This window comes from Podarcis bocagei (genome assembly GCF_964188305.1).
Source record: "Podarcis bocagei genome assembly, chromosome: 17".
Classification (NCBI taxonomy): domain Eukaryota; kingdom Metazoa; phylum Chordata; class Lepidosauria; order Squamata; family Lacertidae; genus Podarcis; species Podarcis bocagei.
This window is the reverse complement of record NC_138143.1, coordinates 10,228,015-10,466,668: the sequence shown is the minus strand read 5'-3', so window position 1 is coordinate 10,466,668 and position 238,654 is coordinate 10,228,015. Positions and strand designations below refer to the sequence as shown.

Here is a 238,654-nt window from a genome sequence, read left to right as displayed (position 1 = left end):
TCCATTACTTCTGTCCCTGCTAGGGTGGCTTGGGCCCCTGCTGAACCCCTTTCCCCTTTGCAGTGTTCTAAGCAATGTGCTGAACCAAAGGAAACCACTCTCTGATGCCAGCCCACCAGCGGATCATGTAGCGCTAGCCAGCTCATTCCCAAAATAATGGGAGCGCCTCCCAAGGTGGCCACATTAAACGCTATCAGTTCTGTGTGCCTTGCCACCCTCATTATCATTGGGACGGTCTGCAAGCTGACTCCTCCTCCCAACAACTCCCTGCCATCGATCGTGGTCACCTGCAGGGGGTTGCTTAAAGGGATCGTCTGTATCTGGTGTTCAGCAGCAAACTCTTTGCTCATAAAATTGCAGGAGCTGCCTGAGTCCAACAGCGCCTTTATCTTTAGGGGGTGTCCATTTTGCAGCTCTAGCGACACTTCAATCACTAGAGCAGGTTGAGGAGCTTCTGGCATGGGCACTTTCACTGCTCTTTGGCCTGGCTGCTGTGCCCCGACTGTGGCAACCAGGCGTTGGCTTTTACCTGCTCCGGTTCTCCCTGCTCTCTTCCCTCAACAGCTCCCACCATCCCTTGCCATTCCTTCCTCTGGGGGCAGACTCTGGCAAAGTGGCCTGGCTGTTGGCAGAGATAGCATTTCCGGGCGCCTTTTCCCTCCTTCTTAGCCCCCTCACTGGGCTTTGAAACTGCGCGCGCGCGCGCTGTTCCGATTTCCATCGGCTCTGCCGGCGGGAAAGTTGTCTCTGGAATCTCAGGAATGCGGAACTCCTTCCAGCGTTCCCCTTTCCCTTCCCGCCTCTCCAAAGCTCTCGCCTCCTGGCGCGCGCCTATGGTCAGCGCAGATTTAGTCAGCTGATCCATGGAATCCGCCCTAGGACCCCGGGACAGTTCGTCTTTCACGGCCGAAGCCAGGCCTTCTTCAAATAGCATTTGAATGGGTGCCGCCGATAAGTCCCACCCCAATCTGTGAACCAGCATAGTGAACTCAGTCCAGTACTCACGGACAGATCGGCTTCCCTGCTTGCAAGCCATTAGCTGTCTGCGCACCACTCCTTCCTCAATATCGCTGGAAAACATGAGATCCATTGCACGAAAGAACTTCATGGTGTCCTTTAGTACGTCATTGTGCGTTGCCATCAGGGGCCTAACCCAGTCTCTCGCCCCCCTCTCAAGATGCCCAATCACGAAAGCAACTCGTGATTCCTCGTCAGGGAATTCATCAAACTGCACATTGAGAGCATATTGCATCTCTGTTCTAAAGGCATGATAGTCCTTGGGGTCCCCCCCAAATTTCTGCACCAATCCTGGTACCTTTCTGTTGAACTGGGTGGCTCTCCCCTTCTTGTCTGCATCCTGAGCCCTTCTCTCCTCAAGCCTAGCCGTCTGCAGCGCCAATTGGATTTCCAACGCTCGGTACCTATCTTCCAAGCTTGGACCCGCTCCAACTCCTGCCTCTCCGGCTCCGGCTGGGTCGCTCATGATGCCTTCTCCTGCACAGGCAGCTTACAAAGACTGTCGGAATGCTATGATGGGATGATTAGCTGCTTGTGCGTAAAATCGTGGTCCCTCAGAGTTTGTGCAACTCCACAAACCTCTGTGTGTGACAGAGCTCCTCAAACATGTCTGCCCTAGTCACTCGTAGATTCCGACAGTGGTTGTCTGTGGAAGCGCTTCCAGCATAGAAGCTCCTTAACGGAAACGCGTCTTCTGGACTCACGACGTGGCAGCTTCCGGCGAAGCATGGGTCTCCCTATGGGAGCTTCTGACACCTCCCCGCTGTTCTCGCTGGACGTGTCCCTGATCCCTCCCTCTTCCCTGCTAGTTCCTGCATTTGCTGCTGCGTCTCTCTCCGCATTCATGAGCCCTTCCTCCAGAGACCCCTCTCTCCCCCTGCTGGTCCCTGCTTTCGCTGCTGACTCCTTCCCAGCCTCTGTGAGCCCTTCCACCTCCCTTTCCTCCGATGGCAGTTCCCTGACAGTTACCTAATGATTGGCTGGAAATTTATAGTTAATTATATTAAACCAGAGCTAGGGATTTCAGGACCAGGGATTTATTATATGCTGATTAACTCAAAACTGTAACAGGGAAACCTGGACATATGGCAGTCATAGTTGAATAGCCCATTGATATTGCTAAGGCTGAACAAAGCACTTACTGTATTGGCCCGAATATAAGCCGCCCTTTTTCCCCCAAATTCCGGCTGTGAAAAGTTAAAGTGCGGCTTAAATTTGTGACCTTACAAAAATTGGCTTTTGTGATATCGCTGGTGAAACAGACATACGTTTTATTGCTGATTTGCGAGCTTGAGGCTGTTCGTTTGCCATTTACGGCTGTGAGTGCCTTCGGAATTGTAGCAACTGAATAGCAATTTGTGATTTGCGTGATTATACAGTAACCTTTGTGGGCTTGCAAGATCAAAGGCTTAAATTAGCTCGGAGTTACAATTCTACCAACTGCAGCAATTTTCAACCCAACTTTAAGGGAGCGGCTTATATTTGGGTATTGTCTTTTTCTCTCTCTCTCTCTCCCCCCTCTGAATTTTATTCAGGCCAATACGGCAAGTCCTTCCTTGACTGCTTTGCAAATCCCAGTGTCAGGGCTGGGCAGAGGCGGAATAGTGGAGACTGCCTCCCCATCCTGACCCTTCCAGGGAAGAGGAAGACAGTATAGATTTACAGCAGTGGTTTGCAGGAGGTCACAACTCAGAGGGAGATGAGGGGAAAGTTGGGAAATAATGGGAGAGGAGGAGCAGGCAGAGCCAGAACAGCAGCTGACTGACACATTGTCATTGGAAGGATTCTAGACCCTCCATCTCCCAGAACCCGGCAAGCCTTAAAAGTAGGAGAGCAAAGAGCTCAAAGGCAGAGGGCAGGTAGCAGCACCCGTAGAAGTGATGCATGAGGACGTGGGAGAGACGGCGGGTGGAGATTCAAGAGGCTGGGTTCTATAGCCTCTCTCTGTAAAGGCTGAAATAAAAAAAGATGGTAAGAAACTCTTCCTCATCTTTATGATTTCCTAGGCAACCAGCTGGTAGCTGCTGACAGCACCCTGACACCCAGTCTAAAATCACTTGCCACCAAAGTTTAACACTACAATTTGGAAGTCAGTCCCGTGGAGTAGGAGACGAAAAATGTTCCATTGGGTTGAATGGTGCTTTTGTAAGGACTGATAGCTTTGATAATACAGTGGTACCTCTGGTTAAGAACTTAATTCGTTCTGGAGGTCCGTTCTTAACTTGAAACTGTTCTTAACCTGAGGTACCACTTTAGCTAATGGGGCCTCCCACTGCTGCTGTGCCACCGTGCGATTTCTGCTCTCATCCTGAAGTTCTTAACCCGAGGTACAACTTCCAGGTTAGAAGAGTCTGTAACCTGAAGTGTCTGCAACCTGAAGCGTTTGTAACCCAAGGTACCACTGAAAATTTGATTGATGGCTGCTATTAAGGTGCAGAAAGCGAGAGCAGCCATTCTAGGTCTGGTTCCCTAACCTAAAAGAGCACAGTTCTCGGTCAGGTTTTGCTTTCGCACCACCTCCTTTTGTGTAACTCTTCTAGTTCCTGGTTCCTCCAGCCGGGGAGGGCAGGGTACAAATAAATTAATAATAATAATAATAATAATAATAATAATAATAATAATAATAATAGTTCTCTCTGCCAGGGCAAAGTGCACAGCTTCTGCAACGCAGACAGAGTTGGCAAAATCCTGAAAGTTTGCATTTCACCATTGTTTTATTGAAGGGTGAGTCTCACGCAAAGTCACCTGTCATGGTATTGCCGGAGAACGCAGGGGAGGAGGAGGAGAGACAAGCAGAGGAAGGGGGGCAGGAATTGCCAGTGCAGGAAAGGAGGGGAAGTCAGGAGGAGGGAAGACTCTCAGATGCTGGAGCAGAGCCTCAACCCCGCACAGGAAGCTCTGGCACTGATAGCGATGCAGTGCCGGTTCCATCTGCTCAGGAAAGGAGAGGGTTAAAGCGCAGAGGGCAGAGACATCAATTGAGAATGCCTCGCCTCTTCTGCTGGAAAAGGGGCAGACGTAAGTCACTTCGGGAATCTGACTCACAGGATTCGGACACATGATTATGTGTGCTGCTTGTACATATGTAAAATAAAGGATGTATATATGTACCTCTGACTGAGCAGAAGCATTTCTTGCAGAGAGTATTCCCAAGCCATCACATCACCTATTAGTGTGGTGTAGTGGTTAAGAGCGGTGGACTCGTTATCTGGTGAACCGGGTTCGCTTCCCCGCTCCTCCACATGCTGATGCTGGGTGACTTTGGGCTGGTCACACTTCTCTGAAGTCTCTCAGCCTTACTCACCTCGCAGAGTGTTTGTTATGGGGCAAGAAGGGAAAGGAGAATGTTAGCCGCTTTGAGACTCCTTAGGGTAGTGATAAAGCGGGATATCAAATCAAAACTCCTCCTCCTCCTCCTCCTCTTCTTCTATTACAGGTCTGGAAGTCCAACACGTACTTCCAGCTACAAGCTCACTGTTAGACAGTACAGTGGTGCCCCGCAAGACGAATGCCTCGCAAGATGGAAAACCCGCTAGACGAAAGGGTTTTCCGTTTTGGAGGTGCTTCGCAAAACGAATTTCCTATGGGCTTGCTTCGCAAGACGAAAATGTCTTGCGAGTTCCTGCAGGGTTTTTTTCCCTCCCCCCCTTTTCCCAAGCCGCTAAGCCGCTTATCAGCTGATCCGCTAAGCCGCTTATCAGCTGATCCGCTAAGCCGCTTAACAGCTGATCTGCTAAGCCGCTAATCAGCTGATCCGCTAAGCCGCTAAACCGCTTATCAGCTGATCCGCTAAGCCTGCTAAGCCACTAATAGCGCTAATCCACTAAGCCGCTAATGGGCTTGCTTCGCAAGACGAAAAAAACACAAGACGAAGAGACTCGTGGAACGGATTCTTTTCGTCTTGCAAGGCACCACTGTAGCTACCACTAGGCCTCCCTGCCACCCACCCACCTCTGCTCTCGACTACAGTGTTTAATTCTGGAGGGAGAATAAGGGAGTGAGGTGTTGCATTCCTCTGCAAAATATGGCTTGTCTCACTCAGGGCTGGCCCAAGACATTTTGGCACCTGAGGCAAACCACAGAATGTTTTCCCCTCCCTGCCAGGGAAGAAGGGGGAGGGAAAATTTACATCAGGAATAAGTGGGTGTTTTTTTTTTGAGATTTACACTGGAACAAAGAGGTGAGTGAAGATCTACATCAGGAACAAGAGGGAGAATCAAATCAACCTTGCTTGGTGGTTGAACTGGGAATCAAAGGCCTTGGGGTGGGGAAAGGGGCCAGCTCCGAATTGCACCAGGTGGGTGCAGAGCCCAGGAGACCCCAGTGGGCTTCCCCTGGCATTTCCTCCCTAGTGATGGGAGGAGACTAGCAGCCCCTCCTATTCGCTGAGAGGCTGTTATGGAGGTGGCATGGCAGGTAGGGAGACTGCTGAGAAGGCAAAAGGTCCAGCCTCCAAGGAGCAAGCTGCAGCAGTAGACAATGCCTTCCTCGGAGGCCAGATCTGCTGCCCAAAGCAGTTGCCTCACAGGCCCTTGGTCTCACTCCCTTGAAAAACCAGGACCCTGGTGTTCACTGAAAGAAAACTACATGAAAATGATGTATCGGTGGTATTTGATGCCTGTCAAGTTAGCAAAAATGTATAGAACAAGCTCAAATATTTGCTGGGAATGTAAAGAAAAAGAAGGTTCCCTTTATTGTATGTGGTGGACACCTAAAGTAACAAAAATTTCTGGGAGATGATATATAATGAAATGAAAAAAAAAATTTTTTTAAATAACTTCTGCTAGAAAACTGGGAGACGATATATAATGAAATGAAAAAAAAATGTTTAAAATAACTTTTGCTAAAAAACCAGAAGTTTTTTCATTAGGAACTATAGGTACTGAGATACCAAAGGACTAGAAAAGATGGTTTATGTATGCGACAACAGCCACAAGGATGCTACTAGCCCAGAGATGAAAGGAAGAGATAACCCCGACGAGAGAAGAATGACAAACTAAGTTGATGGACTATCTTGAAATGGAGAAATTAACTGGGAAGCTCAGATATCAAGAAGACAAGAACTTTAAGAAAGAATGGGAAATGTTCATAATTTATTTAAGAGACCACTGTAAGCAGGTTAAAACATTAGCAGGATTTTAACCACACTTGTAAAGTAATGGAAAGTATGGATAATTTAGAAGGATGAAAAATTTGGATAAGTACTTATTTGCAGTTGTAAATATGATTACTAGGACCCATGGAAGGGACGGGGAGAAGTCAGGAGATTCACAGTAATCTCGATATTTGGATTCGGAATTGTTTTCTGTTACATGTTTATAATTTTAAAAAATCAAATAAAAATTATATTAAAAAAATAAAGTCACTGGTGGCAAATGTCATAAATCAAAAAGAGGGGGGGGGGGAATGAAACAAAACACCAGGACACTGGCACCCTGTGGCACCTCTTATCTCCACTGGCAAGGCTCTGCTTACCTGGCTTGCATCAGTTCTGCTTTGTACTGAATGGCCTGTAAGCCCATCTCTCTTGGCTCCAGGATTACTGAGGGGAGGCTGGGGAGGGCACAGCTACGGAACCTCACAGTGGCCAATCCATTAACGTCATTGCCCCCTCGTGGGGCACTCAATTTTCCTGGCCATTTGCGTGTGGTCTCATGGAGGAGAGGGTCTCTATTCGGAGAGATTAGCTGTGGCCCTGGGCGCCCAGTTCTAGGTCAGGACTGCTCAGAGCTTCTAGAGTTTGGGAAGCTGAAAGGCGAGGGACGTCACAGTGACTGAGGGACCCTGGCCAAAGGGATGCCCTTGAGGAATAGCAAAGGGGCGACTGGCATGAAGAAGAAGGAGTCTTTGGCCTCTGCGAGGAGGAGGGCAGAACAACATGGGATGGAGCTGGACCGATGGGTGAGTGGCGAGAAAGAGGCAGGGGGGGAGGAGGAGAGCTTGGAAGGTCACTTGGAGGCTGCCTGGAGGAAGGAGGAGAGCTTGGTGGCTCATTTGGTGGCTGCCTGGAGGAAGGAGATGGAAATGGGGGTGCCAGGAGACACGAAGCTAGCCAGAGCTGTGGGGATGGTGAGCTATGTGGGGACAGGCTAGGAGGGCCTAGGTGTGGAGAACTGCAAGACGATGAAGCTCCGGTGCCACGGTCCTTGTGTGTGCCATGGAGCGTGGTTTTGCTACCAGGCTGCATGGTCCCAATGGAGTTGGGGGCGCCTTCCTTGGGGCAGAGGAGGAAGTCGTGGGGGCCAGCGGGGTTCATAGCGTAGAAGGCATTGGCGCCGTCGGGGATCAGTAGCTCTTGAAGGATAAAGAGAGAGAGAGAACATGAGTGATGCCAACAATGTTTTCCCCTCCATCCGGGTCCTGTGACCCGGAAACTACAACTAATCCAGAATGTGGCAGCTAGACTGGTGACTGGGAGCGGCCGCCGAGACCATATAACACCGGTCTTGAAAGACCTACATTGGCTCCCAGTACGTTTCCGAGCACCATTCAAAGTGTTAGTGCTGACCTTTAAAGCCCTAAACGGCCTCGGTTCAGTATATCTGAAGGAGCCTCTCCACCCCCATCGTTCTGCCCAGACACTGAGGTCCAGCACCGAGGGCCTTCTGGCGGTTCCCTTGCTACGAGAAGCCAAGTTTCAGGGAACCAGGCAAGGGGCCTTCTCAGTAGTGGCACCCACCCTGTGGAATGCCCTCCCACCAGATGTCAAAGAGAACAACAACTACCAGACTTTTAGAAGACATCTGGAGGCAGCCTTCTTTAGGGAAGCTTTTAATGTTTGATGTATTACAGTATTTTAATATTTTTTGGAAGCCGCCCAGAGTGGCTGGGGAAGCCCAGCCAGATGGGTGGGGTATAAATAATAAATTATTATTATTATTATATTATTATTATTATCCCTCTCCTCACCTTGGCCATCTCCCAACAGCTGCAGGAGCCGGTAGTTGTGCAGCGAGTGCCCTTCCAAGTTGTGCTTCTGCAGTGCGCGCTGAACTACAGCCGTGGTCTTATCCTGGCTGGTGATCTGCGGGGGAAAGTCATCCGCTTATGAGTCACAGAAGAGGGCACAGGGGTGGCCCAGCAACGTGGCAACACAACGTAGAAGGTGTCCAGAGATGGGCAGGGGAGAATATTAACGAAAGTAGTGAAAACGCCTTCAACCACAGAGCCTAGGGCTTGCCGATCAGAAGGTCGGCGGTTCGAATCCCCATGACGGGGTGAGGTCCCGTTGCTCGGTCCCAGCTCCTGCCAACCTAGCAGTTCAAAAGCATGTCAAAGTGCAAGTAGATAAATAGGTACCACTCCAGGGGGAAGGTAAACGGCATTTTCGTGCGCTGCTCTGGTTCGCCAGAAGTACCTTAGTCATGCTGGCCACATGACCCGGTAGCTGTACGCTGGCTCCCTTGGCCAATAAAGCGAGATGAGTGCCGCAACCCCAGAGTCGTCCACGACTGGACCTAATGGTCAGGGGTCCCTTTACCTTTACCTTACCTAATGCTAGCCGAATCAAAAAAGTGTCAGACTAAACCAGGGGTGGGGGGTACGTGTGACTTTCTTGGCGTTTGTTGGGCTCCAACTTGCATGAGGTGGGATGAAGCCGTTTGTCATGGGCCAGGAGTTGGCTTCACCTGCTGAGCAGCAGCCTGAAGGAGCAGAAGGCGAAGTGGCTCCACCTGCTGCTGATAAGCCTTCTTGCTCCTGATGAGAACCATCTTGGCTCCAACTTTCTTAAGCAGGGATTCCAGCCTCAGGCAGTGGCTGGAAACAACATTTGTCGTTCCTGGACAGATCTTGCTGCTTCTTGCGACCTCGGCTTTCTTGACCCCCGGACCGTCTGACTACGTGAACTGAGATACTCCTTGTTATGTATTCTGTGTTTGCCCGAGCTTAGTCTGGACTAAGGATTCTGAGCTCCTGTGTTCTGATTCAATACATGATGTCCAATCATAGAACATTTCAGGATTTGGGCCTCTGCCATTGGCCCTTGAACTATGAGTCGTGATTCGCAGCTTTGACGTTTAGACAGCCAATCATGTTGGGAGTGGGAGTGGCCCAGGCTTTCAGGAATATATATAAGCAGTTGCTTTGCCCCTGTTTCCCAGCTATGTAGTTCAATAAAGGTTCTTGCTGTTCAATAAAGGCGTCCTGCCTCGTGGGAACCCACCTACACTTCACTCTTGACCTTAGGACGGGCCTGAACGTCTCAGTAGAGGCACTCGCCCTGTGGAACGCTCTCCCACCAGATGTCAAAGAGAAAAACAACTACAGTGGTACCTCGGGTTAAGTACTTAATTCGTTTCTTATTCCGTTCTTAACCTGAAACTGTTCTTAAGCTGAAGCACCACTTTAGCTAATGGGGCCTCCTGCTGCCGCCGTGCCGCCAGAGCACGATTTCTGTTCTCATCCTGAAGCAAAGTTCTTAACCTGAAGCACTATTTCTGGGTTAGCAGAGTCTGTAACCTGAAGCATATGTAACCTGAAGCGTATGTAACCCAAGGTACCACTGTACCATACTTTTAGAAGACATCTGAAGGCAGCCCTGTTTAGGGAAGTTTTTAATGTTTGACAGACTATTGGATTTTAATATTTTGTTGGAAGCAGCCCAGAGTGGCTGGGGAAACCCAGCCAGATGGGCGGGTATAAATATATTATTATTATTATTATTAACCTTGGACTCTGCCTCCAGGCAAGTACTCCCCCACCGAGACTCAACTGGTTGGCTGGCTTCTCTCTCCACTGAGCTCTGCCATGGCTGGCAGCACAGGACTATGACACTGTTTGCCTCAGGTGGTGGATCTGACCCTTGCCCTGCCCCCCCCCCATTGTGTTGCTACCTGCTCCTCTGGGACTTTGCCCATGCTGCTGAAACAGCGCTGTTGCCCTCACTGTGCAGGGCCTCTATGCGCTCCTCCCCTGCCCGGAAATCTTCACCCCCACACGCAGACATGATGCACACCATCCAGTCATGTCCAGATGTTCCTGGCAGCTTGCATCCCTTTGTCCACTCACCACAATGCTGCGATACAGGTTGCCGTTGCCATGCACATCATCCATGCTGACGCGGATGATGCGCGACTCTGTCCCTCGTTGCTTGGAGATGGGAGATGGCGGGGGCTGCTCCAGCGGAAGGCAGGGCCTTAGCTGAGGTACAGACAGATTCTGGTCAGGAGAAGACAACCAAAAAGGGGACCAGGAGATGAATCCGTGAGTTGTGACTCATCTTCCGCCCCACATTTCCATTACCTCTCTGGCCACCAACACCATCAAAACATCTCACTCAGAAGTTTCCGCCACTTCACTTGCTGATATGCACATCGGTGCTAAATGAAAGCTCCGTGGGTTACCAGATGTCATTGGATGACAGCTCTCATCAACCCCGACCTCTAGCTCTGGAGCTAGGGATGATGGGAGTTGTAGTTCAACAACTTTTGGTGACGCAAGGTGAAAGCATGACTGGTCTTCAGGGCAGGCCTATCCAACATCGTTTTATGCGGACACTGAGGTCCAGCACCGAGGGTCTTCTGGTGGTTCCCTCCCTGCGAGAAGTGAGGTTACAGGGAACCAGGCAGAGGGCCTTCTCAGTAGTGGCGCCCTCCCTGTGGAACACCCTCCCACCAGATGTCAAAGAGAACAACAATTACCAGACTTTTAGAAGACATCTGAAGGCAGCCCTGTTTAGGGAAGCTTTTAATGTTTGATGTATTTTAATATTATTATTTTTTGGCAGCTGCCCAGAGTGGCTGCGGAAGCCCAGCCAGATGGGCGGGGTATAAACAATAAATTATTATTATTATAACAATATCAAAATAAGCTCCAATAAACAAGAGGGGAAGACTCAAGAATAGAAAGAGACCTCAGAACACTCCAAGCAGCCTTTGGAAGGCACAGCCCACAGAATGATTCCTGCTACTCCTATCTTCAATGGACAGAAACTATTGGAACAAAAGACATTCGGTGGAAACTAAAGACGCTATACCTGTGGCTGAGGATAATTGTTTGAACCCTTCCAATGGATTTGGGTGGGTCGGGAAGGGTGAACAGGAAATTTAAAAATTGGAAGGAGATAATATAATGTATGTAAAAATCCTGAAATAAAAATAAAATAAAATAAATATTCCTGCTACTCCCCAGAGGAGGAGGAGACGAGTGGGGGTGATAGGGGACCCTACTGAGGGGAACAGAGGCAGCAGTGTGTGGAGGAAACAGGATGCCATGGGAGGTGTGCTGTCTTCTGGGTTCCCTATCTATCTATCTATCTATCTATCTATCTATCTATTAATTAAAATGGTATATTGCCCTTCATCCTAAGATCCATAGGGCGGTTCACAGCATAAAAATACAAAATGAACACACAAAACATACCAAAATCCTTCCCCTCCCCCGCTGACACATTGAAAAGGTATTTATTTACAAAATACATATATCTAGAGATCTGCTCTTCCCAGCTGTCAGAGATGAGAATCTCACTATGTCTGTTTAGAGTCTAAACACCCCAGGAAGTGAAGTACTGTACTAATCAGTGGCTCCATCAAGGGCATCTGATGCAAGCTTGAATACCTACCAAGTGCCCTGGACATCCCATCTTTTGCACGAGAGCACATAGGCCATTTTGGGTGCTGCGCTCTCACTCCCCCCCCCCCCCACAACACTTTATCCAAGCGAGAGTGAGGCATGGGTCACGTGACTTGCCTGGGAGCACATCCCAGAAGATGCACATCCTAGTTTTGGATCTCAAAAGTTGGGTGGCATGAACTTGCACCAGGATGCATCCCAACATTTTATATTGCTGAAGTGGGGGTGGGGTGGGAGAGTGGGACAGAGACTTCCCTAAATCTTGTCTTTATTGGTCAATCATACCATTTTTTTCCAGCCACAGGTGTAAAAAATGACTGGTAAATTATTACAGTCATACCTCATGTTGTGTCCGCTTCAGGTTGCGTGTTTTCGTCTTGCATCCCACGGCAACCCGGAAGTACTGGAATGGGTTACTTCCGGGTTTCACTGCTCACGCCTGCGTAGAAGCGCCAAATCGTGCGACTTGTCTGTGCAGACACGGTGCTTCGAGTTGTGGGCTTTCCACATTACAGACGGGCCTCCGGAACGGATCCCATCCGTAACACGAGGTACCACTGTACACCGTTCTTGTATTATAACGATAGCTTTTAATATCTATTCCTTTCACATGTGTTGCTTTGATAGGCTCATTTTTGGCTAGAAATGAAATCAGCCTACCACACCAATATTATTATTATTATTATTATTATTATTATTATTATTATTATTATTATTATTTATACCCCACACTGGGTGGCTTCCAACAAAATATTAAAATACAATGGGTTAAACATTAAAAGCTTCCCGAAACAGGGCTGCCTTCAGATGTCATCTAAAAGTCTGGTAGTTGTTTTTCTCTTTGACATCTGGTGGGAGGGCGTTCCACAGGGTGGGCACCACTACCGAAAAGGCCCTCTGCCTGGTTCTCTGTAACTTGGCTTTGCGCAGTGAGGGAACCACCAGAAGGCCCTCGGTGCTGGACTTCAGTGTCCAGGCTGAACGATGGGGGTGGAGACGCTCCTTCAGCGATGCCGTCTCTTTGGCAACTGCATTACGAATCCCCAAGAGAATTTGCCTTCTTCTGCTTGCCCCTTGCTCTGCTCCATATTTCACCACCATCACGGGTGCAACTGGCAGTGACGCAAGTGCAGGCCTTTTGGGTGTGGGCACCCAGGCTGTGGAGGCCCCTCCCCAAAGAGACTCTGCTGCTCCCTTTCGAGATGCTCTGTCCCAGCTGTTTTATTTTGACAGGCATTTGGTTTATGTTGATTATTTTCTCCCCTTCTGTTTTATAGCAACATACAGACTTCTGCATTTTATGTTATGCCCTGGTTAGCTGTCTCGGTCACATAATGAGATCTTCTAAGATTGTGAGTTGTTTCAGGGACCAAGAGAACGGGACAGAAACGGTTTTATAAAGAAAAATAAGCTACCTTGCTAGTGGGGAGTCCCCAAGTTGGTGAACAAGGGGTGCTAGACGTATCTTCAGAGGAAAGGCTGCTGCAGGAGCCAAGCGGTGAGATTCTGGGCTTCTCAGGGCTTGGAGAAGCAGCAGAGGCTTCTGAGCCCAGGAGAAGTCTGCAAAGGAAGAGCAGAGGCAGTGACTCAGGTGTGGGAGCATCACTGTCGGGTAGTGGTTAGTTGTGTATCAGACAAGAGCTCCAGGGTCATATTCCTACTTTGCCATGATATTCATTTGGTGACCTTGGGCCAGTCAGCATGCCCATGTTAGAATTCCTGCTCCATGGTTGCAGTCATGATATTGCTGTCTTTCACATGACGGTATATGTTTTGGCTCCACAGAGTGGGAAGTGACGGAGACAGGATGTTTGTGTTACTGTGTTCCGTGAAGTGGGACTATTGTCCTTTGTTCATTTTCTCTTTGCTGTCTGGTGCTAGAGAGAGAGGGGGCCATGTTGCAGTTCTCCATGTGTGTTTATATGTAAATAAAGTAGATTAGCCAAAATGCTGAGTTGCTGAGGTCTGTTACGCATGAACTGCGCAAACTCTGCGGATCCCTAAGTGTGCCGGTGCCGGTTGGCATCGGTTGCTGTGATGTTTGGGCTGAAGAAAGCTTATGAAGCTCCTGAACAATCGACCAGGAGGGAGGGAACATGCCAGTCGCACATGTGTCTCTGCCAGGGTCCTACTCGAGTGTAGGCTGAACTCCTGACAACCCAAGCATAGCTTGCCTTGCAAGATTGTTGTAAGGATAAATATGGAAGGAAGGAACCATTTATGCCTCCAGGCCTAGTGGGATTCACTTGCTCTGCCTCAAAAAACAACAACACAGAACGGGGTTCTCCAGGAGGCCGAAGGTCATCGGACAGAAGGGAAGTTTGTCCCAAGCATGGCAGGGGAGGAACAGGGGACACGCAAGAGAAAGGGGCAGGGAAGGAGCAGTGGGGCCGGCCCACCCATGAGGCGGACTGAAGCACCTGCCTCGGGCAGCAGAATCCCATGTGACCCTGGCAAGCGAGGCTTCGGCAGGAGGGAGCACCTTCCCATCTTGCCTTGGGTGGCGAAACAGGATGGGCTGTCCCCAAGGAGCAGCCACAGGAAGTGTGCCCCCTCACGGAACCAGAAGGCTGACTTACGAACTGAAGCGCTTGGTCAGGCTGCGATGCAGCTTCGGCGAGTTGGGACAGGAGTCGGCTGGTGGCTCAATCACACGGGAAATCCGGTAGCTGCAGAGGGAGGAGAGCAGAAGCATATCCACCCAAGCATGGCCTTCCATTCTTCTCTGTTGGTGTGTCTCTGTTCAGCTGTCGCTTCTGATACCCTGCTGCCCTGCAATTTCTCAAAAAGGACCTGCTTGGCTCTTTCCCTTGGCATCTGCCTTGTGCCCCCCTCACAGTTAAGCAGCCTGGTTTGGGGGTGGGACTGCAGAAAGGCCAGAAAAAAAGTTGACTTCCTCTCTTCCCATTCTTTTAGCTTCTCTCGGCCCTGCCACTCTCTCAGGCACACTTGCTGGGGACATGGGAGAGGGCCTTCTCGGTGGTGGCTGCCTCCAGACAACTCTCTCCCTGGAGAAGCCAGACTGGCTCCCTCCTTGTTGTCCTCCTGTCAGGTGGTGAAGACCTTTGTGTTCCAACAGGTTGTTGGGAGCTGAGTACTTTTAAGGAAAGGACTGTTGCCATGCTGTTTATAATTGTAATTATTGGCATGTGGGGTGTGTGTGTGTTTGTGTGTGTGTTTTTTTTCTTTGTTCTTAGTGGTTCTTATTTTTATCTGTAAGCTGCCTTGAGTCCCATCAGGGAAAAAGGCAGGGCATAAATATTTATTTGAATAATAAGCTGTGTAGCCCACAGTGTGAACTTTGGGCGAATGGATTTAGATGGGAGATTCTTGCTCTTGAATTTGGGCGCCTAGGGAAAGGAGGACGGGTGAACATTCCCTGTGCATTTTTAGGTATCTGAGAAGTGAAGAGTTGCTATCCCAGTGGGAAAACAGCTTTGCTATAGGAGATAGGTGACATTCCCTAGCCCACTCTGTCACCATGGCGTTTTGGAGATACCAGGAGCCAGTGTGGTGAGGTTAGAGTGTCTGACTAGGATGTGGGAGACCAGGGTTCAAATCCCCACTCGGCTATGAAACTCACCAGTCACTGCCTCTCTGCCTAACCTACCTCATAGGGTTGCTGTGAGGATTAAAGGAGATAGGGGAGAGCCATGTACATCACCTTGGGCTCCTTGAAGAAAAAGGTGAGATATAAATGCAATCAATTAATCATTTAGCTCCCCAAATAAAATCCATAGGACCAAATGGACTTAATGTTAAATACACATGTTTGTCTGTTTGTTTGTTTAGAAAATAAGGCTTCCGGTTCCTGTCTGCCTTAGTGGAGAAAGCTCCCATGACAACGGGAGATTGTTAGTGAAGAAAAAACAAGGAGGGTAATTATCCTTGCAAATTCCCCCCAGGGACAGGGAGGAAAGACCTTCATTCATGGTTCGTCTTGATACCTGGCTCTTGCTCTGGTGCGGAATGCGGGAGACAGGGAGGCACTGTGTGCAAATTATTAAAGGTATTTTTATTGAAAGATTTTACAAACTTGCTCAGAACTGGAAACTTTCTTTTCCAGTAGAAGCAGCTGCACTGCGGCACTGGTCTGGACTGGAAACACAGTGTGTGGGGATGAGGGAGTTAACCCTTCCTTCCTCATAGCATTTTCCCATTAAAAACACACCTCCTCTGCAAAAAGGTGCTATTTACAGTAAACAGCAAATAGTGGACTGGTGGGATGATTTTTAGCAGGGGGGGAAGTGGTCCAGGGAGGAAACAATTAACTCGATCACCACATACAGTGGTCATGATCCAGCAAAGGGTTGCGCAAAGTTACTTTTAATGGAATGAAGGAGAAAGTGGTCAACTCCAAGGACACTCGTAATGTGGACTTTGGGCCTTAATTTAAGACGCTCCGATTGAACTCTGAAGTGGTGCAATTGATAATGCTCCTAACTAGAGCCTTTCAACAGCAAGAGCCTAGGTTGTAATCACTGCAGGAGTAAGTAGCACTTTGCACAACTGGAGCAACTTACACTTGTGCAACGGGACTCAATCCTCCAGAGCAGATCAGCAAGAGGGAAAGAGGGAGAGTCCTATTGCACAAGAAGTAGTCATTCTGCTTGTGCATTTATTTAGTTGGCCCACTATCAACCATTCTCTTTCTTGGCAGAGAACCCAACACCTTTTCCTACCTCTGCTCCTCAGAGAGCTGCTGATGCTGGTGAAAGGCAAGACGGAATGATGGGTTTGGACAAAGATGGTACTCTTGACATGAATCCTGCAGCTGGCAGATCCAGGAGAGGATCACTGCTTCCTGGGAGGGAAAAGACATAGCAGTGAGGTGGGCGGTGGAGCCACATTTTGCATTCCTGTGGTTTGAAAGGCAGTGCTCTTCCTCCCAGTTCCACATCCTATCATTCCCCTCCATTCTCAGCTCTGGGCACTGAGCTAAGAGATGCAGAATCCCACCCACCCCCCTCCAGTTTTTCCACCTTGGATTTACCTTGCGCCTCTTCTCAAAGTTAATGAGGTTGCTCTGTGGGATTGAAAAATAAGACAGGGATTGTGAGCAACACCAGGAGACACAAACCACACTGCAGGGATGTTTGAACCACCCTACATCAGTGGTTTTCAAACAGGGGTGCCCTGGGATGCCTTGAAAGATGGTCAGGGGTGCCACTGGCAACACTGACCTCTGTCCCTCTTTCCTTCCCTCCCTCCTCTGATGCCCTCTCACGTCGCTGCCTCCCAAAGACTTGTACAGCTGTTTGTTGCAGCAGCCCTAGCTACAAGCTCCCCAAGTGAATGGTGCCTCTGGGGCTGCCCAGGAGGTGCTTCCCAGGCTCCTATGGGGCAGTGTGAAGAGATGCCTCTCTTTGGGGCAGGGGGCACAGCTCAGAGACCAGGGGAGGTAGCGGCAGCGGCAGTGGCAGCAGCTGCCCTGAGGACTCCCATGGAGAGAGGAGAGGAGGATGAAGGAACACTCTATAACGGAGGGTGTTTGGAAAATGGTGAGAGGCTGCCAGCTCTGCAGGCAAGGGGTGGCATAACTGGGCTCCTGCGCCCCACAGGGGTGCCGCAGAAAGAACGGAGTTGGTCAAGGGAGCTGTGGACTCAAAAAGGTTGAAAACCTCTGCCCCATGTGGCTGCCAGCATTTGAAAAGCCTGAGTGCTTTTTTGTTTATAGAAAAAAAGGTGCCGGTACGCACCATGAAGTTATTACAGTAAGTGTCACACTTTTAATGGGGGGGGGGAGTGCCAGTACTCCCTTACCCTTAAAGGTAAAGGGACCCCTGACCTTTAGGTCCAGTTGTGACCGACTCTGGGGTTGCGGCGCTCATCTCGCTTTATTGGCCGAGGGAGCCAGCGTACAGCTTCCAGGTCATGTGGCCAGCATGACTAAGCCGCTTCCGGCAAACCAGAGAGGCACGGAAACGCCGATTACCTTCCCACCGGAGTGGTACCTATTTATCTACTTGCAAGGGATGTTCTCGTACCACTTCTTCTTCCCCAAGATGCTCACCTCCACAGAATCTGGTAGTGCTGTGTCCAGCATGATCAGGTCAGTTAAAAAGGTGCCCAGATATGGGATGGTGGGAGCCTGCAACAAAGCACAATGGGACTCATGCACTCAGCCCTTTGATTGCCCAGTGCGCCACCCTCCCTTGGGAAATTAAAACATTTGGTGACACTTCCTTAGCAAAATATGACCATAGCTGTCAACTTACAGATTTGAAAATAAGGGACCAGCAGCCTCGAAAATAAGGCATCAGCAGCCAAAATAAGGGATTTTCCAAGCACAGGTATGTTCAACTTCTGAGCCCCTCCGAGCCAAAGGCAGAAAGCCCAGCCAACAAAGCCTCAAGTGGTGGTTCCCACAGCGCAGCAACCCGGCAAAGGGGATGCAGCAAGGAAAACCACCGTCACCTCTCCGTTGGGAAGTGCTGAGCAAAGGTGATTCCCCAGGCAACACGGCTGATTTGATCGGCACAAGGCATGCAAGCTCCACCCCCCAGTCATTCCTAGACTCCTTATTGGGTGAGCAACACAGCTAAGCAACACAGTTGGAGCCTCCCTCCTCCCTGGCCGGCAGGGAGGGAGGGAGAGGAGCTGCTTCCTTTGAAACCCGGGAAATTTAAGGGACATCATCAATAAGGGACTGCAGTGGGACACAGTGCTGGGATAAGGGACTTTACCGCCAAATAAGGGATGGTTGACAGCTATGCATATGACCAATATGCAAATGGTGTCCAGAATGAAGGGAAAGGATGCTGTGGTTTCCACTGTTTGTTGGGTTTCCCTTCCTACTAGCAAGTTCAATGCAAGGGATTTCAAAAGAGGCGAATGTGTGCAAATCTGTGTGTGTGTGTGTGTGTGTGAAAACAAAGCTGAAACAAGATCTCTGTGAAGACTTCTAAATTGGTAGATGTGTGCATTATCAGATATAATGTAAAAATCTCAAATATTTCTAATTGTGGAGGAGAGAATGTTAGGCGCAGTAGCTAAACCTTTAGCTGACAACTACTCTTGCTAAAAAAAAAATCAAAAGAGCACCACATTCTTTTTTGGGGGTCTTTTTAGGTACTAATTTTAGGGTTATCCCCACTCACTCTGAAACAAAACACAAAGATGGTACAGGATACAGAATTACGATATAGCTCCATTTGTTAGAGTGTGGTGTTGATAATGCCAAGGTTGCAGGTTTGATCTCCATCTGGGACAGCTGCATAGCAGTGAGCTGGACTATAGATGATCCTCAGGGTCCCTCCCAACTCTAGTTTTCTAAGAGAAAAGGGAATTCCAAAGGGTAGATGCTGCCACGCTGAAAGACTTGCGGGTGCATAATGAATATTATGTGCCACTCGCAGCACGGCCAGTTCTACAGGTCAAAGCAGTCAAGTGACATATGTGAGAGAAGGTGATTCTCTCAAGTAGAAAGTTTCCCTTTCTCTTTTATCACGCTTCTTCAAAGTCATATTTGATGACATGTCATGTGCAGACTTTCATAGAACTGTAAAATCAAGGAATTGTAGATTTGGAAAGGATCCTGAGCACCACCGTCCTACAGTGCAGGAATCTCAACAGGCAGTTCCCGATCCAATTCGAAACCATACCTTTGACTAATCTTAAGTAGTATTTTCACACTAGAGGGAGAGTGTGGACACTCTGGTGGAAGTAATTCTTTGGTGAGAGTCTGGTTTTCAGGATCTAAAGTGTGAGGGAGGTACATTAAACATGTATTTCTTACCTCCCCTTTATGTTTATTTTGTGGGATGTGATCCATGAGAGGCAGTCAAGTACAACATTCCTTGTAATGCTAGAGAAGACATGCGAGGGAATGTTTGGTCCAGCCAGTCGCAACTTCCTGTTCCTCCTGGCTGGAGCATCCTTCCTTTTGCATGACCTAACCTGTCCAGGTAACATAAGGACGAGTCACACAGCACACCTCCTCTTTTTTTTTTTTTACTTCCTTCTTTGTTTGACCAGCTTCTAGCTAGGACTGCTCTGCTAGCTCTCAGCTAGCAGAAGCACTGGGATTATTCCCCCATATGGGGTAGATCCACATGTACATATTTGTAACTAAGTCTGCCTTCAGGAATCCAACTGCGAACTGGTGTGAGAAAACTTCTTTTATTGACTTTGAATAAGATTGTGGCGTCTTTATTCTTTAAAGAGGGATTCAAGGGAAATTACCAGGAACATACAATTCAGTCTGAGACAGATTGAATTGTGTAATAGTGAGAGGCTCACACGAGCCTGCAACCAGCTATCTGCTGTGCATATAAAAAAGGGGGAATGTAACTCTGCTACATAAAGGAACTTGCTAGTGCAAGTTAGGAAGGATATCAATAAACAATATATCCTCTCCTGCCACCCTGAACATTCCCACATATTTCCCTCGGAGTGGATGGACAGCTGGCTGGGGAGGGGGCAGGATGCCTCTCACCACTACCCTGGTCTGATGCTTCACCTTCGGAGATGACCCAGCTGGGGGTTGTGTGCTGTTCCATCCGTCACTGGAGCCCTGTATACCTCCTTCCTGCGAGAGACAGAGAGAAAGGCTGCAGGATAAACTCAACTGATGTCCGATGTACCTTGATCCAACTGTACAGAACTGACCCTCCTAACAGGGGCTAATCTGAGAACTCAAAGGCTTTGGGGCATTTCAGCAGGTGCCTCTTGTTGCTGAAGCCCCTGAACCAAAAGAGGTTGCACCCAGGGCAATTGTAGCTCACACTGAACAGAGCATTTACACTTTCCCTGCTCCAAACATGGTGACTTAATGCCCCTGGGTAACACTTAACACAACATGGCTATACCAGTTGCACTGGCTCCCGGTGGAGTACAGGATCAGGTTTAAGGTGCTGGTTTTAACCTCTAAAGCCCTATACGGCCTAGGACCCTCGTACCTACGGGACCGCCGCTCCTGGTATGTCCCACAGAGGACCTTACGGTCTTCAAACAAAAACATCTTGGAGGTCCCAGGCCACAGAGAGGTTAGGCTGGCCTCAACCAGAGCCAGGGTTTTTTCGGCTGTGGCCCCAATCTGGTGGAACGCTCTGCCACAAGAGACTAGGGCCCTGCGGGACTTGACATCTTTCCGCAGGGCCTGCAAGACAGAGCTGTTCCACCAGGCCTTTGGCCAGGGCACAGCCTGACTCCCTCCTTTGGCAATCTTCACAGAACTTTAGCCTAATGGTTGCCATCAATTTGATTTGAATTAATTTTATAATGAAATGATTTTAGAATGTTGTATTATTTTATTGTTGTTAGCTGCCCTGAGCCCAGCTTTGGCTGGGGAGGGTGGGATATAAATAAATTTTATTATTATTATTATGGCAACTATCCTCAAGTCCAGTGGCGGAGCAAGCCGATCGGGCGCCTGGGGAGGCACGGGCACTGTGCCTGGGAGCGGGGCCAGTCACCCACGGGGGCACCGCAGGGCCTCTGAGGAGTCTGCCTGCCTCCTTCCACTCAGCCACCATACAGCTGAGGGGAAGGCAATGGGAGGACTGTTTGGGGCAGCAGGGAGTCTGCGGGCGCTCAAGCCAGTGCGTCACTCCCAGGAGAGACATGTAGCTCAGGCGTGCTGCAGGCCCAGCGGTGAGTGCCGCCCACCATTTTGTCACTCCCCTCAGCTGGGACACCCAGGATGGACCGCACCCACCTTTGCTACGCCCCTGCTCAAGTCCCCACCCCACTTCAGAGACATCACAAATACTTTTTTGGGGGGGGACGACCTTGGCCCCAAGGAGTTGGCTCCTATGCCCCGGGCTATTGAACCCTTTCCTGATCCTGACAACACTGGACAGTACATTACAGTTATACCTTGGGTTACAGACACCTCAGGTTGCATTTTTTTGGGTTATGGACCCACCGAAAACCGGAAGTACCAGAACAGGTTACTTCTGGGTTTTGGCGGTTACGCATGCACAGAAGCAACAAATCGCAACCCATGCGTGCGCAGACACGGTGTTGCGGGTTGCGAACATGCCTCCTGCACAGATCACGTTCGCAACCCGAGTGTCCACTGTACATCCTTCTGAGCACATTATCCCGCATAAAAAAACACACAACACACACAGACACACACACACACAACGTTGCTCTCCTCTTCCTCTCAAACGACGCAGTTCTGCTACCTGCAGCAAGATTTCTCGGCACTTCAAGTAATTGTTGTCTTCGGAGAAGATCTGTGAGAGCTTTCGGAAGGAGCCCCTGCTGTCCCTGGGAGAGAAGTTAGGCTCAGTTTATGCAGCTCCCTGGCACAGGGGTCAGTGCAAGAGGCCACAGCCAGTCCAAGCTGTTTTGCAGCCTGAGGCAAAGGGCAAAGACAGTGGCACACACACATCTCCAGAAGCTTGACTGGACTGGAAGCTGAATCTTTTTTTAGCAGTGGCTGCAGCAGAGCATCCTTTGTGGTGGAAAGAGGGCAACAGGCTAGCAGGTCTTTCAAATTTCAGCAGCGCCCTGTGCAAGGCTATAATGTGACACTCCCGCCTCTTGTCTCCTGTTTTGCATGTGTACTATGTCATAGTTGTGATGCCCTGCGGTGCCCCCCCCCTTAGCTTGGGGCCCGAGTGGGGGAACCGGTCACGCTGCCCTAAATCTGCCCCTACAGACTAGCACAGGTCAGGCTGTGTGGCACAAAAAGCTCTGTCCTCCGTGAGAGAAGAAAATTTGTAGGACTCCGGAAAAACAGCTGGCCTTGGGGGGGCCATTTCATTCTGCTTAATTTTCCAAGCATGGGCTTGTGTCAACTGAAACCACCAACTGAGAATGGCAGAAGCTCATCTCTCTCTGTTTGGGTTTTTATTTATATTACATTGGTACCTTGGTTTACAACCATAATCTCTTCCTGAGGTCCATTTGTAAACCAAAACAGGTTGTAACCCAAGGCGCGCTTTCGCCAATGGGACCTCCCCCCAAAAATTGTTTGTAATTCCCCCCCACCCCCAAATGGGCTGTAATCCAAAATTAAGGTTGCAAACCGGGACACGCACTTCCAAATTTGACGTGTTTGTAATCCAAAATGTGTGCAAACCAAGACGTATGCAAACCAAGGTACCACTGTAGTTTCTTTTATCCTGCTGTATTATGTAAAAGCTTTCGTAAAAATCTTGTTTGAAAAGAAAAAGACTGTCAGGAGCTCTCTGGGGTCGCAGGCAAAACTCTTCCCCAGTCCTGCTTGGGGACGATCCTTGAACCTGCCAGAGCCCTGTGGTTTCTCTCCAAAGAGAAGCAAGTGGACCCCATTAAAGGTCAAGGGACCCCTGACCATTAGGTCCAGTCATGGCCGACTCTGGGGTTGTGGCACTCATCTTGCTTTACTGGCCGAGGGAGCCGACGTACAGCTTCTGGGTCATGTGGCCAGCATGACTAAGCCGCTTCTGGCGAACCAGAGCAGCACACGGAAACGCCGTTTACCTTCCCGCCGGAGCGGTACCTATTTATCTACTTGTACTTCGTGCTTTCGAACTGCTATATTGGCAGGAGCAGGGACTGAGCAACAGGGGCTCACCCTGTTGCGGGGATTCGAACCACCAACCTTCTGATCGGCAAGTCCTAGGCTCTGTGGTTTAACCCACAGCGCCACCCGCGTCTCTTGTTTGTTTTAAAAAAGGGCTATGTAAGGTATCTAACTGCTGGAGATGCAACAGGGATAATGCTTCTCTAAAACATGTTTTTTTCATTGTCCTATATTGAAAGATTTTGGGCAGAAGGTAACTGAAACCATCAACAGAACTGTACGGAACAACCTTACATTTACAGAGCCAAATATCCTCTTGAATAATATACCCAGCACATGGAACCTTACAAAAGGACAATATGAGTGGACTCTGTGCCCTTACCACAACAAAAAGACTGATACTGATGAACTGGAAAAATAAAAATGTGGCTCCCTTCTATGACTGGATTAAAGACTTATACAAACTCGCAACATATGAACAAACTGCATATAAATGCAGACTTGCCATGGACAAATTCAATGATATCTGGAATCCATTCTTACAAATACTGTAATAGGTTAAGATCTGGTGAAGTACAATACAGTGGTACCTCGGGTTACATACGCTTCAGGTTACAGACTCCGCTAACCCAGAAATAGTACCTCGGGTTAAGAACTTTGCTTCAGGATGAGAACAGAAATTGTGCTCCGGTGGCGCGGCAGCAGCGGGAGGCCCCATTAGCTAAAGTGGTGCTTCAGGTTAAGAACAGTTTCAGGTTAAGAAAGGACCTACGGAACAAATTAAGTACTTAACCCGAGGTACCACTGTAACGACCTTGTAAAATATACAATTTTGGGGTTCTCCGCCTTTATTTCCCCTTCTGCATGGGTTTTGTTTCTCTTTTTCCTTTTCTCTCTTTTATTTATGTCTCACAATGTTTAGTGCACATATAATTATGTACTCTTTGAGCTTTCCATAAAGATGGTTAAAGAAAAAAAAGCACCACACTTTTAACCAGGGCTTTTCTTCTAGGGGAAAATGGCGCCACCGAAAACCTCACCTGTGTACAGCAGCCCAAGTCCGCTTCAGTCGGTAGATGGAGTTAGACTGCAGGGCAGAGAGGATGGCATGCAGCGAGGAGAAATTCCGGAGGGCCCGACATCGCTGGAGGGCAGGCGTACCATTTGGGGAATTGGGAGTGGGGAAATGACAAATATTTCAGTAAGAAAGGGGTAGGATTTAACGCCAGCGATTGGATTGAGTAAAGATTTAACTGCAAAGCAGGTGCTGCATTTTGTGTACGGCTGCAAGCTTTTGATTCGTTTGGTTGATAATCAAACCATTTTTGACGTGTGGACTGTGACTCTAGAGAAAACATGGCCATTGTGCAGGCTATTACCACAATACAGAAGAAAGAAGACCTTATCTTCTAACAATAGCTGGCAGTTTTTATTTAGTAAAAGAGAGTCAAGAAATCTTGCACTTCTCGGGATCTCAACCCTCAACCCCCACAGTACTGAGGTTTTGATAAGGTACACATGTATTTACATTCAATTAAACTGACAGATCAGTTAGAAGGCAGATGAAAATTAAACATTCTTCAAATCAATTCACGTTCCTCGCTTTAATGCCACTTGTTTTGGCTATATTTTGATATATCATCTTAAATTTACATTGTCAGCATGTCTGTTTCTTTTGCAATGAAAAGCTGAGGGGGTCTGTGCCGTTGGCTTGTGCAGCTATTATGTAGGCCCATTTTTGAAATATTCACAAATTGTGGAGAACCAGTGAGCTGGCTGGAGGTACAATCCCATATGTTGGTTTGTGTGCTGCCAGGAATACAGTGGTACCTTGAATCTCAAACGCCTTGGTACTCAAACAACTTGGAACCCAAACACTGCAAACCAGGAAGTAAGGGTTCCAGTTTGGGAATTTTTTTTCGGAAGCTGAACATGCTTCATTTTGAGTGCCACACTTCTATTTTGAGTGTTACGCAGAGGTCTGTCTGTTTTTGCTATTTATTTTGCGTTTTAGTTTTTGCAGCTCTTTGCTTTTCTTTTTGAGACTGTGTGGAACCCAGTTCAGCTACTGATTGATTGATTGATTGATTGATTGTGTGACTGCAGTACATTGTTTACTGCTTTCATTTTATGGATCAGTGGTCTCATTAGATTGTAAAATTCATGTTAAATTGCTGTGTTAGGGATTGTTTTTGAAAGTCTGGAACGGATTAATCCATTTTGCATTACTTTCTATGGGAAAGCGCGCCTTAGTTTTGGAACACATTGGATTTGGAACGGACTTCTGGAACGGATTAAGCTTGAGAACCAAGGTACCACTGTAGTGGCAGGGCTAAGGAAACAAAGAAAACGAAGGCCAGCTAGCTCACTGGACACAGAAACTCTTACCTGGGCAATGTCGATCCATTTCTCTAGCAGGTGTGCCCGCTGGGGAAAGCGCAGAGTCAGGTCTCCCAGTACAGATGCAATGACACAGCTGGTGACTGCATTGAACTGGGCCACAGTGGCTCGGACGCTGGGAGCCACGTGCTGATTCTCCTTCTTGTCTCGCTGTGACCACACGCAGCCCAGGCAGTGGAAGGGCCACACTGCTCGGAAGAGTTCCTGGGGAAGGAGAATGAGAGGGAGGATGAGAGAGAAGACCACCCCAATGCCACTCAGTGCAACCACTGCAGAAGTAGGGTAGGACTTTGGATCTTGGATCAGGTCTCCAAGATTCAAAATCAACTCTCTGCCATTGAACCATAAACAATATACAGGGTAAAAGGTAAAGGTAAATGACCCCTGGATGGTTAAGTCCAGCCAAAGGCAACTATGGAGTTGCGGTGCTCATCTTGCTTTCAGGCCGAGGGAGCCGGCATTTGTCCACAGACAGCTTGATTTAAATTGGATTCTTAAAATAAAATGCTTCTGGAGGAAAAATCTTTCTAAAGATAGTTTTCTATTTAAGTTACATTATAGTCCAAAGGCTATTCATCAGGAAATAAAGATTTGTTTTAAGTTTTTCATGCATGCTAAAACTCAGTCTAAGGTTTTTAATTGTTTAACCACATCAGTTAACAAACATGGATACTTATGCTATAATGTTATTGTTTTAGTTAAATAAATAGTTCAAATTGTTATTAAGGAAATGATTATATTTCTCCTTCCAATAAAATACAGAAGAAAAGTTGTCCAAATATAAACAGTTAACTTACTAAACCTCACAATAATTTCAAAAGCATCTGTCTATGTATTTCTAATAGTATAACCAAATCAGTAATTTTTGATATAACTGTAACAACTATTCTGAAAATTTATTATTCAAAAAATGAAACCTTCATCCGATTGTAAATATTAAGATTATACAGTGGTACCTCTGGTTGCGAACGAGATCCGTTCCAGAGGCCCATTCGCAACATGAAAAGAGCACAACCCGCAGCGGTGCATCTGCGCACGCACAAGTTTCGACTCGCCGCTTCTGCGCATGTGGCAAAACCTGGAAGTAAATCTTTCCGGTACTTCCGGGTTGCCGCAGAACGTAACTTGAAGCAGACGTAATGAGGTATGACTGTACCAGCAAGAATGAGTCTTTCCATTAAAAAATGATTTAAATCAACTCTTAATGTCTAGTGATTTAAATCGTGATTTAAATTGATTTGATTTAAATCAAAGCCACCCTGGCTGGAAATAAAACTTAAGAGCCCAAGAGCCACACCACTCCCCCCATTAATGCTGTTTTCTTCTTCCCAAAGCTATTTGCTATCCCTGACCCCTCTTACTCACTGCATCCATCAGGGTCAGCTGTTCAGCTACTTCATCCACCGAGAAGGACAGGAGGGCTGGTGTTTCCTCGCAGTCACCTGTCCCAGCTGCTTCTCCGATCACCTGTGGCAGCCCCATCCCTGTGGGTTCCCCTCCTGTCGGGCAGTGAGACAAGGGCCACCTGAGTGAGTGTGCGCAAGCCCAACCCTGACGAAGGAAGAAGAGGGCCACACACTTGTGTGCATGGAGGTCCTTTCACTAGTCCAAGAAATTTGCATTCCCCCAGGATCTCCTAAAACGTTATGCAGAATTCAGGGACAACTCACAGATCATGGGCTACCTTTGCATCCTCTGAGCGCTGAGCCCCACAATTGCAAGAGAGCCTTAGGTGCCCCTTGGGGCCCCTAAAGAGATCATCCCCTTGCCAGGTGACTTCTTGACTTGCTTCTACAATCAAACCCGTACCAGAAAGTGCATCACTGACAGATCTCAAAACCTGCAGCAAAATCTCATGCGGCTTACGAAACATCCCTCCCCTCCCCAAAAAGTCTATAAATACCACATGATCATGGGGAGGCATGATCCAGTACATGTAGAAAATTCTGACGACAACAACAGCAATAACTATTATTATTATTATTTTATTTATATGCCACTCATCTGACTGTGTTGCCCCAGCAACTCTGGGCAACTCTCACCAAAATATTGAAAACACAATAAAACATCTTCTGTTGTTCAGAAGATATAAAACCCAATGGAGCAAACTATCCTAAGGAAACTGACAATCTTTGGGCATGGGTAGACAAACTAAGGCCATAGCTGTCAACTTACAGATTTGAAAATAAGGGACCAGCAGCCTTGAAAATAAGGGACCTGCAGCCTCACCTGTTCCAGGCACTCCAGTCTTCCTGTCCTCCTGCAGTCTGGTCAAACTCATGCTGGGTAGCTTCGAGAACACTGTCCAACCAACTTTGTAACCAGAGGTTCAACTGAATAGAATCTGAATCACATGCACCACAAGGCCTATGCAGCCTCAACTTAACATGGCTCCCTGGCCTGGCTTTGCACTGCAAAGTTTGCAGCAGCACATGCAACAAAATGGCGTCCAGCATTCAAAACCTCCCTCAGCTTGCATTAACTAGCCACACACAAGGCATGCAAGCTCCACCCTCCAGTCATTCTTAGACTTCTTATTGGGTGAGCAACACAGCCAAGCAACACAGTTGGAGCCTCCCTCCTCCTTGGCCGGCAGGGAGGGAGGGAGAGGAGCTGCTTCCTTTGAAATTTAAGGGACATCATCATTTAAGGGACATTTAAGGGACATCCATCAATAAGGGACAGCAGCGGAACATGGTGCTGGAATAAGGGACTGTCCCTTCAAATAAGGGACACTTGACAGCTATGACTAAGGCCCGGGGGCCAGATCCAGCCCAATCGCCTTCTAAATCCGGCCCACGAACGGTCTGGGAATCAGCGTGTTTTTACATGAGTAGAATGTGTCCTTTTATTTAAAATACATCTCTGGGTTATTTGTGGGGCATAGGAATTTGTTCCTTCTCTCCCCCCCCTCCAAAATATAGTCCGGCCCCCAACAAGGTCTGAGGGACAGTGGGCCGGCCCCCTGCTGAAAAAGGTTGCTGACCCCTGCTTGGGGATGCAAAATTCCATTGGTAGCAAAAGTTGCGACAAAATTTGCAGCCTGGTGCCTTCACCCTCCCCTTGTTCTCACCAATTTTCTTCAGCATGCAGCCAGAACTGCCTTCTTCATCTAGAAAAGCAGGGAATGGTGGCAGAGCCATAGCTTCTCCAAATGAGTTAATCCAGCAAGAAAAATACTAAACTAGAGACCTCCCCTCTCCCCTTCCCTGCCTAACCCTTGTGCCTTTCTGGCAAAATAAAAGCCAACACATTGTTTTTTCTGTGATTACTCCAGGAATAACTAGCCTGCCTCCAAACTTATTGTTAACCTACGTATTGTGCAGAAGGGGGTGGTAGAATTCTGAACCTCTCTGCTTCAGGCTGCAGGAGAAAAGCATATTTTTGAATGTTCCCCAATGTAAAAATAACCTCTCTGCATGTGATACACTAGCACATCGGAGACACAATTCTCGTTTGCTATATACAGGGAGCTTTTTATGTGAGGAAGCATTCAAAAATAGGACAACGCCCTTCCTACCTGCAGTGTGAAGTATACCGTTCAAAATGATACTACTGTTGGGATATTTCCGTTCCACCTTAAAAGGGAGCAGGATGTTTGTGTCACAGCCTGCGTATTTCCTGTTCACAGGATGTTTAAGTTTGCTATTGCTTTCGTTTCTCTCTCTCTGTCGGAGACACTGACTCAGAACGGTCATGTCTTTCTTTGTTCTGATCAACGCTAAATAAAGTCTGTAGATAATGCTCACCTGGGTGCGACTTTTGCTGTGCTTCTGCTGATAAAGAGTGTGCACGAGCCCTGGAATGTGGCAAGGTATTTCCACGAAACTCGTGTCGCTAAAAGCTCATACTGCGTGACTACAGGGATCGATGGGTCGTCCAGCAGCCGGCTTGGGGCCATGATGGACATTATCTCCCTGGCAGTATCCCAACAACAACCTCATTTTGCACCATGTGGATAATGGCACTATTTTCACCACAGGAAGACGCTTGAGCTGAGTAAGTTTAAAGTTTAAAGTGAAAGGTCACCTGTCCACACACAGATTCCTCCTGGTCTATACAGACTAGCCTTTTCCCACTTGGAATAATACACTGGTTAAGATTGGGTTGGTTCCTACAACACCTTTGATTTGAGAGCTCATGGTGGACTCTGGTTGGCCAAGTCTGCTTGCATTCTACTTAATAATCTAAACTGGACTTCTGGAGTAAAAAAAAGAGAGAGCAGACAATCCCCTTAGAAAAGTCAGCTTTGTGACAGCACATTAAAAGTCTTGATGCTGTTGTTGTTGTTTAGTTGTTTAGTCGTGTCCGACTCTTCGTGACCCCATGGACCAGAGCACGCCAGGCACTCCTGTCTTCCACTGCCTCCTGCAGTTTGGTCAAACTCATGCTGGTAGCTTCGAGAACACTGTCCAACCATCTCGTCCTCTGTCGTCCCCTTCTCCTTGTGCCCTCCATCTTTCCCAACATCAGGGTCTTTTCCAGAGTCTTCTCTTCTCATGAGGTGGCCAAAGTATTGGAGCCTCAGCTTCAGGATCTGTCTTTCCAGTGAGCACTCAGGGCTGATTTCCTTAAGAATGGAGAGGTTTGATCTTCTTGCAGTCCATAGGACTCTCAAGAGTCTCCTCCAACACCATAATTCAAAAGCATCCATTCTTCGGCGATCAGCCTTCTTTATGGTCCAGCTCTCACTTCCATACATCACTACTGGGAAAACCATAGCTTTAACTATACGGACCTTTGTTGGCAAGGTGATGTCTCTGCTTTTTAAGATACTGTCTAGGTTTGCCATTGCTTTTCTCCCAAGAAGTAGGCGTCTTTTAATTTCGTGACTGCTGTCACCATCTGCAGTGATCATGGAGCCCAAGAAAGTAAAATCTCTCACTGCCTCCATTTCTTCCCCTTTTTCTATTCTTCCCCCCCATCATAGAATTTAGATTTTCAGATAACTGAAAATGGTGGTCCTGATGCTGAATTGGACCAAGTGAGCGTTGCAGGGTGGAAACATGTAGTGAGAGGCAGCCCAGGGCTGATTTTGCTTTTGGGTGGTTTTGCTTTGGGCATGCACACCCACACACCCACACACTTGACAGGCTGCCATGTGCCTTCTTCAGAGAAGACGACACCAAATAGTCATGGGCTCCAGCATATAGGATAGCTGGCTAATGCAGCTGCTAGAATGGTGACTGGGAGCAGCCACCGAGGCCATATAACACTGGTCCTGAGAGACCTGCATTGGCTCCCAGTACGTTTCCGAGCACGATTCAAAGTGTTGGTGTTGATCTTTAAAGCCCTAAACGGCCTCGGTCCTGTATACCTGAAGGAGCATCTCCACCCCCGTCGTTCAGCCTGGACACTGAGGTCCAGCTCCAAGGGCCTTCTGGCAGTTCCCTCACTGTGAAAAGTGAGGTTACAGGGGACCAGGCAGAGGGCCTTCTCGGTAGTGGTGTCCGCCCTGTGAAACACCCTCCAGTCAGATGTCAAGGAAATAAACAACTACCTGACTTTCAAAAGACATCTGAAGGCAGCACTGTTTAGGGAAGTTTTTAATGTTTAATGCAGGGGAAAGCCTTACCTTCTGCCTCAGCAGCACCTGCCCTCCTGTGCTCCTCCTCCTTGTCGTCTTTGTGGGACTGCCACAGCCCCTCTGCCAAAGCACACGCTGGGGAGTCACGAGCAGACTGGTGCAGGAAGCTCAAGGTTCTCTGCAGGTTGGGATGCTGGGGGGGCTCCCAGAAATCCCCCGGGTGATGCTGCAGCCAGAGTTCCAATACGTGCAGCACTGCCCTGCAGCCGGAAGGGAAACAGAGTCAGGCAGAACCATACACAAACACATGTACAGTGGTGCCCCGCAAGACGAATGCCTCGCAAGACGGAAAACTCGCTAGACGAAAGAGTTTTCCGTTTTGGAGGTGCTTCGCAAAACGAATCTCCTATGGGCTTGCTTCGCAAGACGAAAATGTCTTGCGAGTTCCTGCGGGTTTCCCCCCCCTTCCCCCCTTTTTCTAAGCCGCTAAGCCGCTTATCAGCTGATCCGATCAGCAGATAAGCCGCTAAAAAACGCTAAAAGCGCTAATCCGTCAATGGGCTTGCTTCGCAAGACGAAAAAACTGCTAGACGAAGAGACTCTCAGAACGGATTCTTTTCGTCTTGCGAGGCACCACTGTACAGTGGTACTTAATTCGTTCTGGAGGTCCGTTCTTAACCTGAAACTGTTCTTAACCTGAAACTGTTCTTAACCTGAGGTACCACTTTAGCTAATGGGGCCTCTAATCCCGTCGGTGTACGATTTCTGTTCTCATCCTAAGGTAAAGTTCTTTACCCGAGGTACTATTTCTGGGTTAGCGGAGTCTGTAACCTGAAGCGTATGTAACCTGAAGCGTATGCAACCTGAGGTACCACTGTACTCACAAACTGCTTAGGCTCTTATCCAGGGGTAGGCAACCTAAGGCCCGGGGGCCGGATGTGGCCCAATCGCCTTCTCAATCCTGCGTGCGGACGGTCCAGGAATTAGTGTGTTTTGACATGAGTAGAATGTGTCCTTTTATTTAAACTGCATCTCTGGGTTATTTGTGGGGCCTGCCTGGTGTTTTGACATGAGTAGAATGTGTCCTTTTATTAAAAATGCATCTCTGGGTTATTTGTGGGGCATAGGAATTCATTCATTTCCCCCCCCCAATATAGTCTGGTCCACCACATGGCCTGAGGGACAGTGGACCGGCCCACGGCTGAAAAAGGTTGCTGAGCCCTGTCTCTCCTCACCCCCCAATGCCCCTAGCCCAGCGGTTCTCAACCTGTGGTTCCCCAGATGTTGTTGGACTACAACTCCCATCATCCCAGAGCTCTGGCCTTGCTAGCTAGGAGTGATGGGAGTTGTAGTCCCAAAACATCTGGGGACCCACAGGTTGAGAAAAGCTGCCCTAACCCCTCCTGTCCCAGATAAGCTGCCTGCTGTTCAACAGCAGAACGGACTACCCTGGAAGGTGGACTTTCCTTCCTTTGGGGTTCTTAAGAAGAGGTTGGATAGCCATCTGTCCTGGATGCTTGAGTTGAGATTCCTGAACTGTAGAGGGTTGGACTAGAGGACCCCAGGGGTCCCTTCCAACTCTACGAGGTGATGATTCCATACTGCCTTCACCAGGCTTTCTTCCTGAGGGTGCCCCTCCTTAAGCGTCCTGCCAGATTAGGCTGCTCGGACTTCACCAAGCTTCACTGCCCATCTGGCATCTCATTACAGACAACTCCCTCTTTACGCAGAGGCCACATTCCAAGGCACCATGCGCTTAAGTGAAATCACATATTTTTGAAACACCATGGCAAAAGTCGCCAAACGTCCTGTTTCACCCCTGCCCCCTTCTACCCCCTTTTTGGGGGGGTCATTCCTGGGTTTGGAACGATGCCCGCGTCCTCAGCTGCACACATATTGGATGCACCTGAAACAGTCACTGCCTGTATAGTAGAACCTCGGATTTCGAGCATCTCGGAAACCGAAAGTTTCGGAACCTGAACGCCAAAAACCCAGAAGTAATTGCTTCCGTTTTCGAACGTGCCTTGGAAGTCAAACAGCTTCTAAGACGCGTTTCTCTATTTTTTCAATTGAATTCTTTGACCGCCCATTGTGCCTCAGTTGTCAAGTGTTTTGGAAGTTGAACAGTCTTCCAGAACTGATTGCATTCGACAACCTAGGCTCCACTGTATTTTCTTCCTATATCCAGTGCTTTTTTCTGGGGGCACGCAGGGGCACGCATACCCCTAAACATTTTGTGAATCTTTGTACTTTTGTCCATTTATTTGTCTTTATTTCTCCCAAATTGAACTATAAAATGATGGGTTTTTTGAGTCAAACTGAGAGTACCCCTAAACATTTTTTGAGGGGGGAAAGAACTTCCTATATCTGCCAGTTTAATACAGAAAGTATTGATCTGATGTGTAGAGATCTTTCCTATTCTACTTAATTCAAGAGGCTTCTGGAAGCTTCTCTGTGTGAAAGAAACAAGCAGAAGGTTCCTGATGTTTGGGTTATTCCTTCAGGGAAGCTGCGTATAGCTGGCTTAAACTGGTTCTCGTACCTCTTTCTGTCAAGGAGCCTGGGTTTCACTTTCTCTTTCTATCTCTTTCCTTCTGGTGCGGTGTTCTGTACATAGTATGCTTAGTGTTAAAGTTAAGACTTAATATAAGTTATTGTAAGTGTAAATCAAATCTGCTGCAACTGGATTTCTTATGGACAGTGCCAATCCTGAATGTATTGGATTTGTGACCATTATGTTCATCTGCCTTCAGTAGCAGTAAAGCTCTGCTGGATGAAATACAATTGCCTCTGGTCTATGTTTTGGGAATCCTGCAATGTGTTTAAGTTTTCACTCTGCTAACTATACGTTGGGAGTTCTGCTCTGGATCAATATTGAGTAGAATTTCAATGACAATAATACGTACTGCACCCACATGGCTATATATCCCCTTTCCAAAGAACACTTAATTGCATGAAACAAATAAATTTGCCCTGTACACACATGTCTATAAATAAATTTGCCCTGTACACACATGCGAAAAGCAAAGTGGGCATCACTCTGATACCCTGCCAGATTAGAATTGCTTTTCCCGCCCCAATTCGCCGCACTGCCAGAATCAAGAAGCAGCCCTTCTCCGGGCTCCTGAATCGGGAGCACACCTTGTCCAGCATTTTCCTCCTGCCCAAACCACCCACCTCCTACCCCTGTGCCTCACTTGTCCGGTCCCAGTGGCAGCAGCAGATCCAGCACCTGCGCAGGGTTGGCGAAGGCCCGGTAGGTGGCCAGGAAGCTGGGCACGTAGCCAAGGTCACCCTCCACGTTGGCAGACACCAGCCACTCCACCAGCCTGGGGAGTGTAGCAGCCCGCAATAGGCGCTTCTTGCACGTGCGGTACTGTACAAAGGGACACTTTGGCATGCTGGAGACATCCTGTTGGGAAAGGGACAGGCACGATGAGGTGGAAGAAACTCACATAGCTGACACCTATTGAAGAGGTGCTTATCGTTGTCTAATACACAGGGTAGAGGTGCAACCTGCCTTCAGTGGGAACTGCACAGTTTAAAAAAAAACCCTATTTGTGAAAAATCAGATTAGTTAACATGGAAAATCTGGTACTTGTGGAGTTATCTTGCCTTTGATCCAGGAGATTCCAGTGATTCCCATAACTTCTGAAAAGGTTACCACAAATCTTGGGACCCCCAAATTTGCAATAATAATAATATTATAATTTGTTATTTATAACCCACCCATCTGGCTGGATTTTCCCAGCCACTCTGGACAGCTCCCAACAGAACATTAAAAACACGCTAAAACATCAAACATTAAAAACTTCCCTAAACAGGGCTGCCTTCAGATGTCTTCTAAAAGTCAGATATTTGTTTATTTCCTTGACATCTGATGGGAGGGCGTTCCACTACCGAGAAGGCCCTCTGCCTGGTTCCCTGTGACCTCACTCCTCTCAGTGAAGGAACTCCAGAAGGCCCTCAGAGCTGGACCTTAGTGTCCAGGCTGAACGATGGCGGTGGAGACACTCCTTCAGGTACACTGGGCCGAGGCAGTTTAGGGCTTTAAAGGTCAGCACCAACACTTTGAATTGTGCTCAGAAACGTACTGGGAGTCAATGGTAGGTCTTTCAGGACTGATGTTATGTGGTCTCAGCGGCCACTCCCAGTCACCAGTCTTGCTGCCGCATTCTGGATTAATTGTAGTTTCCAGGTCACCTACAAAGGTAGCCCCACGTAGTGTGCATTGCAGTAGTCCAAGCGGGAGATAACTAGAGCATGCACCACTCTGGCGAGACAGTCCGCAGGCAGATAGGGTCTCAGCCTGCGTACCAGGTGGAGCAAGGGAAAGAGAGGAGAGCTCCTTGTCATGCTTGCACACATGAGGGAGACGTGACTTTCTGTGCATGTGTCCCCTCTGCTGTCCAATAATAAAAACCAGTTTAGCATAGAAGGAGGGATCCGGTATTCCCTATAAGGGAAGCTGCTACATACCAGCTGACACGATCTGTTGGCGATGGGCTCTGCCCTCACTCGGTGAAGGATGATGCTGTAGATGGCCCCATCTTCTGCCTCTTCACCCCACTGCTGAAGGGGTTTCTGGGGAGAGGCAGAAAAGAAACAGAAGCAGAACTAAGACACAGCTTTTTGGCTTCCTGGCACCATATGCATATGGCAGTGTAGAGCAGGGGTTCCCAATTGGTGGTCTGAAGATCCCAGAGGGTCCGTGTAACCCACCTGGGGAGGGGGGCATGGCACCATTCACATATCAAAAGCTACGATAGAGATATCAAAATTTTCAAAAGTAGGGAGTCCAGGGCTTGGCTCTTGAAAAACAGTACTTAGCTAATTGGGGATCAGTGGTGTAGAGCAAGGTCTAAACTGAACTGGAAAGAGTTGAGCTGGGAGCCAAGAAAATGTTATTGTCGGGGTAAAGGGAGGCTTCCACCCATTCAGCGGTAGATGTTGGGGGGCAGAGAGCAGTAGTGAGATGCTGGAGCTGTGTGTACCATGTGGTCGTTCTTGTACCCCCTTAACTAGCCCCAGGTGTGATGAAGGCAGCCAGAATTGAAGTACTATTCAACAGCCAGTCTAGTCACATTCCCGTGCATGGAATTGCAGGAGGTGCCATCTTGCCTCAGGCAGCAAAATATATTGAGCTGGCCCTGATCTTATTTTCTTGTATGGTGTGGCAGTCATGTTGTTTCGTCAGTATTAGCTGCCTTGAACATCCAATAGGGAAAGCTGGGGTATACGTTTTAAAAATAAATAAATAACAAATAAACTTGAGCGAAGTACGCAAGGGAATGGAGTAGAGCTATCAGAGAAGGAAGACTGGCAGGTTTGCTTTTCCATCTCCAAAACAAAGGAAAAGGTTCAGGGCACAGCTGCACAGGAGGTTTCTGGGGGTGAGAAAAGAGGCTTATGCATGGACGAGGGGCAAATCTCTGTCCTGTTTCCTATTTACAGTGGTACCTCAGGTTACATACGCTTCAGGTTACATACGCTTCAGGTTACAGACTCCGCTAACCCAGAAATAGTGCTTCAGGTTAAGAACTTTGCTTCAGGATGAGAACAGAAATCGGGCTCCAGCAGTGTGGTAGCAGCGGGAGGCCCCATTAGGCAAAGTGGTGCTTCAAGTTAAGAACAGTTTCAGGTTAAGTACGGACCTCTGGAACGAATTAAGTACTTAACCTGAGGTACCACTGTAGTGCTCAGCGAGCAAGTATGGGCATCATTGTTTATCACAGTGATTCAGGCATCATACTTGGTGGCTCAGATAGACGGCACTGTCTGTGTTTCTGCAATGTTTTCACCTTTCCATAGGCTGCTGGTGCCACGGATGGAGCTTGCGGACTCAAGGCCATTATTAATTGACCAACGTTCAACGGCCAGTCAAAGAGAAGAAGGTTTCATCTCCTTCACTTTGATTACCTGTCCTTTCCCAACTCAACCCTCAGCATCAAAGGCCAGCGTAAACCGGGGTAGGCAACCTAAGGCCCGTGGGCCACAAGAGGCCCACAGGAGTCATTTAACCGGCCCATGAGCCACCCCCAAACTGAGCTGCCTGCTCGGTGAGTTCCCACTCGCTGCACTAAACCGGCGAAGCGCGGCATGGGGACTCGCTTCCGCAGCACTGGAAATCGCGTTTGCACAGGCGCAGGGGCTGGAGATCGTAGACGCACACACTGGAAATTGCGAGCGCGGGAGCTTATCCGCACGCACAATCCAGCCCCCGAAGGATCTCCGCTGGAGTGAACCGACCCAGGCGAAGTAAACCTTGCCGACCCCTGGCCTAAAACCAACCACACACAGTGCAGCTGCAGGGAGCTGCTATTCTGGCTGGGGCCCCCCACCTCACGCCACCTATTTGCAAAACATAGACCAGCTACACAATGCAAGTCACTTTTAGTCTGGCCCTGATTTAACGCTGCTAAGAAGCTTGTGTTGTCATCACGGGTTACTGCTATTGTGAAGGGTCGCCGTTCTTGTTTTGCATACATTTTAAGCTGCAATTGAATTGTTGCACACTGTACTTTTGGCATTTCTCGATCATTTAGACCCATCCTTTCCATTTCCCCCTCTGCACCCATGTGAACGCAGTGGTACTTCAGGTTAAGAACTTAATTTATTCCGGAGGTCTGTTCTTAACCTGAAACTGTTCTTAACCTGAGGTACCACTTTAGCTAATGGGGCCTCCTCCTGCTGCTGCGCTGCCAGAGCACAATTTCTGTTTTCATCCTGAAGCAAAGTTCTTAACCTGAGGTACTATTTCTGGATTAGCGGAATCTGTAATGTGAAGTATATGTAACCTGAAGCGTATGTAACCCGAGGTACCACTGTATACACTTTCTAAGGATGACACTACAGTGGTACCTTTGGGAACAGACTTCTTGGACAGATTAAGTTTGAGAACCAAGGTACCACTGTATATAGAAATGAGCAAACCAGCAATATTTTAGGGAGCAGGCTAGCAGTAACCATTACTTACATCATAGGAGTCTACACAACACAAAACACTGTTGCTGTATGCAGGTTTTATTTTATTTGTTTTTTATCTTATATTTTGGAAATGTACATCCAGTTTTTCTTCCTTTAATTTTTTGGGGGGCCCCCAAGACAGTGGGGCCCTAAGCTACAGCTTGTTTAGCTTATACGTAAATCTGGCACTGGGCTCGCTCCTAAGATTCACTCCCTGAATTTGTACCTATGGGGCGGCCTCTTTTTCTGTCCCTGCTCTTGTGCTTTTGTTTTGCTTTGTTTAACAGCAACCTGACATAGCAGCTTTTCCCACTCTGCCTGTCAGGAGACGCTTCACCAATGGTTGCTGCTGCTTAGAAAAGCACACAGGGAAGAAGAATGCAACTGCGTCATGCTACCAATGTTGTCTGTACACAGGAGAAAAATACTCTTTGATTTGGGTGTAGGACGGACCAGACTGTTCCTTCCTTCCTCTCCGGGAGTGATGATATCTGGACTCAGAGTGGAATCGAGGAGTTCCACGCCCTGCCACCAAGCTGAACCCCCTCCTATCCAGGTAAGGTGAGATGGGGGAGACCCACTAAAACAGGTTGATCACAAAATAATAATAATAATAATAATAATAATAATAATAATAATAATAATAATTTATTTATACCCCACCCTCCCCAGCCAGAGCTGGGCTCAGGGTGGCTAACACCAATAAAATTACAATAAAACATAATTGGGGAGAACAAACAAACAAACAAACAAAAACCAGTTTATTAAAATACAGGTTAAAATACAATTTAAAATGCAGCCTCATTTTAATAGTAGCCCATAAATCAAAACCTTAATGGGAGGAAACATAAGGGTCAGACAGAGTCCAAACCAAAGGCCTGGTGGAACAGCTCTGTCTTGCAGGCCCTGCGGAAAGATGTCAAGTCCCACAGGGCCCTAGTCTCTTGTGACAGAGCATTCCACCAGGTTGGGGCCAGTACTGAAAAGGCCCTGGCCCTAGTTGAGACCAATCTAACCACCTTGCGGCTTGGGACCTCCAAAGTGTTGTTATTTGTGAACCTTACGGTCCTCTGTGGGGCATACCAGGAGAGGCGGTCCCGTAGGGATGCCCCTGGTCGATCCTTGGACCCCCTGATAAATTTCAACAACTTTGGCTCCCTAAAAAAAGCTCAGCAACTCTGCCAGTTCTGCAGTCTCCTGGGAGTTGGACGTGACTGCGCTAAAGGATGAAAGCAGCCCTGCCTGGGGACAGGAATTCCTCCCGCTTGGTCTCGGCACCCCATCCAGTTGCTCCAGCTTCGTTCCTGTGACCTTCCTTGACATTTCCTGCTCAGCAGAGCCGCCAGACCGGTCCTGCAAGAGGTGGAAATGTAACACCACAACCATCTGCATTGCTCTGTGCCAGGTACCAGTGGCTGAAGGCAAAGGCAGCACAAGTGCCCTCCGCCAGCTCTCACTAGAAGGGGCACAGATGCCAAAAAGGGGCATCTCTCTCTTTTAAAAAAATAAAAACAAAAAACACCCTTTATCTCTCCCCACCCCTAAATACTGTGGCTCTGCATTACTTGGAAACATCATTTATAACTGAGAGAGTTGAACCAGGAAAGTAATAAATATATCGAAATCAGTGAATAATAGCAACATTATTGATGCACAAAATGCATGATTGCCGACTAACTTTAAGAGCTGAACTAGGAAAATAATAAATATATCGAAATCAGTGAATAACAGCAACATTATTGATGCACAAAATGCATGATTGCCAACTAACTTTAAGCATTTTGCAAAGCCACAATATGAACTCTCTCTGTGTGTACACGCACGCGCTTTGGATCCTGTTGTCAAATGTTATAAAAATTATGAATTCAAATACCGTATCAGAAATTCATATGATAAATATTAGGATATGTAGAAATCCATCTGCAAAGTCCCAAAACGCGTTCCTCTTTTTAAACATGTGGTGATATTGTTTCCCTCTTTGTATATCTCTTTCCTATTCTGCATTATTTAAAGATACACATGTCTGGCCTATCTCCAGTGAAGAGAAGGTGTTCTGAACAGTGGAGAGGGGTCTGGATGTGGATCCTGCATTTCGTGAGAAACATCCTGAGAAGCAGGGCTGTGTGTGTGAATTAAAAGAATTTGAGAGCAAAGGATTAGAAGCTTGGCCTCTGGAGTTAGTTCTTTTGCTTTTCAGTTTATGCTCTGCACTTTCCTGTTTCTCATTGAGAGACGCTTTCAATATCCGAACCTCACCACAACCCTACATAAAAGCCATCCCTCCCTCCCATCCTAAGCCACAGCTGCACCGTGCAACACTTTCTCTGCAGTTGGCATTGGGGGGAAGGTGGCGAGAGGGTACCAGCCTTTGCTGTGGCTTCCAGAGCAGCAGTCCTAGATTTGTGCAAAGCCGCGTTGACTTCAATGGGCATAGGGTCTTGCAGCCCCTCCCGTCTCAGGTTGCAGCCCTGGAGGCTTCCCTCCGCTGCAAAGCCCCGTTCAGGATCAGCTCCAACGCGCCGCGGCACCCGAAGACCCGCGCCCTGGGCTCCCTTAAGCAACTTAGCGGCGGCTTAACTGCCTTGCGGATCGGCTGCTTCTCAGGCAGCCTTTAACCCCCGACGATTAAAGCGTGATAAGAGGGGGGAGTGTCTATCTGGAGAGCAGTGGAAGGAGGAGAATGCAGCGGGGCTTGGGTTCAAGAGCTGGGGGGAAAGAGGAAATTCTGGAGGTGAAGCGCAGGCGTGGGAAAAGGTGCCCTTTACGAAATCCCCTCTTCTTCCAGGAGCAAGCCGGTCTCTTTTGTACATCTGCGCCCCCCCTTGCACCCCCAACCCCCCTGCCTCGCCTCCCTACCATTGCAATCTCCGCTTTGCCCATCCTCGTCGGGTCTCCTCGGAAGCAGCAGCCTCGGCCGGTCCCTCCCGGGGCTTTGCATGGGGCAGGCGATGGGGGCAGGCGCCTTGCCCGGCCCTGTTGCGAGGAGGGGCTGAGAGCTCCTGCCCGGGCTGGGGACTCCTCCTCGGGAGCCGTCCGGTTCGCCAGCGAGCTCAGAGGCAGCAGGAGGCGGAGCCGCCGTGCAAATTTCCTCCGCCCCGGCCCGGATCCGGCAGCCTTACAGTGCTGGACGGTGCAGGTTGGCTCATTGCGCCTGGTGCCCGGGGAGCTCTTCCTTCGAGTCTTAAGGATGGGGGTAGAATCTCAAGGCAGCTACACAAGAGAGAGTTTTCCTAAAAGATTCCCAAAAACCTCCTCTCCTCCCCTAAGCATTTCTACTTACTTTTCATTTCTTAACACAAGGCTCCCCCCTTTTTCTAGCAAGTTTTATTAGGTCAATAGAGAGAGAGAGAAATTGCAAAGCTTAATATCAAATATATTTCAATAATAATAATAATAATAATAATAATAATAATAATAATAATAATAATAATAATAATAATAATAATGTATTTATACCCCACCCATCTGGCTGGGTTTCCCCAGCTACTCTGGGCGGCTCCCAACAGAATGGTAAAAATACGATAAAACACCAAATATGAAAAACTTCCCTAAACAGGGCTGCCTTCAGATGTCTTCTAAAAGTCAGATAGTTGTTTATTTCCTTGACATCTGATGGGAGGGTGTTCCACAGGGTGGGCGCCACTACCAAGAAGGCCCTCTGCCTGGTTTAACCGAACTAAGGCTTTGATCTAGATAACAATAAGAACATGAAGAAAGAAAAGGGGGACAGGGAGAGAAGGGAGTAGAAAAAGAGAGAAATAAAAGAGTGTAGAAAATAGGCTGAGACAGAAAAAATTCTGAAAATAGAGAACTTCCGATTATTCATTTGTCTCCTATATATTAACAATATTCACTTTGTCCAATCCAATATCACACAGGACTTTTTTTATCTAGAGAGTAATTCATAATACTTGTCAAGGTGGGAACTGTAGTTCTGCAATGCCTGGAGGCGCCATGTTGGTTACTCCTGGTCTGGGGCTTTTGAATATTAGCTGGGATTTACAGACATCATCGCAAGCATTTTTCACACTAGCCCTGCAAAGTATCACCCCAAGTAGCTGACAGGGGAAGAGGTGAGAGTAGTAGCTTGTCTAAACCTATTTAGGTTGCCGGTGGCAGAAGCAAGATTTGAACCCAGGGCTTCCTTGCTTGCAACGGTAGTTTCTCAGCTGCTTTGCTAAACTGGCTCTCATCAGGGAGTGTGCGCATTTGCCATTCTTGGGTGTTGGCGGTGGATTTAGGGCAGTGTGGGGGCTTCCGACTCCCCACCCCCACAGAGTGCTGAGCTGAGAGGGCGCAAAACTGTGAAGATCCATTTTGGGGTGCCAAATTTTGGCCTCATCAAATAATGAACGATTACCAAAGTCCACCCCTGGCATTCCCTTGTTGCCAGCTGATCCGAGTCCCTGGACAGCAGAGAATATTTATTTTTCACAATTCTGTGCTGCCCAGGAGTGTTTCCAGGGCAGCTTCTGAATAGGCACTATGATAATAAAACTGTAATATGACAAAATGCAAACGGGAATCATAAAATGAGTCAAACACCCGCTGGTGGCTTAGCAACTCACCAAGTCACTTCACTGCCGCTTCCCTCCCTGCTCTTGGCCAGTGGGAACCATTTGCTGTGTCTAAGAGCAGCTCAGTGAGAGTCAGTAAGAAGAGCCACAACGATTTACAGCGCAATCTACTCCAAAATTAGTCCCACTGAGTTCACTAGGACTTGTCCTTACAAGGCTATGTACACCTTGCTCCAGTGTGCTCCTGCCACTGGTGTCTGAAGTGCACGTTAGCCAAAATCCATAGGTATCCTGTAGTTTCTTGAGAAACTATCTTCCTTCATTCCTTCCCCCCAACTTGAAAATGCAAGATGCAGTTAAGCTGAGCTGTGTTCAGTTCAGACAGCATCTGTGCATATGAAGATGGCAGATTCCTTGAACAGGAGCTGGGGAGGGGGATGGAATTGCAAGTGTGGGAAAACAAATCAGGTAATGCGCATCAGGTGGGCACCCCTATCCCCTCTCTGGTGTGTCCAGCCACGTGCAAATGTGACTTGAAACACAGCAGAGGAAAACAACCTTGCTTTAAGCCACTAATGTGCACACAGTCCCAGTGAATATTGCAGCCTTAATGAAGGGGGTGGGATGGGGGTGGGGGAGGACATGCTACCATGGAGCAATGTGAGTCCCCCGGGTGATTGGATAAATCTGATTTGTTTTTAATGGAAGCTGCCCCAAGGGTCTTTGTGGACTGAAAGGAAGAATAGAAATCAAAATTGACAAGAGATATTTGACAGTGGAAAGGGACTGCCTTGGGGGGTTTATTTGAGGTTTTTAAGCAGAGGTTGGGTGGCCCTCTGCCATGGATGCTGTAGTTGAGATTCCTCCATCGCAGGGGGTTGGACTAGAGACTTTGGGGGTACCTTCCAACCCTACAATTCTATGATTCTGCGAGTGCATGATTCTGCCACACAGGACAGAAACAATACTGCACAAAGAAAATCTACATATCATTTACTGGAGCAGTTGCTGAACTGTTGCCCATGAGACCACACATGACTTTATCTGAGCACACCCACTACTAACTCCTTCTGCATTTTTGTTCTGGGTGTTGCAGCCCACTCCCTCCTCACACCTCTGCACTCTCAGAGCCTTTTCTCCCCCCATGGGGACATTCTTAGCCTTCACAGCAGCATCCCAGCTAATCAGGGATACATAACATGGAATCAAAACAACCAAGGAAGGCTGCTTGCTCTTCTCTATTTGTTTGCAATACAAACAAACCTGGGCCAAGCCCCGTTAGAAGGAGTGCACCATGTGGATTAGAGATATGTGAGATCCCACAATACAGTTTCTGGTCCTTTAATTCACTATTTTTTAGTGGGTGTGATTGTCTGAAATGACAGCCACACACTGTGGATCTGGCATTACTACTGATGGTCAGTCAGCAGAGAAGCTGAGGGACACCTGTCTGGCTAACATCAACTAACCAAGCTATGCTTCTTTTTAAAAAACCTGTATCCAGGAGATTTACACCAAATGAACAGCTTGGCCTCCCAACCATCTACTTCCTTAGCCTTTGCAATACCAGCCTGATCGCTGTTTACAGTCCGCCCCATCGCTGACAAAAGCACAGACAAGGAGGCAACTCAGCCTGAACAGGGTTTATTGCATCATACACAGCAAACACAGCACATAGTAACCCCGTTCCGCAACCAGAGTGTAACTGACTCTGAGCCCCCACCTCCATCCAGATATACCAGGGGGTGATTGTGGCTGGAGCAAGGGGGGAAATCAGTCAAACTAAAGGCACGGTGGGGAGTATCTCTGCTCAGGGTTGAGAGATTCTGGAAAAGAGTCTGATTTAGCTGGGAGGTGGGCAAGGTGCATCCTCTTCCTTCCTGACAAACACCAGGGCCAAGCCACCCCACCCACTGAAGACCCCATGCTTTTCACATAGGTGAGAGCTGAAAGGCAGGGAGAGCAGGAGCTATGCACTGGCTGCAGCTCACTGCAGGTTCCTGCCTGCTCTCTGCCAGCATGGGAAACAGATCCACAAAGCGGTCATGTTTCTCCTTTCCTGGGGCCTGCAGACTTGGCGGGAGTGAAGTGTGGGACTGGCTCACACGGAAAATCAGTGGCTGGGAGGCACCTTTAATAGCCAAGGACTCTGGAGCACTGCAGGATCAGGGGAAGGTATGGAGGGGGGGCTACATAGGATGCAGCTTCCCTTCCTTCTTTCTGTAGCGGGTGCGACGTTTGGTCTTCGATTCTATTATCTGCTGGGATTGACGCTTCAGGGCTGCACGGGTCACCACATCCGCATCATCCTCTCCGCTATCCTCCTCATCTGCAAAGAGACCAAAGGGTTTGTGGCAACACGAGAGCGGGGCCTTCTCTGCAGTGGCTCCCCGTCTGTGGAATGCTCTCCCCAGTGAAGTTTGCCTGGCGCCTTCATTAGACATCTTTAGGCACCAAGCAAAAACATTCCTTTTTAACCAGGTGGTTGATTTGATTGACATCCTATGACCTTTTAAAATGTGGTTGGTGGGTTTTTTTTGGGGGGAGGGTTATTGTTTTTATTTTGATTATATATTTTGTGGTTTTATATTTTGTTTTTGTTTTGTGAAGCTCCCTGAGACCTCTGGGTATAGGGCGGTGTATAAATTCAATAAATGAAATCATCATCACGCATGAGGTCACAAGGCTAAGGTTCCAAGCCCTGCACTGTGACACGGGACTAGCATCATAACCAAGTCCAGAGCCACGGAGAAAGGCTGCCCCTCAACAAAGCCCATAGCCCAAAGGCAAAGAAAGGTAAGTACTCTACACCTGTGACATCACAAAGGGAAACATAGGTGTGCCAATGCCCCATAGCCATGTGTTCAAGGCCAATGATGTCGTAGGCAGAGAAGACCTGTGCCACACAGCTGCCACCCACAGAGAACCTGTAACTTAAAACTACCAAAGAGCCCACAGTGTGCTAAGACAAGGGCTGTGTGAACTCTGTGCAATACAGGAGAGAAATTCAGTGCCCAGGTAGTCCAAATTCTGGATTTTTTAAAAAAAGAAATTCTGTAAAGTATGCAAACATGCATATTTACTCTGGTTTTGTATAATGTTCAGTGTTTTGTAAAAGTCATTATCATTTTGCTCATTTCCCCTCTCTGCTGAAAATCCAATTAAGCCATTTATCCGATTTCAGAAATTTTAGCAGGCATTGTACACGTGCATTAAAACTTACCTGCACACCCACAAGTTACAAATTCTCTTTTCAAAACAACTTTTTTTTTTTTTAAATTCAGGAAGCTGAGGTCTATGCCCACAAGCACATTCTATGCTCCCACAAAATTGTGGCATGGCTAACACGACAAACAGTCCACAGCCACAGTCCACTAAGCTGCTTGTGCATTGCTTTGCATTGCACCCACCTGCAGAAGTTAGCTCAGTATATGGAACCCAAAACTATCAGCTATAGAAGCTATAGAGCACAGAAGTAGACAGGAGGCAACAGAATTTGCCTACAGGGAAGGCTCTCGCTGTGCAATGTAGCTTCTATCCAATGGCCATGTGTTAGAAAACTTGGATACCTGCTGCTGAGACTTACCATAATACATGTCTGGCTTCTGTGCGGTGGGTAGTTTGACCCTCGTATTGTAGGCAGGCAGCCGTCTCTCAAGTTTAGAATGGAACTGCAACAACATAGGACAGAGGTTAGACTGGGACCATGGGAAATGGGGAGGGGCAACTCATTTCCTTGTGTATTAGGGCAAAGCCCAGCAGACCGCGTAGCTCAGCAATTCTGGCCTGACTTGAAATGTATTGTCTTTGTAACTTTGACTGAGTCATGTTTTGCCTTAATGTCACCTGATCGGGTCAGGGATTAAATAGAAGAATCTTAATAACTGGAATGCAGCCATAATGACTGAGAAATTTATGTTCTCGGAATTCAGAACCCACCAGAGTTTGAAAAGGGAGGGCGAAAGAGAATTGCAAAGAGTTTGAAGCCAGTCTGAATTTAGGCAGGGCAAGGATAGAGCAGAGAGTGCTTAGTTGAAACAGAAGTGTGCCTGGGAAGCACAAGTTGCTCCCTTTAGAGAACCGCTTTAGTGACTGCTTTAGGAGTCTGCTCCCCAAATGCTCAGTTGTGTATTCGTAAATAAAGCAAATAGGAAAAAAACATCACAAGTCTCAGTGCCCTCTTATCCATAGGAAGCTAAACCCCATAATTCCATGTGGATTATCACTGCCTGGTGAATTGGGGAATATGTCATTGTGTAGAATCCCAACAAAGGTGACTGAGAAGACAAATTAGTCTGGCCCTCTCAACCTTATCTGAACCCACCTCCACGTCTTCAATTCTCTGGAGAAGTTCCTTCTTGTCGCGATCCTTGAGAGAATCCATTAGGAACAGCAGCTTCTCCTCTGTCTGGGCCAGGAGGTCAAGGACATAATCACTGGCTTTCTCATTCAGTTGGGTAGAAGCAAAGCGGCCATCTTCCTAGGGAGAAGAAGAGATGTTTACTAGCCTCTGCCCAACAGAGCACAGCAGGGAAACCTATGAACTTGTTGGAACAGCTACTTGATCAGGGCCACACAGGGAGAGAACAAAGGCAAAATCCTGTTACCCTACTATAAGCATATCTTTCAGTGAGGTGAACAGAACCCTGGAGTTCTGCCTCATAGCTCCTGCTATAACCATTAGCGCCTGCTTTCTTCCTCCAAGACTCTCCTCCTCAGTGGAGAGCCTCAACCTGCCACTGATGGTGCTGCCAAGTAGTGCAGATTGTTGGGAACATCATGCAGGTCAGAGGTACGATCTTGGTTATGGTATTGATTGAGCTGTACGCTGTGTGTTGGGTGGGGAGCTGCCTGCTGTAGAGCCAGGACATGCTCAGCTGTGCACTCACCAGCTTGATGTGCTGCACTTTGGAGGCCAAATGCTCCACTCCAGTTTTGGCATTGAGCAGAACCTTGTTCACCTTGGACAGCTCTTCCCGGGTTGCATCACGCCTCTTCTCTTCTTTTTGCAGATGCGCGCGTAACTCCTTCATAAGGTTCTGGGCCCTGGGGGTGGGAGAGGGGGTGGGGTGGTTCACAGAAGAGAACCCTTGAGCCCCCCAGCTCCTAACCCTCATGTGGGTCAGGGAGCAAGGACTGGCACACTCTGCATGGCGGATCGCCAACATGTGCTCTTGCCTGTAAGCCAAGTGATACAAGTGGAGGAGCCAACTTACCCCACCTTCCGGGCCTCTCCCGAGTACTTGGTGTGCTCAAGTTCACGTTGCAATACATCCCTCTCCTCTTTTAGTCGCACCAGGGACTCTTCATTCTCATTCTTCATTTCCTCCAGGTGCTTGAAGGTTTCTTCTTGAGCCGCGAAGCAGGCCATAACATCCTGTCAAGATTTCACAGGGATGAATGGAAGTATCAGAGCTGTATGAATCTGGCCCCTGCCCGCTTGGCATGCATGCTACTCTTTCCATGCAAATAAGAGGCAGCCGTGGAACGATAGGATCCACCACAGCTCTGAGGCAAGCCTGCAGATCTTATTGGTCATGTCTGGCCCTTTTGCCTCCTACAGTACAGTCATACTTCGGGTTGAATACACTTCGAGTTGAGCACATTCGAGTTGCGCTCCGCGGCAACCCGGAAGTAACGGAGCGCGTTACTTCTGGGTTTCACTGCTTGCGCATGCGCAGACGCTCAAAATGACGTCATGCGCAGAAGTGGCGAAAAGCGACGCACATGTTCGCAGATGTGCCGTCGCTAGTTACATTTGCTTCTAGATGCGAATGGGGCTCCAGAACGGATCCCATTTGTATCTAGAGGTACCACTGTACAGTGGTACCTCCGGTTATGAACTTAATACGTTCTGGAGGTCCGTTTGTAACTGGAAGCTGTTCTTATCCTGAGGAACGCTTTTGTGAACGGGGCCCCCGCTGCGTGCACACGCTTCTGTCACGTGATTTCTGCTTGCATCCCGGGGCAAAGTTTGCTTCCGGGAGCAGCTACTTCCAGGTTAGCAGAATTCGTAACCCAAAGAGGTTCGCAACCAGAGGTATTACTGCACACATCAAAAGGAGCCTCAATAGGGAAACCACTGTGGCCAGCAAAGTCTCCTGTCTCTGCTAGAGCCAACTGCTGGTATCCAAGCTCCCAAAAAGATGAATTCTTACAGTTCAAGCAGACCAAGTTAAGAGGAGAGCAACCAGCAGCACAGGGGCATGAGACAAGACAATGCAAACCTGCCAGCACACTATCAAAGTGTGGCAATCTCAGAATGGGGTATCTCTTTGGCTTAGAAGCTAACAGAAGCACAGAGAAGTCTGGAGCACAGAGAAGTCTTGCAAAAGACAGTTGTCCTGGTTCTAGAACCAACCTGAAACTTTCCTGTCTAGTTTGGGTGCCTTGTGATCCTCGCTAGATCAAATGGATTTGCAATGGGTCCAAAAAGCAGCTTGAGAGTAAATTAAAATGGTCTGTGTCATTCATGGGACAGTCATGCTTACAGGCAATGCTGCTTACAGGACAAGACACAGCTCTGAAATTTCAGGCATGGAGGAAGTGGGTCAAAAACTTCCAACTGGAGAGGACAACAGGAGGGGCATCCAATGATTTTCATCAACATACCGGGCTTTATAGGTTCAATTAATCCAGCCCTGCCACAAGCACATCCTCTCCAATCCCTCAGTTTTACTGGAAAAGATCCAGATTTCATGTCCTTGGCCTTTTGCCCTCCGGGAACCTGCAGCACAAGTGCCTCTAAACTACGTCAGTGGGTGGCTGTCTGCAGGTCTGGCTCCTGCCAAAAAGCAACAATTGATTGTGCATAGATAGCTTGGCTGCAAGCCTGAGCCTCCTACGGGCACAGCAGCATTCCTGCTGGGTTCACAGTGCAGATGAGCTGAATGGGGATGGACATCCGGTTTTCCTAGAAATGCTTTTTTTAAAAAAAACAACCAGGGCGTCTTTGGGATATTTAAGTAGAGGCCAAAGTCATGAGAAAAATCAGCTAAGGGCAAGAAGTAAATTTATGAATGGAATTTGCCCAGAATGGCATAAGAACACAGCCTGCAACAGGAAAGGATAACTAAGTTTTGATTGGCTGGCAGCAGCTGGTACACGGAGAGCAGAGAATGTTTTGCCGTCACACATGAATAACTAGTGCCCCGAGCAACAATTGGACTTGTGGCGTCAACTGCATATCAGCAGGGAACAGTCATGGGATGTGCTGGAGATACTGCAAAACGGGGGCGAGGAAAGATGCAGATCAATTCTGAGTTTTATTATTTGGTCCTCTGCCTGAAAGAAGGGAGAGTAGCCAGGAAGCTGTTCTCCCACTCTGAGAAGGGTGGCTAAATTCACTTCTGTTTGCAGTTTGTCTGGGGGCAACAAAATTAACAGCATCCCCCCCTCCCCTTAGGAACTCCTTTTGGAAAGAAAATTAAGCAGGAATTGCACAGTGGCGTATCCTGCACTTGCTTTGTTTCTGGACAAGCTGGAGGTTGAATTTGGGCTACTTTGCAAATTATACAGTGATAAAACAGACTCCTCCCCCTCCAGCAAGCTGCCTATTTCTCCTTCTGAATCTTGGGGTGCAAACCCTGACAGTGTCGGAACACTGGCTGGGCTTCCTGAATACGTTGCCAGTGAATGTGAGGCAGGTCAGATACATTTAGAGCAACCTGATCCACACCAAAACAACTAATGTTGTTCACTAGATTAATCTCAGACTGGGGAGCTAGAAATAACAAGCGTCTTAAGTCTGGAAAGGGGCTGGGAGGGTGGGTTTAACAGTGATCTAATGTTGCCCTCTCTCAGCTAAGGAAGGAGTCTGGGAGGAGGCAGCGGGCAAAGTTCTTACATTTGCATTTGTGACGCCAGTGGCTACTCGGATCTTGTCAAAGGCCTCTGCTGCAGTGAACATGGCTTGTTTGCTTTTCAGGATAGTTGATTTCTTGACCTGGGGCTCCTTGAGTACGTCGTCACTTCCAAATGGGATACGATCCTTCTGAGACTGCTGAAACAAATGGAGTACATGTGGACAAGGTACAGTACACATAGCCCAACAAAAAAAATCTCAAAATGGCTTCTGTTATACTAAGGCCTTGCCAGTTGATTGTTGATTTGCTTTTAATTCCTCTCCTGCCTCATTTTATTGTATGCTGAACTGACTAGATTTCTTTCTATCCCCCCCATTTTGAATGATTTCCCCTTCTTCTATTTTTAGCCTTTGTTTGTTTATACTTTTCAAGTTTATACATTTCACTAATTTTATACATTTCACTAATTTCACAATCATTTTGACATTTCAAAACTTGACTTCCTTCCCCCTCTTTCTGCAGTTCCTTAAATTTGTTCTTAATATCTTCTGCATATCCAAATTAACTTAATTTGCTCATTTACTCATCTTCTTTAAATATATACTCTTATAAAACTGAAGGTTATTACAATAATCCTGCCAGTGTTTTCATCTGCTTAATAATTTTCCCTTCTTTACTGCCTCTCGCCTTTACAATTGTGTCAAGGCCCTGGACAGCTGGTGGCGACCAGAACACCTTTGATCACCATCCCTGGAGTATAGATGAGATCACCCAGCCAATGAGATGTTAAATAAAAACGGGCACGAGAACTCCCTTGGAACACAGTTCAGGTGGCAATATGTGAAAGGGCCTCTGGGTAATCAAGGCACAGATCTTCAAGATGATCTCGTCCTGCTCTTTCCCCTGGCAGGATCTTCTAAGTCACTGATCACATCCACATTAGCCCACCCTCAGATTAGTCAGGACACCCTGATTAAAGCCTTTCGTGGGAGGGAATAAACAAAGCAGCCCGACTTCATAAAGGAGGATATAATTGCTCACCTGCTACATAAACTAATTATTTCTTAACTGGGTGCAGAGATCAATCGGGTGCTCAGAAAAATCATCCACTGAGCCTCTTTGCAAGAAACTTTTTATTTATTTAACAAAATTTTACACGTAGTTGGAAGAGGAAACAGCAGAGGTGGGGAGGGATTCATGGTGCAACAGTTGGCCTCTAAAATGTTTTTAAATGCCCTTAGTGGCCTGAGCCTCAGCTGGGTAATGAAACAATCCTAATCAGTATAGTAATTTCCATATCCAGGGCTTGAATTCAGTTGACAAACCTTGTGGCCAGTGCTTAAGGACCAAAAATACACTTGACACGCCATAACACCACACCTCAGAAAGAGATTGGGCCTTGCCCAGATCCCTGGCTGACAATAGATTGGGGGCAATGTTAGATTTTTTAAATTTTGCTATAGAATCCCACTGGCAGTTCACAGACAGTGTTATGACTTCTGTAATTTCACACAGATGCAGCAAAACCACAGAATTTGCTAGTGGGGGCAGAATTATAATAATAAGACCTAACTCCTCTTTTCTCGTTATAGAAGTCAGAGAGTGGCTGCTTGCCCATTTCAGACATTTGTGATCTTTATCTAGTCCACTTCTGAGATTTAAGATCTTGCTGTTAGCACCAGGAAAAGCAGAAGCTATCTAACAGGCAAAATATCCTTTTGGCTTATAGTCAGTCTGGAGACAGGGGACAGACTTGGGGAGTGTCAGTCACTTAATGGAGAGAAGAAAACCCTACAGTACCCGCCTCTCTGTACGCTCATTCTGCGTTCTCTTTTCCTCGGTCAGCTTCTTCAGATCCTTCAGCTTCTTATCACGAACTTTTCGTTCTCGGTAGATGATTTCTTCTTGGTTCAGGAGCTGTGCCTGCATTTTGGAGGGAAGAGAAGGTAAGCTACTGTCCTGTCCTTGTAATCTCTAAATAGGATGCACTGTGAACGTCTCTGCACCTCTTAGGCCTGTTTTTGGACAGCCCAATACACCCATTAATGTGGTGAGACTCCAATCTCGGGGATGTTGTGATGTTCCCTGAGGACCACTTCCTGGTTGTCTCTCCTAACCTACTCAACACTAGATCACAATTAGAGTTGTGTGGTTAATACAGGGGCACCCGACTCTTATTTTATTTGTTTTAAATAAGAGTTCTAGGCTAATATGTTTGCTTTAAAAGCTTAAAAAGTCTCTGGAACAAACCCCAAGTTCTTTGAAAGTATGACTCTTAAGAACAGAGTAAAATATGTGAAATGAATAATATGTGTGCAAATAAAATTAATTATAACTGCAGCCCCTAGTGAGAATCTCATTACATTGGGAGGTCTTGTATTATTTAATTATTATACAAGTTCAACATGTATATACAGTCATACCTTGGTACTTGAACGCCTTGTGACTCAAACGTTTTGGTTCCCGAATGCTGCAAAACCTGGAAGTAAGTGTTTCGGTTTGCAAACTTTTTATGGAAGCCAAACATCTGATGAGGCTTCTGATTGAGTGCAGGAAGCTCCTGCAGCCAATCAGAAGCCGCGCCGTGGTTTTTGAACGGTTTTGGGAGTCGAACGGACTACTGAAACAGGTTCCGTTCAAGAACCAAGGTACGACTGTATTGCTCCTCACCACACAGTAGCCACAAACCATGACTGCTCCTTCCTCCTGTATCCAACACTGTGCTGACTCCCTACCCTGGCTGTATCACGAGCATGTTGGGCTTCCGTGTTCACGCTTTCCAGGTCCTTAAGCTCGTTGCGTAGGCGTAAGATCTCAGCTTCCATAGCATCCAGCTTGTTCTGGAAGTGCAGGCTCTGCTCCTAGAAAAGGGATGAAGCATTCCAGGGTGGTTATAGAGCAAATAGCCATGATGCCTCATTCATCTTTGCAGACCACAAATCCCTAATCATCTAACTCCCTCAGTGGCTCCTAACCCACTTAACTCACTGCATCTAGGACCTGGGAGATCAGGATTCAAATCCTCACTCAGCCACAAAGCTTACTTTGTGACCTTGGGTGAGTACAGTCTCTCTGTTTAACCTACTTACCTGCCCTGTGGGTGAACAGGAGGCAAATGTGCAGGTGGATGGATTGCATGTGAGGCTCTGGTCCAACCATACCTGCCATTTAGCCCCCAGAACATTACTCATGAAGAAACTTGGCTCTGTGTCTCACCTGCATATGCGATTTTAACTTCTGGTACATGCCGGTGATGCGTTGGGCCTCATCAGTCTTAAATCTGGCCTTTTCCAGTCGGTTCTCCAGCGTTCGTAGAGTCTGGATATAAAGAACAGCAAACTGAGCTAGCAGCCAGTAGGATGAAGTCTCTCCAAAAACCCATCTAGTTCAAAGATGTCCTTTTCCCAAGTTACAGCTGCAGGGATGCAAGCAACTTTCAGGTTCTATAGTCTAATCTTTCCATTACCACGTTCTTCAGATTGCATATGGCTGGACTGACAACCATCCCAAGTGCTTTACGAGTCAGTGGAAATTTTTACAATGACCTCATTGAGTTGTAGGGAATCTTCAAGGTGAGCAAACATGGTGATCGCTCCATGGTGACAGAACAAGGAAAAAACGGACCTGGCACGTTGCCAGCTTGGAAGGGAAAACAAAATGCTGGTATAGCTCAGCCAGCAAGTGGAGAATAGTCCCCGGCGCAAGACCTCAGGATCTGGCAGGATGGGTGGTGGGTGAGAAAAGTCACCTGTCTGGCCTGTGTGGTCTTCTCCTCTAACGACATTCATGCACAGACAGGATTGAGGGAACAAGAACGTGGTTGAATACAACCACTGTCTTCCTACTTCCTTTACTCAAACAAGTTTTATTTAAGTAATCAGAATACATTAGAAACCCCCGCTTTCTGAGGCAAGTTCCAAGAATCTCTTCTGTTTGTTTTACAAGTGGTAGATATTGCAAATTTGGGTGGTACCTTTATTCAGATTCCTGTGATCTGCTAGTTGCAACTGCTTGTTTTTCAGTTGGTTTAGCTACAGTCAGTGCTTTTTTCTGGGGACATGCAGGGGGACGCATACCCTTAAATATTTTGTGAATCTTTGTACTTTTGTCCATTTACTGTATTAATTTCCCCCGATCTGAACTATAAATTGGTGATTTTCTTGAGTCAAAATGAGAGGGGGGGGAAAGCACTGACTACAGCAGGTGCTAAGCATTAGGTTTTGTATAACTGGATGTGCAAAATGGTGCTTGAATCTCTCTTAGAAAAATAATGAGATACTGAGAAACCAGTGTCTCTCAGAAAGATATCAAACACCAATATAAGTATCTAAGATTGTTTAAACAAAGATACTCTAGCATTTGAAAAATTAGAGCACAGCGATGTTGTTCCAAGTTATGTGCTCTTACCATCTAATAAAATAATCCTTTCAATACTTCAATCTGATAACACATTCATGCATTTGCACACGGTTAATTGCATCTGATAGAGGATGTTTGCCTACATTTTCAACAATGCTTATTTTTCGAAACTATCACACAATTTTCCTCTTGTAGATAAAAACATCCAATATATGCGCACATGCAGTTAGCTGCAGGACATGCTAAGCTTTGATTTGAACCTTCATATGAACCTTCATATGAAGCTCCCATGCCAACCTAGACAACTGTTTGTACCCCAGTACTGTATGTTCTGAATTGCAAAGGGTCTACAGGCTTGTTATCCTCTTGTGTCAGATAATGCCAGGAATTTAACCTGAGAGCTTATGTGCACAAAGCAAACCACATCACTGAATTATGGGTCCTTCTCTTATGGCTCCGAGCTGTTGCCCATTCACAGCCAAAATGTACTGAGTATATTAATCACAGGGTGGAGAATACATATGGTACTTTGTTCATAGGTTTGTGAAGGTGTGTATCAATGTAGCTCCTGCCTGTACTGTATATTCAAGTGTATAAATCATTCATATCAGAGGACTAAAAGTGGAACAGCATCCCTATCATATCACTAACAGGAACAGTATAGAGGTCTGGTGGATAAATTAAGGCTTGGGAGCTCAGGCACTGTGCTTTTGTCCTCAGTATCTCAGTGAGCTACTCATCTCCCTTCTCTCTGTCTTGATGTCCTCATCTGAGAATAGGGCACATATGGCAATTTCTCAATTTCGGACAGCTCCATTTACAAGACAGAATTAAGACCTTAGATGTTCCAAGCACTGAAAACATTATGGTGCCCCCATATGTAATTCAAAATAAAACCAATAGTAAACCATAAAACAAAATTTCAAAACAAAAGAAATCAAGATATTGCACCACATGACAGGATCTGACTTCCTTGCATTATTTTGAACTAGTTCAGTAGGATGCCTCCTGGTTTAGGTGGGAATCAGTAATAGAGAACAGAAACATGAGGGAAGATGTGTGGTGGAGTGTAAGTCTAGCCAACTTCTGATTTCCCCCACGGTGACTATTTCAATTGGTTGTTTTTTGTTTTGTTTTTTACTTAAAAAAATTATTGGTTTTTTTGCTTAAAACACACACACACAAAAAATAAAAGGTAACATAAAAGGTAAAGGTACCCCTGCCCGTACGAGCCAGTCTTGACAGACTCTAGGGTTGTGCGCTCATCTCACTTAAGAGGCCGGGAGCCAGCGCTGTCCGGAGACACTTCTGGGTCACGTGGCCAGCGTGACGAAGCTGCTCTGGCGAGCCGGTACCAGCGCAGCACACGATAAAAAATAAAATAAAAGCAAAAGAAAACAATAATTCCCCCTGTGGCTTCCCTTCCCCAAAATTCAACATTCTTTATTTTTACAGTCTTTTTACCATCGCATCTTTCATATATTATCCCTGATATTCCTAATATATCAATTCTATTTCAGCTATACATACTTAATCTATGCATATTAACATGTTATCTTTAGACCAATGTTTTTTCATATAGTCTTCAAAACACTGCCATACGCTCCTTAATTTCTGATTTGCCTGGTGTCTTATGGCAAGCTGTTAACTTTGCCAGTTCTATATATTCACATAGTTTATTCAACCAGTCTTCTTTTGTGGGGGTAGTACCTCCTTTCCAGTTTTTTGCCAAGACTAGTTTGACTGCGGCTGTAGCATATAAGAATAATATTTTCTTATCCTGTGGGGTATCTTTTCCTAAAATGCTCAGAAAATATGCCTCTGGCTTTTTTTCTATGGAGATTTTGAACATCTTTTTTATCTCTTCATGAATGCATCCCCAGAATCTTTTAATTTTGTTTTGTTTTTTAATATCGAATGTCAAATTCTTCCCAAAAACATTTTCTTCTTGTTGTTGTTTTTTCGTTTTTGTTCCGCTGTTTTGCTAGTGCCCAAAGCTTGTGCTTAATCTGCCTACTGGGCAATCTACTGTGTCTATTACAGCTAAGTAGCTAGAATGGGGACAATTAAGGAAAGTAATGCAGTGGTTCTTTGCCTCCCTCTTGCGGTGTGTTCACATAAGCTGCCAGAAAGAAAAGGGGAGTCAAATTACACGTTACATTATATGTTAGCAACTGGTTGTTTTGTCTTTGATAAAGAGCAGCAGCATCAGGAGGGGTTCATCAGGATTGCAACTGCACACTTCGGAGGAAAGGGATAGAAATTCAGTCCTTTATTCCTGCTCTAGTTCTGATCCAGATCAGTCCTGCTCTCCCACAGCTGCTGCTTGCCCAGGAAGGAAAGCTGCCATTCCTAGATGACATCCAATTTAGGATAACCAGATCTAGAATGCCAGGATGTCCTGCATTATAAATGTCAGTTAACATATTATTATTATTATTATTATTATTATTATTATTATTATTATTATTATTATTATTATTTCTATTTTCAATGCCCTATTCTAACTTGATCAGACTCCACTTGGAGTACCAACTCCAGTTCTGGGAACTACAATTTAGGAAGGATATTGACAAGCTGGAACATGTGCAGAGGAGGGCGACCAAGATGATAAAAGGCCTGGAAACCAAGCCTTATGAGGAATGGTTGAAGGAGCTGGGCATATTTAGTCTGGAGGAGACTGAGAGATGATATGATAAAGGTAAAGGTAAAGGGACCCCTGACCATTAGGTCCAGTTGTGGCTGACTCTGGGGTTGCGGCGCTCATCTCGCTTTATTGGCCGAGGGAGCCGGTGTACAGCTTCCGGGTCATGTGGCCAGCATGAATAAGCTGCATCTGGCGAACCAGAGCAGCCCACGGAAACGCCATTTAATTTTTTTAGTATTATTTTAATAATTTTTTAGTGGCAACAGCACTACAGCAATGATTTGTTTTTGTTCTTATTTTTATTATGCATTATGTATTGCAGGCTTCCTTAGCCTCGGCCTTCCAGATGTTTTTGGCCTACAACTCACATGATCCCTAGCTAGCAGGACCAGTGATCAGGGATGCTGGGAATTGTAGTCTCAAAACACCTGGAGGGCCAAGGTTGAGGGAGCCTGATGTATTATGTCTTTTATATTGTAATTTTATGTTGTGAACCACTCTGAGATCTACAGATAAAGGATGGTATACAAATTTAACAACAACAACATTCTAGCCCAGTGAGAGGGAAACAATGGTGGAGCTTTTCAGCCTCCTCCTTCCAAAGGATTCAGATTTGACTCACCTTAGCTGCCTCTATATTCCGCTCTTCCATTTCTTGCATTTCAGTGATCTCTTTTGTTTTAACACCATACTGAAGCTGTAGCTCTTCCAGCCTGCGTTTCCGCATCTCCACCTGATGCTTCAGGTTGTTTAACTGATTGATTTTCTCACATAGCCGGTGATTGATGATCTGAATAGCACCCTTTGGAACAGAGGGAAGAGGAGAAGAATTAAAGAAGCCTCAACGATTGTGCGGACAGTCATCCAGGTGAGGGTGAATTAGACTGGAGACAAAGAATTGGTTTTAATAAAGCTGAAACTCGTCTGAACTGAGGAAGGCTTTAAGATAAGGGAAAATTTGTAAATATATTTGAATTGGATATGCAGCTATAAAAAAGATATGAAATAAATAACCACAGAAAGGAAGGGAGGGGATTTGAAGGGAAGGTAAGTTAGATTTGTAAAGATTTTGTTTTTCTTGTCAAAATATTTGTATAAGCTGAAAATGAAAAATAAAGTTATAAAAAACTGAATTGAGGAAAGCTTTTCATGTTGTGCAAATGTTTTTTTGTCCTATTATTTCCTCTGAGCAAACAGATACTGCAGGTTTTTGAAATAATGTGCAAACCTGAGAAACCTGTTGCCCAATGGACACATTGTTTTTCCTTTGTGTTGCAGGGTTTTCAGTTTTTGGCATTTTCGTTCTGTGCAATGATATAACGGGACAGGGATCACCTACCTCTCCAGTTTTATTTTTCACAGACCCTTGCTCAGCTGGATGTTCGTGGAATGCAGCCTTGATGACTTTTTCTTCTCCCTGAAAAAAACCCCAAATAACTGTTTTCAGTTTCTGAAAGTCTGACATAAATCCAAGATGCATACAAGATGGAAGCATATTTCTTTGAACAGAGCTTGCCTTTTACAAGTAGGAAGGTAGGGTGTGTTAAGAAAGGCATGTGCGACACCCCCTCTTCCCCACCAAAAGCCAAAGTCCTTTCTCCCATTTTTTTAAAAATTGCAGAGGAAACACTAGGAATGCTTTAAATGCAAACATGCAAGAAATAGTTAAGGCAACATTTTATTGGACCAGCTCTGAAGAAGCACGCAGATCTCCAGGTGACAAACACCTCTAGTAGATAGAATAGGAAGGGAACTGATTATCAGCAGTGTTGCATGAGTCCGAATATATTTTTTGCAAGTTCAGATAATGGTCTAATCAAAAACCACTCATGCACATACACAAGCAGAAGAACAAAGGTTGATAATGTTCCAAGTTATATGTCCAGCCCACTCTTTTTATGCAATAAAATTATAAAAACTAAGGGTGCATAAGGGCCTTTCCCATCTTGCTATTGGCGAGCACATTATTAAATCTGGTGCAACAAACTCAGTGTGAGGTCAGGTAGACCCCCATCTTTCTCCAGGCTTGGGCGATGGGAAGGGGCTGTTCCTCCAAGGCTTAGCAGAATAATAGTTACATTTGATGAGTTCTAGCATCTGTTTTGGAACAGGACGTACATTTAGTGGGATTTCAATTGGAACCGAACATTTTGTTTTTTCCTTGTGTGTCCAACCAAAGCTTAGTTGGGTGGTGGATCAGAGCTGGCAGATGAATACCATACCATGGCTTGGGAATGGGCATGCCTGACATCTCCCCAGTGGTTCCGAGGTGATAGTGAAGCAAACTTTGGTGCACACGAACGGATAGCTCAGTTGGTAGAGCATGAGACTCTAACCTCAGGGTTGTGGGTTCAAGCTCCATGTTGGGCAAAAAGATCCCTGCACAGCAGGGGGTTGGATTAGATGATCCTTGTGTTCCCTTCCAACTCTACGATTCTGTGAAAATATTCCTACTAATTATACGTTTGAAGTTTCCAACCAACACACTTGTTGCTTGCATATCTGCATTAATGTGACCAGCGATGGGGAACCTCAGACCTCTCTCAAAGGACTTGCCCCAACCCATGCCTCTTACTAGCCCAACTTCGCACCCTCCTTGAGTGTGTTTGCTTGGCTGGAGCCAGTCCCTGAACACTGATGGTGCTTTTTGCTTGTTTGGAGGCTAGAGTGCAAGTGTGTGTCAAAACTGCCTACTGTACAAAGGTATCTGTCAGGGAACTGCCATCAGAGGGAAGAGGAGAGGAAAGTCGCTCCAGTGATGCAGGGGAGGGAACTAGCAAGGAGAGAGAGAGTGCTTCCACGGGGGAAAGAAATCCAGGGGACACCAGGGAGAAAGGGGAAGCTGAGAGTAAGGCGGAGGGGAGGCTCAGAGACTCTTCCAGTGAAATCAGCAGAGAGAGCACAGGACCTCCGCTTGGCACGCCCACGCTGCGCAGAAGGCTTCCACGCAGAGAATCTAGGAGGAGACTTGGAGTCAAGCAACTTTTATGTTGGAAGAAATTTAGGTCCCGCCCACTGACGGATTCTGCCAGTGACTAAGACAGTCGCGTTTCAAGGGCTGTCAAACCAGGGAAAGTTTTAGCTATACGGCTAGCTTGGAGCAGTTTGCAGTTTACGCACAAGCAACCCCAATTCTCATTACAGTATCATTCACATTTGTTGGTCTGCCCACATTTGCCTCTGCCTCTGGAAGGAAATGTGGATTTCAGGCTGAAAAAGGTGATAACAGCTACTAACCAGTGTTATAGCCTCACTGAGAACATCTTCAGTGTTTCCTTCGTTCATTCTTAGGCTTGACAGCCGCTCCAACGTCTTATTCATCATAGTTCCTTCCTTAGCACCTTGGCAGCGTCCCAGAGTGTTAGAGCCAGATTCAGAATGGGCTGCTAACAGACTTTGAGCTATACTTTTGTGTTTCTTTGCAGTTTGCCCTAGGTCAATGACTTGTGTTCCATGGCTTGTCACTTTCATGCTTACTTTCCCTGACATATTAAACTTCCAGTAGTAGTTTACTAGCAAAACAAACACACCACTGTCATCTGTAACAGCCCTGATGCATTTGTGATGACACACAATGACAACATAGATTACTGGCTGCAACATAATAATGTAAGCTTCCTCGTGTGTTTTCAGGTCTCTGTGCTAAGAGACAACATTGCAAAGGACTTGAGCTGCTACACGTGAACTTCAGGTTAGCACATGTATATTTTCCATGCATTTTCTTTGACACACTGTACACATTTTGAACATAACACATTAATCATGTGCTTTTTCTTCTCAATATTTGTAAATACAACTTGTTTGGTCGGTAAGAGAAGTTTTTGAAAGTCTAAGGTATCCAGAAGTAGCTTTAGCTTGTTATCGGGCAGCAAAATCAGTATCGCATACAGTCACATCTGCAGACACCATCTTAAAGTGAAGAAATTGAAATAAAGTTGTTGATTTGCTTGAGTTCTAACCATTCATGTTGCTTGAATATTTTTTTAGCAACAATATTTGCCGCATGACACTTTCCAGCTTTCTTGGTAACTCGAACACTGGAGCCAAATAGCTCAAATTGCCCAAAGGTTATAGAATGCCATTGTCTGGTTTCAGCATGCACACATGAAGGTGATATAAAAACACCTAAAAATCCATGTTGACCGCTTTGGCTCCTGGACAAAATGTCCAGAATTCCTGAGAAGCATCCCTGATAGATTGTGCAGTGACTGCTAATAGATTATTATTATTAATAATAATAATAATAATAATAATAATAATAATAATAATAATTTTTTATTTATACCCTGCCCTTCCCAGCCAAGGCCGGGCTCAGAGCGGCTTAAAAGTATAGACAATATGTGCTTTTATACCTTTCCACCAAAAACACTCATGCCTAAGCAGTGCTTTTTTTCTGGGGGTACGCAGGGATACGCACACCCCTAAACATTTTGTGAATCTAAGTTTGGCATCATTGAGGGGCAGTATTTCAATATGGGTAGGAAAATGAGAGTACCCCCAAGGAAGAACTGTAGAGCTGGGGCCCTTATCTCAAAGTGAAAAGAGATCTTGGTCTGGGATGAGTGCCAGCATGAGTTGATATCATAAATTCTGCTCATTATTTCCGCTTGCTAGAAACAGGGGGAAACATAGCTATGAGGCTTACCGCTAGGAGATGTGCCAACGTTTTGTGCAACTTCTTATTCTCCTTTCTCAGTTGCAAAATTGACTCCTTGTTCTTCTTAATGTTCCATTGGGTGGTCTCATAGTAAGCTTTCCGATCACCTTCTGTAACGAGGACAAATAAAACCACTCTGCTTATTGCTCATCCAAAAAAGCAGCAGCAGCAAAGCCAAACTTGTTGAAGTAGTTGCCAATTTGGGGTAACTTTTAGTCATCTTCATATCCTCTCACAGATATGTGATTATGGCAGCTACGTTATATAGTGAATGAAATGACAGAAATTATGCTTTACTACATGACATACTTTGAGAGTTGAATTTAGTATTTCATTAGAATCAGGAGTGTAACCGAGGACAAAAAAGGCTTAACACAAGGCCTCTTTTTAATAGGAAATCCAATCTCCTTTTAGAGGTTTCAAGCATTTTGCTTTGGTCTGTAACTCTTGTCTGAAAATAATAGTGTTTTTTAATTTCTCAGTAGTTCCTTCCCATCCACAAAATAGATATTGTAGGCCAATCTTACATCTGTGGCAGTATAAATACCTTTCAGATGCCCCTCCACTTCTAGACCTCAACAAAAAGTGTAGTAGTATTGGATGTACAAGACTTGAACATATTAATTAGACTGTGGTGCTCACTAGAAATATGGATATTGGCACATATAATGGGTTATATCCAATGTTGCCGTTCTACTTGCACAACAGACATCTTGCTTGAGCAAAGAAACTTGCCTCTCCTTTGCAGCCCCCTGTGGGCCCCCAAAATCTGCTCTAGAGGACTGGGGGGACCATTTGGAACAGATTTTAGGGGTGCACGGAGAAAGGAAGTCCTGTTGTATGAGTGGAACTCAGTACATGCTGTGCTGAATACAACCCAATGAAACCAGCACTACTTAGCATCTAACTCGACTTTGTAGTAGCACAAGCATGGCTATAGTATGTTCTCACATTCTCCCTCTCTGCTGCTCCTAAGAGGCAACATCTTGGCTGTGTGTCCTGGAAGACCTGCTCTCTGCCTTGCTAGCCTTTTCCACCTGGCCTAGAAGGGCAGGACCTTGACTGGCTGACTGGCTGACTGGCCTCCAGCTACAAAAGTTGAGGCTGCTGAACAGACTAATGGGCTGCGGTATTTTTTAGGGAGGTTTAGTTGCTATTAATGATATTAATTTTTGTATCTTTATTTTTATATATTATGATTTATGTGGAAATTGTTCAATTTGGCTGTGTACTTTTTCATGTGTTATATTTATTGGTTATGACTACTTTATGTTTGTAATTATGTAACATCTTTTCATGTCGTAAGCTGCCTTGAGAATGGTTTTAACTTTGGAAAGGTGCCACACAATTTTATTTATTTTTAAGAGTGTTTCTGCAAAACCACATCAGTGGTTGAACTGTGCCAGTTTCTCGCAGTTCCCTCACTGCGAGAAGCGAAGTTACAGAGAACCAGGCAGAAGGCCTTCTCTGTAGTGGTGCCCACCCTATGGAACACCCTCTCCATCAGATGTCAAGGAAATAAACAACTATCTGACTTTTAGAAGACATCTGAAGGCGGTCCTGTTTAGGGAAGTTTTTTAATGTTTGATGTTTTATTGTATTTTTAATATTTTGTTGGAAGCCATCCAGAGTGGCTGGGGAAACCCAGCCAGATGGGCGGGGTATAAATAATAAATATTATTATTATTATTGTTATTGTTACTACTACTACTACATGCAACTGGTTAGTTAGAAATCCAAGTGGGAAAGCTCTGAAATGCAACGGCCAGGAGTCTGGTCATCTGTAGTGTATAAGAATTAGCCTGAAGCCTTCAAACAGGGAAGCTTGACAAACATTCATGTTCCCACACCCCTTTATACCACAAATGAATAGATAAAAGTGAGTGACTACTAGTAATGTTCCACTTCCCCCATGGGTAGCTTTAGGAGGGAGCCCTTCCCTTTCTGTCTTCCCATTAACAAAATAGTGGTAATGACATAATTTACAGGGTGTTGCAAAAAGGAATGAAGCAATGGAATATTGTGCCGGAGGATTCTGCTGAGTGATTGCTACATCTAAAATAATCACACCATTGGTCAATCTTGCTCACCATTATCTACTTGGACTGGAAATGGCTTTCCATGGTTTCAGGGAGCTTCTATTACCAGCCCTACCTGGAGCCCCCGTGGGTTGAACACAGGGCTTTTTTACACAAAAGGCAGATGCTATGATCCTTCCCCAATACATAACACGCCACAGTTGTTGCTTTTTTTAAAAAATTGCTGTGACGAACAGAAAAACACTTTCCGGGCCAACCTAGCACCTAACTCCTGCATGACAATTTGCAATCAGTTCAATATTATGCACACTTAAGGTAAAGGGACCCCTGACCGTGAGGTCCAGTCATGACCGACTCTGGGGTTGCGGCGCTCATCTCGCTTTATTGGCCGAGGGAGCCGGCGTACAGCATGTAGCCAGCATGACAAAGCCTCTTCTGGCGAACCAGAGCAGCCCACGGAAACGCCATTTACCTTCCCGCCAGAGCGGTACCTATTTATCTACTTGCACTTTGACGTGCTTTCAAACTGCTAGGTTGGCAGGAGCAGGGACCGAACAACGGGAGCTCACCCCGTCGTGGGGATTCGAACCGCCGACCTTCAGGTCAGCAAGTCCTAGGCTCTGTGGTTTAACCCACAGCTCCACCCACGTCCCTTTATTATGCACACTTACTGTAGTATATATATTACATATTATATATATAATATTGTGCAACCTTGTTGTTGTTTAGTCGTTTAGTCATGTCCGACTCTTCGTGACCCCCTGGACCAGAGCACGCCAGGCACTCCTGTCTTCCACTGCCTCCCGCAGTTTGGTCAAACTCATGCTGGTAGCTTATGCACACTTATAAGTAAATCAATGTTTACTCCCAAGTAAGTGTGCACAGAAAAGCAGCCTTACTCAATACGGGATGCCTCCTCTCCCACTTCCGGACGCTTTCTCCCCTCAGCAGCCAGGCACCCCTTACCTAGGAGTTGTATCTTGTTCTGCAGCTCTGTAATCTGGTCGTGGACCGGGGGCTTAATCCCCTGCAGGGCTTGTGTCACTGGCATGGCGGAGTATCTCTCCTACCACCTCAAGCAGGTTCTGCTCGTCCCTTCCCCACCTGCACACGACCGCCGGCCCCGTCCCCAAGCCTCCCTGTCTTCCCCCTGCCCCGCTTCGCCAGGCTGCTTCCCCCTCACTCGACCATCAGCTGCATCCTTTCGCCTGCATCCGTCTCCATGGCGACCAGCTCCTCCGATGCAAAGCGCCCATTGGCCGAGGGAAGCGACCCGCGAAAGGCATGGCGGGAGGAAGGTCAGGTTGTCTCGCTTTTCCTAGGCCGCAGCTGAAATCTATCCGCAGCCATCCTCGCCGTCGCCGTGCGGGGGAACGCGAGCAAAGGTATTGGTGTCGTCCCTTTGCGAGGGAAAAGGGAACCAGGTCATTAAACCCATGAGGCAGCGCCGCTGGAAGGCGGAACAAGCAAAGCGCACTTCCGCCACTCTCGCGATGGGCGCCTAAAGGAAGGGGAAGTCCTCGAGAAAGCGCCTAAGGGAAAAGGACAAGGACTTCCGCCATACACGCCCACACACGCGGTATTTGAAGCGGATGTTCCCGTCATCCCCTTCCGCTTCCTCGGACGGTTGGACTTGGGACCCGTTTTCCGCGAGGATTCCCGCGCCCCGCCGGTGAGGGAGGCTGTTTGGCTTGTGAGGGGGGTGCGGGTTCCTGGAGGGAGAGCGCCGAAGGCCGCTCTTGAGGGGCGCTGGAGGAAGAGCCGGGGAAAGGCGAGTTCCAGGGCCTCTGCGCGGGGGGGGGGGGCAGGTCGCGCTGCACCTGCCTGTGGCAACGGGGCAGATCCCCCCTTGGGCTTCGCCACGTTGCAGAACCCTGCCTGCTTTAAAATGGGGGTGCGGGGTGCCGTGCTGTTTTTGTCGTGGTTCTGTGTTTTTACAATATCGATTATCGTTTCGAATTAAATGTCGGCAGTCGCCCTTCATCCAAAGACCACAGGGCGCTTTGCAATAGGAAAACGCAAAAATACTCAGCATGGTAACAAACGGAAACAAACAAAAAAACCCCACCCCAATTTAAAAGGCCACAGATGGTTTCCAGTGAAGACACCTCCTTCTGTATTACAGTGGTACCTCGGGTTACATACGCTTCAGGTTACATACGCTTCAGGTTACAGACTCCGCTAACCCAGAAATAGTACCTCAGGTTAAGAATTTTGCTTCAGGATGAGAACAGAAATTGTGCAGTGGCAGCGGGAGGCCCCATCAGCTAAGGTGGTGCTTCAGGTTAAGAACAGTTTCAGGTTAAGAATGGACCTCCAGAACGAATTAAGTACTTAACCCGAGTTACCACTGTAAAACAAACCAATGACACGCGCCGCCCCCTGCACATAACCGCATTTGGAAGACCATAGATTGTGAGTCAGCCCAAGGCTTGGTTGAAGAGAAAAGTTTGTTCCTGGTGCCTAAATATATTTGGTGAAGGCACCAGGCAAGACACCCTGGGTGGGGAGCATTCCACAGTCCGCCACAGTCTTTGGTTGCCACCTTCCAGACTTTTCAAAGGAGGGACACGAAGAAGTGCCTCAGATGGTGATTGCAGAGTCTGGGGTGATTCACGTGGAGAGAGGCGGTCCTTGATGTATTGTGGTCCTGAGCAGGGCTATAGGAAAATGGACCAGGGCAGTTTTATATTAGGTGGAGCTTCCATTTTTTATACTAATGAAGGTTGGTTTGAGTTTAGCACTCTAAATGCTGGAATGCTAGTTTGTTCAGGCAGAGCAGACTTTCTAATTTATACCTCTCTGAGATTATCTTGGACAGAAATTGGGAAATTCGCTTGGAGTGTAGCATTTCAGGCCTTAAAATTGGCCAGTTCTTAGGTAGGTGGAAAGAGGTATGCTTTGATAAAGAATTGCACACGTTCAATAGAATTAAAAGCTTTGCTACCTGGTTCCCAAAATGGAGTTTCACCTTTTAAAAATGGATGTTGGTAACGTGCTGGTCAAAATGTTGGCCCATATATACCTTGTTCATCACAGCTGGGCTTTAAAGGCAGAAGGAGCATGGGGGACTCATACTGCCTCACTCAAACCATTAGTAGGAAGAATAGGAATAAGAAGATTCTCTGCCTCAAGTCCTTTGACAGGCACAGAGAAAGACCAAGACAGGATAGGAGGCAAGTTACCGTATTTTTCGTCCTATAGGACGCACTTTTCCCCCTCCAAAAATGAAGGGGAAATGTGTGTGCGTCCTGTGGGGCGAATGCAGGCTTTCGTTGAAGCCTGGAGAGCGAGAGGGGTTGGTGAGCACCGACCCCTCTCTCCAGGCTTCAGGAAACTGTGGAAGCCGTGGGAGCCCTCCCCTGCCTTGGCAGAGCTGCCTCTTACCCCAAAGCCCCGGCGCTCTGGGCAGTCGCGCCGTTGCTTCGGGTAGCTCCGCGCAAGCCGCGGGAGCCCTCCCCCGGCTTGGCAGAGCCACCTCTTATTCCGAAGCCCCGGCGTGCTGAGCAGTCGCACCGTCGCTTTGGGTAGCTCCGCGCAAGCCGCGGGAGGGCTCCCACGGCTTGTGCAGAGCAGCCTGTTCTGGGGGCTGGGGTCAGGGGAAGCTCGGGCTTCCCCCGACCCAGCCCCGCACCTGTGGGGAGAAATAAAAAAAAAATTCTTTATTTCCCCCCCAAAAAACTAGGTGCGCCTTATGGGCCGGTGCATCCTATGGGGCGCAAAATACGGTACTCATTTGTGCTATGATTTGGCAAACGAGAGAACAGCGCTTTCAAAGCACTGGGATAAAGTGCTGCTTTTTCTTTATTCAGATCCCAATCCAATTCTTTTCTCAAGCCCAGATATAGCAACTGATTGGACAATGATGCTCTCTGAAGACCAGAGCATGCAGTTACCATAGAGATGCCATCTGAGGCTTTCCTACCGATGGTGCTACATGCTGGCTGTAGCATAGATAATAATAGGCAGTGACGGTGTAGACTTCCACTGCAGGTAATTGTATATGTTATGGCCAGAACAGGTGGCCTATTCTAAAGAGAAGCCTTTATTTACTTTATATATTAAATTTCTATAAAAACACAAAAAGACATAACATAGTAAGAAACCCAGACAATTCCCCCATGGGGTTATTAGCCCACCCATGGCAACTACAACAAACGCTCTCATGTTTGTGGAGAGTCAGAGTTAGTAGGTGCCTGTTGATTCCCACGCAGAATCCTGTTTCATGTTTTGACAGTCCTCAGTGACCCAGGTCTTAGGGTGTGGCCCCTATGGAAAATGGGAAGCTTTTTTGGGGGGGTGCACCAAAATAAAAACAACTGGAATAGTTTTTAAACACCAGTGATGGAAAAATAACTACAATTTCTAGTAAGGTGTGCAAAATGTTTTATGCACCCATCTTGTGTGGAGTTGAAAAGAATTCACTACAGCATCACCTTTTAAGTTACTTAAAAGATGCCTTAATATCAGCCTCCTTAGTTTTGAGCCCTGAGAAAGATGATAAAAGTGTGTTTAAATTTCTTTTTGAAACTGGAATATTTTCTAAATTGTAGAGCATACTTGGGTCAAATAAAATATATGAATTCAAATTAAGTTCTTGAGATGTGAAGGGAATTGTGTTTTGGGTTGCGAGTGGAGGGGACAGAATTCTGCATCTTTGCCCCTTCACCTATTTCTGTTAGCATGGAAACTTCTGTAGCAACAGTCCTCTGTTTTTCCCTTTCCTTCAGGAGCCGCTGCTGCTTTTTGCCTTTGGATCATGCTGCTGCTTACCCTGTTGTTGTTCTTGCTTTTGGGCCTAGCATCTCCTGTGGAGGTGAAGCGCCCACGGGGCGTCTCCTTAACAAGTGAGTTCCCAGCAGATAAAATGCCAAGCGTTGTTCCACCAGCAAGCAACTCCTTCTGTTGATGTGGAGAATGGAAACAAGATGTCTGTATTATAAATTTGTGCATCCACTTTCATTTCTTAGCAAAACTCTACATTTGGTATATTCACTGTTTGTTTGTTTTTTCCTGGTTGAAAAATGGAGGAATGAGGGAGGACTACAAGGGTTAGGGCTGCCATTGCTTCCTGCTCTTAGTTCTACACTTCATTTGGTGCCAGTTGTGACATTTGCAACTATGCACACATTTACACAGTTACTTCCTGCAGAGAAGGGTTGTCTTCTTCATGACTTGCTGTTCCTTTCTGGTAAAACTGTTAAACTTGGAAGCATTTCCTAATTCTCATAATTCTTTGAGTAGCCTCAATTCTTTTGAAAGTTAGTGGCAGCAGCCCCAGCGACTTGGTTTTCAGGCTTGTAATCACATTCTCGTTTTTCAGATTGCACTGTTCTTCCCCCCTCCCCACTGGAACTGTTTTGCATAAAATGCTGAGATTTTCATGTATTTAAGCCTCCCTTGTGCTGTTTCTTCCTCATGTGGTGGAAAAGAGACTACATCTGAATGTGTAGCTTTTCTGGACTAGTTTAACTATGAGGTGAATTCATCTTATTAGCAGGTGCCCAGACTGAAGGGCAAGGTAGGTAGCACTACACTACTGGTTGCATTTTCTACGAGTTGGGTTGCCAGAATGTGTCAAATCATTGAGTGGCTTTGGGGAGAAGATGGTGTTTTAGTGTCGGCTTGTGAAAGGTCAGTCATGTTTCATGAATGGCTCCTGAGCCTCAAATGATTGCAAATCTTCCTAGCACTTAATACAGCCTCCTTTGAGTGGAACAGGGACAAGGTTGAAGAAGAAACTGCTGTTCACAGCTAAATATTATTTTAGTGGCTTTGAGTAAACAATTCCTTGAAGCTCTCTAAAAAGCAAACTCATCCTATTTTAGTGCACACCTGTCCTTCCTCTTCCGTTTCCTGTTGCAGTTTCCCTCAGTTCAAATGTCAATCTTCCCCTCTCCACCACATCACTATGGTTATCCATGGGTGATTTAGAGAGAGCAAGTGTGTTTAAGGATTTGGTATTGACTGGGGATGTTAGAAGACTATGCCATGATATTGCTATTGGTTTTTTGTTTTTGTCCCGTCACCCCAAATTTGTGTTGTTTGGCTTGTGCCTTGAATGTTGGCCTTGAATGCCTTTCTGGATTGGTGTATTTGCATTCTGCAATTTTTGTTCTCGGAACCAAGTGTCTCTTGCTGTCCTTCTCAGGCCATCACTTCTATGATGAATCGAAGCCATTTACTTGTCTAGATGGCTCAGCAACAATAGCCTTTGATAGAGTCAATGATGATTACTGTGACTGCAAAGATGGATCAGATGAGCCAGGTAAGCCCCACTCACACACCTTGCCTCCACCAATGAAACATGCTGCTTATTGCTGCTGTAATTAGATACTTGCTGATATTGTACTTCATGGGGTTACCTGTTCCCTGAATGTGCGAAAATGTACAAGGCATGAAATGCACAAAGTTTCAAAAGCAGAATATGGTTTGCCTGGATTAAAAGCAAACGTATTAGCTGAAGAGAGAGACAGCACAAATCATAGCTGGGTGGGAGGTTTTAGATTAGATATCAGGACGGATTAGATGTTTCTCACACAATAGAGGGGCAAGCACTTGCCCATGGGGGCTCTGGAATCTGCATCTGGACTTTGGGGGGGGGGGGTTCTTTTGCCTTACAGCAATACCACTTGTAGAATCACAGAATAGGAGAGTTGGAAGGGACTACAACGGTCATCTACTCCAACCCCCAGCAATGCAGGAATCATTTGCCCAGTGTGGGACTTTAGCTGTGGGACCTGTGATTGAGAGTCTCACGCTCTACCAACTGAGCTCCCAGCAATGCCTAGATGATAGGCAGGTCCTGGTCCAGCTGAGGTACAAAGTTGCTAGTGGGACATGAGACAGAGCTGGATCTGTATTGTCTTCCTGCTTGCAACTTTGGCAAGAATCTGCGTTGAAAATTGGGAGCAGGGGAGATGATATATTAAATTGGTGCAGAAAACTTGGATGTTCAGTGTTAGTCAAGAGTGAAAATGATATGTCCTAATGACACTTTGAGTAAGGCTTTTTGGACCAGATGTTATGTCTGAATATGTTACATAGGTTTGCTGCAATCTGTTTAGAATTAATGGGAGAAGCTGAAGCATGAGGAAGATTGGGTGTGAATAGTATGTTTGTGTGTGACTGAAAGTGACCTTTGGATTATCTTTCTCTTGTTGCAAGATCCTAAATCCAACTCTCCATAATGGTAAAACAAGACAAAGTGGTCATAGTGACTAACTTCATAGAATGGGCAAATCCAACATGGCCAGTTTATCCCTAAATCACAGAATGTGCGGGAGGGAAGGGTAACATTGGTTCTTGTAGATAGCTGTAAGCATCTAATTTGTTAAGGTATCCACTAATATCTTATCTCTCTGCCCAGGAACTGCTGCATGCCCTAGTGGCCGTTTCCACTGCTCCAATGCTGGCTACCGACCTCAGTACATCCCCTCCTCCCGTGTCAATGATGGAATTTGTGGTAAGCTTTGCTAGCTCATGCGGGTCGGAGACTTGGGGCTGCGGGCAGCCAAGCCCAAGTGAGTGAATGTTAATGGCTCTCCTTGTCGTTTGCCTTTCAGACTGCTGTGATGCAACAGATGAGTACAACAGCGGTATTGTGTGTGAAAACACCTGCAAGTAAGGCATGGCCTATATCCTTTCAGGAAGCTTTTCCTCTTCTTGGACTGCTGATTCAAAGGCAGCTCCAGACTGGGTTTGGGCTAGTTTGGGAAAGGAAAGAGGATAAATGTACACTTGGTCCCAGGCAGCAGCAGCTCCCAAAATAATTTTGCACAGCCTCTGTGAAACTTGGATCCTCCCCATCTTCAAAAAAATAAATCCACTTAACAGTTCTATTGTTTAATTACAGGACACTACAATAATCAATCGCAGTATTAAAAACAGAACACCCACTCAGTCTTAATCAATCGGAGACATTTTAAAAGGCAAATTTTCTTGATAGTTTGCTGTATTATCTTGCATAATAGAATGTCTCAGCTTTTGTGCGGCTACAGCAAATTGCTGTGCTGTAGGTTGTAGGTGTTTGGTTTTTTAAGTATGTTCCTGGCCTTTCTGTGCCATATTTGGGTCAAGTACAGCTCACAACAGAACATTTCAAACATGATCGCCAGAAAAATATGCAGCTGCAAAATAATGATGCCAGCTAAAACCAAACTCCAAAAAATAAAAAATAAATTTAAAAAATGCATGGAAGCACCAGAAACTTAATCTTCTTGTGCAATGCAAGTTTTCACTCTTAAAGACAGAGAGGGAGATAACAATTCTTCATTCCCCTGATAACTTCTTTTCACGTGTTTGTCATTGGTGCTGGCTAAGCACAATGCGGTCCTACATTCTGTATTGTATTATATTGATCTTGATGTTTGTAAATATCATGAAAGAAAAAAAGGGGCAGTAGCTGTATAGGTTTGCAGGGGTAGAGATTCCAAAATACTTTGATGCAGTATTGTCCAATGATTATTTTAATGCTATTTTTAGTTTATTTTGATTTATTAGTTATTTTAGGGTTTTTTCTTAACCTTTTACTCTAAGCTGCCCTGAAAATGTATTTGAAGACTATTATTATTATTATTATTATTATTATTAAACTGTAAAAAATTCACAAAATAAATGGGGCAGAGTAGTCATATTTGTTAGGCTACCCATAGCTCTTGTCCTGTTGTCACATAATTCTGCAAACTTTTATGAATATGGAGTTATTCAGAATAAGAGGACTTGCACTGTGTGTCTTAATGTGAGCACTGCCTCTGGCTGCGCAGCCCAAGGTTGGTCATCATTGACATTACCTGGGTTGTAGCTTGCTGCTGGGCTGTCATTTCCTGCCATATACGCTGTGCCTGAAAAAAGCTTGCTCCCCACCCCTTCTAGAATAGGGTCTCTCTTGCTGCACTGGTTAGTGCTGTGGGTGGAAGGTGTCTTTGGGGCTCAGCTCCAGCTGTCTCTTTCCTTGCCCTGTGCAGAGAAATGGGCCGAAAGGAGCGGGAGGCACTAAAGCAGATGGCTGAAGTGGCCAGAGAAGGCTTCGAAATCAAGCAGGCCCTGATGAAGGAAGCAAGCAAGAGGAAGGAAGAAAAACAGGTGAGGATGCTGGCCTAGGAAGTGGAAACACTGTGCTGACAATACAGGGGAAGAGTGCTCATTGCCACCAGTGCTCACGAGCCTGGGCATCGTTCCTCTCACAGGAGCATTTTGGAGTCACTTGAAGAAGCCAAGCTATGGCTCTTTTCAGGTAGGCATTAGAAGTGAGCTCTAGTGGGTGGGGAGCCAAGTTATAGAGATTCTGTACACACCTTGGGCTTGGACTGTTGAGAGGACCTCTTCTCTCTCCTCCCCACCCCCCCCAAACACTTCTAGATAAAGCTCACTGAGCTACAGGAGAGCAAGAAGTCTGTGGAGGAGCAAGTGGAGACTCTGAGGTCGCTAAAAGAAGCTGCTGAGAAACCTGAAAAAGAAGCCAAGGATATCCATCAGAAAGCCTGGGAGGGTGAGTGCACTTCTACCATACGAGGGGATTTCATGGCACTGAAAGCCTCTGTGTCAGCCAACAGCCTCGTTTTTAAAGCAGGAGAACTTGTGGTCCTCCAGATGTTGTTGAATTACAGCTTCCAGAATCCCTGATCATTGGCCATGCTGCCTTAAGATGGATAGGAGTTGGGAGTCCCATAGCAAACAGGTGGCCACAGATTCCCCAGCCCTGCCTTAATAGGAGGTTAGACAATGATGGATGGGTTTTCAGCAGCTATAAGCTATGAACCGGAGCTTCTGTATTCAGATACATAGCGTCTAATACCCTCAAGTCCTGGAATGGCTTCCTGGAAGTTTCCGTCTTGCCACTGATGGGGAGATGGGATGCTAGAGTTGCAGCTGGATGTGCCTTTGTCTGCGCTGCTCACATTCTTAGTTCCAAGCCCAGCTCTTGCAGGGGCTCGGGGTGTTTGCCACGTTAACAGTTCAGCATGGTAAAAGCAACACAATGAAATGCTTGGGTGAAATACTTAGTGCTGCATCCAGAAATGGATTGAAATTATCCTGCACCTGCTTAACGCCAGCCATTAAAAACAGACCAATATGAAGCTGTTGCAACACTTCTGGAAGACGTTTGGCAGGGCTTCAGGAAGAGGGAGCTGCACAGTTCTTGGGTAGTCATCAAGCCACTTAAATTGTTTTTCATCTTTGTACATTGTCATGTGTTGAGAATGAATTTGAAATGAAAAATAAGCAGAATAAATGTTGGGCATGACTCTCTGTTCCCTTTTTCTAAATAAAAAAATTCCTTCCAGTAGCACCTTAAAGACCAACTAAGTTAGTTCTTGGTATGAGCTTTCGTGTGCATGCACACTGCATGCACACGAAAGCTCATACCAAGAACTAACTTAGTTGGTCTTTAAGGTGCTACTGGAAGGAATTTTTTTATTTTGACTATGGCAGACCAACATGGCTACCTATCTGCAACTTCCCTTTTTCTGTTAGGGCATGGATGGGATGTGTTTTCTTGGTGGTTCTCAAAGACTGCATTTATCAGGCAAATAAGTCTGCAGGGTTTTAGATTTCAACACATGTGTGTCTACTTTATTGTTTCATTGGAATGTGTGCTTTAGGGACAGGATTTGAGGTGCACAGAAATCCTAAAGCTGTTCTCCTAGTTGTAGAGGAAAATATGACTTTAGAAGTTATGCAGGGAAGTTATTTTGGGTTTTTTGAATGAATGAATGAATGAGTGGAACTTGTTATTTGCCCACTTTGCAACAGAACAGAAAGCGGCCGAAAGAGCAGTGAGGGATCAAGCCAAAGCAGAAGAAGCCTTTCACGAGCTGGATGATGATGGAGATGGAGTGTGAGTCTGAGATGATTCCCCCTTTCAGTAGCTTGTTCACAGACTCTGTCATCTGTGGTCAAAGGCATGTGGCAGGACAGATGTTGATCCAGCTGCTGATCCCTTTGTGTCCTGGTGTCAAATTCTAGCGCTTAACTATTCCTGGATTTATTTGGAGCAGAGGAGCACTTATTGTTACCATGTTGGCTCAGAAGGCATTAATTGTCTGTAAGACGTTTCAAACTGGTGAGAGGGCACAAACCCAATCCCATTGCTCTGAGACAAGATACCCTGTTAATTAAAAGCATCCCTAAGTGATGCTTTAAGTCTTCAAGCAATAATGAGGGCTAAAAACTTGCTCTTTTCTGTAAAATGAAAGCTAGGAACCTTGGAGTACACATGCTACAGGGACTGCTATATCAGTCTTTGTGTATGCAGAGTTGTGAAGGGCATGGCTAGTAACCTAATTGCCCTCCTGTGCCTTCAGGATATCTGTTGCTGAGCTCCAGACGCACCCTGAGCTAGATGCAGATGGTGATGGGATCCTTTCAGAATCAGAAGCCCAGGTATGGTGGGGAATGTGCACTTGTAAAAGGGGGCTTTTCTTCTCATGCAAGCAAAAACAGCTGTTCATGGTTATCCTTCGTTCTTTCTGGTAGGCCTTCTGCTTTCATGCACTTCCTGTGCTTTGCGGTTCTCTTCCCTCTCCCACCAAAAGCTAGGTTAAGATGAGACCACTTGACATTTGGAGTAGGGCTGGAGTCTGGGACTAGACAGTGTTGTAGATCAAAACAAGAGTGTCCAAATACTGCCAGGCTGTGAACTCCCTCCCCCCCCCATTGGTTAGAAGTCACTTGCTGGGCTTGGGGGTGTATTGGGGTGGGGGAAGATGTCAGTAGGCATTCTACTGAAGACACTCTGCTTTAGTTTACTGTTTTCCAGCCATTCCCAATATGTCCTGTGTGTGCTCAATAGCTTACTTCCTTTGTCAGATTTTTCTTGGATCTTTTCTTAGTACAGTCATACCTCGGGTTACAGACGCTTCAGGTTGCGTTTTTTCGGGTTACGGACCCACCAAAACCCGGAAGTACTGGAACGGGTTACTTCTGGGTTTCGTTGGTCGTTCATGCGCAGAAGTGCTACATTGCGCTTTGCACATGCGCAGAAGTGCCAAATTGCAACCCGCACGTGCGCAGATGCGCCGCTGTGGGTTGTGAACGCTGTGGGTTGCGAACGTGCATCCCACACGGATCACGTTTGCAACCCAAGCATCCACTGTACTGCCCCAAGACCTTCGGGTATAGGGCAGTATATAAATTCAATAAACAATAATAAGAATACTTGAACCTTTAGTGCAGTGGTGTCTATCCAAAATCTTACTTTTAGACTTATGTTTCTCTCTTCTGGTACACTGTAAAGCACAATCTTCATTTTCTTGCCACCTTTTCAGTCCCAGTGATGAGAGGTGCACACTTTTAAGCGAAAGCTGGAAACCTTTGTAAAAAGAGTCATCCCATAAGTGCTTTAGAAGCTCCATTTTGCCTACCTGCTGACCTGAAAACTCAGGCGCTTTTCAGTGCCATGCTACAAGGGGTCTTCTGTGCCATTTGGGCGGATTGGGGGGATGACTAAGTCTGCTAGAGAAGAAGGGTGTTTCTTAGTTATGCAGCAACCAGTTATGTAGCCAATCACTAAGCTCTTGCCCCTTTCCAATATATCTGTCACTTTTCCTCAGCCCTGCCAGACCAGTTTTCACATATCTCAACCTTTTGGAATATTTATAATACTTGCAAAAGGAGAAAAGTAACCACAAATCCATGTGTATTTATCCCACTTGCTGAATTAGAGTTTTGAAGTTGTAGAATCCTGTCTTCCCATTGCTATCAGATTCGGACAGTTTACATGTAGGTTTCAAACAGTTTCAAATTTAAAGTGCATCAAGAATAACAAATCTAAGGAATGTATTTTTAAGGAAATTAGGCCATGGGAGAAAATCTTTCTATTTCAACTTCAGTATTTTTTCCCTTTTCTACTAGTGTGTGATTTATTTATTTAAGCCTAAGGTGTCCACAAGGTGGCAGTAACACTGAACCTGCTCTACTTTCAGAGTGTGTTTTTAGGCTCTTTTCGCTGGCTGCTGAAACTAGTACTTTACATCATTTCTTCATCCCAAGGGAACCCATCAAGGCTATGGAAGAAACTGTGGAAATCCTCCTAATCTGTGTTCTTGGTTCTGTAGAGTTGCATGGTTGAGAGCATCACAAATGAGTTTCTTCCGCCAAAAGTGATTGGCAGAGAGAAGGGTACCTCTTCACACAATTCATAGTTAACTTAGGGAATTCAGTGTTTCATTGGTTTAGATCAGGAGTGGGCAGATCTCCGGCTTGCAGAATCTGTTTCGTTGTCATTTTTACCAAAATCCCGTAAGCCACCAGCTGAAGCCAAATGCAAAACAAATTCCTGGGCTCAGAATTTTTGTTCTTTCATACTAAAGTTGAATGGTGCATACAGTCTTTCCATACTCACTTTTGGTTATTCTAAGCTTTCTTCATTTCCACAGCATTATTTAAGGCAGAGCGGCGGGGTGTGTCATTTTGTTGCTAGGAGTCAGAAATCCTTGCCCCATCTACAGTGGTACCTCGGGTTACAAACGCTTCAGGTTACATACGCTTCAGGTTACACACTCTGCTAACCCAGAAATAGTGCTTCAGGTTAAGAACTTTGTTTCAGGATAAGAACAGAAATCGGGCTCCAGTGGTGCGGCAGCAGCAGGAGGCCCCATTAGCTAAAGTGGTGCTTCAGGTTAAGAACAGTTTCAGGTTAAGAACGGACCTCCAGAACGAATTAAGTACTTAACCCAAGGTACCACTGTACTGCAAATCGCCCAGCAATCTACCAATACTGTAGATGCAAATGCAGCTTCTGTCCACCCCTTGTTTAAGGGGTGTTACTTGCTGAAAGAGCAGGGTCTGTCTTGTTTTTTTAATGTTTCTTATAAAAAATGATCTTGCAGAGTCTGGCTTGCTTGAAAGGAATGCTACCCTCTTGTCTTTCCAAAATCTATCACCATTGTGGGGAACAGGAGGATGACTACTTGACTGATGGCATTGCTACTTAATTTAACTATGGGTTAAACTATGGGTTAGCCCTGGGACATATGCAGCTGTGTATAAATACAGTTTTCCTGTTCTTTCAGACTTTACTGGACAATTCCTTGCAGGCAGATGTGGCCAGATTCCAGGACACTGTGTGGGCAGCGATCAAGGAGAAGTACAGACCAGAGGTCAGGGTGCCAACCTTGTCTTTCTCTACCACAGATCCAAATAGTTTGAATGACCTTTTCTGGGGAATTGATATCTGAAGCAGTTTTGTTCCATGCTTGGCTTGATGTCATTACTATACTTCAACTCTTAATTTTGTACATCACTTTTCGGACTATTCACTGTGTTCTGAAAACTTTCTGTGGTGGTTTCACATTTATTATGTATTCAATTTATATCCCACCCATCCTTCCTGAAGGAGCCTAGGTTACACAGTATAAATTATGTAGTGTTGGTATATTGTATGCTGCTTTGAATTCCTAGTTGGTTAGAAAGGCAGGATATAAATGGTAAGCATAAGTAGACTGGAGCATTTGGTAGAACTATTTGGATTGCAGAATTAGAAGTATCTTGGCAGGCATTAATCATGGCTCCATCTGCAGCTACTGGAGAAGTGGGTCTTTCATGGAAAGGCAGGCCACTGAGTGACATCCATTCTCCCTTGCTCCTCAAGAATTTCAAACACAGTTACTAACTAAGGGCAGCCATCAGTTACAAGATGGGCTAAACTCAACTTTTCCCTCTCCAGAGCTTGGTTGATGTACAGCCCCCACCAAAAGGCCCATCAGATGAAGAGCCAGATACTCAGCCCGATGCCCACGTGGACCAGTTACCTCCTGATGACGATTATGACGAGGAGGAGGATGAAGATGAAGAACCTGAGGAAGACAGCATTGATGAGGAGGTGAAGGTACTAAACTGAGTTTCAGGAGTCTACAACTGAAATATACAGGGATATTCTTCTCCCTCTCCTAACTTAAATTTTACATTCAAGAACCCACACACCATAGGAAAATATATGTGTTTTTATTTTAGCACACTTTATTCTGAATACAATATTTGCATGTATGTTTGACTAGAGAGGAGCTGGTCATGGAGCAAGGTGTTGAAGGAGTGGCGTTGAGTAAAGAATTTTGCCCCAAAGCCTATAGAGCAGTGTTCGAAACTCCCATTGTTCTAGGCGCATTTTGAGACAGGGAATTTCATTAGCGTGAGCAGTTTTGGAGCTCTGGGTGTAGTACTGCTAAGATTTCAGATTAAAACCGTTTAGCTCCTAGCTTTCATATCTCAGTTTCTAACACTACTATAGAGGGTGGGTGGAAAAGTAGCCATGCTGGTAGCAGGGACTCATCCCCTCCAGAGCTTTTTGCTGATCTTGGGATAGGGTGGAATATTAAAGCCTGACAAATTGCTATGCCTGGTGTAATGAGAAGAATGGCAAGTTGCTAGTACTACAGTTTCACACATAGAATTTTTGTTGCTGTTGCTTAACATTAGGAAGTACATGGGAATTCAATGCGGGTTCTCTGTTTGTCTCGCTCCCTCTGAGCCCCTCTTATCCTCCAAAGCAGGGATGGGGAATCTTCCTCAGCCTGAGGGCTACATTCCCTTCTGGGCACATTTCAGTCACACAAAATCATTCAGGGTGTGAAGCATGGCCAGTCCCCGCTTGTCAGTTTCTCCCAGTCTCCCCTTTCCCCTCTTGTTTATGGTCTATGCGGGCTGCTTTTTGAACTGGAAGTGACGATGGCCACCTGCTGCCTCAATGTCTCCATAGGTCCCTTCCCCCAAGCCATCGTCTGATGTCAAGGCATCAGAAGATGAACTGGAGAGGATGCCCCCTTATGATGAAGCCACACAAGCTCTAATTGAAGGTAAGCTACTCTTTAGAAAGCATCCTTTCAAATGCAAGAAACACCATGATTGTCTTTAGTACATGCAGGCCTGCCCGTGAATTTGCTGTGTAGAAAACAGAGCTATTTTCCAAAAGGGGCCAAGAGGAGGTGAGCTGCAGCTTTTAACACATGGCTGAAAATTTTGAGCTGCCTTGTTTTGAGAAAGTTCTGGGGAAAAAATCAGAGCTGTTCAATATTTCTTTTTATCATGCAAGAAAGGTATTTGATCCAGTTGACCTTGTCCAACGTGAGGTCCCATGAACACCTGATGGTGCTAACTGGTCATGTCTTGATTGCTTAGAGCTTTCTTCTCACACAGTAGTCAGTGAGGCAAGCAGGAGTTTACAGGTAGCTGCTTGCTTTAACAAGTAACTGAACATGAGAAGGAGAGGTGTGAAGTCAAGATGGGGCAAATCAAGCTCCTCTTAGAACGTGAGAGCCCTGCTGGATCAGTCTAGCATCCTGTTGCTGCAGTTGCCAACCAGATGCCCATGGGAAAACCTGAGCACAAAAGCAACTCTCCCCACTTACAATATCAAGCACCTGGTATTCAGAAGAATACTCTCGAGGACTTCCGGGTTGGCGCGATTTGGAAATGGCGGATTCCCTCCGAGCTGCGGAGGGAATCGGCTCAACCGAGGACGGGTCTTTGCCGGGCCGGCGACGCGGGGACCCTTAAAAACCGCAGGCGCGGAAGCCTGCGGACTGAAGACTCGGCGGATGCCTTAAGCGCCCCCCCCGATCCACGAAGAGCCTTTTTAAAGGCTGCGGAGAGGATACGGAGGGCGGCGTGGCACTGAGAGTCGATCGCTACCTCGGTGGAGTGAAGCCGCGAGCCATGACCAGAGAGCGCTGACTTCCTTCCTTGAAATTTGGACTGAAAAGAAAGAACCCGTGAGTAAGACGGAATTGGATTTTAAAAACATTACCCTGAATTGGAGACGACCGGGGGGTGTGCTAAAAGGAAGTCCGCACCCCCCCCCTTGCAGACGATCTAAGCAACGACAAAGTGCTAAGCTGGAGAGCCTACCCTTGGAGGGGTGAGTTAAAAAGGACACTAACTTCCAAGATTTAGTTAAAAGAAATTTTGAGCTGGAGAGTGGAGACTGGGAAGCCTTCTTTTTGCTTTAAACAACCCCCCCTCCCGGGCCCGGGAGCGTCCTGTCTCTGTGCCTGTGTAAGAGCTGCGGAATTTGACAGCTGTCAAAGCTGTCAAGCGGGCAGTTTAGAGTGGAAAAATTGCTATTTAAGATCCCTCTGGACTAAGATGAGTTACAATTGAACCAAGATTGTTGGAAACAAAGTAATAAAAATAAGTTAAAGGATTGTTGGAGAAAAGACTAATAAGTAACCAGATTCCCCCTAGGGGGAATTCTGTGAAACTACAATGGATACAATGGCTGTGGATGGAAAGTTACTAGTGGAAATCGAAAGGATGTTTCAATTGGTGGGAATTCTACAAGAGCAGAGCTTAGCTATGAATAAACAACTTATGACCTTGACTTCTGGAACAGGCAGCTCTGCTGTATGTATTGAGGACCTGAATGAGAAAGAATCCACAGCTGAATGGGAACTGATATCTGAAGAGGTGGAAGAGACTAAACAAGAAAAAGAGAAAGTAAAGCTGGGAAGTAATAACCAAAAGCCGACATCTGTGGAATACAAGCAAGGAGATTTTTGGATTACATCTACCACAAGTCTGCGAAAGATGAAGAAGAAGAAGGAGGAGGCCCCGGGAGTTTATGGAACACAGGAACTTAAAACAAAGAAATATGATTGGGGCCTCCATTCTGACTTTGACTTTGAAGATGCAGGATTTGTGGAAATTTTTCAGCAGTGGCTTTCAAATGTCCTTGTGGGAAGAGAATATGGTTTGATGGCGAAAGAACTCTTTCCAGATTTGATGACCGACATAAAGGACTACCAACAAGACCGGCGGAGAGGGACTGAAAGAGACTTGAAAGCCTCGGACGTGAGGAACCCAGGCTAAGAACTGTTATTCTGGACATGTATTGGGAAGGGACAAAAACCGGGGATGGGAGGGAGGGAAGAAGAGAATCTTAAAAACACTCAAGACCTTTAGGTTTAGTTAATATGACTTTTAATTAAGACAAAATGAGAAATCGACGGAAGAGAACTTGAGTCCAACTTAGGAAAAATCTATATTTTGTTTATAAAAAAGGTAATAAGATGGTTAAGAGGAGAAACACCAAATTGCTGACACAATCTTGGGAATTGGGATGCACGAGGGGGGGTGGGGGGAAGTCTGGGAATAGGGTTAGGAAACTAGGATTTTCGGAATTTATACATGTTCTTGTCTTGTGTCTTTTTTGTGTGTGTTTTGTCTTTATAAAAGTGGAAAAACCAATAAATTTTTTTATTTTTTTTTAAAAAAGAATACTCTCCCCAACAGTGGAAACGGCACATAGCCATCATGGCTTTTAGTCACTGATAGCCTTATTTCTCTCCATTGGAGGTGAGATGAGTGGTTTAATCCTGTCATGGAACCATCTAGTGCCTCGTGGGTGAGAAATGGGCATCATACAAACTTTCTGCATGGCACCAAAGAAGGAGAGAGGGACAGACTCAGATGTGTACATGTAGTTATGTATTTCACTAGCTGTATTCAAGAATTTCCATAGCTCACCCTTTTGGCTACTCTCCATGCTGTATATTCAGTGTGTATTGATTTTTCTAAAAAATATTTCTGCATTAGAACGTTGGAGTAGAGTCTTTTTAAATTGTTGCATTGCCTGACCATTTTTGCTCTGTTGGGAAAAGTTGAGTCACGTCTATGGAAAGGGCAAAGACACTTTAGCATCACCTTGAGTCTAAATATAGCACGAGGCAGCGGGGGAGGAGGATGTTTGTGTTTAGTGTTCCAGTAAGTTCCTTCCGGATAGATGTCATAATGGAACCACCTTTGTTTAGCTGTCATGTAGCCACACCTCCACTTTCTCCTCCTGAATTCATGTGGCTTTCCAAGCCTTTGGTACCCCAGTGAGGTGATCTAACTTCTTCAGCAGGGGTGGGGTGACCTCAGGCCCTCTAAGCCCTCTTTATCTGGCCCTTAGGATTCTCTGCAGGCTGCTCCTCCTCCCAAGGCTACTCTTCTCGGCCTAAACAGAACGTGACCTTGTACTGCTCAGAATACCTCTTGCCTGCTTGGATGGAGGGATGCAGATGTAGTAACCACAAACTCTTATGTGGCTGGACTATAGCCTACTGTACAGAGCAAAGAGTCATATGTACTGCTCCACCCACCACTGGCATGTGCCCCCCCCCCCAATAATAATCTATGAGGTTGTTCAGGCGGGCATGTGATCCTCTGGCTGAAAAAGGTTCACCAACCTGCAGTTCAGCATCATATTTTACTTCAATGTGACGCTCTCTTTTCCAAGTGACCCAGGTGTGCTTGGTCTTTTGGAAGATTGAGTTTACCCAAAGCTATGCAGTGACACCTTTTTCAATAAGCCTGGGAAGGCGGAGCTTTTTCTTTCTTTTTTACTGTTGCTGGGGCTTAAAAGAGCAGCAGACCAAGTTGACCCAGGGTGCTTGAGAGGTTCTTCCAAGTCCACCCAGTTTCCAAGCAGGATCTGTTGATGCTGTAGAACAGAGCTTGTCAAAATGTACCAGACGTAGCCAAAAGCTGTTTTATAGCTGCAATAAAATGAACTGGGCAGCCAAAGGCATGTCTGCACTTTGTGTTCTGGGAATGTGCGCCATCCGAATAGATCACCGCCATTAGCATTGCTAAGCAGGCACCATTTCTCAGATATCTAATGTCCACGAAGCAAAAGGCAATCAATAGGCTGGACTTGCTGTTTGAAGTGGCTCGCGTGGGCTAAAGGGGGAATAGCTTTGTTTGTGGTTTTCTCCTTGCAGCAGTGCAAAGCCATCAAAACGCACAATATGGACATGGGATTATAACATGTTTGTTTGTCTAACTTCTGATTTGCCTTTCCTCCTCTTTGCATTAGTTATAGGTACTGAAACGAGTTAATTCTGCTTTTCAGTAATTCCAGCTAGTTGGGGAGTGGACAGTGACATATACTTCAGACGTATGGACAGTTTTCAGTTGACAGCCACTAGGTGGTGGTGGTGGTGGTGGTGCATCCCAGATTCCCATTATTTTGTATAAATTCTTCCAGACGGGGGTGCTAAATTTGTTGTTGTTGTTTTGTTGTTGTTTTTGTTAATTCTAATTAAATTTGTATAGCGCCCTTCATTTGAAGATCACAAGGCAGTTCACAACAAAACTACAAAATGAGAACACATTTACTCCTTATCCTCCCAACCCTTGTAAGGAGCTACTGAGGGTTGAAAGTCTGGGGCAACTTTTACAGATATAGGGGCATAGGTAAAGGTAAAGGGACCCCTGACCGTTAGGTCCAGTCACGGCCAACTCTGGGGTTGCGGCGCTCATTTCACTTTATTGGCCGAGGGAGCCGGCGTACAGCTTCCGGGTCATGTGGCCAGCATGACTAAGCCACTTCTGGCGAACCAGAGCAGCGCACGGAAACGCCATTTACCTTCCCGCCGGAGCGGTACCTATTTATCTACTTAGACTTTGACGTGCTCCCTCGGCCAATAAAGTGAGATGAGCACCGCAACTCCAGAGTCAGCCACGACTGGACCTAATGGTCAGGGGTCCCTTTACCTTTAAATATAACATAACATAACATAACATAACATAACATAACATAACATAACATAACATAACATAACAACATAACATAACATAACATAACATAACATAACATAACATAACATAACATAACAACATAACATAACATAACATAACATAACATAACATAACATAACATAACATAACATAACAACTATAATATAAATATAATATAATATATAGAAAAGTCCTGGGCAGCAAGGTCACTACAAATTCTTGTGCTCCATAGCTTCATTCCTCTCTGCAGAGGGCAGAGATGAGTGGCATCTCCTGCACTGCTCTTAAGCTGTTTCCCAGAAGGATAGAAATTGGCCAGTGGTTAGCTCGTGGTCTGCAGTAAGAAGGAAATGGCCCTTTTAAATAGCTATTAATAGACTGAATTTGAGCCGCAGAGCCATCATTTCTTGTGTTCTCCCCTTCCTTTGGACAGGGCCCAGTGTTGAAGTCAGTTGCTTTTTCGCCATTTCTTGCTGCGGCTGTTGAATTTCCAGAGCATCTCCCATTTCATATATGTGAAAGGCTTCTCTGTGCTGGTTCCTTGCAAGCCAACTAAACTCCCTGGGCGAAGAGCAAATGTGCTTGCAAGGGGAAAGCAATGCAGTGCAGCTGGTGGAAATTTGGACCTCAGTGGTGCAGTTCAGATCTCCAAGTCCTGCTCTCAGTCTGGGTTCTCCTATAAAATGGAATGAATACTAGCCAACTTGGTATTAATTTGATACCAAGCAATCAATGTTAGCACTTACCTGGCCAATTTCCAGTCACCCACGATAAGAAGTATAGACAAACAGACAAATATAGAAGTAGTATTTTTTCTTTACAGTCACTCGTGTATTTGATAGAAGTAACATCAACTCATAAGTCAACACCCGGCTCGGGCATCACATAACTACCAGTAGTTAGCATGCCAGAGCTTTGTTCGTTATCAGAATTAATCAGACAAATTGCTCCACCAACTAAGAGCAGCCATGCGCCACCACCCCCAAAATCGAGAAAGAGCTATCAATCTGTCAATTTTTTCTGTGTCTGGGTCAGGCGAACTTTCTCATGTAGTGCATGGCCATTCTTAGTTGGATAGAGCGATTTGTCTGGTTAATTCAGATAACGAAGGAGACTCTGGCATGCTAACTAGTTATGCAACCCCCAAGCTGGGTGTTGACTTACGAATTGATGCTACTTCTATCAAATACATGAGTTATTGTAAAGAAAAAGACTACTTCTATATTTGTCTGCTTGTCTGTACTCCTTACTGTGGAGCACTTGTCCTTGGTGATATATTTTTCTGTGCCTTTGCATTGTGCTATTCTATCACCATCCTCTGCATTGTCTGTTCAATTTCTAGTCATGTCGCAGTTAACTGGGCACTCTAATCTGCGTTCATACTTACTCAATAGCAGCTCAATAAAGCATAACTAGTGATGAAAGGCCTTAAACTCAAGATTGTCCCTGAAATGCATCTTAATTGGTGTACAGTGCTTCATGTAAGCCATATTATCTTCATACGGAAGATAATATTATTCATAAGAAAAGAAAAGAACCTTGAAACAGTGCAACATGGCAATATAGAAAACATTATAGATTGCAAATTGTATAAGAATAGCATTAACAATCAGAGTTCTTCTTACCCTCCTTCTGATTTTCCCCAAACCATCTAGTTGTGAAACAGAATTTCTGATCTCCCCTAGCATGTTGGCATTCTGATATAAAGGCCATAGTTAAGACATCCAAGGCTATGGGCCAGGATACTGTGGCCTTCAGCTGAGCACATGAGGTAGAGTTGGATAAATAGTGAGCAGAGAAAGAGAGTATGAATCCTTGAGCACCTTTTATATTGATCAGTAGCTGGGTCAGGAGGATGGGTGAGTTTCATGAAATACTTAGGTGAACCAATGTAAGAGAGAAATCGTGGATTAACATGTGGGGGAAAGTTTTAAAAGGCAAATGGCATCCTATTTGTGCTGATAATATGACCTCGTATTTCATCTTACTGTCATGCAAGATGCCGGGGACTCGCACGTCTGCCACTGAGAATCAGCCGAACAGCTCCCAGCAGCTTGCGCATGAGTGGCCCAGAGTTGAATCTTTCCATTCTCTTCATCCACTTTTGTCCATCATGGCTGCTGTACATTTTGCTGAAGTTTGCTGTAGTGGGTTGTTTACAGGCCTTGTAGGGTCCTGATTTACACCTTGCAGAATTGCTGCGGGGTTGTAAAGGTAAAGGACCCCAGTTGCAAACAACTCTGGGGTTGTGGCGCTCATCTCGCTTTACAGGCCAAGGGAGCCAGTGTTTGTCCGCTCCGCAGACAGTTTTTCCCAGTCATGTGGCCAGCATGACCGAGCTGCTTCTGGTGCAGCGGAACACCGAAACCAGAGCAGTGCACGGAAACGCCGTTTACCTTCCCGCCGAAGCAGTATCTATTTATCTGCTTGCACTTCTGGCGTGCTTTCGAACTGCTAGGTTGGCAGGAGCTGGGACCAAGCAATGGGAGCTCACCCCCGTCGCGGGGATTCAAACCACTAACTTTCTGATTGGCAAGCCCAAGAGGCTCAGTGGTTTAGACCACAGCACCACCTGTGTCCCTATGGGGTTGGACTGGTTTGATTAGCAGGGCTAGTTTAATTAAGAAGTGAACTCTGCAGAAAATTTGGCGGGAGTTACGTTTTTCATTCAGTTTTGCAGCCAGGCTTATTTTCCTGTATGTCTTCCAGCTGCCCAGAAGGCCCGAGAGCAGTTTGAAGAGGTAGAGAAGTCCCTGAAAGAAATGGAGGAGTCTATCAGGTATGGCTTTGGGCTGGCAGCCACAGTCTCTCAAGGGTGAGGTGGGCTTCCCTCTGGAGGAGGGGCAGAACAGAATCCATGTCACTTGCAAGGGTAAGTAAAGTCCTTAGATCAGAGTTAGAGGGACCGAGTCTTGCTGGCAGATGTTACTGGTGAGCCAAGCTTGACAGGTTGGGAAGGCCTCTCACCTTTCAGTCACAATGGCATTGGGTGATGTTTTTGCCCCCATCCCCATTTGAAATCAAGCCATGTGAGCAAAGGCATAACCTGGGTGGAGCACGGAGCAAGGGCTTCGCTACATAATACTTTACAAGGACTGTTGGACACTCCCCTTTGTTTTTAGTTCAGCTTTGTCCTTACCTGCCTCATGCCTGATGTCATATATGTGATGTCAGACGTAGGGTATGGGGACATGGCTTGGCCAAAACAGCCTGGCATGCCAAACGGGGAGGATTGATGGGCGTAATTAGCTGTGAAGGCTGGAGGTTCCCTCACCCCTGCCTTGGGTGAATTCTCCTTGAGGCCTGCAATATTTCTTTCTGCTTGACACTGACCCTTCCCCGTTGGCTTCCAGCAATGGCAATTTGTACCCCCTAGCCAGCTGTTTGTGTGATTTCCCCAGACACCTAATGGCTTGGATAGGTAGTACACTTGGCTTCAGTAGGCAAAGTCTTTGGGGGGGGGTGATGACAGGGAGGTTCTTTCTCCTGGACATAGCTGTCAAAGTTTCCCTTTTTTAAAGGGAAATTCCCTTATTCCGAATCGGATTCCTCGCAAGAAAAGGGAAAAGTTGACAGCTATGCTCCCCGCCCCCCATTTAGTTAGGGGAGCTCAGCAAGCTGGTGTTTGAGGACCCATGTGCTAAAAGCAAGGTGTGTGTGCCCATGGGAATTATGTTGAGAACCACAAGGGTGATTTTTAAAGGGTTAGAGGGGCTGGTTTTGAAAACCCTATCCTTTGCCTGGTCTTTCTTGCTGCTTCTTACTTTGTTAATGTATCCTCAGCTAGGATGCTAGGAGAGGTTACTGTTCGTTATTTTACTGTGAAGATAAGAGCGCTTTGTACAGTTTCGCTCTAGGGGTTTGGGCACTGCTTTGATGCCACTTGCCATTCAAATCGCATCTCCCCCCACCTTTCCCCGGTCCCAGGTGGGGGAGGGGAGAAGGATAGAAGCCAAAAATAAATTTCAAGCTGTCTCCTATTGATTGCATACATAATTATTGCTGTAATCACGCCACTCCTGAGTTCTTAGGCTGGGAGGGCTGATGCAGGGAGCAGATGGGAGACCTCGGCATGCTTAGCTTGGCTGACCTTGGTGACAGACACTTCATTTAGCTATTGGGGGAGGATATATTTTGCTGGTTTCTGCCACCTTCTCAGTGGAAGGGGATGTACAGTGGCAGAGGCACTAAACGGACCCTGTGGCTTAGTGATTTCTGGCCGCATCTTCAGAGTCTCTTCACGTACCCATTGTGGCATGGTGGTATTTTTTGACGTCCTCTATTACTTTACATTGACTCCCAGTCTGATAAGTAAGTATTATCAGCTGTTCCTTCCTTTCTCCACTTCATCTTCGGAATGGCTATAGTCACTTCCAAGTGGTTAGAATGGATGCAGGTTTTGTTGTGATACAGCGCATTGCTCAAGCCAACCAGCCAGTTCTTTCCGGCCAAAGGTTTTTGCACAATTTCCGTGCTCTGTCCCTGAGACAATTTACCCTGTTTCTTCTGACAAATCTTCCACTAGCTTGCTTGGAAGTGCAGCAGGAGCTTCTCTGTCCGAGAGGAGTGTGCTAAAATAAATCTTATTCCGCAAACTAGCTATGAAGGGCTTGTCTGAATGAACCTCTTGTTACATCTATTACTCTTCCCTATAAATATGTTGTTGTTGTTTTTAAGGAAGCAGAATAAATTATACAGATTAAATCTATGAAAATGTCATTTATTCTGGGCATAGTATTGCAGCTTCCTGTGCACTGACTTTAACATCATCTTAAGTGGAGAGTCTACAGATTTATTCCCCCCCCCCCACACACACATCAAGGGCAGTCCCTGCAAGTACAGGCTGTGAGCTGCCCATGGGGGCGCCCTAGTCTGACCAAGACCTCTGAACAGGCTCAGGGACAATGCTGTAGCTTCTCATTTATTTATTTGCACAAATTTATATGCCATTTAATCATAGAAGAATATGAAAGTGGTATGCATCAAGGAATACAGTAAATCAAATATTTAAAATATAAGCATCAGTGAGTAATAAACTGCTAAGATATATCTGGGAAAGCCTGATATTTAGTGTGTTACTGTTGCTGCTTTCCCAGTATCAATGGCCAATCTTCATATTCCTTGATGGGTAGGCCTAGGATAGTGGCGGAGAACCTGGTCCAGATGTGGGATTCCCAACTCCCATAGCTCTAGCCAGAGTTAGGGATGATGGGAGTTGTAGTCCAGAAACATCTGTCGGGTGCCCAGGTTCCTCACTCCTGACCAGCAGAGACTTTATGCCTCTGGAGCAACTTTCGGTTCAGAACTTCGAAAGGCATAGAGGTTGCAAGCAGCAGGCTCTGATTTCTGGAGAGAGTGTGCAGGCAGAGCGATTAAGCTGCTTCTGTCGTGAGCCGGAGTCCTTAGGAAGTATACAACTATGGCCACTCAGACCTAGGGTTTTCCCCCCTGAGTTTGTAAGTGTGTGCCATGCCTGCAGCACTTCAGCTGGCAGGAAGGGGCTTGCGTGACCAACAGTTTATCCAAGCAACCTCCCCCAAGCCCCCGTCTCCACAGATAGGCAGCAAGCATGTCAAGGAGCTGTAGGCTAGAGCCCTTCTTTCTGATATGCTAGTTTCCTCTACTCAGGAAAGGGTGTGTTTTGCGGGGGCAGGGGGAGTTGCGTGGAGGAACATTTAGTCATACGAGACCCCCCCCCCCAGCCATCTGAAGTGATACAGCCAAAACACATGTTTATCCCCCCAGGGAGAACTAGGCCTAAAACAGCAGGTGCAAAACAAGAGCTTTAATTGAAGTCCCTCTTCAGCATTAGCTCCACATGGGGCATTTCCCACCCAGCCATAACTCCGCTGCGCTTGCAGTGCAAACTGCCCCTCCCCACCCCAGGGAGATCTCTGGCTTGTCCCATTAGGAAGGCTTTTAAGGGGGTAGGGGTTGGAGAAAATGTGCCAGCTAAGTAAGCAGCTAATGGAAGTCTGGAGTCACAGCTGAGACCTGTTTTGTTGGTGTCATCTTTCCAAGCTCTTTTTTTTTTAAGTAATGAAAGGCATCTTTCCCTTCTAAAGGAAGGAGGATGTTTCACGGTCCCTTTTATTTAGGGCGACTACCTGCCCTCCCTTCAAAGTTTCAGCATGGCCGAACATACTTGCTCACCCCTATCCTTAGAGTCTCACAGCCTTGAGTCGCTGCTACCCCACTTTTCCCTGGTTGCTGGTGGGGGGCTGTTGCAGAAAGAGAAGTGGCTTAAGGCTCCGAGGCAAAGTCTGGGTTAGGACCTAAGTGCCCACCTTGGCATGTCCTGCCACAACAGACCGAGGGAGGGAGGAAGGAGAGGACAGGAGTTTTTCCTTCGTCCTAAAACCTATGTTGATCAGACCAGGGCAAAGTGGCTGCTATGGCAGGTCCTTTATTAAACAAAGAGCTTTGCATCTCTCTGTGCGCATGGGGGAGAGAGAGACCCGTAATTAGGAGTAGCCTTGGTGACAGGGCGGTAACCATGGGACCCAGCCTCCCCAACCAGTCCCTTTGCTGCTCCGTGGGGTCCCCTGGGAGGACAGGCAGATAAGGGCAAGGAACAAAGACAGCCACTTAACAAAGAGCTTGGGCAAAGGCCATTGACCCCTGACACAAGCTGGACTTGCCTTCCACCAGCGGGAGAGGGCGGAGGAGACCGATGCCAGGATAACACTTGACTCCTGGTGGTCAGTGAAGCAAAAGGGACCTGCTGCCACACTGGCCGTCCTCTCTCAGCTCCCCGGCGTTGGCAGCTTGGGGGGAGCTGTAACTCAGGAGCGGGTAACACGGCCCTATGCCTCTTCACTGCAGAATCTGGAAAGCTCTTACCCACCAGGCCATGCTTCACTTAGATGAACCGTTGAGCTGGCTCAGCAATATGGCGGCATCAGTTCCTCTTGTTTTAAAAAAATCATTTTTTCATTTTTTTTAAAAAAAGACAATTTGTGAGAAGCATGAAACGTTGTGCCATCTTTGTCTCATGCCAGTCTCCTGCTGGCCTTTCTGGGATAATGTGTCTTCTGAGATGAGGTTTCACCTCCACAGAATGCATGTATCCCGCAAAACCTTTCCTTGATTGCAACAGCTTCTTACTCTTTGTCCTTATCAACTGCATGGCTTCCCACCTCTGGAAATACCCCTTAATGTTATGAGCCTGCTGTCTAGAGAAAGTCACTTAAAGGCTGCCAGGAGGTCTGCCTGCTTGTTTTAAATTTCTATCCATGCTTCTTGTCGCTTATGCACAACTCGGAGCAGCCTTCAGAATTTTCAAATCACAATATCCCATGTGATAAAATGTTCAGTTAAAAATACAACAAACACTTATTTCCTTCTCTTCTGGTCTTGGAGCTAAAAGCCACATTTTTTCCTCATATGCTTTCTCTATATTTTGCTGTATATGTTAAGTAGTAGGAATTTCATGTATTAAGACAGATTTAGTGGTAAGAAATTCTCAGCCTTTCTTGACTGGATTACTTTTGCCTTCTGAACAAAGCATCCCTCCTGTATTTCTGTTAAAATTGGCCCAGGAATATTCCAGTAACCCCCTAGCCCCATTAACCTTATTCCGTCAAATGTCCTGTTAGCCTGTGTGTAGTTTTTTCTTTTAACAATGTTGCCTTCTTCCTTCCCTCCCCCAGGAGCCTGGAGAAAGAGATCTCCTTTGATTTTGGACCTCATGGTGAATTTTCTTACCTCTACGGCCAGTGCTATGAACTCACCACTAATGAGTAGGTGCCTGTGTCCCTTGCTTGACTATTTGTTTCCTCTGGGGAGTGGCTCTCTTCTCTCTGCTCAGCCCTATGGCATCTGGAGTGCTCTCTTTGAACTGTGTGTCTTACAAGCCGTCACTCCAGAGGTGCCAAAAAGTAGGTGGGTGGCCTGCCCACCCGCCAGGGTTAGCCTGTAGAGCAGCAGGAGATGGAGATCTAGCCAAAAGGTTCTTTGTTCCTGTTCTTGACTGTAAGACGAACATTATTAATGAAAAGGAAGCTGATTTTTACTCCCCAAAACTGTAGCTTGGTAGTATGGCAAATTCCTCTATAACAAGGTGGCTAGCTTTTGGCAAGCTTACTGGGGCAGCTCAGGGTGAGAAGAAAGGCACCCCCTTCAAAACTGAAGATGGAAGGCTCCAAAATTGGAGCCAGGGACTCAAAATTTAGGCAGATAAGGCTCCATCAGAATTCATTTTTTACTAGTTCTTGGGGAAGTGAGGTTCTCCACTCAGAAGAGAAGAGGTGCTGTTCTTTGATCTAGATATACAGTTGTACCTTGGAAGTCAAACGGAATCCATTCAGGAAGTCTGTTCAACTTCCAAAATGTTCGAAAACCAAACCATGGCTTCTGATTGGCTGCAGGAAGCTCCTGCAGCCAGTCAGAAGCCACGGAAGCCCAGTCCGCTGTTTGGCTTCCAAAAATAGTTCACAAATCGGAACAGTCGCTTCCGGGTTTGCGACGTTCAGGAGCCAAAACATTCGAGAACTAAGCTGTTCAAAAACCAAGGTACGACTGTACAAATAACTGCTCTTGAATGTTCATTATAGCTTCTAAACTGGATCTTGTATTGAGGGTCAAAGTTTGGTTTGGGTTCAGCCCATGTCCCGCAATATTTTGAATGATGCCTGGAATTTGGGTGCCTCTTGACCCTGATGTTGGTGATTGGGCAGGATAGCTTTGTGATGTGAATGTTCTTAAGAGGCTTGCAGTTCTTTGGACCAAGGTTGGGGAATGTGTCGCCTTCCAGATGGACTTCAACTCCCATTGGGCCCAGCCAGCATTGCCCGTAGTTGGGAAAGATGGGAGTTATGGCCCAGCCCTTTAAGGCCCTGCTCCTAGTTGGGCTTCCTTTGTGCCATGGGCTATACAGTAGGAGATGCCTTGTAGAGAGGGGACTAGGGGACAAGCAGGACTCCTTATAAGAAGAGTTATCATAGGCATCAGTGTTCCACCCCACCCTGATGATTAAGCAGGAGAGTGTTGCCTTCTAAAGCTCAGGTCATAGAAAGCCAGCTAGTACAGTATTTGCCAGCCTGATGCTACTGAGATATTTTGAACTACAATTCCCAACAGCCTCAGCCAGCACAGCCACACACCTGTAATCACCTGATGTCACCATGATGTTTCCCTTTGGAGACCTGCTTAACATCGAACAGACCTGCAAAGAAAAAATGTTTCTTGGCCTGCACAGTTTGATTTTTTTCAGTCAGAAACTTGCAACTGGAGACAATCCCAGCTGGCTTGCATTTGATAGCACATTTTAATTCCATACCAAATACAATCACCACTTGGAAGCTCTGATCAGGGTCTCCTGAGTACAGCAGATCACAGCGGGGCTGGCATTTGGGGCCAAATTTAAAAACGCAGGCGCTGCTTGCAGAAGAACCATTGAGAGTGCACCAAAAAGCTCCTGATTTTCCTGTGTAGTGGCACCGTCACCTACCCTAGACCTGGCGTCATATGGGTTAGAGGGAAAGGGCCATGTGGTTCAAATTAGGACACCTGGGGGGCCTAATTTGATTTGGTTGGCAAGTTGGAGGTTCCCCATTTGTTCTTTACTTGATAGACCAATAAGACTTCTATTCTGGATGCTCAGTATTTTTCCTTGTAAGCAGATCACGTTTAAAAGGTTGCACACAGTTGTATTCTGCGTGTTTCAATGGGAAGCTCATCTCGTACATTCTTAAATCTCTGGTGTTGATAGCAAAATAATCTTGGAAGCAAGGGACAGATCGGGAGCCTAGTCTTCTTCCTGCCATGCTTTCCCATTCCATCTAACCCCGAGCAGTATCCTTTCCAAATATATTTTGCCTTGGGTGCCATCATTTTAGGAGCCAGGTCTAATGGTCTAATTATCGGCACTTCAAAGCACATGGCTCAGGGATCTCATGGATTTCTTTTATGCTCTTTTCCTCCTCAGATATATTTATCGCCTCTGTCCCTTCAGCAGAGTGTCTCAGAAGCCCAAACATGGCGGCTCGGAGACCAGCCTTGGGTAAGAGTATGGGTAGGCAAACTAAGGCCTGGGAGCCAGAGCCAGCTCAATCGCCTTCTAAATCCGGCCTGCAGACGGTCTGGAAATCAGCGTGTTTTTACATGAGTAGAATGTGTGCTTTTATTTAAAATGCATCTCTGGCTTATTTGTGGGGCATAGGAATTTGTTCATTCCCCCCCAAAATATATATATAGTCTGGCTCCCCCACAAGGTCTGAAGGTTTTTCAGCCCCCCTGCTGAAAAAGTTTGCTGACTGCTGGGTAAGAGACTCCAGTGCTCCAGGATTCGACATGTTTCACAATAGTCTGAGGTCACTAGCCTCCCAAGCTAAACAGGGAGATGTTGCAGTGTTTTAGTGACTAAGCAGAGGCTGAGCTACAGATCAGGAAGTGTATAGTTTGAACTTTGGCTTTGCTCTTCAACATGCTAGGAGGCCTTATGCTAGTCAAACTCTCAGCCTTAGGACACCTTGTAACAATCCTCATGTTGGGGGTGATGATACTGATGTACCTTACAGGGCTGTAAGGGTTAGGATTGCAACCATGATGATGTACATCAGGCACTTTGGATAATCTGAAACACACACCTCTTTGCCCTGGCTTTTGACACTTGAGGTGCATATTTTTAGGACCCACCTTATTTCTGTAACTGTAAGTTGTTTTCATGTTGTGACCTGCCCTGAGACCTTAAGGTGGAGGGCAGGTAATATATAAGGAATAAAATAATAATAATCACTACTATCAGTATGAATAATAAAGCCCTGCCCCTTAGCATCAGTCAGTGTAAGAATACCTACTCAATTAGAAACGGGGAAGAAAACTTCATGTGTGTGGTGTGCTGTTTTAAAAACACCTTGCTGCCTATTTTAACTTCCTGAAAATGGTCAGCTGTGCTGATAGGACCTCACTTGGTGGCTAGATCCTTGCCCTCGAGACCAGCCAACCCTGGAGCAGATTCATCCTGTGTAGAAGTGGCTCCATCTGGTTCCAAACGTTCCCTAAGGTTATGATTAGCAGGGGCTACTTTGGGTGCTCTGAGTTGTTGCTTCCTTTCCAGCACGTGGGGCTCCTGGAGCGGTCCAGAGGATAACAAATTTGGTGTCATGAAGTACGAACACGGGACAGGCTGCTGGCAAGGCCCCAACCGATCCACCACAGTAAGTGATTGACGTAGTCCTGAGAGACCAGGAAGCTTGGTCGGGTGACCAGCAAGATACAGCTGCCTTTTCAAGGCCCAGCAGCAGCAAAGTGGCCTGTCACCCAGCTGACAGTATGCCTCCCTATCTGCAGGCTGCGTGAAGTTGCTTGGTTTCCAGCACACCCAAGTTCTGGCTCAACTGGAATGAAAAACCCCAAACCTTTATTTTCTACTCCCAAGCATGCCCATTAATGTGGGTTCCCTGATCCCAGTCAGTGAAGGAAACCTAGTTGAGTGTGGGAAGAGGGCAGTTCAACAGAAGAGGTGCACTTTTTAAGAAGTAAGAAGGAAGCAGAGTTGGCTGCCTGTTGGAACCTCTGAAAGTTTGGGGCTGGGCTGCCAGTTTTAGCAGACCAGCCTGAGGGGATGGGGCAGTGACCGTGGTTAAGTCATTCATTCATTCCTTGCCTCAGTGATGTCCTAAGATTTCCTTCCATGTTTTTTAAAATAAATTTTATTAGAGTTTATAAATACAAAACTTAATCTCAAATATCTTTTTTGTTCAACATTAAGTAATATAAAAACATGGGGAAGAAGAAAAAGTAAGATAGAGAGATAAGAAAAAAGATAGGAAAAAGCTTTCAAGAGAAAATAGAAAAGATACAGTTCAGAAATTAGAGAACTTCTGATTCTTCGTCTGTCAGCTATATATAAACAATAACCACTTCATCCATTCCAACATAATATTAGGATTTCCCTTGGGAAGATTTGATGGATGAGGGATTTTTTTGTGAGTTCAGGGTCAGGCTGATCTGCCTTGCTTGGATCAGAGTAGGAATTCTCCCATCCCACACTGAACAGGCCCAGTGATTTGTCTCATCTGGCAGAAACTTGGGTTGGCTATCGTGGTTGGCTGACACTGTTGCTAGTACGTTGTAAAGCTGGTGTTGCTGAACTACAACTCATCCATGTCTGAAAGCATGGCCAATAGCCAGGGATGATGGGAGTTGTAGTTTGGCAGCATCCCCAAGGAGTGACCAAAGAGGTCCCCCATGCCTGTTGCAAAGAAATGACAGTGGGTAAGGGAGGGTTTATGTCACAGGCAGCGGTAAATGCGATGGGCTCCTGCACAGCAGCTGCAATCCTAAGCCACAGACTCCATAGTGGGTAGCCAATGTCCTGTTTTCTCTCCTTCCAAGGTGAAACTTACATGTGGCAAGGAGACAGTGGTCACATCGACGACAGAGCCCAGCCGCTGCGAGTACTTGATGGAGTTTATCACCCCAGCAGCCTGCCAGGAGCCAAAAGACCTCGGTCACGATGAACTCTGAGGCTGGCAGGTGAGTTCCTTTGTCAAGTCTCAAGATGACACGGTAGCCATGGGCGCTGGCAAACGGGGAAGGAAAGCCATGTTCTAAGTAGTGCAGACTAAAACGTTTAGTTTGGCAGCAGTTACACATTGGAACCCCCTGCCTGTTGACACCGGGCAGGTGTCCTTTAATCCCTTACTTTTGCTTTTAATAATTATCAAAATGTTTTTAATTGTGCTTGCTGTTTTCATTGATAATTTTAATATTTATTGTAAACTACATAGGTTTTTTAATACAATCAAGTGGTGTATAAAATTTGTGTACGTAAAGAAAGTAAATAAAGCCCCACCAGGAAAGGGGAGCAGAGTTTTTTGAGAAGGTTCCACCACCCTTTGCACAACTTGGCAACTACCCAAGATCAGGCCATTTGGGAGGTCGCTTGCCTCTCTTGCCCCCTTCTGCTTAATCAGAACTTCTTTTTTTAATGTATTGAAGGAAGACCAGTGTCTCTGTCAGTTCTGTTCCCTTGGCTGATTTGTCCTGTCTGCGATTTCCCCCCTGCAGATTTGCAAAAGAGCTGTTGTCAGTGGGACCAGGTTCTAATCGACATGATTCAAAGAAGCACTGCAAAATTTACTTCTCTTCCCCCCCTGGGGCTGCCCCACATGGACCCCCGACATCCTTTCTCCACTGTTCGCGCTGCTCTTCCTCAGTGGACTCTGGAGCTTTTGAATAATTATGTTTACCCTGTGAAACACTGGGGATTGAGTGTGCCCCCCCTTTTTTCCTTCCAGGGCACCATCTGCCCAGATCATGCACAACACACAGGACTGCTCAGCTGCTTGGGCCATTTTCTTGCTGGGGAAAAGGCTTCCTCCGCCTCTTTAACGGTTGCTTCTTTGTGGAGGAAGAGCCCTTACTTTTCAGCCATGCAGAGACTTCAGGCCTTTCCCCCTGAAGCTCTTCTCTTCTGCCAGCATTTTCTGTTCCAAGCCAGATTTCCACTCTGTCTGAGACAGCTGAAAGAAGACGACTGGGAAAAGAACCTGCTCCTTAGCTTGCCCCCTGCACTGCCAATCACAGCCTGGTTGTTGTTGTTTTAATCCGCTGTCTGATGTTGAACTCTTATTAAAAAAAAACACATCACCACATTCCCTTCCAATAAACGTCTCTGCTCTCTTCTGTCTGTGGCCTCAAGATTCGGAGAGTTGTTTGGAAGGGGTTGTATGAAAGGGGGATGGCACAACATGGCCAGTTTTATGTCTGCCTTCCGTTCATGCAGCTGTTATCAGTGGCCTCCGCATGTGTCATTTCACCAGGAGGGGCTGGCAGAAACTTCGACAGAATGCATTAGACTCAACAGACCCTCCTCTTCCTTCTTCCTCCCCCCTCCACCTTTGGGGAACTGGGCCTCCCAGGGCTGCTATGCTCCTCTTGATAAAGGTTTTGGGGGAGGGCAGCGCTGGTGCCTTTCACCTGCTCCCCTCGATTGCTGTCAAAGCCGGAGCATTTCCATAACAAAAAGGGAGGCGACTTCCCTCCCAGCCACCATTGTTTCCCATCTGAGCTCCTATCCCAAAAGGCGCCTGGTGCTGGGAAGAGGGGGTTGGGGGGTAGGTCTGACAAAAGGCCCCTCTGGTGACTGGGGACATGTTTACTGTATGGGTTCAGCCTCCCCTGGGCAAAGAAGCAGGGAAGCATGTGCAGTTGGTTATTGATAGAGGAGGGGCACACCACCTCATCCCACCCCCCAATCTTTCCAGAGGGGGAAGGAGGTGTTTCTCCCACACCCATGGGGTGACGTAGGCGGTTTCTGCTGGCGAAACAAGACATTAAATGGAAGCATCTGTTCTTAAACCAGATCTCAACGGGTGTGTGTGTATGCGCACCCCTTAGTTCCCTTCCTTTGGATCAAATCCTCTGATCGGTGAAGGAAGGATGGGCGAGACTCTTGTGCCCCACCTCCCACAAGCACCATTCATTCCCCCCACCCCCCGAAACACACTTCAAGTAGAGTAAACGTGACTCTCATGCACAGGGCAAAACCTGAGTTAGCACCTCTTCTACCAACCCCATTCATTTGCTTCTATGCTTGGTTGCCATAGCGTGACAAATAGACCTCTTTTTTATTTATGCTAATAAAATGTCCCTTCATAAGGGATGTTTTCATTGTTCCTGCAAGAGTGACTTAAATATGCAGAGTTAGTGGGGACAGACCATCCACTGCAACATCTCTCAGGTGTCAGTGTTCAGTTTCCCCCCACATAAGTGAATTGTGGCCACTATAGAAGAAAGTAAAAGACAGAGTTTGGGCAAACCGCTGGGAATTGAGATTAAAACGGGCTTCAGTCTCTGGACGAAGGATCAGGCTTTGCTCCTTTGCTGTATGTTAACTGCTTCCTGTTTACTTTTTCTCATAGAACTCAAATGGGATCCACTGCAGGTAGACCCCCACCAACTGCAGAGCCCGTCTCAGTGTTGTTTCTTTTCAGTTGTGTGACAGACCACAGGTACCACCTAGTTACTGCTGCTGACTCCCCCAGTACGTATGAGTAACCCAGAGTAAGTGGAGCATCTGCTTCAGTAAATGTACAAGCCTGTATATTGTGTGTGTCTATCCCAACAGTTAACAGCCATGAGAACATGCATGGCTGCGTCCTTTGATTGCATGAGCCAGCCGAGATATACAGTGGCACCTTGGGTTACAGATGCTTCAGGTTACAGACTCCGCTAACCCAGAAATAGTACCTCGGGTTAAGAACTTTGCTTCAGGATGCGAACAGAAATTGCACGGCAGCAGCAGCAGGAGGCCCCATTAGCTAAAGTGATGCTTCAGGTTAAGAACAGTTTCAGGTTAAGAACGGTCCTCCAGAACAAACTAAGTTCTTAACCCAAGGTACCACTGTACTTTCTCCTCCCTGGCTAACACAAAATTTACAAGCATTCTAGGACTTTCCCATCATGTTATGCAAGCCAGCCTTCAATCCAAAACAGACTTTTTGCGCTATGTTCATATTATATGTGTAAAGGGTAAGGTAAAGGACCCCTGGATGGTTAAGCCTAGTCAAAGGCGACTGTGGGGTGTGGCGTATGAATATTAACACTGGGCTGTGTCCCAATACATCAAAACACTTCTGATTTTTTGGGGTGTTTGTGTGGTTAAAGTGCTTCTCAGCCCTTTTTATCGTCTGGAAAGTTGCTTCGCCTCTGAAGCAACTGTGGGCATTTGCTCTGATGTAGATATGTAAATTAAACACTCTGCCAAGATATTTGTTGGCAAGAGGAGAGAGATGTTTGCTTGCGAAGGACACGGGACTTTTTTCCTATTCTGAACGACACAGTTTCTATGGATAATGTGTGCTTTGTTGGTGTCTTCTGGAAGGGAGGACAACTTTTATCATGCCCTGTCCTGCCTTGCTAGATTTCTCTATCACATAAACAGACAAAAGGACTCTCATAAGATTCTGAACTTTTTATTTTCTGGCATGAAAAGTACAAATAATTAAACAATTCCATGTAAAAGATTCATACAGCCGCCGTGCCTGAAATCCCAGTAATAAATATTCTAAACTAAATGCAAAGTGTCATTTTTTTCTTTAACAGCAGTTTTTTAAACCCTTCCCACATCAACAGACTCTCTCATGATTTTTTTTTTTAAATATTGTTTTTAAAAACTGTCCCAATACACATGTGAAGCTTAAAGAGGCTCTGGGGGCCAGGTACTCCAGGCCTGTCATCTTTTCCCCTGAGCCCCACCATGCCCCATGACTAAATACATTGGTGGGGAGGGTGGAGGGCATGTAAAAAGGTTATTAGGATCTCGCCATTACAACAGACAGACAATTCTTTAAACCCTCTGCTCCCTTCAATGTTGCACCCTGACCCATCATTTGAAAGCAAATTTGCCTAGCAAACATAAGGAAATGCCACGAGCCCCGCTCGCTCGCTGGTGTCTGCCTTCGTTGGCATGCAGAATTCTCTCTCTCCCTCCCCACCCCTGCTCCAACCCCCATTTCGATCCACTTCGCTTTTTTTTTTTTTTTTTAGTAAACTCAAACTGGCACTTATTGCTACTTGAAAAAATATAGTCGAGAAGAGGCTAGATTGCTGTGACCATTTTAGAAGCAACAGATCACAAAGAGAATTTCGTTTTGCCACTAAATGCCCTCGTCGAGATGCAGGGAAGGGAGTCAGATGCAGGGGTGTGGTTGCGGGAGAAGAAATTAATCAGGATCTGAGCCGGCTAGCCAAAGGAAAAGTGTCTTGACCAAATTAGCTGGAACCGGAGGCAAAGCTCTCGAAGGTAGCTGTGCTTTCCAATTTGCAGCTTAGCTCAGTGGCTCTGTTTCAGAACAGTTCTTTAAGCACGCAAGTTATTTCGGTGGCTCCATGGTCTGCAAAGGGAGCCAGGCTCTAGGCTGTGTTGTGGGTAGCAAAAGAATTTCAGTGGGTTTCCATTTCCCACCCACCAAGAGAACTTTGTAGGGGGTGGAGTTTTTCTACCTTTTCCACTCCCACTAAGATGCACACAGGTAGTTTATGCTTCTTCCTGCATATATTGAGTGGTATTGAGAAGAGAGGACTTGATACAGCTACAGGGCTGCGCTATGTTTCCTGCTTTAAGCTCCAAGGCATGGGTGGGCAAACTAAGGCCCGGGGGCTGGATCCGGCCCAATCGCCTTCTAAATCCGGCCCGCGGACGGTCCAGGAATCAGCTTGTTTTTACATGGGTAGAATGTGTCTCTTTATTTTAAATGCATCTCTGGCTTATTTGTGGGGCATAGAAATTCGTTCATTATTTTTTCTCAAAATATAGTCCGGCCCCCCACAAGGTCTAAGGGACAGTGGACTGGCCCCCTGCTGAAAAAGTTTGCTGACCCCTGCTCCAAGGCATCGCTCCTCTGGTCTGGAGGTTGGTTTGAATGCTGCCAAACAATTTTCAGAGAGGTCACTCTCCTGATCAGCACTTCCCAGACTCATGTACAGTTTGGAGCAGGGGTCCACTTTGGAATCCACAGTCCAGCGGATTTTGTGGCTAGCTAGTGTAAAGAGTTTGCAACATGACCTCTTTTCTAAGATTATTAAAGGCTAATCCCAGTGATAGAAGAGAACAGCCCAGCAACAGACCCTCCCACCCAGGAGTTCTTCAGCTACTGCAGTGGTTTTCTAAGGAGGCCACATGGCAGGGCACAAAGCAAAGTAACTAACAGGACACCTGACAGTGTAAATTATTGGGGGGGGGGCGTCTAGCCTTCATCTAATCCGGGGTTTCCCAAACTTGGGTCTCTAGCTGTTGTTGGACTACAACTCCCATCATCCCTAGCTAGCAGGACCAGTGGTGGTCAGGGATGATGGGAATTGTAGTCCAACAACAGCTAGAGACCCAAGTTGCTGTGTTGAAGAAAAGGCCACCCTGACCCCTCTTGGATTTGAAGTAGCTTCAATCAGTAGCCAAGAATGCAAGTTTTTTTTAGTTCAGTGGGCTTTTTGAAAAGAAAATGCCTCAAAAGAGTAGCATGAGCTCAATTTTTTTACATTTGTTCCGTCAGCACATAGATCTATACCCCCAGCAGTCCCAGTCTAAAACATCTGGAAAGCGCCAACTTGGCAAAAGCTAATGCCATCCTGATTATTTAAATTTCAGAGAATTTATTTTCAAATGTGTTACTCGGATCTAAGCTTTCTCATACATACCTTTTAGATTTTGTATACTTTGCCTGATTTCGGTTTCCTTTACTGGTGTCTCCCAAAGTCACTCGCTATACCATTACTTAACCCAAGCAAGTAGCCTCTCCTTCCCTTTCTGCAGTGTTGCCAGGGGTTTGGTGAATCGTATTTGAAATTTTTCCTGAGTTGGGAGATTCCCGCTTCCCAGCCATCCAGCAGGTTATTGGTCGTGACTAGAGATCTCCCCTTGTGCTTAAGGATCTCAGTGAATCAGAGCCAGAGTGGGTCAAAAACTTCCTTTGTGCCAGCCCGTCTCAGCCGCCTGTGGTGCCTGCTCAAATATTTAAAATAAAAGAAGCAAACTGTCACTGAAATAACTTTTTTTAACATGTGGGAGGGATGCTGAGTGGCAGCATGTAAAGGGCAGAGGGTACAAAACACAAGAATAAATAGAGAAAATGACAAGCTACATGTTTTTCCCCTCCCGCCCTCCCCTTTACTTTCTATTAGGATGAAGACTCAAATGTATTTTTCCCAACAAGACAAAAGTAGATGATGTAACATCGAACCCCACAAACAAACTTGCCTATAAAGTTTTTTTTGTTCTAAATGCCACATTTGTAGGTTGTTGTTTTTTTAAAAAAAGAAAAAATTACCTCTGTGCACTTTGCCCTGTTGGAGAGCCTGTCGTTTAAGCTTATATTATTATTATTGTTGTTGTTGTTGTTTCAATTTTTGTTTGCTATTTAATAAATAAATTAGGAATAATCACTTCTCAGCAAATTAAAAAATATTTCCCTTTTAACTTGCAACTCTGATGAGAACATAAATATACACAAATGTACTTTTACAAGGCAGTAATAAATATTTAAGTTAACAATAAGTTAAAAACTACAAGAAGCTAAAATTCGCAAAAAGATACAAGAGTTAATGGTGCCAGTTTTTTTGTTCTTTTTTTTCTCATTTTATCGCAAACAGAAGCTGCCACAGACTCTTACAAAACACAAGTGAACACATTTATTGTCAAAAAATCAAGAAATCCTAAACTAATTTCTAAATCATTAAACAATTAAAACTCGAACTAATGCTAAAATGTTTTAATTATCATTAAGTTCGTCTTTTAAATGTTGTTCATTTTGTTTCCATTTTTTTTTTTGCTTGAGAGCAAAAGAAAATAAAAGTCCCTTGCTCCACAAGTGCCAACGATGACTTCGTTGTTTTCAGCAAACCAAAATAAATAAATAAATAAATTTTTAAAAAGAAGAACGGAAAATAGCCGATGTGCATTTTCAGGATGTGATTTGTGAACACAGATCCAAAGAGATGCCTCGGGAAAAGGCGGTAGCAGTTGCGTCCCCTTTTAAAAGTTAAGTTGTTTTTTTAAAGAGAAACTTCCCTTCTCGTTCCCTTTGAAGTATGTGGAGGGGGAATTAAAAAAAAAAGAAGCAACATGGACATGGATGTCAGTGTAGTACAACCCTTACAAACAGATTAATCCCACCTGAAGGCTCCATTCTGAAGGGAGACAACCATAAAATGAAATGAAATAAAACAAATAAATTATTTTTTATTTTTAAGCAGCAGCCCTACAGAGCAAGATTCAGACGTTTTTTAAAAGTCCTCCTGGGCTCTTTTGGCTTTAATTTGAGAAACTGGGCAATGCCTCCACGGAAATGGCTAAAACTCCAAAGGTATTTGGCATTTGTGGCTGCCGGATGAGTGAAAAACTTGAGTAGATTTCTCTCCACCATCACTCCCCACAATTTCTTGCTATTATACCAAATAAATAAAAAATAAGCTGGGCAGTGCTGTGGAGGAAGTGTCCCAAGTGAATGTTTTGGCCTGTCCCCATTCAACAAACATACACACTCGAAAGGGATGAAGGCTCCTTGTGGAGGACCATGGAGCAGGAGATGTCTTGGTCCAAAGGTGGAACACTCTCACCTGTGCCAAGAACCTCATCTCTGCCCCCTACCCACTCCATGATAGCACCTCCTATATCACAGGAAACTTACATACAGTAACAGAGATGACACCCTCAGGCGTGTTAATCCCGTTGTTAAAAAACAACAACGCGGAGGGGGGGAATTACAATGGGCAACGGTCAATGGGAAGAGATTTGGTATTAAGAACTGTCAGGGAAGCTTCCCCCAAGCCTTCGAATCGAGGCCTACGTGACAAAGGTGTGAGATATTGGAGCAGCAAGTTCCTTCCCTTCAAGGGTTGTGTTACATACGGTGTAGTTTTAGCTTTCCGCGAAATAAACATGGCCTCGGACACACAAGGTCTATTTGGTTGAAGATGGCGGTGGATGGGGTTATTTCGCCCTTAAACTTGCCGACATGTTTAGGACATTTAATCGGACAGAGACTGAATCCAGGAGGGCCAGGTGGGATAGGTGGCTGGGTACGCAGACCCTGCAGGGTTTGATCAGGGAATAGCCTTAAGCATTGTTCCACCGTCCCACTATCATGGTTAACAGGCAGGGGTGATGCTTATGCTAGGATGCCATTAGGTGCCATGATAGTAACTCGGTCACAGCTTAAGATGGCAAAGCTGTAAGCAGAAGCTGCTTGAAAGCTCTACGCTCCAGTGGGGTGAATCCTAGTTTCACCCTGGCTTCCCTTTTGAGCCAGAGAGCACATGTGTCATTTTCCTTAAGCATGTGCAGAGGTGCTCACTCACATACGCACCTCTCTGGCTACGTCAAAAAAGCTCTTGCCGCCTGCAATTTTTGCAGACAACCCAAGAACATTATGGGGTGCCTTGACCGAAGGAGGTTTTGAGGAGGTGTCTCAATGCTTAGCCTCAAAGGGCAACTTAGCTGAAACTTGCTGTTGTGTTTCACCAAACTGGCATCCAAATCTCTGCTGGGGAACCTGGTTAAGTACCTTTTCCTTCCAAACACGGACAAAGGGTTCTCCCCAATCTCTCCCCCATGATGGATCAGATACCACAAGACATCAGGTGGAGGGGAAACATGCCATCAGCTTAGAATCGGAGCGGGGATGTCATACTGAAAGCTAGATGTCCAGCAGACAAGAAGCATGTCTTTGGCAAGGATCCAGAAAGGTGGGCTGAGGCGCTCACCCTCCTGTGAGATGAGCAATCATACTGGCCCATGCCGTGACCACTGGCCCATGCTGCCTCGGACCAAGAACCCAAGCAGGAGTGTGCATCTCAAAAGACTGGAAGGTTTATTGCTGCCAAGAGGAAAAGAGAAGCCCCCTGAGAGAAATCTTAAAGCATGGGAATTGCAAGGCCTTCCTACGGGTCAGATTGCTCCACAACTGCCTTGCAGCGTGGTGGAAAGAGCTCCGATCCTTTCTCCTACAGCCCAGCGCACCAGAGACCTTCTGCTGGAAAGTCAGAAGACATCCTCGGCTGCTGGAGTCCACTGTGGCAAAGTGCAGTGTTGCTTTACAGAGGTGATTGGCTTTGTGGGGACGTATTCTCTCTCGGGGATGGACCAGCCACAGCAGAGCAGGCACTAAATCTAGCAGAATGGCTGAGGGCGAAAAGGTGGTGCCGTTTCAGAGCTGCCAGGGCATGTGGCTAATTCGGAGTGAGGGCGAGTGGGAAACAGAACTGACTTGAGTGAGCCGAGAGAAAGAATGAACACGGAGTTATCAAATGCTCAGATGGACACTTGGACTGTTGGGTCTTGCCAATGCCTCCACCTAGGAAGGCGGAGGAGGAACAGAAAACTGTGCCCCTTATTGAAAAGGAAGGCGTGGCACAGCCATCCCTTGTGGCATCACCCTTCCCCCCCCCCCCCGTGGATAGCAACTACCAGGAATCATGTTGGACTCATCCACCGCACAAGCCGGGCTGTGCAGTTCCCCTGGCCAAGTGTGACTTGCGCTCAGCTGTTCTAGGGAGCCACATGGACAAAGCAGAGCAAAGACATTGCCAAAACAGCCCCGAGATCTCCATTCAACAGCAAAGGGGGTCAAAGAGCTGACCTATTTGGTTGCATTAAGCTGCCTGGAAAGGGCAAGTGGCAGATGTTCTGCCTCACGTCCACTCAAATGGTAGGGGAAGGAGAAGAATTGGTGCCTCCCTAGCAAGTGCTCGCTGCTCCCTTTCTAGTCCTTCCTCAGAAAATGCCAAGACTGACAATCTCACCCCCCCCCCAGGCCCCAAGTCAGCCTGTCTCCACTTCTGTTGCATCTTCTGAAGTACAATGCCAGGCTCCTAGGGGGGAGCATTTGCAGATTCCCCAGCCTCCAGCTGCATGACCTTCTTTGGACCAGTTTTCCCTACTCCCCGCCTACCCAACTTATCCTTGGTCTCTTACATGAAACGGCTGGATCCATAATTAACATAAAGAGAACCCTTTAATTTTTAAGACTGTTGGAGCTGTGGACTCTAGTTACAGTATATGGATGTGGGATACTACCAGAAGTCAGTGTCAAACAAGAGACGCCCCTCAAAATAAGAGGGTCCCTGCTTTTCCTTCATGATCCTTCTCCTGATTGCCCCTGCACTTAGCCCATCATTATAGCACTACACTGAATGGACTGCCCAGGAGCCTCCCAAATTGGATCAAGCTGCCTTGCCTTTGGGAAACTGAATGTTAATCTACTTTTCCGTAATTGATGTCCATTGCGTCGTACACGGAGCTCTGCAGATCTAACTCTCCCTCTTCTTTCCAAGATGTTTTGCAGCATCATGCATAACAGCCTTGGCGTGCCAGCAGTGGGCAGTGACATCTGAGACAGTTCAGGTTTTGCGTCCTCTGCAACAGCTAGAGTAGTTGCTTGCTACCATTCCCCCATTGAGGACCATGTTGTCTCTTTGCTAAGGGTAGATATCAGGCATGCATTGAGAGGTGGGTGAATAGAGCCCCTCTTCCCCCACCCAGCATCAGCAGGGTTTTCCTGCAGAACCAAACCTATCTGCACAAATCAGCTTCCATACTCTAGCAGCACTAACTGTTTTGGGGTGCTTCTTTTTTTAAAATTTCACTCAATGGCTTTTCCGATGAAAAAGCCAAAAGAAATCTTAGTGGGCAAACAACTCTGAAAATGGACATGTGTAAAACTAATGCTGGTGTTAAGCACACAGCCTAAACCATTGTTGTTTTTTAAAGAAATAAACTGTTTCCTATGCTTTTTGTCCCTTTGTCAGGGGCTGGGTAGGTAAGAGAGAAGTCCGGTGGGGATGTTGCAAAAATCCGTAAGGTGACTGCAGCCCCTTCTGCCCTGTCCCCAGCCCCTAACAAGACACACAAAGACAAGAAAAGCAATAAAATAAAATAGAGAAGGCTAGTGGGGGGAAAAGAATCCTGAAAGCAATTTGCTGCTGCTTCTGCCCAGCTAAGGGAGGGACAGAACAATCCAAAACCCTTGGGATCTGAGGCACTAAGTGCTGCTCCTGCACAAGACTCTCAAAGACTTTCCAGGCAACTGGGGATGGGGGCAAGGGAGAGGCTGTGGCAGGAAAAAGATAATAGGTCAAGAAAAGCAGCTACCTTCCCAGCATGCTTCTGGTGTGGAGAAAGCACGTGGGCCTTACTCACTGCTGTTTGGGGTGCTTGTGAAACTGCTGCTATGCAACTGGCAACAGCTGGCATCTGTTGGGACACCACCCTTTGGAAAAAGCCATGTCTTTTCTCTCCTGGTCCCAGCACCTCTCTATACGGCACTAACTGAACTCGGTTTCCTTTCTAATTCTCACGCTTTTAAAAATGCCTTCAGTCACTGTGAGCCGCCACAGTTGTGCTGGTGGGCTCAGTTGCTTTCGCTGGCGTTTAAACCCTCCCTGCAACAAAGCCAGGCTCAACCCCAACTGCTGTACCGCCAAGTCGTTTTGCAAACCTGGGTGGAATTAGCAAAGGGAAGGGAAGGCTCAGCTTCCAGGAAGGAACCGCCCCAGCTCAGAACTATGGCTATCCCCCAACTCAATCAATCCCATATCAAAGCTGATGCCAAAATCCCAGTTCATTATATGGAGACTCTTGTGTGTCTCCAAGCTACCTGTATCTGTGAAATTTGATACAATACAGACATCCCCATCACTTGTCTGGAAAGGCCATTGGGAATGAATGACTGGTGTGTGTGTAGAGCAGTAGCACTTAGTGACTTGCTTTCTATTTGTCCCTTTGAATGTGTGTGTGTGTGTGTGTGTGTGTGTGTGTGTGAAGTTCAAGAATCCCAGTAAAAATTTCCAACAAGGTCTCTTTTCCTTTTTTATAAAAATAGATTTTTTTAAAATCTTTCTAAACGTTTGCTGTCGTTTTCGTTTTGTTTCCCATTTCAGCCTTTTTAATGTATCATTTCCCCCTTTTCATTCAGTCATTAGATTGATCTAACATTGAAAAAGAGAAAGGGAAAACTCACCCACCAGCCCATTCCCACTCCTGTACCTCCCCCTTTAATCAAAAACAACTTTCTAGCTTATCAGGATAGTCAACTAACACAGTTTGGGGGTAGGGGGTTGGCTCCCTTCTCTCTCTCTCTGTCAGATGGCCCCATGCTTGGTCTTAACAAATTCTTCGCCTAAAAATTTATAAAGAAAGAAGGAAAGAATGAAAGGCTTGATTTTGGGAGAGGCAAAACAGCAGGTTTAAATTGTACCACCACCTGATTCAAGTCCATATTTCTGACCCGAAAAGAAACTTGACCCATCTAGTCCACACAACCTGATTAATCGACTAGGAATCTTGGACACTGTGCCAGGTCCCTGGCCTCTCTCGCTTGCTTATCTCCATGACCTACGCTCTTACTTTAATCCCAAATTATTCCAGGACGTAAGCAAATTATCAAACCTGATATGCAAACATACAAAACAGAGCAGAAAAAATATATATGGGGCCTTTGCTTTCCCCCCAGGGAATGAGGCTTCTCTGGGGAAAGGCAGGAAGGACCCCCGTTTAGGACATATGGGGTTGGGTTTTTTCCCCAAATACAACATCATTCTAATTAAGGGCCAGGCAAGGTGGTAGGATTAACAAACAATATCGCTAACATTTTAGACCAAGGGATGAGATGAGAGCATTGTCCACCCACCACATTTGTACTTTTGCGTATTTTATTTTTTTTTTTGCATCCAAGAAGGACAAAAGTGGTGAGCTGGATTGTTGTAACTCCTCCCCGCCCCCCAGGCTAGCTCAGAAAAGCAGTCGTGACAATTCTTGGATTTGCTGATCCGCAATATTGGGGTGGGGGGGAGGTCGGGAGTATTTCTATATCACACCTTACAGGAGAGAGTGGTTTTCGTCCCCCCGGGGCCAGGAAACCTGCCCATCAAAAGGAACAATGTAAGGGGTCAGAATTCAAAGAGGGAAGGAAGGATGGAAGATTGGGGAAAGCTTCTGACTTGGGTAAAGTATGTTAGAAAAGCCTAGGACAAGGGACCGGGTTGGGGGGGGGGCGCAGTAGGGTCACAGAAACAGAGAGGTGTTCTATTCTGAGTGGATGTCTCCCCTGCACATTGCCAAGAGCAGGGACCGGTATTCAAAAGGTGGCTGACATGTTGCCACATCCGTGCTCCCTGCTGGGCTGTCGGGCACAGGGGAGGGGCAGCGGGAGAAGCCTCCTGCTTCCCAGAGAAGATCACGGTGTCTGGCGGTTTTTTGTTTTGTTTTAAATATTCTGCAACATTTGAGTCAATGAACATTTCCGTTCTCATGGCGAGTCGGGGAAGAGGGCTGTTTTCCAGCATCCTTGCCGCTCACCCCACCCCACCCCTCCCGCCATCTCTCTCGCCCCGCTCGCTCGCTCATGCCTTGTGTTGCTTACTGGTCTTGAAGGAAACCTGGAGAATTCGGTCGCCCAGTCGGTAGCCATTGAGGCTGGCGATGGCCATGGCTGCTTCGTCGTAGTTGGTCATGGTGACAAAGCCAAAGCCCTTGCACTTGTTGGTGGTGAAGTCGCGGATCACTTTGACGTTGGTGACTGCTCCAAAAGGCCCAAAGAGCTGCCACAGGACACTCTCATCGGCCTCTGGGGAGAGGTTGTACACAAAGATGCACCAGCCAGCACTGGAGGCCCCTGTCAGGTTGACTCCCGCCAGGCTGGTCATGCTGTCGATCGTGATGGGAGAGAACCTGGAGATCAAGGAGAGAGGACTACTTTGGGTGTAAGGCTGGCATTCTACCAGCATGAGCTCACTGCAATATGGACAGGTTAGGAACAGCGCTACCTACTTCTCAGGGGAAAGGGCGAGGCACCGGCAGTTCACTCCTACAAGCCTTGGCTCCAAGGGGCAGGAGGGAAAGGGCACAGGCAGTTCCTACCAAAAGACCTGGATCCTTCAGGTTGAATTTGATGTGCAGTCGTACCTTGCTTGTCGAACTTAATCCGTTCCCAGGGTCCATTTGACTCCCGGAACAGTTCAAAAACCAAAGCATGGCTTCCGATTGGCTGCAGGAGCTTCTTGCACTCAATTGGAAGCTGCGGAAGCAACGTCGGACGTTCGGCTTCCGAAAAACCTTCGCAAATTGGAACACTCACTTCTGGGTTTGCGGCGTTCAGGAGCCAAAACGTCCGAGTATCACGGCATTCAACAACCAAGGTACCTCTGTACAAGCCTACCTTTGTAATTTCCCCCACAGATTTTGGTGAGGTGACATTGTAATTCACACTCCTTCAAGGGTATTTCTGCCTGTGCTAGATGTTCCCCCAGTTTGGTTCAGCCTGCAAGTGTGCCACAAGTCTCCCTGTTTGTCCTTAAGGTTTCTTGGCTCTAATAACGAAGTAACCTCAAGGGTAAAATGGAAGGGCTCCTAACGAAGGAGACGGTGACTTTTCCTGTGCATGAATGAGTTCATCATGCAAGTCCTGAAATTGGAATCCCATGCAGAATCTGGCACAATGAGAATCTCATTTTCCATTTAAAGAAAAACAAACTTAAAACCCCCCCACACCAAGTTATAAACTTCATGGTAGCAAATAACATCTTAGAAATGATTCTAATGAAACAGGGAGGAATTCAATGTCGTGCTCTTCCAATTGTTCCGTCAGCTCAAGCATTTCAGCTTGCCAGACGAAATGATCCCCCCTCTCCGCCCCTGAGCTCTGTTATGGGGGTTCTCCCAAGCCCCCCAAAGCCAATTCTGGCACAGGGAAGGGGGAGAGGAGGGGGAAAGCCCATTGTACAAGGGATTCCAGCGATGGGACTCATTAGGAGCATCCTGCCCAGGATGTGGGGCAGAGCTTGCTGTGAGGAACAGGTATAGTACAAACTTCCCTATGTCTCTCTCTCTTCCCATCGCCCAGCCAGCTATTGTTTTCTGACATGTTGCTGGTGACCACCTGTGCTCCAGTTATTTCCTTCCCTTTCCTCGTCCACCCCAGTTTTGGAGGAGAAGAAAGAAAGAAAATTGAAATGTTTGGATAACCTGGATCTGTGGGTTGATTCAGGTAAAAGTTAAAGGAGCCCTGGACAGTTAAGTCCAGTCAAAGGCAACTATGGGGTTGCAGTGCTCATCTCGCTTTCAGGCTGAGGGAGCCGACGTTTGTCCACAAACAGCTTTCCAGGTCATGTGGCCAGCAGGACTAAATCGCTTCTGCTGCAACGGGACATCGTGATGGAAACCAGAGCGCACGGAAACACAGTTTACCTTCCCGCTGCAGCAGTGCCTATTTATCTACTTGCACTGGCGTGCTTTCGAACTGCTAGGTTGGCAAGAGCTGGGACAGAGCAATGGGAGCTCACCCCGTTGCAGAGATTTGAACCGCCAACCTTCTGATCGGCAAGCCCAAGAGGCTCCGTGGTTTAGACCACAGCGCCACCCGCGTCCCTCTGGGTTGTTTCACACCACAACTCTGTATATGGATGTGTAATTTTTGTTATTGATCCAGAACACACTGTTATTCGTGGCTGAATGGCTCACCAATACTACCTGCCTGCTGCAACTAAGCTTTCCTAATACAGGTTGAAGTGAATGTATCGGAGTGGTTCTGTGCAGAGAATATCTTCAACCTCCAGCCTGCTGCAGTAGAGCAGTCGTGTAAGTGTCTGCTAATTTACTTGACTTCAGCGGCAATCATTCTATGCTCATTTACTTGGAAGGAAGCCCCATTGACTTCAGTGGGATTTACGTCAGAATAAACACATGCATGCGATTGTGCTATTGCACAGAAAATTCTCTGTGAACAACAACCCTCCCCTCTAATCTTGTTGGGAACAGGAGGCGTGAAGGAAGGCAGTTCTGCAGAAGAGTCAAGCTTCTTCTTGCTGAATCTGAGGAAACAGCTGGGCATTGCCAGGAATCTCCAGGGCAGACTGGACCACTCATGAAGGATGCTGGCATAGCAACCACTTAAAATGACAAAGGCTCAATTTGGGGCTTAGGAATTTTGGACCTAAGGAGGAATGAGCTTGCTCAATGCCTGCATGTGGAACTACAGAGAGCTCCATTTAAGCTGCTCTGAGCTTTCGAAGGAAGATTGGGACGTGAAATATAAACAGTAATTGTTGTAACATGTTTGACAGCCTTCTAGCTCTCAGCTGTATCTGTCTTTGGTATAAAGTTTGTCCGCCTTCCCAATTCACCTTTGGAGCAACCGTCTAATTTCTGTCCTTCAAGCAACACAACTAAATGAAACCAAGAAGCACCCAACACAGTGACAACAGATAAACACAAGACCAAAAAAAAAAAAAAAATTATATAAGGAACAGCCAGTCATCTGAGCAAAACAGCAAACCCTTCTCTCGAACCAAACCCAAAACAGAACGAAAAGAGAGGCATGAAAGGTCTGTAGTGTGTCCCCCAAGACACACAAACCCAAATTCCACAGGCCTAAGGCAGAAGATGGAGGGATTCTATTGTTTTAACTTTTATAGTACTTTTAAATTCCCATGCTCGCTGAGGGAGGTGGGGGGAATAAGAAAAAAGAGGGGAAATGATTACAAATTAAAAAATTAGTATTGGGGAGGGGTGGGCATTGAACCAAGCAACCACAAATAAAGCTGTCTACGTTTTTTCCCCCCTTTAAGGTTAAGAAAAACAGTCAGATACCTTAGGAGACTACCAATGTTATGTCTAATCATGACACCCACATTTACTTTCTAAAAGGATGAGTGCGGCTGCACTGTTAAGGCCGAGGTTGGGGTGGGGGGGGCCTCTCGCCTCTGGGGCTGTGTTGACAATCACCTTTTTAAAATCCAGCCTTGTGCTGTGGGCCAAGGTGGGGAGGGAGGGGGGAGTGGCGAGGAGCGTAGGCTTTTGAAGGCTATTTACCTCTTGACGCCGTATGCCATGTTTAGCAAATTGTCGAGCCTGTGGGAGGAAGAGGAAGACGAGGAGAGGCCATTGTTAGTAGACGATCTCGTAACAAGAGGGTCGTGTGGTGCCATCTGGCTTGGCTATTAGTGCCGCAGCAAAGGCAGCGCTTGCTTCCTGAGACTAAGCACAGGTTGCTCTTTGCACTTGGAGGCCCTGGAGGAATTTAAATGTCTTAGGTTTGGAAATATATATATATCTATGTATATATATATATGTGCTGAACAGCAATGGGAAAGGATCTCCATCTATTTTGTTTGTTTATAATCTGTTTTTCACATACTGAGATGCATGGGTAATGGACAGGCACTAATTAATTAAGGGCAATGGTGTCTGCATTTCAAAAATGATGATGATGATTATGGTAATAATCAATCATTTTTTAAAAGAGAGAGAGAGAGAGAACACCTAGATAGAACAGAACATGGCAAACATATTTACAGTTACAACTTGCCACCCCCTCTTGTTAGGACTTACTTTCCTCTGCAGAGCTGTGTCCAGATTTCATGCAGCAACTCTGAATTTTCTTCAATTCATTTGCTTAAGAATCTGCATGATTACCATCATGCCATGGAATCTAGGCAGCTTGCCTTACTCTTTATTTTTTAAAGGCAAGAGTTTAGTCTTAATAGTTGCTAGCAAAGATCTGAAAACCTGCAGGTTGCCTGAGCTTCCAATGGGCAAAGCTACCAGCATTAGTACTTTTCCCTATTGGCCTTCCTGCTTCTATTGTCCTTTAAAATGGTCCCTCATCCCATCAACTGCACATATCTGGATTTCCAGAATCTCATCTCTTCAAAGAATGTGGTGCAGAAAGGCAAAATCTTGCTAAGAATTCCCCCAAATGGTGCAATTGCATAGAATACAGTATACACATTTCGGTAGCACAATTTTTATAACTTAGTAATAGGACTTGGGAGTATTTTTCCTAGTGCAGATATCCAGGCCTTACTTATGAGGTGCGTTTCTAATAAACTAGACCTTTTGCCTGTTTGCACATGCGGGAGAGAGCATTTAATGGGTGAAACATAACACCTCCCAGATCCATGGATGTGTTTATTAGCATTTGTGTTGTGGCTCTATCATGAACGGAAGTTTAATGAGCCAAGACACAGAAAATATCTACGTCCGCATGTTCCATGCATATGTATGACTTTTGCATGTCTGTCACGTTATGGCATGCCGTACACCATGCAGATGCCATGCCTATGAACATCATCTGTGTATGGGTCCACTGGATATGTATGAGCAGGGAGTTCAAACATAAGTGACCCAAACCTACAATTCACTCCATCATTACTTCACCAAACCAAACCAAAATCTATCCTGCCTGTTGGGACCTATATTGGCTTTTGGACCAAAGGAAGAAGCGAGATATCAGAAAAGCCTTCCAGCAGCACAAAATTCCTCGTCTAGTAGGCAGAGAGGCTATTTTAATTCTCCTAGTGTATTGTTATTGCTTTCTTTCTGATAAAAGTATGTTTTAGATACTATAGCTAAAAGTTGACCTGGAATGTGGGAAAGTAGCTGGGTTGATAATCCCACTTTTTGGGAAGGGCTTAGACACATGGCCTTCTGGAAACACTGTATTCCTCACTTCTACACAGTACAGTGGTACCTAGGTTCGCAAACACCTTGGAACCCAAACACTGCAAAGTGTTCCAGTTTGCGAACTTTTTTGGGAAGCCAAGAATGCTCCATTTTGAGTGTTACGCTTCCAATCTGAGTGCCAAAACTTCAGTTTTGAGTGCCACACTTCCATTTTGGGTTCCATGTTTCCGTTTTGAGTGTTATGCTGAGCTATGTCTGTTTTTGCTATTTATTTTGCGTTTTTGCGGCTCTTTTTTGTGTGTTACTGTGTGGAACCCAGTTCAGCTACTGATTGATTGACAGTGTGACCTCAGTACATTGTTTATTGCTTTCATTTTATGGATCAATGGTCTCAGATAGTAAAATTCATGTTAAATTGCTCTTTTAGGAGTTGTTTTTAAAAGTCTGGAACGGATCAAACCATTTTGCATTATTTCCTATGGGAAAGCGTGCCTTGGTTTTGGAACGCTTTGGTTTTGGAACGGACCTCCGGAACGGATTAAGTTTGAGAACCAAGGTACCGCTGTAATTCCATTTGGTGGTTTCTCTCTACCTGAATTGTCGGAATGTATCTGCATTAGCTGATGGGGTTAAAAGGGAAATTCACTACAGACATCTCTAAGAAAGAGAAGGAATCACCAGATTCTAAACCTGGGTGTGGCAGCTTACATTAGACCTTTCAGGACAGAAATCTGAACTAGCCTACTAGCAACCCAAGGTCATTTTGCTCTCCATGGGAGAAGGCCAACGGAACAATTACAGAGCACTCAGTGGCTCCATAGAACATGCCTGGAAGCAAAAAACCACTCCTTTAAATTCTTCACAACTTCAACCAAAAGCGGGACAGGGCTTTGGGATACAAGAATCCCCTTGAGCTTTGAACAGACCGTTTACCCTGAGGAGCTCTCCCAGCTCCTGCCACACTTTAGGGCCAAAATAGGAAATACAGTGGAATCTCAGGTTACATACACTTCAGGTTACATACACTTCAGGTTACAGACTCCGCTAACCCAGAAATAGTACCTCGGGTTAAGAACTTTGCTTCAGGATGAGAACAGAAATCGTGCTCCAGCAGTGTGGTGGCAGCAGGAGGCCTCATTAGCTAAAGTGGTGCTTCAGGTTAAGAACAGTTTCAGGTTAAGAACGGACCTCCGGAACAAATTAAGTACTTAACCCGAGGTACCACTGTATGTAAAACTGACAAATAACCCGTAGCATGGCATAGCATGTGTGTGTTTGTATGTGCATGGTTAACCCAGCCCCACTTCCACCATCCTGACAAAAATAAATAAATCCCTCCCCACTGTAAAGGTGCTATTTGCTCCAGGAAGAGAATCTGCCATTGATGCCTGTGCAAAACAGCAAGGGGGGGAGGGGGTTGTTGGAGCTAGGGACATTCAGTGCAATACACAGGTGTACCCTCTACTCCAAGTTGCTTCTTCTCAGACACAGCCCAGAATCCTTTGGGCTCCCATGCCAGCTAGAAGTGGACACAGAGTATGGCCAAGGTGGGTGGGTGGAGGAAATAAATATGAAGGACTCTGCCCACCTCAAGGACATGGAATGTGGAGAGGCAACAGAAGGTAGGATGGTGCAAGATACTGTTCAAAATACTCAGTTTCCTGTTCTCCAACACCAAAGTGGCAACTAACCTCTCTCTCTATATATAGATTTTAGAATCCAGTGTTTTTAGGCTCCGGTTACAATATTGATATATCTAAACCTATGGCCTTTTTGGTTTCGAAGCAACCCTACAAAATGACAGAGAGGCATATGAGTGCAACAGAAATGTCTTCGGCTCAGATGGTAAGAGAGCAACAGGAGATTAGGCAACAGAATAGTTCAGGAAGTCTACCCTCCAATCGAAGCAATTTCCTTCTCCAAGAAACAAAGGAAACACCCATAACAGTCCTCTGGGGAAGCAAGGCTAGAAAAATCTCTGTTCCCTGCTACACTCAAAATGTTTTCAAGTCCAAAGGGCACAGCTTCTCACTCGCTCTACCACAAGCTTCCTCCACAAGCCTCGATATGCTTCTAGTATCCAAACCACTTTTCCTACTGGGTCAAAAAAAGAGAGAAAAAGTAAAGGACCCCTGACAGTTAATTCCAGTCACAGACGATTCTGGGGTTGCGGCATTCATCTCGCTTTACAGGCCAAGGGAGCTGGTGTTTGTCCGCAGAGAGTTTTTCCAGGTCATGTGGCCAGCCTGACTAAGCCGCTTCTGGCACAACGGAACACCGACACCAGAGCAGTGCACTTCACATATGTACTTTGAGGAATCGGTACAACAACTATGTAAGGTAAAGGTAAAGGGACCCCTGTCCATTAGGTTCAGTCGTGACCGACTCTGGGGTTGCGGCACTCATCTCGTTTTATTGGCCGAGGGAGTCGGCGTACAGCTTCCGGGTTATGTGGCCAGCATGACTAAGCCGCTTCTGGCGAACCAGAGCAGCGCACGGAAACGCCGTTTACCTTCCCGCTGGAGCGGTACCTATTTATCTACTTGCACTGGTGTGCTTTCGAACTGCTAGGTTGGCAGGAGCTGGGACCGAGAAACGGGAGTTCACCACCGTCGCGGGGATTCGAACTGCTGACCTTCTGATTGGCAAGCCCAAGAGGCTCAGTGGTTTAGACCACAGCGCCACCCACATCCTTGGTCAAATATGCACAGCCTATGCCCAAATCCATCATGATGAGCACTTCCGCCTAATACAAGCCTCTGTGCATTTTTCCTTGCCACTGCTCTCCCCCCCCCCCCATGCCAGTTGGATGCAGCAGGCTGAATTCCTTTAAAACACAGCCACTGCAGCGAGTGCTCTAATCTTGCTATTTAGCATAACATGCACAACACAACTTCTACTGCTTGGTGGGGGCAACATGAAGAGCTCAAACCCAGGTTAAGTTCCACCTCAGCTATGAACTTCCCTGTGTTATCAAAGCCTGGGCATTTCCAGTGTTTGAAACTCCCATTGTTATAGACGCGTTTTGCGACAGGGGTTTCATTAGCGCGAGTAGTTTCTGAGCTCGGCACAGTGCTGCACCTAAGATTTCAGATTAAAAACACGGTGTAGAAGGAAAGGAGGACCTTTTTCTGCCTCCCCACTTCCAGCTACTCTCTGAAGACTGGAGAAGACACCTTCTTAAGAATATTAGGGGAAGGTGAGAAGGGGAAGGACTAGACCATGGGAAAAGTGAACATATGCAGTTCATTCATTTTCAGCTTTGTATTCTCATTATAAAAAAGCCCGCCTAGACATTCTGTTGTTGCACCCATAACCTAGGTTTAAGGTGCCATTTAGCTCCTAGCTTTCATATCTCAGTTTCTAACTCTGGACATTTTTCCCTCTCAGCTCTCCAGCTGTTAGGTGGGACTACCAGCCATCCTAGAGAGTTAGGAAGATGAACAACTTTGGAGATTTGGGGACAATATGAAGCTGAATAAATATGTGATGAGTAGGTACCACATAATGAGTCTCAAATAACGTCACTTTGTGAACAGTTCTCTCACACATGATTATTTATCCTGCTTGGGCATGAAGATAAATCTGTGTTAATCCATGCACGCTGCCACACATGAAAGTCACATCGAAAGCAGACATATGCGCCATCTTCACACCCAGCAGGTGTACACAGGGTGTTTTTCGATGCCATGTGGGAAAAATATCACGTGTGAAGCAGCAGATAACAAAAGAATCCATGAAAAATGTGGGAGAAAACATACATTTGATGCAGATCGGGAGTTCAGATGCAACCAGGCATTCAACGCCAAATGACGGGGAGTGGGGGATTAACAGCCTTGAGGCTTTCTTTCAGTTTGCCTAAGACTTTTCAAATCCAAACGGGCCAAGGAGCTGCTTAGGGATTGCTGCAGACCTTCAGGTGGCCCTCATAATCTGTCCCTCCCCATCTTACCTACAAATTGAAAAAAAGAAAATGGGGTACAGTGGTACCTTGGGTTACATATGCTTCAGCTTACAGACTCTGCTAACCCAGAAATACTACCTCGGGTTAAGAGCTTTGCTTCAGGATGAGAACAGAAATCGTGCTCCGGTGGCATGGCAGCAGTGGGAGGCTCCATTAGCTAAAGTGGTGCTTCAGGTTAAGAACAGTTTCAGGTATAGAACGGACCTCCGGAACGAATTAAGTACTTAACCCGAGGTACCACTGTATATGAGAATTCATGGATCACGATTTCCAAAACAACGTACAAAAAGAATTTCCTGTTTCTTACAGGATCTGTCCCACACAGAAGGAATCTGGACATTCATCTGTCCCAACCCTGCCCCCTGAGGAACACAATACAACTGGTAAATGGCACACATTGGTACTTAGGAAGATGGCACTTCCTCTGTTTACACCTGATGGAAATGTGGCTGCCCTCTAGATCCAGCAGAACCTCAAGCTATATCGACAACCGTCCCTTTACTGAATACTGAGATGTGGCTATTTCTGAAGTGGAGCGGCAGGGTCAGCTGCTGCTAAAACTATTAGGGGAAAACACAGCTAGGCACAAAGAGGCCCACTCACAGTGGAAGTGCCTGGCCTCACCACCACCAATCCTAGCAGTTTTCAGGTGAGCATCACTGGAGCACACAGACCGCTTCTAACCATCTAGTAGACCAGGTGCCCTGTAATCTTTTCCAATTCAGCGTAGCAACAATCTGAAAGATGCTCATAACATGGTCCCTTCCTGCCTTGAAGAACTCAGCATGAGGTAGCCACTGAATAGTACTGTTCCTGTCTGCCTCGTTATTAAGACCCCAATGTGAGGCATGGGCTCAGGAGGGAGTCCAGGAGGGAGTCCAGGAGCCCCCCCAAGGTGCACTGATCCACAGTATATTAAGGAAGTGCACACAGCAGTACCGGAACAAGGCCCAAGCCCAACGGGTCAGCTTTACAGAAGGCAATCTCTTAAGGAACAGCCAGTGAGACTGTGCTAAAGGGACACTGGAAGGAGGCAGAGGATTCAACCGCACATCTTCGCCTTGTGTTTACTTAGAGACTAGCCGCACCCATGGACACTCAGATCTAACATACAGGCAAATGATGAGGCTGGGTATCTGAGTCCTAGGTTTCCCCCAAGCATAGGGCGGCAGCTGCCAGGGACCGGGTGAGGAGAACAACCTGAACTCTCAGCCCTCCAGCAGAGGAGAGGGGAAGGTGTCTCACCTGAATCGCTGAGTCTGGTGGTGCAAAGGTCCCGTGTACCGTCGAGCTGTGGTCTGGTACAGATGCGTGAGCAAAGCTTGTCCTGTCTTCTGGCTGGGGTTGTTGGCAAACTTGACTGTGATGGGTTCACTGGCGCCCAGGGGCTTCTGCCCATTCAGCCCCTTGATGGCCTCCTCAGCTTCTATCCTCTTGTCAAAGCGGATGAAACCGACTCCTCTAGAGACACCTGGAAGAGCAGGAGTCAGAATGGCATGGGTGTCGTATGAATGCTGGCGAGGGCAACTGCTGAGTTGATAATGCGGGGCTACAGTATGGTACAGTCAACCCTCGGTTGTCGAATGTAATCCATTCCGGAAGCCCATTTGGCTTCTGAAACGTTCGACAACCGAGCCGCGGCTTCCAATTGGTTGCAAGAGCTTCCTGCACTCAAGCAGAAGCCGCGTTGGACATTCAGCTTCCGAAAAACGTTCGAAAACCAGAGTTTTGGGTGTTCGGGAGCCGAAATGTTCCAAAACAGAGCTGTTTGGGAACTGAGGTTTGACAGTATCTCTCATCTGAAGACAGACACTTCCCCCTAGCACCGTGCATTCAGTAACATTTGTTCAGTTTTCCTTTTAATGCCCCTGAATGTTTGAAACACATACAATATATAAAAGACTGGATAACCTCCATTGGGTAAATCAGACAACTTTAGATTAAGCTTTAAATATCTCAGCTAAGTACCCTGAAATAATCTTGGTAATTTCGGAAGTAGCATCCCTCAACAAATATTGGATTACAGACTCTTTGCAAGTCAATATTTTGAGCTGTGTGGGAGTCACTAGGAGATCTCTGCAAAGGTTGTCGAGAAAAGGGCAGTCCAAAATTATGTGGTGTATTGTATCTGGTGTTTTCTTATTACAGGAACAGAATCTGTTCTGGAAAGGGATTTTTTGAAACCTTCCAAACAAATGGATGAGGAGAATGCAAGTGCTTCTAAGAGGTGATATGGGGCCTGGCACCCACACAGTCTCAGCTTGAAGTCCTTCCCATAAGTAGTATGGATCAGTGGAGCTACTCAGTGGAGCAGGAGCACCTGACATATGTAGAAAGCCGTGATTTTTTACTTATTGCTTGACATGTTCCCACAGCGCCACCCGCGTATATTCTCCAAATAAAAGTTTACTTCCTGCCAGTGGTGAGATGGGTTGTGACAACCCACACAGAATCACATTTCTCCCCTCCAGGAGAGTGGACAATATTTCTACTTTAAAAAAAATATGTATGCATGTCATAATCACTCTAAAAGACAGTCTGTGCAGCCTATGCCTGTAGTTACTTCAGAGGAGGATCCTAATAGGTGTCCTCTTTTTTAAAACCTGCTCCATCTGTGTATGGCTGCTTCGTAAGAACTTATGAAGGACTCTGCTGATGAAGCAGATCTATCTAGCCCAGTATCCTGCTTCCAAAACTAGCCTCCAAGTGCTTCCAGGAAGTACACAAAGAAGGCTTGAAGGCAACAGCTCTCCACCACAGCAACTTGTATGAGAGTCACGACTAACAGTTTTTGGTAGACTTTTCCCCATCCCCCTTTTAAAGCCATCTAAAAGCTAGGGGTCCTTCTGGCGACACAAGGCAGCCCTGTTTAGGGAAGTTTTTAATGTTTAATGCTGTATTGTGTTTTTAATATTGGGCTGGGAGCTGCCCAGAGTAGCTGGGGAAACCCACTGATGGGGGGGGTATAAATAATAAATTATTATTGTTTGTTTGTTTGTTTGCTTGCTTGCTTGCACATGTCCTTGGGTTTGCATCTGTGCTTGGAAGGCCAATTCCATGTACACCCCCCGCCCTCCCACCTTGCTATAATGGAGACAAATTCTATGAAGGGGTAATAGTGTACTCTTTTCTCATTTTAAGTCTGGCACATATTGATTTTTTGAGAGGAACGCGCAACTGTGGAGTTTAACTGGACAGCCATGTGTCCCATTCCACACATTGCAAAATAAGGACACCTAGATTTGTTGCTGTGCATACACTCAACGAGAAACTGCAGCCAATTTTGGCTCTCCGCTGAGTGCATCTGTATAACACGTGAGCTTTTAATCCCCCCTTTTTTTCATTACTGCACTCACACTTTACATTTTTTAGTGTTGTGTGCAAAAATGTCATGCACAAAACCCTTCAGTACTAACCATTCTTGTTACCTGTGACATTATCACAGAATTTGAGGCACTGAGCAATAAGGAAAATGAGTGTCCAGGCTCAATAAAGGCCCTAGATTACAATTAATCTAGCCCTGGGAAGTGCAAAGTGGTAATACAATGGAACCTTGGTTCTCGAACGGCTTAGTTGACGAACAAATCAGCTCCCAAACAGCGAAAACCCAGAACTAAGTGTTCCAGTTTTTGGAAATCGGACGTCCGTTGCGGCTTCCGCTTGAGTGCAGGAAGCTCCTGCAGCCAATCAGAAGCCACACCTTGGTTTTTGAATGGTTTCGGGAGTCGAACGGACTCCTGGAATAGATTAAGTTTGAGAACCAAGGTTCCACTATTTAGACAAGAGTGTTTCTGGGTATTTGCAGAATCCGGGTGAAACTCCACTGATCCTCAACATGAGAATCAACCTTTGTTTGCCTGTGTGGACAAGGCCTGAGCCCATGTACCAAGTGTGATAGAAAGGATATGCAAATCAGAGCGCAAGCCCATGATGTCCTACAATGATAGCATTATAGGCACATCAGGCACATCCCTTCCTGCTCCGTTTGAAGGACCCCCAGGACTATGATAAATCCTCTCCTCACTCTGCTCAAGTCCCTTTGGCAATCTTTTTCCACCAGTGGCGCTGGTGGCAGGGTACTTATGCGCTTCTTAATACCTGTGACCTGATCGACAAGGATGCGGGAGGTGATGATGCGCCCATACTGCGAGAACAGCTGCTCCATCTCTTTCTGGCTCATCGTCTTGGGTAGGCCGCTCACGTAGAGATTGGCATCACGGATGGAGGCTGAGCTAGGCCGGGCGTAGGACACCTGGTGGCAGAGATGGCAGAATTACAAACACTCTCGAGAAAGAGCTTTCTGTTTCCACCTCCCACTTCAACCCCAGCAGCTCCCACTTTCTTCCAGGGGAGCCAAGGATTCCTACTTTATTCCTCCCCTGCCTACCTTCGCATCCATCTCCCATCCTCTTCCACTGTAAGCAACCTGAGACAGGAACCTCTCTTTTCACAGTGCCTATTAACTGTGTGGTAATAATAATAAGAGGGACACGGGTGGCACTGTGGTCTAAACCACAGAGCCTAGGGCTTGCCGATCAGAAGGTCGGCGGTTCGAATCCCCACAACGGGGGAGAGCTCCCGTTGTTCGGTCCCTGCTCCTGCCAACATAGCAGTTCGAAAGCACGTCAAAGTGCAAGTAGATAAATAGGTACCACTCCAGCGGGAAGGTAAACGGCGTTTCCGTGCGCTGCTCTGGTTCGCCAGAAGCGGCTTAGTCATGCTGGCCACATGACCCAGAAGCTGTCTGTGGACAAACGCCGGCTCCCTCGGCCTATAGAGCGAGATGAGCGCCGCAACCCCAGAGTCGTCTGCTACTGGACCTAACGGTCAGGGGTACCTTTACCTTTAACAATAATAATTAACAATACTAACAATATTGCCACCCAGACTCTGCCTTTACACCCCTTCATAGACTCTGGCCTCCTTCCATCATTTGCACAGATTCGTTGAGATCAGGATTTCCCCAAACTTGGGTTTCCAGGTGTTTTCAAACTACAGTTCCCATCATCCCTGACCACAGGTGCTGATAGCTAGGGATAATGGGAGTTATAGTCCAAAAACAGCTGGAGACTCAAGTATGGGAAACCCTGATTAGATGTATAGCTTAGGGCTCATCCAGACATCCTTTCATGTCACTTTTCTAGGCACAGGTCCAGGTTTTAAAGCTCTGTGTCCGAGCAGTTTGTTTGTCCCCTGGGAACACCAATGTCTTACTGCAAACGTCAATCTGCAAAAAAACACCCTGTTTGCCGTTTGCCCCGATTCAGTGGTAAAATGTGAGTTCTCCCAGGGAAAACGCCTGGAACAACAACAAAAAGGATGTCTGGATGACCCCATATTCTGTGCTGAAAGCCCTGAGTGGGTGAATGTCAGGCTTCAGGGACTCGGCTCCCCCCCCCCCCCCCGGTCAGTAGATAAACAGAACAAAGTGAAAGGAGTCTCTTCTCTTATCAGTTAGAATTTTTAATGATCATAGCGAAAGAACAAAGAATCAATTCCTTGGAATGAAAGTGCTCTCAGTTAAGGGTTCCACCCACTTTCTCCCTAGTCACTTCTGCGCCTTGCAACCTGATCTCAAAACCACTGTGCTTTCTGAGCAGCCACCTTATCTGTTCTCCTTGACCTTGGGCTGAGCAGACGGGTGCTTTCCAGTGAAAGAAAGTCTGTTAACTCTCTCTCTCTCCCAGTTCTTCTTCTCCTAGCTCAGCGGTTCTCAACCTGTGGGTCCCCAGATGTTGTTGGACTACAACTCCCATCATCCCTGAGCTCTGGCCTTGCTAGCTAGGGGTGATGGGAGTTGTAGTTCAACAACATCTGGTGACCCACAGGTTGAGAAAGGCTGTCCTAGCTGTTCATCACCCAGTTCTTCCCAACTTCTGCCTTTTGAACTATGCCCCTCTGCAAACCATTGTTCCAAATCTATACTGTCCCATGGCTGCTGGGAAGATTCAGGATCCTGAGCAGGAGCTTTGGGGGGGGGGGGGAGGCTCCCACCATTCCTCCTCAGCACAGTCCCTGGCAGTGAAACACAACTGAAAGGAAAGAGGGTTCGTGCCCCTTCTGAACTCAGATATGCATCCCGGCCTTCCTTTCATGAAGGCACCTTGAGGGCAGCTTGCCTGCCCACCCCAACCCTCCTCACCTTGATTGTTTTTGTCTGTAGTTTGAGCCCATTCAACGTGTTGATTGCTTTATCAGCATCGTTGGAGTCAACATAATTGACAAAGCCGTAGCCTAAGCTCTGCCCTGGTGGGGAAGAAGGGAAAGAGGTTACAGTGGAGGAGCTGCCAAGGAAGGAAGGAAGGAAGGAAGAGACGCAGAAATGGAGAAGGGAGGTTTCTTTCAAACCAAAGGGGGAGGGAATAATTAACGCGAAGGTAGCATTTTCAAAAGATCTGAAACAAAAGCTTAAAGCTCTTCAAGTCTGATGCAATTTTAACATCTGAATATAAAGGTTAAAATTGGAATATAAGGGTTGTTTCAGTGGGTTCAGAACTATCCTGTGAATGCTGCAGTATATCATTTTGTGCCCCTCACTCCTTCAGCTCCTGCCTGCGTTGCTCAGAATACAATGTGTGGCCTATCGAGTTATTTTGGGGGCCACAAAAGACATGATGCAGGAGAGCTGTGGACCATCTCCAGATGGTTTGGGGTTTTTTGGTTCCTTATTGAAAAGCAGATGTGGGGGTGGCAAATTTGACCACAGCAGAGATAGGGGAAAGTAGTGCCTAACCCTTTCCCCTCCCCAAACTGACCCTCACACACTTGTGTTTTTCTCAAGCAGGGGAGAAGATACAGGGATCCGAAATCTATATCCTGCAGGTGAGGAAGCAGCTTGGTGGGAGCAAATTTTGATCAGAAAAATGGTCCACAAGTTAAACACTTATCTCCCCCACCCATGGTTTCTTTATTGTATTTACATATTTATTAATCTTACACCCTGTCCTTCCTCTAAAAGGAGCTTAGGGTGACAAACACACAAGGGATCAAACAATTAAAGCATCTTAAGAACTATTCCAGTACAGAAACTGGATAGGATCTGCACTTTAAAAGTCTCGTTGGAAGAGGAGAGTCTTCAAGCAGGCCACCGAAAATACAACAGATATGGTGCCTGTCTATTATATAATGTTGTCCTATCAAATTCACACAAGTACCGTGTGCGTAGATAAGAAAGGCCTATAGCACCGTGGTACAGCACCTCATTTGCAGTTTCAGTCTCCGACACCTCTGTATAGGGCCGGGAGACCTCTGCCTAAAAGCTTGGAAAGCTGCTGTCGATCAGTGCTGACACTACTGAATAGCTGGACCAGTTGTCTGGGGGCTCATTTAGACTTCCTTTAGCCCCAGGCTTTCTAGGCAAAGGTTCGAGCACTTTGTTTCCCTCCCCCCCATGCTTTCCCCACGAAAACTCGCTCTTTACTGCTGAATCAGAACAAATGGCATTCCATGGAAAAGCTGTTTGCTCTGATTCAGCAGTAAAGAGCAGGTTTTTGCAAAGAAAGCCCCTAGAAATTGTGGGGCAAAAGGTTAAGTGTGGATAAGCCCTGACTTGGTAGAAGACTGCTTCTACCAAGCATTTTAGCTAAACCAAAAATATTTGGAGATTGGCTCTCCCACACCCTGTCTGTAATTTGGTCTTGGGGCAGCATGCAATTTTTTCATGGGTTCTTTTCATCCACTTTAGTCGGATGTGGAAGCTAATGGTCTAGAGCAGAGCTTCCCAAACTTGGGTCTCTCTCCAGCTGCTTTTGGACTACAACTCCCATCATCCCTAGCTAGCAGGACCAGTGATCAGGGATGATGCAAACTGTAGTCCAAAAACAGCTGGAGATGCAAGTTTGGGAAGCCCCTGGTCTAAGGGAACTGCAGCCTATAGACGAATTCAGGAGGGCACTGCAACACACCTTATGTTTCAGCCAATGACACAACCATCCTCCACAACCTAAGAATACCTACAAACTCAGGTCCCAGAGCCCTAGTAGGAGGGCCTCACATCATTACGTAACTGGGTGTCAGAAACACGACCATGGTCAGCATTTGCTAATAAACTCTCAAAGGAGTATTTTTAAACAAACTGGTTTCAGCTCTAGCCTATGCCAAAGTAGCAACCCTTCCATCGGCTATTAGAATGAGAGTGATCTGGAAACTAGTCCCAGAATCCTGTTTTGGACTAACAGGAGCACTAGACAACAAATTAACATTAAACAAAAGCGCTACTAAAAATCAAGTTACTGATCGGAGGGGGCCTCATTTAATTTCAGAAAGGCACAGACTCTTATTAATAGAAGCAGCAGTTCTTAAGTAACAGTCCTTAGTCCAGAAGGCCTTAATAGAGAAACAAGCGGGGGCTCAAAGAAAATGTGTTGGGTCTCTGGGCTGCTGCTGTTTAGACCTCCCACCTGTTCAGAGATTATGCAGGGGTTCCAGGGTGTGTGTGAGGAACGGCTCATTATTTCCTTGGTCACTTAAATGGCCTCGTCCCAGTATACCTGAAGGAGTGTCCCCACCGCCATCGTTCAGTCCGGACAGTGAGGTCCAGCGCCGAGGGCCTTCTGGCAGTTCCCTCACTGCGAGAAGCCAAGTTACAGGGAACCAGACAGAGGGCCTTCTCGGTAGTGGCACCCACCCTGTGGAATGCCCTCCCACCAGATGTCAAGGAAATAAACAACTATCTGACTTTTAGAAGACATCTGGAGGCAGCCCTGTATCGGGATGTTTTTAATGCTTGATGTTTTTATTATGTTTTTAATATAATAAAAAGCCACCCAGAGTGTCTGGGGAAACCCAGCAAGATGGGCAGGGTATAAACAATAAAATAATTATTAAGGGAATCATGCTTGTTTTTTAAAACCTCATTGCATGCATGCCCTTGTTGTAAACCGTCAGGGCAGATATAGTGAACCCACAAGTCAGATCAAGCTGTGCATCCCTTTGAAATGGCTCACCAGCCCCCCCACTTGGAAACACCCCCCCCAACACAACACTGGGCTAGGATGAGAGGTTTAACCCACTCCACCAGCCCAAAGTTGCAATGGGTCAATGTCCGCACCACAGCAGTAAGCTTGCTGAGGCTTAAAGCTTCTCCACCAAGCGCAGCACTATGCTGGGGAGGTATCTGTGTGTAAAATGGGGAGGGTGATCTGTGTTTCTGTATGTATGCGTGAGAGCATGTGTGCTGTATGCAGGGCTGGATTTAGGTTTGATGAGGCCGTAAGCTACTGAAGGTAATGGGGCCCCTTATATGTCCAGCTGCCCTTTGTCAACAACAAATTGCCGCTGTTTTTTGTGTTGAATATATGCTATATGGTCATTTATGGACCTAATAGGTATCTAAAGCCATTTGCAACCCATCCATGCAGAATGGAGGCACCCTAGATACAGAAATGAGCAAACCAGTGATATTTTAGGGAGTAGGCTAGCAGGCGGGGCCCATTACAGTGGTACCTCAGGTTATGAACTTAATTCGTTTCAGAGGTCCGTTCTTAACCTGAAACCGTTCTTAACCTGAGGTGTGCTTTCGCTAATGGGGCCTTCTGCTGCCACCGCGCTGCTGCCGCACGATTTCCATTCTCATCCTGGGGCAAAGTTCTCAACCCGAGATACTACTTCTGGGTGAGCGGAGTTTGTAACCTGAAGCGTCTGTAACCCAAGGTGTCTGTAACTTGAGGTACCACTGTACTTACATCATAGGAGCCTACACAACACAAAACGCTGTTGCTGTATGTAGGTTTTATTTTTGTTTTTTTATCTTATATTTTGGAAATGTACATCCAGTTTTTCCCCCCTTTCAATTTTTTGGGGCCCCCAAGAGAGTGGGACCCTAAGCTAGAGCTTGTTTAGATTATACGTAAATCCGGCACTGAGCTTGTGTGTGCTGAACCATATGGCTGGTGTGTGGTTGTTAACCACATTGGAAATGACCCTTATCTGCGCCTGCCGCCATGCAGTCCTTGGAGGGCCCCCAAAAAAGGTTAGCCACGCGGGTGGCGCTGCAGGTTAAACCACAGAGCCTAGGACTTGCCGATCAGAAGGTCAGCGGTTCGAATCCCCGCGACGGGGTGAGCTTCCGTTGCTCGGTCCCTGCTCCTGCCAACCCAGCAGTTCAAAATCACGTCAAAGTGCAAGTAGATAAATAGGTACCGCTCTGGCGGGAAGGTAAACAGCGTTTCTGTGTGCTTCGCCAGAAGCGGCTTAGTCCTGCTGGCCACATGACCCGGAAGTTGTACGCCGGCTCCCTTGGCCTATAGAGCGAAATGAGCGCCACAACCTCAGAGTCATCCACGACTGGACCTAACGTTCAGGGGTCCCTTTACCTTTACCTCTGGGTTAGGGCCTCAACTGCTTCTCCACACCTTTTCACTTCCCCAGCTGACACCCTCAGCATTGATGGAGGCTACTACGCAAGCTCAGTCCTCCTTGAGCTGCTACCTGAGGAGTCTATTGCGGAAGCAGGCAGAAACTATTCTGTCTGTAGGTGGCCCTGTTCCACTGCCAAACTGACAGATACAGGATACAGGACCACCCAGTTCAGCATTTGATTATGCTGATGACAATGACTAGCTGGGGGAATTCTCTGAAATGTTCCTCACGTGCTGAAAAGGAAACCTACTCATCTACCTAAATTTTGAAATTTAAACTGAGAGGTGGTTTGCCTTTTTTAAAAACGTGCTGCAGACTCTTCAGCAAAAACTTCCAAGTAATACTACATGCACATCACCACCACCCCCTTCTCCTCGCAGCTTTGCTTGCGTCATGTAATAAAAATTTAAAGTCTTATATATATAATAAATGTTCATAAATGTACCAACCAAGCACATACATAGATATGGGGACCACATGTCTGGAGCAGAACAGGAAGACCGCCCTGAAACCATTTTGACTCTCAAACTGACCAAATGTGTTCTCTGCAAGGAAGGAGGGGGTGACGGAACCTCCCCATTGTCTCAGGAATTGGGTAATCACCATCTCAAAGGAATGGCCAGACTACCAGGAAAGGCAATCAGATAAGGCATTATCAGATAACCTGGCAGACAGGAAAAACAACATTCAAATTTCTGTTGTAGACCGCCTTTTCTGTGGTATGATATTTGTGGGGGGTGGTCTTGGGTTACACCCCTTCTGTGATGTATGTATGATGTATGGAGGGGTGGTCTTGAGCTCCAGGGCAGGGAATTTAAAATGTCTATATAAGGGCAGGCACACCTTGATTCTGGGTCCTCCTGCGTGTGAGGGGAGCACCCTGTTGCAACAGCTTTAATAAAGATCAGGCTTACTAGCTGCTTTGCTTCTCAATATTCTCTGGTTGGCCTCTGTTATTTTCTCTTACCGATAGGGAATCCACTTAAGGACTCTGTACGGGCTCTTGGATACCCCATAAGGGAAGAAGGGTAGATTTTGTTTACAACAGTCACAACCAGGGCAATGGTTGAGTTTCAACCTGGGAGCCTCTCACAGATGGGACCACAGCTCACATCATCTTTGCCTGACAGTTTTGCAGGCTGGAGCGGAGAGGAGCTGAGAGCCCTTCAGCTTCCCTCAACTCTATTCCACACAGTGGCTTTAAGGTAAGAAAATGTGGGGGCTTGCGGCAAGCAGGCAAACCAGTATAAGGGTTTTAGCAGAAAAATGTGTAAGATCCGCTGACGTATAACAGAAAATGCAAATTGTAGCGCGACACTTTTTAATTCTCTAGCAAGATTTTCTCAATTTTCTTTTTTGATTCGTTAATATTAAAATCAACCATGCCATGAGCTTTGTGCTGCTGACTTCACAAAAGTTAAGACATCATAGCAAAAGTTGCACCTTCAGACACAGAGACGCCTTCAGAGACGCCTTCAAACTGCATAATCACCAAAATGTTACACTTGCAGAGGACAATCTCAAGAGTTATAGATTTTTATATATGAGATCAGACAAAATATGCCTCTGTGCTATAAATAATTCAGATTTCATTTGACGTTTTGCACAGCTCAAAAAACAATTAAAATAACATATCCAATTTGATAAATGTTATTAATAGAAATTCCAAGGTTTATCACTTTAACGCATGATACAGCAGCTTTAAGATACCCAGATTTCAGTGTCTGAATTAATGTTAACTGTAATTGTGGAAATTGCATTTTGCCCTATTTGCTTAAGGGCAAAACGAGATATAGCTTGCATTTCCCAGCATCTTTTGATTGCCCAGGCTGAGAGCAGCTGCAGGGGCGATTAGGATTGTGGCAAGTGGAGGGAGGGAGGGTTTTCAATCCTAATTTCCCCCTCCCACCTGGAACCATCATTAGTTGTAGAAGAAAATAATAACAACAACAACAACAACAACAACAACAACAACAACAACAACAACAACAACAACAACAACAACAACATTTTATTTATACCCCGCTCTCCCCGTCCAGGGCTGGGCTCAGGGCGGCTAACACCAAATATAAATCACAATAAAACGTAATAGGAAAAAAAAACACGGTTAATTAATACACGGCTTAAAATACAGTTTAAAATGCAGCTTCATTTTAGTAGGAGCCCATAGATCAAGACCATAAAGGGAGGAAACATCAGATATTCACCTGAGCCAGCTATCCATGCTGGTCCTACATGGGCCAGCAAAAAAGCCAAGCGAAGATTTATATACCAAATCCTATATAAGGGGTCAGAGTGATTCTAAGCCGAAGGCCAGGGGAGACCAGCTCCATCTTGCAGGCCCTGCGGAAAGATGTCAAATCCCGCAGGGCCCTAGTCTCTTGTGACAGAGCATTCCACCAAGTTGGGGCCAGTGCTGAAAAGGCCCTGGTTCTAGTTGAGACCAATCTAACCTCCTTGAGGCTTGGGACCTTCAAAGTGTTGTTATTTATGGACCTTAAGGTCCTCCGCAGGGCATACCAGGAGAAGCAGTTCCGTAGGTACGAGGGTCCTAGATGCTTGTATATTAGTAGTTTGGGAGGGAGAGGGGGCGAGCAATTTACATCAGAGAAAGGGAATCGAGGAGAAAGGGTTAAGTCCTCATTTCTTGCACCACAATCTCAATCCAAACTGTTATCCCCCAATGGCCGCTTATTTATTTAGGAAAAGAAATCAGAAAAAAATTTATAAACTACTCAATAAAAAAGAAATCTCCAAGCAGTGTATATGAAATAATATACAATATTTATTAACAATACACTGAGAAAACAAAGATTTTTAAAACAAGCATATGTAGCTATGTTTTATGTCTGAATAGGATTGCTGAAATAAAAAAAAGTTTTTAGCATGTGTCTACAGCGCTGTGGATTAAACCACAGAGCCTAGGACTTGCCGATCAGAAGGTCGGCGGTTCGAATCCCCGCGACGGGGTGAGCTCCCGTTGCTCAGTCCCTGCTCCTGCCAACCTAGCAGTTCGAAAGCACGTCAAAGTGCAAGTAGATAAATAGGTACCGCTCCGGCGGGAAGGTAAACGGTGTTTCTGTGCGCTGCTCTGGTTCGCCAGAAGCGGCTTAGTCATGCTGGCCACATGACCTGGAAGCTGTATGCCGGCTCCCTCGGCCAAAAAAGCGAGATGAGAGCTGCAACCCCAGAGTCGGCCATGACTAGACCTAATGGTCAGGGGTCCTTTACCTTACAGCAGTAGGGGGTGGGTGTCAACAGGCAGTGAGTTCCAAAGTATTGGTGATGCCACACCGAAATATCAACTCCTCATGAATTTGAAACAACTATCTGGGCCCCTGGAAAAGTGCAAGTTCTGCAGATCAAAATGGTTAAGAAGGTACATATGGTCTATAGTCCATGCTGTGGACTATGCCGAGATGGCAAAACTGATTGGAAAACTCAGAAACCAAGAGGATAAAAGCTTTATAAAAGAATGGGGAAAATTTCTAAGTTATTTAGGAGACCACTATAAGCAGATGGAAACATTAGCACGATTTTGATTTCACTTGTGGTTTAACAATTACCATGGACAATATGGTTTGATATATAAATTGGAGTAGGGAAGAATATGAGGTATTAAATGCTTATAACGGGACCCCATGGAGGGGACGGGAGGAAGTCCTGAGATTCGAAGGAATGTCTTTATATGGATATACTTTTTGATTCTCTGTTTATAACTTTGTATTTGTAAAACTAATAAAAATGATTATACACACACACACACACACAGTGGTGCCTCGCAAGACGAAAAGAATCCGTTCTGTGATTCTCTTCGTCTAGCGGTTTTTTCGTCTTGCGAAGCAAGCCCATTGAAGGATTAGCGGATTAGCGCTATTAGCATCTTATCTGCTGATTGAATCAGCTGATAAGCGGCTTAGCGGCTTAGAAAAAAAGGGGGGAACCGCAGGAACTCGCAAGACATTGTCGTCTTGCGAAGCAAGCCCATAGGAAATTCGTTTTGCGAAGCACCTCCAAAACGGAAAACTCTTTCGTCTAGCGAGTTTTCCGTCTTGCGAGGCATTCGTCTTGCGGGGCACCACTGTATATATATATATATATATATATATATATATATATATATATATATATATATATATAGAAAGAAACCCCTATGGAGCCAGGCGATTCTTCTTAGTAAACTGGTTCCAAGCATCTAAGAACTTCGTATACTAAAAAACGAGACCCCAAACTTGGCCCAGTAACAAATCAGTAGGCAGTGCAGATCTTTGAGCAGAAGTATAATTTTCTGGTTGGATCTCACCCCTGCCAGCAACCGTGCTGCAACATTCTGAACTAGCCCAGCCTTGAAATTACCAACACCTGGACTCCTGTGCCCAAATTATGGTTGCAGCAGTCGTGTTCAGCTGAAGCTGCTAAAAGATGCTCCTAGCCACTGAGGCCACCTGTGTCTCCAGTGGCAAAGGTGGATTCAGGAGCACAGCCAGACTGCATATCTGCCCCTTCAGAAGGAATGCAACCCTGTCCAGGTCAGGCAAAGTTCACAAACATGGCAGCCGCTCACCCGCAGAGCTCTGTCTTGCCCGGAGTCAGACTTTGTTTATTTCTCCTCATCCAGTGCACCACTGCAACCGGGCACTGATCCAGGGTCTGCACAGCCTCTTCTGAGTCAGATGTGATGGGGAAACAGAGCTGAGTGTCCTCAGCAAAGTGATGGCACCTTGCCCTAAATCTGCTAATGACCACTCTCCCAAGTGCTTCATTTAGATATTAAATAGCATTGGAAACAAAACAGCATGGCTTTCAGGACGCCTTCTAAATCCGGTCTGCGGATGGTCCGGGAATAAACGTGTTTTTACATGAGTAGAATGTGTCCTTTTATTTAAAATGCATCTCTGGGTTATTTGTGGGGCCTGCCTGGTGTTTTTACATGAGTAGAATGTGTCCTTTTATTTAAAATGCATCTCTGGGTTATTTGTGGGGCATAGGAATTCATTCATTATATATTTTTTTAAAATATAGTCCAGCCCCCCACAAGATTTGAGGGACAGTAGACCGGCCCCCCCACTGAAAAAATTTGCTGACCCTTGTCTAGTGCTACTCTCCAAAATGAACACTCAGAGGCAGGGAGCAGAACCACTGTAACACAATGTCCACAATATAAACCAACAGTGCCAGTCCAGGAGGATACCAGGGTCACAATGGTATCAAAAAGCCACAGAGAAATTGAGAAAAAGAGAGAGAGAGAGCAAGGTCACACTCCCCTTGTCCCACTGTCAATAAAGGTCATCCATCAGGGCGATCAATTTGTTCCCATGGCTAAGTCTGAATCCTGATTTGAATGTGTCCGTACAGTCATACATTGGAAGTTGAACGGAATCTGTTCCAGAAGTCCGTTCGGCTTCCAAAATGTTCAGAAACCAAAGCATGGCTTATGATTGGCTGTAGAAAGCTCCTGCAGCCAATCGGAAGCCGCTGAAACCCTATCAGAGGTTTGGCTCCCAGAAATAGTTCACAAACCGTAACAGTTACTTCTGGGTTTGCAGCGTTTGGGAGCCAAAACATTCGAAAACTAAGCTGTTCAAAAACCAAGGTAAGACTGTATTATCCATGAATGCCTGAACTTGTTCCACCATAACCATCTACCACCTTCCCTAAATAAGGGGGGTTTGTGGCTAGTTGGTAGCTAGTTTGTCCAAACCAATGGGTCTAGTACTAGTTTATTTAGAACTGGCTGGACCACCACCTTCTCCAAGGTGACAGGAACTACCCCAACATGCAGCAAAGCATTAACCACACTCTGGATCCAACCAGTCATAGCTCCACTGCTAGAGTTAGTAAGCTAAGAGAAACAGGGATCAAGGGGGCAACATGGCTGGGCAGAGAGCTGAAAGCAACTGTAAGTAGAAGGTGATCCCACCACACATTGAGGCTTGGCCATCGGAACCTGCCACAAATGCAGAGTTAAAGCAACTTTATCATCAAAATGTGCAGCCAGTTGGTCTCAAGCAGGTTCTTGAGGGGCTTCAGTGCGAGTCAGCAGTTCCAAACTGCACGGAAGAGCTCCAGTGGTGAGCTTCTTGAGGCACAAAATTCATCTTCTTCAATGCCTTGTAGGCAAAATGATGTCCAGTAAGTGTTTGGTTGACCCTTCAAGGGAACCTCTGAACCGCTTGAGCTCTAGACTTTGTCCAGCCTGTTTCATAGCCCGCAGCTTCTCCAAATACCAGGGAGCATACTGGGTTCTACAAGACCGAAGAGGACACTCAGAAGTGACTGTGTCTCATCTCACCGTTCCACAATAGGAACCAAGGTTTGGACAAGATCATCGGGCTTCTCTGCTGCCAAGTTCCCCAGAACATTCAGAAATCCATCAGTTTCCATCAGACTTCAGGGCAGACCCTCCGAATGGGCCCATCCCAGTTGCAGGGGGGAACTGCCATCACCAGTCCAAACTTTACCAGATGGTGGTCTGACCATGACAATTATTTGCCCTGTACACACCCCAACTTCAGGCCATGCCTTGCATCACTCTGGGTAAAGTCTGTAAATTAAGGGCAGTAAGTTGGACCGAAGGCCATTTGAGACAGCCCCATGGTGGTTGTGGAGGCCATGAAGTTCTGAGTTAGATCTATAGCAGCCTCTGTGTGGATATTAAAGTCATCTAGGGCTTCCAACACCATGCTAGAGATCACCTTGGCCAACTCAGTCTGGGAGGCTGCTGAGCAGAAGAAAAGTGGTTGGTACACCCCCAGTATGCTCCCCTGGCCCAATATCAGGTGCAAGGTCCTCTAAGCCCACCTGAAGATCAATAGTTTTTTTGGTAAAGGGGATGGAAGTCCTATGGACGATGGTGACACACAGACCCAGATTCGCTGGTTTGGCTTAGTGCTGCACTATGTCCCAAGGTAGCAGAGCTGAGTTGGTCAGACCCACCCAGTTCACCCACCCAGGTCTCAGTATGCACACCAAGTCGCCCCCTACAACCTCAGTCAAATGGTGGTAAAGTATGGTCTTATTATGGAATTACGGTAAGTAGCAGCAATGCCAGAGCAGAGAGTTCAGCCCATAAGTGACCAGGTACTTCTGGAAGCAGAGCAGCTGAGAAGCGAAGCATCTGGACCTCTGCCTCAGATGGTAGCCAACCCCTCTTTCCAAACAACAGCTCCGCTTACCCACAATGACCAAAAATAAAACAGCACACAAATAATGTTGGGAAACGCTTCCAGGCATCTTCCATGGCAAGTTTCGTTTTGCCCCTAGAATGACAGACAGACATATTCTGACACTCAGTGGGCAAGAAGAAGGCCCACCCCCTTGAAGAAGGTTGGTTACTATTGAATGATGATGGTGTCTTCCTGCCATTACGTAGGTTGCCTCTCAATGTCTTTATCACCACCGTGTGATAAAGGGTACATCCAAGTTCACAATTGAAACATTCCAACTAATTGGAACTAAACACACATTTCCCTGCTAACTTGATTGTGACAAAGTTTGTAGTTCGGGAATTTAAATCTGGAATCTACATTACAGTCCCCGAGGGGGGAAATGACTGGCATTCGCTATAAAATATGCCACCCAGTCCCTCTTTCTAGTTTTTGAGATATATTTTTTAAAAAAAATTGAGAAAGTATCTTACTAAGTTTCTGGACTGCCCCTTTCAACTTGCTGCTGTTTCCAGCGAGACCACATTCATTCTGCATCCATGAAACGACTACAGGTCAGGAACAGACAATTTGCAGTCAGGGTATTTTGGGCTTGGGCAGAATAATCCAATGGGGCAAGGAAGGGGTGAATTTGTGGTGCAAGAACCACTAAATTCATAACTCTCTGGGCTCATGCCAGAAGGTGGCGGGGGGCAGAGTTTTCTCCTGCCATCCTGCACTGCTCCCCCCGTTTTGTGTTTTTCCTCCCAGCGGTATCAATCTGAAGGCAAACTGGGGCATATCTACCGCTGGAGCACTGGTGGTTGCAGAAGAGCAATGCCACTACAGCGAGGCATCTCCCTCTCCAGCTGCAGAGAGCTCCACTATACCCTACTGTTCCTGGAACACCCTCCCAGGGAGCTTAGTTTTGCACCCTAAAAAGACAACCTCTTGCAATTCCAATGTACTTTCCATGCCATGCTGACCCTGTTGTAACTTAGTAATGCCTATCCATCTGTCAGTGTGCATGTGCTTCCTTCCTTTAATGCTACAAATTCTCTGTCGATATTTCAGTTTTCTTTTATTAAACTTGATAATTTACTTAAGAGTTAGATTTTGCCTGGATTTCTAAGTATATACTACATCTTCTGAGTTATGTGGCCGGTCACACACTGCCAAGGGGTTGCACAGAAGCTTGTTGCACCTGGATGAGTTTTGGACTAATACTAGCAAAGAACAGAACTTGACTTCAAGCCAAATAAATTGCAAACTGTGCTTAGCTTGGGCTTCCTTCTTGCTTTTATAGAATGTTAGTGGCGACACAACAGGGGGCAGATTACATACTAAAACTACCTAGAAACAGTAACTAGAAGTTATCGCATCTGGATCAGAAGGGAGGAGAGAAAGAAAACCCTGGATGTCAGCACCCCAGACGTGTGACAATCGCTCTCCTGGATTTGGCAATTAGATTAAACGGCGATCTTTGGAGCAAGCATAGAGAACTGGATCAGGTCAGTGGGCTGGAACCAGATCTTCTGCAAACCCCATGAGCCTTTTTGACAGGAGAATGAAGCTGCCCACCTGACAGTCACCTGATGTCACCATTATTTCAGGTGAAGCATTCCTGTTTGCTGAGACTCTGTCTGCTGCACAGTTTGATTTCAAACTGTGTGGGCAGTTTGCTAGGCACAGACAATTAGCTGACATTGGAAAGCCTGCAAGCCCTGCTTTCGGCAAAGATCTTTATCTTTGCCTTCCCCGCACCTGATATATTGTATAATGTCAGGTGGGGGACAGGTGGCCATGGCCTGGGGATAACAGCCTTGCAGGCTAAATTAGGATCCCCATCAGGCCTAACTAGAGTACAGGGTGTGCAAAGTTTAAGCTCAAATTTCTGCTTAATTTGAAATTCACTTGGTGGCCTTTGATAATCAACATGGCATATCTTCCTGTGCAAAGGAGACCACTGGGAGAAAGGTGTGCTACAAAAGTCCTGTTGGCTTCATTTGTTCCTTAACATCTGCAAAAGTAGAAGGCTTCCTCTCTGGAAATACAGTCAAACCTCGGTTGTCGAACATAATCCATTCTGGAAGCCTGTTTGGCTTCCAAAATGCGTCGGACATTCAGCTTCTGAAAAACGTTCAAAAACCAGTGAATTTACTTCCGGGTTTTCGGTGTTTGGGAGCCAAAACTTTCCAAAACTGAGGTGTTTGAGATCCGAGGTTTGACTGTATTTCACATGAAAGGGTAGCATGCAAACTAAATGGAAGTAAATAATAACAATAAAATCAAGTAGCTAGTTCTGAGGACCGGGTGGCCTGTGTACTTGAACCACAACCGGGTGGTCTTGTGTACTTGAACCACAAGAAAATGCCCCCCCCCCCCAAGCAAACTCAAAGTCACAAACTGCCATCTTCAAAGCCACAAATCAAAGCTAGTATTTTTTTCCCCCAAAGGGGGCTGTCAAATTTACTTGCTGCACAAATGTGCTGAGAATTCAGACACGGCTTTGCCATTTGTAAGTATCAGGTGCTCAAATCTGACCTTCCGTCTGAACAAACACCAGCAACAAGCCAATGCAACAGGTAATCTGAACCGGTACCTCAAGGTCTGGTTTCAGTAGCAGCCTGTGGAGCTGCCCTCTCAACCCTGGCATCAGTACAGCTTATCCAAGGTTGAGACAGGGAGTGGGAAAACAGCTGTGGCATCAGGACCGCATGCACACATCACCACGAGGTGGTGAGGTGCCCAGGCAGTCACAATCTCACTGCCACCCTGTGATGCCCCGGCCCCTGGTAAACTGCAGCTTCAATACCAGTGTCAGAAGAAAAGTTCCATGCCACTCATGGGCTGCTATAGTCTCTTTTCATCATATTCCATCCACCGCTAGCTTGTCATTATCATAAAAAGATGTATCGCGATAGTAAATGACGACATAGCAAATCCCGAGAGAAGCACAAATGCACTACAGTTCCAGGCCTGCGATCCATTCGCCATCTACCAAAAGCTCCTTAAGGCCTCCACAGCCAGTGCCGGATTTATATATAAGGTAAACAAGGTATAGCTTAGGGCAGTGTTTCCCAACCGGTGTTCCGCGGCACACTAGTGTGCCGTGAGACGTTGGCTAGTGTGCCGTGGGAGGGAGGCGGGCGAGTCGGGCGGTGAGAGGCGGCGGCGGCGGCGAGGATCCGCGTCGAGCCGGGGGCGGCTCCGCGGTGGTGGTGCCGAGGTTTCTCTCTCCATTCTCCCCTCACACACACACACAGGTAATAACACAGGATCAGCTGACAGGACCCAGCCAATGGGGCGGCGGCAGGGCAGCGCATGCAAAAGGGAGGAGCGCGAGACAGCGGACGAGGAGGAGGCCGGCATGTCCGGGCAGCAGCAGCAACAACAGCAGCAGCAACTCCCGGCGACGGCTCCTCAAGCCCTGGGCAACCCTACTCCCTCACCGGCCTCGGCCGCCCTCCTGCTCCACCCGCCGCCGCCTCCCCCGCCGCCGCCGGCCACCTCGGCCCCGCCGCTGCCCCCTCCTCCGCCCGCTATCGCCGCCACCACCACAACAGCCGCCGCCGCCTCAGCTGCCGCCGTCCCTCAGTCCCTCGCTTTGCTGCCTCCTCCCCCCCCACCCCCAAAGCTTGGAGGTTCCCCGGCAAGGGGGAGGGAAAAAAATTGAAAACTTTCACTTTCGTGCGTCCCTCCCGGCGTGACGCTGCGCGCTGACGTCACGGGGCTGTAATGGTGGTGTGCCGCGAGATTTTTTTCCTCAAACAAGTGTGCCTTTGCCCAAAAAAGGTTGGGAAACACTGGCTTAGGGCCCCACTCTCTTGGGGGCCCCAAAAAAGTTAAAGGGAAAAACCCTGGATGTACATTTGCAAAATATAAGATAAAAAACAAATAAAATAAAACCTACAAACAGCAACAGTGTTTTGTGTTGTGTAGGCTCCTATGATGTAAGTAATGGGCCCCGCCTGCTAGCCTGCTCCCTAAAATATCACTGGTTTGCTCATTTCTATATATAGGGTGCCTACATTCTGCATGGACTGGTTGCATGGCAACATGTGCAAATGGCTTTAGATACCTATTAGGTCCATAAATGACCATATAGCATATATTCAACATAAAAAACAGCAGCAATTTGTTGTTGACAAAGGGCAGCTGGACATATAAAGGGCCCCATTACCTTCAGTAGCTGAGGGGCTCATCAAACCTAAATTTGGCCCTGTCCACAACAAACAGAGAAGCCTAATTCATGTACCACAACAAGCTATAAATGAAATCCCACCATCCTAAGCATAATAATTGGCCTGCTAGATCAGACCAAAGGTCCTTTTAGCCCAGCATCCTACTAATTTTAATTTTAATCAACTTGTTTTTATTATTGGTTGTTAGCTGCCCTGAGCCCGGTCTTGGCTGGGGAGGGCGGGGTATAAATAAATTTATTATTATTATTATTATTATTATTATTATTATTATTATTATTATTAATCAGATGCCTCTGGGAAGTCCACAAACAGGGCTGGGTGACTATAATGTTCTCTGCTGCTGCTTCCTATTAACTGGTCTTTAGAGGGTTGCTTCCACTGGTCTGGAGGAGCAGGCAGCGAGGAGGGCACAGCTGCACACTCAAGCCCTCCTGGCAGATGAGTTCCTGCCATTTGCCAAGGAGGATCAGGGGAGGGATGAGGGCCACACAGTGCCAACCTTTCCACTGCATCACCCATCTTCCTCCTCGTAAGTGGCAGTACCAGGAAGCCACCCACCACCACTACTGAGTGCTCCTGAGATTCCATATGGCCCTTCTTCCTAGCCATTGAAAAATCCCCATGGATTTCTCTAATCCCAGTTTAAAGCCAGCTAACCGGGTGCCCATTGCCACTTTTCATGGCAGCAAATTCCAATAATAATAATAATAATAATAATAATAATAATAATAATAATAATAATAATACCCCACCCATCTGGTTGGGTTTCCCCAGCCACTCTGTGTGGCTCCCAACAGAATATTAAAAACACGATAAACTATCAAACATTAAAAACTTCCCTGAACAGGGCTGCCTTCAGATGTCTTCTAAAAGTCAGATAGTTGTTTATTTCCTTGACATCTTATGGGAGGGCACTCCACAGGGCAGGCACCACTACTAAGAAGGCCCTCTGCCTGGTTCCCTGTAACCTCACTTCTTGCAGTGAGGGAACCGCCAGAAGGCCCTCGGTGCTGGACCTCAGTGAACAATGGGGGTGGAGATGCTCCTTCGGGTATACTGGGACCAGGCTGTTTAGGGCTTTAAAGGTCAGCACCTACTATGCCAAACATATTTACCTCCTTCATGGGATTTGGGTCTCCAGGCCTCTTTTTCCACAGCTGCTGCCTTATGGCGTTGACGTTTTTACCGAGCTATCTGCCACAATTTCAGGTTAAGTCACTGCCACTTCTGACTCCATCACTGTACATGTTCTGGAGTTCTGTTTGCCCCAATGCACCTCACATTACGCTATCCCACTCGCCATTTGGTTGACCATCAACTCAGTTTGAATGGAACCAGTTGGAGCTCTTCAAAAGCTGCTTGGGTTTTTTATCATTATCATCATCATACTGTGGCTTATCGTGATGTCTGAGTCAAACAAAAGCCAGGATCTCTCCCTCTCCCCGCCCCCCACCGCCATATTGTCTTACCTGTGATTTTGTCTCTAACCAGCTTGCACGATTCAATCTCTCCAATACTTCCAAAGAGGCTCTTGAATTCTTCCTGTGTCATGTTCTGGGGTAGGTAGTTGACTATGAGGTTAGTTTTGGAGTCATCAGTGGCGCCGTTGGCACTAATCAGTGGCCCATTGGGGAGAGAACTGTTGCTTGTGGGACCATTGGACACTTGGGTCTCCATTGTGCTGATTATCTGCTGAAAACAAGAGGGAGTGGGGGGAGGGGGTTACTGTTATGAAGGAACTGAAAGCAAAACCCAACAATCTGTGTCAGGCTTAGAATCATAGAATCATAGAGTTGGAAGAGACCACAAGGGCCATCGAGTCCAACCCCCTGCCAAGCAGGAAACACCATCAGAGCACTCCTGACATATGGTGGTCAAGCCTCTGCTTAAAGACCTCCAAAGAAGGAGACTCCACCACACTCCTTGGCAGCAAATTCCACTGTCGAACAGCTCTTACTGTCAGGAAGTTCTTCCTAATGTTTAGGTAGAATCTTCTTTCTTGTTGTTTGGATCCATTGCTCCGGGTGTTTCTGCTTGCAACTTCAGGGATGTAGGGATGGGAAGGGTCTGGCTGGCCATAAGTTTGCCTGGATGGATTAGGGTTCCTGTTCTGAACCATCCAGAAGCTCCTTTGACAAGCTTTGTTTTGTTGGAGAGGCATTTTGCCTGCTGGCTACTCAGGTACCACTTACCCCACTGAGTCAAGATGTAGGGGATGAATACATGTGAGTTGCAGCACACAAAAGGCATTCTACAACTATTTATTACTGAATTTGCACTTATTTTTATTTATAGCCCATTCCATGTCAAGGGCCCAGGACAGGAGACAATACATTAAATCACAACACACATACACACCCCAAATTACACAGGTTAAATGGCATATTCCCTGGTCATCAAAAGCCCATTTAAACAAACAAATGAAGCAGTATTGCTTTTCAAAGCAAAGTTGCCAGGGAATGCTGGAGTTGAGGATAGACATGGAGAACACCCCTCCCCATTAATAAATGCACCAGCCATGAAGAAATGTCAGGTCAGATGGGCCACATGTTTGCTTCCTTACACACACAACCGAGGTTACCAACCCTGCTATAACCCTGTGGGATCTGGAACACCGAGTAATACAGTCCTGAAAGACATTTTCAACACAGTGGTGGAACTGCAAATGTATGAAGTGATGATCTAAAAGTGTGGGGCAGAGAGCCTTTGAGCATGTGCAACAGATCCACAGGCACACAAAATATGCGGAGGGGATTCTACTGATCCCTAAAAGTTCCTGGGATGAATGTGTGGAATACAGGCAAGAAGAAAAACCTGCCCATTGGTCATTTGTATATGCTGATCCACATGAAGGAGGAGAATTTCAAACTATCCCAAAGTACCTCTGACTGGCAGAGAGAGAGTGGGGGGAATAGTACTGCACCTGAATGTCCTGAACTTCCACGCTGTCAGCCACAGTTCCCCATCCATCCACAGATATATCCCACATAGGGGCGCTGAACCACTGAGCCTTTTGGGCTTGCCGATCAGAAAGTCGGCAGTTCGAATTCGCACAATGGGGTGAGCTCCTGTTGCTCTGTCCCACCTCCTGCCAACCTAGCAGTTGAAAAGCACACCAGTGCAAATAAATAAATAGGTACTGGTGTGGCGGGAAGGTAAACGGCGTTTCCGTGCGCTCTGGCACTCATCACAGTGTACCATTGTGCCAGAAGTGGTTTAGTCATGCTGGCCGCATGACCTGGAAAGCTGTCTGTGGACAAACACCAGCTCCCTCGGTCTGAAAAACGAGATGAGCACCACAACCCCTAGTCACCGTTGACTGGACTTAATCATCCAGGGGTCCTTTACCTTTTATGTCCCACATGTATAGATATATATGTTCCCCATCTTTCAGAATATTCTTTATTGATTTTCATTTGTACACTCCACATACCCACATTGTATTACATTTCACATTTACACCTGCTCCCACATCTAACTTTTTCGCATTGTCTTCATCCTTTTTGCATATTATTGTTCCTCTTTTGTATTTGTCCATAGGGTGTCTATAGTCAAATAAATCCTCCTGTATATACAATTCGTATTGTCTGTCTATATTCATTTACAACTACCGTTGGTTACATTAGTCACCCTGTACATTTTACTTTTTATTATTTTCTTTATCCAGAAATTTTATTTGTATTTCACATTATGAGGTTTATGTTCCCCATCACTGCAGTCAGAAGTCACATAGTCTTTGGCAACTTCATATGGTTCAGATCACCATTTTTTCATTTGCATCAATGAATCCATTAAAATATACAGTACACCAATTCAACAACAGCCTGTTGCCTAGAGTTGAGAGCATGATGGGAAAATCAGTTGCATCTGCAGAACAATCCAGGCATTCTACAGGTGCCTCCCTCCAGCAATAGTGGCACAATTCAGTTTCCTCCTCCCACATTTGTTCTGATTTCCACAAAGCCTCTGTGCCCGGGCTCAGTTCCCTTTTGCCTTCCAGCAGACTTCTGTTCTGCTAGCAGTGCAATGGCTCCCTGTTAAACTATTGATCAGGCCATCGATTCTGCTATTATCTCCAGCTTCAGGCCAGGATAGCATAGCATCAAAGGAAAATGCTTCGCTGCCTGCAGGACCTGTCATTAATTCTGCTTCCAAAGACAATCAATGACATGCAATCTCACTATCAATACATATTCCCCCCAATGGCTTTGAGAACTCAGCATAAAAAATCCAAAAAGAAGAGAGGGAAAGGACTCGGGCTTCCAGACTGCACTCCACCATGTTTGCACCATCATTTTTAACATCTTGAAATCAATACTAGATGGGTTTCCCAGAGTGTATGCTGAGTCTTGAATGCTCTGACGAATGCATTTGTACTTTCACAACATCTTGGTTCAAGCTACCTTAGGTTATATGGTGAGAGACACACTGAGACTTTCATCCTGGGCCAATTGCCTTTAATATGCTCAAAAGCATATTCTGCTGCTCCAGAGAAGCGGACACGGAGCAATGGATCCAAACTACAAGAAAGAAGATTCCACCTAAACATTAGGAAGAACTTCCTGACAGTAAGAGCTGTTCAACAGTGGAATTTGCTGCCAAGGAGTGTGGTGGCGTCTCCTTCTTTGGAGGTCTTTAAGCAGAGGCTTGACAACCATATGTCAGGAGTGCTCTGATGGTGTTTCCTGCTTGGCAGGGGGTTGGACTCGATGGCCCTTGTGGTCTCTTCCAACTCTATGATTCTATGATTCTATGAAAAGCACTGCATGAATAGGGCCTTTGCTACATGAACTGGGGCTCCTTGGGATTTCAATATCTGAATCAATTCCATGTTGTTCTATTTTTGGTCGGACACTTTGGCCTCTCCAGACTGGGCTTTGTATTGGGGGTTCTTGGCTTAGGTCTCATCTCCCTCTTTGTGAAGTGAGTGGGTTTATGCCCTTTGCCTGAGTTTTTTTATCCTAGGTACATAAAGCTGTCACGGCCAAGTGCTTTCTTTCAAAATGGCTCCACATCACACAGCCTGCAGTCGCTCTCCCTAGTTCTGTGTAGCAGCAAACAATTTGCTGACCAGCCTCCACCAATGATTCTGCGCAACACATGCAGCATGAAAGTCAGGCACCATAGAAGCAGCCGGCTTCCTTGCCTCAGTTTTCAGCTCAACCCAACCCTACCCCTAAAGTATCACCAGCAGGAAGGGAGGAAAGCAGCACTGTCACAATGCTGCAAACAGAGCAGACATTACACAGTATTTAAAAAGGATATGATACCCGCTCAGGGCCGATGTGCGTGTTCTGCCAGTGAGCATCACCAACAGGAAGCGGAAGCTACTCAAAGCTCCACATTAGGAGTGTGATAGCTCTGAAACGCTATTCATGGCATTTTCAGGTGACCACCTCAAAATGTAATCTGTGAAGCAGCCCCAAAATATAGAAACACGCAGATATGAAAGAGACTTAAATGAGTAGCAGGCAGTAGAGATTGATAGTTGTTGTGTGTTTCTGTTGTCTTGTTAAAAAGGCCTCAGTATACTTCAGAGGAAGCAATTCATATATGAAGAAAGGTAATGATAATATTCTTTATTTTAAAAACCCAGGGAAACTGAAGAAAAATGGGGCACCCATTTTATCATCATCATCATCATCATCACCTTTCCCCCAGAACTGAGACTCAACTTTACCAAAAATTAAAACAGCATGAATAAGAACACAGAAAGCTAAAAACATGTACAGTGGTACCTCGGGTTACATACGCTTCAGGTTACATACGCTTCAGGTTACAGACTCCGCTAACCCAGAAATATTACCTCGGGTTAAGAACTTGGCTTCAGGATGAGAACAGAAATTGTGCAGCAGCGGCACAGCAGGCCCCATTAGCTAAAGTGGTGCTTCGGGTTAAGAACAGTTTCAGGTTAAGAACGGACCTCCGGAATGAATTAAGTTCTTAACCTGAGGTACCACTGTAAAAAGTAATAGCTAAAAAGTCATTAAGCCATAATGGAATTAAAACAATCTATTAAACTGCAGATAGTAAAAGCAGCACAGCTCTTTCGTTAAACTGTCACTTCAAAATAAAACCATCTTCACTTGCAGATGGGAGGGAGCCAAGTGTAGCTTCTCTGGGAAGGGAATTCCAAGGTCAAAGAGCAGCCTCCAAGATGGCCGTCTTCCGTGAACGTGCATGTAAGGGTGGGTGGGACTGAGAGAAGGGCCTCCCCCAGACATCTCTGTGCCCGAGCAGGGAGAAAATGGTCCTTCAGATAGCCTGGGCCTAAGATACCTAGGGCTTCATAGGTCATAACCAGAATTTTATTCCAAAGTTTTGGGGTCACAAGAAGCAGCAGAAGACATTGTGGGGCAGCAATGTTCACTTGACCTCCAGCCTATAATATCACTGATGCTTACCAGGAGGCAGTGGTCAGGTCAGGTCACTTCTGGGAGTTAGCAATGCAAGGAGATGAACAGCATCCTTCAGGATGCCAGATTTGCAGGATCACTACCCTACAGTGATTCCCAGACATATTGTGTTTAACCACCACTAGTTCTGCAACTCCATCCTTTATAATGCTGATTGACTTGTTAAAGTAACTTGTTTTCATCTTCGAAGTCAAGTAAGGGGCTCCTTAAGGCTACAAGCCTAAAGGACAATCCTGTGCAGGTTCCGTCTGCAGTAATGCCCAGTGTATTCAACAGGATTCACTCCCCATTAAGCATGTTTAGGACTGTAGCTTTAACTGCAGAGTAACTTCTTACTGAACTCAATGAGACGTAATTGTGAGTAGAAGATATGCTGAATCAAAACCATGCTGCAGAGTTATCAAGACAGGTACTTGATACTGCAAACAGGTCGTTCTGGTATCACAAACAGGACTCGGGCAAAAGTACAAATCCCAATTCAATGGGCTGAAATCCAGGCTAGCATTTGTATGCTGCTGATGACATTGCATGGCTGCTGTGAAGACTCTGCCTGCCTGAGGAGCACCAAGCATTCCTCGTCTCCTTACGCAAGACGTCTTCTCATGACCCAGCACCCTTGTTGCTCTTCACTGCGCTCACTTTTAATTTCCAGAATTGTTTTAAAAGCTTTGGAAGTCCAGCTTAGACATAACAGAATGTCAAATGCTTCTCACCAGTGACAGCATGCGCGAGCAGGGAAATAATCAAATTATTTATGTAACCGGAGAATGACACAGAGAAAGAAATGAATGCAAGGATGGAGCTGACAGAAGCAATTCTCCAAAACCCCTTTTTTTCTTCCCACATCCAAACTTATCTATGCCCAGCATAGACATCTATATCTATATCTATATCTATATCTATATCTATATCTATATCTATATCTATATCTATATCTATATCTATATCTATATCTATATCTATATCTATATATCTCTATCTCTCTTTATCTATACATTAGAGCCTAGTTTATCCGTACATTACCTAGCATGTAATCTTATGGTAACTGTGCTAGGGTTTTTTGTTGTTTGTTTTTGCTTTTGCCTCAGACATGGTGCAAAATAGCTTTTGAGTCCAGGATATGTTCTGTGGACAGAGATGCGCCTGCAGAACACTGTGCTGCCCCAAAGATTTAAGAGAAATAAGCATTGCCTCCCTCCTGGATGCAAGATGTTCATTTGCGAAGGACATCAGCAGGAGCGCCTCTGCTCCTTCTTAATAGCTGTGCAGAAGAGGGAGATTTGGCAGGTGCAGCCTGGAACGCAGGGATAAGCAAAGCTGCACCTGCTGAAATTTCCTTTTTTTTACATAACTGTTAAAAGGAGAGGAAGTCCTGCTCTCTTTTGCACCCGGGTACAACCAGGTTCAGGAAGGTTACTAAGTTGGGAATTGATGCCTGAAGAATTGGTGCTTTTGAATTATGGTGCTGGAGGAGACTCTTGAGAATCCCATGGACTGCAAGAAGATCAAACCTCTCCATTCTTAAGGAAATCAGCCCTGAGTGCTCACTGGAAGGACAGATCCTGAAGCTGAGGCTCCAGTACTTTGGCCACCTCATGAGAAGAGAAGACTCCCTGGAAAAGACCCTGATGTTGGGAAAGATGGAGGGCACAAGGAGAAGGGGGCGACAGAGGACGAGATGGTTGGACAGTGTTCTCAAAGCTATCAACATGTGTTTGACCAAACTGCGGGAGGCAGTGGAAGACAGGAGTGCCTGGCGTGCTCTGGTCCATGGGGTCACGAAGAGTCAGAAATGACTAAACAATAACAACAAAAGCAGCAGAAATATGCATGGTTCTTTCATTTCGGGACAGGGTGTCAACTATGTGATGCAGTGATTTGAGTACTGGGTTTCAAATTAAAAAGCACCACCTCAAATTCCCACTTAGTGCTGAAGCTTGCTAGATCTCGAGTGTCAAGCTGCTAGCTCTCAGTGAACTTAGAACTTGAGTTCTAAGATGGAAGCAAAGTTGTGCAGAAATGAAACAAGTGAGCAGAAGAGATGTCATGAGCTTCCTGGAAGAGTGAGGTACAAATTACTATTATCAATCATCATTAAATTTGTATAACACCCTTCATCCGAAGATGGCAGTTCACCACTAGAAGGTTTGGTCAGTGTTTTTTTCTAGGGGGTACGCATATCCCTAAACATTTTGTGAATCTTTGTACTCTTGTCCATTTACTGTATTGATCTTTCCCTATATGAACTATAAAATGGAGATTTTCTTGAGTCAAAATGAGAGTACCCCTAAACATTTTTTTAAAGAAAAAAAGCACTGGATTTGGTTATACAGTAATATTTAAACAGCGTATAATTTGAAAGGCTTCAGGAGGGTCAGGCAGAAAGGAGATTAGGCAGGAAGGTCTTGGGGAGCTGTTAGCTCTCAGTTTTGGAACAGCTACCTCCTGTTTTCCTTCCAGACAAGATATTGTGCTCCCCCAGTTACCCACAGGCTGGGATCACACAGCCTAATCTGGTATCAGTTTCAAGCTCTGGCCCACTTTAGCCCTGCTAAGCCCTTAATTGGGATGATCCTCACTCTCTATCCTCTTTAGAGCCACACAATGAGATTTGCCCCCCTTACTCCCCCTCTCTTGCCAACAAACATATGTTGGCAGGGGAAAGCATGGGGCTGGGAATTGGATTGAGATATGCACACCCCCAGGGTCTATTCTCTAGCCCCCTGTCCACCCGGACCCCCTTTCCCACATGACAGCCATCTGTCCTAGGTTGCTGGCCCCAGGGGCCTGCAGGCCTGGTTGCCATGGCAGCCATTCACTGTGTGATGCCATGGCAGCTTAAGCTGCTACCCCTAATCTGGTTGCTAAAGGACGGATGGGGTCTGTAAACACCATAGGTGCAGCTCTTGAAGCTGTGATTAGAGAGCTGGGACCCACACATTCCCCCTCTTGTTCAGCCCCCTGCCCCTATGGAGATAGCGCCCTTTTTACAGGGTACGGGTGTTTTAAAGTGATGTCTGCATTCTCTGCAGTTAAGTGAGGTGCTGGAAAAATCAGAACCAGATAGTAGCAGCTGATAAGAATTAGACCCTTCTGTGCCTGAGACCTTGGGCAGCCCCTGGCAGTTTAGACAATGCCCGGCCTGGTATAAAGCAGGGGAATGAGGATGTAATCAAAAACCAGGCATTTTGTTCTACGCCAGTATTGACAGCAGCACTCTTTGCTAGGACGCCTCGACAAATCTCGCAAAGGAAGAGAAGCCACTGTTGCAAGGAATTGCTCTAGTTTGGGGTGGCGGAGAAATAAAAGTAGGACGTCAGCATAGAATTCTACATGTTGTAAGTTGCTGCCCCCCAAATAGCCACAAACGTGCAGAAGACTGGCAAAATTCTATAGGTAAAGGTAAAGGGACCCCTGACCATTAGGTCCAGTCGTGGCCGACTCTGGGGTTGCGGTGCTCATCTCACTTTATTGGCCGAGGGAGCCAGTGTACAGCTTCCGGGTCATGTGGCCGGCATGACTAAGCCGCTTCTGGCGAACCAGAGCAGCACACGGAAACGCCGTTTAACACGTGAAATATAGACGGGCAGCGGGATCTTTCTAAGATCCTGCTCAAAAATCTTAACACTAGTTTTCATTTTTCGCAGCTTCATGCTCATCCAGCAAGGCTGGTTCCCAAAGGTCAGCACTGGATCTAAACAGGTTTCCAAGGTTCCTCTGTCTACACTAAGCTATGATCAATAAATGGTTTTCAAGATGGCACCCTGATCCTTGACCGCTGGAGTCAACAACCCCAAGATTACGAAATGAAATAGTGTTTGTAACTGAAACTGCTTTTAGATGTTTCTGTTTTCGCTTTGTTCTAAATTGTGGGTCCGTTTACCACACCAGGGGGAGGGTGGGATATAAATTTGATAAACAGCAACAACCAACAACAACTGCACAAGGGAGCAAATTTTGTACCTACTTTAATATTATCTCATGGTGACACACCTTTGTATCTGGCAATCATAAATGCTATGCATCAAAAATCTAAAAAACTATCTAGGCACTGTACCAAAATATTCAAGATGACAGGATGCTGCCCACAGGCTGACTATGGAAAAATAGCATACATGCAATGAAAAGGGGCGAAAGAGATTAAAAGGGAGAACTGGAAAAGGAGACAAAAAATCATTCTGTGCTGAGCAATTAAGAATATACTATCTGAAATAAATGGGACACAAGACAGTTCTTTGGAACAGAAGACTGGGTTGATTTCACTATCAGTTAGGAGGGAATTCCAAAGATTAACACCAGAAACAAGAATGAAGAAGGGAAAGATCCCACTTTCATAAAAAGAAAAGAACGAGAGCAATACAAAGAAGAAGACCTGACCGCATTTTGTTCTTTTTGCAGTTTTTGTTAAGTATTATTAGTTGCTGCTTCTGTTGCTCTGTTGTGTTTTGAATTTCGTATGCCTTTTCATTGGGTGACATGTTCTGGAGGGTGTGTGTGTTGTTGTTTTTTTAAAGACAAAATTATGATAAAAGATAAGGTGTAGCAAGAAAACTTTAAGATGAGGGACTGAACCATAAACAGAATATGGAATCTAAAATAGAACCACTCAAGAGCAGTAATCCAGGCAGGGGTGTGTGTGTGTGTGTGTATTTCAGATCAGAAAATAAGATGAAGAACAGGATGTAAACATAGAGGCTACTTGGAAGGCTTCTGAGTGGAAATGCTTCCTAAAAACAACTGTATAATGTAATAAATATGTAAGTAAGGAGCTTAAATTAGGCGTACATAAATCGGTGGTTGGCACTGATGTCCCAGTGGACACAGCAATGGAAGGAAAACCTGTCCACCATTTCTGACCTTGGATGGTTCAGGCGCCATGAAAACAGGACACCATTGTGGTTATTGTTTTTAACAAGGCAAAGCCTACTTTTCTATAAAGATCTAAGCCCAAAGCAGCTTATGAAGCCAAACATTCAAGAGAAAATATGAAGTAACAAAACAATGAAATGGTTGAAATGCACAATATCCAAACTGCCCATCGCACACGCCAACCAAAACAACTGCAAAGTCAAGCAAGCTTGTGATAGTGTGTCTACCCCTCTCTACTCCTCTGACCTGTCACACCCTCTCAGTGGAACAGGCCACTCAGAAATAAGATTCCCCAGATTTGCAAAAGCATTAGTTTGCAAATTCTAAAGCTTAAAAAAAGGTCTTGTAAGGGTCAGTTTTCTTGCAATTACATGCCTACCTGTCCCCTAGATTTTCCACCCGAGTTGGTTGTGTTTTGTTTATGTGCTTAATTGGTCTACTGTTTTTTCCTCACTGGAATTGTGCATCTTGAAATGCAGTTTTAATGAAACTGAATAAAGACTGCTCAGTGACTTCCAGGACCTATGGAATGTCAAGGACAGATGAATCACAGAATGCAGAGCCATGCTTGTCAACTGGAGGAGACACAAAAAAAGAGACTGGGGGAATAAAGACCTGTTTGAGCTCCTAACAGCTATTAGTATCTTATATTGGGGGCATGGTAGGGTGCATACCATGAGGTTTAAAAAGCCCTTTCCTTTCCAGAAGGGACCTTTGGTCAAATTTTATGTTCTTGGCACACACACAGGAGCCCAAACTCCCATTGCAAATGTCTCTCCCCCCCCCCCCGACTGCCACTGTAACCTCCTGGGACTAAAGGATGGTCTGGGGCTTTTCCTAATGGGGGCAAGGGAAGGGTGGTATCCAATGTAGTTTTACACAGAGAAGACCAATTAAAATTAATGAACATGACTAAGCTAAGTCTAAGGGACACGGGGAGGGGGCGCTGTAGTCTAAACCACTGAGCCTCTTGGGCTTGCCAATCGGAAGGTTGGTGGTTCGAATCCCAGCGACGGGGTGAGCTCCCATTGCTCGGTCCCAGCTCCTGCCCACCTAGCAGTTCGAAAGCTCTTCAAAGTGCAAGTAGATAAATAGGTAGCGCTCCGTGCGCTGCTCTGGTTTCGCCAGAAGCGGCTTAGTCATGACCTGGAAAAACTGTCTGTGGACAAACGCCAGCTCCCTCGGCCAGTAAAGCAAGATGAGCGCCGCAGCCCCAGAGTCGTTCGCAACTGGACTTAACTGTCAGGGGTCCTTTACCTTTACCTTTTAAGTTAAGTCTATTATTTTCAGTGGGTCCACTATGAGTTAAACTTAGTTGAACACCACCCAAAGTGATGAACTTATTCTATTGCTGAACCAAAACCTACTAGGTAACTATAGATTCCTCCATTTCACCGGAGCAAAATTGCTTAATGGGATTTAGTTTAGTTTAGTTGTTGTTTTTATGTGGTATTTGCACGACTGCCATTGGGATATCAGAAGTGGCACCCATTTACGATGTTTTGCTTTCCCAAATTCGAATGGCGATCCCAGAATGGAACTGCAAAAAAACCCTTACATCTAAGCATCCTCCTGACCGTACAGGAGATGCTTCTCAGTGTCCCAACCTAGTGACACCCATTTGCAATGCAGAGGGAAGCAGGCCAGGCTGGCGGAGGGATTTAGACTGCAGGGGCCAGAAGCCTCGGAAGCTCACCAGGAAGCATTGGGTGCTGATCCAAACCATCCCAGAGGTTTGCGCACATCCCTGAATTAAATTGGACAGCTGCATCACGCTGCCATCTTCCAGCCGAGCTCATCTGCTGTCAGAGACAATTGTGGAGGAGGAAATATTCAGGGCCATGTCTGCCAAGTGGAGTACCATAGAATCATAGAGTTGGAAGAGACCACAAGGGCCATCGAGTCCAACCCCCTGCCAAGCAGGAAACACCATCAGAGCACTCCTGACATATGGTTGTCAAGCCTCTGCTTAAAGACCTCCAAAGGAGGAGACTCCACCACACTCCTTGGCAGCAAATTCCACTGTCAAACAGCTCTTACTGTCAGGAAGTTCTTCCTAATGTTTAGGTGGAATCTTCTTTCTTGTAGTTTGGATCCATTGCTCCGTGTCCGCTTCTCTGGAGCAGCAGAAAACAACCTTTCTCCCTCCTCTATGTGACATCCTTTTATATATTTGAACATGGCTATCATATCACCCCTTAACCTCCTCTTCTCCAGGCTAAACATGCCCAGCTCCCTTAGCCGTTCCTCATAAGGCATCGTTTCCAGGCCTTTGACCATTTTGGTTGCCCTCCTCTGGACACGTTCCACCTGCATCGTGCAACCAGAGCAGTGCACTATAGAACCCCTTGCAATGTCAGAGAGGAAGTCAGGAGCCAACACAAAGACACCTGAAATCTGGGGTGGAGGTATGATGGAGGTTTTTTAATATATATATCTATATGTGTACAGTCGTACCTTGGATCCCGAATGCCTTGCGAGTTGAATGCTGTGGCTCCCAAACGCCCCTAACCCGGAAGTGAGTGTTCTGGTTTGTGAACATTCTTTGGAACCCAAACGTCCGACGCTGGTTCCATGGCTTCTGATTGGCTGCAGGAGCTTCCGAATGTTTTGGAAGTCAAATGGACTTCCAGAATGGATTCCCTTCACAGGGGCGTCGCAAGGGGGGTACGGGGGGTGGGCCACCCCGGGTGTCATGCCTAGGGGGTTGACAAAATGCCCCAGGGCAGATCAACATGGTGCTGGCACCCCCAGTGGGCGGATTTTCGCAACTGGCACAATCGTTGTCACAAAAATCCCCCCGCTGATCGTGCAAATATGCCCAGCATGCAGCCCTGGGTACCGGGCGCATTTGCGCGATTGCATGTTTTACCTGAGAAGTTATCTATGCCAGGTATCAGCTTACCTAAGTGGCGCTGTGGGTTAAACCTAGGACTTGCCGATCAGAAGGTTGGCGGTTTGAATTCCTGCGACAGGGTGAGCTCCCGTTGCTCAGTCCCAATCTAGCAGTTCGAAAGCACATCAAAGTGCAAGTAGATACCGTATTTTTCGCCCTATAGGACACACTTTTCCCCCTCCAAAAATGAAGGGGAAATGTGTGTGCATCCTATGGGGCGAATGCAGGCTTTCGCTGAAGCCTGGAGAGCGAGAGGCGTCGGTGCGCACCGACCCCTCTCGCTCTCCAGGCTTCAGGAAGCTATCCGCAAACCTTGCGCACCCGGCGGGAGTTCCCGCGGGCTCGCAAGGCTTGCAGGCAGCAGCCTGCAGCCCGGAGCACCCTCCGGAGGACGCCCCGTGCTTCGGGCAGGTGTCCGCAAGCCTTGTGCGCCCGGGGGAACTCCCCCCGGGCTCGCAAGGCTGGCGGATAGCAGCCTGTTCTGGGGGCTGAGGTCGGGGGAGCAGCGTGCAATGCGGCAGAACAGAGCAGCCTGCATGACCAGTAGTCATGATTATGGAAGTTGGGGGCATCCTAAACGAAGCTCACTGGGAGATTTTGGACACGAGGTGCTTGCCACCTCAGATGAATCAGTGGAACTCAGAGTGCTGTTGCGAAGCGAAAAACTGTCCCGCACTCTTTGGAAGAACAGTGAGGTGCAAATCTACATAATATTCATGTTAACACATTCTTCAAATGCCTATCCTAATGCAGCCAAAACAGGGAGAGATGGGGGAACATCGAGGTTTACAGATACACACATCCCTTTTAAAAAAAACCCCAAAAGGGTGGCAGGACTTCCAAAAAAGTCCAACAAGGACTCAGCATGATCAATAGCACGAAATGGTTTGGGGGACAGAAAAACAAGCCAGGGGAGTAATGAAATGAACTATTCTGGCAGAAGCCATAGCTGAAACCCTGAAAGCGAGGGAGGAATTCCACCCAGCAACATTTTATAATAATCAGCCAATAATCTGATGAAGCGTTTTCAATGCTAAGTGCTGTTCCACGATTAATAATGAAACGTAACATTCATTTGAGTGCTCTGCGCTCAAAACACTTCACATATGTACTTTGAGAAATCGGTACAACAACTATGTAAGGTAAAGGTAAAGGTAAAGGGACCCCTGCCCATTAGGTTCAGTCGTGGCCGACTCTGGGGTTGTGGCGCTCATCTCGCTTTATTGGCCAAGGGAGCCGGCGTACAGCTTCCAGGTCATGTGGCCAGCATGACTAAGCCACTTCTGGCGAACCAGAGCGGCGCACAGAGAAACGCCGTTTACCTTCCCGCTGGAGCGGTACCTATTTATCTACTTGCACTTTGACGTGCTTTCGAACTGCTAGATTCGCAGGAGCAGAGACCAAGCAATGGGAGCTCACCCCGTCGCGGGGATTCGAACCGCCGGCCTTCTGATCGGCAAATCCTAGGCTCTCTGGTTTAGCCCACAGCGCCACCCGCATCCTATGTAAGGTAGACAGGTACAATTAGGCCCATTTTACAAATGAGGACAACTGAGCCCTCTCATGCCACCTCCTTACTCTGTGGCTAGGTTTGCCCTATTTTTGAAGAGCAAAAAAGTGAACAGCCCGAGCCGCTGCCACCCTGAGCTGGGAAAAGAGGAGCATGGGCACGGTGGCAGCAGCCACATGCACCTCTTTCCCCAACTCAGGCTGGCAGCAGCTGTGGCATGCAGAGCAGCCCGAGCCCGAGCCGCCTGAGCCCCAAAACCCCGGACATTTCCTTTAAAATGTAAAACTCCGCCCAGATGGGCATGTTTGCTCCCAAAAGGGTTTCCCCAGACGTATGGAAACCCTGTCTGTGGCTGAAGCAGGATGAGAAGAGCAGGGAACTTTCTAGTCTGGGGTCTTTGCCACCATAATGTGTCATCAAAGGAACATCAAGCTAAGGATGCAGCCTGTGGATGGGCTGCTGGCCTCTGAGGCTGCAGCCTGAATGGCAGGACATATGGCCCCCCAGAAAATTTTTCTGGCTGCCAATGAAGAGCCCCCCTCTTCTTCTGTATAGGGGGGAAGAAAGATGCCCTGGCAGGAGGAGCTGGCCCCCGATGCTCTCAATGGGGTGGGGGAACGGGGTGCCTTCTGACACGGCACACATGCTTCAGCTAACAGATACAACCCCCTCTCTCCCCTTTGCATCATGTCTTTGTGCTGTAACGACCCCATCCAGCTCCAGCTGCTAGAAATGCAAGACTTTTCAGCGTTCCCTGGTTGGCCCTCTTGGAGCTCCGCACGGTCAAGGCTCAGATGCCTGCGAGGGCATTTGGGCTGGCAGAGTGCACTGAGAATCGGGCGTCCTATCCTCTCCTCCTCCCTCCCTGTCACACAGAGACATACACCCAGCCACTTGCTAAGTGTGACTGCAGAAATGTGCCCTACTTGCTCAGCCACCGAAAAGATGCATAAAAAGAGAGAGAGATCGCATTTATTATCATCCCAGGATTTGGGGGAGGAACTGTCAAGGCTGTCTGCAGACTGTGCCAGCTTAAACTACCTTTGAAATTCGTTTTAGAATCGAGAAGCCTAGTGCCAAGAGACACTGTAGAAATCCTTCACCCCTTCTGTCCCCCACCACACCTCTTCGTTGCCCAAGAACTGGGCAGCGTTCCTTCAGATCCCAAGAAGTCTACAGTCCAATGGCCTGGTCCTTGCATGCCCAGTTTCACAAACTCAGAAGTCCTGGCCCCATGCGTCTCTCTGCATCAAAAACGTGGGCATCGTCATAATATGTTATTGTGCAAAAATAAGGGGGGAATCGTAAGGGGAAAGCAGACACACAAATGCCCACCCCTGCCACCTTTATTCCTCCCCTCTCCCCACACGGAGACAAGCACGGCATGCAAAACAATGGCCTGCCCAGCCGAGCCTTGGGGACAATACAGCATTGAGTGCCCAGGCGACAGGAGGCACAAGGACTGCCAGCCACCGAATGTTGCTATTCTTACATGCATCCGACACGCCCACCCCAACAATGACACACACAGTTCCCTCCTCTCCAGAAAGGGAAACTGCAGGGAGAGTGGAAGACAATCGGGAGGAGAAGTAGGAGAAGGTTGGCTGGGAGTGGGGGTGGGGGAAGGAGAGGGAGGTTTGCTTCGTGCCCTGGGGGACTGGGTCATTCATGACTGGGCAGCAGCTGGGAAGAAAAGTCAGAATTCCTGGTTCTCTTTCTACTTTGTGAGAGGTGGAGCAGGAGGAGATTTCTGCAAAGCTGGACTCCTGGATTGTCCTCTCTAATATTTGAGCATTTAGACTGCATACACTATGTTCTTCCTAGGTAAAGGGACCCCTGACTGTTAGGTCCAGTCGCAGACAACTCTGGGGTTGCGGCGCTCATCTCGCTTTATTGGTCGGGGGAGCCGGCGTACAGCTTCCGGGTCATGTGGCCAGCATGACTAAGCCGCTTCTGGTGAACCAGAGCAGCACACGGAAACGCTGTTTACCTTCCCGCCGGAGTGGTACCTATTTATCTACTTGCACTTTGACGTGCTTTCGAACTGCTAGGTTGGCAGGAGCAGGGACCAAGCAACGGGAGCTCACCAAGACTGCTCTAATATCTTATTTTTCAAGTGACTGTGCTTGAGTCTCAGTTAAACAACTGGCTGGTTCAGATGACAACCTTGAATTAGGTTAAGAACTTCGAGAACGTAAAGAATAAAAGCCACTTGATCAGGGACAGTGCACATAGATATTGGCCTATCCCAACTTTTTTTTCATAATGGCTCCTGCTCCTGCTCAGGCTGCACATAAAAAACCCTTTTTGTTCCAGAAATTCATTCCGATTGTGCAGATAAAATATAACTGATAGAGTTTAAGAAGGGTGGTGTATTAGTGTGTGAAAACAGCCCAGATCCAATAATTCCCAGGCGTGCATCCTGGTGCCTGAGTATCTTCACTTGGTTGCAAGTGGGCAAAAGCCAGTGCAAAACGTTTCTGGCAAATTTCAAACACTGCATGCACTTTGCACGGGTGTCACACTGCACGTGCAGCTCCTCTCCCTGCTCCAATGAATGTTAGAATATACTAGAAGCATAACTTTTTCAGTAAATGCATATATTGTGGGATCCACCCCCACCTTCTGAAAATTCACTAGATCTATTTTTTTAAAAGGTAACCTGTAAATGTGTTTTATTCCATCAATCATGATTTCCGAGAGAACTAGGTTGATTTCTTCTTTTCAAAATTAGATGCACTGCTGCAAACTTCTGTTTGTTTTAAATAATCCTTTCCTTATAACTTTACTGGTTTGAGAGGCAGCTTTGTAAACAAGAGCATTGGGGTTGGCATAGATCATGGGTAGGCAAACTAAGGCCTGGGGGCCGGATCTGGCCCAATCGCCTTTTAAATCTGGCCTGCAGATGGTCCGGGAATCAGCATGTTTTTTTACATGAGTAGAATGTGTGCTTTTATTTCAAATGCATCTTTGGGTTATTTGTGGGGCATTGGAATTAGTTCATTCCATCCCCCCCAAAAAATATAGTCTGGCCCGCCACAAGGTCTGAGGGACAGTGGACCGACCTGCTGAAAAAGTCTGCTGACCCCCTGGTGTAGATGATGCCTTAACATACCCAAGCAGGCCCACACCTGAGGGGAAAGGGAAAAGCTAATGCGCTGTGCATTACATTACAGGCCACCATGTGGCCTATCTGACCACCAGAAGTGCACAAGCCTTTGCCAGCACTGGACCATGCAGAGAGATTTCTTCCGGCTTGGACTCCCATGACCTCACATTATCTCTGAGAGCCCCACCAACCAAGATATCCTGAGCTTTACTGCCTTCTAGCCCATCCCCATTGGTGCTGAGTTATTCTCACGCTTTTATTGTGCATCTCAAAGAGGAAGCCTTCAAAGTGTATGTACTTAACAGCTCCATTCCGGGAACCTTGTGATTATGCGAAAAATTGCACCTTATTTTTAAAAGCAACGCCTTCCATTCTTCACCCTTGTTTTAGTGGGGGAAAGCCTGGAAGAAGAAGAGGAGGAGGAGGAGGAAGAGGAAGAAGAAGAGGAGGAGGAGGAGGAGGAGGAAGAGGAAGAGGAAGAGGAAGAAGAAGAGGAGGAGGAAGAAGAAGAGTAGGAGGAGGAGGGGGGGAGGAAGAGGAAGAGGAAGAGGAAGAGGAAGAGGAGGAGGAGGAGGAGGAGGAAGAAGAAGAAGAAGAAGAAGAAGAAGAAGAAGAAGAAGAAGAAGAAGAAGAAGAAGAAGACGACGACATCCAAACAGCTCTATTGCCACCACAGCCCAGGCAGTGCAAAACCCAGGAGGGGACTATGTAGGACTTGATGACAAAGCTGATGGTTTACTGAGCTGCTGAACTGATGTGAAATGTCTGAAGTTCACAATACTGTGAAAAACTAAAAGTACACTGGTACTTCTGGTTGCGAACAGGATCCATTCCGGAGCCCTGTTCGCAACCTGAAAGGAACGCAACCTGCGTCTGTGCATCTGCGGGTCACAATTCACCACCTCTGTGCATGCGCGTGATGTCATTTTGCGTGTCTGCGCATGCGTGAGCGGCGGAACCCGGAAGTAACCCTTTCCGGTACTTCCGGGTCGCCGCGGGACACAACCTGAAGCAAACGTAACAAGAGGTATGACTGTAGATGTGGAGTCCCACACAAGGCCCACTGAGCAAAATGTGGGCAGGGAGCAGAACCATGCCCAGGGCTGCTCTCAAGAGTTTGCACTTAGCAACACAGGCAAACATTCATCCTTTTCAAAAACGGAGGAGAAGGAATGTAAAACTGGATCTACTGGCAGATTGCTGGATGATCTCCAGCAGTTCAGCAAAACCTGTAATTGCTTAGTAACATCGAACAGTAACCTGTAACTCATCCAAATATAGGCATGTCTGTGGGTGCAGGACCTCAACCTATGGCTCATGAATCCCAGGAGGTCAACTAGTTCAAACCCCTGCAAATCAGAGACGTGGGCAGGGGTCACCATTGCCTCCTGTTCGGAGTGAGTTCCGTAGTTCGTTCTATGCACTGCGTGAAGAAGTACTTTCTTTTATCTGTCCTAAACAGTGTTCAAAACTCCTACTGTTCTAGGCGCATTTTCTGCCTCCCCACTTCCAGCTACTCTCTGAAGGCTGGAGAAGAGACCCTCTTAAGAATATATGGGGGGGTAGGCAGGGGAAGGACTAGACCATGTGAAAAATGAACATAATATTTTAACTGCAGTTCAATCATTTTCAGCTTTGCATACTTCTAAAAAACTGTGCCTAGACATTGCATTGTTGCGTCCATAATGTAGGTTTAAGGTGCTATTTAGCTCCTAGCTTTCATATCTCAGTTTCTAACACCGGTCCTAAATCTTCCAACATTCAGCTTCTTTTGTTGTCCACAAGTTCTAAGTTTATGATAGAGGAGGAAGACCTTTTCTCCATCTAATTTCCCCATGCCATGCATAATCGTTCAGCCCGGACACTGAGGTCCAGCTCCAAGGTCCTTCTGGTGGTTCCCTCACTGCAAGAAGCAAAGATACAGGATACCAGGCACAGGGCTTTCTCGGTAGTTGCACCCATCCTATGGAATGCCCTCCCATCAGATATCAAGGAAATAAACAACGATCTGACTTTTAGAGGACATCTGAAGGCAACCCTGTTTAGGGAAGTTTTTAATATCTTATTTTTTATTGTATTTTTACTATTTTGTTGGAAGCCACCCAGAGTGGCTGGGGAAACCCAGCCAGATGGGCAGAGTATAAATAAATAATTAAATTATTATTATTATTATTATTATTATTATTATTATTATTATTATTAACTTTCCATCATGCCACATCTTATTCATATTTTTTCTAAACTAAAAAGTCCCAAATTCTCTAACCTTTCCTTATCGGGGGAGTCACACCACCCCTTTGACCACTGGCATAATGCTGATACACTCACACATATGATAGTTCCATCAGTAGACAATCTCTGGGTTGTGAGTTCGGGCCCCACGTGGGGCAGAAGATTTCTTCATTGCAGGGTGTGGAATGACCTTCGTGGTCCCTTTGAACTCTAAAATTCTCTGATCTATACACTACCATGGCTCATTTTTGCAACAGAACACCCATCTCGATGCAAAACAATCCCAGGCGTAATTGCATTTCTGGGGAACAGTCCCGTGCTACACTGTCCCTTTCAAGATTTAGAACACCTCACATTCAGGCCCCAACTGTCACTTCTGTGCGGCTGCACAAGAGCGGCTTAATGCAGCCAAATAACTGAGATTAGGAAAATAGGAAAACAAGACCCTGCAGAGCAAGAGACAAAATGAAGAAAAGCTGGGGAAAGCAAATGAGCTTTCCGTGACCAGAGGAAGAGCTCTCTCTGAATGGAACCGAGGCTGCTGCCACAAATGGAAAGGAACGACAGCAACCTGATTCCTTAGCCTCTCTTCTCAGCATTGGAACACATGATTTGCTCACATCAACAAGGCGCATCATGACGAAATGGACATGACTGCTACTCCCACAGCCTCCCAGCTGGTTCTCCTCCCAGCTGAGGAAGCTCTCCATCAGCTGCTGCTGCTTCAGACTTGAGCTTCCTCCATAACAACAGATACCATGACCTGCACTGAGGTCTTGCTGCCAAGAGATTTCAGGTATCCACATTAACACTGAGTTCCACAAACAGTTATAGCTACTCAATGAACTCTGTAAGCTGGGACCTAAACAAAAAAAAAAATTCAGGCCAAACATTTCGGACCCGTGTGGTCTACCCTTTGCCCTTTGGTCCAGAATTTACAAAGAAGAGAAAAAAATCACATTCACCAGCTTTTAACAACGTAAGAGCAGCCCTGCTAAATCACACCAGTGGCTTGTCTAGTCCAGCATCCTCAAAGTGGCCAACTAGATGCCTAAGACAGGGTTTCCCAGACTTGAGTCTCCAGCTGTTTTTTGGACTACAACTCCCATCATCCCTCGCTAGCAGGACCGGTGGCCAGGGATGATGGGAACTGTAGTCCCAAAACAGCTGGAGACCCAAGTTTGGGAAACTCTGGCCTAAGGGAAGAATCTGAGTTCAAGAGCATCCTTCACTCTTATGGTTTCCAGCAACTGATATGTAGAAGCTACTAGCCATCACTACAATTCCAATGTCAACAATAGAGCATTATCCTCCAGAATCTGTCTAATCCTCTTAACACTTTAAACAACCAATCTGTGTTACATGACCCTGGCAATGCACTCCTTCTGAAAAAATATTGAAGGGAATACCACATTACATTAATTTTAAAAAAAATTAAAAAGAAAATCTAAACAGGACACTTGCATTTTGAAGACAAACTGATCTGGAGCATACTTCCAACCTGAATGGGGACCACATTTGCCATCTTCCTGCTGAAAATTGTCCTGTTCCTTTAAGGCACCCTAGTAGCAAGTATGTCAAGCCAAGAAGGTACCATTTTCAGCAGAAACTGGCGCAGGGTCCGGATCAACAGCACCTTCCAAATTAGGGGCCCATGTTTCCCTTTTCTTCAGATTAAAAGAAGTCAATTTAAATAGGCTTTTTAATAAAGTGTGAATAGCATGACATAGCCTAGCTCCCAAAGAACTCTGCAAGGCCCACTTCTGTTTCTGTTCCAGCAACCAAGTAGGGGATAAGTTGTTGGCATCCATCTGTCTTGAGAGACATTGGAGTGGGCTTCTGGGGATGAAGTCAAATACTGTGTTAGCAGCACCAAAGTGACCTCTCCAGGGCGCAAGACTGGCCAGTTGGCATGGAGGTCCTGGGCTGCCCAGATGACAAGTCTCTCCTCTTGGCCTCACTGAAGCAGTCCAAAGGAAAGCAGAGCAGTACGTTTGGCACCAGCTTGGCTGCAGGAGTTGCTGGAAGGTGGTGTACAAGCTGCTATCCAACCATCTTAGAGACTCCACTCCAGATTTGTGTAGGGTTTACTCTTTAAGCTTTTCTTCCCCCAAAGATATCCCACAAGCCAGTGGAAGTTTAGGATCAGAGTTTTCCTTCTCCAAGATGGGCTGTCTTCCCAGGTTGATGAGCCTCATCTGCCCCTCACTTCCCTCTACAGCACGAGCAGAAACGGCTCTTCGATCCACTATTGGTCTTGTCTGCTGAATTTACCAGAGGCTGTCTTTGCAAACAGGGGAATCCCTAATTCACAGAGAGTTTGAGGGCCATTGGCTACCCTCCAGTGCTTTAGCCAGCCAGTCAAAGCCATTCCCAGGGTGTGGCCGCTGTCGCATGCTGACAGCTTCCAGAAGCCACAGGTGAGAGCTGAGTGCAGGCTGAGAATGAAAGGTGGACAACCTAACCCAGAAGGAGCATGACGTGTCCCCCAGCAGAGGTACCACCTTTCCCCCTAACACCACATTCTCCTCTAGGGTGTAAGGAGCCCACCGGAAACTTGCTAGTACAGTGGCACCTTGGTTGTTGAACTTAATCCATTCCAGGAGTCCATTCAACTCCCAGAACCATTCGAAAACCAAGGCACGGCTTCCGATTGGCTGCAGGAGCTTCCTGCACTCAATTGGAAGCCACATCAAATGTTCGGCTTCTGAAAAACGTTCGCAAACCACAACACTCACTTCCAGGTTTGCGGCATTCAGGAGCCGATTTGTTCGGGAGCCAAGCCGTTCGAGAACCAAGGTACCATTGTACTCTACTTTCTACCAACTCCTGGGTGTTTTTACCAATTGTTCAGTAGGCAAGGACCCACTGTGAGCATAGGTAGCTGTATCTAGTCCAAATACCGCCTCCTTTGACAGCTTTTCTCCGGGAACTCAGGAAGAGGTCTCTCTCATCTCCCTGTTACCCGATATTTTTTCTTGAGATGTTAGGGATCAAAACTGGAGCTTTCTGTATGCAAAGCATTGTTGTATCACTGAGTTGTGGTCCCTTCCCAAGCCCATGAGCTGGGCAGAGAATAACAGCTGCACTCCCGAGGAATAATCCATGTGAGAGTGCATTGTCTGTGAAACTGAGGTGGCAACACACCCCTACGAAGTCTCCCTGGAATTGCATCCTGGAAATTGCGACAGCACAGAGGTTAAAGCCAGGAAGGGCCCTGTGTTGACTCAACAACTTGACCGCCTACCACCTAAAAGTCTTCATAGGAAACATGGGGGAAAGCTTTCCTCATACTATAAACACAGTTTTTGTTACTGCAAAGCCACCCATTCCACCACTCCCTTCCCAACCTATTTCTGTGACAGAAGCTCACCAGCTGAACCACTTCAGAAATGTTTTGCCACTTTCCACACATTCTTTAGGACCAGCACGTTTGTTCCAGTCTCTCTGTTTGTACAAATGAAGCTTCAGAAAACAACAATCTGTAGGGAAGCTTCAGCACATGACCTCATTCTTGATGGGACTTTCAAACCAACGCTGCCATGGCTGGGGACATGATTTGTGCGACTGGAATATGTGGGGATATTAGTGCCATGATTAGGACAAAACAACACCAGGCGGGTGGGGACACAGAGGAATTTCTTACAGTGGACCCTCCGGATACAAATTAAATTCATTTCGGGGGTCCGTACTTAACCTAAAAAGGCCGTAACTGGAGGCACCGCTTCTGTGCACATGCACGGCACGATAAAGTGCTTCTGAGCATGTGCGCAGGGTGAAACCCAGAAGTATACACTTCTGCTGTGTTCACAACCCGAAATTTACATATCCGGAGCGGTACGTAACTCGAGGGTCCACTGTACTTTGTTTTCTTTGGAAATTCTGGGTGGGTTCAACTAAGTTGTTGTGCAAGCAAAACGAAGCCTGCTCATTCAAAGGGTCTTTGTCCCCACCCTGGGTAACCATTAAATCTGCTCCAAAGGGTTAGGGGAATCTCCAGGACAGGTTTAGGAGGCGTGTGGGGAGGAGAGTGGGGAAGTACCCTACTTACTGCTATGTTGAATTCCACCCTCTGCATTTCTCCCCAAGCCAGCTTTGGTTCAAACTGAGAGAGTAACCTAGCTGCATTTCAAGCCAGCAATGTGTACACAACCTAAGTTCCTCCATTTCCATTTGAAAGGGATCCAACACTTATTCCAGCAAGGCAGGAAGAACCTGGGGCTATATCAGGATTGCTCCCTTGTCAAACCGCACAACCTAATAGTTGCTTGGAGACTGCAACCTTTGAGTGGCACCTCAAAGCAGAGTGTGTCAAAGAAACTGGGGTGTAATGCCTGCTTCTGTCATGAAACTTAAGACTCGTTCCATGTGCTTCAGAGGAATACAACAGCCATGTTTCTCTCTGCCCTAGTCAGTTCAATGGGTGACAAAAGAAGATACCAGCTGCTGCAGCCTAAATGCAGATTGGAACTAATTACCAACCTCCAATTATCTCTGGTTTGAGAATCAGGATGTCTGTCTGTGAAACACAAACCATCTTTTCCTGGCTGAGTCAGTCACACCTTTGTCAAAGGAACACCCAGCTCAGCCCTCTAACTGACAAAACTTTCCCCTTTGGGGTTTGCAGCCAAAATCACAAATGCATATTCTTTTACTGTAACTCAGAAGTATTTTTCTGCACACTGCTGTAATTGCTGCCTGCACTGAAATGTAAGTAAATCCTTTTTCTGTTTATCTTACAAAAATGTGGTTCATTCTCTGCAACGGTGATGAAGAGGGAAAGGTCAAGAGACCACAAATAGAAGGGATAAAAAGGTATAACTGCCTAATTCCCAAGCTTTAATAAACTGCAAAACTTCCAAGTGTTTTTACTCTGCTAAAAAGCCTTTACTTTGCTTTAGTATTTCTCCCACACACGTGGGATAGGAGGTTCAGATTTACACCTACAGACTTAATCCTCAATCCATTTCCCACACCCTCAATCCCTGATATGACTCAGACTCTAAATGCAAAAACTGCATTTAAAAAATGTTTGTATGATTTTCACACTTTCACACATGACTGTCTTGCCATGTTTGGAGGCTGCAGCGTGGATGCACTAATAACTGCAGCACTTTCGCAGTGATTCCTCCCCTCCTCCAGTGCTTTCCGGGCTAACATTAACACTAGGGAAATCAAACAATGGCTGCAGTGCTTTTAGCAATGGGACGAGAGTCAAGTGTTCCCAAGCATGTTAACCTGGAGCTAGTGGCTTCTTGCCATTCATGTGTAGGTCCAAGCCACTTCAAAATGACACCTTGAAATGTGGCCTCCTAAACCACAGCTATGCAAGAGGGAAACAACTTCAAGACCAAACATCTCAGCCTCTACTTGCCTTTCCATCTTCTGTCAGCATCTTTTAAAAGCTTCAAAATACATTCCATGGCCGCCCTAAAAAGTTGTGTTCCATTGCCAAATGGCTCTTGCAAATTAGGAATCTTTTACCTTGAACTTCCACTGCTTGGCTCATGTATTCTGCCCTTATCCTTTTCAATTTTGCTGGGATGTTTAAGTGCTTTGGCCTTCAGCTACCAAGTGTACTGTAAGCACAACTTGAAACTTAGTCAAATAAGTTTAGTCAAAACTATTCCAACATAAAGTGGAGAGGGAAGATCCTCCACGATCATGCTCATCCCATTGGGCTGAATCCCTCCTTAGTGTATAGTTCATGAGCAGCCTTGCAAGCCCTTGAATACATCTTACTGGACAACTGATGCAAAACAAATTCAAACAGACATGAGATTAAGCCAAATCTCATTTTACACGTTGCACACAAGGACTACCTATAATGAGCACATTCCATTATAATTTGGTAAATGCCTCTATATAGTACTTAGAGGTTATGCAGGGAGTGTGGAGAAGCTTCTTAGTATTATAAGGGTCCACGAAGCAATTTTTACATATGCAAAACCTTCAACATTTGTTTTCTCCTAATCTTGAGGGTAGAAGACGGACCAATGGATTCAAGTTACAATAAAGGAGATTCCAACTAAACATCAGGAAGAACTTTCTAAGTGCTATTTGACTGGGATGGACTGCCTTGGAAGGTGTAGTGGACTCTCCTTCCTTGGAGGTTTTTAAGCAGAGGTTGGATGGCCATCTGTCAGGGATTCCTTAACTGTGATTCATACAGAGTGTTGAATTAAATGACCACTGGGATCCCTTCCAACTCTACAATACTATGATGCTATGAGCACTTGATGGGTGCTGTTGGTACCCAACTACAACATGAGAAGTTAGAACCAGCTCTTCACCACTTTCAGAAGTGGTCTACTGTTTCAGAGTGGCCACCGAGACCATATAACACAAGTCCTGAAAGACCTTCACTGGCTCCCAGTACGTTTCCGAGCACAATTAAAAGTGTTGGTGCTACCTTTAAAGCCCTAAACGGCCTTGGCCCAGTATACCTGAAGGAGTGTCTCCACCACCATCGTTCAGCCCGGACACTGAGGTCCAGCTCCGAGGGCCTTCTGGGGGGTTCCTTCCCTGCAAGACGTGCGGTTACAGGGAACCAGGCAGAGGGCCTTCTCAGTAGTGGCACTCTCCCTGTGGAACACCCTCCCATCAGATGTCAAGTAAATAAACAACAATCTGACTTTTAGAAGACTTCTGAAGGCAGGCCTGTTTAGGGAAATGTTTGATGGTTTATCGGGTTTTTAATATTCTGTTGGGAGCTGCCCAGAGTGGCTGGGGAAACCCAGCCAGATGAGCAGTGTCTAATTATTATTATTATGTTATATTCTTTCAAAGCCCAACTAACCAATATGTTAAACGTATGCTTTAAGGCAGACATAGGCAAACTCGGCCCTCCAGATGTTTGAGACTACAGTTCCCATCATCCCTGACCACTGGTCCTGTTAGCTAGGGATGATGGGAGTTGTAGTCCCAAAACATCTGGAGGGCCGAGTTTGCCTATGCCTGCTTTAAAGCATGGGCATCAACTCTAAGGAACCCAGACCCCACTGCCCCCCAAATATTTGGGGGCACCCCATCCCAAACTGACCGTGCTGAGCTGCCTCAGCCTCCTTCTCCACCACTGCAGCATGATAGCACAGGTAAGGCCCCCAATTGCCCATCCTTCTCCCTTTCTCCTGGGGCTCCTTCCTTCCTTCCTCTCCTCTGGCAGCCTCAGCCTGGACCCAAGCGCCTCGCAAGCCCCCTGCCATGAAGGAGACTTCGATGCCTCCTGGTGTCCAAGAGTGGAGAGGAAGGAGTGTTCACAGGCTGGGCTTGCCGTTGTCCACCAGTGAGACCCCTGGATCAGCCTCTCAGCCCCAGCACCAGCCTGAGCAGTGCTGCCTCCCATGCCTGGACCCAGGCAAGGAAGAAAGGTGGTTCAGCCCAGAGAGGCCTCACCCCGAGGGCTGTGCTTGCTTGGCTCCAGCCTGCCTTGATTCCTGTCAGGGGAAGGCTTCCCCAATACGGTGGTACCTTGGGTTACATACGCTTCAGGTTACACATGCTTCAGGTTACACACTCCGCCAGCCCAGAAATAGTGCTTCAGGTTAAGAACTTTGCTTCAGGATAAGAACAGAAACCGGGTTCCGGTTGCACGGCAGCGGCAGGAGGCCCCATTAGCTAAAGTGGTGCTTCAGGTTAAGAACAGTTTCAGGTTAAGAATGGACCTCCGGAACGAATTAAGTACCTAACCTGAGGTACCACTGTATTTTGTTCAAGTTGGCGCCACTGCTTTACGCTATGATGTTGCAACCATTATTTCCTCCAAAGGAACCTGCTATGGGGCCCTGATGTGGATTAGGGCCGTGCTATGTCTCCCCTGCCCTCCAGCATGCACCACCACCACAATTGCCCTGACACTGCTGGGCAAGAGAACTTCCGGGGGCAAATTGAAGTACAGTGGTACCTCGGGTTAAGTACTTAATTCGTCCTGGAGGTCTGTTCTTAACCTGAAACTGTTCTTAACCTGTGGTACCATTTTAGCTAATGGAGCCTCCCACTGCCGCCGCACCACCAGTGCGCTATTTCTGTTCTTATCCTGAAGCAAAGTTCTTAACCTGAGGTACTATTTCTGGGTTAGCGGAGTCTGTAACCTGAAGCGTATGTAACCTGAAGCGTCTGTAACCCAAGGTACCACTGTACTGGTGAGGTGATGCTCAGCAGGAAAATGGCATGGGAAGGAAATCCATCTTGTCTCCTCATAGGGTGTTGCCAGCCTGAATGGGGATCTTCCAGGGTTTGCTTTCTGCAACTGAAACATGGTGGCTCATTGCAAAGGCACACTTTTATGATGTCCATTTCTGACCTGCAGTTTGACCCTCAGTGCTAATTCTTAGGTTTGGAATGACCAGCAGGAATTCTCATGGGTCTTTTAAAGCATGAGAAGCATCATCATTAAGGATGAGACCGTGATCTCTATAGGCCAGGTAATCCCACAATGGATTAATGTGAGGAGGGTCTTCTGCATTCTTCAATTTTGGTGAAGAGGAAAATAAGAAAGATGGATTTTCCTTCTGACGATGGCTGGCGGCTATTGTTAGCTAAATTACAAGCTCTCGCAGTTGAGATGCTGTCGCGCTTCCTCCACAATCCAAGGAGGTTTTCCAGTGTGCAAATGTATTTAAATCTATTCATCGGTTCAAAAAATAGACCACTGATCCATTTTAAAAAACCTTAATTGGTTGGCAACCAATTAGGATTTTTAAAAATGGATCAGTAGTCTTCAGAAAAAGAGCCATTTTCAAAATGTTCCTGCTAGAAACAAGAGTCAAGTTTTGCACTGTCCACGAGTATTAAACCACCACAGGCCCAAAGAGGTAGAAAAAACGACCAGATTATTTTCCCCCTTCCTCCACAAATAGCTCTGCTCAGTGAACTCTGTGCTGCTTCAGGATCCTCAGGAACAGTTTAAGATAATTTGCCGCCAAAGATGGGGAAATGAATGGTGATGCCGCTCCTAGTCAAAACAGGTAGTACTAAAGAGGCTGCTCAAGTCATTTCAGCACTGAAGAAGAATAACCAGCCACTGCCTTTACCCCTCCGCAGTAGTAAATAAATACAGTAATAAATTAAATTACTTGCTTTCATTTCATGAAAACCCAAAGCCTCACTGTTCCCAATAAATTGGCCAACCCAAAGGATTCTGTTCAGACCCACTGAAGTCTTAGCTCTCAGGCCCTGGATTAACTAACCAGGAGGTTGCAGAAGGTCTGAACACAAATGCTTTATAGTAGTTTACAAAAATGTATTCCTTGCTATCATATCTGGTCAGATATCTTGATCGATTCCCAACTGTGCCCAGTCAAATGACCTTGGCCCAGTATACCTGAAGGAGCATCTCCACCCCCATTGTTAAACCTGGATACTGAGGTCCGGCTCTGAGGGCCTTCTAGTGGTTCTCTCACCACAAGAAGTGAGATTACAGCCTTCTCAGTAGTGGCGACCACCCTGTGGAACACCCTCCCATCAGATGTCAAGGAAATAAACAACGATCTGACTTTTAGAAGACATCTGAAGGCAACCCTGTATTGTTTTACAATTTTTTATGTGCTGCAAGCTGCCTAGAGTGGCTGGGGAAACCCAGCCAGATGGGCAAGGTTATATTATTATTGTTATTGTTGTTATTAATGATCAGAAGCTGAACATAGGGGCTACAGTCCTAGTCATGGCAGCTACATTCCCTCCCCTTCCCTTCACACTCTCAAGTTCTTTAAGGGAGGGAAACCCAACACTTCCCTCCCCCCCCCCCAACCTATCCTGGGGGAGGAAGTTTGAGCAATATGGGAACAGAGGTGTCAAACTGGGTGGACCATTTCCTTGTAGCATAAAATGGGGGAGTAGACACCCACTCACATATGGTTCCTGGGATCCTCACTAATCCAGAGTCTTTAAATCTATATAGTAAACAGATTTTTGCTCAGCATAACTTTCTCAAATAAATTCTATATAATATTGTTTGCCTTTCCGTCCTTCCACTGCGCTGCCCTTTGGAAAGTTCAATATTATTACACAAGCAGCACAAAAAAAGAGGGAAGGCTGCCTGCATTTTGTTAAGGGAAAATAGCTATGTAAATCTTCCAGACCAGCACAAGTATCTGAAAGCAGAAGCAAGGGTCTATCTTCCAAGCATACATACACTGGGGGGAGGGCGGACCTATCAATCTCACCTTACAAAGCACACATGTGTGCATGCATGAATATGGCTCTGAGATTATAATTTGAGAAAATGACATGCAAAACACACACACCAGGAAAGCTTAATGTCACGCTCAGCGTTAAATCATGCACTAACTTTGTTCATGAGTGAAGGTCTGCAATATGAAATTATAATGCAACCAGCAGTCCATAGATCTGCTCCCTCTGAGAAACTTTAGACTGGTAAGAGCACTGACTAGCATTTCAGCTGCTGGACAGGGATCTCGGTAGAGTGTCGTCAGGTCCCTAGCTTGACTGAAGGGCTTCCGCTCAGCCAAGCCTTTTTTTTAAAAAAAATGTATTTTATTTAGGATTTTCTTGTTTTACAGAAGTGTAGTGCCTCGTATTTTTTTTTCATGTAACATTTTTACAAATCCGTTTCATTTGTTGAGGCATTAGGGGGAGAAGAAAAAAAAGAAAAAAGAAAGGGGGGTGGAGAGGGGGAAGATGGATGGGGTGGGGTCGGGTGGCGGTGTTTCTATTATGTTTAATGTATGTAGCGTTTGGTGTCAGCGTTGCTTGTGTTGTGTTCCTTTGGTGGTGAGAGAGGTTGGGGTTGGCCAAGCCTTTTTAACTTCTAAACCTGTTCTCAGTAGGTCTGCAACATTAAACCAATTAACTGGTTGGGAGCAATTAAACCCCTTTCAAGTGACTGGAAAAGCAATGCCCACTTAATCATCTGTCAACACACTGAGCTACATATGAATTATTTTTAAGTATTTAAAACCAAAAAGAAGACACCTAGCAACTTTTCTTGTGACGTATTAGCAGACAACACATATGTCGTTGTCATAGCAGAAAGTAGAAGACTTTCACTGAACTTACTTTTTTAAGAAGCACAATTGTGCAGCATGCAGATTTTGGTGGGCACACCCCCACACACTGCTTGTTCACAGCAGCAAAGGGATCATTAAGGCCTAGGCTTATTTGGCTGCATAAGGTTAGTTGCTAGAAGCCTCCGATACTGTGCTAGGAAAAAAATGCAGAGTCTGCAATGCATTGTGAAGTTTCAGCCACATGTGCACTAAATGCTGCTTCTGATGCTATGTGCTGCTTTGTGGGTCCCTGGATTTGACTACAGGAAATGCAAATGGACACCTCATTACCCTCACATTCTGAGCAAACATTAGTACCTCTCGAATCAGAACCTTCCTTTTCCACACCACCCCCTTCTTGCTTTTTTTATTGACAGATCAGGAAGTGCTCTCACCACTGAAAAGTTTCAAAGGCTAGCATTCTGGGGCCAGTAGAACTGGATTCGGCTCATGCCTGGATCAATATGAAGAGATTGGACATCACAACTGACAGTTTGTCAGGTAACACAGAAAATCACAACCTTGGGGCAGATAAACATCTTGTAATGCATCAATGATGCACAAGTGTGTGCTGAGGCATGGTGCCTAACAAATCCTATAGAAAGGAGGCTATGGAATTGTGTAGCATCCTTGTTCTTCTTCTCGAAGATCTGGAAGATATGCAGTGCAAACAGGGAACTGTCCTTCAGCACAGAAGAGAACTCACCCACACACATAATCCATCAATCAGATAATGTACTGGACCCGAGACAGGAGAGTGCTGGGTTCACTCCCATTTGACCTCCAACCTCAGCAAATGACCTTGGGCCAGGCTCCATCTCAGCCTAGCTATTTTACAAGGTCACTGTGACTATTATTTAAAAGGAGGAGGAGAAGTGAGGAGATTATATATATACCGCCTGCCCTGATGTCCTTGGAACACAACAAAGGTAAAGCGAATGTATGAGGAGCAAGAATGTAAGAGCACTGCCATCAAATGGACTGCACCCACATGCAGGGGATAGCGACCGCCATCGCTTGCACATCTGTCAACACTTGGGTTGCGATTTGGAGCAGATACCAGTGTTTCCTTACTGTTCAGAGAAGACAGCGGAAGGCAAGCTGCTGAGTCATTTCGATTTGTCCAGTGGAGCTTTGCAGCAGTTATATAACAAGCAGTGCTCTTTCCTTTCCTTTCCTTTCCTCTCCTCTCCTCCTAGAGCTGGCAGCAGAACTCAGAGGAGTTCTGGCCCCCAGCCTTGCTCTTGCCAGGGCCCGCCTCCTTGCCCACTGCTTCCAAGCATCCCCTTAGACCCCCGCTCTCTTCCCTCAGGACAGAACCGAGGAGCCCTGGGCACCAGAACTGGCCAGGTCGCTTGCCCTTTAGATTGCTGGTCGTTGCTGAAAGCACAAGGGAAGCCACTGTGATGGAACAGCTGGGGGCGGTAGGTGGGGGAGGAGAAAAGGGAATAGATTTGAGGGCAGAAAGGAGGAGACCCTCCCCCCCCCGCCTGTCTGTGAGGCAGGGCCAAGGGACCAGATGAAAGCCGCTGAATAATGGATAGGCAGAAGGCACAGCGGCGGGGGAGGAGAAATGATGCGCTTGCTCCCTCTCACGCAAACATGGCAGCAAGCACTGAATATTTCATGCACAGCGTGAAATTGAGCATTCAGGGTGCTGTGAGGCCAGGCCGCGATGCTCCCTGCGTGATAAGGCCCAGCTGCCTTGCTCAGTCCGACGGTGCCCATTGAGTGGGTTTAAAAGTGAAGGAGGGGCTGCAGGGGGGAGACGTTTTCCAGCTACGCCTCAGGAACCCCAGTCAGCGTCCATCGCCAACTTAGTAGTGCAACTGCCCAACGATGCATCCGTACAGCACCATGAGCATTATGGCCGTTGCACTGGGATGGGGCTCTCGAAAGCAGTTCTCTCTCATCGCCCTCACCAATGATCTCCATAGCCCCCGAGGGGGGTGAAATAAACTCTTGGGTCAAACTGGGGTCACGATGAACAATAAGGTATAAGCCTACATCTCTGAAATCTGAAGGTTTGAGTCTCTGGCTACGATCCCATGCATGCTTACCTGAGAGTTAAGCCCTGGAAGAGACTCTGAAAGACCCACGGATTTATTGTGGCATCCGCTTTCAGGGGCTATGAGAGGCCAACCTGATAAAAAGTGTTGTGCTTGCTTGGAGTACAGAACACTTTGTGCATCTGGTTAAACTGCCTCCAAGCCCAGGGCAAGGGCAGGCTTCAAGCTTGTGGGCTCTACTTTGTTGTTGTTTTTATTCAAATTCTAAGGAGAACCAACCAGAGCCAATTGCAAAAATAGTGGCTCGCTGGGGAGGGCCCAACCAGCTGAACATGGTAGGTCAGGGGAAGGGTCTACTGGGACCCAAGCATTGAGATGATAAACATACAAATCTGTACCGGAGTGAGTTACTGCAGCTTAGGGGATTGGCCTACTTTAGAAGGCTGGAGGGATGCCATTTTGTTGTTGCTATTTAACAATTAAGAGTCAGAAACTCTTGCCAGTCGTTCTGCTGCAAATCATCCAGTGATCCATCAGAAGATCCAGATTTGCTTTATTGCCCTCCCCAGCTCTCGCCTATGAAAAGATAATCCTTCTTCATTCTTTTCATCTTTAAGTTGCCACAGATTTTGTTTTTAATGCAGCAAATATGGCTCTAGGTTTTCACTTAAAACCATGTGGGCAGGATCCAGTTAAACTAAACATCTGAAGCCAAAGGTGGAATGAGCTTCCAGTGGTCAGGGTTGGGTATCAATCAGTCCATCCGTTGCGTAGTCCTGATGCCCTCTATGTCCTTCATGCTTTCTGTTCCCCTGCTCAGCATCATATATAAATCCTGAACACCAAAATCCTGAGCACAGATCCTATTGTGCAAAATAGACACATGTGAGCAACTTGATCTTCATGTCATTTGTTCCATTCTGAGAATCTGAGCTTCCATGGTGCTGAATCTGAAATGTTCTGGGACAGAACTTAATGAGTTGTGACTGAAAGCCACGGAAGATGGAAGGCAGCCTCTTGAGCAATGGCAGGGCCAGAGTGCTTTGAGTCGGACTTTAGAAGACCGACAAGGAAGGGATGCATCCAGGTGCAAGAAGAGTGAATGGCTTGAAGTTTCAGGGAAGTACCACCAAACAAAAGTTAGCAAGGGCATCCCTTCTGCGAGAGTTCCTGGCGGCTGCCCCCCAAAAGGAATGTGTTCTGGGGCACAATTGGAACAGGGGCACAGCAAGATGATGAGTTACGGGAAAAGGCTAACTAGAAGCAACTGCAAGTCCTGCAAGTTCATGCACATGCAAGCCCAGCATAGCAACCAAAGGCCAGAAGAAACAAGCGCCCTTTTCAACCACCAAGAGAACGATGCCAAAACACAAAGGGCTGCAATTATTCATGGAGTACCTATAAGCAGGTAGCTTTAGAAGACACACAGACACAATGGGGAGAACTTCCTAGTGCATAATGGAACCAGCTGCCTATAATATTATTGAGCATATAAAGCACAGTGCTTTGGAGTATTCTAAGTGTGTCATATTTCTACAAAAAATTGTAGAAACCTTTCAGGGAGAGGCTGAATGGAGCATCTGTTGGATTTGGTTTAGTTACAGAGTGGCCAATCCAGACTACATGGTCTATTGAGACTCTAGTTCCAGGACCAGAATTAACAAGACAACCCCCAGAAAACTGCATTTGCCAAGAACCATCACAACCACTGGAAAGATGAGACAGAAGAAGCTGATCATCAAAAGCCAACTGAAAAATGGCCCCAAAACATCACCCTGGGCTGGCATGAAACAACCAGAGAGCATGAAGAACTGAATTAAAGACCAGCTGCCCCAAGGTGGTGAAAATCACAGGCACATCATTCTCCCTAAGACAAAAATAAAAAATAAAAAATGCACCACACAAAACACTAATGGCAACCACAACAATGTCTCAAGAAAGCACAGAGAACATAATCTCTGTACATGATCATGGGGTGCTTATTAGGTGTGGATATTTTTGAGTGGATGTGGAACATTGTCATGATGTTGTAAGGGTGGTAGACCAGCAAATATATCAGGTTGCTGTAGTGCCAACCCCAAAAGCTCAAGGTGGCAGGCTATGGGGAAACAAGGAACGCTTAAAACCCAATGGCACACTAGGCAATCCAAGAGGTGTGGACCCTAAAATGCATTGCAATGTCACCAAGGAGGTTTCCCCAGTACTGCAGACAGTGCTACAAAACTCAGATATATAAGCTAGGTGCCAAATGGTTACTTAAACCAGGTTCCAGTTGCCAAAACAGAGTGCCATTTGGGGGCCGGACGGCTCAAAGGTCATATTTTTTCCATATGACTTTTCGGTTCTGATTATGCAGATAAAATAAAGGAATTCTACAGGATGTGTTGCTAGTGTGTGAAAACAGTCAAGATCCAAGGATCCCCAGGCATGCACCTCCAGATGGTGATGTCGGAAAGCATCCTGGCGCCTGGCATCTTAACTTGGTTGCAAGTGGTTGACAGGCAGGTGCAAAATGCACCTGCCAAATTTCGAATGCTGATTACAGGTGATGTGTTAAAATTAATCCTGGAGTATGCACTGCCTTCCTGTCTCCAAGCAACTTGCCTAGGTCACCAGTGAACCCCTGATGGTCTTAATCAGAAGATGAGGGACACTGCTAAAGAACCCCTCCAAATGTTGGATTACAACTCCCATCATCCCTAGTTGCTAGCCATACTGGCTGTGGATGATGGGAGTCAGAGTCCAACAACATCCAGAAGGCCACAGGTTCCTCACCTGATAATCAGATCCATCCATACTATGCACCAAGTATCCAGGTTCAGTGTGCAAATTTCACACACACAAATAAATTCCAAACTGGCACACTTTGCACTGAAACAAGTATTTGCTTTTGTAGACTTTTGTACTTTTTGCTTTGTTTTTGCCAAGCGTTCGGAGAAGCCTTAGGAGAAATAGCAAGGCATGCATAGAACCTAGAAGTAAGATAGCAACACTGGGATAACCAGCCAAGTCATACCTATTCCATGTTTCCATATGAAAGACCCTCCAAGATTTCAGTGGTGAATTTCTCAAGAACGTGCAGTTTGTACCAGATCTAAGATATTGCACAGGATTATGTGCACTTCTGGCGTGTAGTAGTCTAGCCATATAAACCACAAGCAGCCCAGGTGACAAGGTCATTTGTTGGCTACTAATTGCAAAGCCATTTGGCAACGCTGAGAAAAGGTCAACTTTATTCAGCTCAAGTCTTACCCAGAGTAGACCTACTGAAATTAATGGACATGGCTCACCCTGTGAGCTGCTGTGTTCTTCCCCCACCCCATGACACAGGAGCACTCAGTTGAATGCCACACTTTCCCTGCCTCTAGCCCTGATTTACTAGGGTCAGGGAGGAGGGGAGAATGGCGAGGCTGCTGCCACTTGCGCCTTAAGACAGTGGAGAAACAAGGAAAGCGAGGAGTGAAAAACAGCATGTTTATTTACAGAGCCTGGGCCAGGCTTCAGCCACGCCAACTGGTGAAGCACAGCAGCTGCGACCATCTCACACAACACAATTAAGTCCCATTCCCCAAGCTGCGCATAACGACTAACAGAAACGAGGAGGTCTGGCTCCCAACCGGCTGGCTCCTTCCTTGAGTAGAAACAGGGATGGAACTCCCAAAGGGCCAATTTCCTGTCTGAACTTGCTGCTCCGGGGCATTCGTGCTCCACCCCACCCACCTGCCCCTGGCTGTTAGCACCACACTAAAAGCTTTGGGAGAGGCCTTCTGACGTGGGAAGGGATTAGGCCCTGGGCAGAGGAAGAACCTTGCGAGTCCTTCCTGCAAAGAGGCTGAAACACCCTAAGCTGTTTCCTGTGTCTCCTGTGATCTCCCCTTCTCCCTTTGCCTTTCTTTCCCATCCCAAGTGATCCAGGATTGGCTTGTGCCCCTAAGTGACAGGTGGGAGAAAAGACCCAAAAGGGGTCTTTCGGTGGGCAGCAGAGAGCCTTAGAAAGCATACGTGGTAAAGAATAGGGGAAGAAGGAAGGAAGAGACAGAGAGAGCAGAATGACTGGCAGACTGCACACTCCTTGCCAGCTTAAAGGACAAGGCTTAGACCATGTACTGGTCAAGGCCATTTTAGCTGCACCCTGCAGGATTTCAGTTCTGCTCCTTCCCTGGAGGTTTTAAAGCAGAGGTTGGGGGGCCATCTGTCATGGATGCTTTAGTTGAGGTTTCTGCATTGCAGGGGGGTTGCACTAGATGACCCTGCTACTCTATGTTTCTACATGATCAGTATTTCATCTCACAGCCTTAGGAAGCCCAGGTGATAGAATTATTCACCCAGAGGTTGACTGAAGACACAGAGCATGCAGCTCCATATTAAGTAAAAACAACACGCCTTAAGACAGTGGAGAAACAAGGAAAGCGCAAAGCAGCACAAAATCCAAGAGGAGCCGATTGGTTCCAATGGACTGCATGGTTGACCTTGGCTCGGGGTTCAAATCCCAGTCACCACCAGCTGATCAGAAGCCAGACTCAGTTTAACCATCTGTGAAGTGGAAACAGCAATGGCCTTACATAAGAGGAAGATCAACCAATTTAAGATTTTGTTAGCCAAATCCCAAGGGGAAAGCTGTGACAGTCTGATGGAACAAAAGACAACTAGAAGTCTTGGAAACTGATTTATGATGCCATAAGCTTTTTGTAGGGCAAATGTAATTAATAACTAGACATCACATGGACACCCACACGAAGGCATCACAACAGCGCTGCTTATTTTAAATATGGTGTTGGTAACCACGCTTGTGAAGACAATACTGCCACTAGCCAAATGTAGAACTGGCTATTGCAGGTCTCTCTCCCTCTCCCTTTCCCTCACAAAACGCCTCAAAATCTAAACCAGGGTGTGAAGGGCTGTAGATGACAGTCTCTCTTTTCTGCCCCGTAATGGGTATTGTGGAGATTGCTGGAGTTTCACCAGGAATAAGGGATGGTGGCTCAACCTGTCTGGCGTCAAGCTAAGGCCTTGCTCCTCCTGCTCCAGGCCCCACAGATCCCCATCCAAACTGCCTGCAGAAACAGCATGCCCAACCTTGGCACAGATTACCCTCCCTAGTGCAGAGGTCGACCCTTTAACCTGCCTGCGCCAGTGGGGAAAGGCTATTCGAGCTGCCATTTTCTTGCACTGTAACTTTAAGAACCCAGTTCCCCCTCCTCTCCATCTCTCTCTCTCTGCTGCATTGCTGACCCTGTGGCTTTTTCTCTCTCTCTCTACCACCCCCCTTCCTGCCTTTACACCCACAAGTGAGATGCGGTGCATACAGCTATTACAGAAAGAAAGCACACATGAATCTAAGCCACCACTCCAGCCCTACACACACACCCCACTCCTTTCTCCCTCCATGCCCATGCTTTCCAGAGGGTGGGGTGCACATTGCAGTACGGCAGGAGTGCACAACTGAGCAATCGCTACAAGGTCAAAATGGCTTTGTGTCATCTACAAAGGCTGTTTTCCCCTTACGGTGGTCCCCGCCTTTTTAAACCCTAAATGTGGCATGAGCAGGCACTCATATCTGCCCCCACCCCGCCTACCTGCAACCAGGCGCATATTGCACAGAGGGAAGTCTGGTCACAGACCCACCCATGCCATGCTTCCCTTGCACGCGCGCGCGCGCGCACACACACACACACACGGAGCCCGCTGGGTCTTGCCACCTTCCTCCCTGCTGCTGCTCACCCAACCTCGCCATCTCACACCCCTATTCCCCCGCCGCCTGAGACACGCGCGCTTCCCCTCCATCCCTTTTCCGCATTTCCACCCCGTCTCCTCCTCCTCCTGGCAGCATTTGCAACAGCCTCAGTACAAGCCGATTGTGCGTCGGGGGAGGCACTCAAACCCCTCCCTGAAATGCTGCCGCCAGCTCCTTTTGTTCGCCTGCAATCCCCCTGCCAGCAGACTCGCTCTCCAGCTCGCGGGGGGGGGGGTGGGTCGGTGGGTGGGTGGGGTGGGGCCCAGATGGGAACGTCTCTCTAGGAGAGAGGACGAGGTTGCGGGGGGGGGGGAGCGGGAGAGCGCGATGCTGCTTTTCAAAAGGATGGCATTTGCAAGCGCGCAACAAAATGCAACGCGCCAAGGAGGGCGGCGCGTCCCTCCCCCGCTTGCGTGCAGAGGGGCGGCGGCGGCAGCAGCAGCGGAGAAATGCAGGTTCTAGATAGACGAAGCCCCCTTGCAACGACATCGTCGGCTCCCCCGCCCGTCCCGTGGCAAGCCGGATCGCTTTCATTTCGCCGCTTGCCCTCCCCCTCTCCAAAGCACCGTTGGCGGAGGCAGCGGGCTGCAGCAGCTCCTTCCTCGCCTCCGAGGAGCCGCTTGGAGATGCGCGCCCGAGGGCGGCATGCGGAGAGGGCCACTGCGCGCCTTCCCGGCCCCGTCGAGCACGAGGTGGCCCGCGGGCGGCGATCCCACCCAGCCGAGAAAGCGGCGTGCCTTACGCGCGCCTGCATGGCGGCAGCCAGACGTGCGCGAAGTACCAACGGTTGCCCGCGGCCAGCTCGAGAGAGACACACCCCGAAGCGACCGAGGCGCACAAAACGCCCAGACACCGCCTCCCCTCCCAATTCCTACGCGCAATATCTCTCGGATCTCTCCAGAATCCCGTCGGGTTGCATCCAAAATTGCAAGCCGCTGAGCTAGAAATCTGGCTTAAGCTGGGCCACCCTGCGGAGGCAACGCGAGGAGGGGGGGGGAGCGCAAAATGTCCTTCTCTCCCCTTCTTGCACGACCTCCACGGTGATGGATGCGTGCAGGAATGGACTGTTGTATCTGCATAACCGTTCCCCTCCAAGAAAAAAAATCAACCACACGGATAGGACACCCCCCCCCATTATAATAGATGCTTTGGTGTGTTATGGTCGATTCCATCGTCCTCCGAGACGCAGCTAGCTCCGCTTCGGCCATGCACTCGAATACGCACACCCTCCCCAAGGAAAACCCGAGAGAGGCTCGCCCTTCTCTCCGACCTGCACAACGTACTATAGCTGACACAATCCAGATACGTGTGTGTGTGTTCGTGTGAACACGCTCTTTAGCCCTTCTCCGCCCGCCCGCAATCTTTTAACGGGGTGGAAGGGTGTCGTATGGATCCTTTCAGGCTCCCGAGTCTCCAAAGAGCCCCCCTTGTGTGCGCGCGTGTCCCTGGCGAAGGGGGCGAATGCGCCGGCGGAGAGCCACCGCGGCAGAGATTTCGCCTTCCCTTTCACCTCCCGGTTCAAGGCCAAAGCTCCCCCGAACGAGCAGCGGGGAGGGGCAGGGCTCTCCGGAGCGCCGTCTCCGCTACATTTCCCCCATCCAGCCCGCCGCCGCCCCCGAAGCATACAAAGGAGCGCCGGAGCCGCGAAATACCTACAGTGACCATGCTTAGGGCGCGCCGGGATCCTGCCGGGCGGCGGCGGCGGCTCCGTGGACGGCTCTAGAATCGGGCTTCTTCGCCCCCTTCTTCTTCTTCCTCCTCCTCCTCCTCGGGTGGGGCGGGTCGGAACGGATTGGCCCCGGGTGCGGGGCGGGGGTCGCCTTGCCTTCCCGATCGATGGCGAGTTGGACCCCCCGGCGACGGTGGCGCATACAAAATAAGGGGGGGGGGACCGTCCGGGTGAGGTGGGGGGAGGGAGGAAGCGAGGATAAATTGCTGTCCCGGGGGGGCGGGGGAGAAGCGGAGGGAAGAAAAACCCTTATTTTTATAAAAACAGCTTCCCTCGCGAGGAGAAGGGAGGCGGGGAAGGAACGGAAGAAGAGGAAAAGGAGAAAGGATGGGCGTCGAAGCGGGATTTAGTCCGGAGAAGGGAGCCGTGAGGAATGTTAAAAGGAGAGGAGGACGGAGCGGAGAAAACAGAAAAAGAAAAGAACGCGGGAGGGGGGGAGTAGAACGAGAGAGAGAGAAATGGGCGGATTATTTTTTTTTAAGGGGGGAAATTAAAAAGGGGGGGAAACGGAGGAGGGACGGACGGGAGGCGAGCGACTCGCGGAGATTCACACAATGGTCCTTTAAACGCCCTTGACTATTTACACCCGGGGATTTTTGCGAGGGGGGGAGAGGGGGATGGGCGGGCGCTCTCTTCTCCGGGCCCCCCCTCGGGGCCTGTCCTTGGCCGCGAGCAAGGCGCTAGTCCGTCGGGGGCCCCGGCCGCCGCAGCTGGGCTCGCTCCGCCGCCCGCGCAGCCCCTCAGTGGCCCCCCACCTGCCGGGCCAGAAGCTTTTATGAGCCCCCCCCCAAGACTGACAGGGCCCCCGCTCATTGGCTGGCGGCGGCGAGCCATCACGGAGGCGCGCTCCTCCCTGCTCCGCTTAGAACCCCCCCCCACCACACACACACGGTGGAGAGGCTGCGTGGGGAGGTAACGATGGGCAAAGCGAAATGCGCGAAGGAGAGAAGACGAAGCGCCCCCCTCTGAATCTTTGCTTCTTCTCCCTTTCCTTTATCTCCCGATGGTGAACCCTTCCCCGCCCCCGCCCCCGCTGCAGACGCCCGTTCAGACGGGTATTTAGGCCACCCACCAGCCCAGGGAGGAGATAAAGCGAGGAAGGCGCCATTTAGAGGAAGGCATAGAACAGGTGGTAGAGAAATGTCTCGCGCATCCTGCCCCAGAAAGCGGGGTGGGGGGAGATAAGGGAGATGGTGGAAGGAGGAAAGAGCTGGGATAGCTCCGTCAGTACAGCATGGCAACTCTTAATCTCAGGGTCATGGGTTCAAGCAGCACGTTGGGCAAAAAAAATCCCTGCATTGCAGCGGGTTGGACTAGATGACCCTGGGGTCCCTTCCAACTCTGAAATTCTATGATTCTAAGAGAGAGAGAGAACACACACACACCCCACATACACACACTAGCTTCCTTAGGACAATGAAGAAAGTGCTGGAGCATGTCTTTTTCAAGGGGATTAAACTTGTAATTGAAGATTACTTTAATAAAATTAAAAAAAAAAGAAAGTGCTGGAGCAGAACTATCAGATCATGTGAAACTGCACGGGATGCAGTGGCGTAGCGTGGGTTGTCAGCACCCGGGGCAAGGCAAGTAATTTGCACCCCCTAGCCCGTGGATTTGCGCCCCCTAACCCGTGGATTTGTGCCCCCTAACCCTAACCCCCAGGTGTTGTGCCCGGTGCGTCCGGCCCCCCCTGCACCCCCACGCTACGCCACTGACGGGATCCACAAGTTGCCCCCCACAGCAGCATCCCTGCAGCATCGAAGAGGATGCTGTGCTGAGCACAATCCATTAGTTGCCCTCCAACATCCTCTGCAATGTTGGCAAGGGACACTTAGAATAAGAGCCAGCCATGCCAGGTAAACTGATTCTGGTTGCAAATGAAATTGCTCCGACTGAAATCCAGAATGTATATTCCAGACTCCAGTTCTCTTGCAGGGCTTTGAGGTGGTGCCCATACATGCATGCTGAATTGGCCAAAGGGAGAAAGGGCAGATATCTCTCACAAGGGAACCACGCTTAGATCTGAAGCTGAAAGTTGATTCTCTGGTATTCGAGAATCAGTGGGCACAGAGAGCAAGATGGCGACTGTGGAGTGAGCAAGTGTTCACAGCTAGGTCAGGGAACTCAAAAATAGCTGTCCTCACAACTGAACTTGTGTTTGCCCATTTTGCATGTAAAAGCATTAGATTGGAAGTTGCACACCCCGGCTCACACAACTGAGTTATTTAATGGCATATCATACCCAATCAGGTGCCATATTCCTGTAACGTTCAACTTAGACTCTAGTGTCCTGGGTGATCTCTTGGCACCAGCTTGGTAAACCCCAGACAGAATTACTCATCCAAGTAAAAAACAACTGAGCTCCTTCTGTTATAAAGAGACCCACAGTTACTCCAACACTGAGGGCTTCTAAATGAAACATACCTGATAGCGGTTCGTCTGCCTGAGACAAGTCTGAACTTGGCTTTGTTTTTTTTAAATATATAACTGAGAAAAAAAATTTGTCACAGATGTCCTGAACATTATTATTTCCCTACTCTAGCAAGTATCCCAGAGATGCACTGCGCACCTGAGAATCCATTCAGGCATATTAGAACTCAGGTAGGGTTACCAGACGTACCAAGTTCCCAGGGACAGTCCCCCAGATTTGCAAATCTGTCCCCGGACAAATTCTGTCCCCAGAATGTCCCCAGATTTGCAAATCTGTCCCTGGGAAACATGGCAGCAGCAGCCACAGCAGCCCAGAGCCAGCCTGGTAGCGCAGTTGGCTCTGGCTGGCTTCAGGAGCTGCTCGCTGCCATGGTGCCTGCCATTTTTCCTTGCTGGAAGTCCCCATATGATGTATCTTGTGCACAACACATCATATGGGGACTTCCAGTGAGGAAAAATGGCTCCAGGCTGCTGACTGCCCCTGCTGCCGAAGGGGAACTGAGGACGTCTGGCGGTACAGATTTTCCTGCCCCCTTCCCCCTTTGTTTTGACTGATCAGGGGAGGCTCGGGAGTTGCGGGTGGGCGGCCATTGCCCAGTTTTTAAAAAACTCTGCGCATTTATGTTTCACAGGGTGCAAAAGAAGGGCTTTACACCTTTATACAATATGCATGTGTGCTTGGGCCCAGGGTCTTTTGCCTCATCATCCCCACTACTGACTCCCTGTTGCTACTCAGCTTAAAAAAAATAAAAATGTCCCCGGATTCATTGAAAAAAATCTGGTAACCATAAACTGGGGGAGGGGGCAGACTGGGCAGCTACTGCTTAAGGATCCTACCTGCCTAGACAGCTCCCCCCAGAAGAAGCCCACTCTCAAGCAATTTCTCGGTCTTCCCTTAAATAATCTTGAAAATTGTAGTTTGGTGAAGATGATGATGATTTCCCTCTTGGGGGCAAGTTGCTACCCCCCCTCACACAAAACTATCATTCCCAGGGCTCCCCATGGCGAGGGAATAGCTATTGAACCCATTGAAATCTGTAGTGTAAATACACTTCTCTTGGCTCCGTGTGAAGCAAGGGTTTCCCAGCCCCTTAACCTCTGCTCTCCAATAAAAATATGGAAGTGTAGGAAACACCATTGGTTGAATCCATCTAGCTCAGTATTGACTTGCAGCATCACTCAGAGGGGTGGGATCATTCCTTGTCCTACCTGAAGATCCTGAGGATTGAACCTGGATCTTCTGCATGCCCTTGGTGCCATGCCCCCCCCATCAGTGTACTTTGTTAGAGTGCATGAGAACCATCCATACTTGGGGATTGCCCTTAACAGCCCTTTCCTAATCTTGCAATTGACTAATTTGTCTTACAGCGTCAGAATTTTGCTGCCAAATTTTGATCCCGGATAATGTCCTGGACACAAGTATTCACCAAACTGGAGTCGAGCATGTGGAATTGCAGGGACTGCAGAATTTCTAATTTCAGCAAGGGGGAAGTGTGTGTTTTCATCTCTGTGTGTGCCTCTTGTCACTTTTCCATTGGCCTTGGTACTGCCGTGTTTCACCAGGCGAGGTCGTCTGTTTGCAAATGTGTCCCAGAATTTTGTTGGTAGGCTTGTTTTAGGGTGGAGTTTTTTTCTTTTTCTTTTTTTGTCTTTTCAGTGTGTTGTTTGTTGCTGTTCAGTTTGATGAGCTAAAAACGTGGCTATTTGTAAGCTCAGTTGCTTGTTCAAGGATTGGCAAGCACTAGCATTTTTGATCTTTAGAACCGGCCTGTGTTTTTACTTTAACTTGTCTCAGCCTTTCTTTCTTTCTTTCTTTGACTTGTTATTGTTTTGATTTGGGTAGAACTAGATAACACTAATCCTTTTTATTTACAAGGAGTCTGCAGGAGGGAAGGGCACATCCCGGTTCTTCCCTGCAGCCCTTGTAGATGGGCTGCATACAGAAAAATCTGTGGCAGAACATTAGCAAGATTTGTACAGTATGATCTCTAGTTCTTTGTAGAACAACAACCATGTGCTGATTTGGTTTCTAGTAGTTCTACCGTATTAAGCCTTTGAAATCATGTTCTCAGTAGGTCTGCTGTACAATTATTCTGTCATGGTTCTGTCATTTTGTTTTTGCCAGCATGGCCTTACCTGCAATTTTCTCTTCTGCAGGCCACACATACATATTTCTATCATCTCTTGCTTGTATTATTTACCTTCCAGTACCCAATGACCTTGGAAATCTCTGATTTTATCCAATATGACCACCCTTGCTTGTCATTCAACCTACCGCTAAGTGGGTCTGAAAGAGGGCCTCACTGTTTGCCAAGATCACCAGACCAAATTGTACAAACCCAAAAATGGAAAGCCACTGCCCGCCCCCATCAAAGTCTTCCCTCAAAGAGCAGAAGGTTAATTGTTGAGAGAGCCATAATGAATCTAGCCTGGCTGGCACTGACCTCTGATTCTACCAGACCTGCAGACCTGCAGTCAGTGCTTCTTTTTCTAGAAAAATAGGTGCTGGTTCTCACCATGAAGTTGTTACATTAAGTGCCACACTTTTAAACAACCGCACCCTTGAGTACATAATGGATATTATCTTGCTTCATACTCAGGGGGTGTGGCTTCTGGCTCCCCTTCCCCATCCTTTACCATAGTGCCTACACAACATCACCTTAGTCCTACAACCAGCCAATTGCTATCACTATTTATATAGCACTTCAAGAAGAAACCAAACAGTTCTGCTGCAATACACTCAATTTCCCCATGCTGTGGAAGGCAATGGGTGCTTTGTTCCCATTTCCACAAATGGGAAAATCGAGGCAGGTTGGAAAACAGGCCAAAGTAGTTCTGCAAGTGGGATTTGAACATAGCTCTTCCACCAAGCCGTGATTCTGAAACTGCTGGACCATATTGTCCTTCTCCATGGCCCATCATGCAGTTTCTTCTCACCCAAGGAACTGAACTGGGAAAGAAGAGGGACCATGGCTGTAGGTCAGAACACAGGGCCTTTCGCAGATCTTTGCTCCTTCCCCTGTAAGTACTCATTTAAACCACAAGGAGAGCAATCACCCCAGACTCAGGAGTGTGTTCCAGAAGTCCTGCACCCCAAAACGTCCTTCGCTATTATCATGTGACTTCCCTCTAAAAGTAGCCTCTTCCTGTATCAGTAGATCAGATGCCACATTCTGAGCTGTGGTTGAGAAAGGAACGAAAACAAGGCTCCCCGCTGCTCTCTTCCACAGACCTTGCCAAACTGAGATCAGCACCCAGGAGTCATGTTCCAGCAGCAACAGCCTATTGGACCTCTGGAGAGCTTTTGTTTTGAAAATTCTCTCTCCCTCTCTTTCTGTTTCTTGAAAGCATCTTTAGAGGTATGTTGCCTTCTCCTCCTCCTTGCCCTGCCCTCTGCTTTGCTATGCAACATTGGTCAGACTGTTGAGGAGGGTTACACATAGCAGCATCCTTTCACCAAAAGCCAACAGCTGTTTTCCCCATCTAGCTTCCCTGTGGACGGTCGCTTCAATCCTCTGAGCCTGTGTAGCCCTGTGATTCCTCTGTGGTGATCAACAGATCTCCCTCCCTCCCCACCCTCACCCTGCCAACTTCCACCTACCAGAGGAACTCCTGTGCAGAGCAAAGAGAAAGCAGCCAGCAAAAATGTCAAGCGCTCTCATCTGCAAAATTCACTGCTTCCCACCATTCTGGCGCCCTGCAGCTGAGCTTCTAGCCACTCGGAGGATCAATGTGAACCATTTTAAACAGATGCCGTCTCTGGCACCCCCTGAGTCCCGACCTCTGCCCCTCTAGCCCCTCTATCTTCCCCCCTCCCCGGCTTTCAAGTGGGTGGGGACATTTGCCACAACTGAGGGAAGAGGATTGGTTTTCAGTGAAGCCCCCTACCTCATTTGCACTCAGGAGGTATCGTGCTGTGTCTTGTGGGCATCTGCTCATTTTCAGCAGCATCGCCATTTCTGATGGAGGGTGAGAGAGAAGAGAAGATTACAGTTAGTCTCAGCGGAGGGAGGGAGGGAGGGAGGGAGGGAGAGACATACACACACGCATAACTAGGTAACGGTTTTGTATCCACGTCCAGTGATTTATAGCTGTGCTGGGCCTATTCCACTGGGGAGATCTGCAAACCACACAGCTTGCGCTGCAGATGACAGGAACCAAAACCAACCACGCCCACCCAACCTCTTCTCGCTCGTTTTTTGCTCTTATGTAGAAAGAGAGGCATTCAACAGGGTCCTTTAAAGGGAAACTCCAAGAGGGAAATCGAGGAGAGAGGACTGTCAGCAGGAACCCCTTACCATCCACCCAGCAGAGGCCTGGGAAATCACTTTCAGTTTCAAGTGAGAAGGTTAGAGCAGTTGCCAAGATGCAGCAGGCGCTGAAGTGGGTTCTGTCAGTGATGCTAACAATCCAAACACCTCTGGGGAGCAAGGTAGCTGCAGAGAATCTCACCTGCTCATCATGGAGGCGAGCGGTCCCTTTGCTGCAGAGGGCAGGGAGTTGTGGAGTGGGCACAAGGAAAGGTAGCTTTCTGTGCAAAAATGTCACCAGGGCCCTTGTCGACCAACCTCCCACCCCCTTGATAGGCTTAGCAACCATCATATTGGCTGCTCACCTGGGTTCCTTATCAGCTTAAAGCTGACGGGCAATTTGGAAGAAGCCGTAGCTGAGTGACAAAGCTTATGCCTTGCATGTAGAAGGTACCAAGCGCAATCTGCAGCAGCTTCGCTTAAAAGCATATCAAGTGACATTGCTCAGAAAGAAGTCTGCTGGAGATCCTAGAGAGCCATTGCCAATCAGAGAAGACAGCACTGTGTCCTTGATGGGCAAATGGCCAGACTCCATATAAGGCAGCTTCAAATGACCAGATCCCAGAAAGTTCAGTAGGACTCCTCCTTTACTATGTTCCACCATTTAGTGTAAATGTTTCTATTCTGAAAAGCTTTTGTCTTCCCTAGCACATGACATGACAAACTCCGTTTAGGTTTTTTTTATCTGCTGAGCTTGTTTCCGTTGTTATGTCGTTGTTGTATTTTTTATTGATTCTTCATCATCTTTGTTGGACCGGTCATGTTGTGTGGATGCCTGATTATCGTCTTCCAAAGCAACTACTCTATTCCAAATTTAAAAATGGAAAGCGTAATGCTGGTGGTCAACAAAAGAGGTTTAAAGACTCTCAAGGCAAATCTTTAAAAATGTAGTATAAACACTGACAATTGGGAAACACTGGCCTGCGAGAGCTCCAATTGGAGAACAGCCTTTACCAAAGGTGTCATGGGCTTTGAACTCAGGATGAAACTCAGGATGAAAGGGAGAAGCGTGCTAAGAGGAAGGCACGTTTGGCAAACTCTCACCGTGATCAACACCTGCCTGGAGACCTATGTCCCCACAGTGGAAGGACGTGTGGATCCAGAAATAGCCTCCACAGTCACTTACGGACTCACCATTAAGACCATGGTAGTTCATGGAAGTTCATGGAAGACAATCTTACTTGACTACAAGTGATCACAGGAGGAGGAGGAGGGGTGTATTTTTTAATGTAAAATCACTGCATTTTAATTGTTGTAAGCTGCAATGTGAATGCATTAGGAAGGTGGGATACAAATTTTCTAAAGAAAAAGAAAGATGAAACCCAAGTTTTATGAATCAACAAAGGGATTTTGGAATACTGAATTTCTCTGTGAACGCTCTGCTGCATATTCTCCAGATCATGAGTCACCCCAACATGAAAGCGTCTTCTACAATGCAGATGGATCAGGACATTTGCTTGGTCTTAACAGCCACTTCCATGGCTGTCATTCCTAACGAGGATGCGGGTTGCTTCTCTGATCTTCAAACCCGAGTGGGATTTTATCTAGTTACCGTATTTTTTGCTCTATAAGACTCACTTTTCCCCTTCTAAAAAGTAAGGGGAAATGTGTGTGCGTCTTATGGAGCGAATGCAGGCTGCGCAGCTATCCCAGAAGCTAGAACAGCAAGAGGGATTGCTGCTTTCACTGCGCAGCGATCCCTCTTGCTGTTCTGGCTTCTGAGATTCAGAATATTTTTTTTCTTGTTTTTCTCCTCCAAAAACTAGGTGCGTCTTGTGGTCTGGTGCGTCTTATAGAGCGAAAAATACGGTAAATCACTAAGCCTCCACATCTTCGGGACAAGTAACAGCTCTATGTCATACCTCACAGAACCATTAAGTAAAAATCTCCCTTTTTGTGTATTTATAAAAATATGTGATATTGGCCATAGAAATAATGCTTGATTTATACTGAATTGCCAAGCTGAGTCCTCTTGTTCTCAGTTCACCAAGGGTTTTGCATGCATTCCACAACCATTATCTTCTGTAGTTGGACCAGACAACTCCCTGCAGGTATCCCCTGTAATGATGATCACTTTCTCTTCTTTCAGACCATAATGACTCAGCTGCATAGTCTCTTTGTCTAATTTGAAATGTAACTGGCCTGCTTTGTTTGGTTTCCAAAAATAACTTGACTTAGGAGGTCATTCACTGTACCTGAAATCATGTGTTTCTTCCATGAGTGATGGTGTGATTTTTCCTTTTGGGAAATGCCAAGCTGACAACATCCAGAGATGTCAATGCCTGGAACCCCAAGTTGCCCTTGCTTTTACTCAAATAAGCAAGGCATGGCAAAAATGAGATGATATCTTCTGCTGGTCAGCATAACTGTTCAGTAAAAGATAAAGGTAAAGGACCCCTGGATGGTTAAGTCCAGTCAAAGGCGACTATGGTGTGCAGTGCACATCTTTGCTTTCAGGCCAAGGGAGTTGGCGTTTGTCCGCAGACAGCATGACTAAACCGCTTCTGTCACAACAGAACACCATGGCGAAAACCAGAGCACACGGAAACACCGCTTACCTTCCTGCCACATTTATCTACTCGCCTTGGTGTGCTTTCAAACTGCTAGGTTGGAAGAAACTGGGACAGAGCAATGGGAGCTCATCCCGTCGTGCAAATTCAAACCGCCAACCTTACTATTGGCAATCCCAAGAGGCTCAGTGGTTTAGACCACAGTGCCACCCACTCCCTAACCTTTATCTGTTCAGTACCCTTCAAGTGACTGAAGTGAATGCTTGGGTGTGCTACTCTAGCCTGACAGCTTTCTTATAAATCCTACTTCTCCTATCTGTTTATCTTTTCACTTGTGTTCTCCTTCCTTCCTTCCTTCCTTCCTTCCTTCCTTCCTTCCTTCCTCTTTCTCCCTCTGTCCTTCAGTCAATCCTTGTCCCTAGTTGTACCCTCAGCCTTCTGCTACTTGTTGGTAACACCATGGCACCATAGCGCCTCTCTTCCCTCCCCTCCCACTTCCATTCTCTGTCTAGGACTGCCATTCTCTCACTCAGCAAAATTCTGTGTTCTGTGGTCTCTTGCTTGCTGCACCTCCTCACCTTTACTGAAGCCCAGCTTGTCTTCCTCTGACATGGTTACTTCTCTCTCTTCATTTGAATCACTTTTCATTTCCAGAGGGGTAGCTGTGTTAGTCTGTTGCAGCGGAATCAATCCTGAGCCTTGCAGCATCTTAAAAACTAACAAATGGCATAAGATTTCATGGACCAGAGTCCAGTTCATCAGAACTTCTACTTTTAGTGTTCATTCTCATATGGCTTTCTTACACTGCTGCACTATTATTCGAAGAGCTGTGAATGCATCAATGAATTGGATAGATGTACCCAGAAAAGAAGGACATTATGAGAAGCCCCAAAGCACCTGCTTTAACATACCAAAAAATGTATCTTGGTGGTTAATGAATCCCTGCCTCCCAGTGCATAACATCTGGAAGAACATATGTCTCAAGAGGAGCTCAGGCATCTCTCTGTCTTGAACCCAGTGCTAACCAAGTGTTACCAGCTCATACCTATTTAGGTAAGTAAACCAAGTGGGTAGGGCAAGAGTGGGGAACATGGACATCTGGACATAGCCAGTGGTCAGGGATGGTGGGAGTTGCAGTCCAATAACATCTGGATAGCCAGAGGTTCCCAACCCATGGGGCAGGGCTTGTATATACCCCATTGTCATCAAGCAAAGGCTCTATTGGAATGCATGGTCTGACCACATCCCTCAGTGCAACAGGAGCCTACGCTGCTCCCCAACACATCAAAATATGGGTGTTTATTCCCTAAGCACATGCCACTTAGCATTTGTGGCACAAGCACCCAGTTCCACACTTGTAGGTAAAGTTATAGTGCAGCTAACTTTCCCTGCACAATGTTGAGTAACTTAACCTGTTGTAACATACTTAAAACAGGGGGCAGGTGATGCCTCTCTGCTACTTGCTCCTATGGCTCTGGGAATTGAAGAAGAGGATGGAGTGGGGCACATGAATCAACAATGTCTGGGGCTTCCAAACATGATTCAGCTTAACTCAGGGTGCCCATGGGGGTTTCTGAGCAACAAACATGCCTTGAGAGGAGGGGGGGGAGAAGAGGGTCCCAGTGGTGCCCCCTCCCCCAGCTGCTGCCATAGGGGCTTCTGAAGGACCACCTCTCCTCCACCCACCTCAGAGCAAGGATAGAACCAGAGGCGATGGGTCCTCTGCCATTTTCTTGCTCACAATCAATTTCAGCACCAGAGACAGCTCCCAGTCTTTGGTTTATCCCTTGTTTCTTCTTGTGCAGGTAATCTATTTCTCACTGAATAATAGGCACTCTGCTGTTGCAGAATTCTGACTTCCTTTCCATGCTTCTTGGCAAAGGGGTGGGGCGTAGACCCCCCAAAATCTGCTGCTGCTGTAGTTAACTAGATCACATTAACTTACGGGTATTCCATGGATTCTGACTCTCCCTCTTTTTTTTAATAATAAAATATTTTATTAAATTTTCAAACATCAAGTAAAAAGTAAACACACATAATCCCTTCACCAAAAAGATAACAAACAAAGAAACCAATACAAATACACCAACAAATATAGAAAAGAAAAAAGAAAAAGAAACCCAACTGTTCAAAACATTTTTTATATAACTAACTGGACTTCCTCACATCCCCCTTACCCTGCGTTCTTTATAATAAAAAATACCAGCAAATTATTACCTTGTTTCAAACCTTATTTTGTACTCCCTCTCTTGGAGAAGTTTGGAGCTTAATTCTGTAGCAGCAGCTTGCTGGGTTTGGGATGAGCTTTACCTGTTTTGATGATTAATTTGCCCGCAAGGCTCATACCAAAGCAAAGTAGCAGATTAAAGAAATCGATAGAAGTAAGCCTCTGATGTAACTCTTCTGCCTGAGAAGAGAACAAAACTCAGTAACATTCTACTTCTACTTCCCATGTTTCTAAAAGAGCCCACTCAAGATAATTTCACGCAGAATAGCTACACTCACAGTGCAGTCTTAGATCTAGTAGTGGGGTGGCTAACCAGCCTCACTCCATGTGGTCTTGGGCTTGACTCCCATCGGCTCCAGCCAGCATGGTCAATTGCTAGCGATGGCAGGAGCTGCGGTCCAAGAATGCCTGTTGAGCAACAGGCTCCCCACCCCTGCTCCAGCGAGAACTTATGACAATACGTGGAGCAGGTGGGGAGAGAGGATCTCTCCTCTCCCTCTCTCTTCCAGTCAACAGTTTATAATTTTCTAACCTTCGATTGTGATAGATCTGCAGTGTGTGTGTGTGTGTGTGTGTGTGTGTGTGTGTGTGTGTGTGTGTGTAAATATACTTAGCTCACAGGGAAGAAGAAGAAGAGGAGGAGGAGGAGTTTGGATTTGATATCCCGCTTTATCACTACCCTAAGGAGTCTCAAAGCAGCTAACAATCTCCTTTCCCTTCCTCCCCCACAACAAACACTCTGTGAGGTGAGTGGGGCTGAGAGACTTCAGAGAAGTGTGATTAGCCCAAGGTCACCCAGCAGCTGCATGTGGAGGAGTGGGGATGCGAACCCAGTTCACCAGATTACAAGTCAACTGCTCTTAACCACTACACCACAATAGGTGCTCCAAATCCTCAATCTTTTCTCTGTTCTGCACTTTCCCAAGCTCTATATCCTTTTGTAGATGGTTCCACCAGAACTGTACCGTATATTGTACCAAAAGTAACCATAGCATAGTTTTCTTGGCATTGCAGTTTTATTTTCAATTGCAGTTTCACTTTCCATTTTCTAATAATCCCAGCATTTAGCATGCCTGTTTCGTGGCCACAGCAGATTGACTTGATGTTTTCAGTTTGTTTCCCACCATGATTCCAATATCTCTTTCATTGATAGTCACAGCCTATGTGAAGTCGGGATATTTTCTCCAAGACTCCCATCACTTTGTGAATCATGCCTGCCTTTTAGTTGCCTGTTGGAAGAGGGGGCTTGCCTCTTATTCCTTTCCCTCCCCTTGCTATGGACCCCAATTTCATTCTTAACACACTGGAACCTTTCCTCCTTGAGACCAGAGTCTAAACATCCATGTTTTCCCTGTTTGGGGGCAGCGGTGTGGGCTTCCAATTCCAGGCTTATTGTAGTCTGTCTATGGGATGCTGGCTTTGTTTCTTCCCTCTGAAACCTGGATGTTGGAGAGAGGAAAACATATGCCAGCAATTATCCCAGCAAGGGTTCATCTGCCCCTATCTCTTGGGGCTCCTCTAGCCAAACTGGGGACAGGAACATGTCTTTTCTCTAATGAGGAGGCTGGGCCCGGGCCCCTTGGGTCACGTCAAGGAGTCAGGTGCTAGCTGTGACCCCAGAAACTGGCTTGGGGAAAGGTGTATATTCCACAAGGAGCCATATGGCTAGACTGGGGAATATGAAAGGGGATGGTCGGGTTAAGGAACAAAAGAGAAGCAGCCCTTCCTGCAATGGGGCAGGGAATGGAGAGGATATAAGAGACGGGAGTGAGGGAAGCCAAATTTCAGAGCTGTTGCAAACTAGCCTGTCTCAGTGGGTTAGCAAGTGACCTTATTTCAATATGGTCATTTTCACACATTTACTTGCTTAAAGAATCATATGCCACACCTTCAATGCGGGTTTATGTTCCCAAGGGTGGCTTATAGAGCAATAAGAAACAAAAAACAAAAACCAGCAGTAAGCAAACAGCAACAACAATATGCAAAGTAATGCTGCAAACTATCCAAATATAACAAGACCAGCCAAATTAAATAGGCAGTCAAATAAATCTAAGTTAAAGAACGCTTTAACTTAGCTTAATTTGACTGCCTATTTAAAGTTAAAGAACACTTTAACTTAGAGTCCTGGAAAACATACATGTTTTTGCCTGGCACTGAAGTGATAGCAATGTGGTCTCCGGGCTGGTGCCCCTTCTGCGTTCGGCAATAAGCTTGGCAGCATCTATAGTTCAGCTGACACAGCGGTCAGAAAGGGCTCCTTCTCCAGTTTTCCTTTGCTACACTTCAGGACAAAAATGACATGGAGAGCATGTGCTGTGCTTCCCCCTTCCATGATGTCAATGTAAAACTTGTTAAAAAGGCCGGAAATTGGTTTGTGTGATGTGATCTAGTTCAATATTCTGTTTCTCAAAGTGGCCGCCTTGATAGCCCCAGGAGGCTTTCCTTCCCCTGCTCATCTCCTTCATAGTGCTGGCTCTTTCCCCTGCCCCAACAACAACAACAAATAATAGAATTGCAGAGTTGGAAGGGACCTTGGAGGGCATGTAGTGCAACCCTGCCCCTGCTGAAAGCAGGGTTCTCCAGGGCTGAAGGGTGCCAGGTGCCCAATCCAGCCTCTGCTGTAAATACCGCTTGCCTTTCTAGTCCCCTGTGGTTGGGTTAGATCATGCGAGGAATTTCTCTGCCTGGCCACCTGCCACAGAGTGTGGGAGGTCAGGCAAATCCTGAGTTAGGTTACTGAGCCCCTCAGGGAAGCACAAGAAATGGGAATAGTGGGCAGCAGACCTCCCCCTCCCGCTGTCTATGCATCATAGTAGGGACAACTTTTCCTATTGAAAACCACTGAACTCTGTGTGAGAGGGGGAGGGCTGGAGTCAGGAGTAGGTCAGCAATAAAACACCTGGTGTCAGTGGAGTTAACCAAAACAGTGCAGGCCTAGTGATCACAGCAACTCTTTCTAGTAGGTCTTGTCCCATGAGGATTGAAGGTCCCCCACTTCCCACTGCTCTCTGAGGCTCCTCCCTAGGTTCGTTCCCCAGCAGCCTATGCCTATGTTTTCTTGTCTCTCTTTGCTCCTCCCTCTTCATTCCTCTCCATGTTCTGGGAGACCAAGTAGGAGGGGAGCTGGTCTTAGCAGAAGGGGGGAGATTCCTTGGCTTCTTCAGCAGCCTGCCTCCTCTCTGCCTCTTGATACACACACCCTCTGCATCTGCCTCCAATTCCAGACTGCCTTCTGCCACAGCCTCTTCCTGCTCACTAAACCCTGTTATTTCTTCAGCTTCTGACACCTCCTCCTCCCAGTCTGCTCCTTCTTCTCCCTCTGACCACTCATTGTCTTTTCAGCACCAATCCCCTGGCTCTGAGCCTTCTTCTCCTGGGGGGTTCCCTTCTTGCTTCCCTAGCTAGTTCCTCCCAGTATTCCTCTGCATCCAGCCAGGCCATGACAGTGTGGTACAGGAGCTAGTGCTTGTGTAGGAATGGCTGTTCATTGGTTTCAGTTTCTTATCTGAACATAACCCACATTTGCCAATGCATCCAATTATGAACGTTAGACCATTTTACTAACATCAGCTGGGAGACCATTACTGGTCAGGTGTCTGAGAGAACTACCCATAATCTTTCTTCAGCTCTGGCTGTGTTAATGAATTCCAGTTCTGTAGCTTGCTGTTTCAACTGTCCCTTCAACCTACGTTGACATGCACTAGAAAATTTGTGATGCTGCAGAAGCCAGTGACTGTGGTTGGCTGAGCTGCCCTAAAGTCACAGAGAGGTGGGGCAGACAGAGGGGTCTCTGCCTTTCACTGCCTGAGCTGCTCAGATCTTGGAGAGTAGATAGAAGGACCTGGGAAGATGGGAAGAAAGGGGTTGCAGGGGCTTGCAAAGGCAGAACTGCAAAGGAAGGGGGGCTGATCCAGAGGAATGAGGCAGCAGTCTGGGAGGAAAAAGGAAACTGGAAGTGAAAATGGTCAGAGAGGAGACGGGCACATGGCCAGGAGCTGCAGAGGTCCATACATTGATTCAAAATAACCAGCCAAATCTTTGACTGCAGGACTTTGATGTACAGGACTATACATTACTATGGCAACCTTCAGGTCAAAGGCAGAATACCCAAGGAGATGTTACTGCTCTCCTCCTGCTATTAAAATCTCAAATATATGTATGCTTACCTTCTCATGGCAGAGGGTGTTCTGCCTAAGCATGGGGCAGAAGAGAGCCTTGTTAGCAGGTGAGGGCTTGTACGACCTCACCTTGAGTAAGCCCAAGTTGTGACTATTGTAGATAGTGATAGGTTTCTTTATGGAACTGCGAGCAGAGTTAAGCTGGCTTGTTGGTTTTAGTTTTGTTTTAGTTTGCATTCAGTGGCACCACTGTAGGTTTTAATTTGTTTTGTCTTTAATGACTTATACATCACGTAGAGAATTTATTTCAGAGATGACAAAGAGATGTAAATACTCGATTGACAACTAGCTGCATGTCAGCTCTTGTGGGTAACCAGCCTCCCGCAGCTGTCCCGATCACAGCCCTAGCCAGCACACGTAGGTGAACACTGTCACCAAGATCAAAGGAAGGTGACTCAAGAATTCCTGCTTTTGCCAGGGCTTGCCGACTCACTTTCCACTTGCTTCACCCCCTTGAACATGAAAATAAATGAGGATAACTCAGAGGTGTGAGCAGGTGGTGTTCAGCACCCTGGACAGGGGCCCCCTGATCTGGTCTGCACATCATCCAGCGCAGGTGCCTGGTCTGTGCTTGAAAACTAAGCACATTTTAAAGCACATCAAGGCTGAAGATTCCCACCAGCATGAATCTGGTCTTGGCTGAATCCTCAGCAGCAGCAGCAGCAGCCCCTCCTCCAGGGCCATTTTCAATTGCACAGGGAATCCAGCTAGAACTGCCTCTTGTGGAAAAAGCCCAGCGTCCTCCTTCAGCTTTGTCAGCAGACTGTGGTTTAACATTAGCGTCTGGCACTAGCACTGGGGCCTAATTTCCATACAAAGCTGTCCATGTTTATTCTTCCGCTGGCAAAGATGAGCAGGCTGAGCTGAGGGCTAGCGGAGCAAAACCGCCAGGAAGGGCTAGGATGCAATGGAGGCTGCAGCACACTGCAAGCGGGCTGAGAGGGAGGCACCAGAGCCCCAAGCCTGCAGATCTGCAGGGAGGCGTAAAGGGGTGCAGCAGAAACCTGAAACAGAGTAGCCTGAGGGGAATGAGGTTAAACTGTTTCCTTGCCGCCACCCCCAACCCCTGCCAATCACTCCTGGATAATGTTATTTCAGCACAAGTTGGGAGCCTGCTCTGCATATTTTTATGAGACATACCTGCACAGCACATCTACTACACACACTAGTAATTAACAACAACAACAACTAGTACCTAAGGATTCCATTCAGACAGAGCTGCAAGGCACTGCTGCATTGAAACGCAGGTTGTGTCACGCAGTCAAGGAGAAAGGGGATGCATCGGGAGGTAATTGATCAAGGCTTGCTGAGAAGGTGGTGGCTACATTAGGGAGATTGTGCACGGGAAGATGCTAAAGCAGTAGAACAGTGGAAGGGGGAAGCATCACCTGGTATGCTCCACGGAGGACCTTAAGGTCCACAAATGACAACATTTTGGAGGTCCCACGTCGCAAGGTGGTTAGATTGGTCTCAACTAGGGCCAGGGCCTTTTCAGTACTGGCCCCGACTTGGTGGAACGCTCTGCCACAAGAGACTAGGGCCCTGTGGACTTGACATCTTTCCGCAGGGCCTGCAAGACAGAGCTGTTCCGCCTGGCCTTTGGTTTGGACTCATGGTCTTGATCTATCAACTACTTTTAAAATGAGACTGCATTTTAATTTGCATTTTAACCTGTTTTTTAAATTGGTTTCCCCCCCTTATGTTTTTAATGTGATTTTGGTCTTGATCTATCAGCTACTTTTAAAATGAGGCTGCATTTTAAATTGCATTTTAACCTGAATTTTAAATTGGTCCCCCCCCATTATGTTTTTACTGTGATTTTATTGGTGTTAGCTGCCCTGAGCCCGGCTCTGGCCAGGGAGAGCAGGGTATAAATAAAATTTATTATTATTATTATTATTATTATTATTATTATTATTATTAGGCAGCTGAAGAATTGGCATCCAGACTCTTGCTGGGTAGTGGCATAGCAAGCACTCTGAATGGCTCTATCAGAGCACCTTGGGAGGCTGCGAGACCATGCCCAGGTCTTCAGGGACAAAAAGACCTTTGGTTCTGCAACAGACCTAAAAAAAGGGTGTTGCCAATTGGCTTTGAGTCAGATGGACTTTGACCTCTTAGCCAAGTCTCTCTTCCTTTTTCTTTTTCTAAAGTTAGCCTTGACAATAGGCCCCGACATCTCTCACAGAGGTAAAGGAAAGGCTACTTTGTCATTTGCCTTCATCGTACCATTTATAATGTTCAATTAATCAGCTAAAATCTCTCTTCAACTGGGTGAGTGCTCAAGAAAGAATTTAAAAAACAACAACAAGAAGAAGACTTTGGATTTGATATCCCTCTGAAAGCGGCTAACATTCTCCAAGTATTGCCCTATATTAAAGTTACAGGGGTCTAAAGACATGGGTGCTTTCCTTTCCAGACGCAGGGGTTTCACCAAAGAACAATTGTTTGCTACGGCTCAGGGCTTCCAAAAGTTTGGAGCCTTACTCTAAAGGGAGCAGAATGAGGAGACTGAAGAAGGAGAAGAGGAGGAGGAGTTTGGACTTGATATCCCGCTTTATCACTACCCTAAGGAGTCTCAAAGTGGCTCACAATCTTCTTTCCCTTCCTCCCCCACAACAAACACTCTGTGAGGTGAGTGAGGCTGAGAGACTTCAGAGAAGTGTGACCAGCCCAAGGTCACCCAGCAGCTGCATGTGGAGGAGCAGAGACGCAAACCCAGTTCACCAGATTACGAGTCCACTGCTCTTAACCACTACACCACACTGACTCTCTACTTGCTCTATCCCTTTCCTCTAAAACATCACACACACACACACACACACACACACACACACACACACGTTTCCCTTCTTTCACAGCAGTTGCAGCAGGATGCCACAGAATCTTGGTTCAACCAGCAGTCAAAGGGATGACGTCCCACCAACACATTCTCCACCTGGCCTAATGTTCTGCAGTCTGGACCTGAACTCCTCCAAAAATCAGACGATCTCCACTGCTTCCTTGGGGGTGCAGATCAATTAATAATGGAAAAACAACCATCAACACTCTACTTCTGTACAATACCAACTACAGGTGAATCAATCTTCCACGCCTAGGCAGCTGCTGCTACAGCATCACCCATCACCTGTATTCTCCCATCACTTTTTACTGTTGTGACCCTGCATTCAAAAGGGTGGCCAAACTGTGCAGTGGGAGGGAGGCATGCAAAGACATCAGGGGCCTCTCTCCTTGCTGGGCTGTCCTCCTTTCCTACCAGAGCCAGGCAAAGGCACCAAAGAAAGCAAAAGAGGCAAGAAGAGAAGGCCTGTTTGGGCTGCTGGTAACTGTGGCTTGCTTAGCTGCAGTTGTCAAAGCAACCAGGATGCAGCACTTAAAAGGCAGAGGCTGTCAGAGGAGGAGAAAGGCTGGGCAGAGGCTTCCATTCCCTGCAAGGGCTGGTGCTCATCCTGCACACACACCCTGGAACCCCAGCCCAGGCCACTAAGTGGTTCTGACAGCTGCAGCTCCAGCGCTGATGTTCGGAGACTTAAAATAGTCACAGGCAGCCCAATTCTGTGCCTGGGGTTCTCTGCCACCGACCCCCTCCTTTCTCTCCTCCCGGGGACCAGGGCGAAGGGTGGGCCTCTGCTCAGTCCTGCCAAATACGCTAGCTCTCAAAAGTACTGGCTCCTAACATGACAGACTTATTATTTATATCTAAAATAAAAAGGGCATGACATTTTCGGCCGGAGTGAAAGTTGTGGACCATGCACATCGTCTGCAGTGTGGGCAGAGCCACTGGGGTGGTTGTACTGGGTGCAAAATTCTTAGGGGCGCAAAATTTCAAAAGAAAAGAGAGGAGTAGTAATAAATTTAAAAATAGCACGCCCTCCCCCTAACACAGAAAACCTCCCAATGTTTGCATGGGAGGACTAAGGAGCGGATTTGGGTGACAGCCAGTTGCCAGGGCGCCCTCTGCATGGGCTTTAGAAAGATACTTGTTCCTAACCAATCCCATCTCAGTCTCTGTCATGCTCAGAGCTCATAGGACGCCACAGCTGCCACTTGGTTAGGTCGCCGAGCTACTGCCCTTTGTTCTAGCCTATAAGTTGGTGGTGCCAAGGAGACTTGCCACTTGAGCCCTCCCCCACCATCCTATTGTGGCTCCAGAGTGTGACAGCTTTTAATATCTGATTATAAGTGGGTAGTAGGGATGAGACCCTACATAATGTAGGAGGGGATCCATGCTGTGGGGTCCACCCTTTGTTAAGCTAATTGTTCACTATCCGGGAAGAGTGATGGGTGCTTCTACATTACTGGGAGCTAATGAATGAATAGCTGTCCTTATGCTGAGGATTAAGATTGTTATATGGAATGTTTCTATTTTTCTTCTTTTTCTCTCCAAGGTGCTCATCTCCTGGCACAACTCACAACTGATTTCAGAAGGGTACCACACTTAAACCTCTGAGAGGTCCATGAGAATCAACAAGGTTGCACTGCTTCCAGGAGATTTCAGGGCACACCTGTGGCAGAAGCTGAGTTAAAGTCAATCCAGATAAGAACAGGAAGCGCCATCACCTCCCCCACATATTGAAGGGTAGTCCGATAAAGGATTCCAGGGGGCGTGGCCCTGTCCAAAGCCTATGGAGGTGAGGGCCTAAGGCACGCCCCCGAGCGGTGACCCCGGGGGAGTTCCTAGTTGATGTGCAGCAGCAGGACTCCCCCTACTGGTGGTTAACCCTTCCCGGACTTCAAGCGGACAGGCTGAAGCCGGATATAGTTGGTTAGGACCAATGCCTAAGCCAATACCGCTCATCACCTGTAAAAAATAAAGTTGTGGCCATATTTAGCCCATTAACCTTAAATAATTGTGTCATGTGTCTTTATTTCCATTGGGGGGGTGGGGGGGCGGGAACTTGCCATGCAATGGCCAGCAAGATGCATATGGGAAGCAGGCAAGCAGGATTCTGCCCTCTTACAGTTTCGGGCAACTGGTATTCCAAAGAACCATATTTTTCACTCTATAGGACACACCGGACCATAGGACGCACCTTGTTTTAGAGGGGGAGATGCGCACCGACCCCTCTCTCTCTCCAGGCTTCAGCGAAAGCAACAAGAAGCCTCCGGAGCGTGGCCTGAAGTGCTCCCACTGCGCATCGGAGGCTTCGCGTTTCAATCGCTGAAGCCATGGAGCCTGCATTCGCTCCATAGGACACATACACATTTCCCCTTAATTTTTGGAGGGGGGAAAAGTGTGTCCTATAGAGCGAAAAATACGGTATACTGCCTCCAAAAGTGAAGGTAGTAATCAGTAGCTGTCAACCAAGTATGCCTGGAGTTGATTCCAGCCCACTTCTTTGCACACCTTGCCTTAAAGGATTTTCACCACTGGCTGATATTTGGAAGTACGATCTGGATCCAATGAGGGCTTCTTTGGAAGTGGCCTAGCAAACACCTAACCCCCCTTTTTTATTTGCATTTTCAAAAACAGGAACAGGAGCATATTTAACCCCCCTCCCCTCTCCCTGTCCCATTTACAACTTTGTACCAAATACAGCCTGTCTACATATACCATACGACTCCCCTTCCACCCTTTTCCTGGTTCCTTTTGCTTTTCTACTACTCCGCGTAATCCACATCGTTTTAATCATCCAATTTGTTATCTATTGAAAACTTATCTATTTCAACTCCGCTGGATTTACTCGAGGACTGCCAAGCTATGTATTTGTTTTACAATATGTGGTAAACGAATTAGCAAACGCCTAATTCAAGGCTGCTGGGAGCATACCCGCTTTCATCTCCAGACATGCAGGTGGTAGACTGCACCTCACCAAGGACATTGTCTTTGTCCTCAGGCCAGAAGAACGGAAAGAAATTCGAGCAATAGTGATGAGATGCCTCTCGTGGGCCATCTAGCAATTGTACTGTCACTGAGGTGGTGCCCAAGCCGGAATGGATGCGAGCGATTTTATCTGCAAAGTGCCAAGCAAGTAGATCACAGCAAGCTGCCAACAGTTCATTAAGATCACCCCAGGGGGGCCTACATAAAGCAGAATGTGTAGCACTCTTAAAGAGTGCTGCTGGACAGCACTGTGTGGCGGGAAAGTGCCTTCTCTTTGCCACCTTCAGTTCAGAGAAGGACTTTGGGGCGGAAGCCCAGGGCCAAAATCAGCAGAATCAGGAGGGACCCCAACGCAGCAAGGCTTAGCACATCTTGGGAGTAAGTAATACACATTGCATCTAAGAAGTGGGTAGGACCGTGAGGTCCAGAGTCCAATGTGGCCTGCATGCAGTACTGGTAGGGTCCCAAATGAACATTTGCACCTAAGAAAAAGAATACAGCTGGACCTTGGATCCTGAACGCCTTGGTACTCAGCCGTTTTGGCTCCTGAATGCCGCAAAACCAGAAGCGAAGTTTGCAAACGTTCTTTGGAACCTGAACATCTGACGGAGCTTCTGCGGCTTCCAATTGGCTGCAGGAGCTTCCTGCAGCGAATCAGAAGCCGCGCTTTGGTTTCCGAACATTTTGGAAATCAAACAGACTTGTGGAATGGATTCTATTCGACTTCCAAGGTACGACTGTATGTTGCACGACATGGATGGGGAAATTGCCTCATGCGATGTTGTTACAACACAACTCCGATAATCCTTGGCCACTGGCCATGTTTATTGGGACTGTCGGGAGTCCAGCAGGTCCGTGCTGCCTCATGAAAGTACTAGCTGGGGTGATTGGGCCTTCTCTCACCTCCACCGCTTCCCTTTTCCAACCAGCAGCCTAACACTCTGGTCCTCATGCTAAGGAAGCAAATCATTCGCTCTAGAAGAGAAGAGTCCCTGTTACACACATGCAGAATCAGAGACTTGTAGCATTGGAAGTGACCCCGAGGTTTCACCTAGTCTTGCAGTGCAGGAATCTGTGGCTCTTGAAATTCATTTTGTGAGTATGGGCAAGGCAGGAAATGAGCCCCCTGCTCCCACCTTGCAAAGATGTCATTCCTCTTCTGGGTTGAGAGAAGCAACCGTCTTCCAATACAGTGTCTCAGTTGTCATTCCATCCCTGTCAGGCTCTTCATTTCCACTTCAAAGAGCCACTTTGCTGGTTCAAAACCCCATTGAGGGCTGAACAGGCCTTCCCAAGCTCTGCTGTGAATGGTTGCTGGCTACTTAGGGCTATCAATCAGGATTAAGGGAGGTCTGTACCAGCCAAGGGCAAGTGGTTCTGGAGCACCTGCTGGTGGGGCTGAGAAAGAAGTAGGTAGAGGATGGGATTATGGCCAAGGGGATGTTTTCATGCTTTTATTTTGATCTCTGTAGCTGAGCCCAGCAGTTCAGAGTGAGCTATGTACATATTTCAAACTGCGTGTTCATGAAATGCTGTTGTCTACCAAGCAGTCTTGTAAAATCAATATATTTAGGGGCTTTCTACACATCACATAGATTGGGGGAGATTGAGGGAGACGCATAATCTTCTCCCTGATGTACTGAGCTGCTGCAGGCAAGGAACTCTTTGCATGGAGAAGATTACACCCCCTCACACAGTGCAGTATGAAGTGGATCAGTCCAGAATCCTGCCCCACTCAATCTACCTGTGATGGCCTGGGATTCGGACTCGGAGGCGGAGCCTGAGGAATCCCAGCCTGCACAGGATTCTCCAGAACCAGCTGAGCTGGGGCTGGGGCATGAGCCTGAAGGGTCCTCACCTGTGCTGGATCCTCAGGTGCAGGCATCAGCTGAGTCTGCTCTGGCCCCTGAGGTGATGGAGGACCCATTGCCTATAGGTGCTCCACTCTCAGCCCCGTCAGGGGAAGCTGAGGTTGCCTCTGGGTCCGGTAACCCTCCAGCCTCTCCTGAGCTGCAGAGGCTCAGGGCAGAGAGGCGGAGGGAACTAAGTTCCCGCAGGAGGAGTGCTCGCCTCCAGGCCAGGAGAGGCGAGTCACCTGTGGACCGGGGCTGCCCTATGCCTCGGGGCAGATAAAAGCCAGCCAGGCCCAGTCCCAGGTTGCGGGAGCAACGTTGTTGGTAGCCTGTTCCTCTGCCAGAGTTCCTGACCTCACCCGACTCCCTGCCTTGGACCCCACTTCAGCTTTGACGGGCAGCCTACATACCGTACCCTTGACCTCGGACTGGACTCAGACCTCACCGCACGGTTGACCCTCAGGACCAGCACACTACCCCACACTATTGTACATCTCAATGCACATCTTCTGTAAGAATGATTCCAAAGCACATCTGTGGGGAGGAGGGGTGGGGACAGCAATTGGGCCGATCCTGCCCTGACAGTCGTAGGCTCTGTGCTGTGGTCACCGACATGGAGCCCAAAGAGTCCTCTTAGTTTGAGCTGTCTCAGGAGCTAAAGCTTATCTGGAAACCGAGCGGGATGGGGGACAGAGCTTCCCACCTCCTGCGCAACACAGGGAATAACCAGGACAATTTCTTTTCTGTATTGCTACATTTATATCTCACTTTCCCTCCAAGGAGCTCACGGTGAACTACATGGCTCTCCCATTCCAGTGGCAGACTTTGGGCTTTCAAATTTCAGCGGTGCCTTGTGTGATGCCAAAATCCAGCACCTCCGCAACCTCTCGCCCTTCATTGTTCTTCACTGTTGTAGCCCCCCTCTCCTGCAGCACTCTCTCGACTCGGTGCCCAGTGTGGGTGAACCAGTCGCACTCCCCTAAATCCGCCTCTGTCCACTGGGAGCTAGACTGAGCTAGAGACTGGCCCCAGGTCCCCCTGTGAGCTTCAGGGATAAATCAGGATTTCAGCCCTGGTCTCCCAGATCCTAGTCCATTGCTCTAACCACTACATAGTATCGTTTCCCTTTGCTGTAACCTGCCCTAATAATAATAAAAAATATAATAATAATAATAATAATAATAATAATAATAATAATAATAATAATTTATTTATATGCTGCCCAACGCCGGGCTCAGAGCGGCTAACAGCAGTAAAAATAGCACAGTTTACATAAAATCACAGTCAGTTAATTGAAATACAGTGGTATCTTGGTTTACAGATGCTTCAGGTTACAGACTCCGCTAACCCAGAAATAGTACCTTGGGTTAAGAACTTTGCTTTAGGATGAGAACAGAAATCGGGCTCCGGCAGCGCGGCAGCAGTAGGAGGCCCCTTTAGCTAAAGTGGTACCTCAGGTTAAGAACAGTTTCGGGTTAAGAATAGACCTCCAGAACGAATTAAGTTCTTAACCCGAGGTACCACTATACATTCTAAAATCAGTTCAGAATCAAATTAATGACAACCATTGGGCTAGAGTTCTATGAAGATTACAGAAGGAGAGAGGGAGTCAGACTGTGCTTTGGCCAAAGGCCTGGCGGAACAGCTCTGTCTTGCAGGCCCTGTGGAAAGATGTCAAGTCCCCCAGGGCCCTAGTGTCTTGTTACAGAGCGTTCCACCAGATCGGGGCCACGGCTGAAAAAGCCCTGGCTCTGGTTGAGGCCAGCCTAACCTCCCTGTGGCCCGGGATCTCCAAGGTGTTTTTTATTTGAAGACCGTAAGGTCCTTCGTGGGACATACCAGGAGAGGCGGTCCCATAGGTACGAGGGTCCTACCTGGACCCAGAGTTGTTAAGGATCAAAGGCTCCTCCTGCTGAAGACGAGACCCACCTGGTGCCTGTCCCAGTTCCCAGAGCTGTGTTAGCCTGATGCAGCACTGGGGGTTCCAACTTGAATAAAATATTGGGGGGCTCAGGTAAGCCACACCCACATAATCCATCACAAAATGTGCCACACGCATACTATGTGAATGGCAGTGCCCATCATCTTTGGGGAGGAGGGACAGCTCCCTCAAGTATTTTAGGGGGGGGCTGAAGGGACTTCAGCCCCTAGGCCTTTGGCTTGGAATCAAATTGATCCCCTCCCCCTCTTCCTTTTTCCCCTTTCTCCTTCTGTGATGGAACTCCTATTTGGGGACTTCCCTGGCTTTTTTCTGACCCACGTAGGACCATTCTGGATAGTTGGCCTTGGTGAAGACTTGATGTTTTTATCTCCAAAAAAGTTTTTTATTTGAGTTCCTACTGAAATGAGGCTGCATTTTAATGTTGTACAGTCATACCTTGGGTTGAATGTGCTTCAGTTTGAGCGTTTTCAAGTTATGTTCCGTGGCAACCCAGAAGTAACGGAGCGCATTACTTCCGGGTTCCGCCGCTCGCGCATGCACAGATGCTCAAAATGACGTCATGCGCATGCACGGAAGTGGCAGTCGTGTCTTGCATTCTATTCAGGATGTGAATGGTGCTCTGGAACGGATCCCGTTCGCATCCTGAGGGACCACTTTATTTTAATTTTGTTTTTAAGTTGTATTTCAATTGATTGTTTTATACCAGTGTTAGCCGCCCTGAGCCCGGTCTTGGCTGGGGAGGGCGGGGTATAAATAAAATTTAATAATAATAATAGGCATTGGTTCCTATGTGGAGCACAAACAACCAAGACTTGGCAGCTTGTGTCAAAGGGAGAGTTTGCAAGGTTTCCTTACAGCTTCCATACATTTCAATGGGGCTTCCACCAGAGAGCATTCCGGAGGCTTGTGCAAATGAGATTTTGGGGCAGGGAGCTGGGGTTTCAACCTGAGGTTCTGAAACACTCCAAACTGCTCCCAATCTCAAGGAAGCGGAAGGCGGAGATGGCCAGAGGAGGACTAACTCTCCGCAGCTGTCGCGGTGGGTGAATTATTGATAGTGGCTAATGACCGGGTAATTGAGGCTGAGCCGAGAGCAGCAGGTATCAATTATACATGGGGGAGTGGGCAGCTGGGATTGAGAGGGCGAGGAAGATGGACTTTGGCGCTTAGCACCAACGGATCACCTTAGAGGAGCCAGGAAAGCCATCTAGCCTAACCTCTCTCTCGGAGGCAAGAGATGCCTGTCTCCCATTCACAATATAAAAACAAAACAAAAATACATAACATGGTAGCAAACAAAATAGTTTTGCCCCTGCCCCAGTTTAAAAGGCCACAGATAGTTTGATTTCCATTCTGAAGGAAATCAGCCCTGAGTGCTCACTGGAAGGACAGGTTCTGAAGCTGAGGCGCCAATACTTTGGCCACCTCATGAGAAGAGAAGACTCCCTGGAAAAGACCCTAATGTTGGGAAAGATGGAGGGCACAAGGAGAAGGGGACGACAGAGGACAAGATGGTTGGATGGTGTTCTTGAAGCTACCAGCATGAGTTTGACCAAACTGTGGGAGGCAGTGGAAGATAGGAGGGCCTGGCGTGCTCTGGTCCAGGGGGTCACGAAGAGTCGGACACGACTAAACGACTAAACAACAAAGTTTGATTAGCAAAGGCCTGGGAGAAGAGAAATGTTTTGGCCTGGCACCTAAAGATATGAAAGCAATGAAGGTGCCAGGGAAGTCTTTCTGGAGAAAGCATTCTACAAGCAGGGAGTTGGTGCAGAAAAGGCCTGTTGTCACCCTCTAGACCTCTTGTGGAGGAGGCACGCGAAGAAGGGCTTCAGAAGATGATTGCAGGGTTCGGGTTGGCCATATGGGGAGAGGTGGTCCTTGATACTTCAGAGTCACAGCCATGCCTGAAGCCAGACTAGAATGGGTCCAGATAATCAGTGTTCATTCTCCCAGAATTCCTAGAGTGCCACCACCCTCTCATGCACTTTGCCCTCAAATTAGATGTTCGCCACTGAGCTATAGTAGCCTACCACGTCTGGATCCAGGGAGATACCCTTAAGGCAGAGGTTTTCAACCTTTTTGAGTCCATGTCTCCCTTGACCAACTCTGTTCTTTCTGCAGCACCCCTGTGGGGCTCAGGAGCCCAGTTATGTCACCCCTTGTCAGCAGCCCCTCACTCTTTTTCGAACACCCTCCCTTGTGGAGGGTTCCCTCAGCCTCCTCTCCTCTTCCCTCTCCTTGGGGTCCTCCAGGCAGCTGCTGCTGCCACCAGTCTTGGTCTCTGAGCTGCCTCGCCCTGCCCCAAAAAGAAGTGCCTCCTCACTACCCAGGGGCCTGGGAAGCTGGGAAGACGATTCCCCCAGCCTTAGTGGCCCAATGGAGATGAACATGAGGCCAGCAACTTACCTACAGAGGCAACAGTGGGCACTGCCAGGCCTGTATGGTGGAAAGACTAGCTTTCAGCACCAGGCACTCAGCTCCCAGGCAGGCCTTGCATACAGCAAGCCCAAGAAAGGCCAGCGCCATGCCTGCCCGCCCTCCCACTTGTCTGCCCACTCCCAACAGCAAGTGCTGGTGGACTGGCTGGCTGGCTGGGCTTGCTCGCCTGCTTGCTTGCTTACTCCAAGTCCGCCTCAGCTCCTGGCACCTCCTGGCCAGAGGCACCATTTGCCTGTGAAGCTTGTAGTCAGGGTTGCAATAAACAGCTGTGCAAGCCTTTGGGAGGCAGAGATGTGGAGAGGGCATCAGAGGAGGGAGGAAAGGAAAGAGGGACAGAGGCCAGTGTTTCCCGCGGCACCCTTGACCATCATTCAAGGCACCCCAGGGTGCCACGGCACAGTGGTTGAAAACCATTGCCTTAAGGAGCAAGGGAGACCACCGCCACCTACTTCAAGGTGGATGGTTCCTTCTCCTTCTCCAAAAAAACATTCTTCACACCCTGGACTCACCCAGCCTAACACAGGACTGCTTCTAAGGCCAGAGCACGTCAGGGACACAACTGCCCCAACTGTGCAAGCAATTCACATGGTTGCTTTAGGCAGTAGTATTGTCAGAAACATCAGCGAATCAGCTGCATCCTCTACAAGACTGCAAAAATACCAAAGCCCACCTTTCAGGTTGACCAGAGCAACCACTTGCAGGGGAGGAGAGAGCGCAAAATGCTTGTGCCGGCTTTGAAACTTCACGGCTGTGTGTGCGCACAATAGACTGCAATTTTTTTGTGCCTACAGAATTATAGGACGATAAACTTGTGCTCGCCACAGCCTCCGAAGGAAGTTCAGCCTCCTCTGAGCACCACAGAGAGGGCCGGGGGCGTAGCGTAGGTTGTCACACCCGGGGCAAGGCAAGTAATTTGCGCCCCCTAACCCATGGATTTGCGCCCCCTAGCCCGTGGATTTGCGCCCCCTAGCCCTAACCCCCAGATGTTGCGCCCGGTGCGGCCGGCCCCCCCTGCACCCCCCACGCTACGCCACTGGAGAGGGCTGTTCCACATACGGAAAACAAGATGGAACCCATGAGATCACAGACACGAATGAGGCAAGACCCAAATGATATGGGGAACTGGAATGGGCCGGCCCTAGCATTAGGCAATGAGACAGTCAGCACAGGCAGTTCATTTTGGGTGTAATGAAAAGGCAGCTAATTGCTACTTATTTGATTTATTATGCTTGCTTTGTTTACTGTATTTAATTTATCATGGTTGCCTTTGTTAATGTTACTGAATTTAATTACTTACGGTTGTATTTTTGACTGTATTTTTAGGACCTTGTGGGATTTTCTACTGCAGATAACAAAATAATTTGACTGCCCTTGGGTGCAGCTTACTGAGAGGTGCAATGTGTGTGAGAGAGGGCAGCGGCATTCGCTGTTCCAACCAACAAAGTGTCTAGACTTTGGTAGCGTTGCCATATTTCAAATTCCAGACACAAAAGTTGTTGAGCTTTTTTGGCAAAGTCACTAAAAAAAACCCCTGACAATTTTTACCTATTCTTCAGGTACATCACCAAAGAACAACCCTACTCTTGGGTCATCCCTAAGCAATCCTACTGTCATGTGTCAACCTAGCCCAGGGACTATTTGTATACTTTTGTCCAAAATCCAACAATAGAGTAACTTAAAAAAGAAACTGCTCAATCCCATTTATTTATTAAAAGATTTCTACCCCACTTTCTCTGACCATATAAAGAACCCTCCTGCCTAAGAAGAATGGCAGACAAAATTAATGGACTATGCAGAACTGGATAAAATCACAGGAAGGGTTAGAAACCTGCGGGACCAGAGATTTGCAGAAGATTGGAAAAAAATATACGAACTATTTGAAAAGCAACTATAATCAACAGATTACATTAGTAGGACTACAAGAAGTTTTGTAAGGAAAAATATATGAAATATTGCAAAATAGAAAAAGAAGAGAGATTAGTTATGAGATTTAAAGGTAATAGTGAAAGTAAGAAATGTATATTAAGTGATTAGATTGGAAATTTTTCAGATGTGATTGATGGAAGTCCAAAAATATTGTATAAGATGTAAAAGTAATTGTTTGAAAATGATATGTTAAAAAACTAATAAAAAATTACACACACACACACACACACACACACACACACAGTGGTACCTCGGGTTAAGAACTTAATTCGTTCTGGAGGTCTGTTCTTAACCTGAAACAGTTCTTAACCTGAAGTACCACTTTAGCTAATGGGGTCTCCTGCTGCTGCCGCACCGCCAGAGCAGGATTTCTGTTCTCATCCCGAAGCAAAGTTCTTAACCTGAGGTAATATTTCTGGGTTAGTGGAGTCTGAAACCTGAAGCGTATGTAACCCGAGGTACCACTGTGTGTGTGTGTGTGTGTGTGTGTGTGTGTGTGAACCCTCCTGCCTAAGGGAGCAAGCAATCGTAATTGAAGCAATAAAGACAGCATCACAATAAAATAAAGAACAGGCTTTAAACGGAAGACAACAGTCAAAACTCAACAGCAGCTGACAGAAAGCAAAAGGACTCTCTCTCTCTCTCTCTCTCTCTCTCTCTCTCTCTCTCTCTCTCTCTCTCTCTTGTGTCACAAGAACACTGAGGTAGCAGCTTTTTGACCTGGCACCTGAAATGAGATTCCCCCTCAGGGATGAGGGGACTAAGTGGGGCTGGAGAGGAAGTTTTCTGATGACACCAGATTGTTCAGTGTGGCAAAAGCAAAAGGGGATTGTAAAGCGTTGTCAAAGGATCTCTTCAGCTCTTAATGTGGCAAATGTGATTCAATGTAAGCGAGTATCATTTGATGCACAATGGGGCAACCCCCAACTTCTAATATAACCAATGAGACCTGAATGGGTGGTGACTGACCAGGATAGCTGCTGGATACGCTTGATGAAAATGTTATCGCAGGCAGTAGCAGCAGCTATGGAAAAAGGTAATTTCCATGTTTGGGATCTTTAGGGAAGGGATTTAAAATAAAACCGCCAATACAGTGGTACCTCAGGTTACGTACTTAATTCGTTCTGGAGGTCCGTTTTTAACCTGAAACTGTTCTTAACCTGAAGCACCGCTTTAGCTAATGGGGCCTCCCACTGCTGCTGCGCCGCCGGAGCACGATTTCTGTTCTCATCCTGAAGCAAAGTTCTTAACCTGAAGCACTATTTCTGGGTTAGCGGTGTAACCTGAAGTGTATGTAACCTGAAGCGTATGTAACCCGAGGTACCACTGTACTGTAATGCCGCTTCTGAATACCTTGCGGAGTTATGGTTGCCACGCCTCAAATACATATACTGTAGACCTAGAAAAAGACGATCCAAACGATCTAGCTGCTGGAGCAACTTCCCTCTGAGGAAAGGTTATGATGTGTGGGGCTTTTTAGTTTAGAAAAACTGCCGTTGGAGATGTGACAAGAGGCTTGTAAAATTATGCACGATGTAGATACTGCACCGTGAACAGAGAAAAGGTTCCCCCCAGTCTTTCATAGTATTAGAACTCAGGGTGAGGTTCAGGGCAGACAAAAGGAGGCACTTACTCACACAGTCCATAGTTCATCAATGAAATTCACTACCGCAAGTGGTGGGGATGACCACCAACTCAGGTACTTTAAAAGACAACTATGTGAAGGATAATATTATCAAAGGCTGGTAGTCATGATGGCCATTTCATCTCCATCATCAGAGGCAGTGTGCCCCTGTACCTGTCGCTGAGGTTCAGGAATTGGAGAGTTGCATTGCATTCGTGTCCTGCTTGTGAGGTTCTGATCAGCATCCGGTTGGTCGCTGTGAAAACAAGGTGCAAGACTAGACAGGCCTCAGGACTTTTCTTATGCTCCTGGAGGAGAAAGTTCCACAGCCTCCTAGGTGCCACCTCCAAGGAATCTTGGGACTCTTTTGCCCAAATGTTGGTGGTCGGGCACAGAGCAGGGCTCCGTTTGGGGGACCCAAGTGGTAAGGTAGGTTCATATAATAATAATAATAATAATAATAATAATAATAATAATAATAATAATAATAATTTTTTATTTATACCCCGCCCTCCCCAGCCAAGGCCGGGCTCAGAGCGGCTTACAAGCAATAATAAAAACAAGATGACTGATTACAACTTAAAAACAAAAATAAAATACATTAAAATAATGGAACATTAAAATATTAAAATGGAGCCTCATTGCAGGAGAAGGAAAAGAAAAAAGAAAAAGGGGGGCGGAGGGAATCAAATTGGCTCCAATCCAAAGGCCAGGCGGAACAACTCTGTCTTACAGGCCCTGCGGAAAGAGGTCAGATCCTGCAGGGCCCTGGTCTCATGAGGCAGAGAAAAATAGGAAAATAGTCTTTAAATGTTCCAGCCTCAGCACTGTTTAGGGGCTTTAAGAGTCAAAAACAACAAATTGTACAAGATCAGAGTAACAGAATTTGGAAAATGAGCCCATCAAATAGAACGGAGAGAATTTAGTGGTTTGGTCTGGTTTTAGACCCCTCTAGCTGTCTAATTGTGAAGCTGAGGCTCCAATACTTTGGCCACCTCATGAGAAGAGAAGACTCCCTGGAAAAGACCCTGATGTTGGGAAAGATGGAGGCACAAGGAGAAGGGGACGACAGAGGACAAGATGGTTGGACAGTGTTCTCGAAGCTACCAGCATGAGTTTGACCAAACTGTGGGAGGCAGTGGAAGACAGGAGTGCCTGGCGTGCTCTGGTCCATGGGGTCACAAAGAGTCGGACACGACTAAACGACTAAACAACAACAAGCTTGTCTGATTCTGCAGCACCTGGAATTATTGTGATGTGGGATTGCCGTTGGAGAGCCCTGCAGTAATGCAGTGTACCTGTGACCAAGGTATTTGCAAAATTTCTTCAGGAAACGGGGCAGCCAGCCAATTAAGGTGGGCAAAAGCACTCCAGGACACAGCAACTGCTAGAGCACCAGAGACCAGTGCTGGGTCCAGGAGATTTCCCAAGCTGCAGAACTGGTTCTTAAGAAGAAGTGTCTGGAGGGCACGCATCTATTTCATACCCAGAGCTCTGCCCCGATAGCTCCAGGGGAAAGAGAAAAACTCCTTCATGCATGGAGGGTTATTCCTTCTGGCCCAATGGACCCCGACTAGCCCAGAACAGCCAGGCATGAATTACAATGAACTGGGTCTTTGACTAGGGCAGACACAGGCCTTAGCCTGGGGTCTGGGGCAACTTGGTGAAGACTTTGCAATGGCCACCCCCAGGAGGTTTATTTGTCAATGAACCCAAAGCAATATGCTGCTCCTGTCTGAAGAGGCTTCCCTAGTAGGCAACACTCCAGAGACTCACTCAGCTTGCCTCCAGAGGCTCACTAGTTGCCTCCAGCTGGGGTAAGATCATAAGGGGCTGGTGGCCTGCTTTACCCTGTCTCCTGGCCTGGCACTCAGAGCCAGTTGATTCTGACGCTCCTCCTCTGGGGACGATGAGGCATCTCCCTACCCTTGTCCATCCTATTGCTCAGCATCCACCAGGCTGCCAGGCTGAATCAGGAGGTGATCGAATGCCCTTCATTCGCCCGCTGCCACGTCTCTACTCTCTTGCTCACTGCCTCCTCCCCTTCCCTCCTCGCTCTTCCCTGCAAAGGAAATTACAATTGTGATTTATTCAAACTCACCCACCCACTGCCTCTAATCTCTGAGCCTGCAGCACTGGGAGTAAATTCAATCAGGGGAATGTTTTATAACCAAGGAGAGCCTCTTGGCTAGGTGGCGGCAGCAGCAACAACTCGGAAGCCTCTCCACCCTATGGGACATGGGAAAACAAGACCCACATCTTTGCCTATAGGCCTCAAATCCTATGGAGCTCAGCCGTTCATTTTGTGCAGCCGGGAGCGTGGAAAGCACATGGATGGAAAGAGATGTCTTTCTGCCCCGCGACCACAGCTAATTCCCTTCTCTAGTGCGGACCGTCAAAGATAGGGCTGGTGTGGTCAATGTCTCTGGACAGGATCCCTGCATTATCTACATGTGTGTCCCATTCATCAGCTGTGCTTTCAAAGCCTCCGGGAAGATTAATGCTCTGGGTCACTGCATGCAGTGTGTCAAAGAGAACTGCAGGATCCAGCCCAAGCCCCGAAGACATCCTCCTCCAGTTGGGATTCTGGAGCCTCAAATCCCAGCTCTGTGCATGGAGCAGCAACAGTGAGGTCATCCACAAGCCAGAGGAGCAGATGCCGCTACCTTCCGGCCTGGTCCATTTCCCCTTCTCAGCCTCTTGAAAGCATCCAGCAGATCGGAAGGTGGGGAGCAGAAACATCCGCTGGGAGGTGGAAATCATCTCCATTTTCTCATCCTCTGATCCAATTTCCTCCCAGAAGAGGCAGCGTCTGCTATTCACTAATGGCCCAATCCGTCTTAATTAGCTAAAGGGGAGGGGAACCAGCGAGGGGAGGGGAGCGTGCAGCTCTCCCTTCATAAAAGAGGGAGACAAAGGAGAGTTCCTTGCCCATTGCCGGCTGGAATTTGTGTTCTGCGTTTATGAATGAATAGGCCAGGGCAGCACCTGCTCATTCTTTGTTCCCTTAACAGATTTACTTTCTCCTTGACAGAAGCCTGAACAGGATGAGGCTGGCCAGTAATTTGGAGGGGAGGCTGTGGATGTGGGGAGGGAAAGGCAGCTTCAAAGTGATGCTACAGTAACACACTATGGGATGATGCACTGCAAGAGTGTAAAAGGAGTCCTGGTGGATCACAGCGAGACCAGTAACAGCCAGTCATATACTTCTGGGAATCTCACAAGCAGGCCATGGAGACAACAGCTCTCTTCTGCTGCTTACCTCCAGCAATTATTACTTGGACGTATCCTGCATCCAAACCTAAGAGATTCCATTTGGTTGCCGTAGGAGCTAGCCACTGACAGGGTTATCCCTCCACGAAGGTGTCTACTTAGCTGTCCAAGCCAGCTGCCAACACAGTCTATGGTGGTGCATTCAACATACTGTGTTTTATTTGAAAAAGACCTTTCTTCTAAGTGCCCAGAATTTACTACCAGCTATCTTGGGGGGCGGTGACCCTGCATTCTATAAATTTTCTCTGCACACTGCAAAATTCTGCCTCCTGCCCCCCCCCCAAAAAACATGATCTCAGTGAGAACATACAGATTCTGGTCATGCTCCAAAGTCTCCAGCCCCCAGCAACCAGCAGAGGAAAAAGTCAAGCTCTTATTTGGAATGGATAACCTTCCTAACCTAGCTGGCCCCCAACTTGAGGGGGGGGGAGCCATCTTCAAAAGCTACAAAATACTGATCTGATTTCCAGTCAACGTGGTCCACCAAACACAGTTTCAATACAGCACTGGTTGCTTATACATTAGTGTATGTACGTATGAAATGTTTGTGTAGCTTGGGTTCTTGAGGCAGCATGGTGTAGTAGTTAAGAGCGGTGGACTCGTAATCTGGTGAACCGGGTTCGCTTCCCCGCTCCTCCACATGCAGCTGCTGGGTGACCTTGGGCTAGTCACACTTCTTTGAAGTCTCTCAGCCCCACTCACCTCACAGAGTGTTTGTTGTGGGGGAGGAAGGGATAGGAGAATGTTAGCCGCTTTGAGACTCCTTCGGGTAGTGATAAAGCGGGATATCAAATCCTAACTCTTCTTCGTCTTCTCTCTTTTTTCAAATGAGAAAGCTACGAGTTTAGATTTCTTTTTGTTCACCAGGGAGGTGAGTGTTTGCTTGCAACAGGTGCCTGCTTCCCCTTTGATTGCTATAAAGGCTCAATCACAGAGATTCAGTGCTGGGTTCCCCTACTGTGGCACAGGTAGATATGCACTACAAAGCATGGTGGGTACTTACTCTATTGTACCTGCTAGCAAGCTAACAATGTATTTGGCATTTCCTTTGTAACTACTGTCTGCTTTGTTTCACTTCACCCTCATTGGGAAAGTCTCACCAGGGGCAACCCAGAGCCCTTGCAGTCGGGATTCCACAATGCTGTGGCTGCATCTTCAACCAGAGCATTTCTTCAGGAAGAATAAAACCAAGAGCCCCACCTGCTGGCAGGCAACAAAATATGTAGGCTAGCACATGCAATTAACTCTAATGTACATTGAATGAAGCCATGAAGTCTAGAAGGGGAGTAGGGAAGTGTTTACTAGGCCTTCCATTTAAAGTCTCCAAGGAAAAGTACTGCTTTTGAGTTGCTAACAAGGTGTTAATAGCTTTGGAAGAGTAAGTGGCTGCTAAAAAGCTCTTTAACTAGGATCCAGCATACCAGCCCCTCCAACTGCAATAATTGCACACTATTCTGCTCATCACCGCATCCCCAAACCTTCCTATAATGAATACCAACGCAAATCTGGGCGCTGTTTCAACTGAGCTGAAGTGCCTTCTCCGTTTGGCTACAGAATGCCAACAGTCACTACTGCCAAGCCGCTCAGAGACTGCAGCTGAAAAACTCCAAAGATACCCACCGGCACAAGGGTAAGGCTGGTGTTACCAGGGAGGAATGGACCCATAAGCCAGTGCTGTTAGAAATGGGGCATTTCCACATGTTCCCACTCCCTTTTGCATCATTCAGCCTGCTACCATAAAACATGCAGGACACATGTTGCTTTTTAGCAGAGATTTTTGGATGTGACGCTTGCAGTGTTGGAACACCAGAGCTGGACTTCTTCCCCAAGCGTGAATCAAAGCTGCTATTGCATCTTGGTTCATGGAAAAGGGGGCAGGTGCCGTGAACTGGAGGCAGAGCCTGACACTCTGCAAGAGGGAGAGAATCCAGGTTGCGGCCAAAGGAGAGCAGCTTTTGAGGTGCCCTTGGTGCTGAGAGCAGCAGTTCCCTGAGCCTGCATTATTCATGTGGCCTTGTCGGGTAGTGAATTATTTATTCAGCACTATTTGCAGGGAGTGGCAAGAGGCACCGAGGTGCTTTTAAAGCAGAAAGTGGGTGGGAGGGGAGAGAGAAGGGATGGCATGGGCCATTAACCCCATCCCTGCAGGAAAACACTGCGCAGGAGGTGAGAAGTAGGATGGAATTGGTTAACTTTCAGGACCACTGCAGAGAGGATGAGAGAATAGCTGGCAAGCACGAAACTCAGAAAGCAAACCGCTAGCAGCCCTGGAACAGTGGCACATTGGAAGGAGCAATACCTAGTGGTTAGCCTCCACAACAGGCCTTATAGTAAAGGTAAAGGGACCCCTGACCATTAGGTCCGGTCGTGACCGACTCTGGGGTTGCAGCGCTCATCTCACTTTATTGGCTGAGGGATCCGGTGTACAGCTTCCGGGTCATGTGGCCAGCATGACTAAGCCACTTCTGGCGAACCAGAGCAGGGCACGGAAATGCCGTTTACCTTCTCGCTGGAGCGGTACCTATTTATCTGCTTGCACTTTGACGTGCTTTCGAACTGCTAGGTTGGCAGGAGCTGGGACCGAGCAATGGGAGCTCACCCCATCGCGGGGATTTGAACCGCCGACCTTCTGATCTGCAAGCCCTAGGCTCTGTGCTTTAACCCACAGCGCAGGCCTTATAAAGCCTGCTATAAGGGAGAAAAATACGTCTGAGAAAAATACGTCTCATGAGCTCACTTATCAACAGTGTACCAGGAAGCCTCTCTTGCCCAGCCCATCAGGTGAAAGGATTTATACAGGCTGCTTGCTGAAAGGACAGTTAAGGGTGCAGAAATGCCCTCTTAGCCTGGAAATGGAATGAAGTTGGTACAGCACAGCAGGCACACGCTACATGCCACAGTTCATCTATGGAGTTGCGGGGTGACCTCAGCTTTGTAACATGAGGCTTAATAATACGAGACTGCCTCGGGACTGTTGTTAATGTTGCTGAGATAATGAATACAAAGTGCTGAGAGCACTTAGGGGGAAATGCTGTGTAAAGTTTATTATTCATAGAAACCACTCAGTTCCTCCATTCCAGTTGAGAACAGGCTCAGGGCTGCAGCCAGGTTTGGAGTAGAGAAGCGCCAGGATCACCCAGGCTGGTCTAGACAAACACTCAAGAAAGGGGATTTGAAGGGCAGCAAAACGGGCCATATCCAAGTATTGCCCTATATTAAAGTTACTGGGGTCTAAAGACAGGGGTGCTTTCCTTTCCGGATGCAGGGGTTTCACCAAAGAACAATCATTTGCTATGGCTCAGGGTTTCCAAAAGTTTGGAGCCTTACTCTAAAGGGAGCAGAATGAGGAGACTGAAGAAGAAGAAGAAGAGGAGGAGGAGTTTGGATTTGATATCCCGCTTTATCACTGTCCTAAGGAGTCTCAAAGCGGCTAACATTCTCCTTTCCCTTCCTCTCCCACAACAAACACTCTGTGAGGTGAGTGAAGCTGAGAGACTTCAGAGAAGTGTGACCAGCCCAAGGTCACCCAGCAGCTGCATGTGGAGGAGCGGGGCGGGGAAGCGAACCCAGTTCACCAGATTATGAATCCACTGCTCTTAACCACTACACCACACTGGCTCTCTAAATACCCCCAAGGTCAGCTGCAACACCAAAAAGGCAGGAAGGTAGCAGAGGGCCTTACATGATGAATGGGGTGGGGAACACATGCAAAGAACACTTCAAAAAAGAATTGTGGCGAGGGATGGGGAAACCTGTGCTGGGACTCCAGCTCCCCCTGGCCCCAGGCAACATGGCCCATTGCCCATGCAATGATGGGAGCTGTAGTCCTGCAATATCTGGAGGGCCCAGATTCCTTGTCCTGGGTGTCAAGGTTCCGTCATAGAAAAGCTCTGCCCCAAAGGCAAAGGAGGAAGCTATGCAAACAAAATCAGAACCCATGCCTAAAGAACACAGCAGTGCTCAATCCAAAAGCCCCAGGCCGGATGGGTGGGTAACTGGGGGTAATGGAATTCCTTCCTCCACTTCTCTTGCTAGCATCTTTTCTTAGCAAAGCAGCTGTTGCTCTGACTCCCCCACCTGGACAAGACTTGAATTACACAGGAAGAGCCGCTTGCTATCCTTGACTGAAAGTAGGATGGAGACTGCTGAGAACTATGGGGATACGAACTTGACTTCCAGAATTGGGGGGAGGAGGCAGGATATAAATGCAGGCTGTGACTGCTGACACACATGTTCAATTGACTAAAATAATAATAATAATAATAATAATAATAATAATAATAATAATAATAATAATAATAATAATAAATTGTTTATACCCTGCCCATCCGGCTGCGTTTCCCCAGCCACTCTGGGTGGCTTCCAACCAAATATTAAAAACAATACAGCATCAGACATTAAAAACTTCCCTGCCACCTTCAGTTGTCTTTTGAAAGTAAAATAGTTATTTATTCCCTTGACAGATGGCGGGAGGGTGTTCCACAAGGCGGGTGCCACTACCAAGAAGGCCCTCTGCCTGGTTCCCTGTAACCTCACTTCTCACAGTGAGGGAACCGCCAGAAAGCCCTTGGGGCTGGATCTCAGTGTCCGGGCAGAATGATGGGGGTGGAGATGCTCCTTAAGGTATACAGGACCGAGGCCATTTAGGGCTTTAAAGGTCAGCACCAACACTTTGAATTGTGCTCGGAAACGTACTGGGAGCCAATGAAGATCTTTCAGGACCGCTGACTTGTGGCCCCGGAAGGGGGCAGAACAGATTTACACACACAAAGACCCAGAAAGCAACCCCTGCACAAATGGGGAGTTGCCTGTATAAAGTAGGCAGCTTTAAGAATTCAACAGAGCAAAATGGCCCAGTCTGGGAAGGTCACTTTTCTCCTGCTGGAAACTGGAGGTGGAATGGACTCCCTTGGAAGGTGGTGGACTCTCCTTCCGTGGAGGTTTTTAAGCACAGGTTGGAGGACCACCTGTTATTGATGTTTCACTTGAGACTGCTGCATTGCAGGGGGCTGGACTAGATGACAACGGGGGTCCCTTCCAACAGTGGCAAGCTTCATGCTCCAGCACCAGGAGGTGTAGAGCAGGCGGTGGCGGGGCTGGCGTGCATCCTGGGGGTGTGGTGCTCAGCACGGGTGGAGGGCCAGCCGCGATGGCACCCCACCAGGATTGCGTTGCGCTCCCCCCGCACTCCTCTTCCTCCGCCAGTGCCTTCCAACTCTACAGTTCTTTTTTTTAAATCATTTTTATTAATTTTCCAATAAAAAACATCCAATTAATATATCCAATCATAATCCAATTAAAATAAAAAACTGAAATAAAAAAAGACCAAATTATAATCCAAATTATAATTGTTGATTTTTCTCGGCTCCCCATAGTCTGGACCTCTGAAGCATATCTCCACATCTCAGTCCTGCCTCTCCTCATTGTTTCCATATTTCCCACATCTCGATTTTAATGCTTTAACCAACTCTACAGTTCTATGAGTCTTATGATTCTATCCCACTCCGGTACAGGGAATAACACAGCTGTACGTGCAGGAGAAAACAGGGAGAAATGATACCTGGGTCACAGATACCAAAGTGGAGTTGCAGTACTGTCATGAACAGGGTGGTGTGAAAATGACCACAAGCCAGGCGGTTTTGTTTCCTCCAGAAGCAGGCTTTTCCATCTACAGCCAAGGATCAGAACTGGGAGGCTACAGAAATATATTTTATGGCACTTAGTCTGCATCTAAAATATGGGGTTTTTAATCGAGCATGTGGGAGTCTGTGTTTTGGTAAAGGAAGAGTTGGGGACCTCCCATCAACCCCAGCCAGTATGGCTAAAGGTCGGGAATGATGGGAGTTGTCCAACACACCAGGAACAACCTTTCCAGACACTCTGGGATGCTCATGAGTACATACAAAGAGGTACTACTAAAGGGTTTCTCCATGTGAATACCAGACCTTGAGAGAGACCCCTAACAAGCTTTATTGCTTAAAAACCTATCAACAACCTTTCCAACTTTTTCATATTTTTACTGAGGGTTAAAAGTGGATTTTTCAAAAAACGGTGGCTGAGATTCTCAGTACATGCAAATTCCTACAGCTCCTATTCACAAAGGAGACTCTGAATATGGCAAGCCACAGTGGATGGGTACAGAGGCCCACAAGTCAAGGGTCTGTCTTGTGAAAAGCTGAAGCATGAGCATATCCACCAGCAAAAACCTGTGCTTTAGCGGGTGCTACAATTCCAGAAAAAGGGATACAAAGGCCAAATCTGGCTTGCCTTCCAATGCAAGAGCCCTGAAGGATAAGGAAGAGGCAGTCTCCAACAGCAGATTTATGACTCTTCTTATCAACCTACTTTTGGCAAGATATGACCTTTCACGAGAATAGATCAAAACAGTGGCGTAGCGTGGGGGGTGCAGGGGGGGCCAGCCGCACCGGGCGCAACATCTGGGGTTAGGGTTAGGGGGCGCAAATCCACGGGTTAGGGGGCGCAAATCCACGGGCTAGGGGGCGCAAATTACTTGCCTTGCCCCGGGTGCTGACAACCCACGCTACGCCACTGGATCAAAACATGCAGATCAGCCGAAGAGTCATCTTGAATTGCAGTCAATAGATACAAACTGGTCATGTGAATCCAATATAGTTTTCCCACTGAAGTTAGCCTCTCTGTAAGTAGTGGTAGGCAAATAGACCCTCAAACCAAGCATCAAATTGCCAGACAAGCAAAGGTGCTGTTTAGCAGTAAACAAAGTACTGGTAGCTTAATTGGCTAAGACTCTTCTTGTCTATTAATACAGCATCATCCCCCCTTGCTTGGAGAGTTGGGACAGCTGTTGCACCACAATCTCCAGTTACAAGATGAGCTGATTTGATGCTGTTTTGAACAATTCCCCACCGCTCCACCCCGATACCTGAGAACACCTGCACAACTAAAACTTGTTGAAGTCTGTCACCATCTGCTCTTAAAAAGCTGGTGCACAACACACCGATGAAGGGCTGAAACCCTATGCTGCAGGCGGCACACATGACATATCCAGCTGTGAATGTGCAAGTAGTGAACCTATAATGGGGTGACTTTTTATCATATGTGCTGGGATTGTAGTAAAATTTTAAAAATTTGGGAAATGATATATAATGAGTTGAAGAAAATGTTTCAATTAACATTTGTAAAAAAAGCCTTAAGCTTTCTTGTTTTCCCCCCAAATAATATTTATTATTTTCAGTAGATAAACATAATAAAGAAATAAAAGATTAACAATAATAAAAACAAACAAAAAATAAAAGAAAAAAGAAAAAAAGAAAGAAGATACTTACAACATATTACCACTTAATTAATTAAAATTAAGTACCATCCATCTTCATAAACATAGTATTTGACTTCCTCGAATCTCTTCCATCCAAATTTCTTAGTAATTATATGTAGCAGTTTCCAATATCAGTGTTTCAAAAGACCATTTCACATTCCTATTCATGTTACATAGCTTTCCTTATCGTACATTTTCTTATTTATAAATTTAATTCCATTTTAATCCTAGGCCTAATTGTTTCTTCAAGTGGTTACATATCTTTAATATTACAATATTTATTCGAATAGTCTTTAAATTTCTTCCAGTCTTCTTGATGTTCCTCTTCTTTCTGGTCACGGATTCTCCCAGTGAGATCAGCCAGCTCCATAAACTCCATCATCTTCATCTGCCTGAAGCTTTCTTGTTAGGGATTGTAGGAAAAGACCTGCCAAGGAAATTAAAAAACATTTTCATGTATGCAACAACGGTGGCAACAGTCTTAAAAGCACAAAGATGGAAGAATGAGGAAATCCCAGCTAAAGAACTGTGGCAAGAGAAACTGATGGATTATGCGGAATTAGCAAAATTGACACATAAACTACGTGACAACGATAAATGTGACTTTAAAGAAGAATGGGAACCTTTTACGAAGTACTTAAAGAAACAACAAAATGAACTGGACTCCTTGGCAGGTTTTGAATAAACATTCACAAACTCTTTATTGGTAATATAAAAAGGTAAAGGGACCCCTGACCATTAGGTCCAGTCGTGGCCGACTCTGGGGTTGCGGTGCTCATCCCGCTTTATTGGCCTAGGGAGCCAGTGTACAGCTTCCGGGTCATGTGGCCAGCATGACTAAGCCACTTCTGGCGAACCAGAGCAGTGCACGGAAACGCCGTTTTCCTTCCCACCAGAGCGGTACCTATTTATCTACTTGCACTTTGACGAGCTTTCGAACTGCTAGGTTGGCAGGAGCAGGGACCAAGCAACGGGAGCTCACCCCGTCGTGGGGATTCAAATAACATTCACAAACTCTTTATTGGTAATATACCAATAGATAAATTGAGGATCTTTACAACTCTATAACATGCAGAGAATAATATGTGTTGAAAAACCAGAGAGAGGAACTGAGGGTAGTCTGGGGGGGCTGGGGGGTGGGTTTTTTTCTTTTTAGCGGAGGGGAAAATGGGGGGGGGGAATGAGGATGATATATTTTTGATAAATTGTTAATTGTTGAAATTCCTAATAAAAATATATATTTTTATTTTTATTTTTAAAAAGGAACCTGTAATGGGGCATTCAATAAAGAGGTTCATAGTCAGGATCAGGCAGCGTTGTGCTCCGGGTGGCTCTTTAGCTTGTGGAACTTGACACTGTCCAGTTTCTCAAAGCGCTTTCTGCAGTGCTCGCAAGTGAAGTTGTACTGGGCTTCTGAGGTATGCTTCTTCATGTGCCAGTTGAGAGAAGCTCGCTGCCGGCATTGGTATCCACAGATCTCACACCTGTAGAGAGAAGCCGTCATCACCTCGCTGCATTCAAGAACATGGCAGCAGCCGAGAGCCCACAGGCAAGGCAATATGCCATCACCGCTTGCTGCCAACCTTTCACACTGCATGCACATAGCACCCTTGAAAATCAGAGACCGGGTGTCAACCAGTTACTGTGTCTGACTTCAGGTGTAGCCAAAGAGGGAGCTGTGTCCACAAGAGGGAGCTTTTGCCAGCAGTTTCCATCAAGAGGTGGGACTGTTATCATACCCAGAGACCGTTCTGTGCTGCCTCTCCAAGGCACCTTTAACATTACGTTCTCAACAAGGTTGAAAGGAAACAGCCATTCAGGCTAATTCATTGCTTAAATCCAGCCCCAAATTTTAGCTAGCACTGCCTTTTGTAGAGGGACGCCGGTGGCGCTGTGGGTTAAACCACAGAGCCTAGGACTTGCCAATCAGAAGGTCGGCGGTTCGAATCCCTGTGACGGGGTGAGCTCCTGTTCCTCAGTCCCTGCTCCTGCTAACCCAGCAGTTCAAAAGCATGTCAAAGTGCAAGTAGATAAATAGGTATCACTCTGGCGGGAAGGTAAACGGGGTTTCCGTGCGCTGCTCTGGTTCGCCAGAAGCAGCTTAGTCATGCTGGCCACATGACCCGGAAGCTGTATGCCGGCTCCCTCGGCCAATAAAGCGAGATGAGCACCGCAACCCCAGAGTCCCTTTACCTTTACCTTATTGGACTCCATTAGGCTTGTATATGTCTTTGCTACAGATGTGGTAAGGACAATGCCTCCTTGAAATATATGCTTGTACAGTCGTACCTTGGGAGTCGAACATTTTGGCTCCTGAACGCCGCAAACCTGGAAGTGAATGTTCCGGTTTGCGAACGTTCTTTGGAAGCCAAATCTCCATTGTGGCTTCCGACTGCATACAGGAAGCTCTTGCAGTCAATCGGAAGCCACGCCTTGGTTGTTGAACGTTTTCAGAAGTTGAACGGACTTCCGGAACGGATTCTGTTTGACAACCAAGGTCAAACTACTCCAGCTTTCTACTCATGCCCCCACTCCAGGTCACTCACTGAAGAGGTGTCTCTCCTGTCTGTGTTCGGCGATAGACTTCCAGGTGGTTCTTCCGCTTGAAGGATTTTCTGCAGGTCTCACAGGTAAATTCACGGACTCCTATGAGAAGGAAAGGAACAGGTCAGTACAGCCTGGGGACCTGGGACCTACTGCCTCCCACAAGGTCCTGGGTTGAGCAGGTAGCACCCATCTCTTGCTGAATTTTCAGCGTTCCTTCAATTAGGAAAAATAGATTCTACATGCCCTAATGGTGGCCAGGATACTGATACTGATGAATTGGAAGAATAAAGATATGATACCCTTCAGTCAATGGATTGACAATACGACAACACTCACAACTGATGAACAAACTACTTACAGATGCAGACTTTCTTTGTGTAAATATGACAGTGGTACCTCCAGTTGCGAATGGGATCCGTTCCATAGGTCTGGCCGCATCCCAAGGAATTCTCAACCGGAGGACTGCTTCTGTGCATGCGCGCAGTGAGGTTTAGCATTTCTGCACATGCATGTGCGGCAAAACCCAGAAAAATACTTCTGGGTTTACTGCGTTTGCATCCCGAAGATTCTGTATCCAGAGGCATACGTAAGCAGAATTACGACTGTTGTTGTTGTTTAGTCGTTTAATCGTGTCCGACTCTTCGTGACCCCATGGATCAGAGCACGCCAAGCACTCCTGTCTTCCCCTGCCTCCCGCAGTTTGGACAAACTCATGCTGGTAGCTTCGAGAGCACTGTCCAACCATCTCGTCCTCTGTCGTCCCCTTCTCCTTGTGCCCTGTACTTGTTTTATACTTGCAGCCAATGTTTTTCAAACTTGGGTCTCCAGCTATGGTTGGATCATCCCTAGCTGGCAGGATCTGTGGTCAGGAATGATGGGAGTTGTAGTCCAACAATAGCTGGTGACCCAAGTTTGAGAAACACTGAATGGTGTTATCTGTTTTTATGACTGTATATTATATTGTTTTAACCCAGTGTGAGATTGTATGATAAAGTGTGTGACAGGCTTATATGTCACAGACAAGACCCAGTTTGCCAGGACCCCTAGGGGATGGGGCAAAGAGTACCACTGCATAGGAGACAGCAGACAAGGAGCAATACATGATGAGCACCTAGGGGAACCTGTAAAGGCGCTGGTCCCAACAGCAAGTGCAGTGCTAAGTAATCCTGAGAATGCACGCTCTGCCATTAAGGTCACAGCATCTCTAGCACTCCATAGGTGAGACGCTTTACAGACTTTGATTTAAAGAATGTCACAAGTGCGGGAGGAGCAAGCTTGGGGTGTCCCATGTAGTCAACTACAGCAATTTATGGAAGAACTTTGCTTCAGGATGAGAACAGAAATCGTGCTCTGGAGGCGCGGCAGCAGCAGCAGGAGGCCCCATTAGCTAAAGTGGTGCTTCAGGTTAAGAACAGTTTCAGGTTAAGAACGGACCTCCGGAACAAATTAAGTACTTAACCCAAGGTACCACTGTATAGCTAATAAAGCAGCCAATACAGTCAGAAAACACTTTTTGGAATCTTGATGGAAAATTCACTGAAATAAAAAAAACCCGGGTGCTGCCACATTTGAAATACTTTTGGAATTCCACAATTAAAAACAGTTGGCTGCATGTGGCAGTGATTAGTAGAAATTTATTTCTTTTCATGGGTACAGCTAGTAGCCTTTAGGTCACAGAAGGAGGTGTCAGATCTCCCAACACTCACCATTGTCACACTCATTCTCAGAGTCACTGAGCGGCTTAAGAGGCAAACGCATGTCCTGGAAACAGCGGTGCCCTGCTTCACACTGCCACACAGCTGTTGTGTACATCTCAAAGGTGGGGTCCAGCTCTGAGAGATGCGGCTCACAGGGACAGCAGTTTTTGTGGTCTCCGTACCAGATTACTATGTTGTTCAAGCAGTTCATATTCCACCTTCTTCCTTGTGACACGGGAAGCGGGTTAGGGAGGAGGAGAAGAACATAAGTTTGTGAAATATACTCCGAGTCGAGAGTGGATTTCATGCTCTTTATTCAGCTCATAGTGGTGAGGAGGAATGAAAGTCCCCTCAAAGTATCTACTTTATATACATTATTTACACACAATGGGCTGCACGTGATTGGCTAATTCCGGAATTCTCCTGTAGGCCAGTCAGGTTGTGGATTCACTTCCATCTGGAGCCGGATTGGGTGGCTCCTGCAGACCAATCATACTGCTGCATTGTTCTAGGACCAATCAGACTACTGCATTCTGAATCCTATTGTTCTAGGACCAGTCAGACTGCTGCATTTTGGATCCTATTCAACTCAGTACATAACAGTTTGAGAAGCAGAGAACAGAAGGTCCCTTCAAACAATTGAAATAAAAAGCTTACAACACCAACCCCTGAAGAAAGAATCCACGTAATATTTGTTAAATACTCATTCATTTTATATGCAAGAAAGGCTATAAGGAGCCCTAAGAAAGTCAATTTAATTCAAATAAATTAACTTCAAAGATGCTGAGACTTACATGTTCACCTGTCAGGGGACTGCCATCGGAACAGGGGAGGGAGGCAGGGAGACCGCTGGGATACAGAGAGCCTCCAAAACTCCTGAGGAGCAGTTCTTCTTCCAGCGGTGGAAAAAGCCACACCTCCAGTGGAGAAGAGAGGGAAGGGGACAGCCAAGTGAGGAGAGGGCTCGAAGATGCTGCTGAGCCCAAGTGTCTCACCTAACCTGGCTGGCCAGGAGGGACGCACGCCACTTCCGTCACCCAGCTTGCGCAGAGGCGTGAAACGCAAGGAGGGGAGGAGGAGGTTTGGGGTGCCGAAGTTCTTATGTTGGGGGAGAAGCTGGAAGGGGCCACTCCCGGATTCTGCAAGTGACTGAGACGGTCATGAACTTGGTAGATCTGCACTGTAAACAGTTTGCACAATAAAACCTGTAAAAGACAGGCTGGAGTCCAGCATTGAACATGAAGCTTTTAAAATAATATAACTGAACACCACATCAAAATACCAGTTTATTACCATACCACAGGCTGCACTGCTAATCACAATAAAATGTTGGCTGCCTACAGGCATCTCTGTGAGATATTTCCATATCACAGGCAGCAGTAGCGGCTAAGCCAAGACACACTCCTTGCTCTCCCTTGCAACATTGGTAGTCTTGGAGCAACATGTATAGTCGTACATTGGAAGCTGAATGGAATCCGTTCCAGAAGTCCGTTCAACTTCCAAAACATTTGAAAACCAAATTACAGCTTCTGATTGGCTACAGGAAGCCGCGGAAGCCCCATTGTAAGTTCGGCTTCCAAAAATAGTTGCAAACTGGAAGGAACAGTCATTTCTGGGTTTGCGACATTTGGGAGCCAAAACAATACGATACGATAATCTTTATTGTCATTGTCCCATACAGAACAACGAAATTGGAAAAAATCTACATCAGACATTCAAAAACCAACAAGCCTCCTTTCCCAGCTATCCCAGCCTGGTTAACCCCCTAAAAACTCTGATACCCCATAATTAAATACAATATACTCCCACAGAGACTACCTTACACTGTGTTTAAAACCAAAATCGCATTTGGATAAAAACTGTTTCTCAGGTGGCTAGTCCTAGTCTTTATAACCCTGTACCTTCTTCCAGAAGGCAGAAGCTGAAAGAGATCATTTCCGGGGTGCGCACTATCCTGCACTATCTCTGCAGCTTTCTTATGACACATGGAAGCATAGATTTGATCCAAGGTAGGGTGAGTGCACCCAATTATTCTCTTCGCAGTCTTTACAACCCTGGATACCATTGTTTTTCCCCTGACCATACAGCTCACAAACCACACACAGACCATAAGTTAATGCACTCTCAACAGTACAATGGTAAAATGCCATCAACAGGTCCTTTGAGAGATTATTTTTCCAGAGGATTCTCAGAAAATATAACCTCTGCTGTGCTCTCTTCATCAGGTCTTTACTGTTTTCTCCCCAGGTTAGGTCATACAGTAATACTTCCACAAAATATTCAGGAACTAAGGTGTTCGAAAACCAAGGTACAGCGTACCTTGTTTTGCAACTGGGATCCGTTCCGGAGCCCCAGCTGCTAACCGAAAAGGACACAGGGCAAAGTGATTTAGGGCTTCTGTGCATGCGCGAGCAGCAAACCTGTACTTCCGGGTTTGCCGCAGATGTTCACCAGAATGGACGCTAGACAAGGCGGGCGTTCGTGGAAGTGTTACTGTATGACTGTAAAGCTAGACAAGCACCTCAACAGTATGTTGGAATGCACATCTCTAGTTGCAAATCTCTGGGTACAAACGTGAATCGTCTGTGAAATACTTCCTGTGGCCATCTCTGTCTGAAGGCTACACAAACTTAATGGGAATGAGAGAAATTCCCTGAAGGCTGCAACGTTTGACAGAAGGAGCCACATGTCATGGCCTGATTAACAAGTCATTCCTCCCTTTAACAAAAAGCTAAATACAGTGGTACCTTGGGTTACATACGCTTCAGGTTACATACGCTTCAGGTTACAGACTCCGCTAACCCAGAAATAGTGCTTCAGGTTAAGAACTTTGCTTCAGGATAAGAACAGAAATCGTGCTCCGGCAGCACAGTGGCAGCAGGAGGCCCCATTAGCTAAAGCGGTGCTTCAGGTTAAGAACAGTTTCAGGTTAAGAACAGACCTCCGGAACAAATTAAGTACTTAACCCGAGGTACCACTGTACTTCATCATCCTGCCAAACTCTGTATATCAGCACTTCTCTCAATAATAACCCATTTTGCTGTCAAGCCCAAATCATTACACAGAGAACTAGATGCCATCTATGACCCCACAGTTAACTATTGGCAAACAACTCAAAGGTCTAGAATACAGACTTCAAGCTTTCGTAAATGAATAAAGGAAATACCTACTCCTTTTGGTTTCCATGGTAATTTTGAAGCATGAGAACAATGTGCCAAGCTATCTTTAAGGCAAATAAAATGTCTAATGCAGCATTTCTCAAACCACACAATTTGCTATGGCCAATTGATGGCATTAGAACAATTTTTTTAATTTTTGTTTTTAAAGAAAGAAGAACCACACAATTTTAGGATTAGAATATCAGCTAATGTGCCACATTTTTTATCTATTTCTGCTTGGCATTTGCCTCTTTAACATTAGACATCTTAATTACCAGTAATGTAAAATATAAAGAGATATTTGTCAAGCATTTTCGCCTCAAATTATTTTTGAAATTTTTATACAGCCATCATCTACTATAATCAGAGAAGACTCAAAGCAGGCACATTCTGTTTCAATTTTTAAATGTCTGCAGAAAACCTTTCTAATCTGTCAGGCCAATGTAGGCCTACTGTTAAATATATCTTTCCGCAATAGTTGGCTGATTTCTGATTTTAACATTTTTATGTGGTTTTTATTCTGTCACTTTACATACGATTGTTGTGAACTGCTCTGATTTCTTCTATGAATCCTTGGTTCTCAAACACAATTCGTTCTGGAAGTCCGTTCGATTTCCAAAACGTTAAAAAACCAAGGGGTGGCTTCTGATTGGCCCCAGAAACAATGCCAACAGCCGAAATAGATGTTCAGCTTCCGAAAAACAGTCTCAAATCAGAACACTTACTTTCGGTTTTGCGGCATCCAGGAACCGATTTGTTCATCAACTAAACTGTTCAGGAACCAAGGTACCACTGTATATAAATATATATTATAAATAAATTATATGCCTACAAGCAGGAACAGTTAAACAGAAGGGGCGATTACACACTGAAAATGTAGCTACCGTATTTCTATCTCAGTGTCAACTTTATGCTATTAAACAGAGGTGGACAAATGTTACAGAGCAAGGTGGATTATTGATCATAATATACCATCCAACTCCTTGGCTTCTTTTATTGGATCATGTAAAGGACCTTATAGCCAAGAAGGATACATGTTTGGGGTTTTGAGTTCAGTGAGCAAAAACTGCGATTATGGGAAATACTAACATCCCAACAAAAACATAACACTATGGGAAATATAAACAGCATCGCTTGACAAAACTAAAAAATGTAATTTGGTTCAAAGCGGGGAAATTCTGAATTTTCATTTTATTTTTGAAAACTGGAAGCCATCTATCAATGGGAAATATTCTATGTAAACCTACCTACTGAAATTAGTGAACCTACTCACTCATGTTCATTAATTTCAATGGGCGAGTAAAACTTCATTCCAGCCAATAGAGGAATCTGCAAGCGCATGTAAAGCATGATTCTATGCTGGTTCAGTGAAATTTACTCTGTTAAGAAATACTATCAGAATTCATTTCTTTGATTTCTTTTTGGAATTTTGTATCTGTCATTTGCAGAGTTTACTGCAGTAACAAGTAACTGAAAGTAAGAACTCATTGCAATTCTGCTTCTGACACTGGCACACACTTGTGCTCAACAAGTTGCATTTTCCCTGCTCAGGACTTCCAAGTTTTGTAATCCTCAAGTCTCAACCTGTCACCAGACACCCTTGACCAGCAAGTAGCAAGGGCTCCAAACAGTGGGCTAGACATGCCTGCAGTCATTCGTTTCTGTTCTTTGCTCAGAAAACAATTCAGCCAATGTAACAGAGCAAGCAAAACACACCACTACAAACATATTTACATACTTTTCTTCCTTTGTGGCTCATAAGGCATCTGTTCCCAAAGCTTCCTGGAAGAAAAAATAATAGCCTATCACACCACATGCACTCAGAATCTGAGAAGTGGATACCATTATTTGTTTTTAAAAGAAAGCCGAATAGAAAGAAGATGATTTTCAAATGGTCCCAAGCAAGATAAATGAGACTCTGAAGATTAGATAGATAGATAGATAGATAGATAGATAGATGACATAGATAGATAGAGATAGAGATAGAGATGATAGAGATAGAGATAGAGATAGAGATAGAGATGATAGAGATAGAGATAGATAGTTTATTTGTTAATTAAATTTACCAATTTAATTAATAAATAAACTATCTATATCTATATTGCCCTTCATCCAAAGGCCACAAGGCAGTTTACAACATAAAAATACAAAATGAGAACACAAAATACACAATAAACCAAAAAAAAAACCAGTAGCACCCCTCCCTAACACATAAGAGTCAGTTTGCTCTTCAGTCCCCCTCAGGAAGTCAAGAGCTAAAGCAGTGTTTCCCAAACTTTTTTGGGCAAAGGCACACTTGTTTGATGAAAAAAATCTCGAGGCACACCACCATTACAGCCCCGTGACGTCAGCGCGCAGCGTCACGCCGGGAGGGACGCACGAAAGTGTAAGTTTCAATTTTTTTCCCTCCCCCTTGCCGGGGAACCTCCAAGCTTTGGGGGTGGGGGGGAGGAGGCAGCAAAGCGAGGCAGGAAGGAGAGCGCGGCTTGGCTGGGTGAGCTTTGGCAGGGAATGAGAGCCGCGAGGCGGGCGCTGCGGACGGAGGCGCTGCCTGCCGAGCTCGCAGGCAGCCAGGCAGGCAGACGGCGAGAGCCCCGCGCTGGGCGGCCTCTCCTCGCCGCCGCCGCCCCGCCTCTCGCTGCCTGACTCGCCCGCCTCCCTCCAGGCAACATCTCGCGGCACACCAGGCAACATCTCGTGGCACACTAGTGTGCCGCGGAACAGTGGTTGGGAAACACTGAGCTAAAGTACCACAAAATTCAATCATCTTAATCATGTTTCCTCAGCCACAGAAATCACTACCACTGGGAAACTGAGGATCCCATCAAGAACACCCACAAATGCATTGATTTCTTAATCATAATGATGACCTCTTAACATCTAAGCTCAGATGAATACTATGAAATGTGATTTCTGGCCTCTTAATGCAGAGAAATACAGCGGCTGTCTCAAGCTTTCTGTTTGAGATTTCCGAAAATCTTGAGGGGTTTTTTTAAAAAAGTTTTACATTAGGCAATTGCCTGTGTTGATTCTGTTAAATCTTTCTCTAATAGTGTTCACCATAGTAAAGGTAAAGGGACCCCTGACCATTAGGTCCAGTCATGACCAACTCGCTATTGTGGAACCAAACGGATATTGAAAAAGCTGCCCCTCATCACTTCAGAAGTTCACAGAACACTGTGATGGACAAATGCTCACCCTTCACTCCAAGACCATTCCTGAGTTTCATCTTATCCTCACCACCTGTCCAGTATATATGAAGTCACTAGCTATGGTTAAAAGGAAGTTTGATATCAATAGACCTAGTTTTGAGTAGCAAGAAGAGTAACCCTTCCATATATCTCCTTTGCCTGATCCTTCAAAGGTGCAAGACTAGGATCATATGCACATTTACTCAGAAATACCATCTCTGAAGGGGCTTACTCCTGTTTTTGTTGTGATTGTCTGCAAGGTTTTAATTGTTCTTGTTGGTATCCATCTGTCTTGAGAGACAATGGAGTGCACCTGGGTGCGGGGAGTCAAACTGTGGCGTTAGCGACACCAAAGTGACCAGGGCAGTGTGTATGGAGGTCTGGGCTCCCTCTTGGCCTTGCTGATGTGGTCCAAAGGAAAGCAGAGCAATATGCTTAGCACTAGTTGGTGGCAGAAGTTACCGGAAGTAGATATACTGTAGCCTTTCGGACCTTTTCCATGGGTCGGATGAGCGTTGCTCCCGGGAGGGAGGGAGGAGTCAATAGACACCGAGGGTTGCTTCAGAGAAAGAGTTTATTTCTGCTCTCCGGAGCAGCAGAAAGGCACTGCGTGATCGTTCACAGCAAGCACACTAAAAAGCAGTTACAGACAGTTTATATCCCTTTCAGGTCCCCTTTCCCCTTCCCCAGGAATCCAACCTCGTGAGTTTGTACACGTAAGTTTACATCCTTAAGCATGAACAGACCTTCCTGTAGCCTGTACTCTTATCTTGGGGTACAAAGGTCACCCAACTATAGGAGCCATCTCCGGGTGCGTGGGCTGACAGGCCAGTCTTGCAAGTTCTGTGCATCAGCGTGGTCAGGATATTTACAACCGGTAAGATAAGACCCAGATCCGCCATCCCATCTTGGAACTGACAAGGCCATCCATTAAGCCTTCATGGATTGATAAGGGAGAAGGCTTTGTTTATACAGCTGCATCTGTCTCCTACAGCTCAAGCTATTGGATTTTAGCTAATACATCCTTGAAGAAAGAATTTGGGAGTTTTGGGGCTCGGTTCGGGATGCCTGCACAGTCAGGTTTTAGTAATCTGTTCCTTCAATACAAGGTGCCAGCCAACTGTCTTAGGGACTCCACTCTGGGTTCACACCTTAGCCTTTCCTTCTCTCGAAGACATCTCGCAAAGCAGTGGAGCCTTGGGATCAGAGTTTTCTTTCTCCCCATATGGGCTACCTTCCTGGGTTGACAAGTCCCATCTTTCCCTCACGCCCCTCTACAGCATGTGCAGAAGCCACCTTTTTGAGCACGGGCCCCACTCTTGGTTTCATCCGCTCCATCTGCTGGAGCTGCCTTCACATGCAGTGGGACTGCATAACGCAAGGTTTGAGGCCCATTGGCTACCCTCACCTGGTTTAGCCGGCCAGTTGAAGCCATTTCCCACAGTATGGCTGCTGTCACATGCTGACAGCTTCTGGCAGCCGCAGGTGAGAGCCAAGTGGAAGGTGGGGACCAAAGGTGGACAAACTACCGCAGAAGGAGCATGACGTGTGTGTGTCCCCCCCTTACTGTGTACTATCCCTCCCCAAACACCCCAATTTGATGATTTAATAGATCTCATGGATATATTAATGTGTGTTTTTTTAAAAAAAAAAGTTAGGTGGCTATTTTTCTATGTTTTACCTGTTCTTATTTTAACCTGTATGCTGACTCGAGTCCCGCATCAAGGAAAGAAAAGGCAGGCTCACATTCCTCCCCTTGTGTAGAATGTGAGGTGAAATAAATATCTAAATAAATACCCACATTCCTCCCCTCGGAAAGAATGTGTGTGTGAGAGAGAAAGGGACCTCCTCAGAGCAGACTGAGACCAGACACCTTCCCTCTATAAATCATTTAATGTGTCCACACGAATAGAAGTTATTAATACAATGGTGCCCCGCAAGACGAATGCCTCGCAAGACGGAAAACCCGCTAGACGAAAGGGTTTTCTGTTTTGGAGGTGCTTCGCAAAACGAATTTCCTATGGGCTTGCTTCGCAAGACGAAAATGTATTGCGAGTTCCTGCGGGTTTTTTCCCCTTCCCCCCCTTTTTCCCAAGCCGCTAAGCCGCTTAACAGCTGATCCGCTAAGCCGCTTAACAGCTGATCCGCTAAGCCGCTTATCAGCTGATCCGCTAATCCGCTAATGGGCTTGCTTCGCAAGACGGAAAAACCGCAAGACGAAGAGACTTGCGGAACGGATTCTTTTCGTCTTGCGAGGCACCACTGTATTGTAGCAGTTGTATAAGGGATTATTATTTTGATTGGAATGTAGCTGAAATGAATATGATTTTGGAACGCAGAAATAAATAAAATCATCAAGCCATCAAATCTAGCATGTGGGGGAGGGGCACCTAAATTATATAATTTGGTATTTGAACGATTGGTATTAGTAACTGTATTATAATTTGGTATTGTTGTAATGAGGATATTATTGGACTGTAATTGGGGGGGAAATTACTGCATTTTTCTGTTAATAAGACTAGGTTTTTTTACTTAAAAAAGTATATGAAAAACTGTGGGTCGTCTTATACCAGGATAATGAATGGTGTGGATTTCTTAAACTGCAGTCCCTAAAAATAGGGGGCGTCTTATACATGAAAAAATACGATATATATACAGTGGTGCCTCGCAAGACGAAATTAATTCGTTCCGCAAGTTTTTTCTTCTTGCGAGTTTTTCGTCTTGCGAAGCACGGTTTCCCATAGGAATGCATTGAAAATCAATCAATGAGTTCCTATGGAAACCGCCTTCAGACCAGGTCCGGGGACAGTCTGTCCCCCGACCTCTTCTGAAGGCTGGGGGGGGGGGACAAGGGCTTTTCTTCCCACCGCCAGCCTTCAGAAGGCTGTTCTGAAGGCTGGCGGTGGGAAGAAAAGCCCTTCTCCCCACCTCCCGCCCCGCAAGCTCCGGGGACAGGAGCACTTTGCTGCCGACCACCAGCATTTTAAAAGCCCCCGCTGTCCCGGGGCGATTTTAAAATGCTGGCGGGCGGCAGTGAAGCCTCCGCTGTCCCGGGGCGATTTTAAATGCTGGCGGGCGGCAGCGAAGCCTTCCTGGACCTCTTCTGGACCTCTTCTGAAGGCCGGCGGGGGGCAAAAGTCTTTGCTCCCCCCCCCCTGCCTGCCTTCCCAGGACAGCGGAGACTTCTCCGCTGTCCCGGGCGATCTTAAAATGCTGGCGGGCGGCAGCGAAGGATTTATAATTGTATCCAAGTATTTCCTTGTAATTGTATCTGGGGTTTCAAATCAACACTGCTACTTTATAATTGCCCTCTTCTTCTCCTGCCACACCAGTGTGGCAACGCCACATCCTTAGAACCACTGCATTTAGGGTGTGATTATGCAACAGGCATGATTCTCTCCCCCCCCTCTACTTGCCCCCCAAGTGCCTGAAAAAAGAGGAGTTTTGATGGGTCTCGTTTTCCTGTGAAATTTGTGTTTTTAATGATGTTTCCAAACAATTAAACTATAGTATGTTTGCAACAGCTCTTGTAAGTTCTGCAATCTTCATAAGGTGTGAGGGCTGTTTTTGTACCCTAGCACTGCAAACACAGGTCAACGAGGGTGGAAGAATATAAAGAATCAGAGCCAGCCCAAGACATTTTTTGCTCCTGAACCACAAAATGGCACCTCCCAGCCA

The 238,654-nt window shown here is 46.7% G+C and overlaps 5 protein-coding genes and 3 long non-coding RNA genes across 28 annotated transcripts; 4 read left to right on the top strand and 4 right to left on the bottom strand.

Annotated features, from left to right (window-relative positions):
• The first annotated feature begins 4,419 nt into the window (after positions 1 to 4,419).
• Positions 4,420 to 6,411, top strand: LOC308577095. The gene is made up of 2 exons (XR_014003434.1): positions 4,420 to 4,493; positions 4,926 to 6,411. It is a non-coding gene; the product is annotated as an uncharacterized lncRNA (long non-coding RNA).
• Positions 6,082 to 41,018, bottom strand: RGL3 (ral guanine nucleotide dissociation stimulator like 3). 5 transcript variants are annotated; one of them, XM_081176329.1, is made up of 17 exons: positions 40,800 to 41,018; positions 35,457 to 35,561; positions 34,175 to 34,389; positions 31,044 to 31,237; positions 26,816 to 26,949; positions 25,439 to 25,654; positions 24,091 to 24,194; positions 21,723 to 21,807; positions 20,051 to 20,119; positions 17,603 to 17,680; positions 16,583 to 16,615; positions 16,272 to 16,393; positions 14,169 to 14,258; positions 13,005 to 13,149; positions 10,027 to 10,176; positions 7,927 to 8,041; positions 6,082 to 7,311 (listed from the first exon to the last, which is right to left on the bottom strand). In XM_081176329.1, exons 1-17 carry the CDS (start codon positions 40,821 to 40,823, stop codon positions 6,701 to 6,703), a joined length of 2,490 nt encoding a protein of 829 aa, XP_081032455.1. In that variant the 5' UTR covers positions 40,824 to 41,018; the 3' UTR covers positions 6,082 to 6,700. The 5 variants fall into 5 exon arrangements, with proteins under 5 accessions (XP_081032455.1, XP_081032456.1, XP_081032458.1 ...); XM_081176330.1 differs by having other exon boundaries at positions 26,816 to 26,946; XM_081176332.1 differs by having other exon boundaries at positions 31,026 to 31,237; positions 40,800 to 41,016.
• Positions 41,019 to 44,088: 3,070 nt separating this feature from the next.
• Positions 44,089 to 65,354, bottom strand: ODAD3 (outer dynein arm docking complex subunit 3). 4 transcript variants are annotated; one of them, XM_081176512.1, is made up of 13 exons: positions 64,934 to 65,354; positions 61,917 to 62,038; positions 58,611 to 58,688; positions 57,894 to 58,073; positions 53,482 to 53,583; positions 53,001 to 53,126; positions 52,066 to 52,188; positions 50,307 to 50,462; positions 47,677 to 47,837; positions 47,350 to 47,506; positions 46,785 to 46,940; positions 46,047 to 46,131; positions 44,089 to 44,789 (listed from the first exon to the last, which is right to left on the bottom strand). In XM_081176512.1, exons 1-13 carry the CDS (start codon positions 65,016 to 65,018, stop codon positions 44,650 to 44,652), a joined length of 1,671 nt encoding a protein of 556 aa, XP_081032638.1. In that variant the 5' UTR covers positions 65,019 to 65,354; the 3' UTR covers positions 44,089 to 44,649. The 4 variants fall into 4 exon arrangements, 3 of the variants coding, with proteins under 3 accessions (XP_081032638.1, XP_081032636.1, XP_081032637.1); XM_081176510.1 differs by lacking the exons at positions 61,917 to 62,038; positions 64,934 to 65,354 and adding an exon at positions 60,509 to 60,812; XM_081176511.1 differs by lacking the exons at positions 61,917 to 62,038; positions 64,934 to 65,354 and adding an exon at positions 60,509 to 60,806 and having other exon boundaries at positions 50,307 to 50,459.
• LOC308577021 lies at positions 47,840 to 58,667 on the top strand. The gene is made up of 5 exons (XR_014003348.1): positions 47,840 to 47,973; positions 50,388 to 50,491; positions 52,111 to 52,211; positions 58,047 to 58,139; positions 58,550 to 58,667. It is a non-coding gene; the product is annotated as an uncharacterized lncRNA (long non-coding RNA).
• Positions 65,355 to 65,519: 165 nt separating the features above from the next.
• PRKCSH (PRKCSH beta subunit of glucosidase II) lies at positions 65,520 to 100,491 on the top strand. Of its 5 annotated transcripts, XR_014003294.1 has the most exons (19): positions 65,522 to 65,639; positions 68,698 to 68,814; positions 70,119 to 70,235; positions 71,337 to 71,432; positions 71,533 to 71,590; positions 72,934 to 73,051; positions 73,328 to 73,457; positions 74,723 to 74,807; positions 75,274 to 75,352; positions 77,983 to 78,069; positions 78,636 to 78,797; positions 79,665 to 79,761; positions 87,176 to 87,245; positions 92,119 to 92,208; positions 94,395 to 94,469; positions 95,526 to 95,625; positions 96,806 to 96,946; positions 97,481 to 98,937; positions 100,113 to 100,491. XR_014003294.1 is itself a non-coding variant. In XM_081176608.1 (18 exons), the coding sequence occupies exons 2-17, from the start codon at positions 68,727 to 68,729 to the stop codon at positions 96,935 to 96,937; spliced, it is 1,578 nt and encodes a 525-aa protein (XP_081032734.1). In that variant the 5' UTR covers positions 65,520 to 65,639; positions 68,698 to 68,726; the 3' UTR covers positions 96,938 to 96,946; positions 97,481 to 100,491. The 5 variants fall into 5 exon arrangements, 4 of the variants coding, with proteins under 4 accessions (XP_081032734.1, XP_081032733.1, XP_081032731.1 ...); XM_081176608.1 differs by having other exon boundaries at positions 65,520 to 65,639; positions 78,636 to 78,791; positions 97,481 to 100,491; XM_081176607.1 differs by having other exon boundaries at positions 65,521 to 65,639; positions 97,711 to 100,491.
• A 4,155-nt stretch (positions 100,492 to 104,646) lies between these two features.
• ELAVL3 (ELAV like RNA binding protein 3) lies at positions 104,647 to 183,297 on the bottom strand. 6 transcript variants are annotated; one of them, XM_081176798.1, is made up of 8 exons: positions 182,478 to 183,297; positions 142,510 to 142,732; positions 125,474 to 125,577; positions 123,430 to 123,583; positions 120,577 to 120,802; positions 113,775 to 113,813; positions 110,329 to 110,636; positions 104,647 to 109,086 (listed from the first exon to the last, which is right to left on the bottom strand). In XM_081176798.1, exons 1-8 carry the CDS (start codon positions 182,484 to 182,486, stop codon positions 109,049 to 109,051), a joined length of 1,101 nt encoding a protein of 366 aa, XP_081032924.1. In that variant the 5' UTR covers positions 182,487 to 183,297; the 3' UTR covers positions 104,647 to 109,048. The 6 variants fall into 6 exon arrangements, with proteins under 6 accessions (XP_081032924.1, XP_081032922.1, XP_081032923.1 ...); XM_081176796.1 differs by having other exon boundaries at positions 110,329 to 110,657; positions 182,478 to 183,296; XM_081176797.1 differs by having other exon boundaries at positions 110,329 to 110,657; positions 142,510 to 142,729; positions 182,478 to 183,296.
• On the top strand, positions 149,455 to 151,286 carry LOC308577106. Its single transcript, XR_014003445.1, has 2 exons — positions 149,455 to 149,524; positions 151,104 to 151,286. It is a non-coding gene; the product is annotated as an uncharacterized lncRNA (long non-coding RNA).
• Positions 183,298 to 225,581: 42,284 nt separating the features above from the next.
• On the bottom strand, positions 225,582 to 233,585 carry ZNF653 (zinc finger protein 653). 5 transcript variants are annotated; one of them, XR_014003304.1, is made up of 4 exons: positions 233,524 to 233,569; positions 232,511 to 232,577; positions 228,637 to 228,852; positions 225,582 to 225,867 (listed from the first exon to the last, which is right to left on the bottom strand). XR_014003304.1 is itself a non-coding variant. In XM_081177118.1 (3 exons), exons 1-3 carry the CDS (start codon positions 233,549 to 233,551, stop codon positions 225,690 to 225,692), a joined length of 306 nt encoding a protein of 101 aa, XP_081033244.1. In that variant the 5' UTR covers positions 233,552 to 233,585; the 3' UTR covers positions 225,582 to 225,689. The 5 variants fall into 5 exon arrangements, 1 of the variants encoding a protein (XP_081033244.1); XR_014003305.1 differs by lacking the exon at positions 228,637 to 228,852; XM_081177118.1 differs by lacking the exons at positions 228,637 to 228,852; positions 232,511 to 232,577 and adding an exon at positions 226,930 to 227,029 and having other exon boundaries at positions 233,524 to 233,585.
• Between the last annotated feature and the right edge of the window lie 5,069 nt (positions 233,586 to 238,654).

Bases quoted from the DNA above. Each gene is read 5' to 3' on its own strand.
- PRKCSH (XM_081176607.1), top strand. From the start codon at position 68,727: ATGCTGCTGCTTACCCTGTTGTTGTTCTTGCTTTTGGGCCTAGCATCT. The intron at 73,052-73,327 runs GTGAGGATGCTG...AAACACTTCTAG, and splicing joins AGAGGAAGGAAGAAAAACAG to ATAAAGCTCACTGAGCTACA. The intron at 92,209-94,394 runs GTAGGTGCCTGT...TTTCCTCCTCAG, and splicing joins TATGAACTCACCACTAATGA to ATATATTTATCGCCTCTGTC.
- ELAVL3 (XM_081176796.1), bottom strand. The intron at 125,578-142,509 runs GTAAGACAATAT...CTTCCCCACCAG, and splicing joins GGTTAGAGACAAAATCACAG to GGCAGAGCTTAGGCTACGGC. The intron at 120,803-123,429 runs GTATTAAGAAGC...CTGCTCTTCCAG, and splicing joins CCTTGTCGATCAGGTCACAG to GTGTCTCTAGAGGAGTCGGT.
- ZNF653 (XM_081177118.1), bottom strand. From the start codon at position 233,551: ATGCCTTATGAGCCACAAAGGAAGAAAA. The intron at 227,030-233,523 runs GTATGTAAATAT...TCCTTCTCATAG, and splicing joins TGAGCCACAAAGGAAGAAAA to GAGTCCGTGAATTTACCTGT. The intron at 225,868-226,929 runs GTGAGTGACCTG...TTCTCTCTACAG, and splicing joins ACAGGAGAGACACCTCTTCA to GTGTGAGATCTGTGGATACC.
- RGL3 (XM_081176332.1), bottom strand. From the start codon at position 40,823: ATGGGCAAAGCGGAGATTGCAATG. The intron at 35,562-40,799 runs GTAGGGAGGCGA...GCCTCTCCCCAG, and splicing joins GCAAAGCGGAGATTGCAATG to AAACCCCTTCAGCAGTGGGG. The intron at 34,390-35,456 runs GTATGTAGCAGC...CTTTCCCAACAG, and splicing joins CCAACAGATCGTGTCAGCTG to GATGTCTCCAGCATGCCAAA.
- ODAD3 (XM_081176510.1), bottom strand. From the start codon at position 60,760: ATGTCAGGGAAAGTAAGCATGAAAGTGACAAGCCATGGAACACAAGTC. The intron at 58,689-60,508 runs GTTAGTAGCTGT...GGTTTTTTTCAG, and splicing joins TCAGTGAGGCTATAACACTG to GGAGAAGAAAAAGTCATCAA. The intron at 46,132-46,784 runs GTGGGTTCAGAT...ATGTTGTTGCAG, and splicing joins AGAGAATTGAAGACGTGGAG to TTCCATTCTAAACTTGAGAG.